At 52.8% G+C, this 263,305-nt stretch overlaps 8 protein-coding genes and 1 long non-coding RNA gene across 32 annotated transcripts; 4 read left to right on the top strand and 5 right to left on the bottom strand.

Annotated features, from left to right (window-relative positions):
- The first annotated feature begins 34,362 nt into the window (after positions 1–34,362).
- Positions 34,363–51,336, top strand: ACER1 (alkaline ceramidase 1). 2 transcript variants are annotated; one of them, XM_007444017.3, is made up of 7 exons: positions 34,363–34,617; positions 40,650–40,743; positions 43,640–43,754; positions 45,089–45,227; positions 47,008–47,145; positions 48,035–48,172; positions 50,240–51,336. In XM_007444017.3, the coding sequence occupies exons 2-7, from the start codon at positions 40,651–40,653 to the stop codon at positions 50,406–50,408; spliced, it is 792 nt and encodes a 263-aa protein (XP_007444079.1). In that variant the 5' UTR covers positions 34,363–34,617; position 40,650; the 3' UTR covers positions 50,409–51,336. The 2 variants fall into 2 exon arrangements, with proteins under 2 accessions (XP_007444079.1, XP_025032567.1); XM_025176799.2 differs by lacking the exon at positions 34,363–34,617 and having other exon boundaries at positions 40,156–40,743.
- A 7,434-nt stretch (positions 51,337–58,770) lies between these two features.
- On the top strand, positions 58,771–61,929 carry PRR22 (proline rich 22). Its single transcript, XM_025166955.1, has 3 exons — positions 58,771–58,897; positions 59,728–59,784; positions 60,791–61,929. Exons 1-3 carry the CDS (start codon positions 58,771–58,773, stop codon positions 61,927–61,929), a joined length of 1,323 nt encoding a protein of 440 aa, XP_025022723.1.
- A 2,725-nt stretch (positions 61,930–64,654) lies between these two features.
- On the bottom strand, positions 64,655–106,872 carry RFX2 (regulatory factor X2). 18 transcript variants are annotated; one of them, XM_088147403.1, is made up of 18 exons: positions 106,714–106,872; positions 88,824–88,936; positions 86,879–86,956; positions 81,773–81,852; positions 80,835–81,102; positions 78,508–78,582; positions 76,960–77,141; positions 75,305–75,424; positions 74,864–74,979; positions 73,787–73,905; positions 73,196–73,314; positions 71,088–71,239; positions 69,280–69,377; positions 67,718–67,867; positions 66,471–66,679; positions 65,974–66,127; positions 65,297–65,339; positions 64,655–65,193 (listed from the first exon to the last, which is right to left on the bottom strand). In XM_088147403.1, the coding sequence occupies exons 2-18, from the start codon at positions 88,926–88,928 to the stop codon at positions 65,093–65,095; spliced, it is 2,169 nt and encodes a 722-aa protein (XP_088003529.1). In that variant the 5' UTR covers positions 88,929–88,936; positions 106,714–106,872; the 3' UTR covers positions 64,655–65,092. The 18 variants fall into 18 exon arrangements, with proteins under 18 accessions (XP_088003529.1, XP_088003535.1, XP_088003520.1 ...); XM_088147409.1 differs by having other exon boundaries at positions 66,471–66,706; positions 76,960–77,144; positions 106,714–106,867; XM_088147394.1 differs by lacking the exon at positions 106,714–106,872 and adding an exon at positions 92,959–93,099 and having other exon boundaries at positions 66,471–66,706; positions 76,960–77,144; positions 81,773–81,935.
- A 689-nt stretch (positions 106,873–107,561) lies between these two features.
- ACSBG2 (acyl-CoA synthetase bubblegum family member 2) lies at positions 107,562–139,384 on the bottom strand. The gene is made up of 15 exons (XM_088147391.1): positions 139,247–139,384; positions 130,658–130,858; positions 124,752–124,822; positions 123,249–123,487; positions 122,917–123,005; positions 121,285–121,405; positions 119,487–119,567; positions 118,822–118,971; positions 117,271–117,447; positions 115,830–116,011; positions 113,607–113,840; positions 112,610–112,827; positions 111,118–111,257; positions 110,126–110,372; positions 107,562–109,468 (listed from the first exon to the last, which is right to left on the bottom strand). Exons 2-15 carry the CDS (start codon positions 130,771–130,773, stop codon positions 109,371–109,373), a joined length of 2,163 nt encoding a protein of 720 aa, XP_088003517.1. The 5' UTR covers positions 130,774–130,858; positions 139,247–139,384; the 3' UTR covers positions 107,562–109,370.
- LOC148214851 (uncharacterized) lies at positions 135,776–142,862 on the bottom strand. Its single transcript, XM_088147285.1, has 2 exons — positions 142,668–142,862; positions 135,776–139,246 (listed from the first exon to the last, which is right to left on the bottom strand). Exons 1-2 carry the CDS (start codon positions 142,860–142,862, stop codon positions 137,990–137,992), a joined length of 1,452 nt encoding a protein of 483 aa, XP_088003411.1. The 3' UTR covers positions 135,776–137,989.
- A 10,769-nt stretch (positions 142,863–153,631) lies between these two features.
- MLLT1 (MLLT1 super elongation complex subunit) lies at positions 153,632–171,864 on the bottom strand. Its single transcript, XM_088147390.1, has 12 exons — positions 171,542–171,864; positions 167,781–167,961; positions 166,080–166,162; positions 165,087–165,230; positions 164,202–164,327; positions 162,122–162,673; positions 161,403–161,490; positions 159,404–159,515; positions 159,052–159,151; positions 158,276–158,347; positions 156,103–156,174; positions 153,632–155,236 (listed from the first exon to the last, which is right to left on the bottom strand). Exons 1-12 carry the CDS (start codon positions 171,551–171,553, stop codon positions 155,108–155,110), a joined length of 1,671 nt encoding a protein of 556 aa, XP_088003516.1. The 5' UTR covers positions 171,554–171,864; the 3' UTR covers positions 153,632–155,107.
- Positions 171,865–172,520: 656 nt separating this feature from the next.
- Positions 172,521–184,748, bottom strand: DUS3L (dihydrouridine synthase 3 like). 2 transcript variants are annotated; one of them, XM_088147389.1, is made up of 13 exons: positions 184,593–184,748; positions 182,806–183,094; positions 180,430–181,020; positions 180,030–180,071; positions 178,538–178,690; positions 178,212–178,328; positions 176,956–177,021; positions 176,454–176,564; positions 176,052–176,148; positions 174,032–174,107; positions 173,393–173,581; positions 172,757–172,885; positions 172,521–172,674 (listed from the first exon to the last, which is right to left on the bottom strand). In XM_088147389.1, the coding sequence occupies exons 1-13, from the start codon at positions 184,625–184,627 to the stop codon at positions 172,602–172,604; spliced, it is 1,968 nt and encodes a 655-aa protein (XP_088003515.1). In that variant the 5' UTR covers positions 184,628–184,748; the 3' UTR covers positions 172,521–172,601. The 2 variants fall into 2 exon arrangements, with proteins under 2 accessions (XP_088003515.1, XP_015744201.2); XM_015888715.3 differs by lacking the exon at positions 184,593–184,748 and adding an exon at positions 183,752–184,535.
- A 10,434-nt stretch (positions 184,749–195,182) lies between these two features.
- LOC112541097 (uncharacterized) lies at positions 195,183–202,062 on the top strand. Of its 5 annotated transcripts, none has more exons than XR_015797335.1 (5): positions 195,183–196,127; positions 196,254–196,374; positions 196,501–196,587; positions 197,476–197,776; positions 199,888–202,062. It is a non-coding gene; the product is annotated as an uncharacterized LOC112541097 (long non-coding RNA). The 5 variants fall into 5 exon arrangements; XR_015797336.1 differs by having other exon boundaries at positions 195,187–195,579; positions 200,108–202,062; XR_015797332.1 differs by having other exon boundaries at positions 195,188–196,127; positions 200,108–202,062.
- A 24,281-nt stretch (positions 202,063–226,343) lies between these two features.
- Positions 226,344–263,086, top strand: NRTN (neurturin). The gene is made up of 3 exons (XM_088147281.1): positions 226,344–227,040; positions 257,389–257,641; positions 261,519–263,086. Exons 2-3 carry the CDS (start codon positions 257,416–257,418, stop codon positions 261,965–261,967), a joined length of 675 nt encoding a protein of 224 aa, XP_088003407.1. The 5' UTR covers positions 226,344–227,040; positions 257,389–257,415; the 3' UTR covers positions 261,968–263,086.
- Positions 263,087–263,305: the final 219 nt, after the last annotated feature.

The raw sequence follows: 263,305 nt of genomic DNA, 5'->3' as shown, positions 1-263,305 counted from the left end.
GCTTTCGGTGCGGGCTCTGGGGTTGCAGCAGAACCCAGCAGGAGTGGGAAGGCGGCTAAAAGTGTTCCAGATGCCCGAGGGCCCCACCCTGGCAGACATTCCCACCACGCCCCACCCAGCTCTTGATTTACGCATTGTCTTCCGTTGAAGAGGCTGAGCAGCTGCTTAGAATTGAGACAAGATTCAGAGGGGTTAGTGGTTGGGGAGGGGGAGCAAGACCCTTTGAAGACGGCACTCCAACTTTTGAGCTGGGAAGATGACGCTTATTTAGATACAGAGGTACCTCGGCTCGCGAACTTAATTCGTCCCACGATTCTGGTCGCGAGCCAAATTGGTCGCGAACCGAATCAAATTTCCCCGTAAGGTTCAACGTAAATACGGTGAATCCGTTCTGAACCATGTGTATTTTTTTTTAACTACAAAAATATGAAACAAATTACAGTACAGTACAGTATGAAGAGAGAGAACACTAGCCTTGCTTGAGGCAACACCAAAAAGCTTCACAGCAAGTGTCTGTCTGCGACCGCGATCTCACCTAGAGGAAGCCACGACCGCGTGTCAGAGCAGGGAAGATGGCCGCGGGTCGCGTTCGTCACCCGATGCGGAATTCACGACGGAAGCAAAACTTTGCAAACGCTGCTGTTCGCGAACTGAATTGTTCGTGAACAGAAGCATTCGTGAACCGAGGTATTACTGTATATGTCCTGCCTTTTCTCTAGGACAGTGTTTCTCAACCTTAGCATCTTGAAGATGTGGGGACTTCAACTCCCAGAATTCCCCAGCCAGCCATGCTGGCTGGGGAATTCTGGGAGTTGAAGTCCACCCATCTTCAAGCAGCCAAGGTTGAGAAACACTGGTCTAGGAGGACAAGGTGCTGTAACTGGGGATCTCTTTTTATTTAACCCCCCAGCAACAACCCTGGGCATGCAGTGGGAGACTGACTGGCCCATGGAGTTCTCATGGCTGAAGATGATCTCCAACCCAGGTCTCCCTGGTCCTTTGCCACCACCCCACACTCACTTTCTCACCCATAACACAACTCCCAGTTGCTCCTGCCCCGATGAACTGCAATTCTCTGCATTCCCAGCCATGGTGGCCCCTAGTTATTCCCGTAACCATCACCTCACTGTAGCAGGGGGCACCGTGTTGGGGAAGGCTGAAGTAGAGCCTTACAAGGCAAAGCGTGTTTGCCACCACCAGTCCTCTGATGCATTCCCTATGCCGCTTTTCCTGAACCGGTGCTCTTGGGGTCTGTGGGGCTTTGTGCCCTTGAAATATCGTGGTCCAGTGGACCTGGGGCAAGTGTTGAGAAAGTGTGGGTGTATTCTCCAGGGCATCCAAAGGTAAGACAAAACCAACAGATTTATAGAGAAAGGGCAAAGTCAAAATAGGGAGGAGTGTCGTGACTGTGAGAGGCGGGTGGACCAGCCTCCCTCCTCCAATCACAGGCGCTCCAACCCTGGAGGGTTTCAAGCCAAGGCTGGAGAACCGTTTGTCTGGGATGGTCTGAGTTTTCTTGCCCTGGGCAGGGGGTTGGATTAGTGGACCTCCAAGATCCCTTCTGACCTAGGATGGATGGATGGATGGATTGATTGATTGATTGATTTTATTAAATTTATATGCTGCCCATCCCCCAGAGGATCCTATGACCTCCCAGGTCCTTTCCAAAATCTGGGAGTTTGCGGAAGTTGGCTCAGGCAGCAGAAGGTGGTTTGGCCACCTTGCAAGCCTTACAGGACTACTGTGAAGACAAAGATGGGTGGTGGTGGAGTTCTCTCGCCACGTGGTGCAGCTCAGAGGAAGGAGGGAATGCTCGTGCCCCTGTGGACCAGAACAGGGCTCCTCCGTTCCAAAACGGACGATGGATGTCATTTAAGGACACACAGAAAGACAATCACGCACAGAGCACAATTGGGGAAGGTTTTCAGGAAGGCTTCTGGGGTTAGGGAATGCAAAGTGTTTGGGGAGGACAAGTCATCCGGACACATTTTGTCCTATCCCTGAGCTCAGAGGTGGGGCACACTGGAGAGGAAAACTGATGGGTGGGGGGGATGCATCCAGCAGTACAGGAGGTAGAGTTGAAGCCCCCTGGGGTGGGCCCGGAAGCAAAGCTGGGACCGGGCAGCCTGACTCTTGTCATGATGTCATTTGCGTCCGATGAGATGAATGCGGATGACGTCAGTCGCATTCCTTGCACAGTGACATCCCCGTGCGCATGATGTCATCGTGGCTGCTCACAGATGCTTCTGGGGTCAAGCGTCCGCCTTCTCTCTCTGTTCTCCTGCCCACTCTTCCCTTCCTCGGCCACCCTTAGCTCTCTGCGCTCAGCACTGTTACAGGGCCTCCTTTGGACGTCAGCCGCCGGCTCCTTATCTGCCCGAAATAGGCTTTGCTTCCTTCCTTTTGTCTGCAGTCCCCTCTCTGGGCTTCATGCTGGACAACGATGCAAAGGAATAACTGGACTTCGGAAGGAGCAAGCTCCCAAAAATATGTCTGTGGGGAGGGGGGGCATTTCCACCCCCTGGGAGCCTCTGCCACGATCTTCAGAATAGTCCACCTTGAGCAAGGAAATGGCAAAGGCGGATTCTGCTGCAGAACAGCTGAGATGGAGCCGCATCGATTCCACACCCAATTTTCCCTTTCTGTTTTATCTCCTGATGTGTGTGAGCTATTCAGGGCAGGAAGGTCTGTTGTCCCCGTGGCTTTCTCTCTGGTGCTTCCAAAAGGGTCCTCCCTCTCAGCTTTCCTTTCACTAGGTCTCCCCCCTCCCTTTGCTGCCTCTGAGCCTGGACCCGGCGTGTCTCTCAAGCCCCCTTTCTCCCAGCAACGCTCTGTGCATCTCATGAAGCCGACTGGGATCTGCTAAAACTTAGAGGAAAATGCACATCTCTCTGGGGCTTCTGGCTCCTTCAACCGACTGATTCTAAATGGCCTATAAAACAATCAACACGTAAGGTAACATCCATGTAAGAAAACAAAATTTAAAAAAATTAGAAGACAAGTACAAAAATGTAATCAACAACAATGCGATATATTGATTATTTGCCATCAACTTGACTTTTGGCAACTCTATGGATAGATTTTTTTTCCAGAACGATCCATTCCCACCCTGGTCCTTCAGCTCTTCCGTGGGTGCCCCCATCGCCCCTGTAATTGAGTCCCCCCCACACTGGTGGTCGTCCTCTTTCCTTCCACCTTTCCCAGCATTATAGACTTCTTAAAGGGAGGGGGATTTTTGCATTGATTGATTGATTGATTACGTGCCATCAATGACTGTTGACTATTAGCAACCGCACAGGGTAGATTTTCTCCAGGAGGATCTGTCCCTGACCTGTTTTTTCAAGTCCTCCCAACGGTGCCCCTGTAATGGAGTCCCTCCCCTGGCTGCTGGTCGTCCTCTTTCCTTCCACCTTTCCCAGCATTGTAGACTTCTAATCTTAGTTCTGCATAAGTGCTTCAAATTTTGTCATCTTTCTCAAGTCCATCCCCTTTGCTGCTGGATTTTCCCCAGCATTATAGACTTCTCCAGAGAGCTGGGTCTTTGCATCCTGTGTCCAAAGAAGGATAACCATGAGCCTGGTCATTTGTACCTCGAGAGAGTCACTTGGATTGAGATGGGTGGCTATAGAAATTGCATCAATCAATCAATCAATCAATCAATCTCTGGGTTGGTTGGTTTGAGGATCCATCGGTTTGTTTCCTTGGCTGTCCACGGTATTCTCAGGAGTCTTCTCCAACACTGACGTTCAACTGCGTCCAGATTACCAGCACCCACCGCTTGTCTCGGGGACATTCATCTGTTCCACTCCTTGGTCCTCTAGAAAGCCTTGTCTTAGCTAACTTGTTAGAAGTCAGAGGGAGGCTCTGATTTCTGGGGGCACGTTATTCCACTGGAGGGAGCCCTGGCATAAGATGCCCACTTGGGACCTCCTTTTCACCACCCGTTTTCCATGGTGGGACAATGTGTGATCTCTGCTGGTCCATTAAGATTGGGTAAGTTGCACTTGGGGTGGGTGGACTCAGGTAATCAGGTCCCAGACTGTATAGGATTTTATTGGTTATAATTCTTTGCATTGAACTTAGAAACAAACCGGCACCCAATATGGCTTGCTCACTCGCTTATTTATTTATTTATTGGATTTTGAGGCCGCCCAACTCCAAGAAGGCTCTGGGCGGCTCACAATTTTTTAAAAAATGCATCATTTTTAAAAAGGGAAGAGGACTACTTGGACAAAACCACATGAATTACATCCCCAAAATCTTGGGGTTCCACAAGCACCCTGAAATGAGCCCCCCCGAGATTCAAACAGCCCCCCTGGCTATTGTTTAGAAGAGTCGTGAAGATCTGGCTCTCTGCCCAGGCCTTTGGGTCGTGTGAATAGAATGTCTTTTATTCTTTTATTTTTGCCTCTTGTTCTCAAGGTTTTTATTTAGAACTGCCCAGAGTTGTTGGGAGTTGGGTAGCATATATATTAAATAAATAAATAAGTAAGTAAGTAAGTAAGTAAATAAATAAATAAATAAATAAATAAACCTTACTTCCAGAGCCGTCCCACCACATTCTCAAGGAAAGGTTGGAGACTGGCTGAGAGATGTCTACTGTGGCTGGATCCGAGGCACAATTCCCAGTGAAGGGCCATAGTGGTGTCCAATGGCTTTCTGAAAGAAGGAATTCCCTGCGCCCAGGGCCCAGCATCCCTCTCCCCTCCCCACGAGCTGGATTTATTTATTTATTGTATTTTATTTAGGTGCCTCCCGATCTCACCTGGGCGGCTCAGGGTCAGTATATTATCATAAATATCCAATACAAACCAAAACAAGATGGGATCCAGTCACTATAAACAGATCCAAGCACAAATAGCAAAATCGCCCAACGAGGGTCCCCATCCATCTCGACCCAAGGCCTGGGAGAACAATCAGGTCTTTGGGGCTTTATGGAGCACCAACATGGCGGACGCCACATGGATTTCAGGGGGAAACCTAATCCCAGAAGGTGGGTGCTGCCACAAGGAAGATGCACTTCTGGAGTCCAAAGAGGTGGCGTTGTTTAATCAAAGGACCCTGGAGCGCGCCAACCCTGTTGGATTGAAGTGGCCAGGCAGATGCTATGACAGACAGGCAGCCGCTCAAGTATCCAGGCCTTATGCCATGTGGGGCTTTATAGGTAGCAACCAGCACCTTGAATTGCACCCAGAAGCAAACTGGCAACCAGCTTGTGAAGCAAGGGTGTTACACAGGAATACCGAGGCATGTCTACCACTGTCTGCGCTGCTGCATTCTGGACCAGTTGAAGCTTTCGGGTGGTCTTCAAGGGCAGACCCATGTAGAACACATTGCAGGGGTCAAGCTGTGAAGTGACAAGGGCACGAGTGACTGTCTGGGGAGCACCCTGATCCAGAAAAGATGGAGCTGTGTAAAGACCCCCTTGGTCACAACTGTCAGCTGCTCTTCAAGCAGGAGCTGCGAGTCCAGGAAGACCCCCAGATTTCTCATCACCCTTGAACGGGGCAGTGCCATCCCATTCCCAGTCATAAATGGAATATCCCCAGATCTGGGTGCCCCAAACACTCACAGCCACTCCGTTTTGGGTAGGATGGAGTTGGAGACGGTTCCCCCCATCCAGGCATTGGGACAACACTAAGTGAAACTGGAGTCCACTGGAGTTGGGCGGCCAATACATTTAAAATAATAGTAATCCCCAAGTGAGGCACTACCTTGTTCCACCTGTGGGGCTTGTGTGTTCTGAGGAGGATGAGAGCCACGCCAGAAGTTCAGCCATGCTGGACAGGTCTCCTCAGAGGAGCCGGGCGAAGAGGGTCTCTCCCATAAACAGGATGGTGAGATGCAATTTACAGAAACCCACACCTGGTTCCTGTAAACGGTTGTCGCCAGGGTCACCAAAGACTGCGCCAGGTGTTCTAGTTCCTGGACATCTGGTGACAAGAGGGCTACAGGACTCAGGACTGCTGGCTGAGCAACCAGGGCCAGCAGCTGCAGGACTACTGGAAGAAAAGTTGTTTACTTGTTTGCAAATATACGAAGACTGAAAACAAAGAAATAATGTTCTGCTATTACAAATCAAGTCCAACGAGAAGAGGGTATCTGAAAAGAAGAATATCCAGAATCAGAAATAACAGAACAGAGGCCAGCAGATCAACGTCAATTTATGACACGAAATGAAGAATTCACAGAAGTAGAATTGGAAGAACTGCCAAGGTCTACCCAGGGCAAAGAAATCGACGCCTTGCCAGGGTAGCTCAGATAGCAGAGACAATCCAGGGGGAGTCAGCAGTAGAGGAAGCCAGCATAGCTACTGAACCGTTTTCATTCCCAAACGTCTCATTTCCCAGAAAGAGCAGAGTCCTCTAACTGAAAAAGAAGAGGAACTGAAACGAAGAATAACCGAGCATCTAGAACAGCACAAAAACAACAGAATAAGGTTGCCTGCACTGAAGCTTGTTACAAAGAAACAGCACAAGTGTTAAAAGATGCCAGTACGGTAATATCAAATATAAGCACCAGCTCGCCACAAGAAACAAACCAACTGATGTGCAGCACGGCTGCAGTTATAACTGAAGATCTTGGAGGCAAAATCAACCAACAAGAAAAAAAGCCAAACAGTGCACCACCAAAATGGAAGACCAGGTTGGAAAATAAGATCAGCATACTAAGATCAGGTGCAAGCAAGGTAGAAAAGAAGCCGAAGAACAAAAAGATCAACGGATATCTGATCAAGAAATATCGTCTAGAAACAAGGAAGATCAAGGAAGCACTGGAAATAATAAGGCAGCAAATAACAGCCGTAGCTAAGAAGATCGGCAGATAGGAAGCTTGAATTGCACACTACAGGCAGAATCTCCAATTTCAGTAGAATCAGAAATGTTTCTACCAGTCCATCAAAGGAGAGACTGCAATGAACCAGCCAACCCCTGACAAAGAAGAAACAGTGCAGTTCTGGGCGCAGCTATGCGATAACCCAAAGAAATACAACAAGAACGCAGCTTGGATAAAGGAGGTTGTTGTTCGGTCGTTAAGTCGTGTCCAACTCTTCGTGACCCCATGAACCATATTGTGCCAGGCCTTCCTGTCCTTCACTGCCTCCCTGAGTTTGAATAAAATAAATAAATAAAAGAATAAAAAAGAAGCTGAAATGAAATAATTTGTAATAACAGCAAAAATGGTGGAGAAAAGGGCAAGGAAGATCAAGAATTGGTCAGCACCAGGTGAAGATGGTTTTTGGTTGAAACATCTGACTGCTCTGCACCCACTCATTGCCAAGCAGTTAACATACTGCAAGGAGGTGAAATTGAAGATTGGTTAACATCTGGCAAAGCCTACCTGATAATGAAAGATCCAGCAAAAGGGGCAGCACCAGGCAACTATAGGCCAATTACCTGTTTGACAACAACTTTCAAATTGCTAACTGATGTGGTAGCTGATGCAGTCCAGCAGCATCTAGTTGAAAACAAGGTCTTTCCATCTGAGCAGAAAGGAAACTCCCCAAACAGCAGAGGGACAAAAGATCAGCTCCTAACTGACAAGATGATTTTGGAAAACTGCAAGAGAAGGGAGATCAACTTGAATGTAGCTTGGATTGATTACAAGAAGGCGTTTGATTCCCTGCCACGTGACTGGATAATCAAGTGCCTAGAAATAACAGGAGTCAGAGAAACATCAGAAGCTTTGTGCAAAGATCAGTGACACAGTTGCTGGTCAATGGTGATCGACTGGGAGAGGTCAATATCAAGAGAGGAATCTTTCAAGGCGTCTCACTGTCACCGCTACTGTTTGTCCTTGCACTGATTCCTCTGTCAACAATACTGAACAAGTCAGGCCACGGCTATCAAGCATCAAAACCATCTGCCAGGCCATCCCACCTCCTTTACATGGACAGTCTGAAGCTGCATGGAAAAACAGCATCTGAACTGGAATCGCTGCTCAAGACTGTCCGAATATACAGCCAAGATATTGTGATGGAGTGTGGACTGGACAAATGTGCCACCCTGACCATCAGCAGGGGGAAAATAGTGGAAACCGAAGGAATCAAGAGGCCCTATGGAAATAACATCAAGAGTCTGGATGAAGAAGATCGCTACAAATACCTGGGCATCCTTCAGGCTGACAGCATCAAGCACACTGAAGTCAAGAAGAAGGTTAGTAGTGAATACATCAGAAGAGTAAAGAAGATCTTAAAGTCCAAACTCATGGTGGAAATATCATTGAGGTGATTAACACCTGGGCAATTCCAGGCATTAGATACACAGCTGGAATAGTGGACTGGACTCAAGCTGAACTAGGAGCCCTGGATAGGAAGACCAGAAAAATAATGAGAAGGAATCACGCCCTTCATCCACGCAGCAATGTTGACAGACTCTACTTACCAAGGAGCAAAGGTGGGCGTGGAAGGTTGCAAGTACACCAGACAGTTGAAGAAGAAAAAAGGGCATTGGAAGAATATCTGAAGGACAGTGAAGAAGATGCACTGAAGCTAGTACACCATGAGGGCTTATTGAATACCAAAGAGACCAAACTGGCCTACAAGAAAGACCAAATGAAGAATAGAAAAGAGACATGGCAAAGCAAAGTATTACATGGCCAGTACATTAAAAAAAAACGAGCAGGCAAAGCAGATAACAAGACCTGGCAATGGCTAAGAGCAGGAGAGTTGAAGAAAGAGAGAGGGGCTAATTCTGGCTGCACAAGACCAAGCCCTAAGAACAAATGCACACAAAGCCAGAATCGAGAAGACAGCAACAGACAGCAAACGCCGCCTCTGCAAAGAAGCTGAAGAAACAGTGGACCACCTAGTCAGCTGCTGCAAGAAGATTGCACAGACTGACTACAAACAATGGCATGACAAAGTAGCCACAATGGTGCATTGGAATCTCTGCAGGAAATACCACTTGCCTGCGAGCAAGAACTGGTGGGACCACAAAACAGACAAAGTAATAGAAAATGAAGAAGTGAAACGCTCTGGGACTTTAGAATTCAAACAGACAAGCACCTGCCACGCAACACCCCACACTTAACAACTGTTGATAAGAAAGACAACAAAGTCTGGGTAGTGGACATCACAATACCTGGAGACAGCCGAAGAGAAGAGGAAGAACTGGAGAAAATTACAAAATACAAAGACCTGCAAATAGAAGTAGAACGACTGTGGCGAAAGAAAGCCAAGAGAGTCCCAACAGTCACAGGCGCCTCGGGTGCCATCCCAAAACATCCGGAGCACCCTTGAAGACCCTCAGCATTAACCAAATCACCGCCAGTCCGTTGCAAAAGGCAGCTTCACTGGGAACAGCTTCCATCCTGCGACGGTACCTCTAACGCCATCAAACAACATAACATCTGCCTATCCCAGGTCCTTGGGAAGGACTCGATAGGTGGACAAAAAGGCCAAATCCAGTCTAAACATCTGGCTGACTGTGCGACCAACCATATTAATATTAATATTAATAATAATAATAATAATAATAATAATAATAATAATAATGTGATCAAGCAACCTGGAAGAAAAGTGGAGAGGAAAACGGGATGTTTGAGGCCTGCAGAGTCTTCTTATTCCAAGAGTTCTGTTGAAGAACCTTTTTAGCTAGCAAGTTTGTGCTAAGAGCTGTTGTTATAGCATGGGGTATGTAAAATAATTCAAGTGGTAAATAAATACAGATACTAAATAAATACTATTTAGTATAAAAAAGCTCTTAAAATGTGGGAGACGGGAAGGCAAACACAATTTGATCCTTATCTTATTCACCAAAAATGCGACTTCTCCTGTGCTGAAAGACAAAACATAGGGTGGAGGGGGCGTCTGTTTAATTGGACGGTCCCGGCAGTTTCTGAATGTTTATGTCGTGGTCCACAGCTGGAGAAAGCTTGAGAAACGCTGCCCTAAACAGCTTAGAGCCTGAGGTCTCAGGGACCCCCCCCCATCGTTAGGACAGAAGCCTGCACGACCTCCCTTGGGAGCTTCATCTGCACCCAAGCTTCAGCATCTAGAACAACGTTTCTCAACCTTGGCAGCGGGAAGATGTGTGGACTGCAACTCCCAGAATTCCCCAGCCACACATCCTAAAGTTGCCAAGGTTGAGAGACACTGATCTAGAACATCTGTATACATCTCTTTTGCTTGGCTTTTAATTTTAGATTACTTTAATACTCATTGCGTCATTGCTCTGTTAAGCACTACGAGACTCGATATGTGCCGCACAGTGGCTTCTCCCTTCGAAAAAGTTATTTTGCTGTGTTATTGTTTATTATCATTCCTTTTTCTGCTGATATCCAAACGCACTGTTGATCTTGGCATTCGTCACCGAAGACAAATTCCTTGTATATATTTTATACCTCCCCTTCATGGATCACTGCCTTGTTGTGGCGAAGGGGCTTGTGTAACTCAGTGAAGCCATGAGCTATACCGTGCAGGGCCACCCAAGACGGACAGGTCATGACAGAGAGTTCGGACAGAATGTGGTCCACTGGAGAAGGGAATGGCAACCCACTCCAGGACCTTGCCAAGAAAACCCCATGGACGATGTCAAAAGGCTAAAAGATATGACGCCGGAAGACGAGCCCCTCAGGTCGGAAGGTGCCCAACATGCTCCTGGGGAAGAGCGGAGGGCAGTTCCAAGTAGCTCCAGAAAGAGTGAAGCGGCTGGGCCAAAGCCGAAAGGACGTTCAGCTGTGGATGCATCTGGAAGCGAAAAGAAGGTCCGATGCTGCAAAGAACAATATTGCATAGGAACCTGGAATGTAAGATCTATGAACCAAGGCAAGCTGGATGTGGTCAGACATGAGATGACGAGATTGAACGTCGACATCTTGGGAATCAGTGAACTGAAATGGACGGGAATGGGTGAATTTAATTCGGGTGACCATTGTATCTACTACTGTGGGCAAGAAACCCTTAGAAGAAATGGAGTTGCACCCATAGTCAATAAGAGAGTGGCAAAGGCAGTAACGGGGGCAGTAACCTCAAAAACGACAGAATGATCTCAGTGCGAATCCAAGGCAAACCATTCAGTATCACAGCCATCCAAGTCTATGCCCCAACCACTGATACTGAAGAAGCTGTTGTTGACCGGTTCGATGAAGACCTACAAGACCTTCTAGAACTAGCACCAAAAAAAGATGTCCTTTTCATCACAGGGGATTGGAATGCTAAAGTAGGAAGTCAAGGAGTAACCGGAATAACGGGCAAGTTTGGCCTTGGAGTACAAAATGAAGCAGGGCAAAGGCTAATAGAGTTCTGTCAAGAGAACAAGCTGGTCACAGCAAACACTCTTTTCCAACAGCACAAGAGACGACTCTACACATGGACATCACCAGATGGTCAATACCGAAACCAGATTGATTATATACTTTGCAGCCAAAGATGGAGAAGCTCTATACAGACAGCAAAAACCAGACCAGGAGCTGACTGTGGCTCAGATCATGAGCTTCTTACTGCAAAATTTAGGCTTAAATTGAAGAATGTAGGAAAACCACTAGACCACTCAGGTATGACTTAGATCATATTCCTTGTGAGGACACAGTGAAGGTGATGAATAGATTTAGAGGATTAGATTTGGTAGACAGAGTGCCTGAAGAACGAGGGACGGAGGTCCATAACATTGTACAGGAGGCAGCAACTAAAACCATCCCAAAGAAAAAGAAATGCAAGAAAGCAAAATGGCTGTCTGATGAGGCTTTACAAATAGCTGTGGAAAGAAGGAATGCGAAAAGCAAGGGTGAAAGGGAAAGATATAAGCAACTGAATGCAGATTTCCAGAGAATAGCAAGGAGAGATAAGAAGGCCTTCTTAAATGAACAATGCAAAGAAATCGAGGAAAACAATAGAATGGGGAAGACTAGAGATCTCTTCAAGAAAATTGGAGATATGAAAGGAACGTTTAGTGCAAAGATGGGCGTGATAAAGGACAAAAAAGGCAGGGACCTAACAGAAGCAGAAGAGATTAAGAAGAGGTGGCAAGAATACACAGAAGAACTATACAAGAAAGATCTTAATGTCCCTGATGTCCATGTGGTGTGGTCACGGACCTTGAGCCAGACATCCTAGAGAGTGAAGTCAAGTGGGCCTTAGGAAGCATTACTAACAACAAAGCTAGTGGAGATGACAGTATTCCAGCTGAGTTATTTAAAAAACTAAAAGACGATGCTGTTCAAGGGCTGCACTCAATATGCCAGCAAGTTTGGAAAACGCAACAGTGGCCACGGGATTGGAAAAGGTCAGTTTACGTTCCAATTCCAAAGAAGGGCAATGCCAAAGAATGCTCAAACTACCGCACAATTGCACTCATTTCACATGCTAGCAAGGTTATGCTCAAAATCCTGCAAGCCAGGCTTCAGCAGTATGTGAACCAAGAACTACAGGATGTACAGTACAAGCTGGGTTTCGAAGAGGCAGAGGAACTAGAGATCAAATCGCCAACATTCACTGGATCATGGAGAAAGCACGAGAGTTCCAGAAAAACATCTACTTCTGCTTCATTGACTATGCAAAAGCCTTCGATTGTGTGGATCACAACAAACTCTGGCAAATTCTTATAGAGGTGGGGGTACCAGACCACCTTACCCGTCTCCTGAGAAATCTGTATGCGGGCCAAGAAGCAACAGTTAGAACCGGTCACGGAACAACCGATTGGTTCAAAATGGGGAAAGGAGTACGACAAGGCTGTATACTGTCACCCTGCTTATTTAACTTATATGCAGAGTACATCATGCGAAATGCCAAGCTGGAAGAATCACAAGCCGGAATTAAGATTGCAGGGAGAATCATCAACAACCTCAGATATGCAGACGATACCACCCTAATGGCAGAAAGTGAAGAAGAACTAAAGAGCCTCTTGATGAGGGTGAAAGAGGAGAGTGCGAAAGCTGGCTTGAAACTCAACATTAAAAAAACTAAGATCATGGCATCTGGACCCATCAATTCCTGGCAAATAGAAGGGGTAGAAATGGGAGCAGTAACAGACTTCATTTATTCGGGCTCCAAGATCACTGCAGACGGAGACTGCAGCCATGAAATTAAAAGACGCTTCCTCCTTGGGAGGAAAGCCATGGCAAGCCTAGATAGCATATTAAAAAGCAGAGACGTCACCTTGCCGACAAAGATCCGCATAGTCAAAGCTATGGTTTTTCCAGTAGCAATGTATGGCTGTGAGAGCTGGACCATAAAAAAGGCCAAGCGCCGAAGAATTGATGCCTTTGAACTGTGGTGCTGGAGAAGACTCTTGAGAGTCCCCTGGACTGCTAGGAGGTCAAACCAGTCAATCTTAAAGGAAATCAACCCTGACTGCGCATTGGAAGGATCGATAATGAAGCTCAAGCTCAGATACTTTGGCCGCCTAATGCGAAGAGAGATCTCTTTGGAGAAGACCCTGATGCTGGGAAAGATTGAAGGCAAAAGGAGAAGAGGACGGCAGAGGATGTGATGGTTAGATGGCATCACTGAAGCAATGAGCATGAAACTGAGCAAACTCCGGGAGGCAGTGAAGGACAGGAAGGCCTGGCGCAATATGGTTCATGGGGTCACGAAGAGTCGGACACGACTTAACGACTAAACAACAACAACAAATTTTATACCTGGCCATTAAAGTATTCTGTATTCTGTATTTTCAGAGAACGGTATTATAGTAAAGGGCTCCAGCTATCCATCCTTTATTTGAACCCATCCAGGGAAGGGGAGCCCATCACCTGTCTTGGCCTTGGCTTCCACCGTTACTCTTACTATAACTTAAATCCATTTTTCTATTTGGTGGATTTGGGGGCCTAAGAGAACAGAGCTTGTCCCTTCCCTTCCCTTCCCTTCCCTTCCCTTCCCTTCCCTTCCCTTCCCTTCCCTTCCCGTCATTTTCAATCCATCCGAGTAGAGGACTACAGCTGAATCTTGTGATATGTCCCTTTATACCTCTCCCCAGTATGATGAGGAGAGGTATAAATTCCACTGAATTGCCATGTCATCTAGCTCACATTTAACTAGCTGTGCTGAAGTCAAGATATATTACATCTTCAGCATTCCAGCAATCCATTAAGAACATTACCCAGTCAAATAATAAGATCAGGTTAGACTGAAAAGATTTATTCTTGACAAATCCATGCTGATTTCTGGTAATGAGGGCATTGTTTTGTCTTATTCATTCAACAGCCGGTATATTGTTTTCCTTTTATTTTGCCTGTATGTAAAGAAAATCTTTTTTCTTAGCACCTTGCTAACTTCAGCTCATTTTAAGCTTTCATTTACTGACTTTGCCTCTACAGTTCTAGGCTACTGATCTGCATTCCTCCTTGGTGACCTGCTCTCTTTCCATTTCCTGTCTGTGTCTCTTTTTGGTTTTGGGTCTTCATTCAGCTTTCTGTACAGCCACACTGGCTTCTTTGCTGTTCTTCATTTTCCTCCTCCTTGGATTTGTCTGCCCTTGTGCTTTGAGGGGCTCCTTTGTGAGGATCTCCCACCCCCCACTTGGAGCCCTTGAGCTTCTCCTGCCATTTAGGTCCTGCTTTTAGAGCGCTCTGAGTTTCAGAAAACCCACTTTTTTGGAACCCAAGACGTATATTTCACTCGGTCAGGTTTAGTCCCCCGTCGAGTCAAGAATCCCAGTATTCCGTGGTAACTTTTCCTCCTCAGCGGCCGTGCTGCTGCCCCCTCCTCAGCCCCATCTTCCCCACCGACCAGGATCAAGTCAAGGAGACCCGATCCTCTTGCGCCTCCGCCCCGTGGGAGAAAGGGTAGCGGGAATTCCCGGAAGGGCCGTGCTTGGCAGAGCGTGTCTCCCCAGAGTTGCCCCCCATCGCGTCCCCTCCCCGCCTCTTCTGAAGGCCCCGTCCGCGTCTTCTCCTGGGGGGAGGAGGGCGGGAGGAGACATCAGCCAGAATCCGGCTTTGACTGGTGTCTCTGCTGAAGTTTGGCCCAGACGCCTTCAGCGGTATTGCCACGCGCAGTCGCTTGGGTTTCTGAGCAGGGTGGGCATTTCTGACGCCCACGCCCCTCGCCTCCTCGCCCCGCTCTGCCGCCCCGGTCGCTGCGCTCCACTCCTGGGCATCTTCCCACCAGGCCTCCGTTCTGGCCATGAACCATCTTTGCCCTCCTCTGCTGCGAGTTCAAGCTCCTCTTGGTTGTTCCCCCCACTTGAGCATCAGCAAAGAGGGCATGAAAACCGGGCACTTCTGATTTTCCCTGAGGGGTTGAAGAGGCCCCATTTCAGCATCATTCCCACTTTCTGCAGGGCCCAAGTCTTTAACTGAGGCTTTTCCTTCAGGGTTGTTGTTTCCAGCCCCACAGCATTCATGACCCCCTATTTATTTAAGATTTACATGAAACTGCTAGTAGAGGTCATATTGTGGTTCAGGGCAAGGCCTCATCAAGATGCTCACTATATCCCCAACTTTGGTTGAACAAGAGATACTGTGGAGATTTAGGCCAGGCGGGTTGGGGCTGTTGGGGTCTAGACAGCACAAAACACAGACTAAATTAAATCCCAGCCAGAGAGAGTGGCTGGCTTTCTATAAAGGACCTGGATTCAGTGTAAAACTATATTTGGTTCTTGATGGGGTTGCGCTCCCTCAGAAGAAGCCGGTCCATGACTTGGGGCTTCTCCTGCACTCACAGCTCCTGCTGGACCCCCGGGTGAAAGCTATGGCCAGAAAGCTATGGCTTCACACATCTATGGCTGGTGCATCGGAGGCAGCCATTTATTGCCTATGAAGCCCATATGCTCATGTTCCCAGTTCTTACAGGGCCCCCTTCTCCAAGCAGCATCCCCCATTTTGATACAGCGAGGGTTCTTGGTGATTCCTTTCCCCGGAAGATGGGGCAGATGGCACCAGAGGGGCAGGCTTCTTCCACAGCTGGGCCAACCCTCTGAAGACCATCTTTTGTCTTCAAGCTTTTGGAGGATATGTTGAAGAAATTATGGCTGCTCTTTTCCCTGGAGGGATTAATCTAGGTGATTGGATTGCTAGGAGGTTTTATTGAGGTGTCATTGTCGTGAGCCACCCAGAGTCTGGTGAAATAGACACCATACAAGTGTTGAAAACAAACAAACAAATAAATCCCGCTTCTTAGCAGTCCAGCTGAAGGGCTGCCACAGAGAAGAGGGGGTGGATTTATTCTCCATAGCATCGGAGGGTAGAACAAGAGCCAACGGGTAGAAGCTTAACAGAGGGAGACCCAAACGTGGACTAAGGAGGCATTTCCTGGCTGGGAGAGCTATGAAACGGGAACAGCCTCCTTCCTGGAGTTCGGGGGTCTCCATCGCTGGAAGTTCTCAAGCCAAGGTTGGATGGCTATTTCTCTGACATGGCCTGAGAATTCCTGCCCTGGACAGGAGGATGGACTAAAAGACCCCCAAGGTCCCTTCCTTCCAGCCCCAGGATTCTATGATTCTCTTGAGATCATGGTCCCAGGAGGTCCCGCATCTCCCTCTCGTACTAGTTCACAGCCTTCTTCAAGAAGCCAGTGACACCTTTCTGTTCCTCCTTGGCTGGAAGGAGGGATGAGAGGACCACCTGAGCCCCCAGCCCTGACCTTCCTTCCAAGGTCTCCACACTCCACAGTTACATGGTTGTAGCTGCAGTATTATCTGTTGCCATGTGCATCAGCAGGAAGGGCTAATTGCCCGTGGACTCGCTAAGTCTTGGAAGCGGTGCTGTCGCCTTCTTTGACCACTCCTTCTGGGAGACAAGGCCCTTCCTGAGCTGATGGATCCTGCTGACGTGGGCTTCTTCCAGTTCCTCCTCCTCCTGAACCACCAGCCATCGTGCCTCTTCTCTTAGTCTTCCTTTCTTCTTAGAAGGCACAGATGTATTTTCTGTCCCCTTTAGGGGTCTGCCTTCCTGTCCCCTGATTTCAGGACTGTTTTCCTTCTGAAAGATCAGAGCCAGTTTTATCTGAAAAGGCCTGAAACCAGGTTCAGAGTTCCAGCAATACAGAATATTTTCTCTGTGATTCTGGCCGTGACTCTCATCCGCTGTTCTTGCTTTACTTGTGGTTTAATTACTTACAGAGCTTATAAGCCCCTCCAGTCACAACTAAGCAGGGTCTAATTCCCCCCTCCAGAACTGGGATTAAAACAAAATAAAACAGAGCCAACATATCAAAACCATAAGATCGCCACGTAGCATCCCCAGGAATAGCTGCGGTCCATCCCCACCAGTTAAAACCATTTCCTTTTGTAGATGGACAGACTCCTCTGTCAAGCTCCCAGGACTTCTTCAGCTTTCCGAATGCCAGCTGGAAGGGGCCGTGCAAATGCATGGAGGGCTGTGGTCTGAAGGAAGAAGGCAGTGAGCGAGAAGGGTCCTTCCACACGCCCCGATGAGGGGACCGGGGAGAGCCAGTCCACTTTGTACTCAACCGATGGCAGACGTTACTGGGGAAAGGCGTTCGCACAGATATCCTGGCCGTGAACCGTGCAGGGCTTTGAAGGTGCCAGGGAGCATCTCGAATTGAATTCCTTAGAGGCAGTTGCTTCCAACTGCCTGTTTCTTTGGTAGAGCCACCTTGTTGATCTGCCAACCCCCCTCCTTTTTCTTCAACGGAAACGTGGCTACTTGCTGGACATCAGACCTGACGTCGGACTCTTCATCTTCACTTTCTCTTTGGAGAGAACCACCAGTAGATCCCATTTCTTCTTGTGCCTTTCCCGGGCTTTGTTTGACTGAGGGCTTCTCCTCGTCTCTTGCTTGCTGTGGAATGAAGACGCCCCAGTGACGGTTTTGAGGGGTACGTCCTGATGCCATCGCTGCCACCTTACCCCCAGCCTTCTGTGGAGGCGGCCATCTTTAATCGTGAAAGCGATGCTTCCCCTCTTCTCCCAACATCAGTCTTACTGTACGGACAGCCTGCCAGACCTCAGTGATGATGCGCCGCTCCCCTCGGCCTCTTTTCCTGGGCCGTGAGCATGACCCCCACGCCCGATCTCTGGGCGTTGCCTCTCCCCCGCTTTTCGGCTGGGGCTGCAAGACAGCAGGTACCCAGCACGCGCAGGTTAGACCCGGCTTTGATTTCCTCTTCTTCTTCCATAGGAAAGCAGTAGTCTTAAATCCATTTTTAAAATCCACCTGTCTGGCTGGCAGGCCGTAAGAGGGGCACAGGGTGAAGCATGAGGGAACTCGCCCACCTGTGTGCAAACTCCATCCATCTGCTTTCCATACGAAAATATCAGTCCCGCAGAAGTGATATTTTAGTCTTTAAAGAAAGCAACTATGCCCGCATCCCAGATCATGTGCTTCCTACTGGCTTCATCACTTAATGGTGGGGGTGGGTTCTACCATTGGGGTTGCCAGCCACTTCTTGCCTTCTTCCTTGGCCATGTCGAGATGCACAAAGGAAGAATCAGAAGCAATTCTGAATGTTGAGGAAGAGGAGGAGGAAAATTGGGGTAGCTTTGACCAAAAAAAGAGACATCGGTGTAATCTTGCTCATGTAAAGTTTGTGGTCTTCATGATGAGGCTTAATTCCATGTAAACATAGCTAGGGTCAGGGTAATTATGGATTGGGAAGTAAGTGCGAAGTGTGCATAGTTTACTGCAGAGAAGAGGCAGCGTGCCCACTTTTTTCACCTTTGAGAGTCTCTCACTAGGACTCCCTAAAACTCTCACTTCCCTGCAGAAGACACCCATGCGATTGTGAATCTTAGCAAAGAGGAGAAGAGGCGAAGAGTTTTCTTTTCTCTGTCTCTTTTTTAGCACGACGCAGCGCACAAATAATGTCCCATCTGACTGGCTTGTGAGGCGTGGAGGGAGCGTCCAGGAGAGCAATCGGTGGTTTTCCTCACTGGCAGGTAACACTTGGGGGAGGGAAAGGAAGCCCCAAATTCTACCCATGGGGCAGCGTAATCCAGGCTGCCGTGCTTTCTGCTGACTAAAGGACAGTAATGAGGAAGTGCCCTCAGAGGGAAATGTTGTTAAAGACTCCTTAAACTCTCCCTCTGAACCCCCCAGCGAATTCTGCTTGCTCTTCCTGGTCCATTCCTTAGCGAGTTTGCTCCCCGCCTTAGATAAGCTGCCTTATATTCTTCTTTACAACCTCTGTTTACTCAGCAGGAAGCAGTCACCCAATCACCCATCACGGGCCCTCCACAGTTCTCAGGATACGCCCTTTGCAACCCGTCCCTATTGAAGACATGACCTTTTCACCCCCACAGCTCAACACACAATCCCTCAGAACACACCTCTTCTCTTGTTGATGCCATGTTTTATTGCGAATGTTGATTGTTATCTCCTGTTTTTGTTCTGATTTGTTTCTTTACCATCCTGAGGGCTCACCAGAGTAGAAAGGCAGGGAGTTAAACTAACACATCGATCAAACAAGCTTCCTTAATTTTTTCCCTTGAATCTCCTGCCAAACGGTTTTAATGGCTACCCTCTGTAGGTACTGTAAGAGAGGGGGAAAGGGGAGGTGCCAGGCTCATCTGTGTCCAGCAGACATCCTCCTTGTGGGCGGTAGCAGGTGGGATTCCCCAGGCAACTCTAGGCAGGTGGACACTCTATTCTAGACCCCCCCACCAGGCAGGTGAGGTTTGGCCATAGATCAGTGCTTGGAATGGCCTCTTTGAAAACCCATCAGTGCTCTGCAATCTCCATAAGCTATACCCTTCACACGTCTCAGGCGTGGCGGGGTTGGGGCAAGCAGTCTCATCTGGACTCTCTCATGTTATTGTTATGAATCTGACAGGAGCTGCTTTGAACTCCTGAGCCTCATTGACAGAAAACCAGAGGAACTGTGGAATGAACTTAAAGCAGTCGTTAAGGATGAACGTGAAAAGAAGTTGCCAGAGGTGAAGAGACAGAAGGAAGCAAACGATGTCAGAACAAACTGTGGAAATTGCCAGGAAGAGAAGAGAAGCCAAAGCCAAGACGGACAAAAATCTCAGAAAGGAACTTGACAAAGAGATAGAGAGAGCTGTTAGAAGAGACATGAAGCAGTATCACAATAGCACCTGTAAAGACATTGAAGATGGAAACAAGGGAAGCCTTTCAGCAGATCTCTGAACTCAGAAGGAGGTTCCTACCTTGAATTGGTATGCTAAAGGATGCCAATAGACAGATAGTAACTGATTCAAAGGAGATCAAACAGATGGGAGGAGCATGCTGAAACACTATACAGTGGAGATGTCAACGTCCAAGATACCTTAGAAGGTGTTCCCCACTCACAAGAGCCTCTAGTCCTAGAAGATGAGGTTAGATAACCACTCCAGTCATTACCAAGTTGGAAGGCTACAGGAACGGATGGAAGACCCACTGAAATATGGAAAGCAACAGAAGAAGAATCAGTCAGGGTTCTAACCAAGCTACGCCAGCAAATCTGGCGAATGACACGGTGTCCAATGGATTGAAAGAGGTCAATCAACATTCCAATACCCAAAAAAGGGAACTTAACAAAATGTGCAGGCTATCATAAAATATACTTAATTTTATGTGCTAGCAAAATAACAAAGATTAGAGCCCTACATGCCAGATATTCAAGCTGGCTTTAGAAAAGGGTGAGGAACACAAGACATTACAGTTGATACCTGCTGGATAATTGAAAAAGCCCATCAATGTGCTTCATTGATTATAAAAAGACCTTTGATTGTGTCGATCATGTGGAATGTGCTTAGAAAAATGGGAATCGCAGAAGGTCTCCTGGTCTCACTGCAAAATCCGTTGCCAGGCCAGGAAGCCACAGAATGGGCAGAACACGGGGAAAGAGACGGCTCTGGGCTGGCGAAGGGGGGCGACGAGGCTGCACCCTCTCCCCGGATCTCCTCAGCCTCCGTGCAGAAGATGCATTCAGGGAAGGTGGGTGGGAAGAAGGCGAGCCTGGTCTTAAAACTGGAGGAAGAATGTGAAGGTTGTGTTATATGTCTTTTATGTGTTTTATGGTTTTTATATTTTTAAAGCTGCACTGGGGTGGCATTAATTTCATTGTACAAGTTGTACAATGACAATAAAGATTTCTATTCTATTCTATTCTATTCTATTCTATTCTATTCTATTGTGATGACATGCTGGGAAAGGTGGAGGGAAAGAGAAGAGGAGGATGAACAGCAGCAAGGTGGATGGACTAACTTGCAGTGGCGATGCGTCCGGCCTTGGAAGACTTGAAAGACCAGGTTGGGGATAGATCGCCGTGGAAGAAATTTATCTATGTGGTTGCTAAGAGCTGGCAATGATTTAATGGCACATAATCAATCAATGCTGATGACATGACTCTATAACCAAAAATGCAAATGAATGGCAAGAACTAATCATGAAAGTCAAGGAGCACAGTGAAAAAATGGGACCAAAATTTAACAGAAAGAAAGCCGAACTAATGACAACAGATAAAGCAACCAGCCTGAGAACTGACAATGACTTACATCAAAGTGGTGGAGAGCTTCTGCCTTTTAGGCAGTCGACAGTCTGCCTAAACCATCGACAGTCAAGGAACCAGCAGTCAAGAAATACGCCGCAGACTCGTACTTGGTAGAGCAGCCGTGAAGGCCTTGGAAAAGGTGTCCAGATGTCAGGATGTGTCTGTACCTACAAAGATCAGAATCGTACAAGCCATGGGATTCCCTGTGACCCTCTATGGAAGCAAAAGTTGGACTTTGAAGCAACAGGAGAGGAAGAGGAGGGACATTTTTGAACTTTGGTGTTGGAGAAGATGCCTGAGAATCCCGTGGACAGCCAAGAAAACAAACTGGTGGATCATCAAACAGATCAACCCAGAGTTCTCACTTGAGGCAGAAATAACCAGGCTCAAATCATCCTACTTCAGGCACGTGATGTGCAGGCCCAGCTCTCTCAGGAAGTCCATAACTCTGGGAAAGGTGGATGGGAAGAGAAGACAAGGATGTCCAGCAGCCAGGGGGATGGACGGCGTTACAGGGGCGGTGGGAGCACCTGAAGGGCCAGGTTAGGGACAGATCGTCATGGAGGAAATCTATCTATGTGGTTGCTAAGAGTCAACAAAGACTTGATGGCATATAATCAGTTAATCATGGGTTAAAACTCTGACATTAGAAAGGCAGACTAAGCTATTTTCTCCTCCACTTGTATACATCACACATAGGTCTGGCGGAGCTAATGGCCATCCTGGTTAGGGATGATGGTTGTTGTAGTTGGAGAACATTGAGGTAAATGTGAAGAAAGCCTCTGGGACACTCCTTGCCTCTGCTCCTCTCTTCTTCCTATTTTCTCCCAGATTCTAAAATTTGGCACCATTTGGCTTATCAGTAACATTCAATGCACTTTTTTTATTTTACATTTTTAACATATGCATTTAGCAAAGTAATCTTTAAAAGTAAAGAAAAAAATTAATAGAACCCAAAACAAAAGAAGAAAAGGGAAAATTACCTTATATATTATACTTTTCAATAGTCACTGGTTTACTAATCAGTGCAAAATATTATTGTAATATATCACAAAATTTCCGCCATAGTAGTGTATATTTCTGCATCCTTTGATCAGTAGCAAATATCGCCTTTTCCAAAACAGACAGATCACACATTTCCAACAACCATTCCTTCACAACTGGAATAATCGCATTTCCAATTGATCAGTATGATTTTTAGCCAAACTCCCCTGCTCAATGCAACTATAATTCCTGATAAACAGATTCCAAAGCTTTGGTATACAGTTCAACATCACATTAACATCCTTAATATTTAGCAATTTCCCCATAAATCTACTTACATACAGTACATTAACACATTATTTGCAAAAAATATGCAATGACTGTATCATAGGGATCAGGGAACCCTCAGATTTTTTACACCTCCAGCAGAGGAAATCTGATGTCCATCATTTCAAATACATTCAATGTACTATCAATATGTTTAATAATGATCATTACTTAATCAATAGTGATTCATTAATATGTAAATAATAACAACTATTATATTTAATAGTCACTTGTACTTACCGTATCTTTGCATGCTGCAGATCAAAAAGGAGCAGGGCTTCTATTTTGGGATCACAGCCACCATCCTGGCCTTTTGTCTCCCCCCCCGCAGCCCCCCCCCCCACAGATGTCCTTGGTCTGGTGGGAGCCTTTAAGCTGAATTTGGCTGATCTCTCTCTCTCTTTTAAACCTTTTTATTAAAGGCGTTTTCAGCAGAATAAACACAACACAAACTTTGAATTGAAGATAAGAATAGGGAAAAGTAACAAGAAAGTGAAGAAGAAATAAAGAACAAGAAATAGAAAAGAAGGAAAGAGGAAGAAAAGAAAAAGAGCTAAAGCAGTGGCTTCCGCTCTTCCTAACAGCAGCTATAAGTACCTTTCTGTTTTACCCTCCCTTTCTAAGGTGACATCATAATTTCCTTCTTTCCCTAAGCTACTGAACTTGGCTGATCTCAGGAGGGTGGAGGGCCCTTGGATGGGAGACCCCCAGGCCAATTGGCTGGGCTGTGAAGTGGAAAGGGCTGGGAGCCCACCTCCGAGAAGACGGGTGGGCGAATCCCTAAGGTCTTTCCCCCCTGTGGACAGCAGGGGGCGCCAGCCGCCCAAGGATGATGGAGGAGCATCTTTTACCGAAGAATCTGGACCAGCTTCTTCTCTTCTCTCTCCTCCCTCGGAGCTGCTGCGAGCAGATTTCCCGGCCTCCGAGCCCCAAGACCCCCCCCCACGCTGCTTTCCACCCTTCTCCCCACACTGCAGCTGTCGGGATCGATCCTGACCGCCAGAGTCTTCTCACCTCTCCTCCTCCGTGGGCTTGGGAGGTCCCAGCTTCTGTCCAGGTCCTGCTTGATGCCACCCCCCCCCGGCTCCCCCCGGGTTTCTCACTCTGCTGATGCTCTTGTCTCAGGCTGTAGCCAGGAGGGGCCCGCTCTGCCTCAAGCAGTGAGTTGCCCCCCCCCCCGAGAGATGGGTTTTTAAATAGGGGACGGAGCAGCCTTCCTTCAGCGACCTCGACAATCCTACACATCGATCCTCAGAAACACATTTCCAACGACGGAGAATCTGGGAAGCCCACAAACAGCCGTCTCTTTTTGCTGTCCTCTGGCTGCTATTCCAAGGTATACTGTCCCAGATCCTGGAGGTTCTCTCTTGTTTTCATACAGAATAGCTCCTGGCAGATCGAAGCAGGGAAGAGCTAGACTGCTTCTTCATTGTCCTCCTGCGAAACCGACACCCAGATCAGGAAGCCGCAGTCCAGACAGAACATGGTGAAACAGGCTGGCTCCAGGCTGGCAAATAACCTGAGCTGTGCTGAAAAGATTCCCCTGACAGCGAAAATGCAAATGAACCGCGAGGTCTAGTGATGAAAGTCAAGGAGTGAAAAAATGGGACTACGATGACATAAAAAGAAGACCAAAGTAATGACACCGTTTTTGAACTTTGGGGTTGGAGAAGACGCGGAGAAGACCGTGGACAGCCAAGAAAACAAGCCGGTGGGTTGTTGAACAAATCAGCCCAGAGTTCTCACTCGAGGCTCCGATGGTCCTACTTCGGGCACACAACGCGAAGACCCGGCAGCTCTCCAGAGGAGGCTCTGAGGCTGGGGAAGGTGGAAGCGAAGAGGAGAAGAGGACGACCAGCAGCCAGGGGGAGGGACTGAGTTTCAGGGGCGACGGGGGCACCCTCGGGAGACCTGAAAGTCCAGGGTGGGGACTGATCCTTCTGGAGAAAATCCATCTATGTGGTCGCTAGGAGTCGAAAATGACTTGACAGCACGCAATCAATCAATCATGGGTTACAAATCAGCATCCACCTTGGCAGGGAAAAGCTCTCTTGTGCCCGGATGTATAATATTTGTTTGTTTGTTTTATTAATCAAATTTATGTGGCCGCCCATCTCACCATTCAATAAAGCAATAAATATATAAACAATCATTACATAAAACCATTATATGGTCATTATTAAAACATTAAAAACTATAAAAACAGTACTAAAACAGAAAAGAAAAAGAATAGGCGAAGGGATGTTAATAAGGGAGCCCCCTCACGAATCCCCCCGCCCCGGGGGTCCCCAGGCCTGCCGGCGTAACCAAGTCTCGAGGGACCTCCGGAAGCTCAACGGCGGCGAGGCCAGCCTCGCCTTGGGGGGGCGGGGTGGGGGGAGAGGGTTCCACAGCGCAGCTGCCCCAGCAGGGAGGCCCCCGTCTAGGGCCCGCCAGATGTAGCCCCCCAGGCAACGGAGCCCATAGCCTGCCTCTCTGCTGGATCTGGTGGGACGGGCAGATGAAATCGGGGAGAGGCCCCCTGCCACGAAGGGCTTTGGAGGTCAACACCAGCGCCTTGAATTGGACCCGGAAACAAACTGGTCACCAACGCAGCTCGCGAAGCAGAGGTGTGACGTGTGTTCTACCAGAAGCACACATAACTGCTCACGTTGCTGCATTTTGCACCAGCTGAAGTTTCCAGATACTCTTCAAGGGCAGCCCTGTGTAGAGTGCATTGCAGTAGTCCAACCAAGAGGTGACCAGCGCATGAGTCACCATGAGTAGGTCCCTCTGATCCAGGAAGGGGCGCAACTGGCACACCGTACGAAGTTGGGCAAAGGCCCTCCTAGCCACGACTGCCACCTGCTCATTGAGCAGGAGTCGCGAGTCCAGGAGGACCCCCAGATTGCGCACAGGGTCTGTCTGGGCAACGCAGCCCCATCCAGCACCAAAGATGGCATAATCTAGGACTGGAAGGCCCCAAACCCAGGGCCACCCTGTCTTGCCAGGGTTTAGCTGAAGCCTGTTGTTCCCCACCAGACCCTCACAGCCTCCGAGCCCCAGGATAAGGTGTCCACAGCATCACTTACATCGCCAGGTAAGTTACTTTAGGCAAACGAAATGTAGGTGAGGCTTTGCGGCCCCATTCTGCGAAACTAGACAGTCACGTCTTTGGCTCTCTGTGGCAGGTTTTCAGAATGAAAAGTCTGTGGAGGACCGACCCCAGAGTGATGCACGAACGTCTGCAAGCTGAGGAGGTCGTCGAAAGGCTCGACTGGCAGGGCAAACAGGGAGGCTAACAGACACTCCTGATGGAAAGGAAAAGTTTAGGTCGTCCAGGGTACGGTGGGTGATGGCCCTCTGTTTACAAACCTGTCAGGTAAAAGAAACAGCGCACACGCACACGCACACGCACACGCACACCAACACTGGCAGGGCATGCCACAGCATATAAACAGAGGGCAAACCTCACCCACTCTAGCACTGAAGATGTTACCTAGCTGGGTAATGAAACGTTTGCAAGAACAGAGCCAAGCTGAGAGAACTCCAAGGACTCCATGGTTCAACCCTGAGCTACACGTATTCTCTTCTATTTGTACAAAGGCTGATTATTCTGATTGTAATGGCATGGTAGTAGTATTTCCCGGGGTACCAAGCCTTCTACGTAATTTGACGGTTTCAAATTACAGCCTTGCAGAGATCACCCTGCCTCTTGGCTTCGGGGCTCCAACCAGGCATTACTTCCAGCAGCATGCACGCAGAGACAGACCCACGGAGGCAGCAGAGTTTCGCTGCCCAGCTCCTGGAGCTTGCTTCTCCCCATCTGGCAACATGCAGCTCTGGCCCTAGGTATTGGGGGAAACGTCTGGTTGCAAAACGACAAAGGGGCATCTTTATTGCTGCAGGGGCTTTTAAATGCAAAAACTGCAAAATGCAATTTTTAGCTAATTTAGTGTGGGTATTTACGTTTTTACCATTTTGGATTTTAATTGCGAGCCGCCCAAAGTCACCCTCTGGGGGAGATGGGCGGCATATAAATTAAATAAATAAATAAATAGGGATGGGAGCAGGGGGCAAGGAAGAAATCGTTCAGTGTTTTGAGTTACATTTTTCACAATCAACCTTCTCTTATCTTGCTGAACCACCTGCTTTTCTAGTTGGTTTGCAAAGCAACAGACAAATGCAAGCAAACATGTCAACGTGAACGGAACACGGTGTCCTAAATCGAAGAATCGTGGAATTGTGGAGGTGGAACGTATGAGGATCATCTACTCCAACCCTCTGCAACGCGCAGGAAATCAACCTGACCATCCATGAGAGGTGGATGTCTGGGCTCTTCTTAAGAGTTTCCAGAGATGGAGAACCCACCACTTCCACGGGGAGACGCTTCCTCTGTTGCACGGATCCTACCATCTGGAAGTTTTCCTTATATTTGATGAAATCTAGGTAGCTGCAGCCTGGACCTGCCATCGGTGGCCGTGGTTTCTGTGGCCCTGGAAAAGAGGACCACCATTCTCAGGACTCGCAGCAGAGACTGTAATGCAGCATCTAAACCAGTGTTTCTCAACCTCGACAACTTGAAGATGGGTGGACTTCAACTCCCAGAATTCCCCAGCCAGCAGGGCTGGCTGGGGAATTCTGGGAGTTGAAGTCCACCCATCTTCAAGTTGTCGAGGTTGAGAAACACTGGTCTAGATACTATAGCACTTCCACACGTACAACCAAAAGTATGGATCCAATATGTAGACAACACCTTCGTCGTAATAAAAAAGGAGCAACTAGAGAAGACACAAGGAAAGACCACTAGAGCGGAAGATAGAAAAAGAATTGCAAACGCAAAGAAAAATACTGTGCGATGCATAGTTTCCTCACTTGCCACCTCTGGCCAAAAGCGATACTAGACGTTTTCCCTTCCCCGGTAAATTGATGCACGGAACATCTTTCCCTAAGTAGATGCATGTATGCATGTCTATATTTATACATCAGAAGCGACAGCCAGAAAGTGTAGAGTCAGGGGAAAAAGATTCATGACTGCTGATTAAAGTGAATTGCCTGTAAACGTAAGACCACGTTTGCAAAATGATTGCTCCCTCTCTGCATCTTCTAAGCCTCCTCTCTCAGACAGAGAAACACAGAGACCCCTTTCCTGTCCCCTTCTGGAACACGGAGGAGAAGATGGAGGAGGAGGAGGAGGAGGAGAAGGAGAAGACGTGAGGGAGATGGGGCAGAAGGAGGGAAAGAAAGAAAAGGGGAGACGATTGGTCAGAGGCGAGGGAGGGGAAGTGATCACTGAAGAACGAAGGAAAGAAGAGAGAGAAATGTCTCGTTTAGAGATGATAGAGAGGATTCAAGCACCCCTTCCCAAGCGATAGATGATCTTCAAAGGTACCCACATATTCAGTTACAGGGTCCATAGTTGTTTCTGCCTCTCACCGAGAAGCAGTTTTCAGCAGGGTCTTGTCTTTGAGTGTAAGACGACCTTGCTTATCCAATTTATGGATAGTTTTAAGGGAAGCCCCTTGTGTTTATTTGGGGCAAATTTAGTCCTTGCGTCTCTGACTGCAGGACTTACACCTCGTCGACACAGGGGCACCCGCTGGAACAAAGGCCAAGGGCCTGTTAGGGATAATGAGGAACGGTATTGAAAATAGAGGTGCCAACATCATGATGCCCAGATAGAAATCAGTGGTGCATCTGCACACATCTGGAATATTGTGTGCAGTTCTGGTTGCCGCACCTCCGAAAAGAGAGAGTGGAGCTAGAGAAGAGCAGAGGAGGACAACTCCAAGGATCCAGGGGCTGGAGCAGCCTCTTCTCCGGAAAGGTAGTGACCCTCACAGCCCCCAGGCACTGGGTCAGCACTGTAACAGCATCGCCTGCCTGGCCGATATATAGGTGGGTATCGCACCCCGTGCTGCTGAATGACCTCACCCAGCAGTTTCATGTAGATGTTAAAGAGGAGAGGGGAGAGCCCTGAGCCCTGAGGCACCCCACATAGTAGGGGCCTAGAGCTGGGCCTCTCCCCCCATCAGCCCCTTGTGAAACTGGCCACAGTACAGGCCTCGCTTAACAATTGTTTGTTTAATAACGGTTCAAAGTTATGACAACCTTGGAAAAAGCGCTTTATGACCTGTACTCACACTTATGACTCTCACAAACTGTCGCACCCCCTTCCACACTCACATGATTGCGATTTGCGACATTTCTTATGATGTCTGTCAAGCGAATCACTTCAGTTGTTTAGCGAATCACACGGTCATTAAGCGAATCACAGTTGTTAAGTGAATTCTGGCAAAAAAGTCCATTGGGGAAGCTGGATTCACTTAACGACCACATGATTTGCTTAACGACCATGGTGATTCACTTAATGACCATTGTAAAAATGGTCATAAAATCAGGTCTGGTCACGTGGTGACTTGCTTAACGACTGCTCCACTTAACAACCAATTTCCCACTCCCTATTGTGGTTGTTAAGCTAGGACTACCTGTAGAAGGAGAACCACTGGAAAATGGTGCCCCTCACTCCCAACCCCCTCAGCTGGTCCAGAAGGACACCATGATTGATGGTATCAAATGCCACCGAGAGGTTCTGTGGGGCCAGGATGGACACACCACTCCCTCCTGAGTCCTCCAAAGGTCATCCACAAGTGCAACCAATGCGTCTCAGGGCTGCACCCTGGCCCGAACCTGGACTGAATCCACTTCATCCAGGGCCCTCCCCTGTGCCCAGCCAGGGGTCAGTGATGCACACCAGGTCAACCAAATCGTCATCACATCGTGGATGAAGTAGGCTTTATTACAGGCATTATGTGGCATTCAGTAGCAGCAGTCGGAAACCATATTAATTAATTAATTTTACTTATTTATGCAATTTCCATATCCGCCTTCTCAGTCCAAGTGACTCTGGGAGGTGAACAATTTCAGTCATTAAAACCATTAAAACAATGACAAATTATACATATAGGCAGCCGAGAATTACCATAATATTTACATAAAAATCAACAGCGCAGCCAGGTAACGGGGCCCCTAACACCAGTTCTCAAAGCCTTGCAAAAGGCTAGCAGGATCGGGGCCCTCCCGAGCGCCAAGGAAGGAGCTTCCGGAGGGCAGGGGCGGCTGCTGAGAAGACCCGTCTCCTGGTCGCGCCAGCCGACATTCCTCGGCTGACGGGACCCGGAGCATCCCCAGCCTACCAGACCGAACTGGACAGGTAGAAACCTTTGGTAGAAGACGGCCCTCAGGCAACCCGCCCCAAGCCACACAGGGCTTTAAAGGTGACAGTCAGCACCCTGAATCGCAACCGGAAACACTCCGGCGACCAATGCAGCTCCCGGTGTTAGGTGTGCCGTATATCTGGCACCCTTTACCACCCGCGCAGCCGCATTTTGCACCAGCTGCAGCTTCTGAATGCTCTTCACGGTCAGCCCCATGGAGAGCGTGTTGCAGTAATCCAAACGGGAGCTAACGAGGGCATGAGTGACTGTGAGGAGAGCCTCCTGGTCCAGGAATGGGCGCAACTGGCGCACAACCCAAAGGTGTGCAAAGGCCCTCCTGGCCACGGCTGCCACCTGCTCTTCGAGCCAGAGCCGCGAGTCCAAGAGGCCCCCCAGAATGCACGCCAGGTCTGTCTGGGGCAGTCCACCCCACCCAGGGCCAACGGTGGAAAAAGCTTATCACGAGAAGGCCCAAATACCCAAAGCCACTCCGTCTTGCTTGGGTTGGGTCAGAGCCCGTTGCGCCCCTCCAGGCCCCCACAGCCTCCAGACACTGGGCAGGACACCCATGGCATCGCTCAGAGGGCCTGGGTTGGGGGTGTAAAGCTGGGCATCATCTGCACATCTGCATAGTGATGGTAGCTCACCCCAAGCCGTCTGATCACCTCACCCAGCGGCCTCATGTAGATGTTAAACAGGAGAGGAGAGAGGACCGAGCCCGGGGGCACCCCACACAAGAGGGGCCGTGGGCTGGATCTCTCCCCCACTATCCACACTGACTGAAAGTGACCCCGGAGGAAGGAGGAGAACCAGCGCGACACCGTGCCGCCCACCCGCAACTCCCAAAGCCGGTCCAGAAGGACTCCCTGATCGATGGTATCGAAAGCCGCCGAGAGGTCAAGAAGAGCGAGCTTCTAGCACGTGTTTGGTGTTCATCCGTTCTGAGAAAACTAGGGAAGATCCTATTTATATCTGCATTGGGGTCTCCACACAATGCGGTCGAAAAAGGGAAGAGGGCAGCCATGATGGTGCGATTGAAGCTCCCCGGTTATGCATTGCACACAAAAACCAGGCAGTGCTTCAGTTGCACCATCGTGGCCACCATCTTGACTTTTTTGACCCCACCCCAGACACCCCTGCTCTTCCCACTGCTTGCTTTTTCTAAGCGGGCCCAAAGCACCTCCTGTCCCCGGGGCGACAGCCGCTCGACCCCACCGCCGTCGCCTCTCCGTTCCACCAAAGCAAATGAGGGTTTTGCAAAACAGCCCCTTTTCAGACTTCACAAGGGGCCAATTCTGCATTCCGTAGTTACAGGATGAAAGGCTTGCCCAGGCAGGCATGCCCTCAGGCAATGGTCAAAGAAGTCAAGATGGCAGCCATGACAGCGTGACCAAAGGTCCACCTATTAAAAAATCATCTTGACTCTTTTGAGCTGAGTACATCTTGGGAGGAAGGTGGGTCCACGAGCTCGGCAAGATGAGTTTCATCCATGGGGTGAGGGTTCCCTCGGCCCTGGCACAGGGGGACTGAAGGCCTCTAAGGGCATCGCGTGTAGGCAAAGCCCTGTCAAGCCAAAGGGGCAGCTGGCCCTCCAGTGGTGGGGAGTTCTGTGGTCTGGGCCCGAAAAGCTCCCATCTTCCACACGCAATGCCCCTCTGTTGCAAGGCTGCCAGAGCGAAGTGCCAGGGCTGCAGAATCTCCCGTCAGCCGGGCACTTGAAAACCCGGGTCTCGTCGTGCCAGCAGCTGCAGGGATGGCACCAGACTCTGGCAGGCTGAAGACAGCCCTCCGGAGCCCGGGCACTTGGGTGTGTGAGCAGACCCGTTTCCCGTCTGTGGGAGCCTCTGATCTTCCTAATTCCTGTTTCTGCCTGCCAGCAAGTCTTGCTTTGCATGTGGGCTGATGCCATGAACTGGCAAACTGCTGCCTGTGCAGATCAGTGGGAACCAACTCCCAGACAACGTTCGCTTCTTGCCAGTGGATAATCTGGATGTGCGAGAAATGCAGCTCTCCCCCCACATCTGAATTTGACAAGTCTGCCTGCTATCCCTTAACGCAGGGTTTTTTCAACCTTGGCAACTTTAAGCTGGGTGGACTTCAACTCCCAGAATTCCCCAGCCAGCCATGCTGGCTGGGGAATTCTGGGAGTTGAAGGCCACCCAGCTTACAGTTGCCAAGGTTGAAAAACACAGTCTTAATGCCACAGATGAAGCTTCACCCTGGAGTACTACAGTACAAACTCTGGAAAGACCCCACGTCCTCCACGGGTTTTCCCCAGGCCAGTTTGCACCATCCTCTTATGGAGGCTTTGCATAAACTTCCTCTGGGCCTTGGCTTCTGAGGTTTGCCATTTGGGGCAGTGGTCCCCCTCTCCTTGGATCATGGGGGCTCAGAGGAGATCCCCACCTGGAAACCTGGGGCATGCAAGGTCAGTCAACGCAGGCCAGCCTCTGCCCTACATGATGCCCTCCAATTGGATTGGACAGGGGAATTTGGGGAGCGCCCATCCCCAGTACATTAGAGAGCCGGTTTGGTATGGGGGCTGAAGGCATTGTGCTAGAAACCGGGGGGGTTCTGAGTTCGAGTTCAGCCTTAGGTACACAAAGCAAGCGAGTGACACTGGGCCAGTTGCCTTCTCAGCCCCCTTCTGAAAATGTTGCCAAGCAAACTGCAGGGGCTTGTCCATGTGGTCACTGCTGGCTCGAAGGCACCCACCAAAAAGTCCCCAGCAGGAGGTCCAAGCTAAGCACCATCTTGAGACTGACCATCTGGCAATGTCAGAACTGAAAGCAGATTCCAGCCACCTGCTAAAGCAGTGTTTCTCAACCTTGGCAACTTTAAGACACGTGGACTTCAGTTCCCAGAATTCCCCAGCCAGCATCCTGGCTGGGGAATTCTGGGAGTTGAAGTCACATGTCTTAAAAGCTGCCAAGTTCGAGAAACACTGTGCTAAAGCATCTGGCTTCTCCCTCTCTCTCTGCCTGGCAGAGAAGCTCTAGGTTTTGGAGCTGGGCACCCCCAATTTCCACCCCCCGGCCTCTGAGGATCGAGGGGCAAGGCAGCGGGGCTGAAATCTGAGAGGCATCAGGTGCAATTGCCGTTGGCAAAGGGATGTGTGCTGGATGCCCGCGGGCCCAGGGCCAGACCATCTCGGGCTCCAGGAGGGCAGCCGTCCTCCCGGGGCTGGGGCTGGGCCTGCCCCATCCAAAGTTTGCTCTGTGCACACCCAAAGGCCCTTCCCAATTTCCAAACAAATTGTGATTCATGATCGATTGCTAAATAGGGCAGGGTGAAAAGACAAGCCGTCCAACCTCCTCTGCAGCAGCAGCCCAGTCCTGAGGGGTCGGGTGGGCAGACCGTCTTGCCCAGCTCTTGCCCTGCTTGCCAGCCTCCAGTTGGTGCCCGGTGGCAGGGAGGGGCAAAACACTGGGCTGTGTCAGACTTCAGGGACTTCTCCTCTCCTCTTACCTGGTTCACACCCAGTGCAGCCCTGCGTCTCCAGCCAGGGGGCTGCCCCACCTCTGGCCTGAATGTTACCCGCCGCTGGATCTTAGATGTCGGTGGGAGGTTTGGGGGTGTCTGCCTGGTTCCCCATTTTCTGCTTCTTACTTTTTCTTTTCCTTTACTTGGGGTTTGTGGTTCTATTGCTTTTATATTTTATATTACGAGCAGCCCAGAGTTGTTTGGAGTTGGGCAGCATCAGATCGAATCAGATCAGATCAAATCAAATCAGATCAAATCCAAACTCTGCTACCTCCTAGGGCAGTTTATTTCATGGAGTCCGTGGGGTTCTCTGGGCTTGGCGGTTTTCCTGCAGAGCACTGATGATGCTACCTGGCCAGATAATGAAACCACCAAGCTCAGAGAACCCCAAGGACCCCGCAGTTCCACCCTGAGCTGCAGATTTTCTCTTCTGTTGGTACAGTTTATTCCACTGGCAAAACCACTTGCCTTTGAGAAAGTCTCTTAATTGGCCTCCCCTTAATAAACGGGCAGCATACTCTCAATTAATTAATTAATCGATTAATGCTGAGTTGAGCAAAACCTGTGACCGAGACAGGGAGCTCATTTTAAGGCAGCCGACGACTGCATTTGCCTTTTGAGGGCCTGCATCACGCAGCTGGCTCGTCGTCCCATAATGCAGATTTCCTCAGCCACGACTTTCGTTGCGTTCAGCGATAACTGTAATATTGCAGCCGAAAGAAAGACAGCATTTTCAGCAACGAACTTAGATGTCTAATCTGGTCCCGCCTCTGAAACAAGGTGCTTGGCTGCTTTGGTGAACACCATTTCTTGGATGGAGGAAAACCACCCTCCGTAGCTTTGGGGCAATCGAGCATATGCGCCTGGGATGACGAAATGAAACTACCCAAGCTGGTCGGGGTGTGAGGAGCCTCAGTGGAAGAAATTGCTATCTCAGCGGGAGGAAAGATGTCTGGTGCGCGCACAGCTGTTTCACAGCATGGCCAGCCTTCTTGCCACCCCCGGGCCGAGGGCCACCGGCCCCTCCCTTGCGTCCGAATGCAGATTTATTTAAATGCTTTATGCACAGCGGCTGCTGGAAGAAAAAGTATTCCAGAGGCACGAGGGCTTTCTCTCTGCCTTCTCACTTCCCCTTTGACCTCCTCCTCCTCGGGCTGACTCCTTCCATCCGCAGGTGGCAAAACAGGTTGGAAGAGATAGGAGGCTCCGAAGCCTGCTGGTGCCGGGGACATCTCTGCAAGGCAGCACGTGAAACATCTGGACTTTCAGGCCTGTGGAGGAAGAAAGCAGAAGCAGGTAGGAAAGAGATCCAGGCCAGGGGTGTGGAGTCCTCTTTGGACTGGAAGTTTTCTCCCACGGAAAACCTCGCAGCTCTCCCTCCTGAGGTCCCTGCACAGGGCTCAGTGGCGCTCCTGGCCACCCCCGGGGACGGAGCTGCGCTCACGCTGCAGGACCTAACATCAGGACTTGTCTGGTGGCACCTTTCCAGACTCACACTTCTTAATCTGTTGGCATGCATTTTGGAGCACTGCCACTCACTTCATCTGGTGCGAACTGATATCGGGTTTAAACTGGGTGAATGGCAGTCGGGGGGCCAGTGTGGAGAAAGGAGGTGAAGCAGGGCGGTTGTGCAGCTACAGGTCCCATGTGAGACAGATTACAAGCACCTTATCAGTTACCAGCTCGGATGTGTTAAAAACCCCGTTAGGTTTGTGGAGAAAACCTGAAACCTTTTGATGTACATGAGTTCAGCAGTCTCTGAACTTGCTGGCAAAGTTTCTTTCATCCCAAACAGCTAATCTGAGATCTGTAACGGGGTGTCCTGGGAGATTAAAATGCTCTGATAGGATTTTGTCCTTGTTTCGGGTCCTGAGGTCCAACTTGCGCCCATCAGTGCTTTTGCGCAGAGTGGGTCCTGTTGGTCCTACGCAGAATCCAGGGGGGCATCGCTGGCAGATGATGGCACGCATTGCACTGGAGGAAGAACACCCGAAGACCCCTCTCCTCTTGTCGGTGTGCAATTGTTGGGGCCGGTGATGGTGTGGTTGGCACAGATGCGGGGGCAAAGCAGACATCTGGGCTTGCATCCAAGTCAGGTTCCCATGTTGGTATCCGTGTCCTGTTGCTGCTTGTCGCTTGTGAGACTCTCCCGTGTACTAACACGGCTCTCCTCCTTCAGCGAGAGCAGAATCCAGGGACTGGATTAACCTAGCCGGGGGCTCAGCACATGGGCTGATAAACTAGTCAAGCGGTTTGGATTTGCACAGGCTCTCCAACCTCGCCAGAGAGCCAGTGCGGTCTAGTGGTGAAGGCTCCAGGCTAGAAAGAGGAGACTCTGAGTCCTAGTCTGGCACGAAAGCCGCTGGGCGACTTTGGGCCAGTCCCGCTCAATCAGCCCAACTCACTTCGCTGTTGCTGTGGGGAAAACAGGAGGAGGAAGGAGGATTAGGTATGCTCGCCGCCTCGAGTTATTTATAAAATATAGATTACAAAAATATTAAAAAATGAAACTAACCATATATAGCCTGCGGTTGGACTGTCTTTCACCAACTGAGCTAAGCATGTTGTGTGAACGCACCTGACGTGGGAGGCCACCCTTTCCACTCGTGAATCGCTTGGGAACACGACGGGAGTTGAGAGCAACTGTCCCGGGGGGCATCTTCTGGGGCTGTGGCTGCAAACCCCGGTCGGCAACCCTAACCCCGTCTTAGGCGTCTTCGCCTTTGCCCTGTGGCTAATGGCGATGACGATGAGGGCTCCCTCCCGTTCCTGCCCCAGCAGCTCGGGGCTTTCAAACTCCTGCGGACCGTGCGGTGTCACCCACCTGCCCTTTTCTTTACGAAACGCAAGGGAACAGGCCTCTGCCCCCAAACTTCTTACAGCCTTTTAACACGGCTAAAACGCAAGCCAGAGCAAACGGAGGAAAGGCTCCACGCTTACTGTCATGTTTTTAAGGACCAGAAGCACTGAAGCCTTAGGGAAGGCCAGGCGGGAATCTTCTCAGTGTTAAACCAGGAGGTGAAAAAGAAGCCTCTGTGTATGATCAGTGGGACACAAGTTGGGGTTCGCCTGCACCCCTCAGGGGTTCCCTTGCTCGAAAACAGGGCTACCTCCTGCTGAATGCTGAGTCCTCTGCAGCTCCCCCAGCGAGGACTGATGTGAGCTGGGGTTTTAAATCAAGCGGTCCTGTTTTCACGGAAAGCCGCATTAGATGCCGGGAGGAGTTACAAGGACAGCGCTCTTGCAGCTCGGCACTCTCCTACCAAGGGGCTATTTTGCACGCCAAGGAATTCGTCAAGCCCCACCCAAGTGAGCCCCACCCCTGGGTTTCCGGGAGGGGCCGGGAGGGACCCTGGCTGGAGATGCCGAGGTACCGGTTGATCTGGATGGTGCTTAGCTAGCTGGACTGATGCTCTAAGGAGGGGGCAGCTACCTTCTTCCTTCTGTCAAGCTGTGAGTCTGGCTCACGAGGACTAGAATCCTGGCCAAGGGTCTGCTTTGCGGGCAAAAGGTCCAGGATTCAACCCCTGCTAGCAGCAGCTGCAAGCAGGGCTGGGAAAGACCCCGATGGGGCTTCCTGGGGAACTGCGGCCAGTCCGTGTAGCCAGCCCGGAGCTGGACGGAGCCCCGTTTTGACCTGGGAGAAGGCAGTTTCTGAAGGACACCTGAAAGGGTGACCCCGCTTGACCTCAAAGCTCTGATTTCTTTCCAAGTGAGGGCAGAGAAGAGACCCTTTCAGGAGAAGAGGCATCCGAGCGGAGCCCGTCTGGGCAGCTGTCAGTTTAGGTCTTGCTGCCAACAAGCCATGAAAAAGGGCTCCTCGAAAGACAGAAGGTGGCAAAGGGATTAAGGATCCTAAACAGGTCCAGCTGGACTCCTGTAGGAAGCTCACCGATGGGATCTAAGAGGCTTCTTGCTCCTCTTGTTCCCAGGAACTATCAGCCAGAGGTAGACTGCCCCTGATGCGGGAGGCCAAAGACAGCCTCTAGGGCTGTAAAGATATTCATTTGAAGGACTCGATCGGAAAGGGTGATTCAGCCAAGTCACCCCTTGAACGGAAGGCACAGATCCAACCCGCAAAGCGATGGGATGTGCGAAATCCGACGGAACGCCTGAACGGATTCCAAAGAACTTGCGCCTGATTTGAAATCGGGTGCAAGTTGCCAGAGGAGCAAATCCGTTCCAAAAATCCAAATCAAAGGAATCTGCCTCCATCGGTTAATTTGCCTAATCCCAGAGTGGCTGGGAATCAGGCGGCGTATAAATGTAATACATTATTATCATGCTTAATTACGAATGTCGTGGGTGTGAAAAGTGTCGATCTAAGCAGGCACCTTGCTCTAAACTGAGATTATTGTAAGAGAGCCGGCTTTCGGCGTCCCTGAAAGTCCTTAAAAAGAGTGAAGGCCGGGAATATCAGTTTCCAATCTCAGTCCTTCAAACTGAAATGGTATACATCAGTGTTTCTCAGCCTTGGTGACTTGAAAATGGGTGGACTTCAACTCCCAGAATTCCCCAGCCAGCCATGCTGGCTGGGGAATTCTGGGAGTTGAAGTCCACCCGTCTCCAAGTCGCCAAGGTTGAGAAACCCTGGTATAGATCCTCTTGAATCTCACCTGCCCTGCCACAGTGCCCCATCGCTCCAGACGAATATTTTTTGCAGGACTGCCCAGCTGCAAATCTCACTGAGAAACGCAGGAAAATCCGTCTACGCTCCCTGAAGAAAGCCGCCACGATCCTCCCGGCACCCTTATCTTACACGGTACTCTGTGCCGCCTCTCCCCACCCCATGCTTCATGCAAAAAAGGTGGGATCCCCCCCCCCCTGCTCTTGGTAGGCGACGCAGTTGGTGATAGTGAAAACAAGTGAGGAATCAAAATCCAGGCGATCTCCGAGGCCGCCGCCCTGCATTCTCGCGGCAGAGATCTGGGGAGACACGGAGGGGAGGACCTTTCTGCAACGTGGTGGCGGGGCTGGGTCACGCCACCCCCGGGTGCTAGGACCAGCTTCAAGCCAGCTTTTCCTAACTGGGACACCCAGAAGCCAGTTTAAGCTTCTGCAAGTGGCACACCTGACCCATGTGAAGCCAGCAGGTTGGCAAAGCTGGGGGCCTGTTGGCAACGCCACCCTTTCTGGCCCTCGGCCTGTGTGGAAAGCCACAGTGGCGTCCCGCACGTGGGGTTGTGTTTGTGCAAATGACGTGGATGAGCTATGGGCGAGGCATTGTGGGTTCTTCCCCAAACCCTGGCTTGTAATCTGCAGGGTTGTTTGTGTGTTGGCTTGATCGCAACAGCACACTGCTCCAACCAGAGGTAAAAACACGCATCTTAAAAACCTCCAGATGCTCTGGAATCCACATGATAAAACACCCTCGCAGAGACGGCCCTCGTCGGCTGACCTCAAGTGCCATCCTATCGGCCAAAGACACCTGGGAAAAGGAGGGTCTCCCACTCTTTCCTGAAGGAAAGCAAAAATTTGGAGTGGGGGGGAGAATGGAGGGCTTTCTGGATGAAGCACCGAGCACGGGAAGACCCTGCAGAAAAGGAGGAATGGCCGCTCTTTTCTTTGCATCGCTGGGCCGGCTCTCAGTGAAGTAAAATGAGTTGCTAGAGCTCTTTCTAAACTGCTCTTGTCCCTGTCTTTGAACTATTATTTTGGTTTAAAAAAAGAGAGAGTTTCCTCTCCCCCAAACCCTAGGTGGGCAGAATTCTAGGTGGGGCTGGCACCCGGGCTTCATCCTGGTTATAGAGCCGTGGGGAGGGGGCAGAAGGACCCTGCAAGAGGCAGCACCGTTTAACACGCCCCCCTCCCCGCAACTTTCTCCACACTGCATTCTTCGAGAGCAGGGAGATTTTTTCCCCCACCGTTGCTTTCTATGATTTATTCATTTAGTCGTCAAGAAAGCTTAGCCCGGCGGCCTGACTTATGCATGATCGCCATGACGAATCAGGAATAAATGTAGCCCACAGGACCCCCAACACCACCACGTATCCCAAAAAGTGCAAGAAAAGAAAAAAGAGAAAGAGAAAGGAAAGAAAAGAAAAGAAAAGAAAAGAAAAGAAAAGAAAAGAAAAGAAAAGAAAAGAAAAGAAAAGAAAAGAAAAGAAAAAAGTTATAAAGCAGTGGCTTCCGATCTTCTTCCCAGTTGTGGTCGCTAAACAAGGACGACCTGTTCAAGCCATGAGCTCGCCCAGGGAAGTCTAGTTTCAAAATCCCAGTAATTTGATCCGGAGTCTTACGGACTTTATTCTGCTGGCAAAGGTTCCTTTCTTGCCCAACTTAGTTAATTTCTGAGACTGCACTTGCTTGTTCCGCAAAGAAGATGAAAGTGGTTGCTTGTCTCTCTATGTAATGCAGAGAAATGCTGTTTCAATCTTAATTTTTGGGGGCCATTTACACAGTTGTCTGGCAAAAGAGACATGGACCTCAAGTCCAGGGGCTGAGTTGGCTGCAGAGGGGCTTGTGGAGGGTTAAAAACATCGAGCGGGTGGCCCTGAGCATGTGCTCGAAGCCCTGCACCTTTTTAACACGCGATGCACAGAAAAGAGGAGCAGGGCTTCCCTTGTGAGATGGTGACCGCCATTCTGACTCTTTTGACCACCCTCCTGGCTGATGCTCCTCTCTCCAGCCAAACCCCTTAGCCCAGAGGCGGGTCATTTTGGTTCTGTATTGTTGCATGAACCATAAATAAAATTAAACCAGCTCGTTGAGTAAATCCCTTTATTTTCAGTATTTCAGATTTTGACCCTTCCTTTCTGCCCTAGGGGACTCAAGGCAGCTGGCCACACATTACAAAACATGGACTGTTCAGATGCCATTAACAAAAATCCCAGCCGTTCCAATCCGAATGAAAAATAAATTGGTCCGCAAAGGTCTATGCGAAGAGGAAGGTCTCGGCTCCTTTTCTAACAGTGGCGTGGATCAGGACCACGTAGGGCTCCCTGCCGGGGAGGGAGGAAGGAGAAGTGGCCCCTTCTGGTGCCCATGTGGACATCTGGGAAAGGGAGGAGGGCCTCTTCCGGAGGGCAAAGGAAACCTTTCTCCGCCCGGGCGAGGGCTGCCCCATGCAGCTCCTGGCCACCAGGCCCAGCGATGCTTTTAAGGGGAGATTAGATCAAGGATTGCAGGAGGAGTTCAGCAGATTTGGCAATAAGTCAGGCCTCTAATAAGGTTATTCTGAAATACGTTTGGCCGTTTGCTGAGAGGCAGGCAGGGAGGTGTGCAATAAAAGGGCACAGGGATGCAGAAAAGCTGGACCGGCAGGTTTGCCTCACTGCTCTCCTCTTCTCTCCTCGGCCTCTCCTCCTGCCTTCGGACGGCGGTGTCAGGATGCTGCGCGTATTCTCTTATCTCAGCTCCGAGGTCGACTGGTGCGAAGCGAACTTCGAGCACTCGGAGTACATCGCCGAATATTACAACACGGTAACTCTCTGCCAGACGTGCGAGGGCCCCTTTGGCCAGGGCTGCGCCCCCCCTTTCCCCTCACCTGCGGGGGGAACCGATGCGCCGGACCAGCTTTTGCCACCGAGCACCCGGCCGCAAAGGCTCCTCGTCGCCTCCATCATCAGGAGGTCATCGAGCCGTGACGGACCAGCCACAGGATTCACGATATGCGTGGCCCCGTTCGCCCACCCCCCGCAAGCCAACAGCCCCACAACCAGGGCAAAAGGAGCAGGCAGGGTTGGTACTTGCTGCCCCATTGCGCTGGGTCGTCCACTCTCCGTGGAGGCTTCTCCAGTCAAATCAGAAACACATCGTGTGCTACTGGCTCTTCCCAGCCTGTCCTGAGGTCTAGGATCTTGAAGTTTGGCAGCATTAGGCCTGCTAACTTTGCAGCAAGGGGCCCTGGACACGGTGGTTTTTTCCAAGCAACGTCATAGCTCCCTGGAGCAGGGTTACTCAACCTTGGCCACTTGAAGATGAGTGGACTTCAACTCCCAGAATTCTGGGAGTTGAAGTCCACCCATCTTCAAGTGGCCAAGTTTGAAAAATACTGGTCTAGATCCACCTTAATTGCTTACCATTACACTGTCCCCCTTCCCAGTTCTCCCCAGTTCTTCTTCCGAGAGTGGCTCAAGAAATTTTAAGACTCCCCCTTCCGATGTCAGCATGATCGGTTTCCTATGGGGCCGGTGCTTTGCTCCCTTCCCAGCATCTCCGCCTCCACAAGGCAGCCAAGAGCATCTGGTTTTGGTTCTGCCGACAGCCTGCAAGAAACCACAATTGAATGTAGGCTGTCATACACCCTCCTGGGTACTGCGTGGAGCTGGAGGGCTGGAGAAGGGCTGGGTACCAGGTTAGGGCAGGGTCTGGGTCAGGAAGGAGAAGGTGGGATTGCAGACGTCCCCAAGTCTGCGCTCAAGGGATCAGCAAGCAGGCTGGAAATGTTGGGCTTGGTCTTTGAGCAGGACATGGGAATTATTTTGAAAGATAGAAAGATATCATCCTGAGCAAGCGAAGCATGCAATGGGAAAGGAAAATGCAATTAAGAATTCATTTGCGCCATTCATTGCAATTCTCCGCAGCTTCCTGTCTTTGCAAACCAACCTTGCAGCGGTACCCACGGAAGGGTCAAAACTGTCCATGTTAGCTGGGCCCTGGCGTAGCGCAGGTTTCTAATTTGAACATTCACTTGCCCTTGCCAGTGTAAGAAGATTTCAGCAACGGGTTCCCCAAGATGCTGATGTTATCCCTAAGAACAAAAGCAAGAATTGATGCCTCTCTGATTTCCATGTAGGGAGGCTTTCCAAATTGATGCCAGACCTTTGAAGTAAGCCAGATGTTGCAAGGATTCCAGAAAAGCTGTTACAGAAATAGGGCAGGGCGGAATAACAACCTGCCGGTGTGTGAATCACAGAGTCCTAGGCCTCAAAGGGACCTTGAGGTCTTCTAGCCCAGCCCCTTGGCCAGGGCAGGCATCCTCAGACCACCCCAGGCAACGGCCGTCCAAGGATGGAGCATCCCTGACTTCAGCAGGCAGGCTAATCCGTGGCTTAATGCTTCTCACAGTCAGGAAATTCCTTCTGATTCTGAGGCTGGCCATTCCTTCGGTGGGTGCCCAACTCTGAACGCAAGCATGCCGTGATGCAGCCACCAGAGCGGGCCCCTTCAGTGTCCCCTGATAGCAAACTGAGCATTGGAAGGAACCTCGCAGTGTCCCCCAGTCAACATAACCCACGTTTAATGGAGAGAATTATCAGCAGGCACAACATAGTTGTTTTTGCCCATCGGTTCCTGCCTGAGGTTTTGAAAATGTGGGTAAGAATTGATGGATGAAAACAGCTTAGGAATGTCCAAGATGCAATTCCACCTTGGCCCTGAAGGCCAGCCCCTCTCCCCCCCCGAAAGCAGACTGCTGAAATCAAGTTCTTGCGGGCGTTGGGTCACGGTGTCTGCGCATGAATGCTTCGGAGAGCAAGAATCCAGCCGGAGCCATTATCAGTGCAGGGAAAGTTGATTCCCTTACAGCAGTGTTGTCCAAACTTGGCCACTTTAAGATGGGTGGACTTCAACTCCCAGAATTCCCCAGCCAGCATGGCTGGCTGGGGAATTCTGGGAGTTGAAGTCCACTCATCTTAAAGTGGCCAAGTTTGGACAACACTGCCTTACAGGAACTGCGTTAGAGACCCTGGCGAGGCTCTGCACTGAGCTGGCTGCATCCTACCGGGGGGAGTCGCAGGGGAAGTGCTCTGGGCCTGGGAATCTGGAAGAAAAGGCCCTAGAAGGGGACTGGTCAATCCCTTAGGTCAGTGTCTCTCAACCGTAGCAACGTATAGATGTGTGGACTTCAACTCCCAGAATTCCCCAGCTGGCCAAATGCTGATCTAGCCTATCCCAAAAGATCCAGGATTTTGAATTTTTATAGCATTAGGCCTGCCAACTTTTCAGCAAGGGGCACTGGGTGCAGTGGGTTTTCCCTCTGTGCGGACAAGCAACGTTATAGCTCCCTGGAGTAGGGTTTCTCAACCTTGGCCACTTGGAGGTGGGTGGACTCCAACTCCCAGAATTCCCCAGCCAGCATGGCTGGCTGGGGAATTCTGGGAGTTGGAGTCCACCCATCTTCAAGCGGCCAAGGTTGAGAAACACTGCCTTAGACAAAAAGGAGGAAAATGACAGCTAAGGGGGGAATACAGGATCAATCCTCTCTCTTCCTATGGCCCCACGCATTCCCCTCTGCCTCGGTGGCTTCTGGAGGTCATGGGGTGCCGAAGAGTTGGCGCCGCTGGCTTTGCACCTCCAAGGGTTTTGCACCGTCCAGATTTCAAAAATCAAATCATCCCGCCCGCCCCCGTTCCTCTTCCCCTTCATTCTTTTCCAGATCAGCAACGTCGCCTTTTTCCTCCTGGCGCCCACGATGTTATGGCTGAACACCGATTACATCGCCTACCGTCCCACACCGATTCGGGGCTTTGTCATCTTGCAAATCTTCATCGGTAGGTGGCCAAGAAGCCGGAGCCTTGCTTGCCCCCAGGAGCAGAAGGCCGGGCCCAAATCCCCAACCTGCCTGTCAGCCCTGCGAGGTAGTCCAGGCGAGCAGCACACCCGGGACCACTTGCCTGCCTTCACCGTAAGGTTACATTAACGGGATCTTGCAGGACTCAAAGCGTTTCTCCCCTCCTCTCCTTTTACTCTCTGGAAAACTAGGGAGGGCCCCTTTATTTATTTACTTACTTCCTTACTTTAATTTCGATAGCCGCCCGTCCCAACCGAGTGGGTGGCTTTTGTGATCGCTCTGGGCGGCGGCGAACCATGAACACAATTAAAGCGAGCGCAATCCAGCGCAAACCAAATGCTGTTCGCACGGCAGCGGAGGAAAGGCTTCCATAACGATCAGCATAATCATACCCTGATGCGAAGTCCCTTCGGAGACGCTCCCCACGCGCTGCCTCCTTCCGCGTGCCGGTCGCCCCGTCCGGCCCGGCCCGGCCCGGCCCGGCCCGCGGCGGTCCGTCCCTCGCGGGGTCATTCCCAGGGACCGTCGCGCTTCCCCTGCCCGCCCGCCCGCCCGCCCGCAAGGCGCCCTCGCGCTGCATCCGACTCGGCGTAGCCGGGACGCTCCGGAGGCGCGCGTCGCTGTCACGCGAAGGCGAACGCAGCGGGCGCTCCAGGCGCCTAGTTGGCCGACCGCAGAGGCGGCTGTCCTGGAAGGGGGCAAATTTGGGGGGAGGGAGGGAGGGGCGGCAGCTTGTCCTCCTGAGGTCCAGTCCCGGAAGGGGCACCCCCCACTCTTGTTGGCCTTCTGGGGGTTGAGGGAGGTTCTGCTGTTAGTATTTCCCGAGTAGGAATGAACGGGAAGAGGAGCAGACCATCTCATCTTCTCCTTAACCTTGTCCAAGTCCCCCCCAGCGCCCCAATTGCCCTCCCTGAAATGGGGCCACTTTGCAGCCAGATGTTGGCAGTTTGATCTTAGAGCGTGTGCAGAGTGCCTCGCCCGCAGCAGCAACCACAGCAGGTGAGATGAGTTGATGGGGTGTTAATTCAGGGGCAGCCCCAGAACTTCTCCCTTTCAGGAATTAAGATCCTAAATACCAGAAGTCCAACTGCCCAGAACTCTCTGCCCGGCATCTTAATGGGACCCGGCCGACTGTGCTCACTGGGTGGCTGGAGAGGCGCCCCCTGGAGGCTCAGGCACCATCCCTCTGGGCGCCAAGGCACCAGTGAAGTGGGCACCATTTGCCCACGGCTGTTTCGATAGGCGTGAGATGGCCGGGCCCTTTGGGGTGATGCCACGACGTGTGCGCCTGAAGCTGCCCTCCTTCGCCCCCAGGCTTCTTCTCCTTGTACTACCACATGACTCTGAGCTACGCAGGGCAGCTCCTGGATGAGCTCTCCATCCTCTGGACCATGTGCATCTCTTACGCCTTCTGGTTCCCCGTCCGCTATTTCCCCGGATTCATCAAAAATAGGTAGGCAAGGCCGCCATGCAGCTGGAGGGGCCACCGCTTCCCTGCGGTCGGACCGCCAGAGGGGGTGGAGGGCGGGGCAGCCTTCTTGGGCACTGAAGACCAGCCTGCTGCAGGGCAGGGGGGTCCGAAAGCAGCTGGAAATCGGGGTGAGCAGGCTGCAATCACCTTGACCAAAAAGGCCCCGCAGCTTTTGGATAGGGGACCCAAACCTTGCTGGACTTGTTTGATCATTGGTGAAACATCTGGAGCCAGGGGTGGCGCGCCTTGGCAAAGAGCTGTCTCCCAGTGGCTACGTTAGGTGGTTGAATGATGCCAAACCCAGTGAAAAGGGTGGAATTGCAGAGCAAGCTTAGCCCCCCACCCCGAAGGTTAGCGCTAACGAAACTTGGTGTCTTCTGCAAACGTGCCTCCTGACCTCGGAATCACACACGGGGGAAGGTTGGAGGCTGAGCCATGCCGCCGTTCCCGCTCCCCAGCGGCAGCCCACCCCACACGGCCCCCCATCAGGCCGTGGCATTCTGGAGGAGCAAGGGCTGTTGTCCCCTTAGAGCAGTGTTTCTCAACCTGGGCCACTTGAAGATGGGTGGCCTTCAACTCCCAGAATTCCCCAGCCAGCCATGCTGGCTGGGGAATTCTGGGAGTTGAAGGCCACCCATCTTCAAGTGGCCCAGGTTGAGAAACACTGCCTCAAGAGTTTTTGCATTTTATTTTTGCTTGGGGATCCCTCAGCTCCCTTCCTCCTCCTCCACCCGCAGCACATTCTTAGGGCTGGCAGAGAGAGGAAGTGGCCCCAAATCCTCCAGGGAGTTTCTGTGCCTGAGGGGAGACTAGAACTATATAATATATTAATTTAATAAACCAGCCAACCAATCAACCAACCAACTCGGGTCTCCCCAGGCTCCCTAGTCCTCCACCTTCCCCACTACACCACACCCCACCTCAGGAAACGACCGATGAGAGGCATGCCCAAAAGGGGCAGGGCTTGATCCCGTGGTTCTGGCTGCCATCTTGACTTTTTTGACCTCCCCACCCTGGTGACATTCAACCTCAAGGGGCCAGCTCCAGGGGGTGCAGTGTTCAGCTCTCTCTTGAGCCGAGCGGGAGCAGAAGAAAACCACGCTGCTAAGAGCCGTTGCGCACCTCTTGGGAAAGCCTGCAGACCCCTGGCAAAGTGGGCTGGGGATTCCCGACTCCCCCCCATGACGTCACTCCACCGCTGTCCCATTCTAGTCCCAGTGGACCCCAAACTTTCTTTTTTTTCAAAAAAAGGGTCAGCCCGGGGCACTTATTTCCCAACCCAATGTATAAAAGTGCTTGGTAGGACTTCAGCTCAAAATTCAAGGTTTCCATTCAGCACCATGAGCGGGGGGGGGGGGGGGAGGATCCTCTTTTGAAGCAGTATGCATTGCCATCTAAGGAGGGGTACAATGCCCCCCCCGCCACAACGCCATTTCGTCATTCCAGAGTTAGCTAATCCTTATGGAGCAAAATTGGTTCAATGGGTCAGTGCCTGCTACTTCCCGCCTGGCACCCACCTGGCAGGCACAAGCCAAGCCCTGGGGTGATCCGACAGTCCTGGGGTGTCCGCAGGGCATGGTCCAAAAGGTCAAGATGGCAGCCATGACGGGGCGATCAAAGCTCTGCCCGGGTTTTACGTGCATAACATGCTTTTTTGAGGGTGCCCTGCAGACTCCTTGCAGCTGTCTGTGCTGGCGAGGAGGGGGAGGAGGAGGCGGCATCTCCAGGGTAAAGGGCGTAAACGTGGCCGTGCCTCCCTCAGGGACCAGTTCATCACCTTTGTGGCCATGGTGACGGTGACCAGCACCTTCATGTCCTTTGTGAAACCGGCCCTCAACGCTTACGTCCTCAACTGCGTGGCTTTCCACCTGCTCTATCTGGCGTACCAGGAAGTGCGAAGGTAAGAAAGGGGCCGAGCCCCACTTTCTTGCACCCCGCCTGGTGGCTGCCGACCCCTGCATGTGGACGGGGCAGACCGCTCTGATCTTGGCCCCACGTTTGGCAGCCCTGCGTGGAGGGACTTGCGGTTGGCGTGCCACGCAGCCAAGCGGAGGGAGGGCTGAGCAGGGCAAGGCTGCTTCTGCGCTCCTTCTGCAGCAGGCCGCCAGTGGGCACCCTGCCCACGCAGGAAGGGGCATCTCTGCCTCTGCCACGGGGACAAGGCCTTGGGGTCGTTTGCCAGCCTTCTGAGATGGGGCTTCCCTGCTCAGCATAGAGGAGGGGCTTCTGACGGACCACAGCTCAGAACAGTTACTCCTGCAGAGTGGCCACAGGTACCCTCTTCTGGAAGTCCCCTGCTCATCCAGTCGCCTCTGACCTCCAATTAAAAATATTGACTCGTCCAGAGTGGCCACTGGCAGCTTAGCCGACAGTCACGGCGATTCTGCCACAGGAAGCAGTTCGCCCGTCCATCTGTCTGGATCGGGCAACCGTCTGTTGGACTCCCATCTTGGGCAGCAGGGTGGGCTAGACCTCCAAGGTCCCTACACTCACACAACAGATTAAGCCTGGCTAGCGCTGACCTGGGTTCACTAGCCAGGAGGAGCTGCTGTGGGAACTCAGGCATCGGCCGATGCGGCTTGAAACCAGGTTGCTGCTTAGCGGGGCGGTCAGGGTGAGACTTCGGGGAAGGGTCCCCCTTTGCAGGGCAGCCCAGAACAGGGACTCATGCCGGGAGACAGCAGGGATCCTCCCTGGGATCTGAGTGTTTCAAAAGCCCGCCTGCGGCATCTGATCTGTTGGGCTGCAGAGGCCCCTCTAACTCACCTGGACCTGGACCTCTTCCTCAGGTGCAGCAGCCCTGCGGTCAGACGCGCGGCCGTGACCATGACCTTCTGGTGGGTCATCGCCATCAGCTGCTGGCTTGTGGACAAGTTTTTCTGCAGCTTCTGCCAAAAGCTCAACTTTTGCTACCTTCACAGCTTCTGGTAAGGAGGAGGGAGAAGGCAAACGCCCCTGCTGGGGTCTGTCTTGCTGGGAAGGGTTGCAGCGCCTGGGGGGCGTGGGAGGGGGCTTGTACTTCCTGAAGAGCGGGGCTGGACTAGATGGCTCTGAGGACCCCTCAGTTGCCACTCAGGGTGGAGAAGCCTGAAAGAGAATCTTTTGCTATAACAAATCGCCCTCCTCTTCCTCTTCCTCTTCCTCTTCCTCTTCCTCTTCCTCTTCCTCTTCCTCTTCCTCTTCCTCCTCCTCCTCCTCCTCCTCCTCCTTTTCTTCTTCTTCTTCTTCTCCTCCTCCTCCTCCTCCTCCTCTTCTTCTCCTCCTCCTCCTCAACAATGTGAAATCGCGGCTGCCCATTCTTTAGCTGGTGTTGGCCATCATTCGCATCGAGTTCTTCCCAAGGCCTAAGATGCCCTAACACAGGGGTCCTCAGCCTTGGCCACTTGAAGATGCGTGGTTGAAGGCCACCCATCTTCAAGTGGCCAAGGCTGAGGAACCCTGCCCTAACGTGTCTGTGTCATCTATGAGCGGATCCAAGCAAGGGGGCCTTTTGTAATTGACAGATGGAAATTTTGCCAATGTGCAGATTTCTTAGCACCGTCCAAGGCTTTTTGGAATGGCACCCGTGTGCCGATAGCCCCTGGGACCACCACGGCCGGTCATGCCGTAATCTTTCAGCTTTGGTTTTCAGATCTTGGTACTTTATGATCTTCTCCAATTATTACTGTAATGGCTGGTTGCACAGTCAGCCAGATGTTTAGACTGGATCTGGCACTCTTGTCTACCTATCAGTTCTTCCCAATATTATTACAATAATTATTATATACACATCAACATGAGGTCACAATATTATTATTACTGGTCGCACAGTCAGCCAGGTGTTTATCCTGCATCTGGCATTTTGACCCACCAATCAAGTCCTTCCCAAGGACTGCCCAACATCTGGAATGGGCAGATGTTGCTGTTTGATGGCGTTAGAGCAGTGTTGTCCAAACTTGGCCACTTTAAGATGAGTGGACTTCTGCATGGCTGGCTGGGGAATTCTGGGAGTTGAAGTCCACTCATCTTAAAGTGGCCAAGTTTGGACAACACTGTGTTAGAGGTATCGTTGCAGGATGGAAGCTGTTCCAAGGAAAACTGCCTTTTGCAATGGTGATTATAACAATAATAATTTTCATCATCATCATCATCATCAGAATCCTATTTAAAGCAAGCCTTTGGGCCTCACCCTGAGGGCAGGTCCCTGTCTTGCCTGGGGAAAATCCCAGATTCGGCCAGCTCCATCCTACTGAGCCGGTGGACCCATCCAGCGTCCGCCCTTCTCTCCACTCCGGGGCCGGGTGGGCCAGCTCACAGGAGCAGCCAAGCAACCTCCTCAAGGGGAACCGGACGCCCTCATCTTGCTCCACTGGCACGGCCATCCCGTGGTGGGCTTGCAAGAGAAGCCATTGTTGACCTCCTTCCAGAGAGCAGGGCTTGGAGGGGCCGGCAGCACCAGCAGAGGCATGCAATTCCTTGACTCTTTGCTCCCTCTGAGCGGAGCATCCCCACTGAACTCCCAGCCTGTTCGGGCAGAAAGGCCACCTTCACGCAACACTTAACCCGGCCAGAGAAAGACCTGGCTCAATTTTAACCATGGCTAGGAGCCATGGCATCTTGCATCCGGTGCAAACTCAGCCCGTGGGGGTCACTTTAAAATCCAGTGTATTGCATCAAGCCAGAACGTAGGTGAACTCAGTGGAGGGGTTGTGTTGCACCAACACGGCAGTGTGCAAAGAACGGGCTTGTGGGATTGTGGGAGACGGACTCCTCGCCTCCCCCCAACTTTATCCTCACCACCCCCACCAAGCAGGTCTCAGGATCCGTCCCAAACCTCGGGGGCCGACCATACCTTTGAACCTGCCCGGGGCAGCATCATTCACCGTTTGCTGCTAAGTCCCGGAAAGGCTCACGTCTTTGGCGGGGAGGCTGGGGGGCGCGGAGGGGAGCAGCAGGAGGGGCGGGGGCCGGAATTGGCTGGAGCGTTTCTGAGGCTCTGCTGGCTTCATCCGCAGGCACGTCTTCATCAACATCGCCCTGCTCCACTGCATCACCCTGATCCTCTTCTTCGACATCTACCACGACCTGCCCAGCAGCGAGCCCGCGATGGAGTTCTGGCCCAGCAATACCTTCCCCATCACGCTGCCCTACGTCACCGTCCGGAAGCCCCTCAAGTGGTGCTAGCGGGGCGGCGAGGAGGAGGGCAGCTGGGGGGCTGGCGACAGGGGCCACCCCCACTGGGTTCCCCCGCACCGAGACCTGCAGCTATTTATGGGGGCCTCTGGGGCCGGGCTCAGGGAGGGTGGCTGGGCCGTGCGCAGCCCCCAGTCGCCCCTGGCACGTTGCACCTGCTTACCGGCCTGCCTCTAAATCAGCAGCTGCGCCTGCAGATGCAAAAGACAAATCAAAGCCCAGAAATTCACCTTAAACCCGTTTTTTTCCCCCTCCTGAAAGCTATTTTTCTCCCCAAAAGCAGCTGAAAAGCATTTTGAGACCTTCAAATGGTGGCAAAGCTGGAAGCCGGCTGCAACAGGCTGGAGTGAGCGGGCAGGGCCAGCCGGGAGCAGGTCTGGCGAGGGCCCAATGCCTCGGGCATCCTCGTCTCGCCTCCGCTGGAAGCCGTCCAGCTCAAGGTACGGTCTAAAAAGTCAAGACGGCGGCCACAACGGGGTGATCGAAACTCGGCCTGTTTCTTAGGTGCACCGCAGGCACCATCTTGACTTTTTTGACTCCATCCCGCAGACGCCCCCATTGGGCGCGCTGTCTCAGTCGGGCCAGACTGAGAAAGCTTTTTCTAACCTTTAATCAGAATCTGCCTTCCTGTAACTTAAACCCACAACTCCAAGTTCTTCCCTCTGGAACGAGAAGAAAAGCAAGGACTCGATCTTCTTGGCGCGATTGTCGCACGCATTCTGCGGGATCCTTTCAGAGGGCTGCCAACCTTGCCCGCTTCTCTTGGCTGAGCCCGCCCAGCTCCTCCCGTCTCTCTTTCTCTAGGACTTTGTGTCTGATGGCCCGGCCGCCCTCCTCGTCCTGCTCTGAATGTGCCCCAATTTCTTTGAATTGTTCTTATCTGGACTCAGAATGGATGTAGGGACTTTGGGGCGGGGCAGGGCGGGGGGCAGAATCTGACCAATGCACAATAAAATGGAACTACTATTTCCTCTGATTTAGGCATTATCGTTCTGTTGAAGCTGCCGCGAATTGCACCTGTCTTTTTTGCAGCCAGATGCTGCTGCTGGCTCATACTGCGTTTGCAGTCAGCTGTTTCTCCAAGACCTTTTTCATGCAGGCTGTTACCAAACTGGGTATCTCCTCTATGGCGTGCAATTGATTTGCTTTCTCTTTTGTAGGAGGGAGGCAGGGAGGCAGGGAGGCAGGGAGGCAGGGAGGCAGGGAGGCAGGGAGGCAGGGAAGGAAGGAAGGAAGGAAGGAAGGAAGGAAGGAAGGAAGGAAGGAAGGAAGGAAGGAAGGAAGGAAGGAAGGAAGGAAGGAAGGAAGAGCGAAATCTCGCTTTTTTTTGCTTAGTTCCCCATCCTGCAAGTAACGCTTGCCATCCTAAAGGAAGTGGAACCCCCCTGGCTAGGAAGAGGCACAGGCTGAGCTGTCCGATTCAGCAGCGTGGATCGTGCTGGTCTCCTGTGCCTTCTGTTACTGAGAAAAGGTATCTTATTAACTTTGGGCCAGGGCGTGGTGCAGATACCAGGGGTAGGCAAAGCTGGCATCTTCCCAAGTTGCCAGTTTGAGCCAGCCATTCAAATCCCCACAATCTTACTGAGACAGAAAAGAAAGGACCTTTTCTGGTAGGCAGGAGTGGTGCCATCGGTTGTAGGGGCATCGTCTATTATCACATTTATTATATCAATATTACTTTTCCAACCAGTGTGTTAATTATGCCATATCTACACCACCTGACCTCAAGGAAGTCCAGATGGGTCCCCCTATGAGATAGGCTTGGCGGAAGGGGGTGTGTGAAGGACCAAAGTGTCCTTCACATGCAAGGGAAATTTGAGCTCAACTTCACTCCAAGGCAGATGCTTAAAGGGTTGGAGAATTCAAGTGGAAAGAACAGTTTATGGCAGCTGCTGGTCCCAGGTTTTTTTTTGGGGGGGGGAGGAACATTGGCTGAGAGGTTCTCTTAACTCCTGGAGGGCCCCCACCAAGGGGCGAAGAGGGGGCCATGCAAAGCATGAGCCATCTCCCGGAGGGTCCTGCATCCTCATGGGCACACCAGGCAGGTGGGTTGCAGGGCTGAAACGCAGCCAACGATGCCCGTGTGCTGGGGGTACAAGCCATTGATTTCACAGGGCTCACCCGCCCTCACTAAGCCTCCAGTGGGGCTGGACCAGTGAGCGTGCTGGCTCAGTGACGGGAATCGTGGCCAGCCACAGGAAGGGAACCGGCCGTGGGAAAGTCTGAAGGTGTGGATCTCCAGTCCTCAGTTTTTCATGTCAATGCGGGTGATGTCATTTCAGTCTGGAGAAAAGGAGGAGGTGTCTGAGGAACATGGAGCAGATTGGGGCTTATCCCCTGCCCCCACCCATTGCCCAAGAGCAGAGATGCACGATGTTGTCCTTGCAGGACACCAGGAAGCCGACTCCACCCCGCTCCCCCTGCAGCCAAACTTCTTCCTTACTTGTGTTTACCTGCTATGCTTCATTTCATTGCAGGCACCCCCCCTCCCTCCCCCCCAACAGCCTCCTGGGCATCGTGGCAGGAATGCCCCCTTCTCGCTGCCCCCCCCCCCGCGGCCGATTTGTTTACAAGGCCAGGGGTGGCAGGGAGAAAAGTTGGACTCCGGGTGGCTGAGCTTTTGGCAAGTTCTCCGATGGAACAGTGAACAGACGGGCTTTCTTAAAAAAGCCGATGAACGTGGCAAGGTTCTCCCGCTTCCCCTTCTAACCCAAGTGAAGGGAAGATAGGGCAATCGTGCTTCTTCTTCCTTTTCTTTTGCCAGTCCAGGAGGGGCAGCGAAGCGGGGCAATCTGCCAACGGGGCCCAGAGGAAACACTGGGCCATCACCCAAGCCAAGGAAGGGGCTGAAATTTGGGAAAGGGTAGCAATTCAAAGTGAGGCTTCTACAAAAGCGGGACTTTAAGTGAACTCACATCCGAAGGTTTCAGGCCGCTCTCGGAAGGTGCCAACCAACACCGCAGCTTTTGAACACAGCACCTACTTGCAATCGGTCTCACGGGTTACCTGCGCTTGCATAACCGACCTGTCCCTGCCTCATCCCAGTTTAAATCTTGCATCAGTCCATTTATCGAGGCATCTGATGAAGCCAACCGCAGCTCACAGCAGCTTCTGCTTTTAATAAAATTGGTCGGTTAGAAAGGGCGCTTCTGGACTCCTAATTTTCAGTGTCAGCCACATAAATTCCAGGCGTTCAATTTCATCAGCTGGGCCAGCCCAAATGCGCTTGGCACTGATTCTGGGCTGCCCAAAGCTACTACAGGAGGGGTGGGCAACTTTTGGTGGGCAGAGGAATACCCTCTCCTTGGATATTCAGACTTTGGGGGGCACCCCGTCCAGATGTGGGTTGCTTCGGCCTTGAAGCGGAGTCACTTCTGGTGCCGTCCAACACAGACAAACTGACGCCAGTTTAGCGTCGTCCAGAAGCCTTGTACTACAACTCCCATCCCAGCCAAGTTGTTTTATTTATAACTGGGGCAGGGTGTGCGTACATATATTTGAAATACCAGAGAAAAAAATAAAGTAGCAAAAAGTGAAAAGAAAAAAATAAAGGAATACGCTGTATTCCTTTATTTTTTTTCTTTTCACTCTTTGCTACTTTATTTTTTCCTATGGCGTTTTAAATATTTATTTATTTATTTATTTATTAAATTTATCCCCGCCCATCTCCCCCAAATGGGGGACTCTGGGCGGCTCACATGATCCCTTAAAACAATAAATATATCTACAATTACACAAAACCTAGAACCTGTGCAAAACAATTACTAAACAAGGACGAGTGCAGGAGGCCGATGGTCCAGGGCAGCCAACGCAGGGCTCCAGGGGGCCAGCCAACCCCACGCCTGACGCCTCCCCTCCCCGCCCCAGGCCGGGTGGCAGAGCCAGGCCTGCAAAGCCCTCCGGAAGGCCGGGAGGGAGATGCTCCAAAGGGCGGACCATAGATACGCACACCCTGCCCAGTTATATATAAAACAACTTGCAACATACTACATATAGCTTCACACAACACAGTCAGTTGTTTGTGATTTAATTTATAGGTCACCCAACTCACACACAACAACTTTGGGTGGCTTACAACTAAGGATGACGGCTGGAGACTGTAGTGGTTAGAGCACCGCCTTTGACGCAGGAGCCTGGGATTCAAATCCCGGCTGGTGCCCACCTTGCCAGGTGGGTCCTTGGGCAAACTCCCGCTAACACTCCACCTGCCTACCTCAGATATGAGACTGACACGAAAAGAGAGAGTCGTGCCAGCTGGGACGTCGCCCGGATTAACAAGGTGTGCGCCAGATGTTGGAGAACCAGGACAACCTCACCTGACATTAAGTGGGCCACGGGAACAAACCATACATGGACGAGACAAGAGAACCTGGGCTTGATGGAATGCTACTACCACAGCAGACCCGACGAGGGGGAAGATATGGAACGTAGGAGGGGACTTTGGGTGGACAGAAGACCTACATCCACACTAACTGAGGAACAGCTTGTTACCCAGCGCTTCAACACAGTGAAGAGGAAGCTGCTTCACAGCCTGAGACAGACCAACTCCATGTTACAACCCAGACTCCAGGAGACCGGGAAGAACAGCTGGATGTGCAGCCAACACCTGAAGCTGGAACGTCACTGCCACCCCCTCCGTTACAGAGCACAGCAGCTGATAGGAGGCAGAAGATCATGGATGAACTAGCTACAGTCAACCCTCGAGACCGATCACCAAGGCTCAGTGGAGAAGTGCCATCGCGTAGCATTTATTTATTTATTATTTATTTATTGGATTTATTTGCCACCCATCTCCCCCAGAGGGCAGTTCTATATAAAAAGACTACATAGACTATATAAAAAGACTATATAGCATGCTAGAAGATGCCAACGGAGCCCTCACAACAATCCCTATTACCACCATAACTCAAGCCAGTGAACTGGTATACGCTACAGCCGCTGTAATCCCAGAGAAGCTTAGCTACACGATCAAGAAGAGCAGCAGTACATACCCTCCTGGAAAATGAGGCTGGAGGCCAGGATCAAGGCAACTCGGAGAGCAGTCAGTCAGCTGGTGGGACTACAGAAGGGCGTGGAGATCAAGGATAAGGCTCGGCTGCTGAAAAAATACACGGGCCTGACTCCATCTGAAGGCCTGGAGACTGCCAAGCAAAGGCTCACAGCACTGGCTGCCGGGCTAAGGAGGTACACTAGAGAAGCAGAGGCCGAGAGGATAAATGCCCTGTTCCCCAAAGAACCATCCGAGGTGTGCTCCCAGCTGCAGGGCAACCACACGGTCACAGCAGAGCCACAACAGCAGAACCGAACAGTACTGGAAGAACATGTGGGAGAAAGCGAAGACACCGAACACCAGTGCAAAGCGGCTGCAGGACCTGAGAGCAGACCACAGCCATCTCCCAGGGCAGGAACCAGTCACCACCACAGTAGCAGACATCCAACAGCGGGTCAAGAACACGAAGAGCTGGACAGCGCCTGGCCCGGGCATGACCCACGCCTCCTGGCTAAAGAAACTAACAGCAGCGCATGAACGCCCAGCGGCACAGATGAGCCAGCTGCTAGCAGCAGGCTCCCCCCGACCGGCCAGCCCAAGGAAGGACAGTGTTGATCGTGAAAGACCCTCACAGGGGAACAGCACCATCCAACTACCGGCCAATAACCTGCCTCCCCACAATGTGGAAAGCCCTGTCAGGCTACAGGACCATATGGGCCAGTACATGAGCACAGCTCAGAACAACACCAGAAGCTCAAAACACCAGTTGGTCATAGACAGAGCAGTTGCCCGAGACTCAAGGTCTAGGCAGACAAATCTGACCACAGCCTGGACTGACTACAGGAAAGCCGATGACTCAGTGCCACACACACAGATCTGGCGCTATACAAAGTCAACAGGACACTAAGGACCTTCCTCAAGAACTCAATGGGATTGTGGACGACAGCACTGGAAGTCAACTCAAGACAGCTTGCACAAGTGGCCATCAAGTGTGGCATATACGAAGGAGATGCACTGTCCCTGCTGATGTTCTGTATAGGCTTGAACCCCCTCAACCAGATAATCCCAAGGACTGGATATGGGTACAAGTTCAAGAGTGAAATTGCCATCAGCCACCTCCTCTTCATGGATGACATCAAGCTGTATCCCGAGAGTGAATGGGACATTGACTCACTGATCCACCTGACACAGATCTACAGTGAGGACATCAGGATGTCATTTGGATTGGAGAACTGTGGGCAGGTGGTAGTAAAGAGAGGGAAGATAGTTAAGACCGATGGGGTGGAACGACCAGTGGGCTCCTTAGCAGACAGATAGACCAGCTACAAGTACCTTGCTATCCCACAGTCACATGGGAACCACTATGAGGAGGCAAGGAAGACAGCAACATCCAAGTACCACCAAAGGATAGGACAGGTCTTATCAACCCTAACCCTAAACCTAACCCTAACCCTAACCCTAACCCTAACCCTAACCCTAACCCTAACCCTAACCCTAACCCTAACCCTAACCCTAACCCTAACCCTAACCCTAACCCTAACCCTAACCCAATGGGAAGAACAAGATCCACGCCATCAACACGTGCGCCTGCCAGTCATCAGATGCCCCGCTGGTATAGTGAGCTGGCCAAAGGAAGACATGGAGGCTGCCGATGTGAAGACCCGGAAGCTCCTCACAATGTATGGAGGTCTCCACCCCAAGTCCAACACCCAGAGACTGTACACCAGCCGCAAAGAGGGCGGGCAGGGTCTGATGAGCATCAAAGCCTGGATGAAACCCGGAGCATCGAGGAATACATCACTAAGATGGGACCCAAAGGTGAGCTGCTGAGAGAGTGCCTGAGGCAGCAGCAGACAGGGGAGGAAGTTCAAGCAGAGGAAGCGCCATGGCAAGACAAGCCCCTGCGTGGGCTGGACCATCGACAGATAGCTGAGGTGGCTGACATTGGGAAATCCCACCAGTGGCCGGAAAGGGCTGGACTAAGAGACAGCCCTGAGGCCCTGATCACAGCAGCACAAGACCAGGCACTAAGCACCGGATCCACAGAAGCAGGGGTCTACCACACTAGACAGGACCCAAGGTGCAGATTGTGCAAAGAGGCCTCAGAGACAGTCCAACACAGAGCGGCAGAGTGTAAGATGCAGGCAGGAACAGCGTACACTGAACGGCACAACCAAGGAGCTGGCATTGTGTACAGGAACACCTGCACAGCGCATGGGCTAGACCCCCAAGTCCAGATGGGAGATTCCACAGAAGGTCGCGGAGAATAACAGGGCTAAGATCCTGAGGGACTTCCAGACCCAGACCCAGATGGACAGGCAGGGACTGGCCAATCAACCAGACATCGCGGTAGTAGACAAAGACCAGAAGACAGTGGTGGTGATAGATGAAGCAGGGCCAAGTGACAGCAACATCAGGAAGGAGGCGTATGAGAAGCTGGAGAAGGACCAGAGCCTGAAGGAGGATGTGGAAAGTCAAGGCCAAAGGGGTCCCCGTGGTGGTCGGAGCCCTCAGGGCTGGCACTCCTAAGCTGGGCGAGGGGCTCCCACCGACCCCAGGAGCAAGATCCGAGCTCTCTGTCCAGAAGAGGGCAGGCCCAGGAGCAGCCCAGATCCTGCGCGGGACCCTCACACTCCCAGGCCTCTGGCAGAGGACCTGAGACGGAGGAAGGCGCAGACCACCCAGAGGGGCAAGAAGGGGATTTTTTATTTTAGTTTCACGCAACACAGCCAATTGTTTATGATTTAATTTAAAGCTGGTCACCCAGCTCACAAACAACAACTAAGAATATATATAAATCTCCCCTCGCCCCTGTGGGTGGTCTTCAGGGACACCCAGGAGGGGCCAAAGAAGTGCCGGTTGTGGCTGCCACACATGTAAAACAAGCAGGGGGGCTGCAATTATACAGTCGTGGCTGCCATCTTGCCTTTTTTGACTGCCCCTGCAGACATCGGGGGGGAACGTCCGATTTGAGGGAGGATCCATCTTGGTGCCTTGGTGCCCACGTTACTGTTTATTCCGTCTCTAACAAGAGACGCAACTCTTCAAATGCCCAGAGGAAGTTCGAAGAGGAGGAAGAGGAGGTCAGCTTGCGCCCTGGACCTCCCACCCCAGCGGCCCTCGGCCCCGTCTCAGCGCTGTCCATTACGTTTTCCCGCCCTCCCACTCCTTTCTCTCCCTGCTGTCTGTCTGTCCATCTGGCCCACATCTGCAAGGGCTCCAGAACCTTAAAGGACCAACCTGGAACCCGTTCCTGAGTAACCATGAAAACAGAAGAGGGTGCCCACGGCAACCGACTCCAGGAAGCTACGCCCCTCAAAGGGGTCCAGATGGGAAGGCTCTCCTTCAGCCCCCAGAGGGAGCATGCAGCAGCCGAAACTCTTCTACCCCCAGCACGAGACCTACGCCTCCCGGCCTCTAGAGCGACCTGACGGCCAGCCCGGCCGAGCCTTTCCGGCTTTCGTCCTTCCAGAAAACCTTGCCTCTGTAGGTAGGCGACGTTGAAGCCGCTGCACTCTCCTCTTGCTCTACCCATATCCAGACTGGCCCCTCCAGGGGAGCCCCACGGAGGGCTCTCCTACCCCTTCCTGGGCTTGGCCCCTCTTCGGGGAGGGCAGCGTTCCCCGCTGCAACTTCCTGGACCCACAAGAGACCTGGCTGACTTCCCCCAGCAGCCCTTGGCTGCTGCCAGAGGAAAGGAATTCGTCTAGCCTTTTGGGTCCCCCCCCGCCCCCGTCTGTCCTTGGCAGGGCACCTTTGTTTTCCTGCCCTCCAGCGGGAACAGGGGTGCAACCCCACTCTTCCACTACTTGGGCCGCAAAGGGATGGGCCAACAGGTGAAATTCTCTGATGGGCCAGAGCTGCTGGAATTGCGCCATTTCTGCAGAGGAGGAATGCTCTCTGGCGCGTTTCTCCAAAAAGCGCCGACTGCTGAAGTTCCCTTTTGGGACGGGGGTGGGAGATGTCGTTTCACACAGGATGTCGTTGGTTTTCTACCCATTAAGGAGAGCGGGATGAGCTGTGGGGCACACCAATTGTAACCCTCACTTTAAGCTAAGCTAAACCTAAGCTAAACTAAATCTCTATCCAGCACAAATAGCCAAGGGGGGAAAATGCACAAACTGGTTAAAAATTAATGTCACGAGGCAAGGTCAAGGCCCCGTAAAGCTTGCTGCAACACCTACGTCCGAAACCTGCAGTGATTAAAATGGGAGCCATCACACAATCCAGAGTTTCAAGGCTCACCCGGAAGCAGTAAAAGAACCTGGTCTAATTTGAGAGCCATGGAAAGTGCCTGAATTTTCTTGTGTACTGTTACAGGGACACCCAGTTTGTACCACCCGCCCAGTCAAGATCTTTGTGCGACGCCCCCAGCAGGTAAATCTTCTGCGGTGCGTAGAACGTAGCCGTCAGGGCAGAGTGGCATTCGCTGGGCACAATGATTGTGGCGGGTTCCTTTTTTGCCCGCCACTGCTGTTCACCTCTCAGCTCCGAAACGTCTTGATCCCCCATGGATGCAATCAGTTGGTGCGAGATCTTTGTTGTAACCCTGAAGGGGGTACATAAATTCACAGCGGTTACTGTCAACCCTCAAACGATAACCCTCACCCTAACCCATTGGCGGGGGGAAAGAGCAAAAAGAAGCAGATGGAATCGATTGGTGGGCAAAGAAGGAAGCAGAGCCATTATAGTAAATCCTGATTTGGAATTGGGCACGGGGGAAGTCGGACCCCTTTTTTAAAGGTTCTTGGGAGGAAAACGGGGGTAGCTGGACAGGCATCTTGCAGTGGTCCTGGAGATGGGCTGTGGGGTTGGGAGTCACGCCCCACATTCTGGAGGCAGAGCTGCTCCCCTTCAAGAGGAAAAGACCAGCCGTGGCGTTATGGATGCCACAGTGCTCCTCTGCTCCATGCCCGATTTCTGGGCTGGAGGACTGATTGCTCCTGCAATTAAATCACCTATCTGTCCTTCATGCGTCTGCCTCTCCTCCTCGTCAAGCCAGTGCACAATGTGTTGCAAATGGTTTCTTGCATCGTAAGCATTCCCGTGTCCCGCATGCAGCATCTGTGGCTCGCTTTGGACAAGGCAGAGATAGGCTTTCCCCAGATTGCAGGGCATTTAGCTGGGCAGTTGGTCCCTGGCGTAAGGAAAGCCATCTTGTGCTCTACTGCAGGGTTCCTCAACCTTGGCAACTTTAAGACGGGTGGACTTCGACCTGGCTGGGGAATTCTGGGAATTGAAGTCCACCCGTCTTAAAGTTGTCAAGGTTGAGGAACCCTGCTCTACCGAACAAACGGCCCTGTGCACCTCCCAATGGGGCTTAGCCCAGACCGGTTTTGACCCTGAACCTTCCTGTTCGTCATTCATTTTTCTTTCTTGGCAGGCTTCCACATGGCGCCCTGCGGCTGCTTCTTTGACCCCAGAATCTACCGCATTGAGTGGGCAACGGCCAATTTTGTCCAGCCCTCAGTGTATAAACTCTCCAGTGGGCCCAGCCCGCAAAACTCGTACCTTCTGGACAGCCCAAAGTATCTCAAGGGGCCGGTCCAGCCGCTGCCCTACTCCCCGTACCAGCCCGTGGCCAGCAACCCCCCCTTTGCCATGCCCTTCTTCAAGCCAGAGGGGTCCCCCGCCAAGCTGACGGAGCACGTTGGCTTCGTTGCCAACCTGGCCCACGGGCCTCCGTTTGTGGAGGTGCCCCATCTCCCGGGCGAGGGCCTGGTGCAGGTGGAGGACCACAAGCTGCTTGCGGCGGTCCCGAGTTCGGGTCTGCAGGAGCAGCAGCTCAGCCAAGGGGGCCCCTACCAGCATCTCGACCCCAGCCCCAGCCTGGCCTTCCGAGCCTTCAAGACCTTCCCAGCGGAAGAGGGAGACTTTAAAGGCAGCGAGGCACCTGTGGAGCTCGGGGAGCCCTCTCTGACCCCCAGTGGCCCTCCTGAAGACCCGGCCCCCTGTGAGGGGGAAGAAGAGCTGGAGCCGTGCCTGAACCTGGGGGGCATCATGCCCCGGGAAGCCCCCTTGCTGGGGGAGCCGGAGGAGGCCTTCCACCTGCTGGACCAGGTTCCTCTGGAAGATGCCATGAAGCTCTTCGACTGCTCACCCGCCAGTTCCGACACGGAGGCGTCCCCCGAGGACCTGAGCCACGGCGGCCAGGGCGCCCCCCAGGGCGAGGGCGAGGGCATGCGGGAGGGCGAGGACTCCTCCAGTGACATCCGGTCCCTCAACCTGCCGGATGAGCTGCTCTCCTTCGACTACAGCGTGCCGGAAATCCTCAGCGCCGTGACCAGCTTGGATTACCTCTACGACGTGAACGCCTTCGGGGAGGAAGCCCAGTGGGAGAGGAGGCGGTCCCCCCCGCCTCTCCCGAGACACGCGTCTCCTTCGGGCGTGGAGGAGAAGAGGAGGAACATTGCCCTGACCGCCAAGCGGGGCAAAGCTGGGGCCAGGAAGCCCGAGCTGGCATCCATGCAGGGAGGCGACAGGCAAACTCCGGAGGCAGACCCTGCCCTGCTGGCCGTCTGACAGGCACGCGGGCAACTTGGACATTACTTGACCAAAGACGGGAAATGGTCCGATTCAACCATTTTGTCTATTAAAAAAGCATATCCTGAAACGTAGCCGCCTCTCTCCCTTTCTCCCTTGGGATTCAGCTGTACGGGAACCGGCCCTCGCCCCAGCGCACCCCCCCACCTCCTCTGAGAACCGTGGGAAGTGTGGTTGTCCTGGAATCTGGCGCTGGAAGGACCCCTTGAGGGCATCTAGTCCACCCCCGGTCAGTGCGGGGATCCAAACGGACGCTTCCACGAGAGGTGGCTGTCCAGCCCCTGCCTGAGCACACCTGGAGAAGGGCAGTCTGCCCTCTTTGGGCCCTGGGCTTCACCCAGCTCCGACTGGCGGGGAGGTGACGTTTAACAGTTGGGAAGTTTCGAAGAACATTAGGGCGGGTGCGCAAGGGAGCTTCCCCCAGGCGCTGCAAAGGATGTCACAGGAGGTTCCTCACAGTCGATAAAAAGCCTTGGCTGACTCGGCACTACTTGTCTGTGCAGGTGCAAAGCCTGCCAGCACCTTCATTTTCTGCAAAACTGGCATTCTGAGCAGACTGCAGTTTCGAGGGTGGCATTCCCCCGAGCCGTGACTCATGCAGAGAGCTAACTGGAAGCCTCCGATCAGAACCGGCTGTCCTGCAGTGCCTCCAGCAGGAGTAACGCATGGAGCTGTGCAGGGAGGCGGCAGAGCCTGGCTGACGTGATCTGCAAGGGCCTGGTCCAGGAGTTGCAGGACTACAGCTCCCATCTGCCTGGGAGGACCACAGGTCCCTCTCAGCCTCGAGAGCCGTCTGGGCCAACCTGGCCTGCTGCGGGTGGCCGGGGGCTACCGGGGGAGAGCAGCCTCTTCTGCTCTTGCCTGCCCTAGCTTGCCATTGCCCAGAAGCACCAGGCTTCCGCTTTTCCACCACATTTTCAGGGTGCTTGGGGTTCCCTTCAGATCTCTCTGGGAGACGTGCTGGAGCAGTGACTGTGGGGCATATTTTGAGACAAACGTCTTTCCATCGTTCTTCTGGAATCGGACAGAAGGTGGGAGGCCAGGGAGACTGCACGAGGAGACACCCCCCCACACACACAAACACACCGCCACTAAGGAGTGCACAGCCATCACCCATTTCGCTGACGTGTTGCTCCCCTTGGAAAGGAACATCCAAACATCAAAGCTGAGCCGGGGGGTGTGTGACCAAGGGCATTTCCCTCCCTCCGCTGGCCAGCTGAGCAAGCAATGTCCCTTCGCCCGCCCGGGGAGCCTGCAGTTCAGCATTTATAGACTGGGAGGCTGAGGGGAGAGGAGGAAAAAGGCGAGCCCTGGAGCATCTGGTTTCTGGCCCGTGGTTTTGCCAAAGCCCCACGCCTGGGAGCAGGGAGTGCAATTCCGTAAGGAATCACCTCACAGTGCCAGGTGGGGCAGCCTGAGTAATGGATTTGCCTGGGTAATCTGAGACACAGGCTTGATGGCAGCCGGGCACCGTGCCTGTCAACCCGCTTCCCACCCTCTACGTAGTTTTAGAAACAGAAGCTGCCCCGCTTGGGGTGGGCGGCCGCCCTCTTCCTCTTCCGCATCCCTTCAGGAGCAAGAACGGAGCGGCTCCCTCTCTTTTCAGGGTGGTACCCAACAGCCCCCCCCCCCCCGGCCTGGTGCTCAGTGGTTGCTACTCCGAGGAGCAGAACTGCCCACTTGTGACAGGTTTGGAACAGCCCGTTTCGCACCGAGAAGAGGCGTTTCTTTGGATCGCAAACTTGCTCAGATCAAAATCCTTGGCTCTGAGTGGCTGCTCTGCTGGCACGGGGCCAGGATGGGAGTTGCGCCAGGCACTTGTGCGTTCAGCATGGGAGTCCTGTGGCACCTTGGGGGTGCGCGATGGTTTTAATTCTCTCGGCTCCTTGTTCTATTTTCTGGGTCGCTGATGTGAGCCGCCCAGGGTTATATTTGTACAAGACTGATTAAATCTAATAAACGAATAAATAAATACAAGTTTTGCATGCTGCTTGGTCCTTGCATGGGTAGCCCAGATCATAACTTTGGTGCCCCCATTTTGGCTAAATTTGCACATGCAGAATTGAACGCTGTGTGTAGTTTGCAGAACAGATACCCAACCTCTAAATAGCCCATCAATTCACACACACACACACACAGACGCACATACACCCATCTTAACCTTTGCACACTGGGGTTGGTGTTTTCAGCTTGACCAGCAAGGGTTGTGGAAGTCCATAGGAGTTCCCTGGCACCCCCTGGAGGTGCTATGATTACAACCTGGGGAATTCTGGGAATTGTGCCTGCAAGAAGATGACTTTACAATTCTGCCAGTCGAGTGGCTGTTTGTCCGAGAACAGTGTTTCTCAACCTTGGCCACTTGAAGATGGGCGGACTTCAACTCCCAGAGTTCCCCAGTCCACCCATCTTCAAGTGGCCAAGGTTGAGAAATACTGTCCTAGAACATCCGGGGGCCCCTGCCACCAAAGGGCCTGTCCTGTCCTCAGCCAGGCAGTGAGGCCAGCACTTGGGGGTTATCAGAGGAAGGGCCGAGGGCTCAGGTTGACGCTGTCGCAGAGCCTGAGGCGGACCTCTGCTCCAACCTGCCCTTATCTGCCACAAATTCCTAGTCATCTCTGGTGGCCCCAGAGGGCCTGGAGGAGACAGCGTTTAGCTGCATGAGACAGCAGGCAAAGAGAAATGGAAGAAATATGATGGAGCGTCGCCATTGGCCACAGTGTAAATTTATTTAGCAAGTTGGAGTCAGGGAGGACACCGGACGCCCCCCTTCCCCACGAGGCGCAGAATCGGCCAGCAGATCTGGATCACGGCGGCACCTGGGGGCTCACCTCACACGCTTTTCCCTCGATTGGTTGAGTCAGTTAAGGCAGAGCAAAAGAGCAGGAGGGTGGACAGGAGGGGGCCGGGGGTCCCTGCAAAGAGAAGGACTGGCCGGCTGCCGAGACGGGGGCCTTCTCTCTTCCTAGTCAACTGGCCGGCTGGACACCGGCCCGTCTTCGGTGAAGACACGTAAACATGAGGAGGAACTAAGAGGCCCGACGTCATCACGGAGGACCTGCGGGTCCCTGCGGGGCGTTCTGGAAAGCTTTGGCACTCTCAGCAGAGTCAGGACCGAAGGGTGCATGGCCCGGCTGCTCCGGGGCTAGATCTCCTGCAAGGACGGGCCGGGGTCGCTGTGCTCGCGCTTCACCTGGGGCTTGCCGGTGCACCGGGCCTCTGCCTCCGCCTCGTTCCTGAAGTCGTCTGCAGGAAGGAGAAACACGGACCCAGCCTTAGCCTGGGGGGAAAGCCACTGGAGCTGGGCTCGGAGATGCCTCCCCTTGGAGGAGGGAGAGCGGATCCGTACCTTTCTCAAGCACAGCCGGAGACATGGACGCGAGGTCACTGAACTGGAAAAGAGAAGACGGGTTCTTGCAGGTGGCCCCAGAGACAAGACGGGCCCGCCTTCCACCTCCGCCCTTCTCCCTGCCATTGGTGCATGTGGCGAATGCGGGAGCATCAGAATCTACAGCCCAGTCAGCTCGGCTGGCGCCGAGGCCCTGTGCAGCCTGTGCGCCGCCTGGACTCCTGCTGCAGCCCTTCCCCTGGAACTCCAGACTCCAGTCTAAATGCAAAGCCAGCACGATGAACGGGAGGCTGAGTGGGGGCTCTGGGGGGAGCCAGGAGGGGCTGCCTGGACTAGCCAGGGCTCTCTGGGGTCTCGGGAAGGGAGGAGGCTTTTCTGGTCCCTCTGCCTGGGTGCTTTCAAACTCATCTGGCTGGCTGTCCACAGTTTTGTCTGCGTGCCCTGGTGCCCTTTCTCCGGGTTTCCAACAGCCCAGCCTTTGGGACCTCGGGGCTGAAAGGTGGGCCCTCCCCCTGCGCAAACGGGCCTTCCCCCAAAGGGTCCTTCTGCCCACCGTGATTAGCGTTCTGCAAGACACTCTGCAGCCCCGCCCAGCAGCAGCCCCACAACAGCAGGAAAGTGAGCGCAGGTTTCGGGTGCTCCCGGCAGGGCTGGAGCAGGCCATACCCGGCGCTCACCTCTCCCATCACAGCGATGGGTGTCTCCCCTGTGGCTTCGGCCACCCGATGCTCCACCAGGTAGAACATATACTCGTCGTAGAGAAGACGGATCAGGTGGAAGGAGCCAAAACTGGCGGCGCTGCGCAAGGTGAGGTCCCGGATCACCATGGAGCTGGGGGAGAAAGAAACGGCTGTTCAGCAGCTCAGCCTGAGACCCCGGGGTCCCTCCTTGGCTTCAGAGGGGAAACTAAGCAGTTCGTGGCCTGGGAAGGGCTCTTAGCAAGCAAAGATGCAAGCCAGGTTTACGTGCGCGCGTGCATGCGGGTGGGCGGACGTTCCAACTGGATTGTACAGCTACACGCTCTCTCCATATAGAAAGCTAGCTCCTCAGGCCGCAGTGCCAATCCGCTTCTCCAACGCTTGGGTCCAGGTTCCCCTGCAGTAGCACATGGGCCTCTGGGCTGCCTGTTTCTCGCCAATTCACGGCCTGCAGGGAGGGGCAGGCAGAGGCCTACCTGTAGAAGGACCATTTCAGGAGAAACTGCCGGGCTGCCTTGGGGAAGCTGGCCCCGCCCTCGTGCGGCTTCAGGACCTGGGTGACCACGTCGTCCAGCCAGCTGGCCCACTGGTCCAAAGAGCTCTGCTGCTGCAGGGTCAGCTTGAAATCCTGCTCCAGCTTTTGCACCAGGCCCTCTTCGCACTGGCAGACCCACGAGGCTTGCTCCTGGCCGGGTGAGAGAGACAGGCACACCTGCCAATGAATGCTTCAGGATTTGGGGCCACACACAGGTGCGCTACTCCCCTACGGCGAAGGGAGCGGGGAGCAGGTTCCCCGTAGCTAATGATCACAGTGGCTAGGTGGAACCTTTTGGTCCAGAGGCAGTCTATCTGTGGACAGCTGGGGATGCTGGGGACACGCTGGTGTGTTGTAGCTTCAGGGCCCTTTCTGAAACCTTCAGCATCCACCCCTGTCGGTTGCTGACAAGTCAGGATGTTAGTTCAGAGCAAGTAAGAATTCTGGTGGACTGCTCTTCCGAAAACTGGGTCAGACTTCCACAAAATCTCATGCATGAAATAAGTGGCTCAAATTTGTCAAGAGGCAAATGGGGGGAATTGGAAGGCGTGGGAGGAGCTCTCTCCCCATCATTCCAGCTCAAGAAACGGGAGAGCATGGTGCAGGGGGGCTACCCTTCTGCTTTTCCTCCCTCTGAAGGGAGAGTGGAATTTAGAAGAACTTTGTAATTTCAGAATTGGGGGTTGGAGTTTATTTGCTTTCCTCTTCCCTTTGCATTTCCTTTTCCTCTTGTGACATGTCCTCTAGGTTGTAAGTATATCTATGGTAATTTAAAATAATAGTAATGAGGAGGAGGAGGGGGAAGAATTGCTCACTATGTTTCTTTCAGAGCCACAATAAATGTAAAGAAAGCCTCCCCCACACCCGCATTTTAAAATCCTATCCAAAACCTTGTTCTCCAAGATTTTCTGATCCCTCTGAGCACAATAAGGGTTCAGCCTGGGTCATTAGCTCCTCTTAAGGCAGAGGTGGTTCACGTTACATTAATTTCAAAATTCTAAATATTTGTGCCAAACGCTAACTTCATAGGACGAATCAGAGATGCGGGGCTGGAATCCTCTGTCTGCCGGAAGGGTCAGGTGGCACCCTATGGAAGTGCTGGACTACAAGTCCCATCAACCAGCATGCCCATGGCCAGGAGGCACCCCCAGCTCCCCCCCAAGGGACCCTGCGAAGACCCGAACTGACCTGGACATTGGCAAAGTCCACCCGGTTGAGGTCGCTGAGCATTTGGTTGATCTGGGACGTGTTCTGGAGGACGGCCCGCGCGGCCTGGGCCAAGTGGTTCAGGGACGTGTACCTGCGCAGGGTCTGGGCAAAGGCACTCACCACGCCCACCTGCGGGGAGAGCGAGCATGAGGCTCCCCGGATAGGGACCTGGGGACATGGAGGGGCACCGGGGTCCCATCAAGCCACCTCCAGATACGTACTTATGGAATAAAAACTGGATAAATGGGAGCGATCCCTGACCATGAGGAGCTTTTTGCTTGAATTTAAATGAATGAAGGTAAAAAAATCCTGCCAAGGGATCAGGCCCAAGGCAGATGGAGCCCCGAGAGACTAAAGAAGTGCCCTGAAGTCCTCCGCGAGGTGATCCCAGGGGTGGGCTCGGACCTGGAGGGGCCCAAGAAGGAAAAGGGGGGGCAGACAGAGGCTTCCGTGAGAAGCCAGAGTGACACCCCAACGATGCTACGGGTGGCCTGGCATCACTGGGCAAATGACAGGGTTACGTGGTTGGCCTCCGTGGAGTCCCACACGGGGTGCGAAGTGCATCATCGTGTCATTCGCGCGATGGTGTCAGGACTGGGCGTGATGTCCTGGCTCCCCCAAAGGGGCACTAGGCTGACGAGGACGGCTTTTTGCAGGCTGGCCGGAACCAAATCCTTCCAATCCTTGCACCGAGCAGAAGGCTGAACTAGATGGCCTCGGAGGTCCCTTCCAGCTCCGTGATTCCAGATTACCAGCAATGTTAATGTACGCAGGGCCGAGGACTGGTCTGCTGAGACCGGAGTGGGACACCCACTCAGTAAAATGAAACAAGACAAAATAATAAAGATAAATAAATAAAATATCCCCCTCAATATTTCCCTCCGGTTTCAGGAGGACCCCCGACGGGCGTTCCTTGAGCAGGATTTTCCAGTCAGTGGGGCCTCCCTCACGCAGCCCCCCCTTGGGGCTGGGTCTCCTCCAGCAACAGTCTCTGCTCCACCTGACAGCTTGGGGGTGTCCGCAGGGTGGGGTCAAAAAAAAAAAAAATAGCACCACACCGTTGCAAGAATGCAGGCAGAGCTTCTGTTGCATCATCCTTGCCACCATCTTGACTTTTTTGACCACACGCTACAGACACCCCTACAACTGCGGCAAAGAGAAGAGAAAGGGGCAAAGCAGAAGCTGGAGACAGGCAGAAACAGGGCCAAACTCCTGAACCAGGATGATTAATTCAACCCCCTGGGACCAGCCAAACTGCATCCAAGAGGGCCAAAGCGGGAGGTCTGGCCAACCTTTAGGGGTGGTCTTTGAGAAAACCCAGGGGACTGCCAAGTGCCAGCGGCCCAGAAAAGGAAGGGCACCCCCCTTCCAAAGGGGGGAAGAGAAAGTTCCAGCAAAGTGCAGGCCGGTCGGTCTGACTTGACTCCAGGGAGACCCCGGCCCCTTGGGGGTGGTGGAGGGGCTCTGCCTTTGTCCCTTCCCCACAAGCAGTCTGCTCCCCAGATTCGAACCCGTCGCCCGCCCTAACCCCGCTTGCTTACCTTGCTTTGGACCACGGGCTGGGGGAACTCGCTCATGGCACTGATCAGCCAGCCCTCCAAGCTCTTGGCAAAATTGCGGATGGCTTGGGTCAAAGTGCCTGCAGGGGAAGAGGACGGAGCGGCCTCAGCGGAGTTTGGGAGCTGAGAGCCACTCCGCTTTTTCGCTCCCGCAATTTTTTTTGAAGGGAAGTGAATGGTCCCCCCCCACACCTCTCAATTCTTTGAATCTGCAGGAGGCCAACAGGCAATAAAAGAGCAAGCTAGCAGTACATGATAAGGGGGCAATAAGGTGTAGTGCTTACAGTGCTGGACTTATCAGCAAGACTCATTTTGAACCACTGGGTAGACACTGGAAGACCCTGGGTATCTCTCTCAGCCTACCCTACCTCACAGGGCTGTCGTGAAGATAATGTGGGACCAGGCATGGTGGAGGCTCCAAACGAAGGTTGAAATGGAAGAGTCTGAGTATTCCTGCCTGGGGAATGGGGCTGAACTAGAAGACCTCCTCCCAACCCTTCATGTAAGCTTCAAGTCCCCCATCTTGGACTTTGCCTAAACCGTGGCAAACAGCCGGTACTGCAGAAGGAGGAAGTTCTGAACTGGACTCCTGTGCCCATGATCCAGCCAGCCCCCCAGTCCTTGTTTGCTGCAATGCCAGCCAGATTCAAGGCGCGCCTCCAGACCTGGACACAAGGCAGTGGGGAGAGAAGAAGTCTGGGCAGACCAGAGGCCAACTGTCTAAGAGAGGCGTTCTAGACTGGCTCCCTTCCCCGACATGCTACCTTTCTATGTCCAGAGAACAGGAGCGTATGGCCGTCCCCAGCCTGGTGCTCACCAGACAGGGAATTCCCATAGGAGCAGCGGGTGCCTCCTGGGCCAAAACAACTGGGGAGCAATGAAAGGCTACATCTTGCGGGCACAGAAAATTGGCAGGATGGAAATTGATGGACGATAGAACTCAAACAAAGCCGCCAAGCTTTCCTAAGACGGAGAGGCCTTGGCTCTTGAAGCAGCTGAGAGGCGGGTGGTTTGTTTTGGAGAGCCAGGGGACTAAGAAAGAGGCTGCCATGGCCTGGCAGATAAGGCACCCTGTACCCAGCACATTTTAACAGTGTTTCTCTGGATCAGTGTTTCCCAGCCTTGGCAACTGTAAGATGTGTGGACTTCAACTCCCAGAATTCCCCAGCCACAAAATGAAGACTGTAGCCCTTGTGGTTGATTTATATTAGAAAAGAGGAACCCACCGCATACCTAGTCCGACTACTGGGCCCTCCATCTTGGTGCGAATCACAGCCTTTCAGACCATGGAACCCTAGAATGGAAGACTTGGAAGGGACCTTGGAGACCACCTAGCCCAACGCCCTGGGCATGCCAGGCAGGACTCTGCACTTCGGCATCCCTGATAGGCGGCCATCCAGCCTTTGTTGAAACCCCTCCAGCAAAGGAGAGCCCATTGCCTCCCAAGGCTGTTTTGTCCACTGGGGAATTTTTCCTGCTTCCTTCTCACTTAAACCCACTGTTTCTTGTCCTGTCCTCTGGGACAACCCTGAGGGTTTTCAAGCTGGAAATCCCATGGATAGGAACTTGAACTTTCAGCTAAAAAGTTTTCCGTCAATGGCCTGTAGCCCATTCCCGGCCTTAAGAACGGGAAGCTTAAAATCCACAGAGGACTTGCAGGGCGTGAGTATAATTGAAAACTAGGTTAATTACTAGGGAGTTTGACATTAATGTGGAAAAGCAAGAGGGAGGTTGTGCAGAGCCTGATAGAGAAAGGAGTCCTTTCGTTCGGACGCCTTGCCTTTACGCACCGGGAACAGGCCGGAGAACGTCCGGGATGAGAATCTCCACCAGGGTTTGGTACAAGAGGTGGTCGCAGCTCCGCATCCACGCCATGATGGGCTCGCATTTGCACAGGGCGATCAGTTTGTGTCTCGGGATGATGGCTTCGTAGGGTTCTTCGCTGCATGGGGAAGGCACAACAGCAAGCTCTTTAGCAAGATGCGCGCCTCTCGCGAAAGGCCCACAAGCTTGCTGAGACGGCAGACAGCTCCTGAAAGTCTATTCTGAGCCCATCTCTGCACTCAGGGCCAACAACCAGAGGCTAGATTTGAAATATTTTAACAAACAATGAGGCTTCCGAACTGAACACCTCCAGAGGACTGGGAAGAGGGTGAACGTCTTTCAGCACTGCTCCTGCTTGCCCGGCAATCTGCGAAACAGCTGAGATTCACCTTATTTTCATCCTTTGGTGTTGCTCTCCTGATCAGGGCTTGCCTCGGAGCCAATGATGCCTCCCTTTAATGGGACATGAACAGCTCCAAACACCTGCCTGGGACTCTCTAGATGTCTTGGAAAGCAACTCCCTAAATTCCCTAAGGCTAGGAAAGACTGGGGAAGCCTTATTATGTAGACCCATGTGTGTGAAGCAAGGTTTCCTATGCTGCTTGTTACTCTGGTAAATGGATTACTTTTCTGCCGATAATCTAATCTCAGAGGTGGGTTGAAGAGCAAAGGGCAAATAAATAAAATCAAAAAGGATCCCTTTAGAGATCAACAGCTAATGCTCCTTTGAGCATAGTAATGGAGCATCTTCACCTCATATAGATTCTCCTTTGAAAAAACACTACAGGTAGTCCTCAACTTATGACCATTCATTCAGTGATCATTCAAAGTTATGAATGTGCTGAAAAAGTGTCTTATGACTGGTACCCGAAGTTGTGGCCATTGCAATGCCCCCACGGTCACGTGATCAAAATCCAGGTGCTTGGCAGCCACCTGCACTTATGACCGCAGGGGCGCTTCAACTATTTGCTTCCTGTTTTGGCTCAGTCTTCTCCAAAAGGAAGACATGTCTTCTACCAGGCAGTGGTGAAGTGTAGAAGGAAAGAAGGGCAGAAAGGAATGAATCTTGCAGCCAACAGGAACATTGACACTGAATGAGATGACATTTCCTGGCTGCCCAATAAGCTGTCCCCAAGGCCTATTGAATTCTGTGTGAGCTTGGCAGAATTCTGGAGAAGTGGCGAGGTGTCAGTTGACCGAGGGTGCAAAGGCTGGAACAGGCCTGGAGAAGGAGGCTTCCTGGACTAGAACCCAAGTCCAAGGAAGAGAAAGGGAAGAAGCTCAGAAGACAAAAGGTGCTTGGGGAGGAATTCAGCCAGCGGAAGAGCAAGACCTCTTCCCTAGTGTCCCAAAACGAATAATGACATTGTATTGTCGAAGGCTTTCACGGCCAGAATATGATGGCTGGTGTGGGTCTTCCGGGCTGTGTGGAGATCTGAGTGGCTGCTTGTTTTGGTGTCAGAATACGTGTGTATCTTCCTGGGGATTAGGCAGGGTTTTTTCTTCTTCTATTGAGTTGTTGCCTAATCCCCAGGAAGATACACACGTATTCTGACACCAAAACAAGCAGCCACTCGTTAACCCAAACCCCACACCCACCCACACACCCCCTAACCCTCCCACCACACACCCCCAATCCCCCCCCTCAGATCTCTATAAATACCCACAAAAGGGCCACCTCATCCTGGGCACAGAGAGAACTGCTCCTGTCTGTGCTCCTGCTCTCTGAAGATGCCGGTCACAGATGCCGGCGAAATGTTAGGAAACAAAACTTCCAGAACACGGCCACACAGCCCGGAAGACCCACACCAGCCATCGAATAATGACATTGCCTTACCCAAAACCAGGTTCTGATTCAACTAAGCACTTAACCTGCAAGAAGAGTTCCATGGTGGAACCAGCTGCTGCATGAAACAGCAGCCTCTCCTTCCTGGGAAGCTGCTTAGCAGAGCCTGGACACCCACCTTTCAGGGATGTTCCAATTCTCAATGGAAGAGCCGAATACCTTTTCACCGTATTCAGGGTGAGGTCAATTGCCACGGATTGCGGAGAGGCCACCTGCTAATGGCTTTACCTGGAGGCCCCTGTGGTGGCAGCACCTGAGCGGCTGGGAAGGGATTCTGAATTCCAGAAGGACTGCCACAGCTTCTCGAGGTAAGGGAGCTGGAGGCTCATGACGACCTCGATGTTGGCCTGCAAGGAGAGACTGTCAGGCCCAGCCCAAGAAGAACGACGAAACAGTCCAGCCCAGTCCAGTTCCTTTGTTGCTTATGCCTGATAGACAGAATCCTGCCAGACTCAATCTGGACTACAGCAACTAGTGGAAATACCTGTGAGATTCCAGGGAGGGGCTATCCTGAACTGCTTCCCGTGCTCTCCCTGCGGACTCTGCTGCCTCCTCCCCCCTCCTGGAATGCCGCCCCCTTCCTGATAGCCTTGCTCTCCCACATCCTCTCCTCCTTGTAGATACCTTCCATCCCACAGATGCCCCATAAGGCCTCTTGCCGTGGGTTCCCTTTGGGGGAGTCTTGGGAACAGGGGGAGCGAGGGATCGCCCGAGAGACGTGCTCCCGAGGTCACCCCACAGTTGCCTCACGGCAAGGCAAGCAGGGGCGGGGCTCCCAGGCAGGCCCCCTTAAAAAACAGGCCCCGGTGTGAGAATCACCTCGCAGTGCTGTCGGTAGAAGAGCTGAAGGGTCTGGAGGTCATTTGCCTCGACTCCCTCCTGCAGGAGAACGTTTTCCAGATTCAGGACCGGGAATTCAGGAAGGACATGAGTAACATCTGGGGGGTAAGAAGAAAAAGATGGGTGAGCAGGAACAGCTGCCATTCACTAGGGGGAACGCTGTGAGTCAACGGGGGCAAAAAATCTGGAGGAGTCTCGCAGCACCTTTTCCGACTCACAAACTGTATTCAGAGGCTGCCCGTCCCCTTTATTTCCATCTTGAGGTCATCACGATTCCTAAAAGATATCAGCGACCCCCCCTCCCCCAAAATGAGTATGCCCACTTCCTCAGAAAATGGCTGGCTGATGGGTGCAGACGTTGACTATGGCACAGGGAGGACCTTGGACAAAGAGGGAGAAATGGGAGGCAAATCTTGGAGCACAGTCTGGAGGTAACGTGGCCAGAAGCCATTCCTGCCGCCATGACTTCTGTGTGTCCAACTGCTTATTGTGCGCGTGCACCATACTCACCCAACCCAGTTAACGTGGGTCAGAGACAGGCCTTGCGACCAGGCTTCGTTCATTTTCATCCTGCTTGGGGTTTATTTTTTATTTCCGTGACTTAGCATGTTGCACAAAGCCAGTCTTTGTTTGGTTAGGTCAGTGTTTCTCAACTTGGCCATTTTATGATGCGTGGACTTCAACTCCCAGGATTCCCCAGCCAGCATAGCTGGGAGTTGAAGTCCACGCATCATAAAATGGCCAAGGTTGAGAAACACTGGGTTAGGTCATACCTCAAAGCACTGCATGAATCCAAGAAAGCGGAGTATCTGAGTCTGAACATGCTGTGTGAACTTACTTCCCATGTCTGCACTTTGCACGCCTTAAGGGTAGGACTCCTGCCCCACTCCTGCACGCTGCTCCCAAAGTTACATGGTTTCCCGTCAGATCTTGGTGTCCTGGCTCTCGTGAGCTTCACGCTGGGAAAGCTCCGGTCGAAAAGGCCGCTGAGCTCCAGAAACACCAACACCGACATGCACAGACCAGCGCGGATTATTATCTGGAACATTTTCTCACCGATGTACTGCTGGTGGTGCTGACACTGGGCAGCAACAGACTCTTCGGGGGTGGTGTGGGGGGTGCTGATGGGGCCCCCCTCAGCCGCGCCATCCAACTTCTGGGAAGGTCGGTACCTGCGGAACAGGAGGGGGAGAGACCGCAGGTGCTCAGAAAGGCTCCCTTTGCGCTTAGGAGAAGCTGCCGAGCCCTCCGGGGATGAGTTGGGGGGAGCCGGTCAGGGGGACTTCTGGAAGCTCCCGGTTTCCCTGAGGAGGGAATGAGCGATGGGGTTGTCGTTCCACACTGACTTAATATTCCATTTTGAGGAAGCCATATTAAAACAATTAAATGACTTCCGTCTTCTGCACTGGCTTAAAATGCCTTCCATCCTTCTTGCCTTTTTTTAAAAAAAGCCCCTCCCAAGATGTTGCCCACGTCGCCAAGGGCAGGGGCCGCTACCTTTGCTTCTGGTGGGCCGGCTGCTGCCTCATGGCCATGTACTGGGCATCCTCCTGCAAGCGGTTCAGGGGGGACTCCGGCTTGAGGCGGATCCCGTAGTAATGGTACTTGGAATTCCCCCTGCGGAGGAAAACGGGCAGCTGTTCGGTTCCAAGATGGTGGGTGGCCACCCCCTTTGCAGCCCCCCCTCCTGAGAATGGGCCATGTGGGGCCTACGCGGGAGGGAAGGGGCTCTGCAAATCCCCCAAGGAAAATCCTTCCCAAAATTTGGCTATGCCCACTTGGTAACCTGCTGGCACCCCTGGCCAGACCCTCTGCAGCTTATCAGGACCGACCCTTCGTGCCCCACATGGCCTCAGCAAGTGGTGGGGAGCTGAAGCGTGCACGCATGCACACACACGAACACACCATGGTTGAATAATTGCTCCTCACATTCACACTCACTGGAGTTGAGCTTCATTTTCAGCTGGAAGGCCAGAGCGGGCCCCCATCCCTCCTGACTGCCGGGGGACTCCTGGCTTGCAGAATGCGGTTCCCCCCCAGCTCCCCAGGATCTCGGGGGCTGAGCCTTTGCCATGCCAAGGTGGGACCCCTTCCCACAGAGGGAGAATCCTTCCACCAAAGGCAACAGTTCTAAGCCTTGCGGAGGCGGGGAGTGAATGAGGATTATTGAAAACTTTTCTGGGCACCTTTGAGGGTAACCATTGAGGACTTTCATACCAAGTCAGGCCAGAAGCTACTTGGAAAAGGTATCTTATTCTAAGATAAATTCCAGTTTCCAGGAAGGAAAAGCAGGAAATTCAAGGGGGCTGCCAGGAGTCTTTCCCTTCTGAGCCAGGCAGACCGTCGTATTTCCACCTTTCATGTCCTCCGTGGAGGGCACGTTCAAAGCCGCTCCCAACATGGGAAACCAGGACAAGGGGGCGGCTGTCTCATGTACCAGCCTTCCCCAGCCCACAAATCCTGGGAATTGCAATCCTAGCCCTGTGTGGGTCGCCAGGTTGGGGAAAGCTGTGATGCAGCTGGGACTAAGCGAAGGGCCTCGAAGGATGAAAGCTGGGGTCGCAGAGGCAGGGTGTCAAGAGGCCCGAGTGGCCTCATGAGCCCCACAACATTATTGTATGAATGGAGCAAGCAATCACTCGCAAGCCCATCGCGTGGTTCACCACATTTGCACGATGACATGATGTGCGCAATGGCACCATGGCTTCTATGGATGCCTACGACTCCGGTTCAGGAGAAAGGCACCACCAGGGTTCAGGTGCTGCCTCCGTGGGCCTCTCTCTTTCCCTTAATTCCCCCGCAGTTCCCTGGAGGATCAGCACCAAAGGCAGGGGGTTCCTTCTTGAAAAGCAGCTCAGATTCCACAGAAAAAGGCTAAAAAAAAATGCTGGATATAGTGGAGGAAGGGCCTTGGGGTGAGAGTGAATCCTTAATGCTGTGCAAAGGGGAACCCAAACCCAGCTGAACCTTCTGCACCCAAAGTGAGCCTTTCTTGGCTCTGAGCTGCTAGGTATCCAGGGCCCCGGGGGGGGGGTCAAAAAAGGGCAAGATGGCAGCTGCAACCGATGCATGTAGAAAAGAGGCAGGCTTTCAATCGCACAGAGAGGAAGAGGATCCAGAATATCCCAGCTCTCCCCCCACCCCTTGCAGACCTGGTGCCTAGCCGACGCGTCCTCAGGCCCATGAAGACCGAGCGGATCAGCTTCCCAAAAGAGGCTGCATTGACCGGATCCAGCTTGTGCTCCTGGCAGTGACGCAGGTAATGGTTGTAGAGAGAACTGCGGGGCAAGCTGACCCCTTCAGCTGTTTCGTAGTTGTCCAGCAGCCACTGCAGCTGCTTGGAGGAAGGCGGGAGGGACGGGGGAGAAGAGAAGAGAAGACGAGGCGGGGTCAGGGTCAGGGTCCGGACCATCCCAAGGAGGATTTGCCCAGGTCTCTTGGGGGCCCTGGACGCCCAGAGAAAGGGAGAACAGGGCATGGAGAAGGCTGCTCAGCCTCCTGGGGAGGGGGCGTTCTCCTGATGTGCTGGAGACAACACCTTTGGACCTCCACCCCACCCCAGCAGCAGGGTTGCACTCTGGAGGGCACCTAGAGCTGGTTTGGACAATGCTTGGAAAGGCCATCTTGATGCCAGAGAGTTGATGGAAAGTTCAGGGTGGACATTGGTTCTCCTGCACATTGCAGAGGGTGGGACTAGGATATCAGTGTTTCTCAACCTTGGCCACTTGAAGATGGGTGGACTTCAGCTCCCAGAATTCCCCAGCCAGCAAGGCTGGCTAGGGAATTCTGGGAGTTGAAGTCCACCCATCTTCAAGTGGCCAAGGTTGAGAAACACTGTCCTAGATGATCCTCCCACTCCACAATTCTAGGATTCTAGGACTCCCACATGGAGGGAAACCTGACTCATATCTAGTGTCCCCCCAATGAATCACACCCACCCCACCCAGCGGCTAGGAGCACAGCCTCAGAGGAGAAGGAAAGAGAATGGAAAGGCAAGTGCAACGCAGAGAAAGAGGCTGAAGCCCCCGAGTGAGAAAGAGAGGAGGCCAGAAGCGAGAGGCTCCGCGGGAGGGCATTCAGTGGCAGAAGCCAGGAGAAGAGAGAAGAGGGCTCGGACGCATCTCTCCAGGCCGCATCGTCTGGCTGCCCCTGGTCCCCAGGTCAACCAGAGGAAGGCGGTCTGGAGAAGGGCTGCCCGTCAGTATGATTGAGCCACTCAAGCTGCCCTTTGTTCAGGCGCACCAAGAAAGGAATCTCTTTCTCCGCAGGAGGAAGGGCACGCAAGAGGTCCCAGCCTGGAAGCTGGCATCTCAGGAAGGATGGAGAAGGGCCGGAGATGCGTGCCCAGCAGTGCAGACACAGCGGACCCACGGGGGCCGGCTCGGCTGAAGGCGGCCTCCTCGTCTTGATATCTGGGGCTCCTGCAACCTCCCACCGCAAGGCCCGTTTGGCCTGGCCTAGAAGGGGGGCTCACCTTTTACCCAGCCTGAACGAGTCTGCCCGAACTGGCAGAGTCTGGGCACCCGAAGAGGAGTGTCTTGTGGACGTCTGCCTGAGCCAAGGAGGCACTGGCCCCTGGCCCACGCCAGCCCTCCCTGGACGACGCTTCTCCTCCCCAGGGGCCAGAGCAGCCTCTGCCCTGCTGGAAGGGGGCAGTGCCCAAAGCCGGGGGAGGGAGGGGGAGGGAAACCAAAACTTACATGGCTGTTCAGCAGGGTGCTTTTGTGTGACGTTATGCCTTCAGTTTTTTGGAGGTTTTCAATGGCCATTTCGATCTACAGAAAGGAAGCCAGCCGGAAAGAAAGAGAAAAAGAAGGAAAGGAAAATCAGACATGGCGCGTCAGCTGAGGTTCCACCGAACGGCCGTCCAGGTCTTTCCCCAGACTGGCCAAGCACACCTTGGGAAGGCGGGAGAGTGTTAGCGTGGCACAGGCGCAAGGGAACGGCGTAGGATGGCATGCAAAGGAAGCCACATGGCACAGCAGCAAACGCAGAGGGCGGGTGGGTGGGTCAGAGGAAGGGTGCCACCTGCTTACAACTTGCACAGAGGACCATGTTTCTAGCCCTCAGTGACTTCAAAGGTAAAATTCCCCACGTGTCAAGCTTGACTCCGGGGGATCTCGTACTATACATACATTTCTGTGGTTCTCTTGGCAACGGAACAGAAAAGGCACCCCACCGCTTTCTCGCCATCCCAGTTTAGCCAACAGACCTGGGATCCCTTACAGTCTCTTATCCGAGGACTAACTGGGTCTGAAATTCTTTAGCTGTTTTGAGATCAGCCACATCTTGCCACTTGCGCCAGGTGATGGACGAACCAGCTGATTTTTGTTTATATATACTGTATATATATGACCCCATTTTCTAACAGAAGTTTGTGGAAATTTCAAACCCTGCCAGAGAAGGGGCACCGAACCTGAACCGTGCCAAGAGGCCTCTCTGTCTTCTTCGAGGAAGACAGGATTGCCTTTGTCTTGTAGAATTTTTTCAGTCCAATCGCAGATGCGGGTAGATTGAGTCAACCAGATCAAATCGTATACCAGAGAATAATTTATCTACACAGACTCATTGACTGATTTGTTCAGCATGCCTTGACATTGTTTCAGTCGAGGCATTTCAGAGACAAGCAGGCCTAACGTCCCACCGCACAGCTTCTTTCAAACTCCTGCTTCTTTCTCTAGCTACCAACTCTGACCCGATGCGCTGGTGGGTCGCAGTATCTCTGTGCACCGTATCACCTTCAGTGTTGCAGGGCTATAAAATCAGTTTAGCAGCCTTGTGCTCCTGAAGATGACATTTTTAGGAAACGGGGGCTTAATCATACTTTAGCCGGCTCGGCCCTTCTCTCCAGAAATTCCCAACCCCTGCTGATGGGGCCGCAGAGAGAACGTCTTCTGCACGGCTCAACCGGCCCTTTCGGCTGAGCGGCAATTTGCTGCTACGGAGTCACGCCCAAGGAGGCTCTTCATGGTTAACCGCTCTTCTGATCAACCGAAACCTGACCACAACCACACCAGTCCTATATCCCTGCCCCCCATGTAAGATCTAATCCTGCTCTCCAGCTCAACCAAGGAAAATCTTTGCCCCCTTTTAGGAAGCCTGAAGCCCCGGCTGGCGGGGCGGTGGGGAGGCAGGCCTGGCTCTCACTGGGGCTGAGAAGCTCAAGGAGGGTGGACAGTAAAACTAGGGGAGGCCAGACTGACGTTCCAGCCCTCTGTCCCCACCTGCTCCTTCTTCTCCTTCTGTGGGCATAATTTTACCCTTGGACACCCAGCAGATATACTGAACCGCCCTCCCAGAGCAATGGACTTCTGTTTTGGCTGGTAGGAAGTTTCTGGGCCTCGTAAAAAAAATAAAGCAAAATGCACAGCCCTGGATCAGGTTGCTGAGAGAGGAGATGGGAGGCTCCCGACAGTGAAGGCCCAAGCTCCAGATCGGGGTGCCCTCGACTAGGCTGCCCGTGAAGCAACCACACCCAGGTGCCGATCTGAACCGCAGGGCCAAGGCTTTGCCCATCCTCTTGCAGCCAGAGGGGTGCAGGGACTAATGGGGGTCTCAAGGGACACTGGGGTGCCTTGCAAGAAGAGCCAGGCGGTGTCCCGGGCAGAGCCAGAGGCTGAGAGGAGATCAAGTTCGAATCCAGACTGAGATAGGAAGTTTGCTGGCATCACAGGAGGAGAGTCGTGTTAGTCTGCAATGGCAAAATTTCAGAAGGAGCCTGGAAGCTCTTTTTCCGACTCCGCTTCTGCCATTTAATAAAATTTGGAAGTCAAAAAAGGTACTTCCAGACTCCTTCTGAGGCTTGGCAGGCAGCTCCCCCTGGTTTAACTCCCCTGCAGGGCTGAAGTGAAGGTAAAATGGAAGGGACGGGGGCACCTTGCGGTCCTGAACTCTCTGGAGGAAGAGCAAAACAGAAAGCCCTGTTGAGAAAGGACTTCCCCGGTGGAATGCGCAAGCGGGAAGATCTGCCCCGTCAACTCCCCAATGCCCAGCTGGAGACACCCCACTGGGCCTGGCCTTGACCTACCGTGGCCGGAGAGGACCGAGAGGTGTGCGACAAGGTGTGCCGGGCGTTCTCCATCCCGCCATGGATGAGATAGGCCCCGGAGCTGGAGACGATCTGGCTGCTGCCCCCGCTGTCCAGGGCGAGGCCCACCATGCCGTGGGAGGGGATGGCGGTGGGAGAGGACGCCCCCGGGCTCACCTGAGAGCTGCCCCCCTGCGGCTCAAAGTAGGAAGAGGCGCTGCTGGGGGCGTAGATCTGGGCCTCCGTGTTGTAGGAATAGGCGGCGCGCCTGCCAGCGAGGAAAGGGAGACGGGGGGAAGCAGCTTGGTTAGCCCGCAGGGACAGACGGACCCTCGGATGAAGGCTGCAGGAGTCTTTGCAGGTCCGAGCCCGCACCCCTTCCCCCAGGCGGGCCTCGCCCGGATCAGAAGAGGCCCAAAGCTGTCCCCCGCCCGCCGCAACTAATTCCCTAGGAGGGAACTGTTCTCCTAGACCCACCAGATGGGCAGGACCCTCCTTCCCTCTTGCTCCGAAGGAGCCTCTCAAAGGCTTCCATTCCTTGTTCTCCACCTGTCGTGCCCACGTGGGCCCCGCTTTGAAGCAGCAGCCTTGGAAGTCCTCTTTCGACCCGCAGTGCCAGCTCCACAAGGTAGACCAGATCCGGAAACAGACTCCATTAGAAGAACTGAAGTCTGCTTTATGGAGGCTCTTGCCAGCCTGGCTGTGCCGCCCTCCCCTCCCTCTTATGCCCAGGAAGTGGGGAGGGGCCCACCTGAGCCTCTTCTGAAAGGACTAAGGGAATGCTTCAGCCTCCTTTACTTATCTATCTAATGGCTTCTGAATCTTGGCTTCGAGGCTGTCATGCTGGCTCTCTGCGCCCAGACTCTGAACTTTTGCCAGGGACCGAATTGGGGGGGGGGGGTGGAGAGAGAGAGAGAGAGAGAGAGACGGGCACCTACAGAGTCCCATTGGCGTAGACGGCCTCTCCTCCCTCGATGTACTGGACTTCAGCCGGGTAGACGTGCTGCACCGTTTGCACCTGGAGGAAACGCAGCATTTTCAAACGTGGGGTGGGGAGGAGGGAGGAAGACAAAAGGCGCTGCACGCGCTCTACGTCTTGCTCTGGAAAGGAACCCGAATTTTTATCCAGGGTGAAAAACAAAAAATAAAAAAAAAATCCATGAAAAATGAAGCTGTACAAACTGAGCAGACGATCGGCTTCTGCAGCCAAAAGCCACCCATGGATTTTGGGGCCTGCTGTGGCAGTGGGTGAGGCTGACTGCTGCTGGGTCCGCGTCTGCTTGCTTTCTGCCTTGAAGCGTGGCTGTGCCCGCTCCTTCTGCTCCTTGGAGTGCCTGGATGCGGGCACGGGCATCCGCAGGGTGTGGTCAAAAAAGTCACGGTGGCTGCCACAAAGGCGCAACTCAATCCCTGCGTCGCATGTGGAAAACAGGCAGAGCGTCGACTGCGCTGCCGTGGCTGCCATCTTGACCTTTTTGACCACACCCTGCGGACCCAGGGCGCGTCAGCCTGCCCCAAACCCTGCTCTCTTCTTGCCAGCGAAACCGACCAGCCCCACCAGCGCCACGGGAGGAGGGAGAAAGCCGCCCTGAAACCGACACAGCTTTGCTAGGGAAAAAAAGGCCGGATGGGGAGAAGCTCGGATCAGACCCGGCTTTCTGTGGGATGTTTTTTTTGTGGACAGAAACAGCAGGGAATGGGAAAGGCACGTGCAGAAGCCAGATGACACAGGGAAGCAACAGCAGTGGGGCAGAGAGAAAACGGACCCTTCCCCATCCCGTCGTGGGTGCTCCCCTCAGGGTTGCCATGGATTCTGGGCACCCCCCGGGGATATCCCGGCAAAAGAGAAGACCGCGTAGCCTGCCTGGACAGCTGGGCATCCCTGCCAAAACTGCAAAGGTTTGATGGGGGTCTCGTCACGGGTGGGACTGAAATGGCCGACAGAGCACTAAGGGCTCCTCAGCCCTTGGCCCGCCACCCAAACCCAGCCTCAAATGCACGGAGCCCACTTCAAATCATCTGCAACACCCTTGGAGCGGTCTCCTGAATGAAAAGAGGGGCATAAGATATAAGATTGTCTGGACCTGTTTCTGGCCGGGATTTAGCACAAAGACAGCCTGGAACAAGCAGAGATACTCCCAGCTCTGGCAGGAGGGGGCAGACATCAGGCTGGCAGGGTCCAGCCCATGGAACCAAGCACAAATGCCGTAAAAATGAAAACATTTTAATCCCTCCAGACATGGTTCCACTCCTGGTGACCCTTCCTTCCTTCCTTCCTTCCTTCCTTCCTTCCTTCCTTCCTTCCTTCCTTCCTTCCTTCCTTCCTTCCTTCCTTCCTTCCTTCCTTCCTTCCTTCCGGATCTCCTGAAAATAACTATCAATACTCTTCTGATAGGTCTTTAGGACACACATAACTCATTAGCAGTGAAATGCTAGCACCAGCCAGCTTAAACCTGTTCCCACAAGAATCCAGACTATGGACATCTTTAAAATAAAGTTGGGACTTTGACAGATGTCTGGGCAGCAGCCAAACCTTAAAACTCTGGAAATTAAAACTATGGCCCTTTTTTTAAATAATTCTAGCTGGGAAAGCAATCGTGGTCATGGAAACCTACGCGCAGAATGTTCCAGTTGCCCATCTATCTCTGCAGAAACGGACAAGGCAGATTTGGGGATACCTTTGGTGATCTGTCCATTTATGGAACAGCATCTGGAAATGTGTTCACCCCTGAAGGCTGCTTGTTCCCCCACTTCACATTAAACTAGCGTTGTTCCAAGAGGAGGAGACAGAACCATAATGTTTTTTGAATGTGCCTGCAAACATTCAAAATTAAATTCAGAAACCAGGATCTTGCAGCCAGGATAGGGCCAATCGGTGTTCCGTAGTTCCAGCTTTTCAATAAGAGTACTGTTTTTTTTTAATCCTCTCCTGGAGAAGAGCCAAAAGCTTTGTAAAAGCTTGCAGCCTAAAGCTTATATTTGAAGATGGAATTGTCTTGTTTGCTTTTTGACATAAAGCAAGCATAACGTTCCCTTGTTTAAAGGTGCCCGGCGTGTGTGCATGTGCGTGTGTTTAGAAAACAACACAACAGTCTTTCCTGGCCACAGGGTGGCATTAGAAACCAGGCCGTATAATGGAATCAAGAGTCTGCGTTCAGAGTCGGTAACATTAAACCGGTTTGTTTAATGGTGGATCTCGAGCTCTGGAAACAGATTCTAATCATGATGCAGCAGATCCAGAATTGGATCCATTTTAGAGCCGGAGCAAAGGCGGTTCATTTCAGACCGGCTTTTGCTGTGGGTTGGTGCTCTTCAACAATAGACAGGGCCTCTCGGGGTCTCCGGCCATCCCTCCCATTGAAGTTGCCTGTTGTCAGTAGTGGGCCGAAAGGTGAAAGGGAGAATGAATAATGAGACAAGGCGAGCCTGTATTTATTTAAGGTTGGAAAATCCTGACAAACTGAAGCTGGGTTGTACAAAAGGGACGTTCTATCCTTTTCTAAATGATCAAAGGCAGAGGAAGTTCTCTGTAGAGGGGTGCTGTCCTGCAGGGGCAATGCGGAAGACCGCTGTTATTTCGAGGAGTTGAGGTGACATACGTTGGTTTCTCCTGGACACATAAGGAAAGTTCACCCTGAGCCATGATCAGGTTTCGCTGGCTTGTTTTCTCACCCTTGCTGGGGAGGGGGAAGGACCACAAGGTGACGGGTCCCTTCCCAGAGACGCCAGGGTTCAGTCAGGTCATGTGGCCCACAGGGCGAGAGCTAGCCAAGGCCCGGTCTTGCAGTCTCAGCGCCAGGGAAGCGGGTCGTGAGGCTTTAGGGTCCAATAGGGATAAAAGACCCTGGCATTGCCCCTTGAGCCAGGGGCATGGACACCGGCCTCGGAATGCCGGAGCTGTATTCTATAAGCCATCTTGGGGTCTCTCCGCTGTCGCCTGAGGGTGGCTCCCGGCAGGAGGGGAAGAGCTGTTCTCGTCTTGCTTGCTACATTAGGCTTTTATACTGCACTTTGGTATTTCTGTTTAATTCTACCTGCTACTTTTGTATCTTATATTTTTATATGCCTGTTTAAATCTGTTTGCTAGAGTTAACAATAAAGCTTGAAATCTCCTTACTGGCTAGTGGGGGTTTACTGTCTCTGGATCTATAAAAACTAAAAGAAGCAATTGCCTGGGCAGCTGGTCACCACCTTGACAGCTGGCAATACATGTCCTGGCTGGAGAGTCTGGGAACTGTAGTCCAGCACACCTGGAGTTGGAGGAATCATTTCTAAAACAGAATCCCAGACACTGACTAGAAGAAACTCTCCCTATTTCCCATGTAGTTGATTTGCAGGTAAGTAGCCACAGGAATGACCATGAAACTGAGCAAACTCAGGGAGGCAGTGAAGGACAGGAAGGCCTGGCGCAATATGGTTCATGGGGTCACAAAGAGTCGGACACGACTTAACAACTGAACAACAACAAAGCCACAGGAAAGAAGAAGAGACTTTAAACTTGGGGAATAATAGAATCACGAGGGTTGGGAGGGTCCTTGGAGGTCATCTATCGTGACCCCCAGCTCAGCACGGGACTCCCTGCAGTGTTTCAGCCAAATGACCGTCCAGCCTGTCTGAAGACCTCCGGCGAAGAGGACTCCCCACCTACTCCAGGCGGCAGCAAGTTCTGCTGCTGGCCGGCAGCTCCCGCAGCCAGGATGTTCCTGCTGACCGCTCGGCCTGAAGGGCCCTCCTTGCAGCTTTAACCCCCCCGCCCAGCCCCTGCCCCTGCCCCTGCCCCCGGGGTGACAGAGAATGCGCCTCTCCCTCTTCTCTGGGGCTGGAAGGCCTCCTTCCTCCGGCCTCCCCCCACGGAGCTCTTGTCTTTCTAGGCTCAGCACGCCCCGGTCCTCAGAGACGACCTTCCAGACCCTTCGCCCCCTTGGCAGCCCCCTCCTCTCAACGCTCCAATTTCTCTCTCTGCTTTTTCCACTGTGGCGCCCAGGACTGGACTCCCAATGGGGGCAGAGGAGAGGGCACAATTCCTTCACATGATCCGGACTCTGTGCTCCTGTTAATGCACCCTAAGAGAACACTGGCCTGTCTAGCAGCTGTGTCACCCCACTGGCTCATGTCCAACTCACAATCTTTAGGACACTCTTTCGCGTCTACTGCTGCCCAGCCGGGTCTCCCCTCCTAGACTTGGGCCTTTCATTTTTTCATCCCAAATGTACAACTTGCCATTTCTCCCTGATTAATTCCATCCTGTTCGTTTCAGCCCTCTGCTCAAGTCTGTCTAGATCAGCGTTTTCCAAACTTGGCAACTTTAAGATGCCCACGCTGGCTGGGAAATTCTGGGAATTGAAATCCACCCATCTTAAAGTTGCCAAGCTTGAAAAAACACTGGTCTAGATCATTTAGAATCTTCTCTCATTCATCTGAAGTATCATCCCCATCCTGTTAATTGCTCAGTCCCACCCACTATTTTAGAGTTGGCCCCAGAATACCACCCACTGGCACAATAAAAGCTGGAGAAAAGTTGCACCCCCGACTGAGCTGAGAGACATTGACCAGCTGATAATTCCTTCTCCTGTATGCGGGTGCCACGTTCACTCTGCATAGGATACTAGTTTGGAAAGCATATGTCTGGTAAGGGATTTGCACATTGGACTCAACAACATTTGAAAATAGTGTTGGAATCGCTTCAGTAAGTTTTGTGGGCTTGTTGTTAAAGAATAATCATTGCAGCCAGCCTGCTGCCTTAAAGGGGGGGGGGGGAACCAAAAGCCTGCCTAGTTTACAAACCAACCCCAGGTTGGTTCCTGTGAGAATTTCACTCATTTGATATTTACAAACTTCATTCACTGCAAGAAGGCGGTGTGGTTACTTACCCCTCTAAATCGGGTCTATTTAGACACGTTCATTAGGGTTAGATTTATAGCTGCACCTTATTTTTTTCCCAAAGTTTGAGAGCAAACCCTCCCAGGGTGCAAGTTCTCCAGTGTCCCTCCCTGTTCCAGGGGAGGTGGGAGCAGCGCAGCCTTTGTGCCACGCCGAGACTTTACCTGCTGGGCTCTGGGGAGAGTCAGTTGTGGCATCTGCACCCCTTTGGGTGTGGAGCTTGTGGCTTGGACCAAAACTCTCTAGGAAAAGGAACAAAGGAAGAAAAAGAAAGAAAAAGAAAACGGGATCAGCCAGGGGAGGTTTAGGGACTGGCACATCTGCCTCTTGACTAGCAGCGTTTCAGCCAACATCCCGTAGGCATCAAACAGCCTTCTAGGAAATGCACAATGGTTACATGATGTGCGAAACAGATAATAGTTTCTAAACCTGACTTCCTGGGTGACTGCTAAATCCAGTTTATCAGTCTGCACTACCAGGGCTTGGCCTTAATTCTGAACTCACCCATCCCTTTGGCCTGAATTAACCAGCCATTTGTATAATCCTTTTGGAGCGCCTGACATGCACACGCCAGGTGTTACCCTGATGCCAACCCTGCGAGGCAAGCAGATCTCCCTGCCCCCAGGCATCAGGAACAGAAGACTGAAGCAGAGAGAGAGGCTCCCTGCTCAATGGTCTCCCAGTCTCCCGTCCTGTTTCTGACACAGCCACTCAATGCTGCCACGGCCCTACCACGGGGCTGCCATGATCAGAGTCCTCTGCTGCTTTCATCCCCCAGCCTCCTAGAGCTCTTGAAGAAAGGTCAGCGAATAAGCAAATGCCACAAAAGGCAGATTGAAGAACGCTTCCCTGTTCAGCAACATTCTGTTCTCTGTCTTGACTTGATCATTTCTCCTTCCCCGTGAGTTCATTTACTGATGGATTAAACTTGTTCAAGCTCCTGGTGGTTCCCCCACCCTTGTTCCACTAGGATGGAGCCCACCCCAAAGGGATCTCTCTGGTAGTTCAGGGCAGCCTCTGCAAGCAGGCGCTCCGACGGGAAACCCCTCCCGGAGCAGTTCCATGCAACCACCTGGCCTCTTAGCAAGTCGACCAACCTTTCTCCAATTCTCCCTTAAAGCCCCCCGGCATCACCGTATCTGGTAGCTTTGGTGTCCAGGAGGAAACCACATCAGGCTGCATGAAATGGGCCTGTTTTAATCTTGTCCACTAATTGCATTTCCTTGTTCTCATTTCTGCCGTTCTTGGCACTTTTCTTTGCTCCCTTTGTAAATATGGTTTGTAGGTTCCCCATTCCTCCACACCAGAAGAATACTTCCCATTTTGATGTCCTCTTCCTGCCCTTTCTCAGTTCTATGATTTATATAGGCAGTGCTTTTTTTAACATGGGGTAGTTCAAACTCCATGTAAGTGGAAGTCATGCAGCACCAGCAAGAAGCCTTCCTACATTTTCACCCCAGAGGGAAAAAAAACCAAGGAGTCAGGTCACACCTTTTCCAACTCACAAATTTTATTTAAAGGCAGAAGCTTTCGTGAGCACAGCACAGCTCACGAAAGCTTCTACCTTTGAACACATTTGTGAGTCGGAAAAGGTGCTCCCAGACTGCTTTTGACTGCTACCACGGGTTAGCGCGGCTCTTCTCCCACAATCGCCTCCGGGGGTTGAACTAGATCAACCTGGTTGTCCCTTCCAACCCAACAATTGGGTGATTTTATGCCTCCCTTTGGAAGAACTGAAAACTCAGGAGCCCAAGCTGCTATCTTGAAAAGGACAAGAGAACATAAGCACTGGGCACAGGGAGTTCCCGGGTTAAGAACACCCAGTTTAAGGACAACCCATAGTTAAGAACGGAGCCCATTGTAGCAAAATTAGAGTTAAATACACAATGGTTCGAGTTAAATGCACAATGGTTCAGGTTCATTGCACACCACTACTGATACAGTATTATGCAATCATCCTGTTCTGGCTTACGTACAAATTCGACTTAAGGACACACCTTGGGAATGGGAGCCATTCTTAAACTGGGGACTCCCTGTACACAATTCCTCGCCAAGGTGGAGTTCAGGGAAGCAGGTGGAGTTCTCTGGCCACAGGAGCAGAGCTCTTACCTGCTGGGAGGCTGGGACAGGCTGAACCACTGGGGCTTGGACCGAAGCCGATGTGCGCAGCGCCACAGGAGTGGCAGAACTGGAGCCATCCTCTGAAGCCTGCATGCTTGGCTCTGGGAGAGAAAAATGGGGATGGGGGTAGGGGAGAGAGAACTCTTCATTAACTCCCAGAGCTAATTTCACCATCATTCAGAACAGCAGCCTCTAACGATGGTGCTTGGCCTGGAGCTGCTGGTGGGCGGGCATCACAAACAAGCCAGAGTCAAAAGTCTGAAATTAGGTTTTTGGGAAACTCACCAGCCAACAATTTGAACCAATCATTAGCTCAATTGTTGACTATATATAGTATATTTAAAAAAAAAAAACTACATGGAAAACAAAACCTTTAAAAAGACAAAGTAACACCATAACGCAGAGTGTTCCTTGGCAAATGTGAAATATTAATCCACAACTCTTTTAAAAACAGAACCAGTCAACTTCCTGGCATAACTAAGAATGCTGTGAAAATTATTTTTGTGGAAATGAAAGGAAAGAATAAAACAGGGAGATCCTGCTTGCAACATTCAGAGGGTAAATGCAGAGACCCAGACCCAGATTAATTCCTCCCTCTTCCTATTCAATCCACAACAGCTTTCTGCCACCGCTGCTTTCTAGCAAGCTGAGTCAACATAGCCAGTAGCTGGGAATGATGGGGTCTGTAGTCTCACATGCTGCGAAGGGCCCAGGTTGGGGAAGTGGGCCAAGAGCTGACTTCAGTGCTGCTTTGCCTTTGTTTAATATCAGTGCCACGAGAGAGTGGCTCGATAGAGGTAGAGTTCCTGCAGCCAGGCCAGAAGGAGGAGGGCAATGCCCCCCCACTCACATACTCAGCCATCCAGGAAGAAAAGCTCAAAACTCTCCACCCCTCCTTTTCGGTGGTCCTCCTCAACGGATCCGGATTTTGTCCAGACCGGCGCAAACCCAGAAGCGGCCTTTCCTTCCCGCCCTGACCCTGCAGAAGGACCCCTGCCAACTCAGAAACCGCCCTGCTGAGGAAGGGCCTGGCTGGGGCAGCAGTGGCTCCTCCCTCCGGTCTCCCTCAGCCCTCCCTGGAGTGGCTGCGGGGGTCCCGCCTGGCCCTGCTGCCTGCCAAGCACTGGTGCCTCCTCCAAATTGCATTTCCTGGTGTCCCAAAGGACATCTGATCTGGAAGGAGTGAAAGGCGGGGAAGGGGAGGGCTTTTTACTTAGTTAACCAGTTACTTGGATGTGCTAACTGAAATGACTCCCTGTGTTTTTTCTTTCTCCTTTATGTCAGCTGTGTGTGCTGTTCTCTTCTGTTACAAATACAGCCTGTGCTACCCCAAAAGTGCACTGGACAGAGAGAGAGAGACGGCCAGGCACCACCTTTGGCTTGCAGCTGGGGTTGGCTATTGACCCAGTGGCAAAGAGGCAGAAGGGCAGTGGCCTGGCTAGCATGGCCACCTCTCTTTTTTTGACTCGTGGTTAATGCCCTGTTGTATCTGGTGCCAGTTCCAGAGCCCGCTCTGTACTTGCGTTTTAAAATATGGCCTATTGAAGGTAAATCAATAACTGAGAGCCATGTCGTGGTGAAGGCACCAGGCTAGAAACCAGGAGGCCGTGAGTTCCAGCCCCGCCTGAGGCACAAAGCCAGCTGGGGGACCTCGCACCAATCCCCTGCCTCTCGCTCAGCCTGAGGCAGTGGCAAGCCTCTTCCAAAATCCTGCCAAGAAAACTGCAGGGATTTGCCCAGGCAGTTACCAGGAGTCAAGACTGACTCAAGGGCACCCCAAAAAAGAAAAAGGTAAAAAGGGGGTGAGGTTTGCCCTTCATTGTGGTGGCAGTGACAATAGAGAGCGGGGCCAAAGTGGGCTTGGCAGAGCCCTTGAGCACAACTGTTCACGGGAGACCACCGAACGCAGGCTGAGGGAGAAGGGAGGCTTTTCAAAACTAAAATGGAAATTTGAAAAGGTGCTTATGCCCTTTTATTTATCCCCCCAGAACCTTCCCATTTGTCCCATATCCCCTGGGACAATCTCCTCTACACTTTATCTTTACGAATCAGACCCTCTCCCTTTCACAGGTGAGGCCCGGAGGTCCGAGTGGGGCTCGGCTCGGGCTGCTCAAGCTGTTGAAAACAGCCAGACCAACGGGCTGTCTGTATGTGCCACGCTGGGTTACGCTTGTGGCAACGCCTGCCCCCTTTTGGAAGCCCCCTCTCCTGCCCTTCTGGGCAGGCTGAAGGATGACTTGCACGGTGGGGCTTCGCGAGCCGGAAAGCTGGCTGAAAGAGGAGTCACAAGCCACCCCGGCCGCTTGCGTCACGACGCCAGGCAAACTCTGACAAGCAAAGGCGCTCGGGACAGATGGAGTCCCTGGAAACTGTCTCTGTTTACCCGAACGGGCTCGGTTTCCAGGCAGGGAGCGTGCCACAGGAAAACGAAGCCCTTCTTTAAGGAAGAGACAAGAAGACAAGACAGGGAAGGAAACCACCTCGGTTCTCCCCTTTCGCAGCTTTGCCACGTCCCATGACCCGGGAGAAGCCGCGCAGCGCTCAGGATCGTGAATGGCTCTGAGCTACGAGGATCCCCCCGCAAATCTGCCAGCAGCAGCCAACCGAAGTTCTGGCCCTGCAGGGGTGCTGGGGCTGCCGCTCCATTTCCCATTACAAGAAATAAGAGAAAAGCCAAGCCAAGTGGGAGACTCGGGTCAAGGTGTAGACCGTGACTGTAAGCAGGGGTCAGGAAGGAGGCTCTGGCCACACGCACTTGAGCAAGTAGTGACTGGCCGTGGCTTACAGTGAGCCAGCGACTAACCCCTGAGCCGAGCCCCAAGCCAGCCTCACTGGGGGTTCATCCAAACAGTAAACCAGAAACTGGCAGCCTCCCTTAGAAGGCGCCCTCTCCCCCCACCACTGCAGGGTAGACAGGGTGGACACTGCAGGGTTTATTATCACATCAACTTCCCGCCTCCCCTCCAAGCACTTCCGATGGCGTACTTGGCTCTCCCTCATCTTATCCTCATAACCACCCTGCAAGGTAGGTTGGGCTGAGCGATGGCCCAGCAAGCCTCAGGAGGGCTGTAGGGGGGCTTTGAATCTGCATCTCCTCAGCCTTAAGTCAACACTCCTACCGCTAACCCATCTGTGATACTTGATATCTTTATATGGGCTTATATTAAAAATAGATAACCTTTAAAAATATGAACAAAAGACAAGGCTGCAGCATCTTTTTGTCCAATAAAAATAGTTCTTAAATGTTTGCCGTCCTTAGCTGTGGTAGGAAGTGGCTTTTTCAAGGTTAAACTTTTCTTTTTGGAAAGTTAGCCTACCGATTTTCAAAATAACACCAAATAAAATAACTGCAGCTGTTCCAATGCAGGAGTGGGTTTTTCCTTTGCACTCAGTGATTCTCAAGAAAGGGGAGGAAAATGCAGGCAGTTTGAGAGAGAAGCAGGTTGGAAGTAGAGGACCACCCCTTCTCTAAAACGAAGCCTTATTTTAGTCCCTATGGCTCTGATTCAGATAGAGACATTGGGAGTTGCTTTGCATCTGCCCATCGTGCACAGCCTCGGACGTTTGCAGCAGGCAACAGGTTTCAGGCAAGGAAACGCATCTGGAGACGCAGAAGGTGGAAGCGGGGACTTTCTGTCCCTGGCCCCTGGCCCCTTTTGGTCACTGAATCAGAGGGCTGGAAGGGTCCTTTGAGGTCCTCTAGTCCACCCCCACCCCCCCACCCAGAGTAGGAATCCTCAGACCACCCAGACAAACGGCCGTCCCACCTTGGCTCGGAAACTGCTGCTGATGGAGCCCCCCCCCCCATGACTCCAGGAGGCAGCTGTTCCTCTGCTCTCAGTGGATCCTTTTTTTGAGACTGACTTCTGCTTCATTTCCTCAAACACTGTCGCAACCCAAATTCACGCCGGTGACTCTAACTACGGGCAGCTCAAGCCTACTGGCCCCTCCACTGAGGTGGGGCAGATCTCTACAGAGCGCTTCGAAAGCCAGCAACAGTTTGCAGGGCTGATGGCAGCAAGGAGCCTCAGGAAGTCAGCGCTGCTGGTGGGAGTTTTCTCAGCCCACCCCGTGACACATCTGGCCCAGAAATCCCTGGGGCCAAAGTAGGAGTTGCACTCACCTCATTGGAAACGATCACTGCCAACTTTCTGAAACACTCTGCAGGCCGAGAGAGAGGAAGGAATTCCTCCCTGTTTGTTCGATCAAGCTAAAGAAACATGGCTTCCCCAAAACCTTAAAGCTGTGGCCCAAGGGCAAATTTCATGAAGTCCTCAGCCCAGGCTTTCTAGCCACTGTCCTCCATTGGTGCCTGTGCCTGTGCAAGAAAGGAGGAGGGATGACCCACGCAGAGAGAAAGATCCACCACGCAGCAAGGCTGAAAACTCCCCTCCCCACCATCACTTGGGAGCCAGGCCATCGCTTGGTGGCCTCCACAGAGATTTCAGTGAGTCACCAGCCCTTCCTCCAAGCAAGGCTAAAGGAGGAAAATCCAGTTGGCCTGATTGCCCCAAGCCAGCGAGGGGGCTGTGTGCGCATACATCTGTGTGTGTTTCCTTTGGTAACCCTTTCAGGATAAAAAGCTGGGCTGCCAAGCAGAGTTTAGTTTAGGCCAGTGTTTCTCAACCTTGGCAACTTTAAGATGAGTTGGACTTCAACTCCCAGAATTCCCCAGCCAGCCTATGGGGGAGTTGACAGAGGCTCATTGGGTTGTGTGAACTCACCCAGTGGGGTTAACTGAGGCAACTGTGCTTTAGTTGGCGAAAAGACAGCAAATAAAAACTAATTATAGTTTAAATTAATCAAGAACTGATGTAGAGGAATCCTGGAAACACTGGATTTTTTTTCCGGGTTTGAATCCTATTTCTGCCCTGAAGAAGCCTCAACTATTCCAGCTCTGGTTTGGAGATTCAGTACCAGGCTACCTTACAAGGCTGTAGCAAAGATTACCATCAGTTCAAATCCCCCAAGCAATGGGAACATCTGTTGTTGTTATTATTAGTTTCCTCAGGCTAAGCGCATTTTCGGACTTTTTCACGGGCTGGGTTAGGTGGAAAACTATGTACAGCTTTTACAAAACCAGACACGCTAAAAAACAGCCGGGCGCCCCGCAATTATGAAAGACATTTCATTTCAAACCACCTTGGAAGCCTGGCGAGCAAAGCACGCCCCCCCTCCCCAAAGGGGGCTTAAACGACAGGCCCTGCGGAGAAATGTCATTTATCGCGCTGCAAAAGCAAATGGGGGGGAGGGGGAGAACAGTCACTTGCAGCGCAGCTGGTCTTGGCTCCAAAAAGCGCAATTAATCTCGTCCTCCGTTTGGAAAGAACAGAAACGTTGCGCCGCCCCCAATGAGCTTCCAGGAAGGTGGGCCGGGCGGGGGGCGGGCATTGCCAGGCGCCCTGCTCTCCTGGATAAACAAACCGAAGAAGCGCCCAGCTGCCGGGCAGCCTCCGCTCGTGCCCCCCCGCCCTGGCAGGACCGGCGAGGCAGCCCGAGGTACTCCGTGCGTTCTGAGCCCGCCGCAGGGCAGCCGCCGGGGGGACGGAACGGCATTGTTTGGTTTGGGAAGCCCTCCCCGCGTCGCCGGGCAACCAGCGTGGGGACCAGCCGGGAGCGGACCGCGTCGCCCGGGCAACCGTTGTTGCTCCATCAACAATGCGGGCCGGCGCAGGGAGCGCAGCCCAAGCCGGCGGGCTCGCGGGATTAGTCGCACATCTGCAGGCAGCGCCCCTGCGGCCCCCTTCCTTCCAGCCTCCGCCCGGCCACGAGGGCACCGGAGGGAGGCGAGCTGCCCGGGCGGCTCGGAGGGGGCGCGTTCGCCGCGCAAAACGAGGGAGGTTCCGGGGGCCCGGCGATCCCAGGCAGGGTCGAGCGGGGGAGGAGAGGAGAGCAGAGCGGCTCGCGCGCAGCTGCTCCGCCGCTGGCCGGCAGAAGCCTCCCGCCGCCCGGGGCGCCGCGAGCGGGGCCGCCGAAGCAGCGCGAACCCCGCACGGGAGCCGGGCCTCGCCCCCGCCCCACCCGCCGCGCGACAGGCGGCCCTCGGCGACCTTGGCCGGGGATAATCTCCGCGGAGGAAGGGCGCTTCTGGGGCAATCCTCTCCAGGAGGAAAGCGCGCGCAGAAGGTCGCAGAAGTCTTCTGGAGTCTTCCAGGCGCGTTTCTGGAAATGTTAGAATGCGCAAAACGTTTCCGAGTGGGTCCGAACAGTTGCCTTCAGCGTTACGCCCGAGGGGATACTAATGCTAATTAAAGCGATGCCTCTAAACCATGTTTCTCAACCTTGGCCTCTTTGAGATGGGTGGACTTCAACAGGCAGAGCGCGCTGGCTGGGGAAATCTGGGAGTTGAAGTCCACCCATCTTAAAGTGGCCAAAGTTGAAAAACACTCCTCTAAGCGTATGCAGAGTGACAACACCTCTAGCAATGAGGGCAGGGAGTTGATAGCCAGCTGTTCTTCAGTTCTTTGCAGACTCCTTTCCGCTTGTGAAAGAGGAGGAAATTCTTGCTCACCTGAGCCGCCAGTCCTGCCCCCTTGGAGACGCTTGAATGAGAGGCTGCCCTTGGGGAAAATGCCCATTTTCTAGATTCTTTGCAATCCAGCTTCAGGCCCACTTCCAGGATAGAACCTCCCTCACTCGGCCTTTGGGACCATCTTGGCCAATGATGCTCTTGGAAACTCAGGGCTTTCAGGAGTGTTGATCAAGGTGTCCGTCTGAAGTGGGAGTCACAGGAGCAATATTTATGGTGGCTCCACGCTTACTCAAGTTTCTGGAAAGTAGTGTTGAGGATTATGGTTCTTCTCTGGAGTAGTTAGGGCCAGGTTCCTGAGGGCTGAGTTTTATCCTCATTACCACTTAAGATCCAAAGGTCACCACTAAGGGAAGGGATCATCCACAAACGTAAACTGAGGTGCCACCAATATTCAGATGACATCCCACCTTCCTTCCCCTTTTCACCTTTCAGGTGAGAAAGTGGCAATCTTGCATCGGGCCTGGCTATTCAGTTGAACCTCCGTCCAGGGAAGGTGGAGGAAGATGGGTGGGCTGTCCACTGCACAGGTGCTGAACAGGTTCTGCAAGGTTGTCCCCTGGAGAGATGGGTGCCCTGTCTGGGGTGCCTCAAGAGCCATCACTGCTGCTGTAGGCACAGTGGACTTTGGAGACTAATGATAACTTAGCAACTTGGAGGGGCCATTTCTGGACAGAAGTGGCCTGGCATCACAAGTCCATCTTCTGAGAGACTTTTAGCTGGATGACAGGAATGAGCAGGACACAGGATTCGCTCTTTTAAGCTGCTTTAGAAACTTCAGGGAGTCTGAATCAGAACGGCAGAGTTATGAACCAGGGCGAGCAGTGATGATCCCACAGCTGCTGGGGCAAAATCTTGGTCCTGACACTGCTTGAACTGATGAATGGCTGAACAGCCCTTCTACCAAGGATCCTTCAGTCACATTCCCTCCAGGTCAGTGTTTCTCAACCTTGGCAACTTTAAGATGGGTGGACGTCAACTCCCAGAATTCCCCAGCCAGCACTCTGTAGGTGATCCAACCAAGGAAATAAGCCAAGGGCTACAGCAGGAGGGCCTTCTCGGTAGGGACCCTGTTGTGGAGCTTCAATTGCACCAGTGTGGCTGCCATTTTGACTTTTTTGACCACACCCTCTGGACACCCTGGTGAAAGACCCAGCACTGGACTAAGAGATCCCTCCTCACCCACTCCTCATTTAGAGTGTACCCATTCTATACACAGATGGTAGCTTTGAAATATCTTATATCCTACTTATTGACTGCTTATTGATTCTTTTTCATTGCTTTACTGTTTTTCCCCAATTAATAACATTTTTAATAACTCTGTAATGCAGCCAGGTATTTTCAGTTATAGAGCAGATCTGGAATACAGTAATTAAAATAATATATTTCAAGAAAGGAGGGAAAGCTAGTTTATTCAAGCAGGCGTTTCACGGAGCATCATTCAGAGGAGCATGTGTGCGGTGAGCCCATGCTGGCCAGGCTTGATTGTAAAGCATAATGGTTGGTTTTCTCCAGTGCAGGCTTTCACAAGACAGGAGAAGCACAAAGCACGTACATAAATTGGGCTCGGCTCCTGGTGATGTCAGGGACATGGCCATCTAGGGGTCTTTTGGCAAGACTGTGGAAGTGGGTATTGCTTGCTTTCTTGTAGGATGCTCTAGCCAACAGTCTTGGATTCCCTGGTGGCCTCCCATCCAAGGACTTGCCAGATCTGACCTGCTAAGCTTTTCCGAGATGAACCAAGGTAAGCTAGGTTACTGCTACTTTCTTTTGACAAAATACTTCCAAAAAATGTTAAAATGGGGATTATAATGAGAGGACAGGATGCACAGTACTTGATAAGCTGCTGGGGCTTGAGTCAGGATCACGGAAGAGACAATCTAGTCCAACCCCCTGCCCAGGGCCAGAATCCAGGACCAGAGCATCCCCAGAAGACAGCCATTCAGCCTCTGTTTGAACACCGCCATGAAGTGATTTATGATCTCCCAAGACAGTCGGTTTGATTGCTCTTACAGATAGAAAAAAGTGTTGATGTCCAACCAAAACCCACTTCCTCGAAGTTTAAATCCCTGGTTTCTTGTCCTGCCTTCTGGAACTGTTCTGCCCCATCCGATTCTTGAAGACAGCTGTCATGTCTTCCCACAAGCTTCTCTTCTCCAGACAAAGCATGCTTGATGCCTCCAGCCATTCCTCAAAAGCTTTTTTCCCCAAACCCATTAGTATCTTGGTCGCTCTACTCTGGACATGCTCCAGTTTGTCACAAAATTTGGGCCACCTGTGCTGTGGTCCAAACAGCACTGAATGGAGAGGGACTATGACTTATCTGGACATTCTGTTGAGGCAGCCTAAGGTTGCCTTTCTTTCTTTGTATCACACTGCAGAGCTGTGACTTTTGCACATTGCTCCCTATAAATCCATGCCCTGCCATTGCTGTCTTAAACTGCAAATCGTTTTGTTACTACTCCACAATGTTTCACCTTCTGATTTGTCTTTACATTTCCCCGCTAAGATCACGTATTTCATTGAGAAATGTGCCATATTCAAACTGTTGAGAACTAGATCACAAAGTCTGGTGACCTACACGTTCCAGCAAACTGGGATGCTCCCATCCACACATTGCCTGGAAAAATGATTACTGGATAAATTGGCCATAAAATTTCCAAAGACTGACTTTTTCAAGCATTCCAATTCAGGGCTCACAGTGCAGTCCGGCTGGGTTCAATTTCTCCCTCAGTGAAAAGGCTTCCAGGCTTCGGGGGGGGGGGGGATTAGGCTTTGAACAACCTACATCGGAGCCTCCTCATGCTAAGGCTAAATGTCAGGGGAGGGGGGAGAGCACAGATATAATCTAACGCTTCTTCCTCCTCAAGAGTTTTGGTGCCCAGGAGGTGAAAGATATAACCGCCCACCTTTGTCTCCAGACCAAAAGAGTGTTTGAGCACACGTTGGTTGCCTGGGAAAGACAAGGCAGTCCTTAACTCTCGTAACTCTCATTTAGGCACACTGCCACTGTTTGCTCCCCCCTCCCCCCCATAAAGGGGTTGCAAAGAAAGGACAATTAAACAAGCAGGTCCTAGTCATTTATCTCCATGGATAGGTTTTTCACCCTGCAGACAATCACAGCAGGGTTCGGGAGGTCATTTCTCCAGTTCTACCTCTTAAGAATGGCTTCACGTGGGACTTATTTTAAAATTGCACAGAGTTTTCACATCTGACAGAAGCATCCACTGGGGGAAGCACTTTCTGCATGAAATATTTGGCACAGACCCTTCATCCCAAGAATTTCCTGTAACTAAATTGCAATAATATCAACTCTGTTGTTACTTGCATCGCAAATACTAGTTAGTTAGCTTCTAAGCTAGAGAGCTATCTTCTTGTATTCTGGGAAGTTCCACGCACCGCATAAACTAATGTTTTTAAATCACTGCACATGAGTATTTACACAAATTCCCTCTCCTGCAAATAAGCAGTGAAGTGAGCAGACGTAGGGGTCTCACACACACACAGTTTCCTCTCTAGAAATAACTTCCCCTGGCCTTGCCTGCAGCTCTGCTGAAGGGATCCAAACACTCCTTTTATTCCACTGAGTGTCACAGTCTGACTAAGCAGGATTGTGGTGATGACAGCAACACCCACAAAACCAGCAAGTGAAAAAGTAAGCAGAGGTTTCTGTTTATAGGGTGGAGATCTTGGAGACAAGACACGGGACACTGACCTCTATGGCAAGAATTCAGGGAGGCACTTCTGTCTCCTGTTTGTCAACCTTCCAACATTGCCAGGAGGCAGTGAGTCTCTAAACAGTAACTGCAGCTGCTGTGCTAGCTGGTCTGGAAACTGAACCCTTGAAGAATCCTCTGGAGAGGAACAACACACACACATCCAGAGGCACGCAGATGGATTTGACAGCGCCTCAGAGGCCAGATCAGTATATCTTTCAGCCCCGCTAAGTTTTTGTCTATTGGTGGTGGAGAAATGCAATGAGATTGTTGGGGAAATCTTATGGGCATCCTTTGTGATGTATTTTAACATTGCAGACCCGCCTGGTTTTAACTCAGAAAAAGGTGGGCTACTTGTTAAATAAATAATAAGGACCTTGATAAATGAGAAGGGTGAAGGAAAGGAAAGGAAAGGAAACTACAGAAGTTCTATAAACAATTTGAGTTAAGTCTCCAAAAACAGGTTGCTATGGTTGAGTCATGTTTTCCACATGAGCTAGGTTTTATGGGGACTGAGGTTCCAGACCAGGGGTGTACAACAACCTGTCCCCCCCAAACCTCCAGACTACTTCCAAAACTTGCCGCCAAACTGTACATTTTATTGTGACAAAAGAGGAAAGAAATATATGGGGAACAACTGTATTTAAATAAAATTCCAACCAATTACCCTGAAATTAAATCAGGTAGTCTTCAGTTCAGTCTTGCTTCTGTTTAGGGTCTGGCCCTTGGCCAGAAAGAAACCACACTCATTCAGAGCAGGGAACAAAGTTATTACAGGCCAGGTTACAGGGAGGCATCCTGCTGAGTGCGTGCCCAAAAAGCAGCATCCAAGTGAGCTCAGAGGAATGCAACTGCTTGGGCACATCCACATTTTAGACCTTATGGCCTGAGACTGAATATCCTATTAAAAGTTGCTTTCAGGCCAGAAAGATTTAAGTGGAATAAAAGCAAACAGGAAGAGTATGTTGTTTTTCCCATTTTAATTTTTCCATATCCTTTTCAGAGAGAGGCAGAGAGAGAGCGGGGCGGGGGGGGGGAACAATCAAAACTTCATGCAATTGAGAGAGAATCCAGATCTTCCCAAAATCCATTTCCAAGCAGATGTTGGGGCTGGAAACTTTCCCCAGGAGAGACTGGTTGTATCTAACCAAGAGCCCACCTGCTATCTTGCTCCCAACAGCCATTAGCCGCAGACTTAATTGTTAATTATTGGCAATCAAAGTATGTGGAACAGCAGGACAGGGAAGAAGAAGGAGGCCCCTCCGGAGATGCTTCAGCCTGAGCCCAGAAATGCCTTCTCTAAAAACAAAGAACCAAAGCTTTTCCTCCATATTTATCAGCAGAGGATTCTTTCACAGAGCAACTGTTGCTCTTAACACATCTTCACCCCTGCAACTAACTCAAGTTACAACTGGTTTGTTTCTGTTTGTAAACCCATCACCTTCTACAGTCAAAAGATGCCAAGGCAACTGCCTCTGTTATTTACCCAAGGGTCTTGGTCTTTCAGGTAGAGACCGCCTCTGGACCCTGAGGGTAGCCTTTCCCGGAGTACATCACTCCAAGGGGCTGATCATGATAAAAATAAAGAATATAACTCAAAGGTTAATGGGTGCCTACAACCATCTTGGGCACATAATATATGCTACATAAAAGCCTTTCCTCCCACAGACTGTATTATGACTTTCTCTTTCCTCCCAGTTAATCCGAACAGGCTTGCTTACGATGCCCCAGGCTGTCTGAGGCTGAGCTGGAGGAATGCCACCCAGAATATTTGACGGCACTGATCCCTTTGCTCTTTAACATATTTGTAATACTTTGGGTTTAACTTAACCTCCTTTGGGCATTTGGTCTACATTTTTGCTAAAGTGCTGAGAGACTTCAGAAGTTGGTGGTAGAAAAAGTTGGATCCTGTTCCTCCTCACCGTGGCAAGTTTCTCTTCAGGGGAGAAGAACTGATCCAAGCAAATGTTTGCTTGCCTTTTATCTGACTCTGTTCAGCTCTTCTTCATGGCGTATGAGCCTGGGCATGTATTGGCGGGTTTGGCTAATACGGAATAATGCGGAGGAAAAAAAAGATCTATCTATCTATCTATCTATCTATCTATCTATCTATCTATCTATCTATCTACCTACCTACCTACCTACCTACCTACCTACCTACCTACCTACCTACCTACCAGGAGGAGATAAGCACAGAGTTTTTGTACAAGTGGGGAACCTCAAATACTCAGCTTTTTTAAATGCAGAGAGGCAGAACCAAGCCCTGCTCTCTAAAATGTTGCCATCAGATTGTAACGTTTAATATGACAGAAAAGAAAAAGTTAGTACATGGCACAAGAAGTGATCGTATTAAATTATAATTATTTAATTATAGTTAAATTTAGTTGTAATTAAATTCAAATTCAAAGGTCGCTTGGCCTAAAAAAAAGTGCACTCCTCTTTTAAAGAAACTAGATTGCGGTAGGATGCTAGTCTGGGTTTCTTAATCATTTTTAGTGATAAACATTATTAATCCTTAAGGCTGCAAAACGTGCAGTGCAAACCTTATGCATGTCAATGAAGGAATTGACCTAGTCAAAACTGCTCTTGGAATCCAGCACTGGCAAGACTGGGATCAGCTCTCAGTCTCAACTGGTTGATGTTTCCAAAGGCTGTTATGAGAAATGGAAAACCGAAACACCGACTGGAAAGAATGGGTGCCTTTGTTGTAAGGATGGAAAGCCTTCACCCTTAGGTATGCAAGGAGAGGAGAAAAAACCCCCCCAGCAACAACAGAAAAAAGAGACTTTGAAAGGTGCAGTTACCTTTCTGAGGCAGATCTTGAGAGGTTTCAGGCTTGGCACCACCACGGGTGGGTGGCTGAGTTTGTTTACGTAGCACAGCATCTCCAGGCGAGAGCAGGACCTCCTGAACAGCCAATGCTGATCAAGAACAAATGTTCCAAAGGAACTTCTTATGCTCCTCTGGAAATCGTCCCACTATTCAGAGACGTGAAGAATGGAGCCTTGCTCTGGGTCGCTGTGCCTGGGGCTGCGCCGACTTTGAAATAGGGGTTTGGTCTCTGACAGCCACAGGGCTATACCAGTGAGACGGCTGTCATCGCTGGGAGGACAGAGACACACATCTGGGTACTCTTGGAAGCTTACTGTATCTATTTTACTTCTTATATCGGTAAACAATAACAGCAGTTCAATAGCTTGGTCTGGGTGGGTGCCATGGACCAAAAAGAAGAGAACCATTCCAGTTTAGAAGAAAAGCCCCACCTCAAGGGCTGACACCTGCTGCACGGGCCAAAATACCCCATCTGGCTCATCCCTGCAAAGACCCTGGAGAAAAGCCTGTGAAAGCTCACGCTGAGTGAGCGGGACCTGTCACTAATCTGGCCCAAAGCAGCACTTTATCAGAACCTCCTGTGCCCCCTGGTGCAGACACATTTCCAGGTAGGGCTCAGAAAAGTTAATGGGAAAAAGGAAGGAGTGATGCAAAACCAGCAGAAGGTCGACTGTGCTCTTGCCAGACTCCACGTTCTCCCATGCATTCAAAGGCCTGGGAGGAGCTGGGGTCAGAAATGTGCAGCTTGATCGAGAAGAGTCGCCTTAAAGCGCTCCAGCTATGTGCCCAGCTCGGTACACCAGCAATTTCATTCTGCCTCCATTCTCTGAGCTCCAGAAATCCATCCTCCCAAGTTTATTTAGCTCTAGCATGTTTTCCTTCACAGGCTGCCTCAAGGCAGTGCAATCAGGTGTCCCCTTTTATCCTCCCAAGAACCCTGCAAGGAGAAGGAACGGGGTGAACAACCAAAGCTCAGCCAGCGAGCTTCTTGGCTGAGTGGGGTCTGAACTTGCAGCTCTCCAGGTCTGGACTGGCATGCCAACCCCGACGCTGTCCAGGCAGAGCTTTTCAAAGTGAAAGCAATGCATCCATCCACCAGCAATATAAGGACAACAGTGGGACCCTCCAGGCCGAAAGTGAGAGCACTTCCTGACAGCCCTGAAAAGAAACTTTACTGGAGACAGCAAGGGAGGGAGAAGAGGACTGCCTGTTGCAACATCCACTTCCTCATTTTGCACGGAAGAGGCTTGCCACCGACAGCAGGAGAACGAAAGGAAGAGGCTGAGCTGGCACCGCTGTGAAAGGAGGACCCGGGACATTTAAGGGAAGTGAGAGCTGCAAGGATGTGAGCTGTGGTCCGGATGAGGCTGACGTGGGCAAAGAAAAGCGAGAGCAAAAGGGCTGACTTTTCAGTGTGGCCTCAAGATGTTCCAGAGCTTATCTCCTGTCCTCTTTAAATTTAACTGCCTTATCAAACACTTTCCTTGCTGGTTTCGAAGTGGGTGCTCAGAGGGAAGGAGGAATCCAAAAGTTATTGTTGGCAGTTAAAAATGATTTGAAGTTGCCCCACTCTGCTCTTAGGCATAACTTCCTTTTTCTGACCATAGCTCCTGAGCATACCTAGCTGCCCTATGCTCTTGTTTCTGAAACTACCTCAAACTAGTGAGAGATAAGGAGGCATTGCCATGGTTACCAAGGGGCTCCAAGAAGCCGGAAAAAGGGAGGGGGAGATGTCTCTGGTGTGAGACAAGGTAAGATAAAACCAGTTTGGAGCGGTTTGACCTGTCCAAAGTGATACTTAGCAGAGATCTTTTAGGAATGCATCAACTCTCGCCCCCCCAACCCTTATTAGCCTAATAAAAACCACACCCTGCATAACTAATCACCTATTTACCATGAACATGTGATGTATGTAGTAGTAGTATGTATAGTATGTAGTGGTCTGTAGAGGGGGGTAACAGGAAGTAGGTCAATAGGCAGATGGAAAGAATGTGACCTCAGAGTACCTTAGCCAATGGGGAAATGGGGAGGAATGAGCGTTGGCATAAGATTGTATAAAATGTGCTGAAATCTGTAATGGGGGGGGGGCTTCTTATTTGTAACGAAGCCCACCAGCCTTTGCAAATGTTTCAATAAACTTTACTTCTGACTAATCGAGAGAGAGACTCGTGAGGGCATTTCTCACAGTGCTAACCTGCTTTTCCCACTTGGCTGCCTTTTTTAGGACATCCGTCCTTAACTCTTGTCCATCAGCCTCTTGCTGCATGCTAAGAACAGTAACCCTAATCAGCGGTGTGTGGCCAATTGTGTCTTGGCTTAATAAGCTGAGATAGGAGCGAGCCTTATGCCCACACAGGAAGACTCCCTGTTAAGCCTTCAACTTTGTCAGTCCTTCAGATTGCTCCCAATGTGTAAGAGTTCCCCAACCGGATGAAAAAGAACTACAACCTACTACTTTCTAAGGAAGTGAAGATTCAGCAAAAAGGAGTGTCATTTCAGCTTCCTGAGCACAGGTTTGATCATCTGTGGTGGGGATTGTGGGAGTGTCTCGTAAACAGATAAACCAGCTCCACCACCATAAACACACCATTTTTCACACAACTGAGTGGCACTACCAGTAAACGCACACTAATAACATTGGGCTTTATTCCCATTCTTCTCCTTGCACGACTTAGATCTGCACTGTGTCACTAAGTTCATTTGAACTGTGAGGAAAATAAGGTTTCAGATGAATGGGACCGTTTAAATCAAGTTGAAACATAAGGAATTTGGCTTATCCTCTGGTTCACACCAGTCTGTTGTAAACCTTATCAGAACATTCCCATGGCAACCCATGAATCTGTCCTCAAGATGCCAATAAAGGATGTCTTCTTTCTGGCATTTGGCACCCTAAATTGCCCCCTCCTTTTGACCTGTTTCTTCTCACTAAGACAATTGTTTTCTATGAAGATAGTAGACAGCAGAAGGGCAGGAAGTAACCCGAGATCTATTACTTATTAATATGTATGTACGCATCATTTTTCCCTTTTCTGAAATGCATAAATATCAGTGCATTTCTCTTGTTTGGAGGGGTGGCTCTCACCATCCTCCTGGTGGACCCCCTCCAGTATGAACTGTTTATATAATAAACACTGCAGGGAGCCCTGATTATTTCTTTGGGTCCTGCGCTTTGATCCACACCAAACTCAAAACTCATCTATAGCTCAGCCCTTATCCAAAACCTGATACCAACCAGGCCCACCCTTTTGCAGACCGCAGTCCTGCTTCTCTCAGGTTAAGTTTGCCCCAAGGTTTAGAGAGTTACCGACAGTCTTGAAGCAGCCCAGCATGAAATTGGAAAGGAAGGCCCGGTTTTGCTTATCTGAAATCTAATCTCAAACCCTGAATCAAGAGAGGAGGTTCTGCTCCCCCGCAGCAAGTCCTGGCACGCCAGCCAGACAGAAGTCAGCTCCAGCAGGAATGTCAGCCAGACTTTTAACAGTGCTGGCATTTGAGTCTCGAGAGGGGAGGGGATGTTTTAAATAGATCTCAGCAGCTCTGGCCAAGACCCCTTGGTTGCCCAGGACGGAATCACGCCAGGATCTGCACTGCACCCAACTTCAGTCCTGTTTCTTGCCACTCCCCTCAAGAACCCTGAGGAGTGAGATGGTAGATCCAAGTGAGGAAAGAGCCCCCAGCTCCCCCCTCTGCAACAAACAGCAATGCAAGAATGCCGGAGGATTTATTTTCTCTTCCTCACACACACATATACGGGCAAAACAGATGGAGGTTTGGGCTTCCACGCAAATGCACCCAGAGCCAGCCCCAGCAAGAAAGTAGGGAGATCCTTTACACTGTACAGTTTTACTTTTACAGCTTGCAAATTTAACCAGGATTTGCCAACAGCAACAGGACTCCAGCAGCAGTTGCTCACACGGCAAGGATGTCACCTAGGCGGCCACCCTCTTTGCACCCATCCTGACGTGTGGAGGCGGGAGGAGGGCAGGGAAGAGGAGAAGCCCAGCCACTGCAGCCCACAGGCTTACGGAGCCCAAGAGGGTGTTTGGCCACGGCACCAGAGACTTTGGAAAAACAGGTTTCCCAACGGTCCCAGATGGAGAACAATAATTGCATCTTCTAGTGTTTCTCAACCTCGGGAACTTTAAGACGGGTGGACTTCAGCTCCCAGAATTCCAGCTGGTGGGGGAATTCTGGGAACTGAAGTCCCCCTTCTCAAAGTTGCTGAGGTTGAGAAACAGGGTTCTAGGTGACCACCCGATCTCAGTTTAATTGCCATGGAGACCACCTGCCCCCCGCCCCACTTAAACCCCAAACTCAGCCCCCGACGGGCTCCCTCCGACCGCTCCCCGCACTCAAACTGCCGGGGGGGGGGCGGCGGCTGAGCAATAACATTCTGAAGGGGAAGCGTGTAAACAAGTGGGGGGGCAGGGCCGAGCAGCCTTTAACGCGGGGCAGGCGATGCGGTCCAGCTTGGCGCTCCCGGCCCGGGGGACCACCGCGGCCGCCGAGGGGCCCCTTCTGCCCGCCGGGGCCTTACTCGCGAGGAGCGCTCTCGCTCCAGCGAAGAGGCAGCGCCGAGGCGCCTCCGCCACCTGTTGCGCCGAGCCTCCCAGGGCTTCTCCCGGGAAACTTCCCCCGGGCTCACTCCGCATCAACGCGGCGCGCCCCCCCGACCCCCGGAACTCCTGTCTGGACAGCGGCCCGCCCCCCGCGCCCCCCGACCACGGCGAGCCGATCCGGAGTGACTCCGGTTCCGGAGGCGGAGTGACTCCGGAGGGAGCCCGCCCGTCCCCCGGCTTACCTGGCCTCCCCGGGGCTCCCGGGCTCCCCGCGGGGCTGCGCTGGGCTCCGGCGGCTGGGGGTGCGTGCGGCGCCGGCGGCGGCTCCCGTTGGCAAGTAACCGTCTCCAGGGCTACGGTCACTATGGCGCCTCCTCGCGCGGGGTTTCGAGGCAACTGTTGCTAGTCTGCCCCGTGACGTGGCGGCCACGCCCTCCAGGCGGGCCCTTTGGCCCACTCCGATTGGGCGGCCGAGGACGGCTGTCAAAAGGCGGGGGCTGGAAGGCGGCGGGGGGCGGGGCCGGCGGTTGGCGCGCGTTTTGGCGCGAGGCGTCTGAGGAAGGAAGTGGAGGCGCGGGCGGGGCTCCGCGGGCAGCGCGCTGAGGGGCTCTGGGCGCGTGCAGAGCGCCTTCGCTCAGGGACAGCGGGGGCGATGAGCCCCCCGCTGCTCTGCCCGCATCAAGTATGCAGCTGCTCTAAGTGCCCACCCGAGCCCTTCCCGCTGGGAGCGCAGCAGCGCCCCTGCTGCCCAGCCCGCTGGGGACCCCACGTTTAGGCTCTCAGGCACCCACCTTTTTTGACACGGCTGGCCTGCGTCAAAGCACCTGTGACCCCTCTGCCTGCCCCATTAACCATGGTTTGGCCTGACGACGGTGCTCAGGCTGTTGCCGCAGGCGAGGCCGTGGTGGGCGCGACTCCCATGGGACCAGCTCCCTAGGGGCAGGTGAGGGGCCCCGGGGCACTCAGGCCCAGGACGGCATCTCCCTCTCTGCTGCCAGCAGGAAGGACAAGAGCCCACGGCCGGGCCGGCTGCAGGCAGGAGTTCACCCGGGACACACTTGAGAGGTGCTACAAACACACGAGGCCGATCTGAAGCTTGCATCTTTTTTATTCGGAAACACTGGCCTGACATGATTCAACAAGGTCTTATACAAACCTGGGACCACATAAAGAACAGCTTACCCTTAAACGGATGTGTGGAAAAAAGCCAAAACTGCCTCAGCCAACAACCAAAATTTCAGCTTAAAATCGCTTCCCCCAGCTTTTGCATCCCGATTTGCTGGGACTCTGCTTGCAGAAGCTGGGAGTTCAGGAAGCTGGTCCCCAAAATTTGGGGCAGTGCTGAGTTGGGGAAGGCTGACTTAAAAGCTCACTGTGGTTACATTTGCAAGGAAAACGGAGTATGAAGACTTCCAGGCTCTGAGACAAAATCTGCACGTTTTACAAATAGCTAAAATCCTTAACTTACAGACCTTGTTACAATATGTGGTGACCATCAGTTTTCGATAACCTTGAAAACACCAAGAAAAATAACTCCTAATAAAAACGGACAAATTAGCACATTTGATTCCTTAAGACTTAGCCACAGTGAAATCATAAATTACAGGGAACTTCTTACTACTGCACTCCATTTATGGGGAAAAGAGATGACCCTCCATTGCAACATTTATTTAACAATCTTCCCAAGAAAACAGCAGGCTTATTAACCTTTTCCCATATCCAATGTGGCCCTCAGTGTTTATGCTATAAGTTAAAAGTGATTGAGTTCACGCTCACACTCTTAAAAGTTACAGTCCATAATTCCACCCCACACAATCTTTAGACATCCCTCCCCGTTTGCTCAAGGCCTCCTCACCTACACTGTAATTCTTACGAAACACCAAGTTAAACAAGACTCTTTGCACAAAAGTGACTGATATTTACAAGGGCACCTCTAGATAAGCTGAGTGATTTTCTTATCAGGAGCAATACTTGCAATTTTATATAGATTTGCGGGGGGGGGGACACAGCTGGCCAACCTAATCTCCCACCTGACAATTCAGCTGGAGGCGAAGTCTCGTGTTCACGCAGAACAGCAAGCGCAGGCTGACCTCTGACTGAATCGTAAGAACTAAATCCAAGACTGATGCTCACCCAGGTTTCCAACCATGTTCCCAAGATGCTCGTAGCAGAGTGGGCAAAGCGAAGAGGAACTCTTCTGCCCCTTCCTTCTTCCTCGAAACTCTGAGAAATTAGTCCCACGAGCCACTTAACAGACTATCTTAGTGGCACAGGAGGGGCAAAGCGATGCCCAAGGCTTGATGCTGAAAAGGCCCTGCTTGTTGAAGGGAGCTGTGCGCACCCCAAGTTGAACCTCACTATGTAAACAAACACCCCGGGTAAAAACAAGCAGAAGACTAAGTATGCCAGATTTCCTTGCACGAACAAGTGTTCTACCAGATGTGCAACGCTGACACCGGACATCTGTGGAAGGAGAAAAAGTGCTCCATGCAAAGGCTCACCCAATGAACTACAATATTGCACCACAAGAACACATAGTGTTCACCCAGTCTGTGGCTTCGCCGCAACATTTTCCTTTGGTTCGCTAGAGACCCCCCACCCCACCCCTGGAGAGACAAACCCTGAGGTTGGTAGGTTCATTTCGGGAAGATGTACATGGGGGTCAAACAGCCAGGGAGGGTCTTCCGGACACTTCCGACCAGCACAAAAAGAGTCCAAAGTGCAGAGGAGGATCCTGGCTTGGGGGAGGGCAAGAGAAAACGACGGCCAAGGACAGGAAGCCGCCTTTATTTGAAAACCTCATCTATCAAGGAAGAGATGATGCACCTCATCTGAGAAAAGAATCCTGTGAAGACGCCGGACTTCTAATAGAGGCAGGCTGAGATAAGGCCATCCCCGTTCAGAAGTTATTGGTGTTTGATGCTTCTGAGTAGAGTTGCTGTATCTGGTCTTGGTACATCTTGACTACTACTGGCCTCTTCAGCTTCATTGTTGGGCCTAGGAGGCAGACACAGATGGTCATGTTAGTGCCTAAGCCCTCCCCCAATTTAGTTCCCCTGCCCTCCATCCCCCCTCCCACCCTGTTACTACCCCCTCCCAGGGGGTGCTGCTAACAGAAAGAGACAACTCTTTCTGAAAACATGGAAAGCCGAGATCCAAGGGGGACTATTTGCTCCCTTCTTAGTGCAATGGGGAAGGGGCTATCAGTCCCTATCCCCAGACAGATGCAGTCTGCGCAGCTGGCAGTCCTGAGCTAGGAGCCCCGTTGGGTTGTCACAACAGACAGCTACTTCCAACTGTTCCCATGAAAAACTGTGAACAAACCACTGGAGGTAAGATTCTGCCCTGGAGCAATGCACCACTGCACTTGGAAAGGTGGACGGGCTGGCCCTCTTCCAATTCAGAGGACGAAAGGCATTTAAACCACCCCAGGGATCTCCACGCCGTTCTCCTTTTGGGACTTCACAAGCCCCTTTTAGAGAGCATTGGCTAGGAACTCATCTTTCTAAGTGAAAGCTGGGAGCTGTGCTGAACTCCACAGATCCTGCATACTGCCCCCCCCATCCCTGCAACTCTACACCTCGCGTCATTTGACCCCCCAGCAGTCTTTGGCCACTGACCACATGGAAGTGGGCAGCCACGCCAGCCTCTCACCTAGCTCTCCTCCCTGGATGGAAAAGTCCTTGTCCAAGAGGACCCATTTCTGGATTTTCTGTGCATTGGAGGTGGCATGCTCGTTGACTTTCAAGACCCCCTTCTGGATGGCGGTATACACAGCCACGTCTTTGTTCCCCACAATGTCAGAGACTTTAGTGGATTTGCTGCCCAGTTTTTGGCAGAACTCAATGGCTTCTGGCGTCAGCTCATCCTCCGACAGCCCCGTTTCTAAGTTCACCTTGCTCTAGAAAAAGAGAAGAGTGTTGGGGCAGCCATAGAAATGGTTGCACTGCCACCCTTTGGCAGTGGTGGTGGCTGGCACCACCTTGGTGTTTGCCCAGAAAGGGGTAGCTGAGGGGGCGTGCAGGCACCCACCCACTCAAGCAATGTGGATTATGGGATAGACTTTGCAGTTCAAGGCAGAGGCCAGAAACATTGGCCCCTTGGAGACTGAGCCCCCTCTAAGTCCTCTGCAACCCACTGGTTTAGACCCTCAGCAGGAGCAATTCGGTTCTCTCCCAACAGCTCACTGGTGGAGCATAGACGAGGGCAAAAGTGGGGAGGACTTTCTCCCTCCCCACTCAACCCCCAGCATGGGATCAGCCCCATGCTAAGCTAAGCAATTCCTTTGGAGCATTTATAAAAGAGCGGACAAGCATTAGGAGACTGGATCTTCTGTAGAAGGACAGGATTCTGCAAAGCTGAAGAGGAGAGACGTCCTCTTTGGAGCTTTCAATTAAAGATCCTAGTCCACAAGCTTTCAACTATCACTATACTTGAAGGTTTCTGAAGGTGAGCTTGTTTTGCCTGGGACTGACATCCTCGACAACGCCTTCCCCCAAGGGGTGACTTCCAGGTGCATTAGAATCTGGAAAACACATCTGGGAAGCCCAGTTTGGATCGATGGGGGTCAGAATGGCAGTGGATCGGTTCCTGGGGCCTGTCTCCCCACCCCCGGGCCCCAGTGCCTAGGGAAGGCAGGCACTCACCTTAATGGTCATCAGCATGACGAGGTACTTGGCTTTGTCTCCCACCAACATGACGTTGCTAAGAATGGGGACTGCCTCTTTGATAGCATCTTCGATCGGGATTGGAGGAATATTCTCTCCCCCCGCGGTGATGATTAGCTCTGGAACAGAGGTGGGGAAGCCCGGTCCATCAGACCCTCAGAAAACTGACTTGGTTCACACTGTAGTCTGTGCCGTGGTGGATGGGATAAACAGCAGCTAGTTTGCAGCACAAACCAATATTCCCTGGTTTACCAACCATAAGCTCTGGGGAGTTAGAGAGCTCAGGGAAGACCAGGCATTGAGTGGACCGAGTTAAATCAGACCCAACGCTGGGGTGGAGCAGGATATTATGGTGAATGCAGGTTGCCATTCGTTGTGTTTTTGGGTATGTGGGGCAAGGAGCTTCCTCCCCTTGGCCTTGGGCCACTTTCCCCCTGGATCATTGGGCTGACAAGACATACATCAGCAATTGTGACTTTCCCAGTAAGGAAAAGCTTAATTTTTAGAAGGAAAGTGAACAAGTTTTCCAAAAGTTATGGGGTAAAAAGCAAAACAAATCCCTGCCCGGGGAAACACAAGGATGTCCAGAAGCAAATCTCCGCACTTTGTGAAGCTGTGATTTGTGAAGTTGGCTCCAAGTTTACTACAGGCATGGAGGGGAGGCAATCTTCCCCTCTAGGTTGGTCATCCTGGCGAGGAGTTTTGGGAGTTGTCATCGCACCATAGTCTAGAAACACCAGTTTGGAGGGGCTGCACCGATTGCAAACTCCAGCTCTCGACCACTATTTTCTGCTTTTGGGGTCAGAAATTGCCATCTCTCATGCAGCCTCCTCCCATTTCCGTTGTGATGCAGCAACCCTGCACCCACAGTCCCAGCAGGGGAGCCTTCCACACTTCCTCTCCTCAACAGACAGTACAGAACACGCACCATTTCCCATCTAGAGAGATGCTGCCAGCCCGTGTAAGGGATGAGTTGGGGCCTTTGAGGTCCTCCAATCCAACTCCCTGCCACTGCATCCCTGATCTAGCTTCTGTTTAAGCCCTTCCAACAGAGGAGGGTCTGCCATCTCTGGAGGCAGCTGTTCCATTGCTGCACAGGCCGTTCAGGTAGTCCTCACATACCAACTGCAACTGGGACCGCAACTCTGTTAAGTGAACTGTCACATGACCATGCCGGACTTACGACACTAGTTCTGCTGCGGTTGTTAAGCAAACGACCATCGGTCATTAAGTGAGACACATGACTGCAACTTGCAACTTCCTGCCAGCTTCCCCATTGACTTTGCTTGTGAAGTGTGCAAATAGCAATCACGTGACCATGGGATGCTGTGATTGTCGTAAAAGTACCTAGTTCAAACTAAACACGAAGCTGCAAAACTCTTAACTGGACTACATTCTGCTGAGATGTTCTGCCCACGGATCAGGCCCAGCCTGGCCCACACTTTGTATCGTGACCCGGGGGCTGGATTACCTTTGATCCTCCCCGTGATGTAGAGGAAGCCATCCTCGTCGTATCGACCCAGATCTCCGGAATGGAGCCAGCCCTCGGCATCGATTGCCTCTTTCGTCTTGTCATCCATGTTCAGGTAGCCCATGAAGATATGGCGCCCGCCGAAGCAGACCTCGCCGACTCCGTCGTGGTCAGGCTTGAAAAGCATGGTCTTGCAGCCTGTGATCTCCCTGCCACAGCTGGGGGGAAGGGGGCAAGCAAGGGATCAAGGGCTGGCCGAGCGTCCTCCACAGAGAGATTACCCACTGCGGGGAAGCACAGCAGAGTCTCCACGCCCACAACGTGGAGTGTTATAAAATAAAACCTAAGAGCAATTTCTATTAAAGCGTGAGGCCCCTGTGGGAGAGTTTAACAAAATAAAACAGAATACAATGAATCCTGATTTAACAGTCTCCAGTTTAGCAAAGTTTGGGTGCAACAGACAATCTGTCTGTACACTGTCTGCTTTAACAGGCATTCCTTCCCCATTAGTCCATTAAACCAAGAGCTTACTAACCATACTGAAGTCTACAACCTTGTCCCCCAGTAAGAAATATTTCCCCTATGAACGTCCTATTAGTCAGCACTTGCTCTGCCTTTATTTCAGAGGTTTCCCCCCACCCACCATTTCAGCTTATTCACTCTCCCAAACAGTCAAGTGTAAGATTCCCATTTTTCACAGCTTGCCAACACCACGCTGAAAATCTAGACTTTCCGAGCACAGCAAAAGGAAACCCTGCCCCAACGGGCTGGAATTCTCCCTCGACAGTGGGAAATTCTGTGACTCGTCGGTCTGAGCACACACGAATCTGCTCCATCCTGGGAAATTTAAATTTACCACTGGCTACACGGGAGGTCAGTTAAATCAAGGCACTGAGAGGTCTCCCAAATAAGAAAAGCTTTCAAGTCCCCTTTCTCCCCAGGCATAAGACAAATACATATTCCGTGCACATTGAGTTTTAACCCTCCACGCCCCTACCTTGTCATCCTGTATGACTCTGGATGAGAAACAGTATGAGGACCGGAGCTTTCGCTCATGCCGTAAAGCTCGTAGACCACAATGTCCAGGCTGAGAAAGTATTCCAAGGTGTCCTTTGTGATTGGGGCTGCCCCTGTGTAGCATTTGTTGCAGCGGTCCAGGCCCAGGGCTTTCCGGATTTTTGTATAAATGAGTGCCTTGGCCAGCCGGTAGCTCATCGGGAGTTCGGTGCACCTGCGGGAAAAGCTGCATGAGGGTGGAAGGAACCACATCTCTCGGGCGAGACCCTCCTAGGGCCTGGGAAGACGTCCAGCCGCTTGGCAGGGGGACGGTCAAGTCACGACCAGAGGGCTGGCCGGATCCCAGAAAGCCAGAGGTTCAAACTTGAGCGGGCACAGGGAAACGAAGGAAGGGGCAGGAAAATTCTGCCAGTCTGCCCAGGCGGGCCACTGCAAAGCTAGGGACCCCAGAACCCAGATTGCAAGGATTTTTGGTTATTATTTAGAAGACTTTATACATAATAAAATGTATTTCGGTATTGGTCAGGTTTATACCCCACCACCACCATCATAAAGAGGTTCTCGGTGGCTCGCAATAACAAAAAACATTAAAAAACCCTGAAAATATATAGGGAAATACATTAACAAGCCAAAAATGTAATACCAGGTATCCTGTTGAAAACTCTCCATAGTTTAGAGGAAAAAAATAAAACCAAGCGAAAGGGGAACTTCACGAGCTTGAAAGTGGTTCACTTAGGCCAGTGTTTCTCAAACTTGGCAACTTTAAGGCAGGTGGACTTTAACTCCCAGAATTCCCCAGCCAGCATGCTGGCTAGGGAATTCTGGGAGTTGAAGTCCAGGCCCCTTAAAGTTGCTAACGTTGAGAAACACTGGTATAAAAGCATTCTTATGTGGTTCTTTTTAAAAAAAGAAAAAGAAGTTCCCTTCCTAATAATTCAATTTCTCGGCATGGGTTTCTTATTTTTATTTTTAACACAACTGCTAGAGAGCGAGTGGACATTTTGATCATGTTACAAGTCTTAGTGATACCATCTTAGCGATACCATACAACATACCTCAGCAAGGTAAGAGAAAGGGTTGTTTGTATTTGCCAAAGAGATAAATACAAGTTTGGAGCAACTACTTTGTACTCCCGGTGAGGCAAATAACGCTTTGTGTTATCTCAAGCTTGGAACAAAACAGAGCATTTTAAGCCACAGATTCAAAGCCCATTGTTGATTTTTCATTCTAGGGCCACAAAAATAGCCCGACATTACCCACCACCCAACATACAGAATAGTGGCCAAGGGGATGATTTAATTTTCCTTTTTACACAACTCCCATAATCAATAAAGGAAGCAACCGATCAAAACACCCTTTGTGGTCTGCCCGTACGACATTCAGAATTGTGGCATTGGGTTTTTAAAAAAAATCATAAAAAGGAGGCAAGGAAATCGGGGGCTGCTGCCTTGCCCTGTAGGCGTGGGGTGGAGAGCAGGCAGCCAAGGGCTAATTCCCACGATGCGGATGAGAAAGCCATTCGGCGATCCATCAAGTGGGTATCAAGAGAGAGAAAATATTAAGCCCCATCTGCGCCTATGGTTTCCAGACCCTTGGACAAGAAAAGCAGCGGTCAGCCAGCAGAGAGACCTCCTGGCCAAGACAGAGGACGCACAGGCAGTCCGCCACAGGTCCTGGGAGGATGCGGGCAAGAAACCTGAACGCGGCAGCCCATGGCGAGGTTACAGGGGCAAATTCATGCTTTGCCCGTAAGGTCAGCCTCGTCCTGGTGCTTTTGAACCTTTCAAGCAGTGGCAGGCCTCCTCTTTTGAACCAAGCTGCCCAGTGACCACCTGCTCTGCCAGGGTGTAGCCACTGTGCCCAGGGAAGCTACTGGTGTGGTGGTCTAAGGCGCAGGAGAGCTGCAGGGTTACGGGCGGTCTTGGAAGGTTTAAGCCAACACTTCTTCAACTTACTAGCCCCCCAGTCAGCTTAATTTCGGGGTGCTTTGAGGGGGGCAACAAGTGTACAAAGCTTAAGACCCCTTCGCCCCATTTTCTGTACCTACTGAAAATCAATCCCAATATTGCAGCCTCATCCCTTGGCGGGGGGGCTTTACACCCCCAGACGTAAAACAGGGACTCCAACTCAGCCGCCGGCATCATCCAGCGAGCGCAGGGCACAGGCCTGCAGATCTGCGTTGGTGCCCGCCCCAGCCTCATACCCGTTCATGCGCTTCAGGTTTGTCTCCAGCCCGACCGCCTTGGCCCAGAAGGCGATCTTCTTCTTCAGCGTGGAGGACTTGGCCCCGACGGATTTCATCCGCTCCTGCATCTTCTCCCACACGCGGGGGACGCCCATGAAAGCTGTGGGTCTCACTTCCCGGAGGGTGTCCACCAGGCTGCCCTGCAAGACCAAGACAAGGGGGGCTGTTGGGGAGATGACTGGAGCTCTTGCAGGGGACCAGGTTCAGCAGGAGGGGGGCAGAACAACGGGGCCCTTGAAGAAATCCCTTCCCATGCGGTTCTGGCCCCCTTCCCTTTGGAACGTTGCTCGCAGAGCTGGAAAAGGTGCAAAAAAGATCTGCCCGAATGATTATGAGGCTAGAACACCCCCTAGGAAGAGAGACAGGAGTGTCCAGGGCTTATAGCTTGGAGCAAAGGCAGGCACCTGTTTATGTATTTAGTTAGGCCTCTGCTTTGCTCTAATAGTGCTTCGGAAAATAAAGTATTTGCTTTCAAATGTAGGTTTTGCAGCAGCAGCACCTGACTGACCTCAGCAGACTAGCTAAATAGAGACAAACGTCACTAGCATTTGGATAAGAGACCACCAGGAAATACTACAACCATAGCCTCACAGCTAGGAAGCTGAAAACATACTGTGGAAAAACCACTTCCGTATCATTGCCAAAAAGTTACAGGTAGTCCTTGCTTAGTGACCACAATTGGGACCAGCAACTCTGTTGTTAAGTGACGCAGCTGCTAAGCAAAACACTGTGTGACTGTGACAGACTTATGTCACTTCCCATTTGGTCGCTAAGCAAGACATCATGTGGCCACAACTTGTGATCTTACTGCCGGCTTCCCCATTGACTCTGCTTGTCAGAAGACGGCTGTGAAGGTTGCAAATGGCAATCATATGATTGAAGGATGCTGCAACAGTTATAAGTGCGAGGACTGGTCATAAAGTTACTTTTCCAGTGCTGTTGTAACTTCAAATGGTCACTAAACAGGGCAGTCGTTAAGTGAGGTCTACCTGTGCTAAGGAATCAAGCCGGACTCAAGGGAAATTTTGCTTTCCCCATTAAGTGACAGCACCTTGCCAACCCTCAGGCTTAGTACTTGAGTGGGACGCCACCAGGAAATCCCACCACTGAACATATTCATGGGGGTTTCCTAGGAGCTGAGCTCAAGTAAAGGCAGTATTTACTTTTCTTTTGTCCCAACCCTAACTCATTGTCTAGCCTACCTCGCAGGACTGCTGTTGTGGGGAGTATATCAAAGGACAACCTCGCAAAAGCCACCTTGATCCCCAAAAGCAGTGTTTCTCAACCTTGGCCACTTGAAGACGTGTGGACTTCAACTCCCAGAATTCCCTAGCTAGCCTTAAAGTGGCCAAGGTTGAGAAACACTGCCCTAAAGGAAAAGCAGGACATATAAACTTACCTTGAGAGCATCGGGGTCAGCGAAGAATGTTTGCACGCCAAAGGTGATGGGCAGCCAGATGTCGATCATCTGCGCGGCAATGTGGCTCAGCGGAAGGTAGCTGACCACGCTCTCCTGGTCCTCCAAGGCCGTCTTCAGGCCCACGTACTCCCCGGAAGCCCTGGCCGTCCATGTGATCTGGAACACAAAGGTGGCTTTGCAGAGGAATGCCTGGCCCCCGCAGCATCGCAGGGTGCTAAGGCTGGCAGAGGAAAGATGGGCCACCTTCGGCTATTACGGCCCCAAAAGGAAAAACAGGAAGCCCGTGGCCGCAGTCAGCCTGGGTGTCCACAAGGGCTTCCCGATCTAAAAACGGAAGGATGGAAGAGAAAGCTAGAAAGGAGAACAACTCTTCCTTTGCTTCAGTAAAGATCAGAAGCTGCTATTTAAACTCCGTCAGAGTTAATCAGAGAAGGAAGGGGGGTGTCTTAAAATGGTTACGGTTTATTTCAGGTTCATTCAGGCACTAATTCAAATATTAAATGCACCATACAGATTGGTCTGCAAAAGGCAGGAAACGCGTAAAGACATTCCCATCCCACTCGTTCACTCCTGCAAACCTGCCTTAGAATCTCTCTGGGGAAAAACAAGATGTAGGTGGGTCTGCTTTTTCAGCGCCAAACATTTTTGAGTTACTACCCCTAGTAAATTGTAATTCTGACCATCTGTTGTTAAGTATTCTCCTTTATCGTAACTCTCCACCATGTTATCTGCTCACGTGCGTTCAGTCACATTCTTTGGCAATGCCGTCGTTCCCACGATGCGCGCCAAGGTTGTGAGTTGCAACCGGGCCTAACACAACTGTTTATTCTGCAAAGGGGGGGGTCTCTCAGCAGCCACCCCCCCTTCTTTGTCACCTCCTTAATCTTGGTAACTTGCTAAATCCCAGAACAGCTAACTACACCAATGTGATTTTTGCCACGAAATGGAGAAGCAGGGTCCCCCCAGTTAACACTTGGAGAGGAAGCCACTGGGACCCCCCCCCCGCCTGAAGCCTGGGGGCAAGCAGAAGCAACAGCAGCAGATCCCTTTTGTACCAGCTGCCAAGAAAACCGCCCGGGCGTATCGGTGGAAGGCCAGGAGCTGAGGTTGATTTGCACACCTTTCACCAACATCAAGAAAGGAACGTGCAGGAAGAAATCACAAATCGTTCCCCCGAGGGTGAAAGTTGCAGGGCAGCTCTCCTGAGAGCAAGGGAGAGCAAGGGTGGCTGCCCCGCAGAACTTCTGCCTGCCTCTTGCTATGGAGCAATATTCTACCTGAGCTCTCCTTCTCCGGACTGTCTGGGGCAGGGCGTTCCAGGAAAATAACTATCTGGCTGCATCTGGCTGGGGGGTGGAGAACGCTTCTAGCTCCCCCCGGCTGTGGCCCAGGCGGGGCCCTCCTTCCCTCCAGGGGGGGTGCATTCCCTCCAGCCAGGGAAGGCCACTTGTGGCCCGGCTGCTCCTCCTCGGACGAAGAAGGGGCCATACTGGAAGGGCCTGGCAGGGGTCCGGACGGGCGGGCACTTACGTTGTCGTGGCTGAGCATCACTCCCTTGGGGTTGCCCGTCGTCCCTGAAGTGTAGATGATGGTGCAGCACTGGTTGGCCTTCAGGCTGGCAAGGATCTTATCCAGCTGCTCATCCGGGACGGAGCTGCCCAGGGCCATGAACTCGTCCCACTGCCCAGAAGGAAAAGCCCCCGCAGCCCAGGTGAGAAGAGGCAGCCAGGCAGCCGCGCCCACGTACAGGCACCGCCCGCCCACACCCTGGTCATCAGAAGGCGCATGGCGCGAGGTCTTTAAAAGAGGGGCTGGCCTTTCCCCCATCCCAGTCAAGGGGCATCATATCCCCACCCCCGTCCCGAGGCAGAACCTTTCACAAACGCTTTGCCCGCAAGTAGAATAAATCTGGTTAAGGTAACGAGCAACGTATGGCCCCTTGCGGGACGCTACTGTTCGGCAACCAAAGCCCTTTGCCCAGCGGCAGGGCGGCCTGAGAGGTCCATTCAGAGGTACCAGCTACTGCTGGGTCACAAGGCTCCCTGCGTGACCCCGGTCCAGTTCCCATCTCTGCATGTAACGCTCCCTCGCAGGGAGAAACCGAGGCAGCCAGGCCAGAGAGCCGGTTCTTGGAAAGCATCTGGTCCTGGGGGTTGGGCGTGGGACGAGCCCTAAAAGGAACTGAAGACACTCACGCTGTAGAGATTCGGCCTCTTCTCTTTGATCTCCCCACTGTACTGGATGATGGCTTTCAGGAGAGGCAACTTCTTCTCTATCTGGAGGGGAAATGAGGGAAGCCTCAGACAACCCTGTTCACTGGGATCCTCAACGATGCCTGAAAAAACACCAGCTCCCTCCAGGGAGCTACTTTGGGGGCTCCAAAGCCCCACCGCGTCTCACCCGTCTCGAGGAAATAGAAATGCCATCTCAGAGCTCACCCCTGCAACGGAGTTTGAAGTTCAGCCCTGCGAGGGAGAAGCCAAACCTTTTGGGGCACTAGGATCTAGGCCGTGGCCCCGAACAGCCCCTGCCAATTCCTTTGCTGGTCTTTTGGAGCTGTTTTGGGGAATCTTCCCCGACGAGATCGGATGTTCCCATCTTTTTACAGGTCATCCTCATTTAGTGACCACAATCAGGACCAGCAACTTGGACGTTAAGCGAAGTGGTTGCTAAGTGAAACCGCCCCTGCACTTACGATTGGACTTCAGCTTCTCTTTGCTTTACGGACCTGCAAAGGTCGTAAATGCAAGGACTGGTTGTAAAGTTACTTTTTCATCACCGTCTTAACTGCAAATGGTAGCTAAATGAGGCAGTTGCTAAACGAGAACAACCTGTATTCTCTTTGAATGGTTGCTGTTGTGTTTTTATTTAGCTTCGGATGTCTTTTATATTGGATTTTTTTTATAAGGTAAGCTGCTGAGTGTTGTTCTACTGTGGCAGCACAGAAATAAATACATTTAATAAACCAATACGTTCCGCAGTGAGCCCTCTTCCACATGATTTGGGAGCGCAACAGCGCTGCACCAGTTTTAGTGCTTCCATGCTCCCCCATCCAAAGGACGCAGTCTTCTCTTTAACGGGTAAGCTTCTTTCCAATCCCCAGGGACAGCTTCCCCCTTGAAAATGGGTGGAGGACTTCTCTTTCCTCTGGAGCAGTATTTGTACCATCTGGCTGGCTGGCTGGGGAATTCTGGGAGTTGAAGCCCACACCTCTTAAGGTTAACCAGGTTGAGAAACACTGCTCTGGAGAATTTGCCCATTCGATTCTTGGCAGAATTTGGAGATGCCATTTCAGTCCTGCACCTGCCCACCGGCTTGGGGCACCTCAAGCCAACTCTCTAAACACAGCAAAGGGAAGGAAAAATCCTTCTTCTCGTGTGGAGAGCATTGACTTAGAGATGGGGAGCACTGCTCCGGTCAGCCTGAAGCCCCTGCTGGAGGAGGTCTGGAGCATTTCCGTGGGACAGTTGCGCTCTCTGCAGCCCCGGTCAGCCCACGCCCGGAATACGGCGTCCACGTCTGGTCACCACAGTACGAAAAGGATGGTGAGGGGTGGAAAGCGTGCAGAGCAGCGGGACAAGGACGGTGAGGGGCTTGGAGGCGAACTCCGAGGAAGAGCGACTTGATCCGTTCGGCCCAAAGAAGGGAGGGCGAAAGAGGCCACCGGAAAACGGCCCTCCAGTCCATGGAGGGATCTCCCGGGGAGAGGAGGGGGGTTCTTTTCCAGAGCCCCTGAAGGAAGACAAGGGCCGGCAAGGGGGAGTTCTGCAGAGGGAGAGCCCATCTCAAAAGGAGGAGGACTGTCCGGCCGTGAGAGGCGGGAAGCGGTGGACCAGCCTCCCGCCTGGCATCACGGGCGCTCCATCCCTGGAGGGTCTCAAGGAAAGGCCGGGCAGCCCTTTGTCTGCGATGGTCAGAGGATGCCTGCCCTGGGCAGGGGCTGGACTAGAGGACCCCCCAGGCTCCTTTCAGCCCCAGGGATCTATAACTCACCTCCAGGATCTTCTGGAGCTGCTTGTCATTCTCCACCACAATGATGTTGGCCCCACAGTTCTCCGCGACGTAGTGGCAGGCCTCGGGGGAGTTGGTAGTATAGATGCCAACCGCAAACCCCCTGCAAAGAAGCCGTGCCCTTGAAAGCCCACCTTTCTCCCATTCAAAAAACACAGATGAGACGTGAGATCCACCCACCGTCTCCTTCCTGAGGGCCTCTGGGAAGGGTCACTGCATTTCTGGGGTGGGGGTTGCTCTCTCTTGCCCAGCATCACTTTCCACACACCCCGTGGAGACTTGGCTCCCCCGACCAAGCCGCCAGCAGGGCAAGGGGAGTCACTGCTGAAGGTTTTACGCCAGAAGCACCAAGGCGACCCCTGCATCCTACGGAATGGCACTGGAAGCCCCCCTCGGGCAGCTTCCCACCGCCCTCCTAAGTGCCCCTAAACAGCCTGGCCCTGCTCCTTTGCCCCGGAACGGGCCACCCGAGCACCTGGGGCACCATCTCCGCCTTGGGAAGGGGGTCTTCTGGCACAGGAAATGGTTTTGTGCCAGGCCCCTGGAATGCCGCCACAAGCTGCTTCCTGTTCCAAAGAGCCACATCCGGAAACGGAGCCCCCACCCACAAGACTCGGGGCAGCCCCATCTGGCAGAAAAGGGGAACTTTCTGAGAAGGGGCGTGGGGGGTTGCTGGCAAAAAACCAGGAGTCTGGGAGCACCTTTTCCGACTCACAAAGGCGGCTCGCAAAAGCACCTGTCTTTTGATAAAATGCTTCGATTGCAAGCGGGGCTGCCAGGATCCTTCCCCAAGGAGCCGCAGAGAAAGAAGCGAGGAGCTGCAGAGCCCCGGGGGTCTGCTCCTCATGCTGGAAGACCCTCAAAGCCACTCCTCCCTGCACTTTGCCTGCAGTCCCAGAAGCCCTGAGCTCGCTGCCGGGTTGGCACCTCCCGCCACCCTACGGAAGACGAAGAGGAGGGCCTGATTCCCCCTGCAGGCCAAGGCGGGCCCCGGGGTCCCAGCGTAGAGCGTGGTGTGAACACAGACTTCATCCCAACCCTTCTCCCACACAGACTTCAGACAGAATTTCAACCCAGAAAGTGGCCCAGGAGAAACCACGATCTACCAGGAGATCTGTGGATGATTCGTTCAATTGGCAAACGATTTTTAATTCTAATACAGTGTTTCTCAACCTTGGCAACTTTAAGACATCGGGACTTCAACTCCCAGATCATGGCTGGCTGGGGAATTCTGGGAGTTGAAGTCCCGACGTCTTAAAGTTGCCAAGGTTGAGAAACAGCGCTCTAACTTGGGTGACCACACTGACCCCAGACAGCCTCTTCAATTTAGCAGCGAAAACTCCAAGAACAGGGAACCCCGAGGAGTGGGCTCCCCTTCTAACACTGGGGCTGAGCCCAGGGGTCCCCACAGCTGCAATTCCAGAGACCCCCTTTGCTCTGACCCTAAGTGCAAAGGAGAAGAGAGGGAGGGAGGGAGGGAGGGAGGGAGGGAGCTGCAGCGCTCGCACCCTCTGCATTGGGCAAGTAATGAACCTGCATACATCGGGGACGCACCCCCCCATTTCTTTCCTAAGCGATTCCCCAGGAGGCCGGGGGGGGGGGTCTTTCCCTTACCCTGCAAAAATGGCTCCAACGTCGGCAAGGAACCACTCCAGCGAGTTGAAGCCCAGGATGCCAACGCTGTGGAAACGTGCCAGGCCCAGCTGCCGGAGGAGAGCAGAGACGTGAGCGAGCCCCCTGCCCAACGCTCCCACTCGCTGCCCCACCTCAGAGTGCCAACTGCCTGTGGCCCCAAAGCAGCGGCCGTCTGGCCAGACCCGTCGCCCCTGGATTCCCCGGTGCCAGCCTCGGGGCCTCTCCACCTGCCCGACCACGCAGGGCCGTGGTGAGCCGAAAGTGGCAAGGTGAGCTCCTTCCCCCTCCCTCCCCATCACCCCCCCCCGGACCTTGAGGAAGCTTTTGGCCGCCTTGCGGCACTGCTCGTAGTACTGCCGGTAGGTCAGCGTGGTCCACTGTCCCTGCTTCTTTGAAGCCAGCGCCGGGAAGTCGCCGTACTTGTTCACGGAGGCCAGGAAGAGCTCGTGGACAGTGATGGGCAGCTCAGAGCCGATGCCGCTCTCGTCCACCCGCAGCCTGACTTCCCCGTCGCGCTTGGTGGTCCACACCGGCCCCGTACTGAATCCCCCTGGGGAGGGAGAGGCAGAAACCGCCCTGCTCGCCAATGGTCGGAAGAGGGAACTTCCAACGGCCAGGCTGGGTCGGAGAGAATGCGGCTGTTTTTCCAAGGGGCCCCCCAGCGCTAAAGTTGGGCCCCAAACTTCCTTCCCAGCCAGATCCTGCCGGACTCCAGGGCGGCCCTTGAGGCCAGGAGTCTCCCACCTCCTGCTCCCTTCCTGGGGACGGAGTCTGGATGGGACCTCATGGCTGGAAAGCCACCTGCTGCGCTGAGCAACGGCCCTTCCCCTAAGAACGCCACAAGGCTCCAGTCCTCATGGCTCTGAGGGAAGGAGCAATCGAAACAGCAACCCAGAATGCAGCTTTGTTCCAGGTCAGGGCTAAACTAGTCTTGGCGTGACTGGCAGCAGCTTGGCAGGGATTCCAGTAGCCCCCAGCTGGCAGTGGTGTTGGGGACCCTCAGTCTACCAAATTAAGTAGGGGGACTCGATCCCAGCCTTACAGCTTTCCTCCTTTCTTTCCAAGGGTTACGTCCCATTCATTCTCAAAGATGTGAAAAATCAGACTCCGGAACTTGCATCTAAAAAGGGCCTCTGAGCACACGCAGAGTTCTTTCCTCTCCCGCTCGCCACAGAAGTAGCCAGCTTGCATGTACCGTAGAATTAAACTAGATTTGAACTGCTCCCCCACCCCATCTTGCTTTGGAAGCCAGAAAACACTCTTCCCACGGCCAAGAGGCGCTCAGGAGCTGCTGAAGGAATCCAGTTCTCGCAAAGGGGCTGCTTCCCAGCCAAGGGATGGGGGCTGTTTTATGGGATACGCCCTCCCCCAGGGGCCGGCGGACAGCCGGACGACCGGAAAAGGGAGCTGCAAACAGGCCCATTTCAAAGAGGAAGGGGTCAAGCTTGGGGTGGAGCCACAGGAACTTTGGGGGGGATCTAAGAGGCCGAGCGGGGCAATATCTGCTGGAGGCTGGGCGTTTCATATCCCTCTAGTAACTGCAAGGATCCGGTGGCCTGGGAGGCAGAGGTCTGAAAGGATTCGGAGGCCCTCTGGTCCACCCCTTCCTCCATGCTCAAATCCAGTGTTTCTCAATCTCAGCAACTTTGGACTTCAACTCCCAGAATTCCCCAGCCAGCCATGCTGGGAGTTGAATTCTGGGAGTTGAAGTCCATACATCTCAAAGTCACGGAGATGGAGTGGCGCTGTGCTAAACCATCCCTGACAGGTAGGCCCTGGGCTTCCTAGTGCCTCCCTTCAGCTGTTTTGACTACCTTTGGCTCGTGACATCTCGGCTTCCGCCTCCTCCGCCTCCTCCGCAGGCTGCCTGGGCTGGTTCTTGGCGCTGCAGGAAGAGCAACAGGAAAGGTCAGACCGACTGTCCCCCAGGTGCGAAGGAAGTCCGAGGTTTCCCCCCGCATCCCCGTTTCCCCCCGCATCCCCGGGGCTATTCGGGACAGCGCCTGTGCCCGCATTTGCAAGTTCCCACTTAATCTTCCCCCAGTGAGGAGGCCCCACTCTTAAGGATCCCGTCTCAAAAAGAGGAAGGACGGCTGGATAAGGGACTGTCCGGATCGCTGGCTACCGAGGCAAGTGGTCAGCCTGCAGCCTCGCCAGGTCCATGCACAAACCACCACCTGCTGATTCGACCCCAGGGCTGGGACAGCGTCCTGGGACAGCGTCCTGGGACATCCCCCTGTGAGCAGGCTGCTTTGGGGGTGGCAGGGAGCCAGCCCCACAGGGGCCACCCGACCCAGTCCCTGGCACTTTTCAAGCTCACGGAGGCCCTCGATTTCCCTGGGGAATGGTGGACAGGAGAGGCAGGATTCACCGGGCAGGCAGGCAGGCGGGCGCTGAACCGCAAATGCCGGGGTGGTTCCCCTGTGCCACCGCTGACTTTCTGGCCATGAGGGAGAGGGACACGGGCCCCAGCCGGGACCCTGGGAGCAGAAGGGAAGGCAATCGACACAGGCCTCCCCGCGACCTACAGGGAGCTGCAGCCAAGCCATGGTTTCCGGAGATCTGCATACAGGACGGCTAACGGGAGAACCACCGTTTTATTTCTGCCCCGGCCCAATGGGTGGGAAATGCTTCTGTTCCACTCTAGGACCATCCCAATCTTCTGAATCAGAATGGAGACCCTGGAGCAATACACCTGGCTCCGGGATCCTCAGACCCAGTTACAGGGGACAAATTCTGCCCTGGGTGAAAATTATTCTCCCCCCGCCAGTCATGACAGAGGAATGATCCCACCCCTGAGCCTGTTTCTCTCCCCACCCCACTTTCTGCTCTCTGAGTTATATAGCAGCTGCGGCCGCAGCTTGGATTGAAGCAGCAGGTTCAACGTGCCAGGCGTCTATAGCTGCTGTGCAAACACACTTGCACACAGACACACCTGGAACCTGCTTAGTTGCACCTCCCCCTTTGCAGGGTCATGCAACTGTCTCCTGTTCACTATGTGGCATCTTTCAACTTGGGTCAGGGAGGAGGATGGACTGTGACGAGTTCCCGAGTTCCTCGTCTTCTGGAGAGCAGGCTGGTCCCCAAAAGGGCGCCCCTCTCCCTGCCCCCAGGCAGCAGGAGGGTGCCCCCCACGGCGATGGTCTGCCGCTTCTGCCAGCCCAGGTGTTCTAGAAGGCCTGCTTGTGAGGTCACCCGCAGCGCCAGGCCTCCGGGGTTCTGCCCTTGCAAGGAAAAGGGCTGGCTTGAGCGGCCTGGCAACCGGGAGCAAAGTGGCACTGTTGCACCATGCAGGGGAGGGGCAGGCCTGATTCTGCCCAGGCAGCAGATCCCGATTCCAGACTGGCTTGTTCGGGAGTCCTTATGCCATCAACGCTGCAGCGATGCCATTGAAGAAACAGCATTCTTTGCTCCCTCAGGGCTCATGTATGTCACCCCAAGGATCACCAGGCCCTGGGGCTGCCAAGAATTTATACCTCTCTGAAATTATGCCACTTAGGAGACCATTCAGAGTCTCTCTTCCCTTCTCCTCCCTCCCTCCTTCCTTCCTTCTTCCAACTCTTTCCTTCCCCTCCCTCCCTCTTATTAAAGTCAAATTACAAAGACGTGCCCAATCTACGCTGAACTTGCTTTAAACATATCTTTCAGTTCTGTTCTTTTTACTTGTGGTTCTCATTCATCTCAAATTCGGCTAGCTAGAGTTGGGGCTCTGCAAATGGTCCATCACATCATCCTGGGGTTTCCTAATTCTATGGAAAGGAAGAATGGAGCACATGGCCACTAGATTTGGGGAGAGTTACTTTCAACAAGCATAGAGAAATTCTTGCAAGGATCCCAAGGACAGAAGTCAAAGGGAGGTTGGAAAGTTCTCAAATAAAATACTGGGAAAAAACAACCCTGTGCTTGTTCAGTTAAAAGAGGGGGCAGCTTCAACCCAGCTGAGGATTAAAAGAAATGACAGCAAATGGGGAATAACAAAGGAAGCATGTCAGCAAGTAGTTTGTATCTATAGGAAGAACTTCAAAGAGGCCAAAGTACAAAAGGAACTTAGGTGCCCAGAAGAGAAGTTGGAAGGAGCGAGCTTTTGGGGGGCTACGTCGGTAGAAAAAGGAAGAAAAGCCCAAAGTTGGACCTGCTGCACAGAGAAGCTGGGAAGCTCTGAAGAGGTGATGTTCGGTCTTTGCTTTGGGCTCCTTGAGCAGTGAGTTTAAATCTCCAGGATCAGACCAGCTGCAGCTGAGAGTCTTGAAGGAGCCCGGGGTGCCACCTTGGAACCCCTTTGCACGATCTCTGAGAAGCCACAGAGGACAAGAGCAGACCCAAAGGCTGGTGAAGGGCCAATGGCCCCTCAGATGTTCTCCCCGTCTTCAGAAATGGGGACCAAGGAGGACGGAGAACTACAGACCGGTCAGTTTGATGTCCAAACTGGGCAAAACGCTGGAGCAAATTATTCTGCCTCTGGTTTGGGAGCATTTAGAACCGGACGCCTTGCTTGGCCCAAATGGAGCCACCTGGGGATTATCAAGATTAAATCGTGCCAAATCAACGGGATCTCCATTTCTGATAAAACGGCCGGTTTAGGCAACAACGGAAATGCAGCGGGTGCAGCACACCCCGACGGCAGCAAAGCGTCCAACTAAATCTGAGAATCTGGCAGAGGAAATAGCAAAATGTGGGCAGGACATGCCACGGTTAGACCGAAAGAAAGCTGCTTCTCCACCCTGGCTCTGCCTTGAGCTGGAGGGAAACCTCAAGCCGCTCGTCGCAAGCCTCTGCTCCAGGCCCGGTGCTCTTCGGCTGACTGAGGAGTAAATCAGAGGAGGGTTTAGAAAGCACAGCTGTCAAATTTGCAGACCGCACCAGGATACCAGGGGCAAGAAAGTCCTTAGAGAGCGAAATCAGGATCCAGGAGGATCTTGACAAGTGGGCACATCAGAACGACAAAATTCTACAGGGACTGATGTAAAGTGCTACATCCGAGTAGGAAAAATTAAAGGCAGAAATTCAGGAGGGGCGGGACAAAACCGGGCAGCAGGACATGAAGAAAGGAACTGGATGACAAGATCACCATTGTTTCAAGGAGGACACGGACACCCCGGAGCCTGTCCGGGGAGCACAGCCAAGAGGATGGGCTTAGGAGGAAGAGTCCGAGGGGTTCAGGTAGCCTGGAAGCATCAGAAGGGCTCTCGTGTAGAAGACGGGGCAGAACCGCTCGGCGTCACTCCAGGAGGTAGGACAAAAAGTACGGGCTTCAAATTTTGAAGCAGTAGATTTCAAGTGAGCCTTAGGAAAAAGGCTCCTGCTTTATCTGGACCACTTCTGGTCCAGAGGATGAACGGCTCCCTCCCTCCAAGCCAGCTTGACAAGGCTCGGTTGTGCATAATCCTAACACAAAAGGGCTTTATTCGCCCAACACTTCCCCACTTGCCAGCACAGGCACGCTTGCAAAACGGCTTTTGCCAGAGGCTGCCCTGGGGCCACTTCACCCCACAAAAGCGCCCAGAGTTTCAACACCTCCAGCTTAGAATGAGACTTCTGGGTTGTCCTTCCCGAAGGCGGATGCAAAGAAAGGCCTTGAGGGAGGCGCTTCCCAGAGGGCTCAGCTTCCGTTCGGGACAGCGAAGGGAAACTGAGGCAGAGGGGGTGCCAGACATCCCAGGCAAAGGGTCTGGTGGGCCTTCTCTAGCAAAGAATCGTGGCCTCACCAGCTGGCTTTGAAGGGCATCTTGACCGTGGCTTGGAGCCTCTCTGTGCTTAAGCACGGTTGGTGAAATATGCCACAATGCAGCAAGGCCCTGGGTGTGCAAGGTCTCCCAGAGGTCCCCAAGCCCCCTTCCCCGCCTGACCTTGGGAGATGGGCTGGCCCCACCCTGGCCGCCATGGCTAACAGTGCCCATGACAGGCTCCCCGCCTCTCACCAGCCCGGCCCAGCCCGGCCCCTCCCCGCTACACCCCGTAATTCACAAGCCACAGAGCTGGGTTGGCACAAGACAGTCACCTCAGAGCCATCCCCCCACATCACAGGGCTGGCCGCCTGGGTTGCCATACCCAAGCTGTCATTAGAAAACCAGTCAGTTTTCTTCTCAGGAGCTGAAACCAGAGAACTCTCTTTGAGGAAGCAAAACCGAGCCTGTTAGGACTTGTGCAGCTGTGGGGCAGCCGTGCCCCAATTCCTGGGCCTGCTTCCCATGCCTCCGAGTCCCACTTGGGCCCATGTCCTTGGCAAGCACGGTAACAGGGAGAGATGGAGAAACAGCTGGCATCCCGGAGGACGCTGGGTGGGGCAGAATCGCCCCCCTCCCTAGCAGAGGACAGCCTGCAAGGCCAGCACCAACGTCGGAGACCTCTCGATTCCAGCAGACAGAGCGAAAGCAGAAAGTAACACACACACACACGCGTGTGCGCCTGGTCCCTCATGCTGGAGTCTAGTTCCTCTGATGCATCTCTGCGAAGGCAGTTCAGTCGTGGAAACGCATCCCATTGTTGGAAGAAAATTCAGTTGTGGGGACAAGTGGCAGCTGGCATGGAGCGTGCGGCAGTGCCCAGCCCTGGGAACAGCAGCCCTTCGTTGCCGAAATGAAAGCGGGCACCTCATGCGCAGCCAGAGCTTTCCTGTGTCCCACACAGCGTCCCTCAGGCTGCTTCCCACCTGTCTGCTAAGCTGGGGGGGCAAACGATGCCTTTTTGATTGGCCGTGCCAGCAACTTGGCATCTGGCTTCTGCCCCCAAAGAGGGCTGTCAAGACCACTCCCCACCCAGTTCCCAAAGTCCACGCTCGTGCACCGGGGCCCCCAGCCCAACCCTGCCAACTAAGGATTCTGGGAACGCAGATCCCCCCTCACCTGGAGAACAGCTGAGAACACTGGGGTTCAAAGTGGGGGGGGGCGCTGATGAAAAATGCTACCCATTCAGGAAAGAAGGAAGACTTCCTTTCAGGCTGGTTTCATCTGCTGGGCTGAATCATGGTTTGTTGAACAAGCCATGATGGTCTGGTTTCTATACACCACTGAACTACAAGCCACACTGGGCGGTCCATACAGTAAAACCTTGTTCTACCAGATCTCCACTTAGCGGGTTTCAGATGCAGCGGATAAAATTCCATCCTGCCGTTTCCTCCCAAATAATGTCCACCAGTAAAGTAATCTAGAGAAGGCACTTACATTTAGGTCAAGTTTACCTTAATTTCAGAAAACCTGCAGGGGCCTACATCAATTGCATAATGACGCTGCACCCCAAATGATAAAAACAACAGAGATTCCATGCAAACATTTCATCATTTGCATAACAGTATCAGTCTTCAAGTAGCCAAAAATGACACAAATTGCTAATTTTTAGATTTAATGGACATTTGGGAATGACGGACAGGCTCCCTTCCCTCCCCCCAATCAGGCCATTAAACTAAGGTCTTTCTGCTCTTTATGCTAAATCAGATCTAATCCAGCCATGCAATGCCTTGATGCGATGGATCAATCCAGCTTCTAAGAACATCCTTTTATTTTAAGGTGGTGCATTTTCTGCCTGTGCCATCATATGTCCTTATTTATTGATTTATTCCTCACATTTATATAGCCACCCATCTCACAGAACGTGACTGGGCGACGCACCATAGAAACAAACATCAAAACACTCCATCATAAAAATGAGTGTCCACCGGGGGCCGGCAGCGAAGGCCCCGCGCTGCCCACCAGCCCGAAGAAGAGGAGACGAAGCGTTCACCCACCTTGGCGAAGAGGTGGCCACCCAAACGTCACCGAGCGAGACGCCCGTCAGTTCTGAGAAGGGAGGCGTCTCTGGCCCCGTGGGGATGGATCCTGCCACCGTGGCGGGAGTTGCCATCTGGCACAAGCCTGGCGTGACAAGGAAACGAGGCCTTTAGAGCGCGTGGGCACGGAGGAGCTTCGAACGTGCTGCCAAGTTTCGCCTGGAACGAGAAAGCAAAGAGGCGGGTCAGGGTCACCCGCTTCCAAGTGGGTGGAGAGCCACCCGCAGAGAGGGAGAGGGACAGAAAAGAAGAAGTCATAAATAAATGCTTACGGGATGACTCCGTGGTTGGCTGCTTTACGCGACGGGCTAATCCAGCCTTTCGCAAACTGGCACCCGCAGGTGGACCGGCCTTTGCCCGCATAACCCCCAGCCAGTTCCCTGGGGCATTCTGGGAACTGCAACCCCAGACAGTTGGCAAAGGTTGGACTAGATGACCTTTCAAGGTTCCCCCAAAACTGTGTTTCCTGAAATAGAGTCAGTGAAAACTCGACCCCCTTCCTCCCACCCCGTGGATATAAAGCCCTGCACGAATCTCGCCAGCCACAGAGGCCTTTCCTCCACCACAGCTGTGCCCACAAGACACGGTTTGCAGCCATAAGGCGCCGCCCGACCCATAATTGCTAGCCTTCCGCCTTTCACACCATCCCATTCACCCGCACTAAGGAAGAACCGTTGTCTGGTTTCTGTTATCTGTCTCCCCTCCAGGGCCACAGGTCTAGCGGATTCAATGCGTAACCCTACCAGTTTTGCTTTAAACCACGAACGAGCTATTTCTAAAATAATACAGAGCATGAACGGAGAATAAAACAAAAGCAGGCAGAGATCGGAACGCGGATCCGGAGAGCGGCTGGGCCTCCTGCTGGATCCCTGCTCGGAGCAGGAGGCTCAGCTGGATGACCTCAAGGGCTCTTCCGATGCAGGGAAATAAAGCAGCAATATTTCCTGAGATGTTTTCTGGTCAAGGGGCACCAGACATTTAAAAGCTGCACGACAAAAGCAAATTACTTGCACCAGAGTGAGGTATCAGGGGTTTTTTTGGAGAGGGGGGAACCAACATATGTGGACATTACAAAAAAACTTAGAGGAATTCCACCCCAAAGCCAAACCCCAGGGTCTTGGAATATCGGCTGTTTCTAGCCCTCCAGCTGAATGCTTTGTTTTCCTAATATCTGCTTCACTTTTCATTTCGGAACGGTTACGGGCATCCTTCTCCCTGCCAACAAAGCCAGAAGCAAGACAGTTTGGTCCGTGCATGCCTCTGCCTTCCTCCACTCCCCCGCCCCAAATCCTGCCTTGCTGCCTAATCACGGGGGGAGGAGGCGTCCCGAGAGGGGTGCCACGAGAACACGATGCGGCAGGGCCGCCCAAGGCGCAACGGTCACCCCGGCTAAAGCCAGCAGGCGCCTCCACTGGGCAGAGGAAGAGGCCGGAGGCGACGATCACTTTAGGGGCAACAGCAAAGGCACCGTTCATGCTGCGCAGGGAAGGCCACGGTGAGCCACGCCTGTGTCTTCACCCAGAAAGCCACCTGGACAGAAACAAACCGATGGACCATCGAACAAATCAGCCCAGAGTTCTCACTAGAGGCACGAGTGATGAGGCTCAAATTGTCCGACTTCAGCCACACGATGCGCTCTCTGGAGGCGGCTCTGGTGCTGGGAGAGGCGGAAGGAAAGAGAAGAGGACGGCCACCAGCCAGTGGGTGGGCTCCATGACAGGGGCGATGGGGGCACCCTCGGAAGAGCTGAAGGAGCAGGGTGGGGACAGGTCATCATGGAGGGAATCTCTCTGTGCGCCTCTAAGAGCCTAGAACAACTTGATGGCACCTAAGCAAGTAAGCCTCTAGATCAGTGTTGTCCAAACTTGGCCACTTTAAGATGAGTGGACTTCAACTCCCAGAATTCCCCAGCCAGCATGGGAATTCTGGGAGGAAGTCCACTCATCTTAAAGTGGCCAAGTTTGGACAACACTGATCTAGATAAACTGTTTCAGAGGAACTCCAGACATTCCAATAACTATTCAAAATCAATCCTTTTTCTTCGGGGTGCGTGCACGTGTGTGTGTGTGTGTGTGTGTGTGTGTGTGTGTGAGAGAGAGAGAGAGAGAGAGAGACAGAAAAAAAACTAACTCTCCAACCTAAAAGAACTCGGGTTTTTCTTGTGCCTTCCCGACATCTGGATTTCCCCATTGTTGAAATGTCGGGGGGGTGGGGAGGCACAGGAAAAGGGAAGATGCTTCTGTTTCCTCTTCGGAGACGGGAAACGCTCTCAGACCTGGAGCCTGATGATCTTCGGAGAGCAGCTGGGCTTATAAAGACCCCCCCCCGTTTTATGTCAAGCCGGTGCCCCCCAGTTGAGGTCACAGCTGTTGCTGCCTCGCCATTGGCGGCGCACCGTCAGCCCATCCGCCTCTAACCTTCTATGGATCCAGGCCTGTCGTCCCCCAATTCTCCTCCCAACCAGTTTTAATCAGCTTCCGGCACACTGGAACATGCAAATGATTTCGGCTCCCTCAGTCAGAAATAACTTCCAGTTCTGCTAAAAAGCTCCCGGGCAGGCAAATAAACCACAGCGAATCCGCTTCCTGTGAGACACCCTGTGCAACCCCAGGGTTTTCTTTGAGAAAAAGAGCGCTGGCATTTCCCGCATGCTTTGGCCACAGGCCTGCTTATGCACGTTTCTGGAAGGAGAAGCTCCTCGGCGCAACCGAGGGGAGGAGTGGCTTTCCTGATTTAAAACTCACTCACTGCATTTAACGTCTAACGGATCAAAAAAAGGCTCCTCGGGTCCACAGAGCCAAGCAACTAGAATTTTCAGCTAGACTGCCTCGGGTCATGGAAGCTCCCCATAGGTTTCGGGGCCCACGGTCAGCGATAAATCTGGTTTTCCCTGAAGCTGGATCAGGCTAACGTCCACCTAGTCCGGCATCCGCCTTTCCGTATTGCCTGGAAAGGATAGGCTGCTAATGAGGCACGCACCAGCGTGCCCCTGGTTGTTCACTGGTAGACTGCCCTCAAACAGGGGGTTCAGTTTTCAAAGCTGTCTTGCCCTAATCCCGAGAAAGATATTTTAAGGCAGTGTTTCTCAACCTCAGCAACTTTAAGATGTGTGGACTTCAACTCCCAGAATTCCCCCAGCCAGCATAGCCGGCTGGGGGAATTCTGGGAGTTGAAGTCCACACATCTTAAAGCCGCTGAGGTTGAGAAACACTGTTTTAAGGGCTGCGCTGTGCAACTCACTCATTATCCGTCTCCTGTTCCGAATCCCATTTGGACCGCGTGAAAGTATTCCACGCGCAAATACGGCTCTGTCCATTTCACTGGGACACTGCAGGAAGCGCCCCGGGTCAAAAGGCTTCCTTGTCCTCCCTGTTACGATCTGAACCCAAGCAGGTTCCCTTCGGATGGTTTGATTATTTACTCTCGATACGCTGGTTAAAAATTAATTACGCCAAGTGTAAAGTCGAGGTCGTGGCAGGGGATCTCAGGTGGCCAGAAACAAAATGGAGAGGTTAGGGTGTAATCGTGGCAGGTGCTGAGGACCGGAAGAGACGCCACCCCCGCCCCAGAATTACTTCTCTTTCCCCCTTCCCCAATTCCTGGGAGAACAGCCCGGCCCAAAGGTCTCCCCAGGTGATCAGCCAAGATTTCTTTTCCCGTTACAAGTAACGGGGCAGTTCTGCACAACTCACCAGGCTAACCGTTTTCACGTGTTCATTAGTCACAGCGTGCTTTGTCTATGGCAACTTGCACCGTCAAGAAGGCGAAACCACACAGGAAGAGGCTTGGCTTTTCAACTGCGTCTCATTTGGCGCGCTCGCGGGCACCCAGATAAGCTCAGCCAGAAAGACACCCAAGCCGGTCAAAGGGCCTGTTTTTACAAGGGAGTTGGAGACACAGGTGAACGCTTCCTGCCAGCAAATGTGCCAACGTTAAGGCAAGACTCCAGTATTTTTAGCAACCCTCCAGCAGAAAAGCTGCTTTGTCCTTGGATCAAACGTTTGAACGGGACGCTAAAAAAAACCCAGACTTTGGACAAACAAGAATTAGTGCCAGAAAGGAATCTGGCCAGAATAGAAGGAAGGAATACATTATTCCAGTGTTTCTCAACCTTGGCGACTTTAAGATGGGTGGGCTTCAGCCCCCAGAATTCCCCAGCCAGCCATGGGGATTGGGAGTTGAAGCCCACCCATCTTAAAGTCGCCAAGGTTGAGAAACACTGTATTATTCTGTTCCAACAATCCTCACGTTAAATTCATCTTAGAAACAGCAGCTGGCCTCACACATTCTGGCTTGAATTTAGCGTATAACAATCTGGCTTATAAACCATGATTTAGAGCTTAGCATGTTATGTGAGCGAACTGCAGCTAACTCAACAGTTTAAAGGAGCGAAAGCAGGGTGCACTGAATGAACCAGCCAGGACTGGATCCAGAGATGAGGAAGGATTTTCGACTGGGGTCTCCAAGGATCAAGAAAAGCTGCCTCTCCTGGAAGCATTTCAGGACTCTCAGCCCAGCACAGGGGCACCCTCACCTCTTGCAAAACTAAAGCTGGAAAAGAGAACGCTTAAAAAATCCAACTGCTTATCATTTGCACGTTCCTTTGTTGGTTTACGGCACCAAAGAGCAACGCCGTTTTAACAAACTTCAGGGCATGCAACTCTTAAGAGGCTGGGTTCAGACGACCTCCCGGAGCCCCTCTTCCATCTCTTCTCGCAGAGGGAACCTTTAAGGTGGGGGCTTAAGGAATGCACCCGCCTTCCTGCAAACACGGAGGATGCGTTCTCCGTTTCACTCCTCCGGAATCTTTCCCCGCTTAGGCAACACGTGCATCCCAATTGCATAGGTCTTGTGGGGAAGAATATATGGAAGAATGCCAGGTTGCAAAAATACTAAAAGTCTTAAACTCAGCAGCGTGAGACCACCGGAGCACACTCAGGGGGCAAACTCTGCCCCGTTCTGCCCCATTTCTGTCCTGCCAACGGCAGAGTCAGAAGCACCAGCAGCCGGCTTCTTCCGACATCCGTGCAATGCTGGAGCAGGACACCCTCCCCCTCCCCACCCACCCCCCGCCAGGCTCTTTTCCACCGATGCTCCTCCACCAGGCCTGCCCAAATCCCAGGCTCAGCCAGCCGCACAGAGGACAGCCTCGTGCTTCCCGGCGGGGGGGCTGTTTTTTACCCATCGATGGTTCCGGGCTGACATGTCCCTCCCTTAATTAGAGCCGCCCGTTGCTCAACGCTGCTTCTGCTGCACCTGCTGTCGCATCACCCAACCCTTTTCGACCAATGGGAGGGCCAGGCGGCCTCATCCCAGCATCGTCACGTGCGGGCCGTCCCCAGGCGCAGCTCGGCTCGGCTGCCTGCCGGGCTTACTGGAGCCCAGAGGGGGGAGGGAGGGGCACTGGCAGGCAGATGCTCATGTGGTGCCCGTGCCCTTTCACCTACAGAGGGGGACGCATGCCAGGCAGCCACCCACCCACCCCAGGGGCGAGAGGAGGCGGCGGGGCGGGCGGAGCAAAGCATGGCCCCGTCACCCTCCAAGACTCCGAGCAGAAGGCTGACGTGGCTTCAGAGCCAGCAAGAGCAGAGCTGGGGCGCGCCAAGGAAAGGCAACTTCCAGATGACGGTGGCACGCTTCACGTGGCCCTTTCAGAGAAACAGACCCTCACGCGGGCAATAACGCTGCTCAGAGAAGCAGCAGCCAAGGGCTGCCAGAGGAGATGGAAGGAATTGGGTTTTGCCTGGAAAGGAGACGGTTGGGGAGGGGAATTCTGGGAGTTGAAGTCCGCCCATCTTCAAGCGGCCAAGGTTGAGAAACACTGACCCAAAGCAGATGACAGGTCAGGACTCCTCGTTCCAGAGGGGAGGACAGAGACTAGTGGATTTCAGTTACAGGAAGGCAGAGTCTGACTGAAAGCCGGGGAACAAACTTCCAAGACTAAACCTGCCTACGTGGTCGCCAAGAGCCAACACCAACTCGGCGGCACACGATCCACGCGAAGCGATCCAAGATTGGGACCCATTTCCCAGGGCGCGGATGAGCATCTCTTCAAGCAGAGGCCGGGCAGCCCTGCTTTAACTGGGATTGCTGCCCTGAGCGGGGTGGGGGGTGGACTGGATGGCCTCAGGGACCCTCCCGGCTCTAGAATTCTACCACAAGGCAAGGAAATAGCTCCCTTCTGGTTTCAAGGGGAGCCGGAACTACTTCGCTGAGAAATTCAGCATTAAAAAAAACAAGGAAAGAATGCCAGGGATATTTCATCAAAGGTGTGGAAGATTTGGGGCAAGAGAAGCTGGAACCCGACTCCGTAAGAGGATCACTAGAGATGCATTTCCAGAAGATTATTCATTACTACCCAGAAACCCCGCTTAGGGAGGCTTCCTGAGGAACAGGGACGAATGCAGCTGATCCACAGTGACCGGCTGCAGGATTTTAGGCAGAGGAGGAAGAGATGTGCAAAGCAGGTGATCCTCCCAGGGAATTCTCCCTGGCTGGGGAATTCTGGGAGTTGAAGTCCACACGCCTTAAAGTTCCCATGGTTGAGAAACACCGGACTAGAGGCACCCATTTCTGTTCCCTCCTGGATCTTTCCTCCCATATCGGTTGGGACATCATGCCCCATGGTCCACAGCCCTCTCGGGCCGGGAAGTCTACCCAGCAGCGCATCTGCTTCTCTGCCTTTTGGAGAAGAGCTTCCCTGTTGCAGCTAAGCATCCCTACGGCCTTTTCTCCCACGTGTGATTGCATAAGCCACCGTCACCGACACACTGGAGCATTGTTTGAACCAGGAAGCGGCTGAGGAGAAACCAGAACGATCGGCTCACGTCAAGGAGGTGCGCAGTCTTGTGCCATGTGGACACAAACCTGCTTGCGTGGGAGGGCACGCATCAGGGAAACAACATAAACAGCAAGCGTTTCGTGACTGGGTCGTGCTTGTTGTTTTGCGTGTATATACGCCAAGCAAGTCCCAAAATTATTCCTATTTGTCCCAGGGAAGGCACCCAGAGTTTTCGTTCTGCCTCCTTCCGCTCCACACAAAAGCTTCCTCCTTTTAATGAAATTTATATATGCTGGTCTATGACTGTAATAAAGTTCTGATTTAAATTTGAGTGGGGAAAGGTGCCATCGGAGTCCTCCTGATTTGGGGGTCCCACTGGCTAACACAGCTCTCCTCCTACAAAGGCCAGAATTTCCGTGACGCTTCCACGGCAGCCCCCTGCATGCCGGGCGGTGGTCTCGAGGGAGGGGCAAGATCCGTTAGGTAAGTGAGGGAGGCTGAAGCGGTCCTTACGGCCCGGGAAGGGAGGCTGTGACCAGAGGGGGCTCAGGCGGGCCCCTCCCCACTCCCTGGGCATGAGAGGGGAGGGAGGGCGGCCCAACCAGGCTGGCGAAAGTCTCAATCAAGCAGACTTCGGTTCTTCCAGTCTGATCTGGTCTACCCTGCAGGGCTGGCAAGTCCTCCAGATGCGACGTCTTATGGTGTGTCTGTCTCCCGTGTTTAACGTGGTTTTTCCCTGACAGACGGACACCAACTCCCACAGTTCCCAGCCTAAACGCCCTTTGGCACCTCGTTTGCGGAGGGTTGCTTGAAGGAGCGGCTGGATGATGAGCCCCGCCCCGCCCCGCCCCGCCCCGCCCCGCCGGCCTTTGTCCCACGGACCGAGCAGAGGGACCGACGGGAGGGGAGCCGCGGAGGAGCGTTCCGGGGGCTGGCCGGGAGGGGGCAGCCGGGGCTCCGGGCCAGAAAGCCGCGGCTTGCGGAGGAGGCGCTGGCTCCGCGCTGCACGCCCGGGCGGGGATTCCCTCTGCCCCGTCTGCCCCCGGAAGAGCGCGGCAGCCCTCCAGAGGCGCCCGCTCGGCCGGCCTCGGGAACGCGCCCGACCGGGCACTCGGGATTCCCCTCCGCGGATCGCGAGCGGGGCGGGCTGAGCGAGGCGAGCACCTGCGCGCCCTTCGGGAAAGCAAAGCAAAGCAAAGCTGCGCCCGGCCTCGGCCCCCGCCCCCGCCCCCGCCGGCCGCGCCGGGCTGGCCAGACCGGGAGAGGAGCCGGATCCGTCGGCCCGCCGAGAGGCGGGTCCTCCAAGAGGGGCGCGGAGCTGCCGGCGGGGGAGCGCGGCCTCGGCAGAGCTGCTCCGGACGGGGCAACCGCGGAGGAAGGCGCGCCGGAGAGGGAACCGCAGCTCCCGGAGGAAGAGGCAGGCTGCTGGTCCTCGACGCTCGGGGTTCTTGGGGGGGGAGAGGACCCTCTCCGAAACCGCGCCCGCCTTCTGGCGGGTCGGCAAAGGCCGGCCACCTGCCCCAAGTGCCCCGGCGTCGGGTCTCTTGCCGCGGCGGCCCACCCTTCCCCTCCTCTCCCCTCAGGCTGCCGAGGGGAAGGGGAGGGGGAGGCGGAGGCCCCGCGCTTCTCCCCGCACGCCCCCGCGCCCCCGGCGGAGAAGCGCCCGGCCCGCCTCGGCGCCCGCCCCGGAGCCAAGGCTGCTCAGCCCCACCGAGCCCCACCGCCGGCACTCCGCGTCCGGGTCCCGCGCGCCCCGCTCGGCTCACCTGCTGCGGCCGGGCGCCAATCGCGTCTGAGCTCAGCGCCGGTCCCCCGCCCCCGGCCTCTTTTAAGGGCGGCGGGGCGGGGGCGGGGGCGGGGCCTGCGCGGGCGCGCCTCGCGGAGCCGGGAGCAGAAGCAGGCGCGCCGGGTAACCCGCGGTCGTTGACCTCCGCCGGGCGGCCAGAGGGAAGGGAAGGGAAGGGAAGGGAAGGGAAGGGAAGCCAGCGCGGGCCACGTGGCCGGGCGGCAGGGGCGGGGGCCGCTCCCGGAGCCGCCGCACGTGCCGGGCCATTGCAGCAGGCGGGCCGCGCGCCCCCGCTCGGCCTCCGCGGGGTCGTGGGGACGCAGCGCGGGGCGGGGCCAGGCGGGCCAGCAGCGGCGGACTTTGCTGTTTGGAGTCGCCCCGGTGCGTGGCAATCAGCGCGTGTCCTGAACCGCAGGACCGGCGCAACCTGAAAGAGCGCCCGGGGCTGGGTTCTCCTGACGTGCGGGCGCCGCCCCGGGGAGGGAGCGCTGCAGGCGGCGTCTCGCCGTTGCCTGACGACCAACGAGCCCCCCCGCCGCCCCAGGGGAGGGAGAGGCAGGGCGCGGCGCTGCCTGCGAGGAGCCCGCCCGCCCCCGCTTCCGAAGACTTGCCAGAAAATCGAAGCAGTTACTAGTAATAATCGATCGCCCTGAGACGCTGCCCCAGCCCCAGCGACCCTGGGCGGCTGCCATCCGGCCGCCGGATGCCCTTGGGGTGACTTTGGCAGGGCCAGCCTTGGGGTAGGGTTTCACAGGCCGATCCCGCACGCGCACGTGCCCCCACACCCGGCTTCTTTCTTGCGGGGCGCTCTGACCCAGCTGGCCCCTGCAGATCCTGGGATGGCAACTGGGTGTTTGCCCAGCAGCGGGCAGCCCCGGCTTCCGCTGATCTCGGGGTTGGCAGTCGGGCAGGTTTGGTCCGATATCCAAGCCGGGGGAGGCGAGGAGAGACACCCGGGGGGCTTGCGATGCGGGACGGTGCCTCCGAGGGGCCCCTCGACTCGCACCCTCAATCCGTTGCAGGGAGTCTGGGCTGCGGTGAGACAGGCGGTCCGTGGACGGGACTCACCAGGGCAGAGTGAGGGGGTGACCCAGAGTCCGCCCGTCCCCCTCCCATTCATGGGATTTAAGTTAAAAAGTTCAACTTGTAAATGAACCTTTAATCCAAAGCAGCGTTTCTCAACCTTGGCAACTTGAAGACGGGTGGACTTTGACTCCCAGAATTCCCCAGCCAGAATTCTGGCTGGGGAATTCTGGGAGTCAAAGTCCACCCGTCTTCAAGTTGCCAAGGTTGAGAAACGCTGCTTTTGGATACATACACAGTCACTAACTAACTCAGTATCCTCCAAGCAATTCCCTCACACTAGACCTAGTTAGTGGTTCAGTGTGCACCAGAAACCAAAATGTCTCCTGGGCAAACCAGGCCTGGAGGTAGCGTGCCCCGTGAACCGAGCCAGGACTTCTGACCACAGGGAGTCCCCAGTTTAAGACCGACTTCCGTTCCCAAGGTCTGTCCTTAAGTCGAATTTGTATGTAAGACGGAACAGCACGAAGGTATAATACAGTATAAATAGTGTTGTGCAATGAACTCCAACCGTTGTGTATTTAACTCCAACCACTGTGTATTTAACTTGAATTTTGCTACAATAGGCGCCGCTCTTAACTATGGGTCATCTGTAAACTGGTCGTTCTTAACCCAAGGACTACCTGTGCATATTTATTCTTAGCATTTCAGGTCACCCAGGATGTTCATCCGGCATCAATTTTTCCGTAGTTTCTGAAATTGCGGTCACTTTATGAGTGCGCTCAACGGACTTGAAACCCAAATTGACCACCAGAGTTTGGTTTGGTTACTCCTGGTGACTGGAGGGGTAAAGACCCATTGTCTGGGCCTGGCTTAAACAACAATTTAAGCTTTTAAATCTTCCAGACAGCATCCTATAATTTCTTTGATCCCATCCATTTACTTTCCTCAACCTTGCCAGATGCAGTCGCATGTTCCAGCCCCATCAGCTGTTCCCATCACAAGCGCAAAATATTTGAGTTTCTGCTTGCAGATCAGATAGTTCTTATTTCTTCCAGAAGCAATCAGTTGGCCTGTCCACCATACTTTTAATCTCCAGATTTGAGATTTTGAGCTGTTTGCCTCCTCTGTGGTGCTCTTTCTAAATTCCAGCTTTTGCAGCTCTGCACTGCCACGGGAAGTCCTTTCTTTTATGGACTCTGATCTTTGTGGTCACTGACAAGACACGCGGCTCTATTCTTCTCTGGGAGACCTTAACCAAAGCTTTGCTTGGCCGAGACATTAGCACAGGAGTTCAGTAACCTGCATATTTTGCTGCATTTCCTCTTTGGTATAGATACATACGCCCATCTTTTCCAAGGCCTTTGCTCACTTTGTTGACCCACCGCTGTCAGCACTCTAACAGCCTCTTCTCCTGCGGTTTTAGTCAATTCAGAGGATACTGAATGTGCGCCAGGTACTTTCCTGCTCAGCAGCCACTTGTATACCTCACTTCATAGCGGAGTCAGTTCCTAAATACGTTTTTTCTGGATAAAAGTGTGTTATTCTATAGTCTCATTTGTAAAATCTTCCCATCTTCTTTTACTCTCGTTTGCCTCTTCCCTGTCTACTCTTGAGAATTCCTCCCAGAGCTGCCAGTTTTCCTGTGATTTATCCAATGGTCCTAAAAGCTTCTCTTGTTTCCCTTTCCTTGTTATTTTCCTCTGTTGGATCTTCATTATGACATCTCTCCTTACTCTTTCTCGCTTGCTGTTGGAAGTTTGCATTCAGCCATTCGTCCATTCTTCTTGTTCTAAAGGTTTGTATTTTCCATTTTTCTTGTTCAGGTTTCTTAACTTGAGTGTTTGGTGTCTTAAGAAATCTTAAGATTTAAGAATCTTAAGAAATCAAAAAAGGTTGATGTGCCAGGAAGATAGCTTGCTCAAAAAGCCACTTGGATCTTTTTCACTTGGAAATGTTGGGATTTTATTTTTTCTGCTTTCACTCCCTTTCCATGGCTCCTCAGATTCTTTTTCACATGAATTGAGCAACTGAATCTGTTATTTATAGCAGTCTTACATAGTGACGGAATGTTGTCCAGATCAGAACTTCCTGGCACATCAACCTTTTTTGACTTCCTAAGGTTAAGAAATCTTAAGATTTCTTAAGACACCAAACACTTAAGTTCCATTCCACCATCTGCACCTGGAAAGGTCTTGGCTTGGTGGATCGTAGCCTACCTGATCAGCAGAAGTCCACGCAGTAACTTCCTGCGCAGCAGTTGTGTTTACGCTGAAGCAGCTGTTTGCAAACTTCTATTAAACTGCTTCCTGCATTACTGCTTCACCCAATCAACAGTCCTGCAGTTCTAAGTTCTCCCAACTTCTGCTTGTAGCTACCACTAGAAGCACTGTGCCTTCCTTGATGATGTACTTTCCAGGTCGCCCTCCATAATAGGGGCATAGCTTTGAGGGTCTCTGGGAATCCTCTAGCTCCACAGAGGCCAGGTCGGTGCAGGGCTTCAGACGCAAGGGGTTGCTTTGGAGCCTGTGGGGCCTTTGGAGTGGCTTCAGAGCCCGTGGGGGCGCATGCATAACACCCAGAACATCTGGGCAATCTGGGCTCGGTTCCAGGCATTAAGGAACTGCAGACAGGTGCTGGACGGACGCCTGCTGGATCCTGTGGAGGCAGCTTCCTTCCCCTTGAATCTGAAGTCCAGCTGTTGTTTGCAGGGTTGTAGGTGAGCAGAGAATGTCCTTTGGAGTGGCGTTTCTCAACCTTGGCAACTTTAAGGCGGGTGGACTTCAATGCCCAGAATTCCCCAGCCAGCATGTTCTTCCCAAGAATGGACGGGTTGCCATCTGCACCCTCTGAGTGTCCCTTGGAGAGAATCATGGTTTGCTCAGCCCAGTTTTCCAGCTTTGCATAACACACCGATCCACACACCCTATTTCAACCTAAGCCTATGTACAAACTAACCACAGGAACTAGGTTGTCTAATGCGCAGGGCTAGATTCTGGCTGAGTTATTTTTGCACCGGCTGCGTGTCTTGCCTCAAAACCTGGAGCTCTTTTCAGCTGCAGCAATGCCTCACCTCCCCCCGCCCGTGTTTGGGGGCTGAGGCTACCCCGCCCCCGCCTATGCAAAGGCTGTCCCAACACCAGTTGCTGGTGGGCACGGTTGCGGGCATCTGAAAAGGCCATCGAGATGCTTGCACCATTCACAGTTGTGCAGGAGGGAGAATTTCCAGCAGGTGTGGAAAGTTCAGCCTGGGGCTCGGTTTGAGAGTCCTTCCTGTCTAAAACCCCTGATTCTCCCGTTCTTGTTCATCAGGCCTTTTATGGTTATTTCCCTAAGGGGCGGGGGGGGGGAACCCAAGAAATCAAGTGTATCTATGCCTCTATTTAAAGCTACAACCTGAATAACTAGCTATTTTTAGCTACTCTCCCCGTGACGCAACTTGTTAACAATTCTATTGTTTGAAGTAACTGAAACAAGATTCTTTGATTATTGTAACTGTAATTAGCTGGCCTTTTACTATTTAGAGCGGTGTTTCTCAACCTTGGCAACTTTAAGACATGTGGACTTCAATTCCCAGAATTCCCCAGCCAGCCGTGCTGGCTGGGGAATTCTGGGAGTTGAAGTCCACACGCCTTAAAGTTCCCATGGTTGAGAAACACTGCTCTAGTCAAACGGGGAGGCAAAAGCAACATTATGTTGCCGTTAACGTGGCTCCTGGTCACTCTGTCCTGACTCGGCTGGGCTGCTCGAGGGAGCCCTGGCCAGTTTCACACTCACGGGCAGCCTCTGCTCCCCGGAATGAAGACGGCCGAGACCAGGGGTGCTGGAACTGTCCCGGGGGTGGGAGTGTTTCTACGAAGACACCGTGAAAAGCCCCCCCCCCCAGCTGGGTCTTCAGCTTCTGGAGCCTCTTTTCTGTTTGCTGGTACATCCCCTCCTTGCGTGTGGCCTCCGGAGAGGTGGCGTGGTGGACCTCCTGGGAGGATCACCTGCTTTGCACATCTCTTCCTCCTCTGCCTAAAATCCTGCAGCCGGTCACTGTGGATCAGCTGCATTCGTCCCTGTTCCTCAGGAAGCCTCCCTAAGCGGGGTTTCTGGGTAGTAATGAATAATCTTCTGGAAATGCATCTCTAGTGATCCTCTTACGGAGTCGGGTTCCAGCTTCTCTTGCCCCAAATCTTCCACACCTTTGATGAAATATCCCTGGCGTTCTTTCCTTGTTTTTTTTAATGCTGAATTTCTCAGCGAAGTCCCCCCGTCTTAAAGTTGCCAAGGTGGAGAAACACTGATTTAAAGGACAAACACACACAGTTCCCGTGGCTTTATTTTCGTTTGCTCAGCCGCTGGGAGTCACCACGACATGCAGCCAAAAATGCCGTCCCATTTTTTCCCATTACAATGGGCCTTTTCTCACCACATGCTGGGGGTGGGGGGAAACCCACGCATGAGGACGCACCCTGTCCACCCTGCAGACGAAACACTGATTTGGCCCCGCAGCGAGAAGGGCCGAAGCTCAGCATTCTCTCTGGCGTGCTTGATTTCCACCTGCGTGGCGTCACACCTACGGCTTTGGCTCTCCAGAATGCAGGTCACATTTCCCCACCGGTACACAAGCGGGAAGCCCTGACGGGTTGAGGGAGCTGCAACTTGCCAAAGCACAGAAAGCAGCCGGGTTTACACACTGGACTAAACCAAACTTAACCATAATTTTAACCTTAATTTACTTAACGTTCTGCCCCCTGAAGTGAGGCTGGGCCCTTCCCCGCTGTCATTTAGGAAGTCTTTCGAGACCTGGTTCTGTCATCAGGCCTGGGGGGTCTTTAGACCGCTCCCCCGTCACTGATATTCTGCTCTCTCCGTGGGGTTTGTCTGTTTTAAAATTTAAAATTTTCAAATTTTGGATAAGGTTTAAATAAACACTTCTCTTTTATCATGATTGTTTTTATCCACTTGTTATTTTATTCAATTGTTGTACGCTGCCCAGAGTCGCTTTGTGTGAGACGGGCGGCTATATAAATGTGACATGTACATAACTAATAACGTTAATTTGTTCGGTGAACCACAACTGGGAGGCAACACCCAAACCGAAGCGCCTGTTATGGCTTCAGGCATTGCATGGATGGAGTGATAAAAGGGTGGATCCCGGGCTGGCTGTGAATGTCCAGGAATGCGCGCATGGATTTACAGCTACACTTGCATCATCGGCGTAGCGCTCAATGGTTAGGCTTCTTTTTCCCAGGCCCAGCAAACGGGGTTAACTGATGGTCCAATGTTTGGTGTGAAACAACAAACTGGGTCAGTTCAGTAACCAGGTTCAGTGTTGCTGGGTGAGCGCAGCTTTGGTGCAGCTGCAAATTTCTCTTGCAGGGGGGGGTGGCATTTGGAATAATGGATGAAGTTCCGAGCGGGACGCCTCAAAAAGAGAGGATAGTGATGAGAAAGAGGCAGGAGAATATAATTACAATTAATAGATGGAGTAGATCGTTCTCCCCCCCCCCCCAAAAGGAAAGGCAGCAGCCTCTGGAACTTTTTAGTTTAGAAAGGAATGGCTGGGGGTGGGGAGGGGAGGGAGGCATATAAAGGCATATAAAGTCACGCAGGGTGTGGAAAATGCAAGGGGAGATACCCTTGGAGAGAGGGGATAAAATAGCATTAGAGGGGATAAAATATAAATGCATTTATAACAGCTATAAAGAAGGTCGGAAGCCACCTTTTTCTTCTTTTTCTTTGTATTTTTTTTCATTTCTATTTACTTATCACTGTTCTTTTACTTTGCTTTCTCTCTTCTTTAAATTTGTATTGTTTTTACTTTGGGAAAAAACTCCAATAAAAACTAATAATAATAAAAAAGAAAACACTGGGGAAGGATTTTCCACTTCCTCAATATTCTCATCAGAATAATCATGGAAGGCCAACACGGGGAAATTCAAGGTGAGGACAGCACCGGGTTTCCCATGAAATACCGTTTTGGGCCCCAAAGGAAGGGGCCGACAGGGAGGAGCTTACTTTACCTCTTCTGGTCAGAAGGCAAGACCCGGACTTCTCCCTTCCCGTGCATGAAGCAAAGCTTTATTTATCCATCAGTTTTCCTGTAAATACACAGAAGCTGCCAACATAGCACGAGAATGAACACAGGAAGAAACACGTCGATAGAAAAACACTCTTCGCGATCGTTTACAAAAGCCTTAAAAACTTGACTGTTTTCCTAGGTGTTAGGGCCAAGATGAGTTAAATTAAATTAGATCGCATTAATTTTGGTTAATGAGCCAATTCCCACTGGGAGAGGGTATGACTGTGAGCCGGGTCGCCTATTATCGATGATTGCTTGTTATCTTGGCTGCTTCTGGTGGCAAGCTGCCCAGAGTCAGATTGTTCAAGTCGGGCAACCGCATCTATCCTTTAAACAAAGCAGCATGTTGACCCGTCTTCTTACAGGCTTGGATTCTGCCCCTTCCTGCTGGGCGGCTCTTTCGGCTCCACCTTTGGTGAGCGAAGAGGTACTTCACGGTAAGTCTTTTAATAAAATGGGTTAGTTCGAAAAGGCGCTCCCAGACTTGCCTTTTTTTGCTACCGTAGACTAACACGGCTCTCCTCCTACATTACCTCTGTGCTCCCCTTGCGTGTGCTTGAGGTATTATTATTATTATTTATTACATTTATATGCTGCCCAACTCCCAGTGACTCTGGGCAATTACAAAGAAAAATATGAGAAACAAGAAAAAAATAGACCCCAAAAAAGGAGTAAATGACAAGAACTGGACAGAAATGAAAAAGAAACAGACCCACCCACTCGAAAGGGGCTTTGCCCGCCCTCGCCAAAGGCCTGGGTGAAGAGGAGGTCTTCAGGGCCTCTGAAACACCAGCTGAGCGGGGGCTGTTCAGATCTCACGGGGAACCCCATTCCAGAGGGCAGGCGCTGTGACGCAGAAGGCGCGTTTCCAGGGTGCCTACCGATGGCACTGTTAATCAATGGAACCCAGAGCGTGGCAGCGCTGCCAGATCAGAACCGGGCAGATGCCACGGGAGACCAGCGGTCCCTCAAGTATCCAGGCCCTTTATAGGTAGCAAACAGCACCTTGGATTGCACCCAGTAGCAAACTGGCAGCCAATACAGCTTGTGAAGCAGAGGTGTTACGTGGGCATACTGAGGCACTGCCGCATTCTGGACAGTTAGAAGTTTTCGTGTAGTCTTCGAGGCCAGCCCCGTATAGAACACATTGCAGTAATCAAGCTGTGTGGTGACAAGGGTGTGAGTGACTGTCTGGAGGCTCCCAATCCAGAAAGGGGCGCAACTGGCACACCAGATGGAGCTGTGCAAAGACCTGTTTGGCCACAACTGTCAGCTGCTCTTCAAGCAGGAGTCCAGGAACACCCCCAGATTTCTCATCACCCTTGAATGGGGAAGTGCCACCCCACCCACAGTCAGGAATGGAATATCCCCAAATCTGGGTGTCCCAAATACCCAGAGCCGCTTGGTTTTGGGTAGAATGGAGCTGGTAGATTCTTGGTGTCCTGAACATATCAGATTTAGTCTGGGCAGAAATGAGGAAGCGCTTGGAGTTAATCTTGAACATAAAACAGGAATCTGGTCTTGGTACCTCCTCATTCATGGAACATATGTGGATCTCCTTTTGATGAGAGAGGCCCCTAATTCCCCATCGTTCCTAGCCCAGCGTCAGGCCTGCCTGCCTGCCTGCCTTCCAACTCAAATGCTGGGAGTCCAGGCAGTGTACAAAATACTAAAACCAGAAGACAAACACTCTCAATTAAAATCCAACCAGACGTTAACAGGGTGACTGGGGACACTTTTCTACTCCGGTCCTCCTGGCTCCCGTGCCTGAGGAAGAAGCCAGCCTTTTACTGCCTTCCTGAAGGCCAACTGGGGGTGAGGTGTGGGGAGTGTTCTAGGGGGCAGGCACTGCAATGGGAATACTAATGGGAAACTGGCTGATGGGTTCAAAGGGAGCAGCAGTTAAAGCCCTGAGAACCACAGTCACATCCCAAACGTGGAAGAGCACATGACTTGGAGCTAGCACTGCACAGGAAGGAGGCCCACGTGGGTGACCAGGCCGTGAGGTCCCCAGCCATCCAGCAGGATGGGAAGCCTAAAGCCACAGCCTGGCTCTCCAAGATGTGCTCTCCTTGGTACCACCATTCAAAGACCTGACAGGTCATCTGGAAGCTCTTGGTGGCACTTGGTGTCTGGGTGCCAAGATGGCCTCCACCAGGAAGGGTGAGATGCTTTTGTTCAATTTCCAGGCGTAATGTGACAACCAATCTGGACCTGGTGTAGGATCAGGATGGAGATCATTTGGACATTTTGTTAGATGCCGTAGAGGTTCCTCAGTCATTTCCACTGGGACAGAAAGAACAAGGGCTCCTGGGCCAGACTGGGGTGTTCAGGAGTAATCATTCCTTCAGCATCCCCAACACAAGACAGTGTTGGCGGAAAAGTTGGTTTCCTCTGCTCTGTTGGCTTTTAATTGGGTGAATAAGCACCTCACTTCTCCTCCAGTTTCCTTCATTTGGTGCCTTTTCTCCTTGTACTTGGAAACAGGTGGTGGGAAAAACTGGCTTTCTTAGGCTCTGAAACCTCACCAGATAAGTGTCTCTGCATTGGCTCTCAGGGGCGCCAAAATCTCTGTGGTTGTCCACTCAGCTTGGATGCGACAGCATCAGTCTGAGGAGCATCGTTTGCTCACTGGATGCAAGAGCACTTCCTCCCTACGTGAACGCATCGGGGGCCGGAGGTGGTGTGCTGTCACGGGCCTTTTATTTCTGATGCCAGCCCAACAGAGGGGATTCCTTTTCCTTCTGCATCTCTCTCTGTAATGTGATTCCCTCGCCTCTTCCGCTGTCTCTTCTGTGCTGAATGAGAAAGACTTGAGGAACCTCCAGAATAGTGGTGAAACCATGTTTGAAAGTAGCCTCTGCCAAGAGCTCGACGGGCATGGAGGGGGCCATACGATGAAGCAGGCGGCCTCCCGTTTCTCCATGCCACCCCAACAGCACCTGAGTTGGAACCGGCACCGGACTTTTCACTGCCACCAGCAGGGGGACCATGGAACGTGGTCCTGGGATGGCAAGAGAGTGGGTCCTCTCTGCCTGAAGTGGCCAAGAGGAGCTGGGCAGATCCTGCCATCCACCATCCTGTTTAGGCAGCGTGTTGGGCAGGGTCCCTGGCAAAAATTGTGCTGGGAGAGCAACTAAATAGGATTTCAAGCGGCTTCTGCGGTGGGCTGGGGACGAGCCCCTCTTGCGCAACCCTTTTCCTCCTTGCGGGACAGCCGGTGTGGCGCTGGCCTCTCCAAAGGCCCCAGAGCTGAAAGAGCCCAGGAAGTCAGACGGGCAGGACGGGATGCAGGAAAAGCACGGCTCCTTCCCCTCTCACTTGCCCTGCTCTTACAATTTAGAGGCAAGTGCGGTTGTTTGCGGAGCAAAAACGGGCAGACGCAAGGGGGAGTCAAGGACCTATAAGAGAAAAACTCTACCCCTCCTCATTGTGACTTTCACCTTTATTTCAGGTTCTCTTTTTCCTATAAAACTCCTCCATAAATTTCACAAATGTAACAAAAAGCTTAAAAGTCAGGACAAAAAAACAACCCCATAACTTATTACAAACATTTCCCTCCCCGCCCCCACACTTTTCAACGCTTGTTTTGGACTCGCACGACAGGTGTGTTTCTGACACCTTATCCAGAAACGCTCCCCGTCTACTGCTTAATACGCTCTGTTGACAAACCCGGCATTTAATACCTTCCCTTCTGACAGAATGCAGCCTTAAAATACTCGCCAGAGAGAGCAGGAAGTCCTTGTTCACTTCAGGGGTGCCAGTTCCCTCTTTGTTCTCAGGGCCTCGACCATTCACACCCCCCACCCCACCAACATGTGCCGGGAGTGCCTCAGATAGGACAGTCAGGGCTAGAAGTACTTGCCAACAAAAGGAAAAAAAGGATGCAACCGCTTTGCCGTAGTTACCGTTCTGACGCGGCTGGCCAGAGGCGAGGAGGCAGGAAAGTCCCTCCCTGTGGGAGGGAATCGGCTGCTCTGAGCTGCAGATCTCACCAGGCACCGCCACTCGTGCGGGCTTAGGGATCCGAAGCCTCCCCATCTGAAAAGGACTTTTCTCAGGGAAATGAACTGCAAAGCGGAGAACGCGCAGTCCCAGGAGGTTGCTCTCCAAGATACTTTGACTCCGAAATACCAAAGAACGGATGCAAGAGAAGAAATCTCCGAGATGAGATGGCACACCTTACCAAAATTTTAAAATCCTGTTGCACTCACTTGGGAAGATTAATTCTACCTATAGCATCCCGCTGTGAAAATACGTAGGCGCTTCAAAAGGTTTCCAAGTGGGAACGGACTGGGGAGGACCTCAAGTCTGGGGAGAAAGTCAGTCAAATTTTGCGGTGAACAGAGTGGGCTTCTGAGCCAAGGCCTTTGGGCGATGGCCTCAGAGTCCAAACTCGCTCAAGAACGGCTTCTCAGAGGGGAGGGCAAAACAGGTCCAGGGGGCAGGATTGTGGCTGCAGCTCTTTCACGGGGGGAACATTCACTTTTAGTGCAAATGGCAGCCATCAACATTGCTGCCTGCCACCAGAGATGGGAGGGCCACCTGCAGAAAAATCCAGTCTATAAATCCTCCTGGCTGCCAAAACCGGGGGGGGGGGGGGGATTGAGGGAAAAAAACAACCCAGAACCCACCTACTTGTGAAATACTTTGCTTCAGCAAATGGACAGAATTATAAACTGCATTGTAGGGATGTCTGTCTGTGAGCTATTCCGCTACAAAAGCACATTTTTTTCTAGCCTGGTTCTTCTGTGGAAATAATAATCAATTCTGTCAATTATTTGTTTCACCAGCTGGCAAAAAGGGATGTTTTGGCAAGCCATGTTTCCAGACTGACTGCCAATGTCAGATGACCCAAAGCACAACGTCCGCCCTTCCTTCAAAACCGTGTGTTAGGGTACTGCCTGACCTCACGAGAAGCACCATGAGAATGCAAATGTGTTTTTGAGTAGCGTGCTTCATGCGCGCTTATTAAATCATCAGAAGCACAGAGGTGGCTTCATGGGTCCCAAAATTCATAGTGCTGCGCCTCCTGGTGGCCTGCGGGCAAAGCTTACTGGCCAAACCCAACACGGCAGGGGTCCTCAACCTCAAGCAACTTTAAGATGGGTGGACTTCAACTCCCAGAATCCCCCAGCCAGAATGGCTGGCTGGGGAATTCTGGGAGTTGAAGTCCACCCATCTTAAACTTGCTGAGGTTGAGGAACCCTGCAACGGGGATCGGCCCAGCCAGCAGCCTGCCTTTGGCATTAGAAAGTTACTACCCCTCCTTAATGCTTAGTAAGGTCTGGAACTAATATCTGAAATAGTTTATACATGATCAAATTGTACTATTCCACGTACAAACCACATATGCTTCCATTCGCCACAAATTTCCTTCCAAAAACAAATAAAGCAAAACAGAAACCAGGGAGAAAATAGCGGTGGAATTTCTAAACATTCACATCTACTCAAATGCTGCCTCCCAGAAACTTCAGGATTTCCAAAATTTCACAATAATGTAAGATCTAGATGACTGGACAACTTGGGGTACAGCCCATGTTTACAGGAAAATTTGCCCAACCTGAGCTCCATCCACTTCGGTATTTCCCCACAGGCCTGCAAAAATTCCAGTGGAACGTCAGGCGACAGACTTGCCAGCCAGAAAGCAAAGCGCAGAGTCTTGAGTGGGGCAGGGGACGTTGTTTGCAAGTGACAGGCCCATTCCTCACACTCTTTTCCAGCTCTTCAAAGTGATTTTTCAGAGGCTAAACTAATCTTTTCCTACTGATGCCTTCAGCTATGGTGAACAACTCCCTTAATCCCCTACCAACACAGACTTTAGCCCTCCGAAATGGCATTCTGAGCGCTGTAATCCAAGGCGTCAGATGGGAGAAGCTTGAACGAGAAGAAGGAAGCCCAACGCGGCGTCCCTTGCTCAAGAGAAGACGCACGAGACAATCACATCACACCCACAAGCACAGCAGCGCCTAAGAGAGAATCTACCAGGGAAGGGAGGAGAAGGGAGGGAGAGGGCACGGCCCTCAGAGGCCCAAGCTGGTCAGCCGGTGTCTGGGTTGTCGCCCGATCACAAAGCATCGAAGGCTTTGGGAAAACAGGTGGTGGGGTGGGGAGTCTAAATACAAGGAAGAGTGTGGTGACCCAAATGACCCCACACACAAATGCTGCCCCGAGGCACCATCTTTGGGGAGATGGGATGCAGGGATCTTCCTAAAAAGCCGAAGCCATGTCTCCAAAGTGGAGGAGACCCCACGCTCCCCTTCCCCCAGCCCCCAACAAGAGTATTGCCTTAATCAAAGAACGCCCTTGCCAACCCCCCTCCCCAGCCCTTTCTGCCTCCCCAAGAACGCAGCTAAGTGCCAGGACTGCAGCCATCTGGAAGCACACGGAAGATCTCTTTCCTTTAAAGCAGCTTTAAGTGCCAAGGCAAATCCACAAGGGAGGGGTGGTGGCAAAAGGGTAGTTTTGAAGCCGGGCGGGGGGGGTGGAAAATGTCAGCCCTTGCTTTGGGAGGACTCGACCAGCAGTGCAGTCTTTACAGTGCATGCGGTCACTGCTGAACACTGAACGCCCAGGACTGGAAGCAGACCTCGTGGCGGGGCTGCCCCAACTGTAGTGTTGCTCACCAAACGCCGAGCCGAGCAGAGCTGGCAGCTGTGGGGGCTGCCACTGCAAAAGCGGGCTGTGCCTCTGCGGGGGCAGAAAAGTCTGGTGTGACCTGGTTTCTTTCCCGCTTGGCACTGCCCGGCCTTCCCCAGAATTTCTCCCTGGCAAGGCTTGGAATTCTCCGCCAGGGAATTCTGCGCCTCGGTTAAGGTGATGCAAAAGGTCAGAGCAGCACTCGCAGGTGACATTTCATACGCTGCAAACAATCATCAGTACACAGAGAGACAGGAAAAAAGGTAACCTCAAACAGGGATCGGGGTCAACATGACCTAACTCAGATCAGCTTATTGCCACGTCAGTCTTTGTGTGTTTTAGGTAATCAATTGAAAAGAGAAGAATCCAGAACCAGGGACAATTTCCTGCTAAAGGAAACAGCAATAATGACAGGGTGATTCCCGCGCAGAAACTTCAGGAACCTTTAGAGAGCTCCAAGCAAAACACTCGTCTTCTGCCCTGATGCACGACCCCGTAACATTTGGCAGAAGATGGAGGTGGAGATCCCGCATCCGGGTTCCTGACAGTAGACCCCCCCAGGGGGGCTTCCTTTTCAGTAGGCATATACAGGACCACGCAAACTTTTTTGTATACATGTAGCATCTCTAAATGTTAAAAGGGGGGAGGGGGAGAACTCCTCTGTATATTCATTATTTAGTGTCTTCCCCCTGCCTGAAACACTCCATATGTCAAGGCTAGCCAAGCAAGGAATATTTACAAATATTCCAATTAGTTGTCCAAGAATATCAAAGTCTGTTTGCAAACCCTTGGGAGTTTGCAGGTATTCCAAAAGAAGAAAGAAAAAATGTTTCCATGATTTATCTCCTCTTCCCCTCCAAACTGCTAGCGTGCAGGCCAAAGGAGAAAATGTTTCTTTGAACAAACACAGGATGGCAATTTTGGCAAAAAATTACTTGAACACTGATGGCAAATTGAAAAAAAAAAACAACAACGCAGCACAGACGGGTCCATTACAGAGCTCAGCACAAAAGGCATTGCGGGCCTTTTGCTTCTCTGTTTCTAAATGCTAAAAATTGCCAAGAGACATTTTGAACAAACGAACAAAAAGTAGCACAAGCCCTATTTCACCACTCCTTCCCCCCTTTTTTTTCTTTTTTAAATCTTAAAAAGCCTTAGTGTGCCCTCCCTAACCCTCTGAGACCTTAAGACCCAATTAGGTCTTTTTACACCGTACACACACACACATATATATATATATAATATATATATATATTATATATATATACATATATATCTAAAACAGACAGCATACAATAACGTAGTCCTTACAGTCAAAGCAGATCAAAAGGGGGAAAGAACAAGGCTTTCTTCCAAGAGACGGGATCCCACGCAGCGTCTAAAGCCTTGAGGGCAAGGCTGCGGGCAGCGTCTTCAGCGGCACCCGTGCCAGAAATCCCTCCAAGGCACCCTGGCCTTCCAGCCTGCCTCGCCGAGCACATCGCACCTGCACCCGGAAGGCTGCGAGCCCAGAGCCGAGCCGAGCCGAGCCCACGGCAGCTGGCAGGGCAGCGGTCTTTGGCCCCCAGTGCGGTTAGGCTGTAGCAAGCCCAACGCGGCCGGGTCGTGGCCCCAGGAGGCTGGGAGGGCAGGTGGCGCGGGGGAGAGAAGCCCCACGCCCCGCAGGCGAGTGGCCGTAGGTCCAACGGAAATGAGCGCTGCGTTTATCCCAGACTGGAGAGATGCCTCGCAAGTGTATTCCTTAAAACACCCAGACAGACGCTCTTCCTCTAAACGAAAGGGGTTCGGAAACGAAGACGAGCCCAGTTTGTGCCGCTGGGACCAACCCTGCTCTCGCTCTAGCGGGTTCCAAGCAAGCGTCGGAACAAGGGAGGGGGGCGGGCAGAGGCGAGCGCTCAGCTGAAGCCCAAAAGAAGAAACGGAGCTGGTGGCGGCGGCGGCGGCGGCAGCAGCGTGTTGCTAGAGCGTGGCTGATCCCTAAGGCAGTGCTTCAGGTGAAACGAGAGAATAAGGCAGTGGCCCAAGTTCACGGCCCCTTTCCTAATCCCAAAGAGACGGGGATGCCGGTTTCCAAAGAGAAGCTCGGGGGTTCTGCTTCGAGGCCAAAGGTCACGTAGCCACAGCCTCCAGGTAACTCTGCAGCTTGCGGACGGTGGTTTCATCCAAGGAGAACAGGTCAAAATCAAAGGTTGTGTTGGTGACGTTGAAATGTCCCGTTTCTTCAATGAGGTTTACGATCTAGACCGGCAGGACAGTGTTAAAGTTAGACCTGAGTCTGCACGTCATGAGGCCCCACCACGACACGCTGAAATTTAGACCAGCCTGCAGCTACCTCCTTTCCTCTCTCCTCTGGGTCTCTGCCTGAGCCAATTCTGAATTTGGAATTGGCTATCGCTCTTTGCATCCACTTTACTCTGGGATGTGCCCCATACCCTCTGAATTGCACTGGGTGATAGCTTCTCAACGGGCTTCCTATGTCTGCCCTGACTGGCAGGCTAGGAGCTGTTCTCTGCCCGCCTCTACGTTTCCTGGAATTCCCTGGGTCTGCTGGCCCAGGGCACTGGGGATTCTGGGGGCTGCAGAGGCCAGGTTGGTCATCTGCCAGAGGCTCCTGCAGTGAGCTGGATTAGATGACCTTCAGAGTCACTTCCCACTTGGGGATTCTAAACACAATGCCTTCAAACTGGTCTTGCCCACGCTTCGCCTCCCAACGTGACGCTCCGTAATTATGGTGCAAGATGTCACAGGAGTTAATGCTTTCCCTGGGGGCCCTTGCCTGCTCTCGATGGCATTCCCCTTCATGTGGCATTTTTATAATCCTCCTTCAAGGAAGGAGGAACTTAGGAGAATCACATGATTACATGTAAAGGTAAAACCATGTATTTGACATTGTGCAGCAATTTAACGCTGCCTTTGGGATCTTGGGTTTATACTGGTTATTGCTGGACACAGCAACTGCGCAAGGCAATAGGAGACAATTCTGAAAATGTGTTTTTTCCCTCTGACTGACTGGACGGTGTCACTGCCAGACAGTTTGACTTGGGGAGCTGAGAAACGATCTTTCCCTCCCTCCTCCAGCAAAGCCAACCAGACTCGCTTCTCACCTGCTGCAGCACGTTCCGTTCTCGTAAAGCCATCAGCCGCCGGTGAAGCTCCACCAACTCATCCGTGTAGGCCTGGGGGGGGGGGGAGACAAGTCAGGGGGCTCCATACCTGCCTCCGTTTGACGGCCTTTGTGGAAACGGAGGCAAGGCACGGGTTCAACAGGGAAGTCTGAAAGACAGGATCTAGTATGCAGACTGGTCAGGGGGACAGAGACTTCTTGGGACCCTCCAAGGATTGGCCAGCATTGCAGCAAGGAGCAGGACAGAGGCTGCTGCTGCTGCTGACAATCCCGATGCGCCACAGAGAATCCTACTTCCTTCTGATGCAGTAAAGAAAAACCAGTGTCCAGGCAATGGCTCGGCTGGAATCCTCCGTGTCTATATCCTGAGCAGGCACATAAGCTAGTGGGACAAGGGCAAAGGTTTGCCACCTTACCACGTAGGTTCTGCCCTCGAGATCTCAGCTCGCAGAGAAGAGCATCAGCTGGGAGTAGAACTGGAGACTGGCTCTACATTCTGGTGAGCCAGAGATGTGCCAAACCTGACCAGGGCTGCCCTCACCGTTAGCAGGGAATGCAGCAGGTGGCACAGGGGATCCCCTTGCAAAAGGCCTCAAGGGACTGAAGGCAGGTGGATGGCAGAATCTAAATTATGAGGATAATTTGGAAGATTGCGACTCGCAACGTAAGAGGAGTAAAGGGCTTGAGTTTATAGCTCTTTCATTTTGTTAAAGGAAGAAAGAAAATGATGAAGGAGTTAACACGTTATGTCAGAAACAATGAACGGGTTGTTCTGGAATTCATAGGTTGGAGACAGTGGCAGGTTATGCTCCAGTGAACGGTGGGTGAGTCTGGGAAAAAAACAATTCACCATTCCAAATGTGTGCACTCCGTGGGAAAGATTATTCCCTAAGGTGGTTTGAGAGAACAGGATGCTGGAACTGAACTGCCGGCTATGTAGGTGCTACCACTGAGGAAAGTTTGTGGCCTGTGCTACCTCCACGGAGACTCCTGGGAAGAGAGCGCCACATCTCATGAAGACCGAAGGGGCCTCAACAATCTCAGCAGGGGGGTGTTTATATACCGTGCCCAGAACTGGGGCCAAAAGGGGAAGCCTGAGGCAACGGGGGGAACTTAACAGATTGCCAGGACACTACCAGGGAGAACCTCCAGTCTTAACCCTGGAGTTCAGAAAGTCACAAGAATCGCTGAACTGTGGAGGCATGACTTTCAAGGCCAAGGCCTGCAGCCTTGAAAAGCTGCAATTTATTCAAGAGAAGCAGGCTCAACAGATGCAAGGAGGGTGTTGCCCTGCACCTCAAGAAAACGTATTTCCTTCTTAATAGATCAGGGGCATGCCATAAACATAATGCATCTGGATCTCAACAAAGCCTCTTAAGATACTCCCCTTCAATAAAATGGTAAAATGTGGGCTAAATGAAACCAGTGTTAGAGGGCCTCACAGTTGGCTGAAGGACCAGCCCCGAAGAGGGCCTGATAACGGCTCTACTTCATTCTGCAGAGAAGTATGGAGTGGAGGGCCCTGGGGCAGTTTGGTGTAATGGTTAAGGCACCAGACTGGAAACTGGGAAACCATTGAGTTCTAGCCCCACCTTAGGTACAAAGCCAGCTGGGTGACTTTGGGCCCATCACACCCTCTCAGCCCTAGGAAGGAGAAGGCCAGGGCAAACCACTTCCAAAAAATGTTGCCAAAAAAATTGCAGGGACTCGTCCAGACAGTTGCCAGGAGTCACAAGTGACTTGAAGGCACCAAAAAGAAAAGATTTAACTGTATATCTTTTTCTTATCTCCTGCCTTTAATTCCTCTGGCTTGCATCTTCTGATTCCCTTGTCTGCACACTGCATAAAGTCGTTGACCCTATGGCAAAGCGGAGACTCTGCAGGCAAGATGCCCCTAGCATCCATTCAACGCCCTGCTTCAGGGACTGATCAGAATGATCATGGGACGGAAAGGTTATCAGCCAATCACATCAGGCAGCAAACTCAGAGAAGGCTCCTGGGAGAAGCTGCCAGGCTAAACAGACCTCCATTTCCACCCAGGGCGGAGGCTCTGACTTTACCAGAGCACCCATCCAAGACAGTTGGAGCTGCAAAGAACTCCACCTGTTTCTGGGTACCTCCACAATTCAAAAGCCCCCGTCTGACAGAAATACCTTGTCATAGGTCCCTTTCTTCAAGATCTTTTCTGGTTTATTGCAGGACTCCGGACTCTTTCTCCCAGATACCTGAAAGGGTTTGGGAGGGAAATCAGAAAGTGAGTGGGAAGAGAACAGGAAAAGGCCAGGAGAACAAAAGCAGTTTGTTTCCCAACTGCCAGATACTCCTCCCTAACCCTGAAAGTGAGCTTAATCCTGCTGTTCTGCTCTCCTTGCAATGGGGAATAAAAAAGGCGATTAGGAACGAGGACCCACCATCACTACCACCGCCACAAAAAGTCACCCTGCAATGTTTCAGGTGCTGAACCGAGGCAGAGATCCTGCCCTGGAAGATGCCCAGGACTCCCATTCACCATCCCTTGAATTCCACCTCAGCCAACCATTTGGCTCCTCCGTGTTTTAGCACAGCCTTCCCTACCCTGACACCTCCACGGGAGCTGCAGAGCTGACCCATTTGGGGGTCCCCTGGCTGGGGAAGGCACCCCAATCTTTGGGCTGGAGGGCTCTTCCTCTGACCTGGCTGCGAGGAGGAGGAGCAGGGTGGACTCCTCCTCTTCCCAAATTAAAGGTAATTCAGCTCGTAAAAACAAGTCAGGAGTGCCCTGGGTCTTCTGGTCCATGTGGTTTTTCATGCACCCCAGTTCCAAAGAACCCCAGTTCCCTATCTAGACAAAGCAGGGCGCTCCCAGTCTCCTCACTGTGGCTCCACCAGAGGGCTGACTTGAGGGCTAGAGGCTGCTGGCTTCACAAAGCGTCCCAGGAAGGGTCCTGACCTTATTGTTAGAGGAGGGCAGTTTCTGTCGGGGAGGAGTTTCTCGACTTGGCAGGCAGGAGTCTGCGCTGTTGTCAGTGTCGCTGTCACTGTGACTGAGTCTGAAGAAGCAAGCGCTGAGAGTTAGGGGAAAAACTGGCAGCCGGGGATGCGGGGGAGAGGTAACGCCCCACCCAAAGTAGGAGAGAAAGCAGGCAGAGGTTATGCTTTAGAGAAAGGGCCCAAGAATTCAATTGTGAGGGTCCTCCTCTCTCGCCTTATTCCTCTTCCTGACCATAAAGACCTGGGCTGCACCAGAAGACCAGAGGCGGCCTAGGAGACCCCAAATGGAGGGCTTTTGCTGCTGCTCTCACCTGGCCTCTCTGCTGATGGGGGTAGACTTGACCGCCACCTCTTCTCCAGAAGAACTGTCATCATCATCCGACTCTTCCGACTGCAGGTCTTCCACCATGGAACGTAGCGGCCCTGGAGGCAGGAAGCCAAGATATCAAAAGGGGGATTTGATAAGGAACTCAAGTCCAGGGTTAAGAGCTGTGTTTCTCAACCCTGGCCACTTGAAGATGGGTGGACTCCAGCTTATAGGATTCCCCAGCCAGCAATGCTGGCTGAGGAATCCTGCAAGTTGAAGTCCACCCATCTTCAAGTGGCCAAGGTTGAGAAACACTGGCTAAAAAAAACCATGGCACAAGGTGGTCTGAATTCAGCCATTCTAAGGGTTTGGGTGCAGGGACCTGAACGCCTTAGCGTGCTCACTTCTGGCGAGGTGGCCTGACGCAATCAACCAGGAGCGGCCTGTTCTGGCACCAGCTCCCTACAGACTTATCAGTTTAATGAGGTGAAGACAGACAAAGAATTTTAGGAAGCGCCATGATAGGCAAGAGCGTGACTTAATTTAAGCATGAACTGGATGTTACTATTATGGATCTTTGCTCACGTTTTCTTTTGTATAGTTTTCAATTCTGCCATATGCCTCCTGTCAAGATGTATCTTAAAAGGACATTAATGTACTTATGAGATGTGTAGGAAAAAAATCATTCCCGTATCTCACAGTATGGGGGCAATGCTGGTGTACAACTTAGAGCTGTTGTAGGAAATCACAGAAGTTTGGCCATTAAGAGGCACTGACCTTTTGGCATAACTGGTATAAATTTGGTATAAATTGGGGATGATTTATGAAGATCAGCCAGCAGCTCCACCTACCAAGGGCTAGATGCCTAGGGTTGATCGTTGTAGGTTCAAAATGGCAGAAATCTTCTCTCCAGAAAAGATTTGCAGAGCGCACAGCGAGGGCCAACAAGAGGGTAGCTTTTCACAAGCAACCATTGCTTGACAGGCCCGCTGGGGTTGAAGAGGAGAGGTTTTGCCAACTCCTGCCGCACCTAGCCAGATATTTGGGGGATCAGTAAATCTGGCTAAGCAGGGGGAGGATAACACAACTGACTTGATCAACTACCTGGCAGGGTTTCTGGCAGGAATCTCTTCCCCAGCAATCTCTAGAGATGCCAGGACTTAAATGGAGGCAAAACGGGAACCTGAGCTGAAGCTTCAAGAGTAACTACTAGTCTACCTATTTCATTCCTATTTTCCCAGCCGATTCCACCTGGCCACTATTTTCAAGTGATGTTTTATTCTACAGGCTGCCTGGTGAAAAATTAGACTTGAAAAGCAGCTTACAAATTTGTGGAAGACAGCAAACAGTCCCGCCTGAGAACAGCCATCTGAGAATGCCTTGACGATCAGCTCCACCGAGAATTAGCAAGAGGGCCGGCAGGAATTGCCTTTGCATCTGGCCAAGCTCCACCATTTCTCAACAGGGCACCAATTTAAGAAAAAGCTAAACCCGAAAGGAGAAAGGAGCTAACCCTCCAGGAGCTGATGAGAGAAGAGACCCATCTGCTCTACTTCCTGTCTCTTCCAGTGAGAAAAAAAAATGCCACTGGGGAGTTTGGAAACAGGCCAGGAGAGCAAAATGCCTCCCTTCTGCCCAGACCCCTCTCCAGCTGGTGCCAAATGGCTGACGGCCTCTGACAAAGGAGACGGCCCACACCTCCTGCAACAAGTCACCCCTGATTGCTCTGCCGAAGAGACCAAGGGCCCAAACGGCTGTCCAAGAGGACGTGCTCTCAGCTGCAGGACAGAAGCAGCACTGCTAACCCATCTGACAGGGCTGCTGGGGTTGGGGCCCTTCGGGAACTGACCCGCAGCCCTTTTGGCATTCGGAGACGGCTGGGCCGGGGCCGGGGGAGGCGGCACTAACCAACCGTGGAGGCTGATCTGACAACTACTGCCTGAGACCGAGGCTCGGTCCATACCAGGACTTCGGGAATGGGGGAGCGACCGCATGCAACGCACCTTGGCTGTGGTTCTGAGACGGCTCAAAATCGGAGTCGGAGCTGGACCCGGAGCTGGAGCTGGAGTTGGAAGGGCTGGACACGGCAGACTTTGCCGCCCCCGGAACAAGAAGGAGAGAAGAACGTCAACCGGCGGAGACCCCCTGCCCCTTTTCACCTGCTCAGGTGGATTCGAGGCAAGCCTCCCTCAATGGTTACTTCCAGCAGTTCTGGACTCTGCTCCCTGTGACCAGTGGCCCTGCCCGCTGGGGCTAATGGGTGCTGTGACTCCCCTTCTTCGTTAGCCAGGCTTCAAGGTAGGGAAAGGGATTCTGCAGAACTGAGGGTGGGAACTGAATGGCAACAGCCAAAGAGCAGCTCTGACAGAGAGCGCCATGAAGGTGATTTTTCTTTTTAATGAATAAAGAAAGGGAAGAGTTCCTCAGCTACCTCTTGAAGCTGACTTCAACTTTTCGGAGGAGAAGAAAAAATACGCACATTGGCTTTCTAAGGGGAGGATGGGGCTTGCAGCAGGTCGCCTGTTATGTTCCGAACTGGCTGGCACATCCCAGGAGCTCCTCAGATCTGCCAGGCCGGGGGGGGGGGGCATTCACAGGAACGGGCAGAACAAGGCTGCCTTCAACAGCACCCCCCGCCATGAAAGATGTCACACGAGACAGCCCTGACCCCGCCCCCCGGCTCAGCCAGGGAGCGCGGGGGCGAGTAAGGGCAGGCCCTCACCTCTGATTTGAGCGAGGCCTCATCCTCCGAGTGGGACTCCTCGGCCACGGCCACCTCCACGGGCTTTTTGATCGCCTTGGCTTCGCTCTCCGGCTTCGCCTTCTCTGCTCTGGCGCCGGGCTTCTCCTTCGCCGGCTTCTTCTCCGCGTACGAGGGGGTCCGGTGGGAGTTGGCAGGGACGGTCTTGGCTCCTTTGGAGCTGTTCTTCTTCAGCTTTTTGGCACTGGGTTTTGGTGACTCCACTGTCAAGGGCCTCTTGGCCGAGGGCTTTCCCTCGGGCGGCGGGGGGCCGCCCTTGGGAGATGCATTCTCCAGCTTGTGCTCCTTCAGGGCTAGCTTGGGCTCCTTGAAAGCAGCCTTGGGGACCGGCTTCTCCTCCTTCGGCACTTTGTTCTCAGCGTGCTTCTTGGAGGGGTCCTTCGCAGGCTTGCCGGCTTCCCTTTCCAGGTCTCGAGAGGAGTTTTTGCTCTCGGAATCTTTCCTGGGCCTCTCCCGATGCTCTCGGGTGACTTTGTGGGGCTTGGAGACTTTGCTGCCATCTTTGTTCACCTCCTAAACGTCAGCAAAGAAGCCGCAAAAAACATCAAGGCCGCCAAGCCAGAGACTCTGTTTGGTCCAAGAGAAGGCTGAGCAACAGCTGGTCTCCAGAAAGACCAAGAAGTTGCTTACAAAACAGCACCAGTGTGGATGATCTAGACCTGACACAGCTAAAAACATCAAATGATTCCACTGGAAAAAGGAGCACACACCTTCAGCTGCCTCTTAAAGATGGCAGCTCTGCCTTTGCTTGAATACTTTGAATGAAAGAGATGCCATTTCCTCCTAAAGTAACTGTGTTGACCGACTCATGCTATTAAGAAATTCCTCACGCTTAGCTGAAATGCACTTCGTGCGGATTTCTGCCAACTACTTTGCCCTGCACTCTGGAGCAGCAGTAATAATGTTGGATCTGTTTTCTGCATTAGAGTCTTTTAATTACAAGAAGACAACCACTATAGTTCCCCTCAATTTTCTATTTCCCACAGTAAGCTATTTCCACCATTCCTCATTAAAACAGTTTTCTTGGTCTATGGGATACTGTGTTATTAACTACTAGCATACCACTATTAGTGAGAAGCTATTTTAAGAATCAACTGTCCCAAGATGGTTTTGCTGAATTTTAGGATTAAACTTTCTTTTCTGAAAATTATCATTTATACATATATGTGTTCTGTTAATATTTTAAAATATTTTTCTTTTCATCATTTTCATCACTACATTTAAAAGAGAAGAAAACAGTTGAAACAGTGGCAATTTTAGAGAAGGAGGAGGGTATTTTGGAAAGAACTTCAAAAATAAGAGGCATATGTGTGGGAAGGAAACCACAGCAAAGGCTAAAAGGGGTAGGACTCGAGGTGTGTTCACCCTTAGGAAAAGATTTCAGAGGTCAGGGCGAGAACACATTTTGGCAATCTTCAGCCAACTCAAAAGGCCAACAAAAGATTTAAAAACAAATAATGTAAGATTTATATCTAAAATCCAGAGGCTATCTCTGGGCTCCAGTGGGGGACAGAACAGCTTCCTTTGTCTTTGCCAAAATTCTGGAATATTTCTTTGAATAGCTATGACTGGAGGACAGAATACTGAGGGTGAGCGAAGTCCTCTTGACCCAAACACTTATGGAGAATCAATGCAATCATTTATGTGCACTCATACACGGAAACATACAATCATTTGCTTTAAAAGTTCTCTTTCAAGATAAGCTTACTGGGATTTAAAAAGAGGGCCAGGTAAAGGTATCTTGGCTTTTTCAGCTTTAATGGCCAAGATCTGTAGAGTCTATTTTTTTCCTTTGTATCCTTGCTACAAGCGCGGTTTAATCATCTACATGAAATGGAGTTCAAATGGTGGAATGGAGTATACTGGAGGACCCTCGAATGCCAAGCTCTGCAGGCTGCCTGGATGCACAATTCTATGACTTTTCTTTTAGGGTCCCCCTATATGGAACGAGAACTCCTAGGATTAAGTTTCTAGACATCATGATTTTTAAGTCAATTGAAAATCCACTCTCCCTTTCCAAAACTTTTCCAGAGTGACTCACCTTTGATCCATGAGATGGCTTGGACTTCTTTGGATCAGAGAAGGCAGAGAGGGGGATTGTAGGAAGCATCGGGTAGTCAGGACTTGGCCTAGACACAGTTTCTGCCCCTTCTGGCATTACCATCACCTGGGAAGAAACCAACTGATTATCAATGCTGGAAGCTCTAAGTCTGCTTCTTATAAGGCAAGACTCCGCAGTATGGCCGGGGAACCCTGGACAACGACTATCCGTCAACGTGGCCACCAGTGGGCTACTCTGGGGAGAATCAGATTTACTTTCTGTGCATTCTGGAGGAGTTTATGGTGTTCACTCTTAATCTGCTGCTCATCCATTTCAGAGTTCTATGAGTCTCAGTTCTAGTACTGTTATAAAGAGGAAAGGGAACTCCACACCTTTTCTAATGTTATTCTTAAACATACTGTAAATCTGAAAGAATCAATATAAAAGTAAAGAAACACTCATCACAATAGTGTTTTTTCATTAATTCCTGAGTACACTTTTTGACTTACTGGTTTACACACTGCTTCTTGATCACCAAGACTAACCCAGGACAGTGCATGTACTTTATGAAAAGTAAAATCAAACAGAGGTATCAAACACCACAGAAACAGCAATTACAAAACCACGAATCTACTTAGACTGTGTTACATTCAAAAGTTTAACAATTAAAATGTTCACGATTTCTTTAAGCTGTCTGGAGGAGCACCAGTTTAACCTGCTGTAGAAAAAAGACAGCGCTAGTGCCAAATGTATCTCCAGGGTCACGTGCCCACACAAAAGCCCCTCCTTTGAAGACAGAGAGCGATGGTAAATAGGAAAGAACCACAAAACAATCCTCTTTCTTCTAGTCTCTACAAAGACTGTTTGCACCTGTTAATTACTCACCCCTCCAGCTTTGAGGAGTTTGTGACGGAATTCCTTGGTAGGGTTATTAAAGGTGAGCTTCTCACATCGCAGATGATTAACTGGGGGGTTTCCTTCCAGGTTTAGAAAAAGGTCATAGGTAAAGCAAACTTTCTTCGGTTCCTCCTGAAATCAGAGGCAAAAATCTCAAGATGGGGTTTGCAATTACGATGTGAGTCCCTATTTTGGCATTTGACAGCAATCAGTCCCTGCCTTCATATTACTAAAATAGTAACATTAGAAGAATAGAGTGTAACAGAGAAATTCAGTCCAAACTCCAACCAGAAGCCACTCCACACAACCACATAGTTGGCAAATCCTTCTGTGAAGGTTGTCTGACAATCCAAGGGCTGCTGTTGAGGAGGCCTTGTAACGAATAAAGAGGCATCCACTTCAGATATATATTATATATACTAATAATAATATATAATAACATTACGTTCAGATATAAATGAAATCTCGGCCAGACCATGGCAAAAGTCATGTGTTGTCGTGCTCAGGCTGACTGGTATAAGAGCAGACATACGCGTACAAGAGCAGACCTGGGAACGACTTAGCTAGGCTGTCACCATGCCATGGGTGGTGGCAGAAATGCCCTTCAGAATGCCACAGGAGTTTCTCATTTAGTTTGCCAAATGCATTTTGGACATGAAGTTCTGGTTAAGGGTTCAACTCTCTTCCAAGACTTGGGAGGCATGATAATTAATTTGGGGTGAGAAAGAACAAACAATACTGTACGCTTCCAGAAATATCTGTTGGGGGTAGATCAGAATTGGAATGCCTAAAACTACAAGAAGCCTCATTACTGTCTTAGGAAAAGAGCAAGTTCTCTGTTCATCCAAATGAACAGAGACTCAGATTTGGAAGGGCCAAAACAGGAAGGTGAAGTTGTTCCAGGGGCTGGCCAGAACAAATCCTACCTTAAGGAAATGAAATGCAGGGAGAAAACAGAAGAAGCAGAGAATAAAATTATACCTTATTTTTGAAGTAGACCTCAATGGGCATAATGAAGCCAGCATAGCCAGACTCCTCCACTTTATAAGGGGGTTCTTTGCAAACTGGGGGAAAAAAATAACATTGGTAAACCTCCACAGCAGCATTTGTAAACCAGGCAAACAGAAAGGACAGAAATCAAAACTACGTGCCCAGAGAAGACACTCTCCTACCCATAATATGACCTACTTTGTCAGGATTAAAAGAAGGCCCTGTATCTGAAACCGCCAGAAGAATGCCTGTTATGATACTTTAAGCTCACACTCGACAGTGGTGACAACTGCATGGAGGGACAGCTTAGCTGATGCGCGCCTTCACAACAAAGGCATGGGAACATAAGCTGCACCCCACTGCTCCTACCACCCAAGCAGCTGAAGAGCAAACTCCTCACTCCAGGTACATTCCTTCCAGGATGTGGGGGCTACTAAACGTCAGTCCTGTGCAGGAATAGCTTACAGGTAGTCCTCAACCTACCACCATTCGTTCAGCGACTGTTTGAAGTTACAACAGCACTGAACTAACGGTGGTTATGACGAGTCCTTGGAATTCCGCCCATCCCAGCACTCCCACGGTCACACGATCGTGATCTGGGTGCTTAGCAACCAGTTCACACTTATGATCGGTTGCAGTGCCCCACGATCATGTGACCATCATTTGTAACCTACCCTGTGGCTTCCCTAGAAAGTCAGTGGGGAAGCCAGCAGGGAAGGTTGCAAATCACAGGGATAAGTTTCCCTCACCCACTCACCCTCCCACAGCCCCTCTGCGCTCACCACACCGGCCACTTGTGCACCCGTGTACCCTCCCTGACCCTCACCACACCTGTTGCACACCCCTCGCACCCTCCCCAACCAGCATCTCTCACGTACCCCCTCACACCCTCCCTGACCTGCACCGTCACACACACCCTCGCACCCCAATGCACCCTCCGACCCACCCTTCTTGCACACACCCCTGCACTCTCACACACCCTCCCGTGCAGCCCCGCACACCCGCTCCGTCTCCCCCACCCACCCAGCAGCAGCCACTTTCCTGCCTGCCAGCCTGGAACTTGCAACTTCCTGCTGGCTTCCTCACTGTCCTTGGTTGTGGGAAGCCAGCAGGAAGCTGCCTTGCCTAACGACTATGGGATTCGGTTAACGATGGCAACGGGGACTGCAGGGATTGCTGTCACTAAGTGATGCAGTTGTGCTTTACGACTGCATCGCTTAGCGACAGCAATTCTGGTCCCAATTGCCATTGTAAGTTGAGGACTACCCGTGCTATTAAATTTCCAAATTTCAAGATCTTGGGCTTCTATATTTCCCAACTTTGTTGGTGGGGGGGGGGGAGAAAAAGAGAAACACCCCGGGGACACAAAATAGGCCCATAAGAATACTGTGCTGCTTCCCACAAAGAGCCAGGGAAGCTCTGGGAAGCCTCACAAGCAGTCTACCTCCATCCATAGAGGTCTATGTCTGCAGACCCCTCAACAGAACATTCTGGCTTGAATCCTTTTGGGTCCGTTTGGATCCATCAGATTAGGTCCAGTTAATGCAGAACTGTACTTCCCAACCTGGCCAACAACGTCTCTCCAAGAAGCCTACAAGAACACCCATCTGCCCAGAGAGGAAGTCATCAGCTTGCCTTTTGGTACAAGATACGCACAGGCTCAAACACACGTGGCCATACACACTCACTCACCACGTTTCGGTTTAGGGAAGCTCTGATGGAGTCGAAAGACCACCCTCTCCACAAAGTGCTGAATCTCAAATTGCTCTGGGCCACGTACAAACACCATCCAGTCATGGGTGAACCCCTCAGTGGTGGGCTTCTTGCGTAGCTGGGCACGGTGTCCAAGCTCCAACTTCACCTGGACTGTACACTAGGAAGAGGGAAGGCGGTGTGCAATGGGAAAGGCAAGGGCAAAAGGAGGGAGGGAGGGAAGGAGGGAGGGAGGGAGAAAAACCAAGGTGAAAGTGTGCTTTTAGTAAACCAGATCTAACTGGTGAACTACAACTGTCACTTCTTAAAAAAAAAGTTCCACCAATTGTTTATAGTTCAGGAAAGACAATTGCACAAGAAGTGATTGAATTCACTTGTTTAGACCAGCTTTTCCCAACTAGATGGGAACTCGGGGATTCATGAAACAGCTTATCTGGAGGATATCAGTTTGGAAAAGCTGATTTAGACCCTAATCTTTCAGGACTTATGCTCTACTCAGGTTGACTCACAATTATTTGAAACATAAAACTGTACTGCAGATTAATTTCTCACACACACACACAATACAGATCAGCTTAATGCAAAAAGCTCCATCCAGATTACAGGTACGTGTCTATGCGCCATGTTCTTCCAACTCTATGTTAGGACTTACCATGTAAATATAGGGTAATATTTACAAAGCCCCTCCCACTGCTGTTTGGGGGCAAAGGCGAGTCTTGAATCCTTCTAGAATCTAGCTCTTCTAGCATTTAGTGGAAGAAAGGTCTTTCCAGCTCAAGCAGGTACAAGAGCAAAGCAGCTCAAAAAAAAAAAGGCGGGACCCACATTCTTCCCCTTCTGTTGTTAGCATTCTCTGTCACTTCCAGGATACAGCTACCATGAGCTTGCTGGAATGAAGGGACTAGCCCAGGGCAGAAAGCACCAGGACGCCCCTTTTCAGCCTTACAGGCCCCAACAGCAGAATCTACCCTTGACCTGAAAACTTCAATGACGCCCTGAGAAAATAAATGCCTAAAAGCATAAAGTCAGAAAAGCATAATTACAGGGTTGGGGGGTCACTGGTCTGTTCAGGAATAACCCCCACTTCTGAACGGGACCTCTGATGGGGCAATTCCTGATGGACAGCAGCTGGAGTTCATTGGAGCATGAGCTGAAATTAAACCAATGCTCAAACAGCTATCAGGAGGTAGATACTAGCCCAACTAAAAAGCAGTCTGAGCATAAATTATCTAGCAGGGTGAGTTATTTGAATAGAAGGTATACAACTGTTGGAGGTGTTCTGGCAGGAGTGTTGGTGGAATGGTTAAAAAAAAAAAAAAAAGTCAAGATGGCACCTGTGACTGCATGATTGAAGCCCCATGTCTGTTTTATGTGCATTGGGGGCTTTAACCGTGCAGCCTCCATCTTGACTTTTTTGCTCCCCTGCGCACACCCGGCGTTCTAGCAAAGGGTTGGACCAGATGCTTCAACTTTTATGAACCACCACCATACATATCTGAAGATGCTCAATATTTGAATGTTGATGTAATCCTTCCCTTGTTTTTCAGATCAGATGCCCTGAGTGCTTTTAAAAGTAGAAAGGAATAGTATAAATCCAATAAATAAATAACTAAATAGCTTCCCTTTCACATTAACTAGAAGGCTCATCTCTCCCAATTACCAACATTACTTGTCTTGGGCTAGGTTCCTACAACACACTAAGCTAATTTGTGGTTTACTATGATGGGTAAACTCAATGCTGTTTATAAGTTATTATTTACAGTTTACTATGTTGCACAATTTTCAATTATTTATATAGTTTATGTGTACTAGAGTCCTTTGTTCCCAGTCTTGCTGTACAGGTACTCCTTGTTGAATGACCACTTGTTTAGTGACCATTCAGTTATGATGGCAATGAATGAGGAGGACTGATGACAGGTACTTGTAGTTGTGGCAGCATCCGTGCAGTCACATGATTGTGATTTGAGCACTTGGCAACCAGCTTGCAATTATGATGTCGCAGCATCCTGCGACCGCCATTTACAACCTTTGCTGCCAGCTTCCGACATGCAAAGTTAGAATGGGGACGCTGTTCTGGTGTGGAGGTGGCGGCGGCTGCAGCAGCACTGGTGGAGAAGCAAAAGAGAGGCTTGGGGGGTGCCAGGCCCAGTGGGTCGCAAATGGTGACCACATAACTGTGGGATGTTGCAACTGCATGGGGTTCACCTAACGGCGGCAACTGGGATTACTGCAACTGCCATCGTAAGTCAGCATGGTCACACTGACTTGACACACCGCATCGCTTAGCAACAGAGTTGCCCGTCCCAATTACCATCATTAAGCGAGGACTACCTGTAAAGGGAAAAATGAGCTCAAAAAAGCCAACTTGGCTTTTATAGTTCCCCCCACAACACCAGTCTGTTAAATTAAGGGTCTATTATATTTTGAGACAACAAAAGGCCTACTGGGTTTCCAAATGACCTTCAGATTGCAGCAGCAGCAGCAGCAGCAGCAGCAGCAAGAAGCAGCCCAGCATTTCTGTAGCAATCAAGGCATCACAGAAAGACTTCACTGTTCTTCAAGTTCAGGAAAAAAATAGACTCTCCTGGAGAGAGACCTCCAGAAGTTACTATGCATCTGGAACTGTGCTATACATGGAAACGAGAGAGGGAGGAAAAGAAAAAAAATGGGGAGCAGGGATACCAAACATATATATGTATGTGTATAGAGAGAGAGAGAGAGAAAGTGAAGTCTTTGATATGTCTAAGTACAGACATATCAATAAGCCAGACCCTGTCTGGGCTGGCAGCTACAACATTCACTGATGTGTTGCACTAACAACTGAATCACGTGGGAAGTGGACCTGCTGCACCTCCTGTTATCACCACAAACCAAGGTCTTTTCACTCATTCCACCACCTGCTAAGACTACGTGTGTAAACAAAACTGCACCTCGCACCTTGTCACCAGGGGTGGGAAATCCGTGTTCCTCTCTGTGTTGCTCAACTACGAGCCTTAGCACCCAAACACCTACCAGTCCCGGTGGGCGTTCGGAGCCAAGCGCAGGCCACACCATCCTTTCCTCCTACCATCCTTCAGAAAGCCTTACCTTACGCATCAGGCACACCCACATTCACGTTACACACAGCCACAAAGCGCGTACATCGCGAGCACAGGCACATACGTACCTGCATCTGCACGCGGATGCCTCCAGAGGCAAGGAGGGGGTGGGGCTGGGGGTGGGGCTGGCAGGCTCCAAATGCAACTGACGGGGCTGCCAGCTTAACCGTTGCCCCTTAGGCAACGCAGGAGACAGCGGCCCCATCGGGGAGGGACGAAACGAGGGGGAGCCATCGCCTCGGCTCCCGCCCCACGATCCTTCCCCCGCCAAGGGCCAAGCTCCCAGCCCTGAGGAAGCCACGCCCCTTGATGTGGGCAAGGGCAGGCTCCGCCCCGGCCCACCATCTTCACAGCTGGGGCAGAAGCCCCCCCATCCAACGGGGGCGGCATCCCAGAAACCGCCCCCCGCAGACAGACGGGAACGTCGCCCCCCTGCACTCAGGCGGGCGGGGGGCACGGCGCGGGAGGGCCTCGGAGGCGTGGCCAGACCGCGGCTGCTGCCGCCAAGCCCCGCCCCCGACGGCTGGGGGCGGGGCCGCCCGCCGCCCAATGAAGGCTGGCCCCGCCCTTTTCTGGGAGCGGGGGAGGCGAGAGAGCGAGAGCCGCGGCGCCCCTCCTCCTCCTTATCCTCATCCTCCTCACCTGGTTGTCCATGGCTGGGCCGGGCCGGGCCGGGCCGGCCGGCTTCCCTCACCGCCTTCCTCGCGGGCTCGGGCCTACGGGGCTTGGCCTGGCTCGGCTCCCCCTCAGGGCTCGGGGCGCGGCTGCGGCGGCTGCTGCTCCTCCCGCCGCCGCCTCCTCATGGCTCGGCGCCGGCCTGCCTGCCTGCCTGCCTGCCGAGCGGGAGTCGGCCTGGCGTGTCCGCGCCGCGCTGGGCCAGGCCCCCTCCGAGGCGCTCTTTCGCTTCGCCGCCAGCGCTGCTGCCGCCGCCGCCGCCGCCTCCACACCGGAACCGGAACCCCCTCCCCTCGAGACGAGCAGCCGTCCCCGCCAATGGGAGCGCGCGCTCCGGCGCCTCTCCGTCCCGCCAATAGGAGCGCGGCGCAGAGGGCGGGAATAACGGCCGCCGCCAGCGGGCCAATGGGCGCGGGAGGGGGCGCGTTGCCACGGCGACGGCGCAGCCCTGCGAGAACGAGGGAGGGAGCCGGCGGAGAGCGGCTAGTCCTCATTGAGGCACCTCTGGTCGCGGCTGCGTGGGGGCCCGGGAGCTCGCCGCAGGCTCGCACCCTCCGGGGTGGGCCCAACCTGGGCTGCAGGGAGAAGCCGCGCCGACGGGCAGAGGATGAAGCGAAGTCCGTTCCCCTGGGCTCCAGAGAGAGGGACCCCACTGGGGGGGATGGCCCCCACCGCCCTCCCCTCCCTCTCAACCTGCGGGGTGGGGTGGGGTGGGGTGGGGGCTTTTGACTGGGCAACAGTTCTGGGCCCTGCTAACATGGGGGATTGGGGGCTCCCCAGGAAGGGCCCAGGCAGGGCTGCAGAGCTATTCAAGGGGGGGCTGGCCGGGCAGAGCAGCCAGCAAATCTACACACACACACACACACACACACACACACACACACACACACACACGTCTGTCCTGGGGGGCGGAGGGGGGAAGCAATGAAGGCAACCAGCAGCCAAGTGAAAAATGGGAATTTTTTTAATGATTCGATGAAAGGCAGCATGAGACGGACGCCGGCGCTTCCTTTGGCCTCCCCAGACCCTACTTGTAAGAATTCGCTTTGTGCTTTGGCAGGAAGGAGAAGTCGGCAGGAACACGGCCCAGGAGCATCTCACTGGAAAAGGAAAAGAAAGGCAGGCTGCTGAGGCGGCAAGAGTTCGAAGGCTGGCAAGGCAGGACGTGGTGAAGCCCTTTACCTGATCTTAATCCAGTCGTCCACGTTCTGACTCGCCATCAAGGTCTCCAAGTAGTCTCGGCCCACGTAGTAAGGGGGCCTTTCGTTGATCCGCTGCGGCAGACGCTCCAGTAAGCCGACTGGAATGTACCTGAGCAACGCCAGAAAGAGGAAAGGAAACGGCTGCAGCACAGATTTCCTCCACATGCGTTTGGTCATGAACGAAAATGACGACGCCGTCACAATAAACACGCATGTGATGGTTTAGTTTGCTCTCTCTGCAAACCTCACACGTCATCAGAAAATGAGGTTTGAGCTCCCCAGGTTGGCAAGACGGGCTTCTCCAAGGCACAGAGCAATCTCTCAAAAAGCAACAACAGAACAGAAATTCCTACGGGGTGCCACATCTAGCAGAAACAAATACGCCTAAGATACAAACTTCTGTGAACTTAAGTAACCCAGGGTTTTCTGGGCAGCACTACCCTGTCTGCGATCAGTGGCTCTCTTGCTGCTGTTCCCGCCAGGCAGTGTTTGCCACTGATCCTAGAAGACCGTCACCCCTGCTAGTCACTCCAGTCACGCTCCAGTTTCCTCACACCACGATCATTTGGCAGAACCTACAGGAACTCTGAGGGAGCCGCAGAAGAGAGGTTGCTACCTGCAGAGGAAGGAGAGCCACTCCAGCAGGAACTTCCTGGTCTTCTCCACCCCCTGCGTGTCGGAGCCCCAGTGTTCCAAGCCGTAGCTCGTGTAGTCCTTAAGGATGTCGAGCCTCTCAGTGGAAGAGATGTCCCAGTGCCGCTGTTCTTTGATTTCAGTGAAGATCCAGGGTTTGATGAGCGCTCCCCTGTGACCAAGAAGAACCTTCGTGACAACACACAACATCTGTGGAGCACTTCAAAAATGCTCCATCCCGAGGAAGGTACGAGGGAGGACCAGGGTAGACAGCTGCTTTCTGTTGAATCAAGCCTTGGTTCATTAACTCAGTACTGCTGCAGCAAAACAGCAGCCTCTCGCCAGGTTTCCCCACAGGGGCTGGGGGCTGAACCAAGAAAGACTCCTGTTCTTGTAATTTTGAACAAAGAGGTTCATTATTTAAAGAGGAACTCGATGTGGGCTGGTAGCGTTTCTCCAGGGGCTGCAGACAGGTGTCTTTCCCAGCCCCACAGGATGGATGCCCGGGAGGTGGGAGATGGATCTTTTATCTTCTGGATGGAAACAAGGGCATCTTTCTCCAGTTCCATGAGGAATGGCAGCTTCTTGTTAGTTAGAGAAGAAAGGAAGAGAAACTACTTACCGCGCAATCATGATCCCTGAAACTCCGCTCTGCATGGCTCGATTAGCATCTTCAAAAGAAAAGATATCACCGTTTCCTGTGCCAGAAAAAAAAACATACGCCCAGGGTTGAAGGGGGAAAAATGAAAGCGCTTTAGTTTCCACAAGCAGAAGAATGGGAAACATGGCAGGTTGCCCCTCTAAATTTCATCGGTAGTGATGGCTTCCTCATCAGTCTCAAGTCCAAGTTACACTTTGATTTGAAAAAAAGAGCACAGAATGAACTGAAACCGAAACAGAGGCTGACAAGAGCTCCTGCCCTTTACGCACGTGCATCCTCCGCAATCCCTTAGTGTAGGCGGTTGGGTGGATGCAGGAGGCCTCTGGGCAGAAGCCTACAGTCAGTGCTGGCTTAGGGGCTTGCAGGGGGTCTGTGGTGGAAACAGCCTCAGGAAGAACGACAACAGTTACTGTGAACGATGAGCAGCGTGCTCTACTGAGTTCTCTGCCCTAGTCCCCTTACCCCTCGATCTAGCTCTGACCAACTCCAAGCAGGGCTTAATCAATTCAGTGTTACTTTTTCTTCTGGATTCTTCCTGCCTCTTTATCTGGCAAAAAGTGTCTCAAAAGTCACCTCTTCATATCCCACCTTTAGTTCATCTCCTTAGCCTACCATACCAATTCATTCTGTTATTTACCTATGCATTTTCTGTTTTAGTTTGACTTAATCCTGATTCATCCATTTTACCTCTATTCCTAGCTACCAATGTAGAGGTCTATTCTACTGGAATGATCCATTCTACATCCTGAAGTGGCTCTCGATCCCGCCTCCCCCTCTTCATCTCCCACAGCTGGTTACTGCTGGGGTTTTGGGAGACACCACGGTAGCTGCTCTGATGCTCTACAGCCTCAGAGTTATGTTAGCATAATTGGAAAGCTGCCTGAGGGGAGAAGAGGACCCTTCCCTTTCTTACGCTGCCCCCTTCTTCTCCCAGCTTCATCCCCTGTTGGGACAGAGCCTGTAACCGCTGAGCATCTTGTTCTCCACAGCTCCCCAGGTCTGTTTCCTTGACTCAGCATCTGGGATACTCACAAATTCAGTCTGTGCTACAAACATCTTTTGTCCTCCTAACTGCTACAGATTTCTCACTTCTTTCTTCTCTTTTTCCGACCGCCACTGTCACCACGCCATACTTCGAATCTTGAGTGTTGGTATCTCCCCCCTCTGAGGCCATCTGGTCCTTCCCCTTGCCTACGCCTACTTGTGCACAGCTTATGAGAGGCAGGGCAGAGAGTGTCACCGCCTCAGCCAACCTCCCATGGGGCACTGGCTCTGACCTACAGAGCCCCTGGATGGGCTGCCAGCGATCGACAGACGTAAAGGAAGCTAACTCTAACTCTTTCAGACCCAGAGAGAATTTGTTTGTTCTAGTCAACAAGGAAAATCTGCAACGGACTGTCTCCTCCAATGCTCATCCCGCAGAGCAAGCAGTAATAGGCAAACGAGCAGCAAGGAAGAAAGGGCTTGGCCTCCAGTCACTACGCTCTTTCATCAATCTACAGAACTTAATTGCTCACCACTGATGGACTTGAATACACTGAGTCTCACAGAAACGAGGATTCAGAGCAAGCGTCGCTGCTCGGTTTTCCCTCCTCTGCTATCACTACCACCCTGATTCTGCTTAGTCCCTCGGTAGAGCCACCTGGGCCCCCGGCAACTGAAGCATCTTGGGACTGAGAACGGAGGCACCTTGCACCACACTCTGTCTGACAGGCTTCTAAAGCGGCGAGGGGGAGGCAGCAAAGGCAGGCCGAAGACAGAGCTAGGGCACCCCGGTGGAAGAGGCACATTCTGAGATGGGAGAAAAGCCAGGGAAAAAGATGTCCTGATGGGGAGGGAAAGAAATCCAAGAGAAGCAACCAAAGCCAAGCCAAGGTACATTCAGCTATCCTGCGATGGCTGAATGTGCGTAAAGGCCGAGAGGCCGAGAGGCAGAAACCAACACCGAGTGACTAGGAAAAGCTGAACTGAAGCCACCTACCGAAAAGAGGCATGGGGCTGGCCACTCTGGCACACTCTGCTATGTACTCCCAGTCCGCCACCTTTGTGTACCTCTGCTCTCTCGATCGGCCATGAAGCTAACCAGGTCAAAAAAGGCACAGTTGACATTTATGAAATACAGTAACATTGGATCGCTCTGAATAAAAGAAGCCACGCAGGAAGGAGCTCCCCTTCTCTCTCTCAGTGCTTTGCTAGAGAAACCCCGGGAAGAGGCCTTCTTCTAGGGCTTTTTCCCAAGTACGGAACAGGGATGCTACTGCCCGCTTTCTCTTTGACCTCCTCTGACTGGGAACACCCAAGGGAGGCTTAACACTCAGGTTTGCCAGCCTGAGTAGCTAGGCACCCATGCCAGCGGGAATAGGAAAAGCAGAGCGTCCCGTACCGTGACCAAAGAGGCTCCCCATTCCCGGACGTTGGGGATTATTTTGTGAGCCAGGTTAGCTTTCTCTTGCACGCCTGTCCTGATCTTAACAGTCAGGGGAACATCCAGGACCTGGGGGAGAGAGAGAGCGGGGGTGGGGGGGGAAATTAGCCAGGCAGTTTGTTTGGGAATTCCCGCTTGATAGAATTCACTTTCCCTGAATTGGCTCTTTTGTAACAAAACAGAGAGCCAATGATCAATTGTCTGCAACCGAAACAGGCAGCAGGATCATAAGAAGGTGAGGAGGAGTCATGCTGGTTCAAGCCAGAGCCCATCTAGTCGAGCCTTCCGGGGAAGCCCACAAGCCAGACAGGAGACTGCCAGATCCGTCATGCCTCAGGTCTACACGTATTCACTGAAATGCAGCCCAGCAAAGGGGAGAGTTTCGAGGACTTAGAAAAAGCGAAGAGAACATGAAATGCAGCACAGGTAGGAATCAGCTGGGAGGTGGCTGCTCACTTACGGAGTTCATGCCTCGGACTATCTGCTCAAACCTATTGGTGCGGGTCATCAGAGCACATCCACCACCCTGGTAAGGGAGAGAAGAAGAGGGTGACGTATGCGTTAAGAGATTATGCACATCCGGAGCGGGAGACGCCGTCGAGGTTCCGATTTCAGCTCGGGAAACGTCCTCCTATGGTGCTTCCCCTCGGGCTTAAAAACAGGGCGCACCTTGAAAGCGCAGCGGGATGCCCCTGCGGCATCCTTCGCACAAGAGCCAAGGAGGCTTCTGCACTGCTGCTGGGCAGAGCCAAGAACAAGGCTGGTGAGGAGAGGGTTCTAGGAGGACTCAGAAAAACTCATGGCAAGCGTGGCGTTACGAAGGAAGTCGCGGGTCAGCAAGGAAGCGGCACCTTGGGAGGTGAAAGCTAACTCTTCTGTTACCCGGGAAAACAGATGCCTCCCTTCACTGTTTGCCAACAGCTTCCATCCGTGGGAGACCCTCCCAGAACGGAGGGATTTGCAAACCTGGCATTGCCTAGTCCACCTGGCTTTGGCCCTGCCCGTCTCACTGTAGCTCTCTAACCAATGTCTCCAATGAGCAGCAAACCGCAGATGGAGCTTTGGACCCTCAGGATAGAAGACCCCGTCTTACGGAACTTGCTTCATGAGGCGCAGAGCACACGGATCCCAAGCGAAGCACCAGCCCCCAACATCACACTTGTTTCCAGGAACAGCTCTCCAGCCCGCGTACGGCGTTGGAGGCGCTCCTCAAAAGGAAAGGCCAGGTTGGCAGAGTGTCCTGGGGACTAGAAGAGGTGGCAGGAAAAAACCTACTAGTCTGTCTGGCATACGGGCGCTTGGTGACTGGCTATGTCTGTGGGGCAGCCATTTTGAAAATGGGCACACCCTTTTCCACGGCACCCATTTTATAAGACCTCTCAGGGCCCGATTTCAAGATACTGAGTGTACCTGTTGTTTAAAAGGGTTATCCATGGTGTCCTCCCTGTAACAACCCCAACATCCATGGAGCCACAGGTGCAGACGCTTCATTTTTTATACCTCCTTTACTGATTTCATCCTACCTATTTCCTGAGCGGACCAGAGATGGAAAAATGCATTTGAAAATGCAGTAATATTCTTTGATGTATATCCCTGAGCCTTCTTTCCCTGAACGTCCTTCTAAGTTGTAAACTCACTGCAGCAAGAGCTAACCTTTCTCTCAGTCAATCCACCAGATAAAACGAAGCTGTGCTTCGGCCAGAAGCTACTAGTTACCTTGTTATAGACCAGGTCAATTGGGCAGCCCACGTTAATATCAACAAAATCCACCTCGATGGTTTGGTTCAGGAGCTCAGCACATTTGGTCATGGTGTCTGGAAATGCTCCTTCCAGCTGCAAACAGAGGAGATCCTGAGAGTTAGAAAGGCACCAGGGAGCCCCTTTCCAGGGGGTGCCACCATGTCTGCTGTTCCCTCTTTGTATCGTTTCAGGATAAGACGTTTGCTGCAGGCAAAAGGTTGAGCTTTGCAATTTAAGCTCAACCTGAGCCAACGCCCTCTCGGGCCCCTGGGCCCTGTTCCCATTCTGCGCCAGGAAGCTACCTGAACCCCAAAGAGATCCTCGGTGTCATGCCGCTTCAGCAACGCCCATTCCGAGGACTGTCCCTGAAGGAGGTTGGTGCACACCGCCATCTCGCCGCAGGTGACGTCTGCCCCGTAGCCTTTGCATATTCTCCGGAATGGAAGGTTCCCACACTGAAATCCCCAGGAGAAGGAGGTGGTTAAGGCTGCCTGTACCGTTTCTGGCACACACTTCTCAACAAGCCAGACTGGATTCCCATTTAGAAATGATGCTTTTGGGAGCGACATCTTGTGAGCGAGCAACAGTCCATCCCCTGCCCCTGACGTTTTTCTTTCATTTTGGGCAACTTTCTGATGTCCCATTGTGGTCTTCACCATGGCTTTAGGGTGAGAAGGGTGGCACCAGCGGCTGCTTGACCAGCTGCACTTCTCAGCGTGGAGCTGCAGGCGGAGGAGCTGGGACAGCAGAAACGGCCTGGTCTGCCCTACCCGAGAATGGCGTATCATTCTCATGCTAATTCTGCATTCCCACGGAAACTTCCGTGCAGCCAGCAGCCTCATTGTCCACGCGTTGCCATTCCCCACACGCCCAGCTTCCCTGTCAATAGAACCTCAACTGTTACTGCACAGCCATCAACCCAGCCCAAGCAGCCAAAGGGAAATGGTGGCTGTTTGGCAGGACATTTCTCTATTTAATACCTTTATGCTGAATGACCTACTGTGTTATTCTTCATTTGCTTCATATTTTACTCACTACTGAATTTTGTATCAGTGTATGAAGTCTTGGCTGGGCAGCTAAGGCACTAGTCCTCATGGAGCCTTCAAGACAATTTGAGTTGGAGGCCCCTGCTCTAAAAGGCTCAATGGGTCATTGTGCCCCTTGGGACAAAACATCTAAGTATGAATTCATTCAAGCTGCTTAGTAGTTTAGCCAGCAAAGAAACCACTCCCTTGTTGCTAAGTGTCATAATTTTAAAATACAACAGAAATAAATGTAAGGTTTAAAAAAGCGGGGGTGGGGGACTAGCCCTTCCTTTTAAGACATGGTTTGTTTCTATTTCAGGGTTTGGATGTTCTTAGAAGGGAGGGGAGTTACATTATTAGATACCTTCTTAGCACACTCATATTAATATGAAGAATACCCGATAATGCTAAGAATTTGCAAGACAGCAAGACACCTGGTCTCTGCCCCTGAGAAACCCAGGAAAGATCTTAAGATTTAGGAACCTGAAGACACTGCTAAGAAAGGGAGAAAAGCTGCAGAAATCACCGAGGCGGGGAGAAGCGGAGGAAGGATCATGGATTCTTTCAGGAGAGAAGGAAGTGTTGTGGGGGAAAAAAAGAAATAGGAATCCTGGAACTAGGTAGCATGACAAGAACTGCCTAGCTGTTCTCTCTCCTCCTCAGTCCTTTCATCTGGCTTCCACATATGCTTGTCAACCTGAGCTCAAATCCTCAGCTTTCTCACTATGTTGGCAAACTGCACACTTTTATGGGAAAAACTCCTCCATACCGTTGTCAGAGGGGCCAAATAGAGCTTGCCACGGAGATCTAGCTGGAAGAGAAGCACAGGAAGGAAAGAGAGAAACGTGAGGACCAAACGCACCTTGTGGGGAATTTGGTTCCTACTCAACCAATCCTAGTAGGCAAAAACTCTGCCATTTGTTACTGGGCGGGGGGGGGGTGTTTTTGACCCTACAAAAGACAGCAGCCCCTGGACGGTATCCATGAAAGTCTCTCCTCTGCCTGAAGGGCGATGCCAGCCAGAGGAAGGGGCATCAGCTGGAGAGAGAATCTGGCTCCATATCAGTCCCTCCCTTTCATCTCTTACTGCAACAACTGGGAGGGACTGTTTCAGAACCCCCCCCCTCCCCCCGCTCTCAGCTTAACTCACAGCCCTTTCCTGGGTTTACCTTTGGTTTCTCAGACGGCCTCAGTTTTACAATGTCTTCATCCGTCACCGCACCAGCTGTTTTCAGAGCAGATTCTGCTGGTGGATTTGCACTTTTCAAGGTTTCCAAAGCAGAATCATCTTTTTTTGATACGTTTGAATTGTCCGGTGCCTCCAATCTGGCAGTTTTGGGATCCTCTGTTTCTTTAGAAGGGGAACAGTCTGAGACCCCTTTCTCCCCCACAACTGCCAGGGCAGCTTGGTTCCCAGGCCCTCTTGCGTGATGGGGCTTGCCCAGAGAACGAAGGTACTCGCTGGATTTGGCAAAGGACATTTTTTTCTTGCGCAGCTGCTGCTGAATGTCTTTGCTGAGGCTGTTTCGCACCACCAACTTTCCTTCCCACTGCTTCAAAAGGTCAGCATTCACTATATTCTTATAGTCCTCTCCCAGGTGAGCTCCAGCGAATCTGCACGTGGCCCCATAAATGCACCTGCCAAATGTCTCGAACAGCAGGCAGCGCTCCCCAAGGTCCGGTGGCTTTGTGGCCATATATTCCTTAAGGTCGTGTAGGAAACGGCACTTTGAGCCATAGAAGCATTTTTCAGTACGTTCCTTTAGTGAGAGAAAGATAGTGCTGTGATGGGGGAAACTGGTAGAAACTAGGTTTGTTTGTTTTTTAATGCATTTTACAGGTAGTCCTTGGCATACGACCATTCATTTAGCAATTGTTCGAAGTTACAATGGCACTGAAAAGTGACTTACAACTGGTCCTCGCACTTATGACCATCGCAGTGTCCCTGTAGTCATGTGAACAAAATTCAAGCACTTGGCAGCATCCTGGGGTCACATGATCACCATTTGCAACCTTCCCAGGGGGCTTCTGACAAGCAAAGTCAATGGGGGAAGCTGGATTCGCTTAACAACCGTGATGATTCACTTAATGACCATGGAAAAAAGATTGTAAAATCAGGCACAACTCACTTAATGACTGCATTGCTTAGCAATGGAAGTTCTGGTCCCCACTGTGGTCGTAAGTCAAGGACTACCTGTATACAGATGACCTTCAATTTGATTCCACAACAAGCAAAAGGTCCTTGTCTCACCAACCCCCTGGCCATCTGTCCCCTTAGCTAATGCATTCTTTTTTCGGACTCGCTGCTTCCTTATCAATTTCCTCTCAAGTCTATCCCCCAGGCTATGAGGAAAGCCATTCAACCTTTTGTTTGCTCTGACCACATGCTCTTCCTGGAATCTCTGTGCTGCTTCCTGCCCACTGTCCAACTTCCTTCTCACCTTTACAGCCTCAGTGATCGTGTCCACCTGCCCTCCTTCCACTCTTTATTCCTTGGTACAGTTTGTGACTTGGCTCCCCTCTTTTGTGCCTGGAATGGCCTCCTCAAACCTCTGCGTGCCAAGCCATCTCTCTTACTTTGGGCCTTTTGTTTAAAGATTTTGCTACAACTATCCAGGCCTTTGGAATAATCAGATATTCCCTCCCCTGGTTGCCAAGCTGGGGGAAACCAAAATCATCCTGAAGCAGGTTTCAGTGAGCCTTCAGTTATGACAGTTTTGCTTATACCGGCCCAGTGCCACTTCAGCTTGCCAACAGAGGGGCTGGTCGTCCATGGTGACCCTTCCCTCCACTGTAGTGCAACAGAGACACTCAAGAGTGGGCTAACTCCCATTACAGCCTCCTACATTTTTACTAGAGTGCACCTGTCTCCTGGCATTGCTTGCAATTTAGGCTCAAGCTAAAGATGGGGGAATTCAAATAGATTAGGGCAGTGTTTTTCAAACCTGGGCACTTTAAGATGAGTGGACTTCAACTCCCAGAATCCCCCAGCCAGCATGGATTACGGGGACAGGAAAAGTGAGGAGGGCATTGCCACCCCTCAGAAAGCTGTGCCAGCAAATAGAGCTGATGTAACAACAGAGGTGGGAAAAGACTCAACTTGGTTGTGTTGGATGGCACTGTTGTGGAAGCAGAAGCAGCCATCCCATATTCCTTAGTGTCCAACCAACCCGTCTTCCTGAGCCGCCTGTGGATGCCTCTTCACGCCAAGGGCGCCCGTATCCATTCTCTGTGGCTTCTCCTCGGTCTGAGGGAGGCAGCAGCAGAAACTCAGGAACAGGGTAACGCAAGAATTGCCCTGCTGGATTGGCCTTATCTGTCCAAAAGGATGCCCTCACTGAAAGTGTTCCTCTGCCATTTCGGCTCCCAGCAACTAGTACCACGGGACACGCCATGATGATACAGAACGTGGTACATAGCTATTAAAACGAAGAGTCGCTTTGTCTGTTTTAAAGCCATCCAGGGAACGCTAGTAGCAGAAATGCAATTTCAAGCCCTGGCAAGTGGATTCATCTCTGTGCACATACCACACACGCACAATTTACCTGAACTACTGAGGGACACAAGCGGTCCTTCTCGTAGTGAGCTGGCTTCATGCACGGACGGCTCTTGTTCTGCCCTCGAAGCCTCTTCCGTCCTTGAGGCTCTTTGATGCTTTCACGGGCAACTTCTGGGGGCCTCTCTTTGTCACACCCATCCATTTCCAACTTCTGTAGCTTGGCAGGGGGTTCATCCCGCTCTGCGTCAAGATGGTTCTCTGCCCAATCTGGGTCATTTCTCAGCTGGTCTTCCTTGTCAAGATAGGTGTGAAATTCCTCTTTTGTAGAGCGATATCTCAAAGGGAGAAAGATTGCAAGTTAACTGTCAAGGCTGACCCCAACTCACCTATGGCTGCTGTTTCATGAAGTCAGAACAGGAAGGGCATTTCAGTCTAGAGACAAGTACGAATGTCAGGCTGCATTTGTTTCACTAACTTGGGATTTTAAGAAACGTCTTTTGCCAAACAATGGCAATATATTTTCCAGAATTATATGCCATCCCCCCACCGCCAAATCTATTAATTGAGCAGGCAATTCCCAAGGTTTTTTTTTCTTTTTTAAGGTTTGCATGTGACCTTCAGTGCTCACTGGACTAAACCATGCAAGTCAGTCATTTCTGTTGGCAGTTACTTGGAACAAAACAGTGCAGAGTCACTGGTTTTATTTTCTTTTATATGATTTGCTTTTTTAAGTGTAAGCTGCACACAGAGGTCTGAAGTCAGGCAGCCCCTAAACTGTGTTAGGTAAATAAATATTTAGTTAAGTAATTTATATGGCCGTCCACTGGCAAATTGCAGCTCTGGACCGCTAACGTAAGATTAAATCCAACACACAGCTGGAAAGTTAATTTAAGCGCAAGTAAAATATTACTATTGGTTGTTCCATCTGTAACTTGTCTTATATTTTGTGTTAACTGTTGTCTTTCACTTGTCGCACACGTGTTTCATTTTACCTCGCTTGGTAAAACCAGTTTGGTTTATTTTACAGCTGCATCTCCTGTGATGGGGCAAACAAAATTCTCAGCCAGATTCCTTCCTCAGGTGGCCTACTTTATTCATCTTATTCCTTCTTAAGGATTTTACTTCTGCGCCAGAGACCGGCCGTAGGGGAGAGACCACTTTTTTCCGGGGTCCTCCTCCACTCGAAAGGGCAAACCCGCCGGCCCAGAAGCGTAGCCAGGTGAGTTTTCCTTGATCGCGAAATAAAACAAGGAAAAGCTCCGGCGGAGAGTTGCGCGGTGGAAGCCCCGGCGCAGCGACGCCGAGCACCGAGGGCCCCTCTGGGTGAACGCGTCTGGGAGAAGCTGCGAGGAAGCGTAACGCGGCCGAAGGGCCGTGCGCTCCCACCCCCTTCAGCCGGCTTTCCCTCCCTGTCTGGGTCCCGGCGCGCTTCCGTTATTGGCGGGGGGCTCCGGGCATCCCGAGGGGGCCATTTCGCAGCGACGCGGTCGCTCCTCGGCGCTTGGGGTGCTGCTTATCCTGCTGCCCCGTTTGGCGCCGCCTCGAGGTCCCGGGGGTCCCCGGCCCGGCGGGCTCCCCAACCCACTCGCTCATTCGCTCAGGGGCGGTTCTCAGGGGGCCTCCCCGTCCGCTGGCCCCAGGCCGGGAAGGGCCCGCCGAAGTCCGGCCGGCGGCGACCGCCCTCCTGCTGCAGTCTCAGCCCCCGGAACTCGCGTGGGGCGGGGCAGGGGGCACTGGAGGGCCCCGGCTGCGAAGGCGGGAGGAGAGGGCCCGGGCCGGGAGGAGGGCTGAGCCCGGAGCGGTAGGCCGAAGCCCCGGGGCTCCCGTACTCACTGGGCTCGGATGGGGGCCACTCCGGCCGCCTCCATGGCTGGCCTCCCCTCCAACCTCCTAGAGCGGCCTACCCGGAAGCGCTGCTGCTCCTGGAGGACACGGAGGGGAGCCTAGAGCGGCCCGGATGTCCACAGACGCTCTAGGAACTGCCCCATGGGCAACGGCGGCCGGGGCGGCGCTCCCGAAAGCTGGGAAAGGCGGTGCGAAAAGGGCGGGAAGGCGCCTCCGAGCCTTCCCCCCGCGCGGGGAGTCGTTTCAGCCGGGCTTCTTGAATTACTCCCAGGAGCCCTTTTAATTAATGTCTAATTAGAAGCAGAAGCCGAAGCCGGGATTGTCCCTGCACAAATAAAGCCCCTTCTTCGCTCGGCCCCCTCAGCCCCGCCGCCCGGCCTCGGCGGCGCGACGGACTCCCTCCTCAGCCAATGACGGACGAGGGCTGCCGGAAGCGAGCTCCGTGGCGACGAGGGCGGGACTCTGCCCGGAAGCCGCGCGCGGCCGGAAAAGGCGCGCGAGCCGAGGCGGAAGAGCCCGGAGGGGACCGCCGCTAGCCAGGCCGCTCGGGCGGGGTGGGCCTGCCGTGCACCCGGATCGACCGCCTCGGAAGAACCCGCCGCTCCAGCGCGGCGGACTGCCCCACCACGCGCTCGGAGCGTGAGGACTAGAACCTTGGCTCACGTTCCGGCGCCGCCGCGGAGCCTTCGTCGAGCGGCCCGCGTCTCCTCTTTCGCAGGGACGGGAGCCCTCTTCCCAAGGGGGGGCCGGCCGGCGGGGCGGGGGGTGGGGAGGGATCGCGCGAGGCCTGCGGGACCCTTCGGGCGAGCGTCTCCCGAGCTGGGCCGCCTGAGGGAGCGGGCTCCAACTCCCAGAATCCCCCCGCCCGCCGGGAAGCCGGAGCCCGCCCGTCTTGAGGGGCCCGGGTTGAAAGGCGCCGCTCTGCGTAGACGCCCCGCCGGCCGCCTCCGGGGGCTCCGCGGGGGAGAGCCTGGCAAGGCTCCTCCCGCCGCGGGAGAGCAGAGCAAGAAATCCGCCGAAACCTCTTGGTCAAGATGGGCTCCAGCCAGCCCGGGTGTGCTTTGCTCGCCCCCCACCCCGCTTATACTCCTGTGGACTGGGGGTGCCTGCCTGGGCTGCCTTTGGAGGCCTGCCGCTGGTCGCGGACTCAGCCGCGGTTGTCCCCTCGCCTCTTTGACAACGGATCTGACCTCCCTCCCTCGGGGTGGCAAGAGAAAGGCCCTTCGGGGGCCAGACTCGGCAGCGGGTACGGGGAAACACACGCAGGGCTTCAGATACAGTCAGCACGGACAGCCCGGCTAAAGTCACTCCTGGTTGCTTCCTTGAGTGAGAACTTGGATCTCAGCATAGATTCAGGTTTCATTGTGGTTGAAGAGACCCTCTGGGCCTCCTGCTTGGATGTGGTTAGGCAGGTCCACTTTTCTGCTCTTGTTCCTCCTCCTTCTTACTATCATCCTCTGAATGTGTCTTGTCTTTGCCTTCTTCTGGGATGATTTTCATCCAAGAGTCCACAGTCTGAAGAAGATCATCTGGGCCTGCAGTTGGGATAGGGGTAGGCAGGGTTCTTTTTCCCTTTTTCTGGAATACTTTCCTCAGCCTTATAGAATGTGGAGGATCGGTGAAAGAATGTGGAAGAAACTGGCCGCTTCTTTACCCAGTAAAGGATGTCTTGGGTCTAGCCTACAAATCAAAGCGTTTAGAAGCTAAATCCGTCTTCCTAATCACCCTGGTGGGAATGATGATAAAGGTGCAGTCTTAACATTTCATCAGGTGTACCTTTGTGTAAGAGTGCACGGAAGGTTTTGGGGAAACAAAAGCTGGATTCCATTTGTCAGTCCTCTCAAGAAGGAGTCGGTTTTTCAGAGACTCCAGGAGGCACTGTTGTGCCATAACAGAAAGTGACAGTAAGTAAATTTACTTACTCCCTGCATTTGTATCCCACCTTAGTCCAGTGAGTCTCAGCAGCTTGCATGATAGGTTATATAGAAAAATATGAAACATCCACAGTATGATTAAAAATGCTAGTTAAATCACTATCAAAAACTTCAGCCCAAAATACACTATATAAAAGGAAACAAAGAAATAAAAGATGGTGCAGTGCATGGACTCGGTTAAGGACTGTCTGAAATAATTCTGTTTTTAACATCTTCCTGAAAACCAACGGGGGGGGCGGGCAAAGTACAGTTGCAAAAAGGACATTTGCAGGAAGGATGGTGGCTGGAGCAGCTCCTTGCAACAAAGTTCCACTGAACCAGCAGAAATCCCAGACAGTGGAGTCTGTCCTTCATGGGGAATTCTTCCAGTTTAGCTCATTTCCAACCCCATTTAGGTAAAGAGTTGCGATGTTAGTTTATTAGATATTTTAGGAGACACTGTAGAACCCTTTACTTTTATTAACCTGGCTCTTCTGAGGAATTATTATTATTTAGCGTATGGCATACAATGCCAGGGAGTCTACAATGTTTTTTACACACGGTAGATGTTCTGGCACCAGCAATTGCTAGTTTATTTATTGCACTGAGGAATGCATGCAGAAAACTAGGGGAACTGGTGGAGAGTTAAGAAAAAAGAGAGGCACTGGACACTTGGACAAAGAAAAAAAAGGCTTTGGATGTAGAATAAGAAAAAGCTGGTAGCCTTTGAAATAATTATTCTGCAATTAAGCCCTTGGGAGTTTTGGCTAAGGTGTTTGTAAAAAGAGATCACTTTTATGATCTGTTCATACAGCGTTGTTAAATAAAACTTCAATTGTTCCTAGTCGACTGGTCCCTCTGAATGAGTGAAAAACAGAATCTAACCCTTCTTCCCCATGTCTCAGATGCTCCCTACTAGGAAGAGAACCTGTAAGAGAGGAGATAACCTTCAAGTGGCATCTGGCTAGAAAGTGCGTGTTTATCCCCAAAACGAACCCAGAGGAAGTTCCAGCACTTCTTGTCAAAGACATCGCAGTGGTATCTGTGCTGTGTAGCTCGCTACGGCACTGTGATTCCCCTTGGCTTGCTGGAGCAGCTTCCTGTAAGCCCCGTGTAGATGGGGACTTTGATGGCAAGCCAAAGGTGATGTTTGAAGAGATCAGGGTTCTCTGCCACAACCAGTTTCTCTCCTCCCTAAAAACCCTTGCAATTCATGAAGTTAGGTTCATGGCTAAACTGTACAATAGGCCCGAACTCTCAATGTTACCTTACACTGCCCAAAACTAACTTGGTGTCTCAGATGTCTGAGGGTCAGCAAATTTGTGTGGGCTGAAGAATGCCACAATGAGAATCAGGCTTTCCAGTCATTGCACCTCATCCAAAATCAGCTCCCTTAGCTATTTATCTGTTTCTAGCATCCTTTAAAGTTCTGGCTTTAAAGCCCTCCAGCTCAAGGCCCCTCCAGCTGTGTTGGGACTACAACTTCCAGATGCCCAGCCAGCCTAGCCCCAAACCCCATTGGCTGAGAATCCTGAGAGAGATTTCCCAGGCACCAGGAATCTGGTAGCTCCTTTTCCAGCTCACAAACTTCATTAACATTTCATTAAGAGGCAGACGCTTTTGTGAGTGGCAGCTTCTGCCTTTTAATAAAATTTTGTGGGTTGGAAAAGGTGCTACCAGCCTCTTCCTGATGTTTTTTTTTTTTTTTGTCAGCATAGACCAGTGTTTCTCAACCTTGGCAGTTTTAAAACGTGTGGACTTCAACTCCCAGAATTCCCCAGCCACCAGGATAGACCAACACGGCTCTTCTCCTACCGTTCCCAAAACACCAGGAGTGCACAGATTGGGGAGAACTGCCCATGTGTTTGGGTGCCCCGTTCTTCAGACCTTCAGCAACGTTTGAGGGGCTGGATCCTGCTGGAAGTCTTCCAGGGAAAAGGAGACATTGTACTGGTTTCTAGCCCCCAAAATATTTCCTTTGATCAGGTCAGCACTGGGATGACCTTAAGCCTTATTTTGTAACTCTTATTTCATACTATTGCACGCTCCACCCGCCCCGCTTCTCCCAGTCTCGGATCCTGCTTTAGACTTTCCTCTGTGACACATTGTACAGCACTCTCGTCTGCTGCACGCAATAGCCATCGCCTTACTGAACACCTGCAAACATTTAAAATGTGGCTCTCCCTCCCAGCGTCTTCTGGAGATGATTTGCTGTTTAGATTTCAAATGCCACGATAATCCTGCTTTAAAGGATAAGTGTAATGGAACAGATGCTACTTCCACAGCTTGGTTCCTGTAAAAATTACCTCATTGACTTTTGCTTTGCTGTTGAAAAATAGTCCGACGCCTCTACTTTATTTTCAAAACATCTTGTTCCTCAGGGTTCGAGAAACCTCATTCAGCCAGGCGTTCAAAAGCAATTATTGTGCTGAATTTGAAAGACGGTGCAATTAGCAAGCGGTTCACCAGGCCCGTGCCAAGAGCTGAGCTTTCGCTCGGGAAATGGCCGTAGCTGCCTGACCGTGTCTGGACTCGGAAAGGAAGGAGGGCTGGGTTTGAAGTCCTGGGCCTGTAGCCTCAACAGGAATTTGAGGAGCTGCGTCATGGAAGAAAGCAGAAGGAAAGCCCTTCTGGGCCCTTTCTGCAAGGACACGACACAAAGTCACCTGGAGCTCGGCTCGAAGGAGATTTTATCTCCGCAGCAGCGCCTCTTTTCAGCAGATTCATTAGGCAACGGGATTAGATGCCCAGAGGGCAGGTCCTGTGGAGCTCAGGCACAAAGACACATTCATGGATCTCGTCGAGCAACAAGCTGCTGCTGAACAGCGGTTTGCCAGCTGTCACTGCCAGTGCGGGTGTCCTCCAACAAGGGCTGGGCAATGTCTCCTTCGGCTGACTGACGGCACAAGCCCCTGCAGGTCTGCTCAGAAGTGACTTGGAAGGCTTGAGCCCAGGTTAGGAAACCCTCGAAGAGAATAAACAAAGCAAGCTGAGTACCTGTGCAGGTATGAGGCACAGGTCTTTGTTCGAGGTACAGATAGGCCCCATTTTCATTTCAGGAAAATACTCGGCGTGCCTAAAGGTTTCTCCACAAGCGGGAGTTTCACTGTCTTCCCCGGCATGATCAGAGATGGACCCAGGAGGGCCTCCCCAGAGACGGATTTTCTCCCCTGATGCCATCCCAGAGAATTCCCTGCTTTTGCTTGTCAGCTACAACATCGCTGACTGGGGGGCTGCAGAATCAGACCCCCCCTTAGGTATTTCCAGTCTCTTGGGCATTCGTTGCTTGGGGATCCTAGAACCTCCCTGCTTTTTTTATGCCCTAAAGGAACGCTAATTTGTCTGTTTGAATTTATTGGCCGCCCAACTCCAGTGGACTCTGGGTGGCGTACAAAACTAAAAAACTTAAAAACAGCGAGAAACTTTAAATCAACAGGCAGCCCAGACTAAAATAAACTGCTAACAAAACCCACAAAAGAAAATGGGCCATTAAACAATGACAAACATCAACCCCAGGCCTGGGGCCAAAGCCAGGTTTTCAAGGCTTTCGGGACCCCTCGGAGACCGGGCACCGTTGTTATCGGGGGGGGGGAGGCTGTTTCAGAGGGTGGGGGCTGCAACAGAGAAGGCACGCTTCCCAGGTTCCACAAGAAGGCAAAGTTTAATGGAGGGGCCCGGAGGCACCCCCTCTGCTACTGGGCGGGCAGGAACGATTGGAGATGAGGGGTCCCCGGATATCCAGGCCCTGTGCCACGCAGGGCTTCATAGGCAATAACCAGCACCTCGAATTGCACTCAGAAGCCGGCTGGCAGCCAGCGGAGCTCGCATAGCAGTGGTGACATGTGGGCACACCGCGAGCCATCCGTTACTGCTCACTTTGCTGCATTTTGAACTGGCTGTAGCTTCCGGGTGGTCTTCAAGGGCAGCCCCATGTAAAGCGCATTGCAATAATCCAATTTTGCTTGCTAAGCAAAACAGTCCAGTTTTGCTTAGTTAGCAGTTGCTGTTGACATCAGGCGGAGGGCATTGGGTGGGGGGCACTGCAGGGGACGGGTGCTGGAACCCCACCCTCAGTGGAGGCACCAGGAGCGAGAACCCGGCGTTGGTGCCTTCCTTCCACTGCACCGTTTCCCCCCTTTCTGCGGTTCACACATCACTGGGTTGTCCGGGTATTTCTCACCATTTCCAGTTTGTCTGCAACTTCTTTTTCTCCTTGCTTTGCTGCTCCTGTGGGGAATTCCACCTACGTCCCACATTTGATCCTGGGGGGTTCTGCTTGTGGGCATCTAGTACAAGCCACGGTGATCTCGCAATGTCACCATGATGCCCACGATGTCACCAGCCCCCTGCAGATGCATGAATGACGGACATTCACATCTGTTCTGTTGGATGAGCCCCAAGAGACGTAGCCTGTGCTTGGCCACGCAGGAGCGACCCAAGTGGGCCCCGGGCCCCCTCACTTCCCTGCCCAGGACGGAGAAACGCTGGAGCTGCCCTTCCGGGGCCGAGGCCTGTGGAACGGAGGCCCCCAAAGGCTTCTGTCAGTGCCCAGCCACAGGGCAATCTCTGGCCCCTCCCTGCCCTCTTGCATTTTGCCAGTGGGGTGGGGGTCTTTAGGCCCTGAAACGGGGACCGGGGCCGCCCAGAAAATCGGGGCCCGCTCTCAGGAACGAGAGGGAAGTGCTGGTGGGCCAGGAGGGCAGCGAGCTTGGCAAAAATGGGAGGGCCGGCGTTCAATTTGTTGACTGTACAATCAGTCACCTGCTCATTCAAAAGCAAAGCATCTGTGTAAAGTATATATTAACTCCAGTCAGGATAATCATTAAAAAAGGAAGAATTTGTTGCACAGGGATGCATATTACAGGGAAGGAACCACACACAGAAAGGCCAGTTTGAAAGGGGTGGAAATGATGCCGCCCAGAGTCGTTACGGAGTTGGGCAGCCTAGAAAATGGAAGGAAGGAAGGCAGGCAGGCAGGCAGGTCAACTTTTTAAATTTTAAAAAACCTAAAATTCAAACTCAGGGTATAGCTTTAGAGGCCCTTTAAAAAAAGAAAAAGAAAGAACCATAAAGGAAAACAAGGGGGAATGTCTCCCCACAAACAATATCTGTGCTGGGGGTGCTGAGTGGCTCAGGGATGGTGAACAGCTCTTGAAACAATGGGAAATGGCCTGGGGTGCCCTTGACGTGGGCACGGCTGCCTGGCAGGCAATTAAGAGGTCATGTTATACTTTAACATTTTGTTCAGGTTTTGCCCACCCCGCACCCCTCTTTGACTCATACAATATATTTTTAGGACTGGATCCAGGTCCACTCGTCTTGAAATCAGTGGATTCCCATTTGTCACGGCTAACAAAGGGCCCATTGACGCCGCAGCCCCTTCCTAATTCTGGCAAGTCAGGACAAAGGGAGCCCTTTGTTGATCTTGCTGCCTGCCCAGCAGAGGCGGTGGCAGAGCCTCTGGGCCACCTGCGCCCATCCTGGGCCCCCACAGCCAGACCTCCCCTTCCTTTCCCCTCTTTTCTAGAGCTGCTCTGGAGTCCTTCCCCCTCCAAGCCAGGCGCTTCATCGGACTCGAGGGCTGCCATCATTTCCACCCCTTTTAAAAGGTCTGCGTCCCCCCCCCCCACCCGTCACTGTTGGGTGTTCACATTGTTAAAGGGCTGTTTCTACTCTCGGCTTCTCTGCCCCTGCCAGTTCTCTTCTCTCCATTCATCTTTTTGCTCTTCTGAGAGCTAGCTGGTCTAGGGGTTAAGGCTCCAGGCTGGAAACCAGGAGGCTGTGAGTTCTAGTCCACAATCAATGGATCAACATTCGGCTGATCCGGAAAAAAAGGGGACCCTCCATACGCAGGAAAAACGCTAGGAAGGGGAAAAAAAGTTTTGCTCTTCTGACCATCTGATGCAAACTGACTTGGGAGAACGCCTGCTGGTTCGGCCACGGCGTCTTCCCCGACTGCCCACCATGTTGTTGGACGTTCCTTTTTGGACTGGCCCAACTTGCGTAGCCGGTCCAGGGGCTGGAGGAAGGAGGAGTCCTATGATCAGCAGCAGAAAAGTCAAAGGATGCTGCGTCGGATATGGAATCCTGGATCTTTTTATGCCGGGCAGGTACGCTCTGGCCCAGTCATTGGAGGAGGAGAACTGGGTTAGTCTACAGGAGCCCAAAATCATGGGCTGCCGTTCACGAAAGCTTCTGCCTTTTAATAAAATTTGTGAGTCGGAAAAGGCGCTACCAAGACAATCAGGATCTTTCTTCTAAAATGTGAAGTAAGATCTGAGTCCTCGTGGTTAAAAAAAGAAGAGTGGATTTTTAGTTAGATCAGTGTTTCTCAACCTTGGGAACCTTAAGATGGGTGGACCTCAACTCCCAGAATTCCCCAGCCAGCCATGCTGGCTGGGGAATTCTGGGAGTTGAGGTCCACCCATCTTAAAGTTCCCAAGGTTGAGAAACACTGAGTTAGATTCTTCCCTATTGCATCTGAACTGCTGTGGATTGCACCTTTTGTATACCAAAGCGGAGATGTTTTCAGTCCCCCTGGGTCTGCAGGAAAGCTTGATTTAATATAGGAACCTAGCAAAGTTCCCTTTATGAAACTGATCCCCAAGTCTCCGAGCACGGGGCTGCCGACACTGACTCACACCAGGGTTGCAGGCAAGAATCTTCCCCGTCTCGGCCGGGAGATGTTGGAGGGTGCACACTCTCTTTCCCTTTCCGTGCGTGCGGGTGTGGACTGGGGACACCCATTCCGCCCTGCCGCCCTCATCGGTCAGAAAAATGCAGGATCCCGCGGCAAACAGAGCACGATGCCGGCAATTTTACCTTTAATGGCAGGAAAGCTTCCAAAATGGTCCAGGGAGGACCCATGGGTGCCTGTGAAGGGACCAGGCCGCCTAAGCAGGAATGTCTAGGCACGAGTGGAGCAGATAGGCAACCACATCGATTGGGGTTTTTCTGGGTTGGGGGGGGAAGAGGGGAAGAGAAGCCAAAAGCCTTCGGTATCCGCATTATCTCCACCAGGGTCATACCAGAACAGACCACCAGCAGGCAGCATCTCTCCCTCGCTTTATTTTATTTATTAAATGTTTAAAACTGCCCCGTAGCCAAAGTTCTCTGGGCGATCTACAATCAAAGGCGCTGAAAACAGAAGGACGGTCTGAATAAAAACATATACAATGAAATGCAAAATAAAAACACCGTATGGACTAGGCGGTTGCAAAGACGAAAACCATATAAGTCAAAATGCAATTAGGAGCCAGGGAAAAGGCCTGGAAGAATAGAAGGGCCTTTGCCCGGCCCTAAAGGGATGCCAGGGTGACTGCCGATTGAGGCTCACTGGGGAGGAAATCCCCCCCCGAAAAATCTCTCCCCTTGCAGAGGCCCAACTTGCCTCCTTTGGGGGAGGACCTCATGGGGTCGGGGGAGGAAGGCGCAGGACACAGCCATACAAACCACCCCTCGGATTGGGTCCAGAAACGGGGTGGCGAAGGGCTGGTGGGACAGGTTTGTACAGCACTGGCCTCTCTTCCGAACCAACGGAAGCTTCTGGACCGTCCTCAAAGGCGGCCCCAGGCACAGCATGCGGCAGGGCAAATGTGCCGAAAACGTGGCTGGCTACGGGGCCCATCAGAAGAAAATCTCCTTCCTATTAATCTTGTCTCTGCTGGTGCCTTTGTGCAGTTTTCTGGGCAGCAGAACAGGAGTGCTTCGTGCGTGCCTTCTTCCTGGAGCCAACAATCCTGACATTTCCGGGTGGTCTCCCATCCGAGTTTTAACTACACCTAATCCCGCTTAGTTTCCCAGCCTAGAGAAGGCCAACAAAGGGCTGCCGTTCGTTAGCCATTTGGCATCTCCAATGGGCTAGAATGCAACTGCCGCCACCCCCGGCGGGTGGGATGGACTACTGTTCCCATCATCCACCCACCGGTCCCAACTTCTCCCCTGCAGACAGGCCAGCCAATAACTGAGTGGAGACAAGTGCTATTGCTTTGCTTCCTTTTCCTGCTGGGGGAGAGAGGTGTGAGATAAGCCAAGCTGTGGCCTGCGCAGGGTTATCGCTGGGGCGGCACGGCCGGGGGGTGCAAGCTTCGAAAGCCTGCGAGTGCAGCGCCCTGCCTCGCCTCCTGCCAGCCGTTGGGAGATAACCACCGGGGGAAAGCGCTGCCCGCCTGTTTCCGCTCCTCTCCAGACGGGAGCCATTATGCCACCACCTTGTAAATGTCACGGGCACCCTTGCCCGTCCTCCCCTTGCGCTCGGCATGTGCGGTCGGTCTTCCCAAAATAGGCCTTGCTGCTCCCGGGCTGGAGATGCCGAGGTGCCCAGTTTGCCTGTGTTGGGAGGGGCAACAGGACACTCAGCCGGGCCCTCGGGGAGAAGCGGGGCTAAAGGGGGAAGGGGGCCTCTCGGGCGCAGGGCTCCAGCTGCAGGGCCATGGTGGGTGCGCTGGCTCCCTTCCAGCCAGGTGGGGAGGGGGGACAGAGCTGGAGTCCCCCCAACTCCCGGCAGGCATCGCAGCGGGGGAGGGGGATGAACTGCAAGCGCCATCGTTTAAAGAGGACGAGGGGGGGCAGAACGGGCAGAGGTTGCCCAACACTCAGCAGCAGGAATGCGCTGGAGGAGCCGTTATCTGGGTGGGGCGCTGAGGGGTGGGAAGGGGGGGCAGAGAAGGCGTCAGAGGGAGCGGGCTCCATCCTTCCCACGGAAAGTCGGCTTTCAAAGCCTGAAGACAGCCTGCGGGGGGGGCGGGGGGGCGGGGGGCTCACCGCCAACGGTGGACGTCGACTCTCGCAGTTGCTGGCTGGCCCAGACGGGCTGGCCGCGGGTGGGGGTAAAAATCAGGGGGCATCTGGTAGCGCCAACTTTCCAGCTGCGGTTCCTGCCGCCCAGTCCAGCCTCGGAGCTGGAACTTTATGAAAGCCGCTCCGATCTTCGGTCCGCGAGACCAGCCCGGCTCTGCTCCGGCGAAGCCTCTCCGCCGCCAGAGCCGGAGCGCCAGGTTGGGGGAGACGCTGAACGCATCGCCCGAAGGCGGCGTTGCTCGACCTTGGCCGCTTGAGGAGGGGTGGGCTTCAGCTCCCAGAACTCCCCCGCCAGCCAGCGGCTGGGGGGCTTTGGGCGGCCCTGGCTGGATGCGACGCCGGGCTGCCGTCGGGGAGCTGCGCTCGCCCGGCCAGCGCGCCCTTCTGCGCGCCCTGCTCCGGCTGGCGGCCCCGCGCAGAGCTCCGCGCCCGGGCGCCCGGCTCGCTCTCCGGGAGCAGCTGCGCGGGCGGGGGTCCGGGGCGCCGCGTCCGCCCCCCCCCAGCAGCAGCAGCAGCAGCTCCGCAGCCAGCGCGGGGGGGGGGCGGCGGCTTCCCTCCCCGCGGCCCGGCTGGGCTTGCCCCGGCGTGGCTCCAGGCTCCCCGGGGCGAGAGACGGCCGGAGGGGGCTGCCCTCGAGCCAGCGCCTGGGTGGCCTTCCCGGCACGCCCGCGCCCTGGGAGCTCCTCAGCCGAAGGAAGGAGGCCGGCTGAACCCGCCACCGGGGAGGGACTGAAGGCTGCGGGCGGGGGGCGCTCGCGTGGTCGTTGTGCCGTTCGCGCGGCGTCCTCAGCGCGCCCGGGCCGGCGGAGAAGTACTTGGGCGCGGGAGGGGAGGGGAGGGGAGGAGGAGGGGCAGCTGCTGATATAAGCAGAGGAGTCCATGGGGGGGGTGTCAAAAAAATCATTCTCTCCTCTTCTTTGACCATCCCTGGCTACAGCTTTTGGGAATCCCTGTACTTTTCCTTCTGCGAGAAGCACACAAAAAAGGCTCCATTAACCAAAGGATGTGCCCAAATAGAACCGTGCGCTACTGCCTGACATTCACAGCAACCTTGTGAGGTAGGCCAGGCTGGAGACGTACCGGTGGCCAAAGGGCTTCAAATCCCTGTGAGATTAGAGTCCTGCTAGCTCTCCTGACCTCTCTTTCCTGCGTTTCTTCTCCACTTATTCCTCTTTCTTTCTCAGATGCATATGCGTCGTGTTTCCTTCAGGGCATCCAGAGGGGATATGTGGCTTTCCCTCTCAAATTTTTCCCCACCACAACCCTGCGAGGTAGGTTGGATTGAGAGAGCACAGCTGTGTTTGTACCACACACTTGAGCAGGTCAAGGAATGAGCTGGTGGCTCCGTTCACACCACATGCTATGCTTGGTTAAGGTTAACTTTGGTTAGGTTTCATGGGGCTAAGTGTGTTTGGTCAGCAAACCCAGAAAAGAGTTTAATCCAGTCACCAGCTTAAGGGGTTTGTGAATGGAAGTAGTGGCTGACCTGGCCTCATGGCGAAGCGGTTGCAAAATCCCGGGTTCTGATCCACCCCCCTTGTGTGGCACCGGGGCTGGTCCCTCTCTTAGCTCAAGTTACCCTACAGGCTGTGGAGGGAAAATTGGCATACCACCTTGGCTTTTGGAGAAAAAGTGATACAGATAGTCCTCGACTTACAGCCACAATTGGGACTGGAACTTCTGTTGCTAAGTCATATGGTCATTAAATGAGTCACACCTGATTTTACTATCTTTTTTGCAACAGTTAAGTGAATTACATGGTTGTTAAGCGAATCCCGCTTCCCCCATTGTTTTTGCTTGTCGGAAGCTGGCTGGGAAGGTTGCAAATGGTGATCACATGACCCCGGGACCTGCAACCATCGTAAATACATGCCGGTTGCCAAGTGCCCAAATTTTGATCATGTGACTGTGGGGATGCTGCGATGGTTGTAAGTGTGAGAACTGGTTGTAAGTCACTTTTTTCAGTGCTGTCGTATCTTTGAACAGTCATTAAACAAATGGTCGTAAATCAAGGACTACCTGTATATTAATCTAAGAAACAAGCAATATTTTAGGAGCCCGAGACTTTGACAACCACTTCTCCGGCTCAGCTGTTTGCATTCTGAAGATCCTGCAGGCTGAAGGGCAAAAGATGGATTGGCTTGTGGATGTTTCCCCAGATCTCGTGAAACTGAACACTCTGCAAGATTAGCATCTTCAGGAAGACTGGTGTTCAGTGGGCCAGTAAATTGCAGTGAAATCCTTCAGTCTGGATTTGTGGAAGGCTGAATGAGTTGGATCCATTTAGCCTGGCAGAAAGATCATGAACAGATGGGATGTTCTGCAAATATTTAAAAGGCTGCCATGCGGAAGAAGGAAAAAGGTTTTTCTCTGTTGTCTCTTCGGGGAAAAACTAAAACTGATGGCTGGAAATTGTCAAGAAGCGGGCTTAACCACAAAGGGCCTGTTTGTACAACACAGGTAACCTGTTTCTTGGATTGCACAACGCACTAAACCAATGTTGTTCCACCTTGGCAACTTTAAGATGGGTGGACTTCAGCTGGCTGGCTGGGGAATTCTGGGAGTTGAAGTCCACCCGTCTTAAAGTTGCTGAGGTTGAGAAACACCGCACTGAATCATCACACAAACGATGCCAACTGCTGCCGGTATCTCTGAGCTTCTGCAGGAGAAGCTGGTGCGCTGCTAGGACGCTCTGGCGACTTCTAGGCAAAAGGGAGTGGGGGGAAGCCTGGGGAAAAGGGAGGGTTACAGGGTGGGACTGTCAGTGGAGTCCTTTTATCCAAGTGGATCTGAGGATCCTGGGTTCTGTAGTAGTGGATCCCTGCATGGCGCTGGGGGTTGGGCCAGATTATCTCCAAGTCCTTTCCAGCCCTCCTTCTACAGGTAGGGCTGGAAGAGAACATCTACCTGCTGCTCACCTTGGCCATTTTCCTGGAAAATGCACCGGCTGTTTAGCATCTTAGAAAGCTGGTCTCCTTTCCTGGCCCTCAAGTGGTGCGTCTGTTTCAAAGGGAACCTGGACATTTTGTATTGGGGGGGGACGTTATTACCACTTCACCTAAACTGAAGGTGCAGCAGGGGATAGCTCCAGCAGCAGCTTCTCAGAGGCTCTTCTCTGAGCGTCCTTCAGAATTGGGTGGCTGCAGCTGGGCCAAGGAATAGCCTCTCTCGGTTGATATTGACTTCATGGACCCTCCCATACTGGTTTCTTAGCAGTGATACAGATGCAGTTGACCGCTGCCTTTTCCAGGGTGGTTTTTTTCAGCTTCCCAGTGTAGGAATTTCCTGGTGGCGTCCCATCCAAGGATGAACCAAGCCCGACTCTGTTTACCTTTCTGAGATTAGCCAAGGTTGACTAAGGACTCAGGTGGCAGCTGTAGGTGTTTACAACTCTCCAGCTTTTCCCTGAGTGGAAGCTGTATTTTAGTAGCGTCCTCCTGAAAATGCCCCACTCAGAGCATACCCACTGCGGTCTTCTCTTGGGATGGCACGAAAGGGTGGGAAGGAAGAGAGGCTGCTGGAAAGAGGATGAATGGATGAATTTATAAATATATAGCCACCCATCTCACAACAGTGACTCTGGGTGGCATTCAGAGATTTAAACCCAACAATTAAAAACAAGAACCCGTGGTGCCCAAAGTAAACAACACTTTCCGATCATAAAATCGCACTCCCAACTTCCTGGCCTGACGGCTTGGAGAAACAGTGGACTGCTGCAGTGGAAGGCAGGATTGTACAAGAAATTTTGTTTGTTGATATATTCCATCTTACTGATTGTCAAGAAAAATAATACATATCCAGAAAACTGTTGGAAATGAAGTCATCAGATTGGATCATTTAGTCACACCTGGTGGCAATGTCTTAAAGCTCAACAATTCTGGAAGATAATTCATCAGAGAATGAAACACATTTTAAAGACTGACTTTTCTTTCTTGCCAGCTGTCTTTCTGTTAAGCATTACTAAGTCTTATATTTCTACAAAGTATATGAACTTGGCTCTGTATAGAAAAACAGCTGCTAAGATACTTTATGCTCTTTTAGTGGAAATTACACATAATTCCTTCTTTAGAAGATTGGCAGTCTAAGCTATGAGAGTATGCATGAATGTCAAAAATAACTTTAACAAACAACACTGATACTGAATTTAATTTAACCTAAAAACCATGTATGGACTATAATTTTGCACACGGACTAAAGTTATGACATCTAAAGTTTACGTTTCTTTCAACACAGGGCTTTAAAAAATTACATTTTGCTTGACTTGTTATAAGAAGGACAGACTGTTTCGGGCTGGATAGAAATGCCTAACTAATTCTTTATTCTGACTGATGATTCTTATCCTACTGGGTGCCTTTGCTAATTATTGATTTGATTTCAATCATGGTTTTAAAGTGCTAATTTGATATAAGATTAACCATATACCAGTGTAGCGCTGGCTGGGGAATTCTGGGAGTTGAAGTCCACACGTCTTAAAGTTCCCAAAGTTGAGAAACACTGTATATACTGTTCTAACTTTAAAGGTTCTTTAAAGGTTCTTATTCAGTGTCATATACCTTGTAAATCTCTATTAGGAAAGAGAAGAGGAGGGCTGCCAGTAGGAGGGACGGGTCCAGCCACAGGGGCGACGGGGCACCCTTGGAAGAGCTGAAGGACTGGGATGGGGACAGGTCATCGTGGAGAAAATCTATGTGGTTGCTAGGAGCTGAAAATGACTTGATGGCACAATCAATCAATCAATCAATCAATCAATCAAAAATCTCCATTTCTTTTTTCTTTCTTTATTTTGGAAAGGAAAGGAAAAGGGAGGAAGAAAGGAAGGGAAAGAAAGGCGAGCCCAGGCAGGAGCGCTTCACACCTCCTCAGCCACCTCATCGTGCAATAATGGCCAGAAGGCCACACACGTGGAAAAGAACGTGTCTGACATTCTCTTCTCTTTGGAAAGGAAGACCCAAAACACATTTTCTCACGTCAGAGTGAGAACTGGAAGTGCAGGATCATTTCTCTGTCCGGGGCAGCTGTAATTGCTGGGCTGGGAAAGAAGTGAGTCACCCAGGCTAGAGCTCGTTCCGGGCCATGGATCGTAACTGGAACCTTCATGTCTCAGAGCAGTCTACCTTCAATACCTCTTCCGAGTCCAACCTCTGCAATGCAAATGGTTCCAGGATTCTGTGCAGCTCCTAGCGCACCGGGGCATCGAACAGCAACAGCAGAGAATCAGCTGATTGCCTGCTCGGTGGGAAATGTGGCTGCTAAGGGCCAGGCTGAAGCGAACATTCAGGCAATCCGCACCCGTTGGGTTCCCCCAAGCACGCAAGATCAAGATTCATTCTTATTTCTGTGGCTGGGCATTTTCCTTTCTCAGGTGCTGATCGGACGAGTGCTGCTTTATGTGCTCCTTAGTAGCCACCGGCCATCAAGAGCCCTTAACGTGCATTTGAGCAAATGACTTTCTAGCCGGTGTTTCCCCTTGAAGGAAAATGACTGAGTTTGGGGCAGTTTAAAGCCAAAAAAAAGAGCTCCTTTTGCTTTGCGTGCTTCTTCCCTCCCTCCTGAGATGAGAGAAGAAGCGGCGCGGTGTGGGAACCCCAGAGACCCCATCGCCACTGCCAGGGCGACTTTGGGGAGCTACCTGGCACCCCGTGTTCCACGCAGGAGGCCAGCGGGAAGCATCCCGTGACGGGCATGGCTGGTGGGTCAGACTGGATCTCTTTGCAGCAGGGTGAGTCTTGCTGCACTGCAGCACCCTGTCAGCTCCCAGATGTGCTGATGCCCTGAGGGGCCTTTCCTCAGTTTCCCTGCTGGGTCTGCAGCACCTCCCACGGAGGCAGCTCCTGATGTTCTCCTCGCCCTGTCCAGTAGCCTGGGTGGAAGGGCCAGACCCGCTGATTAGCTGGCTGGCACCCTCATCTTCTCCCGCCCCTTCCATCATTCAGGTCTGGCTTCTTTTTCTGCTGCCCCAAATTTGCCCAATCCCAAGAAAATAAACACTCCTGGCGGCTCCCACAGCTTGAGCACAGATGGCTGTCACCTGCGCGATCTAAACAGTGGGGGACGGTTCAGGGGTTTCTCGGGAGAAGTCACGTCCCGGGCCAAGCCGCGGGTCTGCCGCCTCACGCAGCCTGTGCGGGAGGCCAGCGTGCCAGTTGCTAAGCAGTCCGGACACAGAAGCGTCCCAGGCTTTGCTCTGGGTTCTCCCTGGGCCTGGAGCCCAGGCGGCCGACTCTTTCGCTCCCCTCCTGTGCCCGTTGAAGCAGGCGTGGACTGGATGAGCGGGCCCCAGCTATCAGTGCCCCCTTACTGAGAGGGCTGGGGGCCATGTGAGAGGTTCGGCCCACCCCGCTCTGGTGTCCATTCAGGGGACATCAGTGGGGCCTTTGGAAAAAAGTTCTTCTAAGTCCATTCAGGGTCTCCCTGTCACGTTCCCAGCCTGCGTATCTGCTGTAAGCTCCCAACATTGCCCCCGGTTCATTTCCTCCGAATGCCACTTTAATCCAGAGCAGGTGGCAGCCTCTGGCTAATTTTGGCCGAACCCAAAAGCCAAGCAGGGTTAGGTTAGGTTGCCCTTGGATGGGACACCACCCGGAAATTCCTCCCTATCTAGGAAGACGACACCGACAAACCATGTCCACTCTGTAGCCAGGGAAACAACAGGATGTGTTCATGTATAATTGAGCTGAATTCCAGGGAAACGTTACTTTCCTTTCATTATTGTGATTTGTGTGACATCGATAAATACATTAACTCTACTTTTACGTTGGATCTCGCCCTTCTTTGAAAATAGAAAGTTCGTAAGTCTGTATTTGATTGTATTTTATTTTATCCTAAGATTTGGTTTTAGAAATGGTCCCATTTCTCCTTTGTTGTGTGAGTGTCGGTTCCTTTGTCTTTCTGCCTTTATATTTGCACACAGATGCGCAGGAGTACTTGGTACCAAACAAAGAAGGGAACAAACCAAATTTAAAGGGAAAGTTGCTTTGATTCAGGGGCTTTAGGGGGGCTCTTTCTGTTTGGGGAGGCCTCTTGTTTATTGGACCATCTCTTTTGTTATCCACAAACGTAGCTTGAAGAAAATCTGTAAGCATCATTCACAGAGTTGTTGGCTTACAATTTTATGTTCCTTGTCAGTACTGTAGGCATGAGTTCTCCCAGATAAATACTTTGTCTTATTTTAATTGCGCGTCTGCCACTTCGCACCGGGGCAGCGGCCTCACGTGCAGCCAAATTCTGGGTGCTGCAACCTGTGTGGTAGCATTTGGGGGACTGGGGGGTCCCGAACCAGTGACTGGAGGTTTTGCCCCCCCCAAACTCCTTTCCAGTCCCTCCGCCCAGGTGTGTGTTGGGTGAAAGCGGTGCAGGGAAAGGGGGATGTGTCTGTGTGCATACTTGGATCAAAGATTCATTGTGTGTGCTACGTTGTAAGGTGAGCGGAGGATGCGTGCATTAGTAAATAAAATGGTGTGCACACACACGCACATGCACACACCGAGACCCTAAACCTAGACACAATTTCTTTGTATTGAGATGAGGCTTGATCAGGGACTGAGTGCAGATGTTTAGGAGACATTGTGTGTGTGTGAGAAAATTCAGAAGACTGATGAAGGTTTCTGCCCTTTAACAAAATGCGGGTGTCGGAAAAGCCGCTACCAGACCCCTTGGGTGGTGTGTGTGTGTAAGCAAGTTCACGTGTATGTGTGTGCAGAGGATCGTTGAAAAGGCCCCAACCAGTTCAGCCAAGCCGGTCCCCTTGTGGTTCGGCAACAGGCCCGCTGGTGGCCCGTCAGCCCCTCCTCCCCGGCCTGGGCGGTGGGCAGCCGGTGGCCTTGGCCTGTCCGGCAAGGGGGCTTATCTCTCTGCTGCGGAATGCGCTCGTTCAGTCGGAGCGCAGATAAAGCGGAGCTTTGCAGCCCCTCTGGGCCGGGGAAGGGAGAGCAATTGGCACAGCGCTCTGGAAAGCTGGCCACGGTTCCCTCCCCCCAGATCCAGAGGTCTGGGCTGCTAAACTGTGACTCTCCATTTATGGTCAACCTCTATGCCGGCAAGCGGCCAGCAAATCTCCAGTCACCTGCTTTAAAGGAACCGAACCCGGGGAGCGGAGCAACGCTGGACGTCCGGAAGACTCACAAAGGCTTCTGCCTTTTAATAAAATGTGCTGCCTGCAGACGTAGGAGACGTGAGACCGCAGTGGTGAGCCTGGCCGGATTCACGATGGCCTGGGCCTGACGGTGGTGTATGGCTTGCACAAATAACGTGGCACGTGCTATTTGTGCAAGCAAGCACATTAATCCCACGGAAGGGAGCAAAAAGCTACAGATGAGCTCAGCGTTTTGGAAAACGACTCCGTTCTGGAATTAATTGTAAAGAGGAATGCGGGAAGAGGGAATCTGCTGATTCTGTGTAGCTTGGAAGTGCAGGTTTCTCAACAGAAAGCGGGCAGATTTACACAAAAAAGGGAGGAAGGGAAGGAGCAGCCTTCTGGGCGGCTGCGGAAGCAAGTCCCCAGACTGGACCTTTAGGCCGTGCCTCGTGTGCCCCTCCCCAGTTGTAGGGCCGGGAGGGGCTCTTGAGGCCCCGCAGCCCACCCCCTCGTTCCGTGCCGGTTCCGCAGGCAGGACGTCACTGCAGCGTCCTGGACGGAGAGCCAGGCCCTTTCGGCTTCAAGCCCCGAGAACCCAGTTGGATTGCGAAAATGAAGAAGTGTGGTGGAAACGTTTCAAATGCACGCACGCACACGCACTTCCAGCAGAGAAGAGTCCGCCTCGGGTCACACCAAAGGCGGCCGCCGCCGTTCCACGGCCACCTCTGCCTTGTGTTGCGTCATTCCTCAAGCCGGGGCCTTCTTGGTCTGTGGGACTACAAGCCCCATCGTCGCCAGCTGCCACGGCCGTTCCTTAGGCAGAGCGACTCAGCCGGAGGGCACCTTGGCCGGAGGTCGGCCGCTCTCGCGTTGTGCCCGGCTGTGGATTTACCCTGTGATCTCCCAGCCTTCGCCATGTTTATTCCTCGGGTTAAAAATAAACCCGGGAAACAGAATCTCCCGGCTCTGCGGCTCAGAGACCCTCCGCACGCTGGCTCTGAGAACAGAAGCTCCTTGGCAGAAGGACAGAGGCTCCCGCGCCAAATTACTTGAGGGCCCCAGCAGGTCACCACCCAACACAAACAAGGGGTGAGGATCGGGCCGCCAATCCGGGCTTCTTCAGAAGCAAACCTCCTGGACCGGGTCCCACGCCCAGGGCTGCATTCAGGGTCCCTGTGCGTCAGCACCCCGCGGGGAGTGGCAAGATGGGGTGTTTCTGGGGGCTGCAGCAAGCTGGGGGGGAGCCTGTTCTGTTCCTCCCCACTGTGGTCCGGAGGGGCCAGAGCCTCCGCCAGGCTGGAGAGACCCCACTTCCAGCCCTACCCAGTGGGGAAGCTGGCCGGCTGGTTCACAGCACGGACTGCGAGGATGAAAAGCGAGCGTGCAAAGAAGGGAACAAGCCTGCACGAGGGCAGGGATTGGATTCCTTTGGAGGTGCGGGTGACTCGAGTGATGGGTATGCGATCAAGCTGTTGGGTGACATCTGGGCCCCTAACAGCAGGTGGCCGTGGGGGCAGCCATGGAGCCGGCTAAGGAATAAAGCTTCTTGGCTCTGCCTTTTTCTAATGCCGGCTTAAAGACTGTGGGTTCAAATGCGTGCCGCTTGCCCTCCTGGATAGATATGTGATAACTGAATATTCGCACTAGGAGGAAAACTCCCCAGGCGTCCTTAGAGGCTTGTTCTCGTGAAGCACTTAACTGGGTTATTAGGGAAGCAGCGTGGTGTATTGTGGGAACCATCAGCCCTCCAAGGTAGGCCAGGTCAGGAAAGAGATTCCACAAATCTGGCCGGAACTCTATTGATAGAGGAGACCCCCCCGAAACCCCGAACGAGGGAGAAGCCAGCCTCAGCTTCTTTCCCACGCTCCCGCTCTTGCCCGGCTTAAGTAAGCTCTTGTTTATGCAACCATCTGCCCCACTTCCCCAAGCTCCTCTCCGTGGCTTTCTAAAAAAAAGGCGAATTAACTCAGGCGAGGAATGCCCAGGCGGTTGGAATTCACCCCCGAACCGGCTCAGGCTTGTAGACGTTTAAACGGGCTTCTCCTGGCCCGTTGCATCGCCCAATAGGTCACGCCTGGCACTATTTTGCCTACTTAGTCCTCCCCATAAAAGAGCTGGAGAGAAGGAGCGGCTGAAGGAGCAAGCCTCTCCCACGGAGAACTCACTGGTGGTGTGGAGCACACCTCCCAAGCCCTGATTGGCTGCGGCTGAGCCACGCCTCCTGTTTCCTGCTTAGCCAATGGGAAAGGGACTAGTGATATGATGAAGCTCATTGTGCAACACAGCTGTCTTTCTCAACCTTGGCCCCTTGAAGACGCGTGGACTTCAGCTCCCAGAATTCCCCAGCCAGCAGGGCTGGCTGGGGAATTCTGGGAGTTGAAGTCCACGCGTCTTCAAGGGGCCAAGGTTGAGAACCACTGTCCAAAAAAAGAGGGGCAAGTGAAGGAGGAGTGCTAAAGTGCAAGGGGCCGCTTCCAACCCCCCATTAGTGCAGGCGTCATTCCAGTGCATCGTCTTCCTTAACCGGGGGCCAGCGAGCCTGAACTCGAACATCTCCCGCAAAGGAACGGGCCCCGTGGCGGAGTCATGGGCCCCGTTCAGAAATTCCTCCCAAAGTTTGGCCCAAACAGAATTCCCTTCTCCTTATACCCCTCACCCCTCGGTGCACATCAGGAGTTGGGCAAGCCACGCGGATGGCAGAGGCAGCCCCTTCTTTGCCACCCAAAGACTCCCCTCGACAGCAGCCCCCCAGCTCTGTTTGGCAGGTTCGTTTAACCAGGATTAAGATTACTGCGGCCGGCGGAATGGATCCACAGGTGCTTCCTCTCTGGCCCAGGTGCCTTGGACCCAAAGCGGTCCTGCCAGGGGGAGATTGCCCCCTTCCTGCCCCGCACCTGTTCCGCCCCGGCAGGCCCTCGCAACGCTCGAATGAAAGGCAAGAGGCCCTCCACTTCGTTGCCATCTGCGATCACAGCAGAGCCTCCGGGCCAGATGTGGAAACGCCGCCTCTCATCCCCACTTTTCTTCCTTTATGTCCCAAAAATAAATACAGAAACAGTTATACGAGCCCCTCTTGGTTTCTTCCGGCCAGGGCACGTGTGCCTGCGAGCGAATGCCGGAGCTGAGCTGAGCCGAACCTTTCTTGACATCATTCTATCTTCTTGCTGTGCAAATAACCCGCTGAGATTGTGGTGGGCCCCAGGGTGCACGGGGGTTTCCCGAGGTTTGGGTGTTGGTACGTGTGTGTCTGGGTATGTAATTTCTGGAAAGCTGTCCAAGAAGAAGATTCGGAGTGGAACAGAAGCCAGTTGTTTCATTCACCACCATTCGGAGAAATGGCTTTTAAAGGGAATTTGAGAGATGGCCTTTCCACATCTTAAAACATTTCTTAATAAATCCCACCCCCAGTTTGCTAAATGGAAGCCCAGCTTAGAGCTCCGCAGCTGGATGAGCCCCACGGGCCACGTGGGCCGGTTCCGGTTCTCAGAGCGGCCGACCCGATGCCAAATGCAAGCCCACCAAAGGCAAGTGTGCAAGGAGCCTTTCACTCCTGGCACAGGGATAAGCATGGCCCTCCCTCCTTCCATGGCTCCACTCAGCCCCCTTTTCAAGACAAATTATTCCCACCCCAAGCACTACTGTGTGATGTTGCAGCGAGTTCCATAGTTAACTTTCCCCTCTGTGGAGAAGGGTCAGCCCCACAGGGTTGACCAAAGGAGGAAATCGACTGCACAGGGAGGCTAAAGCTCCTTCGACTGATACTGGCTTAATAACAGAATCTGGCAAGCCTGATTGTGCTGGACCTCCTTCCCCACCCCCTTATACTCCCGTGAATCGGGGGGTGTCTGTCTGAGCCGCTTCCGAATGTTATCTTCCTGTTCTGGACTTCAAAAGGCTTCACCCCCTTTGCCTGGGCAAAGCTCTGCATATCTCCATTGAGGCCATCTCCCCGACTCTGCGCCCCAAGGCCCAAAGCCCCTCCTTTTACCTGCCCAGCATCACCCACCTTAAGCTCCCTGGAACGCTCTGAGTCTGAATCCTGGGAAGGAGAGAAATGAATTTCTTTTTATTCTCTGCCGCGGAGATGTTATCTACCTCAGTTAGGTCTCTCCTTATCAGAGTGGGGGGTTCTGGGGGCTCACTCTTGTACGTTTCCCATCTGTTTTGTTTTTGGGCGCGTAACCAGAACAGCAGGCAAGAATTCCCAGCATAGATGAATGGAGCCTCGATTCTGTTGTTCCCTGATGATCCCAAACTTGGGTTTTTCTTTTGGGCCCTTTTCCCACCGCATCGCTGACTGGATTGCCATTTCTATGAAAGTGCCACCCTAACTTGACGGTCCTTTTCTGCCCAGACGCCTTCGGTCTTGGAGTTCGGGGAGGTCTGCCTCTTTGGGGTGCCTGCTGGAAGGTCAAGACTCCATTTAAAGCTTTCCTAAGCTGCATCTTGTTGCTTGGTGCAGAAAGCAAGATTTATAGCCAGGAAGAAAGAAAGAATGTCAGGGGAATGGGCTGCAAACCCCACTTTTCCCTAACATGCTAGATATCTCCATTTAAGGCATTTTCTTGTCATATGGATGCAATTAAAGAACATAAGTGGTCCAACCCAGAAATAGCCTGAGCATCACCAGTTCTGTTTGCGACGGCGAGGCCTTAGCGGGTCATGTCCTCCGGCATGTTCCAAAGCAATGGCATGAACGGTTTGGGGGAAATAGGATGGGTTTTGGGAACTTGTCACCTCCTTTCAGCGTCTGGGTTGGCTGCGACTTGAAAGGGCCCGGGAGCCGCAAAGCCACGGAGAGTTTTTGTCTTTGCGGTCTCCTTCCAAGCCTTTCAGACCCCCGCGAGCCAAAAAGGTTTCAGGAAGTGCTTTTAAATGGCTTAGCAATTAAGATGCTTAATTTCTTCCTGTCGTATCTAATCCTATTTGCAAGGTTCCCCTCCCTCGGCCCCCAAAAAACCCTTTAATTTGCAGGGGGGCCAATCCACGAACCTGCTTCAGAGTATTCAGCCCTGACCCCAAAGTTTGCATATGGCAAGAAGGTTATTTACAGGGAGGTCTGCGGGGGGGGGGGGAGTGTCAAAAAAGTCAGTATGGTGGTCACTGTCATGCAATGAAAGCCCTGCCCCTTTTTATGTGTGGTGGTGGGTGCCATCTTGACTTTCTTGACCTGCTGACCCCTCTGCTAATTTTAAAACAGCAGGGAAAGATTCTCAGTGCTGTTGGGTGGGTGTTGCAGAGAAGGAGGAAGGAGAGAATTGGCAAAGCTAGTGTGGTCTTGCTTATTTTTGTAGTCCTGGGAAGGTTACAGTCCAGTGTTTCTCAACCTTGGGAACGTTAAGTCGTGTGGACTTCAACTCCCAGAATTCCCCAGCGAGCATGGCTGGCTGGGGAATTCTGGGAGTTGATGTCCACACGTCTTAACGTTCCCAAGGTTGAGAAACACTGTCACACACTGGCTTAGTGCTACTTGCAAAAGACCCATTGCTCAAGGTTTACGTTGCATTAACCCATGTCAAGCCGGTTGCAGCAAAGACCTCGTTGAGGTGAAACGCAACTGCGGCGTAAAGACATCTAGGATCTTGGGACAAAGGCTAGACCTCCCCGATGGGCTGGGTCTCCGGGGGCCTGTCTCTGAAGCTCCCTCACCGGAGCCTCATTCTGCCCGCGGCTGTCCATCTCGACGAAAACCAGATTAACGTTTCAAACTGAGCTGAGCCAAGGATTCGGCCTCTGGTGATGAACCGGAGGGGAATCGTCCTGCGGTGCAGGCCCCGGACTGACGCCGTGGGGAACGCGGCCGCTCGTGCTTCCGCCGTGGCTTTTCTCCTGCAGCAGGCGCGGGGGAATTTACCTGAGGCTCCATTTAAAGCGCTTGGCCTTTTCACGACAGCGGGCAACGAATCTTCAGCCACGCCAGAAGGCACCCCACACGGTCACTGTCTTTACCGCCCAAAATAGCCTGAAATGGGAAGGTAGGAGGCTGCCTCTGTGAGACGAGGCTGCAGCTGCCATGATCTAAAGATGAAGCAGGCAGTAACCAGAGAGGACAAAAGCCAGGAATCTTGTCTATGGGATCCCTTAGATAAGAAGGAAGCAAGTCGTTAAGGGGAAAAACAAAGGACCTAAACCAGGAAAAAAAAAGTTGGGCCTGAGCACATGGAAGCCCTCACCCCAATCCCATCCACTTGCAAATCAACCCAGCAAGGACTTTTGGGGATAAAAGGGGTCCCAAAGCCCGCCCACTCGGAGTCCTCTGAGTCACCCTTGGATCCAGACTTGGCGGCTTCCCTCCCTCTAGCTAGTGCCTGGCAGCCTAGTTGGGAAGGAGGAGGGTAAGTGTGGATGAGCACGCGCGTGTGTGTGTGTGTGTAGGAGAAAGAGCAAATGTACCTGCAACCAGCAAAGCCTTGCTGTTCCTTTAAATTCACGGGGTCTCCGTGTATTACAAAGAACCTCTTGGGCCCCAGTGTTCGGTTGGAAGCGATTTGTGTGAATCCCTGATTATTTCCCACCCGGCTGTTGACCGGGGCTGCGTGTCTGTCTGCTCCAGCCGCACCTCTCTGGAAAACCCAGGTAGAAACAAGGGGGGCTGACAAGATCCGCGTGCCTCAGCGGGCTGTGAGTGTGTGAGTGAGTGGCCATAAGCCGAACCTGGGAGCAGCGTGGGTAACACCTCCGAAAGTCAGATTTTTGCATTTAGGGAAAATTCCTTGCCGCAGAAAAACCCCTGGCCGAAGATGGACCGAGCTCCCATGACCCTGTCCTGCTTTTGGGCTCCAGGGGATGCATTTCCTATCACAAAATACAGAGAACGTCACGCTCGTGTTGCTACCTCAATAGCATCTGTTCTCTAGAGTTCACCGTGAAAGTTGATGGAGAAGGATGGAGAAGGAGCGAACATCAGGAGAAGCTTCTGAACAGCAAAGGCCGTGGGACAGCGGAACTGCCTGCCTCAGGAAGAGATGGGCACTGGGGGGCTTAAGCAGAGGCCGGGCAGCCATCTGGGGTGGACTAGATGCCCTCTAAGACCCGGCTCACGTCTAGGACTCCTTTCGCTGCTCTTGGTCCCAGCAGGCGAGGGCTGGATCGGTTCTGGTCCCCGTCAAAGACGCCTCTGAGATGGAGCAACCTGAGCAAGGAGGGGATTAGCGGGGAGGAGACGGTTCCCGAGGCCCTTCCGCCCACCGCCTCCAGCCGCTCGGAGAAGCACGTTATGCGGCTTCACGTTCCCCCCTCCAAGAATTTTTATTGCTTTGCTGTGTGTATATAAGCCCAATGGTCCTGGAACAGGGGAAGATTAATCATGGACTCTGTTGTTAGTCTGAGGACATTTTTTTAATGCCTTCACTTTGATTCATCCGTCCGGTCGGCACGCGGCACCCGCCCGGCATTCCAGGGACCTTGACAGCCTCCCGGTGCTTCTGCTCTGTCTGGGGAGTGACGGGGGCTGCTGACCTGACGCCGCCACCCTGGTGCAGAGGCGAGGGTCCCGAGCCAAGAGGGCCAAGGCCTGGTCAGTCCGTGGAGGGGAGGCCAGGGCAGGAGGGCAGGCCGGGAAGTCCAAGCAACATCCCCGAGGAGCGGGGTGGCAGGCCACTTCCACGAACACCAAAGGGACTGTGACGCCAGGGAGACGTTCCTCTCCAGGAAAAAGCAGCTGCAGTCGGGGGCAAGACCCTGTCGGCCGCAGAACCCCTTTTCAGTCCTCAGCAAGGCTTCCGGGAGGGCCGGAATCAGTCAACTCACTGGCCATTCGCGTGAACCACTGTTGTCATGCCTGAGATGACTGGGGAGGATAGAAACTGTAGTCCAACACTTCTGGAAGGCTGGATTTGACCCAACTATGTAGAAGGGCCCACAGTGGGGGTCTTCGTAAGACAGTCTCCTCTGGGGTGCATGTGTGTTTTTTAAATCAGCCCTTCATTCAGAATCATGAGGACTGGAACCATAGTTTTGTTTTAAAACTTAGCCGGCACCCCTTTGCTTTGCCTCCAGAGCCAGAATTCAGTCCTGGAAGGGTTGATCGAAGGTGAGATGGACTCTTCTGGCAGGCCAGGCTGTCTTAGACGGGGGGGTTGGGGGGCCGGGGGGGGGTTGTCGCTCCTTCTGTTCAAGGCAGTTCTGCACCCATCGGGGGGGATCAGCAATGCAGCAACTCCTGCCCTCGTCACCGCCCAGCTGGAGGACTGTGCTCGTGGCCCTTCTTGGGTCTCTCCTTAAAAGCTACTCGGGAATTACAGTTGGCCCCAGAGGCAGCAGTCCCATCCTTTCTGGCCCCGGCCACTGGGGGCACGTCACTCCGGTTGCATGGACCCTGCGTTGGTTGGCAGGTGGTTTCTGGTCCAATTTATGGAGCTGTTTTTTATCTCTCTGGCACCCGATATCTGCAGGAGCACCTGCTCCGACCAGGACGCCCGATCAGTGAAGTCCAGCCAAGGGAAGTTTATCGAGCCCACGTTTTTGGGAGCTCTTGGGGGGTGGGGGGCCTGGAGTGAGAAGGGGCTGGTTTTCCATGGCGGTGCCAATACTGGAACAGCCCCCAGGCTGCGATCGGGCTGCGCCCCCCGTCCCTCCCTCCCCCGTTGACGTTTCGGAAGCTTTCAAAGACATTACTGTTCCAGTCCTGATTTTATCGGGCCATTCTTCGTTTTCTGTTTTTTTGTTAGCAGTTTTCTGCTTCGATGGTGCTGTTTCACTGTTTTTATAGTCGTGAAATTGTGGATGGTTTATTAGCTTTTATGCCCCATGTGAGCCGCCGAGATTCTCTGGATTGTGGCAGGGTAGAAAGGTGGGAAATGAAGACCAATCTGTCAGTCTGGCCCCCTCGTTCGTCGCTGGACGGCTGGAAGCCCGCAGGATGCCAATGGACTCGGGGAGGAGCTGCGGGAAAGGAAGGCGTGGGGGGAAGAATCCCCACTGCAACATTTTGTTGCCGCGCCCCCATCCCCATTCTGCCCAAGCCAAGAAACCTAGAGAATCCTGTAGCCCTGGACATGTGCGAGCAATCAGCTTGAGATGACGCCAAAGGAAAAACGGCTGGAATAATTTTAGGGCCGTACATTAACGTTCCAAGGGGCAACTTGGATTTCTGCTGCGGTTCCAGCAATGCCATCCTTTGTCCTGAATTCCCTTTCTGTTGCCAGGAAAAAAGGGAAGGGAAGGGAAGGGCAGGGAAGGGCGGGGAGGGGAGGGGAGGGGAGGGGAGGAGAGGAGAGGAGAGGAGAGGAGAGAAAAGGAAAGGAAAGGAAAGGAAAGGAAAGGAAAGGAAAGGAAAGGAAAGGAAAGGAAAGGAAAGGAAAGGAAAGGAAAGGAAAGGAAAGGAAAGGAAAGGAAAGGAAAGGAAAGGAAAGGAAAGGAAAGGAAAGGAAAGGAAAGGAAAGGAAAGGAAAGGAAAGGCTGGTTAGCTGGGGAGCGCTTATATCAGCTAATGGGGGGGGAGCAGGGCATCCAGCGGCTGGTCCCACGAAGATCGGCTTCCACCACCAGGGCCGTTTCCAGACACGCTGCTGGCCTGGGTGATGGAAAGGGGCAGGTGGCTCCCAGGCCTTGCTCCCGCTGGGCTTCCCCTCCAGTCTCCCGAGGAGGCACCCTCTGCCCCCAGCTCATGGACCCTGTGCGGCCAAGAGGGCCCCTCGGCTGGGGCCGGGCAAGACGCCACTCCCTCCCAGCCCCGGGTAGCCACTGGGTCCAATCTGGCTCGGAAGCAGAGCCCGGCGGCTGAAGCTCAGGACCCACCGTGGCTGGACACCCCAGGCTGACCGCCGGCGTAGCCCAGTTCCCCGGGTCAGAGGGCAGCTGGCAGCCGCCCAGCCGCAGCCTAGGCAGAAGCCTTCCGAGTGGAGCATCGAGGCAGAGCAAGGATGAGGAGCCCGAAGTCCAGCCTCCAGTCCACCGGGTGTGCATGTGTGTCAAAAAAGTCAGAATGGCACTGAGTCTGCACAGTTGAAGCCTTGTCCCTATTTACGTGCCATGTAAAAATCTTTTAACCTAAAGTCTTAACATTCGAGCTCTAAAGCATCCGTTAAATCAGAAGAGATCTTCAGTCCTTGGATAGAATTGACTGTAACTTTTAATCTTGTCCTGTGAATCGTCTTGTTCCAAGTACCACTGTCAGTCTTTAGACGTTGCTCGGGTCTTATGAACCATCTGAAGTTTTTAAGATGATCTCTTACGTTCAATGACTTAAAATCAGTTACTGATATATTGAAAATTCCAGCCTAATTCTATGATGCTCGTAGACCCTCTCTTTATTCACTTATTTCGCTTTCCTGCATTTTTCTCCTTTTACTTTTTCTTCAAAATGCTTAATTTTTTTAAAAAGCATGACACTCGGGCCAGATCCGCACCTCAGGTCAAGCCCTGGTTTACGTGGCCGTAATTGACTGGAGTCCCTCAACGCGCTCAGCCACACAGCTCCGTCTGCAAACCGCCCTGGCTGGTCTGTGTACCACTCTACGGCCCGAGGCTGAAACGGTCGCCCGGGATCGCTGGCTGGGCACGGCCTCCCTCTGGGGCTCCGTCGGAAGCCGAGATTCGCCTCCTCCTCTTCTGGAGGCCACGTCTGCGGTGCTGAGCCCGTGCCTGCTGGTGCCCCCCATCTTGGCAATGCATGCCAGCACAAGGCAGCAAACAGGTTGGGGCTTCTTTAGATGTGCAAGAATGTGGAGCCGGAAAAGAGAGACCGGCTCTTTATCCATTTCCTTCACCGACGTTTAGGTGGAATTTTTCCGACTGAGTTCCTTCTCCAGCCTGTCCTGTTCCCCCCCTTCTTCGTTTGGGGGGTCTCTTTGAGGCCGTACCCTTGAACATTGGACGTCGGGTGTTTGCAATGGTGTTTTTGCCTGTGGAGTCCTCGGGGTTCTCTGGGCTCGGCTGTTTTCTTGCAAACGTTTCATTACCCGGCTAGGTAACGTCTTCAGTGCTAGAATGGAATGGGGTTTGCTCTCTGCTTAATTTTTTAAAATATATGTTATATATTTAATTTACGTTATATATTTTTATCCCCACGGTCCCACAGACTTGCCCGTGACCCTTTTCAGTGGAGGAGTGGGGTTAAAACGCTGCCCATAAATAAACTGAGGCAGGCAGGCAGGCAGGCAGGCAGGCAGGCAGGCAGGCAGGCAGGCAGGCAGGCAGGAAGGAAGGAAGGAAGGAAGGAAGGAAGGAAGGAAGGAAGGAAGGAAGGAAGGAAGGAAGGAGAGAGGAGAGATGGATGGATGGATGGATGGATGGGTGGATGGATGGATGGATGGATAAAAGGAAGGAAGGAAGGAAGGAAGGAAGGAAGGAAGGAAGGAAGGAAGGAAGGAAGGAAGGAAGGAAGGAAGGTAGGTTGGTTCTGTGGGAAGAGGAAGAGGAGGAGGAGGAGAGCAACGCCCGGCCCATCCTTCATGCTGGAAGGAAGGTCTGGAAAGCAGCCGCCCTGCGCTTTTAAGAGCTCTCCGCTGGCCTCCCTGGAAAGGCATAAAACTGAAAGCAATTTAGGCTGAAGTCCAGAAGCAGGGCTGGGGGGGGGGCGGGTGGAGAGGGAAGAAAACCAGGCTTTCGAGGATGGTGAGAATCCACTTTCCACTGCCTCACCTTTGGCCTGCCCTGGCTCCCTCTTTGCAAGCCAGGATGGGAACCAGAGGCGGGCAAGGGTAGACTGGAACCTTTTCCAGGCATTTGGGATCGAGATGACAAAGTCCAGATGGATTTGCCTTTATTTTGGGGAAAGGTCTTCTCCCTCTTGGTCACTCAGAGCAGCCACCCAAATCTCCGATTTCTAAAAAGAATCAGGATGGGGAAGATTAATCGAAGGGAAAGAGAGCGCGAGAGAGAGAAGACGACGGGTTCTGGCATCGAGCCGGAATGGGAGAGCCGACTCGCAGACCAGGGCTTGCAGCTGCGCCAACTCTGGGTCCCCAGACCCCGGGGCCGCCCCAAGTGGCCTGCAGTTGCAAGTTTGAATACCACCGGGGGGCAAACATGAATTGCATGAGAACTAACCCTATGAATTGTACTTAACTCACGTTGTAGGAAGGCTGGGCGGCTGGGGGTTGTTCAAATTGCTGCTGATCGTCCCTAAAGTCTTTTGGAGTTTGGCACCGGGGTGGAATAGGAGTCAGGAGTCTGGTAGCACCGTTTCTGACTCACGCATTTTATTAAAAGGCAGACGCGAATGCGTCTGCCTTTTAATAAAATGCGTGAGTCAGAAACGGCGCTACCAGATTCCTGATTTTTGGATCCTGTGCACTAACACAGCTCTCTTCCTGCAAGGTCCAGGATATTACCAAGTCAGATTCTGCCCATCCGGTATGAACATCAGCAGAGCACCTGCAGAAGATCCCCCCCCCTTGTTTTTCTTCCTCCAATTTTTCTCCACAAGGCTTATTTCTTGGGCGACTTCCTTTGATTCTTGGCGATTTTGGTTCCAGGGAAGGGGTGGGAGAGAAGAGCGAGGCGTCTGCTGAAAGAAGGGGCTCCTGGGTGGGGCTGGGGCAGGGGTTCTGCCCCTTTTGGCCCCCCCTGCAACGGCCCATGGAGATCAGAGAAGGCAGAGGAGAAAGCCACGGCTTCTCTCGTCTTCTCCGGCTGGTAACGTGGTTTTTTACTTCCACTGATTTATGATGGAGTCATTCATCTCGTGATGGTCCTCTCCCAGGTTGGCACAGGTTGGCCAAACAGGCAGCGCTCGTGAGGGCCACAGGAGGTATTTTCCAGAAGGCCCTGCCTTGGCCCCTGGGGGGGGCAGAGAAATGTGACATTTGCCCCCCCCATCTGCCTTGCTGCTGCTGCTGGGGAGTCGGCCGTGCTGGGCAATGCTGGGAAGGTTTTGCCTCCAAGGGGCCGCATGTCCCCGGATGGGCATCACTTCAGCTTCTAAAAATCCACCCTGACAGCCCCGCTTGGCGACCAGGAGGGCAATGGAGGGACTTAGAGTCGTGCCAGAGAACAAGAGCCAGCTTTTTGGGTGGGGAAAAAAAGGCTGCTGCATGGCGATAGTGTATTCCTTCGCATTGAAATGTCAATCCCTAGGCAGATTCATGAGGACTAGAATCTTACGCTGGTTTTAGGGGAAGAGGACGGGGCTCTGTGCTAGTACCCTTGTGGCATGGAGAAGGTTCAGCCCCAGCAGCACAGAGGGGCAAGGCAGGGGTTTGAAATCTCGGTGCAGCTCCATCTGTCAGCTGAATCCTGTCTCCGTATTTCATGCTCGAGTAAGCAAAGGAAAGGAGCCGCGGCCGCTTCATACCACATGCTAAGCAGAGGGTGGTTCCCGGAGCCTCTGAGCCGGGTCTGGTGCGTCGTGTGAAGCCAGCCCCTGGGTCTAGAGCCGGGGGACGAGCTGCTTTTGCTGCAGCTCGGATGGGGCAGGAGGAGGCCGAGGCTTGCTGCACTTTGCACATCTGTTCCCCAAACATCTGGGCTTCAGCATCCGCCCGAGAGAGGAATAAGCGCGAATGCAGTTTGGGTTTCCTGGCTGCGCCCCATTGGATTGCCAGGACGGGTGTGCACAGACCCCGACTGGAGGTTGGTAGGCACGCAATTGCACTGCTAGAGAAGCAAATGTTTGGTTTCAGGGCTTCAGCGTGAAGTCCTGGGATCCTTAGAGGCCATCTAGTCCACCCCTCTGCATGGCAGGGTCCGCTAGAGCTTCTCTGACAGCCTGTGTTTGAAGGCCTCCCATGCAGGAGAGATTGCTACCAAATGTAAGGGTGGCTTGGGGCAAACAGTGGGGGGGGGGCATGTTTAGCAAGCTTGAGAGATCTCTCCTGGAAAAGAGCTGAGGGGTGGAGGCTGCTGTGATCCAGCCCAGCGCAAAGCACACCCAGCTAGGACTTCCTGCCTGCCCAGTGTGCGCCCTGCCTCTCAGCCAGAGACCCATGCTCCAAACAGCAAAGCGCGATGCTAGTCCTCATGCTTCTTGAAACAGGGGCCATAGAACCAGGAGGATCGGAATAATTTCCTTCTCAGGGGGAGGGTGAAACGTAAGTATGGATTTTGCATGCATGCAAAAGTTCCTGGGCTCAGCACTTTTGATTTTTATGGCGCAGCAGGAAATTCAGCACCGGCATCAGCTCTTGGGGGCGAGTATGAAGTCTTTGGCTGGGCCAGAGGAGCGGAAGGAGGGAAGGGCCTTGAAGGGTGGGAGGAAGAGCTGCTACCAAGGCGACGGTCAGAAAAGAGGGTCTTGGGCCCAGGCCAAGAAACGAACGTGAGAAAACATTTTCAGACAAGCCCCTCCCTAGTTCACAAGAAGATAAAGCACGTTCAGACTTGCTAGATTCTGTTCCTTTAGCTGTTCCAATAAAAGTAGTTTTATAGCGCCAGTTTCTTCTTCTGGTCTACCTCGCAGGGCTGACTGCCAGGAAGCGGAGGGTGCTTTGGGGGCAACCTGGTCTCTCCCAGGCCCCAAGGCCATGCCTGCAACGTTTTCTGCAGCCCCGTGCCCGTCAGTGAAACGCTCAGAAAACAGGATCCGCGCTCTCCCCATGAAAAGCTCACCAGAGCCCTTGAGAGAGCGCGTCCCCCTCACGCTGCCAAGAGTTCAGTTAATTTGTGATTATGTTCCATTTAACAAGACAGGCTAAATATTTAAAATAGATTTGTGAGCACCGAGGCCGCAAGATCTGAGCAAGAGCGCGCTTGGCGAGGTCCCGTGGCTGATCAGGTTACGGCGAGCTCCAGATGGAAATGATCAGAGCCCCGTCCCCTCCAGGCGCGGTGTGACAGCATCAACGACAACACAAACATCAGGAAGGGCATCGCACAAGAGCAGATCAACTCTCGGCTTTCATCCCGATAATTCAATTCCGCCTCTGAAGCAGAAGTAATTGCAAGCCGGTGGCTTGGCTCGGAGGCCGGGTCGCCATCTGCAAATGACAGGGAATTGGAGGCCGGTCACCCGCAGGAGGTGGTCACTCGGGCAGCCGGAGGAAGAGGCGGAGAAGCCACCACGGAGTGCCAGCTTGGGAAGGAAAGCAGGGTGGCGTTCGGACCTCTCTAGGCCACGAGCCCAAGACTCAACAGGGATATCCAAGAAGCCTGTGGCCCTTCAGATGTTGGTGAGCTCCATCAGGCACAGCCTGTAGGGCTAGCCATCAGGGACAATGGGGAGTGTAGTCCAACAACTGGTGGGACACAGGTGGCAATGAACACGTTTCCGTTCAGATGATCTGGCGCACCGATCGCCAGGCTGCGCGAAATCTCACTGAAATGAGCAGGGAAAGGACTATTGGTTATTGGCCGTTCTCTCTCGGCCTATGCTCTTCCGGGTGTTGCTGTGGGAAAGAGGGTCCGGGGTGGAGGCTGGGCACCAGGGGGAATGGGCCGATTGTACGAGCTGTTGGCCAGTGGGACCGGCTGCCTCCTGAAACGGAGCGTTCTCCTTCGCTAGAGGTCTTCAAGCAGGGGCTGGGTGTTCATCTGTCTGCGACGCTGCGGTGGATCCTGCAGTGAGGAGAGGTTGAGATGGATAATCTCTAAGGCAGCGTCTCTCAACCGCAGGAACTTTAAGATGAGTGGACTTCAACTCCCAGAATTCCCCAGCCAGCCATGCTGGCTGGGGAATTCTGGGAGTTGAAGTCCACTCATCTTAAAGTTCCCGAGGGTGAGAAACACTGCTCTAAGTTTCCTTCGAAGTCTAGGATTCTGCGTCTTGGACCAGTCTCTCGTTGGACTTTTAAGCCTGCAAGCCATTTTTGACGGATGGCGGGGAAGGTGGGCCCTGCCAGGGGTCCTTCGGGTCTCCCACCGCCTGTTTTCTTCCACTTGCCGTCCGCTGCAGTGAAGGAAGCCTTCGAAACGCTCCGGAGCCTTGCAGAATCTGTTTGCCGGAGGGGAGCAAGCAGGGGGCTTGCGCGAGCCCACTCGGCGCCTACGGCCTCCATCACATCCCTCCAACGCTGCGAATGAACTTGCGGCCATGCGTCTCCAGCCCTGCCGGGCTCCCTGGCGGCAGGAGAGGCCGTTCTTCCATGCTCGCGCAGATCCGCCCCCCTTCGATTTATTACCCAGCCCCACCCTCCCTCCCCAGGCTCCCCGGGCGAACTTAATCCTCTTCTCCAGCTCAGATCAATAACTCAAAGGAAATGCCAAACGCTTTCCAATTGCCGTTGCTCCGGGAAACTGTTTTTTATTGGTATATCCACATGTTGGACATATGCGTCCAAAGTCCTGACGACTCTCCCGCGGAGGCCTCCATTCCGGCCCAAGCCTCTCTTTTCCGCAAAAGACTCGCTTCTCTGAAAGGGAACCTGGAGGCCATTTAGTCTCACCCACTGCCGCCACGCAGGCCTCTTCCCTTGTCGGCCTGTTTGTTTGATGCTGGGGCTGGAGGTCTCACAAGGTACAAAGCCCAGGGGATCAAGAAGATGAAAAGGAAATCTCAGAAGCAACTTGTGAAAAAGAAAAAAGAAAAAACTGGGAGCAGAAACAGAAATCGGAGGAGCCAGATTTGGAATTCTGCAGGGATTTTAAATGAAAACATTTGCAAGAAACCCAGCTGAATAAAAAGTTTGTGTCTAACGCTAAAAGCTCGACCAAGTTACATTTAGATGCAAACAATCCTGTTCCAAGGGCTTCAGAGACAAAAACAAACACTTCTTAGTGTTTTGAATCTGGGCCAGCTCAAATTTTTGGGTGGCCTTGATGGAAATGGAGACATCTATTTATTTGATTTCTACACTGCCCGTCTCCCGGCAACTCTGAAATCAGGCTCAAGGAATCAACGTTTCAGCTCCTTCTTTGGGGTGGGGGCAATGGAGGGGGTCAGCTGCTGGGGGTTGTTCTCTCTGACACCTCCTTCAGCCATCTGCAGCCTCCTTGGCTGCTCACCCCTCCCCACTGGAAAGAGCCGCCCTCCCTTCCCTTGCACTGAATGGAAATGTGGGAAGCCAGGGAGGCTGGCCCCAGGAAGGACTGGGGGGGGGAGGCGTTTCCACTTCCAGCTTCAAAAAACCCTGGGGTCTCTTTCCTGCCCCCTCCCTCCGAAGAATGCCACCTTTGGTGTCACTGACGTGGTATATCATCTGTCTGCGTGTGGGTGGGTGGGTGGGTGGGTGAGGACTCCAGAAACAGGGAATTTCTCAAAGCATCAAACGAGCCACAACAAAGAATAAAGGCAGGTTTCTGGCCAACACCAGTAGCTGCTAAGCAAACAGCTTAATGCAAACCAGGCAGAAAGAGGAAAGAAAGATTAGAGCACAAGGGGAGAGGAAAAGGCCCAGCAAGGTTTGCCTCCGGGGGCAGGTTCCTTCTCCTCAGGAAGCCAGCTCTGTTTCTCGAGAAGGAGCAGAGCTTCACCCACTGCCAGTTTGCTCCACTCAGGAGCCAGCTCGGCTCGGGATCAGTGGGAAGTCCGGATGCCAGCCTGCGGCTTACATCTTGGTGCCCAGTGTGGTGCTCGCGGGTGCCAAAGTGCCCGGGGGAAGCTGTGCTGGTGCCCAATGGACTCTAGGCAGCCTGATTTTACTTTTATTTTTGAAAATAATTACACTTTGGGGGAAAAAATGCCCCCAGAACTAGCCTGGGCAGATCGGAGGGCCGGCCGGCAGCATTATCTTCATTTTCCTTTCCACTGCGCACGGCGCCACGTTGTGCTTTCTCGGCAGCCCCAGCCTTGTTGTATGGCAGCTTGTTTTAATTGTTTTACCAAACTGTTCTTTCCCCAGATGTTTTCTTGTTCCTACTTTTGGGGCTTCTAAAGAAACAACGCTGTAAACATGGAATAATAAACAAATTAATCACCAAACACATTTCCAAGAAGCGATGGCGGCGTAGCTGGGCTTGGAAAGGTGCCCCCGCCTAGGAGGAAGGCAGAGATAAACCCGGCGGCCAGAGAGCACCCGGGGGGGCTGGAGGAGCACCTCTCTGGCTTTCTGCTCAGTGGGTGGGGCACAACAGGCCACACCCACCCCGCCAGCCATTTTGTGAGAGCGCCCGGGACCTGTTCTCAGCATTCCAAACTGCCGAGCGGGATTGCAGGCCCACCTCTTTGTTCCGGGCACGCTGTAGGCATCTTTGGACCAAAATGTCTTGTTTGTGGAAGAAATAAATACCCCTACCTGGAAAGTGTAAGGGTCAGAAAGGGGAAGAGAATCCCAAACCAGCTGTGCTTGTTTCGGGATGGGGCAGGGTTTGGCCAGGCTTCACCCTGAGTGGTTGGTTCAGTCGGGTGTTTTCCAGGTGACGCTGGCAATTCCGGCTTCGGATAAAGCCGAGCGAGGGAAGAGCCCTCTCTGAGGGCCAGGCCTGTGTGGCGCGAGAAGAGACCCACAGCGTGAGGAGGCTGGTCCGGTTCTCCAAGGGCCTTCCTCCTCCTCCTCCTCCTGCTCCTCCGTTTCTCCAAGAGGCCAAGACGTCTGAGTGAGGCTTTTGATGACCTGATGGGTGACTCATGCAGAGAAGCCGCAGGCAGCCTCTTTCAGAGGCGGCTGGCCTTGCCTGCCCCCACGTCAGGATGCACCAGAGCCTCAGTCCCATCTAGGCAGAGCTCTTCACGCCTCGACCGGTCCACGCAGCAGGGCTGTTATTCTGTTATTCGTGCAGAGAAGCCCCAGGGTCCTCAGGGGTCTCTCTGCGTGAAAAGAAAACCTCTTACCCCGGGACCCCTGCCCCCCATGGCTGCTGGGAGGCAGGTCTGCCGGCACTTTCAGGACGTTGCTCAGTGGCTCTTCTCAGCAGGCTTTGAAAGATCCAGATCGACTAATCCGTTTCAAGCTCCTGCTTTCAGCAAAGCGCCGGAGATCAAGCTGAGCCGTTTGGTGGGGTGGCTGCTGATTCTCTCCGGGAGAAAAAGTCTCCGTAATATCTTTCAGGTGGACAGTAACCGCCCCTTCCCCATCTGGAAACCTCCTTTCCGTGGGACAGCTGGAAAGTCTTAATGGCCAACATCTGCCTGGGATAATTGGCCAAGAGAGAGACAGGATGGGGTGGATCCTGTCACCCTTTTGGAATGAGGAGATGAGTCAACACACAGGAGCGATGCGGAAATCCAAGGACTGATCTGGCTCCGCAGAAATGGGCAAAAGAGAGGAACGGCTTCAGCAAAAAGACTCATGTTTAATGGCAGGGGGCGGGGGGGGGGGAACACCGGCAGCAAAATGGTTTGCTTCTTCTGTCCCAAGCAGCTTGGGAAGAGAAAGCACGGGTATCATGCATTTCAATGCACCTTGCTGATGCAAAATTAACTACAGTGCACTCCTCCCTCGGTCTCCCCCCACCTTCCCCCCCCCACCAAGAGGGAGAGAGGGCGGAAGTAGAGATGGATGCCAGCTCTGGAAGACTCAGAGTCTGTAGCTCCAGCACAAATGATCCAGCATTTAAACAGACACACAGACAGGTTGGCACGAGGTCTGTATACATTTGATCGCTGTTTCTGGCATGGCTGGAGAATTTCAGGTGTCAGGAGTATCCACAAAGTGGGGTCAAAAAAGTGAAGATGGTGGCCATGACTGCGTGATCAAGCACATTCAGAGGGTGCTGTGAAGATCGTGAAGGGCCTGGAAATCAACTCCTGTAAGGGAAATTGAAGCATCTGGAGATGTTAGTTTATAGAACAACATATTGGGAGACACGCCTGGGGTCTTCAGATATCTGGAGGGTTGTTCATAAAAGAGAAAGTGGATTTATCCTCTTTTGCTGTGTTCCTCAACCTTGGGAGCTTTTAGATGTGTGGACTTTAAGATGTCCACACATCTTAAAGCTGCCAAGGTTGAAAAACACTGAGCTGAACTGCGTAAACTAAAGAAAGCTGTGCTTCTATTCTGGTTCCTCCCCTCACTTCCCCCTTTTCCAAGCTAAAATGCCCCCCCCCCCCCCGATGTCGCTGTATCTTTTCCCTGGAAGAAATTCGCTCACCCAAGCCACCCTTCGGTGACGCTGCTGGAGGACAGCCCTGTTAGTCTATGGTGGGAAAGATCAGAATGATCTTGGTAACATCTTTCTGGACTCTCATGAAAGCGTCTGCCTTTTAATAAAACGTGTGAGTCAGAAAAAGTGCCACCAGGTCATTTCTGATTTTCCCAACCTTTGGAGAATTGGGTTTGCCTTCTGCGGTCCTGTGTGTGTACACATGCGTGCGCACATACACAGAGACCACCGCAGGGGCCCAAACGCTACCCGGAATTGCCTGTGCAGCTGGACTGTGGATTTAAGCACATGGCAAATGTTGTTTCCTTTCCAAACAGCAGAATCGGTGGCAACATCTTATCTCCCTTTTCCCCCGTTTTCTGCCGTGCATTGAATGGATGTCTTTGATTGGGGAGCGTGGCGCCACAAAGCCACCCTTTCTACATGCTTCTTTCGGAAAAAGAAAGTCTGTTTAGCAAAGCAACTGCAACTTTAACTTGTAATGTTAACCATCTGGCTGAACCGTCTTTGGAGAGATCGTCATGTTTGTTTATATTAAGGTTGCAATCCAATCCTTGGTTCTTGGGGATAATCCCTGTTGAACTAAGTGGGGTTTACAGCTGAGCAGGGGGCAGTGTAAGCGTTAGAGAGGTGAAGGGTCCCCCACCTAACAGTTGAAGCCATCCCCTTCTTTCCTAAGAACTCGGGGTGCGTTCACACAACCCTCCAGGCTCAGCAAACAGGGAGCCGGTTCGTAGGCAGTCTGGGGGAACCCAGGGCGTGGCTTCGCACGCCGGGCGAGCCAGACCTGAAGCCATCGTGTGGTTGCAGGGTTGCGTAATGCGGTCGCAACATCCCAGTTGCACACGGTCGAGCTGGCTTCAGAGGTTCAAGAGCTGCTGCATTCAAACTTCTGTTTAATACGGTGGATTGTAAGGTTATGCAATAACAAAGCGGCTATTCTGTGATATGCTGCAGAAGATTAACCTGCTGCTTAATCAATATATAGATGTATTCCCTCTCTGTGACTCCCCCCCAACAAAATAAACCCAGGAAGTTTCTGTGGCAGCCAGTAAATTTGAACCCAGTTCTTACAACTCAAACCAGGCTTTTCTTTTGCGTTTAGACACAGAGATTCCTCAGAGTAGCAGGATTTTCCCACCTGACTTTTCTCACTTCCCTTTCCGCTAAGTTCTCAAGTGTGGGTGGGGCAGATTCACAGTAGATCCCTCTGTGAGCCTGAGGGCTCAGTGGAACCTCCACTTTTGGAAGCAGTCTACCTCCCAACACCATATCCCGAAGTCTGCATGGAGAATTTGGACTGCCTCCCTTTAAGCCCTAGGCGCTAAACTAGAGGGAGCTTTGCAGCATCTGTGGGAGAAGCCCGCTGACATCTCTTGTGAATTTCCCTTATTTCTCAAGCGCCTCTGAGCATGCACTGAGTACTGTCACTAGAGCCAGCCCTTGCAGGTCTGCTGGCAAGAGGTAAGGATTGCCAGATATGGACATGGGTCGCGCCTCGCCCCCTTGCCCTGTCCCACCCCTTGGTCCCCACCTTTGCCTGCCGGGGAGGCCCCATCTCTTCAGCAAGCTGGAATTTGTTTGGGGGCTGATGAGTCAAAGGCAAGTGGCAGCTGGACCGGGTCCCCAGGTGAGGTGGGGGAATTCAAAGGGTCTCAGGAGGATGGGATCCAATCTGCTGCAGGGTGCAGGGCCACCAGTGAACCCAGGGGCCATGAGGCTGGGCCAGAAGCCGCCAGTGAACGCTCCAGGATGCTTCGCACACAGCCGAGCCGTGGCACCACCAAAGCAAACCCCTTGGCGCATACCTGGTGCGTGCAACGCGGCAAGTGCCATTTTGTACGTGATCTCCCTGCTTGGGTGGCCTGTATTTTAAGTTGCAGTTTTCTGATTAGCGTCTTGGAGCAGCAATACAAGAGGTGCCAAGTGCAAGAACTGAGTCAGAGAGGGGTGGGGGTGGCGTGTGTCGCCTTGAGTTCCTGCATGTCGACACTTACACCCAGCCTGCAGCTTCTGCCGTTTACTAAAATGCGTTCGCTGGAAAAGGTGCTGCCAGACTCCTGATTTTTCCAAGGAAAGAGGCGGCGGATCCTGTGAAAAACTGCAGAAGTCCTGCCCTTCTAAGCACGTTTTCTGGACCTACTGGAGATCTGTGCAGCACGGCCTTCCCACCTTGCAGGCCTATAACTGTTTCTCAGCCTTGGGAACTTTAAGATGGGTGGACTTCAACTCCCAGAATTCCCCATCCAGCATGGGAATTCTGGGAACTGAAGTCCACCCATCTTAAAGTTCCCAAGGCTGAGAAACACTGCGCATCATCATTGATTTCTTCCTTGGCCTTCTCAGGGGTTGCAACTCTCTCTGGGGTGACAAGGAAAATCTGCATATGTCCCAAATGCCATTGTCACAATGCGTGTTTATCTGCCTTGCCAGGGAAGGCGCATGGCACAGGAGAAAGCTGGGATACAGGCCCAGTGGCTGCAAAAGACCCCTCCACCGTGCATCTTGCTAAGCCCCCTCTCAAAAGCGCCCACTTGTCGGGGGACCCTCGGTGGCCTCTCTCCCGACCACCGTCAATGCCCCGGAGCTGCTGGGCTGGGCTGCCCCTTCGGCTCCCCTCCCTTCCTTCTGGACGAGGGCAGCTTCCTAGAGGGCAGAGACCTGCAACGTAGCCGGGTCGGAGGATGCGGTCCCAGAACCGCCAGGCGGAAGGGGCGCCAGAGGCCATCCAGTCCAGCCCTGCTCAGCACAGGGGGCCCGACGGGGTCGAGTCCGGCCTTCGCTTGGCGCCGCGCTCTCGGGCTCCCGCTCCTCCGACCGCTCGGAGGCTTTCCCAGACTTCCCGGGGAGCCGCTCTTCCCCCCTCCCCGGCTACACTGGCGGGTCGGCGGGGGGCCACAAAGGGCCAGGGCGACCGCCAGGCGGGCGGGGGGGCGTCCGGGGCATGCCGCGGGTCGGAGGTCCAGGCGGAGGCTCCCGCCCGCCCGCCCCGCTCGGGCTCCCGGAGCCGCCGCAGCCTCCGCTCGGGCGAAACCCGACACCCGCAGCCCAGCGGCGGGGGGCGGGGGAGGGGCCTGCGGCCACCCCACCCGCCGCATCTCGGCTGGCGGCTGACACTTCTCCGCGCCCTGGCCGCCGCCGCCGCCGCCGCCGCCGCCTGGAGGGCGCGATCCCGACCGGCGCAGGGGTCCCGCCGCCACCGCCGCCGCCGCCGCCGCGAGCTCGCGCCTGCCCTCCTGCGCCCCGCGCCCTGCCGGGCCGGGGGCGCGGCGCGGGCAGCCTGCCGAGGGGCGATCCGGAGCGCCTCCCTCGCGCGCCCGCTCGAGCATCGCTGCACCGGCGGGCCGGGAGAGGCGGGCCGGCGCTGGAGCGGCGGAGGGCGCCGGGCGAAGGAGCCCCGCGGGCCGGCGCCGGAGTCCCCCGCGCCCGGGGCCCGGAGCCTTCCGGACGCAGCCCCCGCGCAGCCCGGAGCGCCTGGCCGCCTCGCCGCGCGGGGCCCCAGGATGAGTCCAGGGCGCCGGGCCGGCTTGGATTCCGCGCGGCGACGGCGGCGGCGGCGGCGGCCGGGAGCCGGGACCGGGTCCCCCGGGGGGGCCATCTGAAGGCGGCCCGCGTGCCGGCGCCATGACGCCCCCCGTCCGCGGGCCCCCGCGCGCCTGGGCGTGAGCCTGGCTGCTGGCGCGCCGCTCGGGAGGCGGCTTTTGCGCGCTCGGGGTCCGCCCGCCGCACCCTCCTCGCCCGGGCGGAGGGGCGCGCTGCGCAGGAGCCCGGGGGAGAGCGACGGGCCGGCGAGGTAAGGCGCGTCTCTTGCTCCCGGGGCCGGGGGAGCGGGAGGCGGCCGGGGCAGGTGGGGGGAAGCGGCGGATGCGGAGGGGCTTGCGGGTCCGGGCGGGGCGGAGCGGGGCGGGGCGCCCCTCCTGGCTGGGCCCCGGCTCCCCAGGGGCCTCGTCTGCGCGCCCGGAACATCTGGAGCCGGTGCCTTGGGCGTGCCACCTCCCGTTGCCCAAGCTGGGCAGAAACAGCCCGGTGGCTTTTTAAAAAAGGGTTCTGGAGCCCCGAAAACGCCTCCCCAAAAGGCATTTCCAGGACAGGCGAAACATGTGGTTGCGTTCACACAACATGCTACTGTAATTTCAGATCCTTTAAAAGTGGATTAATTACTTTTGGCTGCTGGGCCCTGCCTTTGGACCCATCCAGGCGTTGGGCGGTCCAGTATTGTGCCAACCCAGGCGTGGGGTGAATTTATTTATGAGGAAGTTGTCTGAACGCAGCCTGCCAGTTGCTGCCTGGGACCTCTTGGCCTCCGGGTGCGGATTGGGCCCCTCTTGGGCATGTGGGGGTGCATCTCCAAGCGCTTATGCCCTCCCCAGCCTAACAGATGAGGAAATGCTTGGGAATTCTTCCCTTCTTTGATTCTGACAACTTGGGGAAGGGGCCGCACCTCCCCTCCTGGCTGGGCCAGGTGCTTCCAGATGAGTCCCTCTTATACAACTGCCTCTGGTGCGAGATGTTGCAGAAGGTCCAAAAAAGGTTTTACGGATGGCCCAAATCTTATTTTGTATTTTCCCGCTTTGTCTCCAGCGTCTTTTCTTTCCTAGAAAATTGGGGTGGGGGGGAGGCAGACTAGCGCAGCCCCTTTTGATCAGGGGTGCTCCTTCTGAGAAAGGGAATGATTGCTGTGCTGCGAATAGCCAACTTTCATCTCAGATTTCTGTGCTGTCCAGACTTGGCTGGAAAATCTGTTCCAGCAGATCCCTGCTGCAAATTCCTCTGGAATTTAAATTAATTAACTAATGAATTAGAATCCCATATTTCTGATATCCAGGGTAGCTACCAGAGAAAACTTGCAAGAGCAGGAATGACATTGCCCACATATTTTAGCAAGATTAAACACACATGCGTACAGAACCGCAGGCACAAGAGAGTCAGCGTTAGGCTCATGTTTTTGTGTTAGAGGTTCGGGGCAGAGGGAAGAAGGCATTTACCTCCAGAAATCATCAGGGTCGTCCACTCAGTCCTTTTGAGCCTGTTTTCCCTTTGTTCCCTGGAATGATGCGCCTTTCCCTTAAAATCGCGCTGCTGGCTATTTACAACGAAGTTGTGGTTACAAAGAGGGAAAAAAATGTTTTGGTTTTGGAAATCTGCTTTCTTTAAACAGTGTCTGTTATATAATGCTACGTCTCTGGAACTTGCAACTCTTGTTCAGTGCTGGTTTGCTAGAAAGGCAGGGGTAGGATTTGGGGGCATTTGAGTTTATTACTATCTATTTCTGTGGCAGCTGCCCGATGGTGCTGCATGAAGTAGGGGATTGAAGGGAGGCGGGATGTACGGGGGCAGCAGACTTCGCCCTGTGGCCACGCAGGATCTTCTCGCCCCGGACCAGTTCAGGAGAACCTCAGTTGCAGGTGGATCTCTTAAGGCCCCTCGCTCCAGATGGATCAGGGGGAGGTCATTCGGGTGCACAAAATCCATGCCAAACTCTGAATCCTTACCCCATGAGAGTCGGCGGTTGGTATCTGCTGGTGCCCGGCCAGCAAAGTCTTCTTATTCTACTTTGCAGCTAAGCTCAAGTGCTTGAAAAACAAAGTTATTAAATTGTTTAGAGTTTTGTCTCTGATGGAGGGGGAAAAGCCATCGAAGAAATATTTCAGCTGGTTTTGTGAATCAGAGGATTCTCCCTTTCAAGGCCCTCTCCCTCTCCCTCTGTCTGCCTGATGGATGGGGCTTCGGCTGTAAATATCGCCAGCTGCTTACTCCTCCGTGGAGTCACTGTCGGGCACCGCCGGTGCGTGTGTCATATAAACTTTTACTGCATTATAGTTTCAAGTGCCTTGCAGAAAGGTGGCGGACTCTTGCCAAGCAAAGAGCTTCGCTAGAAGGAGGGGGTCTGTTCTGCATGCCTCCCTCCCCCTGCTCCCCCACGCAGGGCTTGGTTGCCCGTTCCCGCCGGACGGGTCAGTTCTGCGCCGTGAGGGAACCGAGGGGAAAGGAAGTTGGAAGAGGAGGCATCTGACCGAGTGGCGCTGATCCGGCCTTGCCCCCTCGCATCACTTAGGCGTGGAGGTCGGTCTCTGCCCCAGAAACGCTGAGGTCAACCTGTTGCCCGTGTGAAGCAGGGTTCCTGGAGAGCCCCTCTCTCTGCTCCAGGGACCAGAGAGGCAGGCGACTCTTCTGGAGATGGACAGCTCGGGAATCACCAAATCGTGGCGTGGCTGGTCCTGCAGATGCTCTGCTTGGGCCCATCCGCTCCAGCCCGTTGGGCCAGCGGCAGGGGATTAAGGGAGTTGTAGTCCAAAGCCTGGCCCTGTGGTGAAGGTTCGGAGCAGGGCCCTCCCCTCCTCACTGCCATGAGAACGGAGGCGCCTGCGCACACCCCGCCATTGAATCACACCAGGCTGGTGGGCCTGGCCACGGATGACTTCAGTGCCGAGAAAAGCGGCCGGAGTCCGTTATGCCAATTGGGGGAAATGTGCTCAACTCCCGGCTTTGCATAATTCTGGCTCTGCTCATTGCGCGCCAGAGCTCAGTGTACAGCGGAGCCCTCCTCCCCGTTGTGGGAGATCTCAAGTTAATTACCCTGGCTTCTGGATGGGCTTCTGGGCCTCTTTCTCGCGGTTGTCGCTGCGCATTGTTTGAAAGACAGCAAGGAAGTTTGCAAGGCGGTGAAGTTCTTAAATCTGCTCTTAGCTGGGCTTGTCTCCTGGGGACCTCAGGGCACATCCTGGGCTCTTCTCGGCCACGGGGCAGCAGCGGCTTTGGAGATTTCTTCCTTGCCCGCCCCCCTGGATTCCCTGGTGCTCTCCCATCCAAGGCCTGTCCAGGTCTAACTCCTCCGCTTAGCTTTCCGGAGACAGCCGAGTCGGCTGGGCACGCCACCTGTTCGGCCAAAAGCCAGCGCCTCCGACTGGGGGTTGGTTCAGATCCGTAAATGGGGGCACGAAATCCATCCTCCGTGTCCAGGCCTCACCCTGGGGACCAAGCAGCCACGTTCTCTCCTAGATGACCGCCGGGCCCCTTTTTCAGCTTTGGTGTCTTCAGCGAAACCTGGCCTTAGCTCCTCATCTGCCATATTTTTCTATAAAGTTTTATAAACGTGGGAAGTGCTTCTCGCCCCCCCTTCTTTGTTCAGATGAGCAGGTCTGGCTCCCTCGCCAGTCAGGGCCTCCTTCTTTTTCCACCCCCCTCCCTGAAAAACTGGCAAAAAAGAAGCAAAGGTTTTGCCAACGGCTGCATTAACTGGTCAGAGAAAATCTTGGCAGTTTGGTTCGTCCCAGCTTGGATTTTATGTCTGTGCTGGCCGGGGGAGAGCTTATATGGGTGGGCCCATCAGGTTGATTTAGGGTGCGCTGCATAGCGGAACCCAGAAAACAGATTAATTTAGGGATCAGGTGGGATGGGAGGTGTGAAACCCAGGAAACTGGTCTGCTAATCCAGAAGAGCCCATTAGAGGTTCTGCGGAGTCTGCTCTAGATGGTGCTTTATACGCTAAAGCAGTGGTCCTCCCTGAGAACCTTTCAAGGGGCCCCGGCGCCACATACATAAATAAATAAATAAATAAATAAATAAATATTTTAAGATTTCTCGGTTTTAATTTCTAGTACAGTAAATATGGATAGATAAAACCCATATACTGTAAACCAAAGCTCTTTGGGGGCCTCGATTATTTTTAAGAATGCAAAGGGGTCCTGAGACCAAAGTGTCTGAAAATTGCTGCTCTAAAACAGTGTTTCCCAAGTTTAAGATGCGTGGACTTCAAGTCCCAGAATTCCCCAGCCAGCCATGCTGGCTGGGGAATTCTGGGAGTTGAAGTCCACGCATCTTAAACTTGGGAAACACTGCTCTAAAGTATGTAGGTATACCTTAACTTACTTTCTAAGCAATGTAGTTACTCAGGGGTTATTAGTGGGAGTGCTTGCCCCCCGTGGCTTCTGCCCACCCCACCAGATCCAGCAGGGAGGGCGTGTCCTGGATCCCTCCCATCAAACAACGTTGCTTGTGGGACCCCGAAGTCGTGCCTTCCTTGTGGCGGACCCTGCCCTGTGCCGCAGCGCCCCTCCAGAGATCGAGAGGCCCCGAAGCGGTTAGCTTTTGGCCAGGCTCTGAAGACCTCCTGGCATTTGGGCCAGGAGACTGGGCAGACCGTGCGGTGGGTGTGTTCCTGCTGATTATTGCTTTTACCTCGAGCGTCTTGGGTCATTGCAGGCAGTGGTGGTTCTCCTCCTTGTGCTGCTGTGGGATGGGCAGGAAAATAAATATTCAGCCCCGGCATGCAGCCTTCGCCTTGTCGGCTTCGCCCACACCTGGCCAACTCTGGCCTGGGTTCGGCCACCCGGTGATTTGGTTGGCTGGATTTTCTCCAGGTTCATCCCCACGACCAACGCCCCGATGTGGGCGAGGCCGAGGGGGGCCAACTGGCTGAGCCCTCTGGTGGGTTTCCAAGGCTGGGGGGCCTTGCAACTGGCTCTCCCCAGCTTTTAGACCAAGACCTTCGCCCTGTGGGGCAAATTGCTCTAGTTCTGGCATCAGTCTATGGATGAAAAAAAAAATCCCCCCGTAATTGTCATGCAGCTGTCTTTAAATCTCAGCGTGCATATGGTTGCAATATCCACATTTTTCTGCCTCGGTGAATGTTTGCCATCTCTCAGCTGAGAATAGGAGGGCAGCATGCTAAGAATTCAGATGCAAAGAAGAACGGGCCAGAGCTGCAGTTTAGCCCAGAAATTGCAAAGGAAGGGCCCTTCCCTCTGATGTGGTGAGGGGGGAGTCCCAAACCTCAGTGGAATCTCTTTCCTGTCCTGTTAAGAAAGGGTGGCGGGGGGGGGGTAACTTCCACTATTCCAGAAAGAAAGCTCTTCCTTTGGGGAGGGTATCCTTAATGCATTGTTTCTCAACCTAGGGAACTTTAAGATGTGTGGACTTCAACTCCCAGAATTCCCCAGCCAGCCATGCTGGCTGGGGAATTCTGGGAGTTGAAGTCCACACATCTTAAAGGGGCCAAGGCTGCAGGTGGGGCTATACAGGAGCCTCGGTGTGCCTTGCTGTTAAGAAAGCTGATTCCACCACGAAGCCGCGGTGCATCACTGACCACCAGGCTGAGCTGCTGGAGCACTGCCTGCGTTTTGACACCGCTCTTGCCCCCCGAGGCAGGCACCCTCAGGAAGACGTTCTTGGGGCTCCCCAACCTCCCTCTGCCCAGTTCAAACCATACTGGCTCCCCAGTCCAGCCCAGCGCCCTTTTTCTAACGCGCAGCCAACCAGAGATTCTGGAGAGCTTGAGCGAATAAGTGGCACACTGTCGTCAGAGGCAGACTGCTCTTGAACATGCAGGTTCTGGGTGCCTCGAAGTGGTGGAAGGGCCTTTCCTTCGCAGCTTTAAAAACATCAGCCAGTGTCCACGTGCGTGTGCCTTCGAGTCAGTTTTGGATTCCCGGTGGCTGCCTGGACTAGTCCCTGCAGTTTTCTTGGCAACATTTTTCGGAAGCGGTTTGCTTCCTTCCTAGGGCTGAGAGAGAAGGATCGGCCCAGGGTCACCCAGCCGGCTTCGTGCCTAAGGCAGGACTCGAACTCGCGGTGTCCCACTTTCTAGCCTGGTGCCTTAGCCTCTCCACCAAACAGGCTCTCTCCTATAATGGGACCGAGACTTAAATTAAAATATTCTTATTTATGGGCTTGACACATTCTGCTAAGCCACAAAGAAGCCACAATTGGATGGGTTCTTACAGCGTGCTAAGCATCAGCCGCGGCTGGGTGGACCAGCTCATTAAGCCCAAGCCAGCCACTCCTACGACGGCTTAGCAGGTTGTGCAGACCGGCTTTTGCTGCAGCAGAGGGTTTCTGGGTTCTCTGTGGTGCCGGTTTGGCCCCCTTTGCCTCCTCTCCTGCTCTGGGCCAGCCGACCGTGGGGCAACCTTGTGCTGGCCATCTGATGCACCGCAGATCGGGTGATGCCCCACCGGGGCTGGGCCGGGGGGAGTTGCAGAAGAACATCTGGAAGCAGCCTTTCCATGTTCGCTCGACAGATGTTTGAAACATTCAAGGGCCCTGTCTTTTTTTAACCGCCTCTGTTTTGTTTGCCTCTTTATTGCTGTGAAACCAGCCATGTTTATAACAGGCCGGCAATGTGATTGGCACTGGTGGTGCTTCAAAAGTGATGGGACGGTGTGAAGGGCCGGCAGAAGCAGAAAGAGGCAGGCGAGTGGGAGGCGAGAAGTCCTACGGCCACCTTTGCCATCTTCACAAAGCCGTAGAATCCCAGGGTTGGGGAGGACCTGAGGTCTTCTAGTCCAACCGCCTGCTAGTTAGTTCGGATGGGCTGGAAATCTGATTTTCCTTATGTGTGTAACTGGTAATTGAACAATGGCTAAATAAACAAAGGAACTTTTAAGCTGTTTCTTACTTAGGTGAGTGGTACATGTGGAACATGAGCAATAGCTGGAGAGGGGAGAGTGGTCTACAGACCACATAAAGGGGAATGAATGAGAGGTATACATCAGTCAACCCTGGGGCTGAAAGGGGCCTGGGGAGGTCCTCTAGTCCAGCCCCTGCTCAGGCCAGGTGTCCTCTGACCATTGCAGACAAAGGGCTGTCTGGCCTTTCCTTGAGACTCTCCGTGATGCCAGGCGGGAGGCTGGTCCACCGCTTCCCGCCTCTCACGGCCAGACAGTCCTCCTCCTTTTGAGACGGGGTCTCCTCTGCAGAGCTCCCCTCGCCAGCCCTTGTCTTCCTTCGGGGGCTCTGGAGAAGAACCCCCCTCCTCTCCCCAGGAGATCCCTCCATGGACTGGAAGGCCGTTTTCTGGTGGCCTCTTTCGCCCTCCCTTCTTTGGGCTGAACGGATCAAGTCGCCTCCGAGCCCCTTGCCATGTGGTAGGTGTGATAAGCAAGGGAGCTGGCCTTGATGGAGGGAGGCGGGGGCTTTGGCCTCGGCAGTGATGGAGCCCCCACAAGCCCAGCTTCTGCATCCTTCTGTCAAGGTCGGCTGCCTTACTCACTACACCAGAAGGCTGCTGGACAGGGAGGGACAGGAACAGAGCTTGAGAAAAGGCGGGTCTCTACGATGACCCCACAAATAATCACGTCGGACTCGGTTTTTAACCAGCTGACGTTGATTCCTCTGTTGAAATTCTAGAGCTGTAGAATTTCTGCCTAAAGCACCATCAATCCGCTGTGAGCTCGCTAATTCCCCCCAAAGAAAGTCCCCAATTTCCCATCGTCCTGGTTCTGAGTAAGCCACAGATTGCGGCAAAAACCTTGGAAGCTCTTTTTTCTGGGCGCAGCCAGATAGCTTAGCTGTGTTTCCGCAAGGTGCCAGCCCCGAGGACTTCTCCAATCCTAGCTGGAAGTGCCGGATGTCCGTGGTCCCTGGCATTGCCTCAGGGCAGAGCATTAGGCTCGGCTCAGCTTGAAGGCGCAGCCCCTGCACTTCCGAAGGTCTCACGGTGGGGCTGAGAAAGGTGCCAGCCAAGGGAGAGGCGATTCGGCTGTTCTGCTCTGCTCTGTTGCTTTGAGCTGGACAGCCCGTAACCCTGGCCTGGCGCCCCTGTTTGCCTGCAGAAAGTGCCCGGTTCTATTTTTGGCATTTCCAGGCAGGAGGGTTGGGGAGGCCTGAGAGCCCCGTTCAGCACGGTGGACTCTGTTGAATCCCACGGACCCACCGGTTAATTCGGACAAAGGACGTTGGCAGTCAAGGAAAGCCCTGAATTTGGCGGGGGAGCTTTGCTCCTGCCAGGGCCCAGCAGGACGGCCACTCTCCGGCCCCATCTGCAGATCTGGGCGGGTGTGACAGGGTCTTCAGCCGTGGGGTGCGTGTGTGAGAGAGAGAGAGAGAGAGAGCGAGAAAGATGCAGCAGATCTGGAGCAGGTGCCGTGAGCATCCGGGCCAGACTGCCAGCTCAGGTTTGTAAAAAATCTGGAGGCGCGCCAGGGGTCAGAAAATTTTGCAGCTCGCGCCTCGGGATGGCCCTGAAGGTTGAGGCATCTCTGGCGTTTGCACGGCGCAGGATGGGGAGTTTTGTCCACAAGTTGCAAAATGCTCGGAGGCCGTTGAGGAGCCGCTGTTCCTGGAAAGGACTGAGCTCCCTTCGTAGGCTGAGCTCAAGTGGGGGCTGGACCCCCACCTGCTGTGACTGCTCAGGGCAGGGATTGGCGCGGGGAAGTAAGAATCCGAAAGGCCCCTTCGGCTCGAGGGCAACGGAATCCATCTGTTCCGGTGTCTCTCGGTTTCCCAGTTTTGCAAAAATGTCAGATTTAGTTTGTTGGATCTGAGAGGAAGTTTACAGTAAACATTTTGTGCATTTCTGGGCATTCAGCCCCTAACGTACATTCTTCGCGGTTTTCCCTTATATAGTGTGGTTTTGTGCATTTCTTTCGCAAATGGATGCATTTTATGCAGTTTCTTCTATCGGTTACCCATCTATCTTTCTATCATCTGTCGTGTGAACTGCATGGTGGCACTTGGAGGAAGCAGCAGGAAATGAGAATAACCCACTTTCTGCTCACCTATTGGATGGAAAAGGCCAAAGCAGAGACGTTTCAGACGTTTGCTAAATGCGCGACTCCTGTCCGTCAGAACAGCTGTTGCTCGGCCAGAGGGGACAAGATCTGGCGGGCTCTGGATGGCTGTTCTGCTTCAGTGGCCCCTTGCTGCTGCATCCTCCTCTGGGCAGGGGGCTGTGTTGAAGCTGTCCTCCCTCCCTCCCTCCCTCCCTCCCTCCCTCCTTCCTTTCCTCCACCTCCTCCTCCATCTCCCCCTCCCTCCCTCACTCCCTCCCTCCTTCCTTCCTCCCTCCCTCCCTCCTTCCTTCCTTCCTTTCCTCCTCCTCCTCCTCCATCTCCCCCTCCCTCCCTCCTTCCCCCTCCCTCCCTCCCTCCCTCCGTCCTTCCTTCCTCTTTCCTCCTCCTCCTCCTCTATTTCCCCCTCCCTCCATCCCTCCTTCCTTCCTTCCTTCCTGTTTCCTCCTCCATCTCCTCCCTCCCTCCCTCCCTCCTTCCTTCCTCCTCCCTCCCCCTCCCTCCGTCCTTCCTTCCTCTTACCTCCTCCTCCTCTTCCTCCATCTCCCCCTCCCTCCCTCCCTCCCTCCCTCCCTCCTTCCTTCCTTCCTTCCTTTCCTCCTCCTCCTCCTCCATCTCCCCCTCCCTCCCTCCTTCCCCCTCCCTCCCTCCCTCCGTCCTTCCTTCCTCTTTCCTCCTCCTCCTCCTCCATCTCCCCTCCCTCCCTCCCTCCCTCCATCCTTCCTTCCTGTTTCCTCCTCCATCTCCCCCTCCCTCCCTCCTTCCTTCCTTCCCTCCCTCCCCCTCCCTCCCTCCGTCCTTCCTTCCTCTTTCCTCCTCCTCCTCTTCCTCCATCTCCCCCTCCCTCCCTCCCTCCCTCCCTCCTTCCTTCCTTCCCTCCCCTCCTCCCTCCCTCCCTCCGTCCTTCCTCTTTCCTCCTCCTCCTCCACCTCCTCCTCCTCAATCTCCCCCTCCCACCCACCCACCCAGCCATTTATCTGGGGTGGTCTGAGGGTTCCTGCCCTGGGCAAGGGGTTGGATTAGGGGACCTGCCAGCTCCCTTCCGATTCTAGGTCACTGAAGACGGTGGGGTTCAGATCACCCCACATTGCAAGTGTGAGGCTCGGGAGGGGGTCTGTCTTCAAATCTTTCGCTTCTCCCTTTTGGCTGCTTAGAAACAGGTTTTCAAACTTTTTCTGGACATGGAACCTGTTAGTTGAAAAAAAAAAATAAACTCAGCTCAGAGGAGAAGCTCCAGTGATAGAAAATTGGCTGTGTTTGAAGTCTTTTTTCTCTTTAATCTCTCACAGAACCCCACCGAGTTCTGCAAAATCCAGTTTGAGAAACTGATTTAGATCAAAGGGCGGTTTTGAGAACAATGTTGGGAGGAAAAGGCAATTCTTCTGGGCAGCGCCAAGTTAATTGTGAGATGCCCACGTGGCATCAGGAGCTGGTGTGGGAAGTCAGAGGCTATTCATACAATTCCTGGGGTCTGGGGGGGAATATTAGTGGCTGGAGGGCTGACAGACCCCTGCCCAGAAACCCCAACAAAGGGCTGCTTGCCAGATGATGCAGACAATATGGCCAATTTAGATATGAAGCAGGCTCTGTTTGAATCTGTTATTTATTGAGAATCTTGAGGACTAGAGCCTTATTTTATTTTAGAAGGGACATAACACAGTGGCAAAATTATTGCTTTCCAGGTTTGAAAGTTAGCCCAATCCATACAACAATGTTTCTCAACCTTGGCAATTTGAAGATGTGTGGACTTCAACTCCCAGAATTCCCCAGCCAGCATGGGTGGCTGGGGAATTCTGGGAGTTGGAGTCCACACATCTTCAAGTTGCCAAGGTTGAGAAACACTGCCCTACAGGATGGGTTGGGAAACCACAACTCCCAGCAGCCACAGCCAGCCTGGCCAACCATAAGGGATGCTGGGGGTGTGGGTTCGTTAATGGGTGGAGGGCCCACAGGATCTCCAAATCTGAATTTCTTTTATTTTATTCCCCACCTTTATATGACCACTCATAAATATAAGTTCTCTGGCAAAATAGAGGACAGAATGGCACATGTATGATGCAGTGTTTAAACTATGACAAACAGAAAGACATTTATTTTTTCTATCGAGAGGGGGAAAAAGGCCGTGTATCGTTTGAAATGCAAGTTATTTAAAGCTGGGTGGAAGACGAAGGTGCTGGAAAGACGATCAAAGGCAGATTTCACTCCGCTGGGTACACAGGCCAAGGTCTTTGAAGAGGACTTGGAGCCAGTTTCAAAAAAAAAAAAAAGATTTTCCCCAAGTTGTTCATGACTTTGGAAGTTAAAATGGGGGCTTGCAATTGGGCCAGAAGCGGAGTGGGGAGCATGGCAGATAATAGAGGCTGACTGGAATGGAAAGGCCCAGGGCTGTGGGTCATCCCCCCCGAAGCATCTCACGGACCCTTAGACACGAATGCATTTATTCTCATATAAGGTTTCCCAGCGCTCAGAAAAAAGCCTGGCTGAGAATAACCACACGGAAGAGCAAATGTGTTAAACTCCAGCACAGGACTCTGGGGGTATGTATGTTTAAAATTGAATTGATTGATTAGGTGCCACTAAGTCGGTGTTGACTCTTAGCGACCACATAGAGAGGTTTTCTCCGGGAGGATCAGTCCCCACCCTGGCCCTTCAGGCCTTCCGAGGGTGGGTGCTCCCGTCGCCCCTGTCATGGAGCCCACCCCTGGCTGCTGGTCCTCCTCTTCTCCTCTTCGCTTCCACCTTTTCCAGCATTATGGACTTCTCAGAGGGAGATCGGTTTCTGCATTGATTGACCGATTATATGCCCTCAAGTCATTTTCAACTCCTAGTGACCACATAGGTAGATTTTCTCCAGGAGGGTCAGTCCCCACCCTGGACTTTCAAGTCCTCCCAACGGTGCCCCGCCAGCACTGTAACATCGTCCCTCCCGCTGGCTGCTGGTCGTCCTCTTCTCCTCTTTCCTTCCACCTTCCCCAGCCTCAGAGCCTCCTCCGGAGAGGAGAGTGGCTGCGTCTTCGCATCGAGTGCCCGAAGTAGGACCATCTGAGCCTGGTCATCGGTGCCTCGGGGCTGATTGCTTGAGGACCCACCGGTTTGTTTTCTTGGCTCTCCTCGGTCTTCTCCACATCTTCTCCAACACCAAAGTTCAAAAGCGTCAGTCTATAAACTACGAATATTGACAACTGATGAGCATGGCTAATCAGCCCTTCCAAAAGCAGTTCTAGCTGTCCACCTGGCGACCTGATTTTGGCCCCAGTACAATTTTCTTGCCTGGGAACCATCTGGCCTACCTTAGCCTGTAGTGAGCAGGCCTCTTAGACTCCGAACGCCATCATCCCCAGCCACCCTGGCTAGGGGTGATGAGAGTCAAAGCCCATCGTAGGGACCCAGCTGGAGGGAGGCATCAGAGGATGGCCCTGTCCTGCTTTTATGCTGTTGTGGGGGGAGGAATTTGGCAACAAGTCTTCAGGGGTTGCATTGCACATGTTGCCTTGAGTTTGAGGCATCCACCGGAGGAGGTCAAGAAAGTCAAGATGGTGGCTGCGATGGGATGATTTTACATCAGTAAAGAAAGGGTGGGGCTTTGATCTGGCTGCTGTGGCCACCATCTTGACTTTCTTGACCCCCCCTTGTGGATCCCCTTGTGCTGGTTCGCATTGTCTGTTCTTGGGTGCAGTTTGGTCAGATCAGCGGGGGAGGGGGAGTCTTGATTACAGGGAGTCCCCAATTTATGACCGACTTCCGTTCCCAAGGTCTGTCCTTAAGTTGAATTTGTACGTAAGCCGGAACAGGATGATTGCATAATACACTGTACAAGTAGCATTGTGCAGTGAACTTGAACCATTGTGTATTGAACCTGAACCACTGTGTATTTAACTCGAATTTTGCTAACTCGAATTTAGCTCGAATTTTGCTCGAATTTTAACTCGAATTTTGTATAAAAACAGTCCCGGGGGGTGGGCGCTGGGTATCCATGCAGACAACCAGCAGCTGAGAAAGAAAGGGAGGCAGGTGGAAGGAAGCGCCAGAGGCCCCCCTGCCCCCTTGGCAAGAACGTGGCAGACCCGCCACGCTCCTGTTGGGGCAGACATCTCCTGGGACAGTGCCGTTGTGCTTCGTGCCGTGTTGTTCTTGGCTGCGGCTCTGCAAAGCCTCCCCAGCTATTTATTACTGGTTCTTGTCAGCTCTTGACCTGCCCCGATAAATAAAGGAAGCCGTTTGCAACAGCTTCCCTGTCTGTCTGAACCAGTGTTTCTCAACCTTGGCGGCTTGAAGATGGGTGGACTTCAACTCCCAGAATTCCCCAGCCAGCAAAGCTGCCTGGGGAATTCTGGGAGTTGAAGTCCACCCATCTTCAAGCTGCCAAGGTTGAGAAACACTGGTCTGAACCCTTTTTTCCTTGCTTGCCCTTGGAGATGATGATGATGATGATGATGATGATGATGATGATGATGATGATATTATTATTATTATTATTATTATTATTATTATTATTATTATTATTAAAATTTGTATGCCGCCCATCTCCCCCAGAGGCGGCTGACAATTAAAATCACAATTAAAATTTCTTCGGTTGAGAGAGAAGAAACTTATTAAAAAAAAATCAGAATGGTATTCCTCCCTCCATTTAGCTGAATTATTCAAAGGTGGGGGGAATTGAAGAGAAGGGGTTAAATATTCTGTTTCTGTCGTTTTTTCCCCACCGTGGATCTGTGTCTTTAAAAAGAGAATGGCTCAGTTCAAGCGGGTCTCTCCTAGGAGAACTATACAAAGGTTATTTTAGTTTGTATAAAGAGGAAGGATTTTTTCCCCTTCCGCCTCTTTATTGATCGGTTTGTAGTTGGTTCGTTTAGGGATCCAGGGCTTATCACCCACCCCAATCCCACAGACTCGGGGTGGCGTGCAGCCGGCCCCCACCGTAATGGTGGAGAAGTAAATCAGAACGGTTTTCAAAACAAAAAGCCATCATCGCGAAAGGCAAAGATAAACTGCCGTCAGCCGGCCGGGACCAGAAGCGCATTGAAATAAAACAGTTTTAACCTGTTTCTGGAGTTGCTGCAAGGTGGGGGCCGCAGTACATCTGGGGGGAGGCTCAGCCCTGCCCTGCAGACACAGGCTTAATGTTGGCTTGTGCGGTGCACTTTCCAAACTCTGCGTAAGCAATACTGTGGCGTCCTGCCATCCGGCCCAGGCGGGGATGGAGTTCAAATCCTTCCTCGGGCACAAACTTTGCCGGCACCTGGTTGGCCCCCAGGGATGAAAAAGCCGCTCCGATCCAAGTCTGGGGATGTTCTCAGGTTCTCCCGTCCTGTCGTGCTGGTGGTTGTGAGGACAGCGCCAACCGGAGAGCCTGCCTGGAGATCCAGCGAGACCCAGAGGGGGCACGGAAGTCAAGCATCTCAGTGGTCCCAGCCCGGTTGACGTGGGGCTCGGGCTGACGGTTTGGGGTTCCGAGTTGGCAGGGTCTCCAGAGGCGTCTGGCAAGACTGCCCGGGGTGCGCACAGTGTCCCCTCCCACTCTGAGGAAGAGATCGTGTGGCTGCCTGGGGGTGCGCGGAGTTTGGCCCCATGGTCCGGTACGCTCGGGTACCCCACAACCTCTGAGCCACCTGGGTCCCAGTGGCTCTCCCGGTGCAGTTCAAGGCACTGGTTGTCACCCCTCAGGCCCTACCTGGTTTACAGGCATCAGGCCCTACCTGTCGCCCACGCAGTCTGCCCCTCCCAGACACTCCAGTAGGGTGGGCAACTTCCCAGAAGCCATGCCACCTCACGGACGCAGGTGTCAGGCCAGGAGGAAGAGGGGATGAATCAGCCCTGATCGCATGGTATGATTGTCTGGTTTTCAACGAGAATTGTTCTCCTTCTGCGGCTGGTGGCCAGCCGCCCCAGTCACTGTGCTCGAGTTGGGCAGCCATACAGATCCCACCAATCAATAAAGAAAGAAAGTGTGTGGCCCCCGGGAAACAGCCTTTGGCTCCTGAGCTGCGGTGGGGCAGCCCCGAGAGCCACAGCCGGGGCTGTGCCAGGTGGATTCCAGCGGTGCTGCTCGGCTTGTGTAAGCTTGGCAGGGGGCCCCGGTTTAGGCCTGTGTTGGCAAGCCTCACCTGGCACCTTTCTTTGGCACCACCGGTGTGCCCAGGAGCCTGCCAGGAGATAATGGATGGTGCTAATGAAGATGAACCCTCACCCTTTTAACGTCATCATCAATGTCCTGGAAGGAGAGTAAACAGAAAGGAATTTCCTGGCAAGGCTGCCTTGGAAGATGGGCGGCCTCCAGGCAGTGCCAGCTGGAAAGCACCGTTCGAGGCTCTCCTGCGCCTGCCAGAGGGGCAGCAGAACAAGGTGCTGCTTTTGCCTCCCGTCCCTCCTTGCCAGCCCCTGGCAGAGGACCCACCCCTTCTCGTTAATGTCCCAGGGTCCTTGCAGGGCACCAGAAGATTAAAATGCGGAATGGATCCAAACTCCAGGCCACCTCTTCCAGGACTTTGTCCTGCCCCCCGGCCCCCCAGTGCAGAAGCGCCCCCACCCTGAGCAGCAGCTCCCACATCTGGTCATGGGTGAGGCTTAGTGTGGCGCAGAATGGGGACGGCGTCTAAAGCCCTCCTGAGCTGGCGCAGATGTCCTGGATCAGGTGGCCCTAAATGCCTGAGGTTGAAATTCCCAGGATGCCCAAAGGCCAGGTGAGCTGGGCATTCTGGGAGCTGTGGTCCCAGCCCCCTTGCGGGGCAGCCGTTGGGCACATAGCTAAAGGGAGCTTGACTTTATCTTCGATCTCACAGAGACACATCGCACCCAGAGCTGCATCCGGGAAGGGCGTCTTTCACTCCACCATCCCGGGGGCTGTGGGAGTCCACACCCCTCCGCTGGGTCATGCGCATCTTGCTGGTGATGCTGGCCTGGAGGGAGCTGCGCTTGTTTGCTGGGTTTCGGCAGCCTGGCAGCCGGCAGCCCTCGGGAAACCCTCCGGCCTCCCATTATACGGGCCACAACCGTGTCCGGCTCCTTTCTGCCTGTGCGAGAGGAGCCCAACCATTCTGTTTGTCGGGTCTGCAAAGAGGAGAGGGTTCGGCTTTGTTTCCCTTGGAATCTGCTCCTGCATGAGGGTAAACCCCCCTCCAGTTGCACAACTCTGCAAGGGTGTGTCTTGGGCACTTGGATGAGGCTCTGCTTTGCCTCCTTGGACCACTATCCCAACCGGGTGACTTCCAGCGGTTTCCTCTGCATCTCCAGGGTTCCCCTCTAAGGCAACCCAGAGTTCTCACTCGAGGCGCCGATGACCAGGCTCAGTTGTCCCACCTCGGGCACATGATGCGCAGGCCCAGCTCTCCTCTCCGGAGGAGGCTCTGATGCTGGGAAAGGCGGAAGGAAAGAGGAGAAGAGGATGCCCAGCAGCCAAGGGGAGGGACTCAGTTACAGGGGTGACGGGACCACCCTCAGAAGGCCTGGAAGACCAGGATGGGGGGCGATCCTCATGGAGAAAATCTATTTAGGTGGTTGCTAGGAGTCAACACTGACTTGATAGCATCAATCAATTGATGAATCAATCCTCTAATGCATCTGGTGGGGGTCTTTGGACAGCTATTTTGGGCTGGGTTAGCCATGCTAAGACAAGACAATAGGTAAATCCAGCGGTCCACCTGCAGCTGTATTGCCACTGCCTTCTTCCAGGGTGGTTTTTCAGCTTTCTGGACTATTCTCCAGCCCTGGGATTTCCTGGTGGTCTCCCATCCAAGAACTCACCTGGTCTGACCATGCTTAGCTTTCTTTGAGTTCAGTGAGGCCTCCTAGTTGCTGCCCCGGCTCTGATAGGGTGGCCGGCCACTTCTTCAAAGCCACGAGGATGGGAAACGATCTTGTTAATGGGATTCCCTTTTAGGCTGCAGGCATGGAGCATGGGCAGAGTCCCAGCAGTGTCTCCAGGCGGGGGCTAAAAAAAGATGCTTCTGTGAAGCGGTCGAGCGCGAGGATGCTGTTGAGGAGGTCGGGTGAGCCATGGATGGACCAAGTCGGTTTGAAAGCTAATTCCCCCCCAAGCACTGAGGACTGGAGTCCTCCGTCTTCCCTGCGGCGGCGGCAGGAGCTCAAGGGAGCGGGTGCCGAGAGCAGGGGGCGCCTTCCTGGCATCTGCAGGGACAGCTGGCGAAACCCTGGGTGGGGAAAGCTGAAAATCTGCAGCTCACAGGGTGGATAATTTGACATCCCAAAGCAGGGCTCCAGTTTTCATTTAGGCTTTGTGGGTTAGAGATCTATCCTAATTTCTTGCAAGAGGACAAGGTGGGTTCCGTAGGGTTCTCTGTTCATGTTATGCCCCCAACAACAACCCTACGAGGTAGGTTGGGCAGAGAGAGAGTAAGTGACTCCTCCAGTACCACTCGGTGAGTTTCCATCCTATTCGAAACAGCCTCCCCCCCCCGCCCACCAGGACAATGGGCAGGGTAGGGGTGAGAGGGAAGGGGTTCTAGACTTGGCCCCTGGAATCTCCCCGTGGGGGTTGAAAATGGCTTTTTTTCTGAAACTTTGATGGGCTTCAGCCAGCCTGAGAAGACCAGCTTGTGGAGGTGTTGGATCACCACTCCCAGAATCCCCTTCAGCGTGACAGTCCATGGGGCAAGTGCCAGAGGTCGCCTGAGTGACGTGGCCAAACCGATTGATTAAGGATTCGGCATCTCGTGGTGTTTCTGGAGCTGCTGGGAGCAGGGGGCACCTGGAGGTGCCTCGCCGGCGTCCCTGGGGGCCCTTCCGTGCCGTTTGAGGACTGGGGAGAGACCGATACTGTCCCCGCCCTTCTGAGGCGCTCTGACCATTTCCAAACCAGGTTTGCACACTTGTTCTGGGCTCCTCCGAAGCAAAACGCTCAGAAGCCTGAGGCGTTTGCAGGCCTCCCCCTCTGCTTGTGCCGTCCGCAGTGCAAATGGTGCTCCGGCCCAGGTCGGGCTCCGTTTGCAGAAATGAAGCTGCAGGGTGGGTCTCTGTAAATATTTGGCCTGTGAGCCGCTTGTCTCCCCCCACGGTCATGCTGCTTCCACATGCAGCGAGATGAGATGAGAAAATGCAGCAACCCCCCCCCCCCCGCTTTGAGATGCAGAAACAGCTGCTTCCAGGAGTCCCTTCTGGGGGCTTCCTGTCCTGTTCCCACCCTCTGGACATGCAGCTCAGCCTTCCCCAGCCTGGTGGTGCTTCCAGATGCCCATCATCTGAGCCTGCCACACTGCCCTCATCTCGGGGGGGGGGAGATGATGGAGGGGTCTGGAGGGACACCTGATTGGAAACGCCGGAGCTAAAGGCCCCCCAGGCTTCAATTGTGCCTGCTGTAATTTCCAGCCGGTGGGAACTGCCGCCCCAAACCGTTTTTCTCCTCGTTCGTCCATTTCCCTTGGTGGCCCTCCCCTCCCCCTGGAATGTCAGCCCCCCCCCCCGCTGTAGCTCTGCTTCGCCAACCTTGCAATGGATCCTCCCCTCCACTGCCCTCCCCTCCCCTCCCCACCCCACCCCTGGTTGTCTTGTTTCTTTCCTAATGGACTTTATTCTGCAATTGCAAAACTGACTTCATATCGGCACTTTTTGCTGCGTCTGCTTGATTTGGCCCCCCGGGGTTGGTAATCTTTTATTTTTATCCCTGACCATTTATAAAGTTTGGGAGGCGCGTTTGCAAGCCCCGTTTCCCGGGGCGCGAGCTTGGCTCCCTTTCCCTGGCCGGCAGAGCTGGTGAGGGGTTTCCCCCAGAGGAGGATGCGAAGCCCGGGGGTCTCCTCCTCTGTCAGTGAAAGTGGAGTTGCGGGGAAGGGGAGTCGGGTGGGCGGGCTGAGCCCGGCCAACGTCACCGGAGGACTCTGGCCAGCGGAGCAGGAGCATCCCGAGCCTCCCTCCGGTTGTGCTTCGGCCTGGATGGAGGTACATGAAACGGAGGGGCGAAAGGAATCTGTTGTTAATCATCTTCCAGCGCAGGCAGGAGACACCCACAAGTCCTTTCTCTCGGCACACAGCCAGTAATTAATGGAAAAGAGGCATGGCGAGGGGATAAGACGCGGAGATCAACGCCCCCCCCCCTTTCCTCGCTGAGAAAAACTTACTCGGTTGCGTCCCTGCCAGCTTGTCCAAGTTTGTCATGTACAGCTGGTTTGAGGACAGTCTCAGAGAGATTTTGAAGGGCCTGAATATGGAGGATAAAGGCAATTTTTGTCTTCATTTGGAATGGCGAGATCCGCAAGGGCTTTGCTTGGCCGCAGCAGAGAAACGGGTCAAGAGGCTGTCAACTGGAAATGGCTCTTCTGGCGGTTTTGGGGCCGGGCCCGTTGCTGGATTGACCTGGGGATCCTGAGACTCAGCCTGGGGTCTTCTGCGTCCAGACCACACGCCAAGGAGTGAAGCTAAACCAAGGTGCTGGTTCCAAGGAAGGGTCTGATTCAGAAAAGAAGCCCCTTCTCCCAAGGCAATTTTGGAGCAGCGATATTCCAGAAAGGCCAGAGTAGGAGTCTGGTAGCTGGCTTCAGATAGAACAAGAGCAAATCGTGTCTCGGAGTGTCAAACGCAAAATAAGTGGCTCTAGTTCCAGGAAAGCAGATTCGGACTGCACGTTAGAGCCAAACCTCCCAAATACAACCGCAGCTTGACGATGGAGCCGGGGCCCCAGAGAGGCTCTGGGTTCCCCTCCAGCAGAGGCTGGACCACCATACGTCTGGGATGTTTTTATTGGGATCCCTGCATGGGACACGGGGTTGGACTAGATGGTCTCCGGAGACCCTCTCTAGGAACCTGAGTTCTTCCAGCAAGCAGGGCTTGCAGATGGAACAGGCTAGAAAAGTCAGATCCTTGAGAGGGACGCCGGAGGATGGGTGCTGTTTTTATGTAAATTTCATTTGCGCCTGAAAGCAGGGTGCCAGGGGCAATGAGATGGTCCTCCTGAAAGTTTGGAGGTTTCCTAGTTAGGTCCATCACTTTACCTACAAGAATTGTAAAAGAAATAAATCCCCCTTTTTCTTCCAGAATACGCTGCCTTTCACAACTTGCTCTTGCACCATCTCCCTGAACTTGTTCGCATGAATAATTCAGCAGCCGATAATTTAACTTAACTCCATCTACAAATTCATCCGAGTCCAATTTTGTCCTTTAACAAACATCAGCATTTACAGGGCTTGGGTGCAAAAGCTGGATAACACCAACCAGGAAAAGAAGTTATGGTGGATTTCCAGAAAGAGTCCACGGGAGACTTGGAGATTTGGATGTCCAGACAGATTTGGATTCAGACAGACCCCCAACTGGTTCGGTGGTCTGAGTCCGTATCTGCCCTTGGCCCACTTTTTTTGAAGCACATTGCTCAAAACTGAGGGGCAAAGGTACGTGAGGACGGTAATCTTTTCTTTTAAAAGCCTCTTGCTTCCATTTCTCCTCCTGCCGCTAAGCAGACCCCCTAAACGACAAGGCAGCCCAGAGAGAAACTTGGGAGAAGCGCAAGCCAGAGCAGAGACGTGTGTGATGCAAAATCCCCGGGGGATTCGGACGTGGGAAAGTTGGATGTCTCGTCCACCTCAGGTGTGTCGTGGGCAGGCACGGGGCAGGAAGAGGGTGTGTGGGGTGTGTGGAGGGCACCCTGATGGAAGCTGCCTCCTTTGGGGTACCCTCTTCCCACCAAAGCCACAAAGGGGGGGGCAGGAGGGGTCTTGGCGACGCGCCTTTCGCGAGAACCGCCAAGAGAATCTCACCAACTTCTGGCCAGCTGATGGGAGATCAATCACCGTTTCTCTGTGCCTTGAATCATCTCTGTTTGGCCAAGATAAACTCCGGAATGCGGGCCTTGCTCACTCCCGCCGTCTTCAACGGGACGGAACGTGTCTCTTCCAGCTTGGCCCCCAAATACAAGCTTGTTGACGGGGCCAGGATCTGCCGCCAGATTATCCGTCATCCAAACAACCGGGGCTTTCTTTAGGTTCGTTTTTGCTGGATGGGATTCAGAGCCGTCCCGGGGGGGAAAACAATAACAATAACCAGGACAAAAAAGGAGTGTGCGTCTTCTAACTTGGACAAAGGCGCGAGTGTCTGTTCTGGCTGCGCGCTCAAACAGAAGGCAAGCGCGAGACAAGCCGGGGCCTGGGGCGGACGGCCGCTCCTCCCGTAAACCCAGAGTTGCCCTGCAGGATCAGGTTGCCGGCCCATCAACCATTTCTGCTGTGGGCCACCCTAGGTCTTTGGGGTGTACCCCGGCAGTTTGGCCTTCATCCCCGCTCAGCTGGACTACTGCACTGCGCTCAGCGTGGGGCTGCCCTTGAAGGAGCTCCCAGGGGACGTCCTCCAGTCCCCGGATGGTCTTTGTCGCTCTCCTCTGCGCCTCCCTCACCTGGGAGCTTCCTTTTGGAAGTGAGACCCCCGGCGTTGTACTCGGGACTCCAGGGCACGTGAATTGAACAGACAGGTGAATGAGCAAGGTCGGCTGCTTCGAGGCGTCCCGGACAGATCCAGGGTGTCTTCTTGGCGGCCTTCGTGCTTCTGAGATGTGCTTTGGAGGTCCCCGTCTGTCTCCTGGGCATAACCTCCCAGTGCTTCTCAACCTTGGCGGCTTGAAGATGGGTGGACTTCAACTCCCAGAATTCCCCAGCCAGCCATGCTGGCTGGGGAATTCTGGGAGTTGAAGTCCACCCATCTTCAAGCCGCCAAGGTTGAGAAACACTGCTCTAAAGGATCTACTGTTTTCCTTGCTTGGAAATGCTGTCATAGCTGGACGTGGGGAACAGACAGTCCTGTGCAGTCACTTCGTTAATGTTTAAAACAAGGAATTGGATTAACTTTTATTAAATAACCTTAAAATGCTTTGTCGGGAGGTTCCCTTCATATTACAATACGTCTGTCAGCTCCGGGTCCTTGCCTTCCCTGCAAGTAAATCAATACTTATCAACCTGTCACAGGTGGGGAGTTTCCCAGGGCTTCAACCGCCCCTGCTTGCCACCAGTCTCCCAGTTCTCTCTCTTCATCCCCCCTCCTTTTCCAGAAGATTAACTGGAAGGAGTTGCCCTCCTGCCAATCGCCACACATCCCAGGGTTGTGATTTCCCTGTGGCCTTCCATCCCACCCTCAACCCAGCCTCATTCTGCTTCGCTTCCCAGACCAGGTGAGGTCGGTCGAGTCCTGGCACTTGGGTGGTGATACATATAGAGCGTGGATTTTGGCCAAGGGGGAACCATCTGGTCTTTTGGTGCCCAGGGAGGCACTTCTCTCAGTCCCAGGGTCCGTGGGCGCCCAGGGCCAGTGGGCGCCGGATCTCCCAGGGCCAATTTGCTGACCTCCCCCGTCCAGGAACGTACGATGAGGAACGTAGACCCGGCCGCAGCTTGAAGGCCGAGCCATCAAAAGCAAATCAGGGCTGGGTTCAAGGGAAAGGATGAGCTGATTGCGTGTCTGGGAACGCCTTTCCAGCTGTCCGGTTCCGGAGCCCAACCGGGGCAGCGCGGCCCTCGTCCCTGGAGGGAGAGGTCACGAAGAAGCTTTGGGGGTTGCAGTGATGATGGCATCTAGGCTGGGAGGGGGCACGCTTTTGCATAGAAAGAGCACGCCCCTGTTTCATGGGCCTCGTTCTGCGACAGGAACGGGAGGGAGGTCTGTTCGATGTGCAGTGTTCAGAAAGCGCTCTGATCCTGTTCCTTGCGCCTCGACCGGCCCGTTCCTCCCTCTGTCTCTCTGTCTCTCTCTCTCTCGTGAGGCTGTTCACCTCGCGGGTTGCAAAGAAGGCTGCCTGCAGGCGAGCGCATGATACGAGGAGAAGCTTCCGCTAGAGATGAGAGAACGATGATGTGCCAGATGCAGAGAGGAAGATGATGCATGAGAATAAATGCATACTTTTAAATTCAGAGTCGGAGGGTGGAAATTGAACAGGACGGGGCTTGTGTTTAAATACTTGGGAAAGGGGCTGGATGAGATGAATTCATGTCTTCGTGACGCGAATGCCGATGCTGTCCCCCCCCTTCACTCCGGCGTCTCCAAGTATTCTTGAGAATCTTCGCAGGGGTTTGGTGGTGCCCACAGGAACAACTGTTTTTACTTACACGCTGGAGAGAAAAAGTGGGGGGGGAGCAAGGAGGCCTGCTCTGCTTTTCTATCAGAGATCCTGTCCCTCCCCCTCATTTTGCAAAATTTCTTCAAGCTTTCTAACCCAGGCCTTTTCCTAAACATCTTGACAATGTCTCTTTAACAGACAGATGGGTACGGGGGGGGGGCGGTATAATTGGAAAAACAGATCTGTCATCACTTCTCCTCTGCTGCCAGACTGAACTTGCTGTTTGAAATGTCCTTCCTTGAGGTTTTTTGGGTTTAAATAAAAATGAAAGGTTAGATAGGAGAACTTTCTTGGTTGTTATATCCTACCTTATTATACAGGTAGACCTTGCTTACCAACCGCCTCATTTAGTGACTGCTCAAAGGTACGACAGCACTGAAAAAGTAACTTTATGTCCAGTCCTCGCACTTACGATCATTGCAGCATCCCACAGTCACGTAATCCCATTTGCATGCTTCCCAACCAGTTTGTGACAAGCAGAGTCAACAGAGAAGCCAGTAGTAAAATTGCAAGTCGTGGTCATACGATGTCTCACTTAGTGACCACAGTGCTTAGTGATGGAGTTGCTGGTTCTGACTGTGGTTGCTAAGCACGGACAGAGAATACTAGACAGAGCTTCCAACCTCTCCACGCCCATCCCCACCACCTCTGTGTGTTCTGTGTCAGGCTGGCTGAGATGCACAGAGAGCAGAGAACCCCCCTTGGGGGGTTTGACATCTCAGGTGAACGGCTGGAAGCTAAAGCAAGGTGGACTGCATGAAATTCCCAGCTGCTCCAATGCTCTTGTCTGGCTAGAGTCTGTCTCCAAGTTAGCCTGGCACCATGGAGGCCTTAAGAAAGTCTGGAGTCTTGTAGCATCAGGACTGAGGCCTCTGTGGTTTGTGCCCCAGGATGGAATAATGTGAGATAGACTATCCTTGTTCATGGAGGCCCAGTCTGCTTTCATCCCCTGCTTCACTGGACAAGCTTGATTTGATCAGTCGAAATGCAGGGCCTCCGTCTCCGGCCATCCAGCAAGGGTGCAAACGCCCAGCAATGCGTGGATTTCTCCTGCTCCGTGCCCTGGCCTTGCGATCCCTTGAGGCCGGTTGCAATGCGGGGAGCCATCGCCGAGTCTTGAGGAAGGTGAAGGAGGCCATTCTTTAAGCCCACGTGCCGCCACACGTGAAGCTCTGGCAGAGAAATGCTGCCTGGGCCTTTCAGCCGTGGCAGGCGGAAGTCAGCATGGGTGGCTAGAACTGAATGCCCCCCCCCATTCTCCTTCCGGCGCTGGCTTTTGAAGGTCTTTCCAAGGACAACAGCATTGGGGAGTGAGGCTCGTGGGGATGGGGTGGTGTCCTTGCCCTTATGTAGTGTCAGCCCTTTGAGGTAGGCCAGGTCAGGAAACAGACCCCACGAGAAATGTGAGAACTTTGTATTGTTGGTGGAGGCGATAACTGAGGATCTGGAAAGCCGGACAGCGTTTGCCCTCCGTCCCTCCCTTGTGCACCAAAGAGCGTCAAGGCGGGGCAGTCCTGAGCTTCTCTCGCACGCTTGCCTGTCTTCCCGGGCTAAGCCCAGGTGCTGCTCACGAGCGCCGCGTGCCTCCTCCGGGGTCATCTCCGTCCTCCTCGAGATTCGGTGACGGGTGGGGCTCCCTTCCCACCTTTCGCCGCCCCTGTTCCACTCAAGGGGCGCCCAGAGGCGAAACTCCCCTGAAGTGGGGGGCTCCTGTCCTACTGGGGGGCAAGTCTTGCGTTCAGGAAGGCGTTTGGGAATTTGCCTGTTCCCTGGAAGAATGCAGAGATTGTCCACCCAATTTCTCTGCCCAAAAATCGGGTGGAGAATCTCAAAAGGCTATTTGTAGTCAAGTCTCCTAAAAAAAACAGCCGGGGGGGAATTTCCTCCCAGCCCCAGACAGGGAGATGGCTGATGTTTGCCAGCTGAGGTACCTTTCTGCCCAAATGATGGCCGGCTCCGCCTAATCCAGCGTTCCTCAAACTTGGCAACCTTGAGACGTGTGGACTTCCACTCCCGGAATTCGAATTCTGGGAGTGGAAGTCCACACGTCTTAGAGTTGCCAAGTCTGAGAAACGCTGGTCGAATCCCTTAGCTGGGGGGTGGGGGGTGAGTGCTGAAGACCCCAAATGGGGCGACTGATGCAGGAAGAGGAGGAGGAGGAGGAACATGCTTGGGGCCGGGGGGGCGTCTGCAGGGTATGGTCAAGATGGCAGCTGTGATAGTGCGACCGAAGCTCCGCCTGCTTTTTATGTGTGTTGCACATAAGAAATAGGAAGGGCCTCGATAGCGCCATTGTGCCTGCCATCTTGACTTTCTTGACCATGCCTCGGGGACACCCCTGGTCCTCAGGAAGGGTCTGTCATGCAGGCAAGACAAGAACCGAGGGGGAAGGGAGGAGGATTTCGGAGAAGCCTTAGGAGAAGCGTCCCCTCTTACTGGCTGGGCGGGAGGTCTCCTGTGCCGGAGGCCTTGAAGCAGAGACCGGGGAGGGGGCCGGGGTGGAAGAGGTCCTCGGCCTTGCAGTAGGCATCCTCCCGTCCTGAGGTTCTGCAACCGAAGCTGCCGCCCTCCCCAACCGATGCGCTCCCCATTTGCGAGAGCCCCCCAGCCTCGCCTCTTTGCCCCTCTGCCTGAACCTCTCAAGGCGGTCTCTTCACCCCGGGGCTTCGCGGGCGATGAGGGAGACGTGGCTCCCTCCGGATCGCTGGTCCCCCGCGGGTCATTCAGAATCTGCCCCCCAGAACTTGCACCCTTTATTTTGGGCCCCCCCGCCCGGAGGAAGAGAAAACTGGTGGGGTGAGGGGTTGTTCCCCCCCCCCCAGCATCTTACAGGTTTTTTAGGGCCAAATTATAGGAGGTTTTTAGGCCATTTTTAATATGTTTTTTTAACTATTTATAGATTATGTCCACGTCTGGAGAGTCCTGTGTTTTTTCTTCTTTTTATTATTGTGAGCCGCCCAGAGTCACCCATTGGGGGAGATGGGCAGCATAGAAATTTGAAAATAAAATTTTAAAAAAAACCGGTCCCGGCCATCTCAGAGTCGCAGGGTCGGAAGGGGCCCTTGAGGCCACGCAGCCCAGCCCCTGCTGTAAGCAGGAGTCCAAATTCAGGCGTCGGCAAGGGGTGCCTGCCGCGCCTCTGCTTGAGGACCCCCCTGTCCCTGGGCCGCGGGTTGCATCCCGACCTCCTTCCTCGGTTAGCACGGGGATCTCCTAACCTTCATTTGGCGCCTGCCTTCCTGGGACTCGACCGTGCACCTCGGAGGAGGACGACCCCGATCCGGCCAGTCTCCTCGGGCTGCCCCAGCTTCCCCCCGCCTCTTCTCAAGGCTAAATATGAATGAGTGTGAGCTCATGAATTCTTGGCGACTGGAGCACATCAAAGCGCTTCCTTAAATGAGCCCTAGGACAGGAAAAAATATGTCACTGCATATTAAAATCGAAAAACCATTTTCCCTAAAGTAGCAGATCGGGGTAGAAATGAAACAGAACGCTCCTTTTTAAAAATAAAGAGGACGGCGACGAGGAGCTGAAACAAAGGCCTTTCCAAGCGCTTAAGCTTGCGAACGAGATCCTCTCCCCCATCTTTGCACTGACCCTGCAAGGTAGGCCAGCTGGATCCCTCCGGCTCAGGGCAGGGCGTTCGCCAAGGCCTCCAACGGCAGGGGCGGAAGAGGCGCGTCCCGTTTCTCTACTGCGGGTCTCTTCCTCCCCAGAGCAGGAGCTGAGCCCGCTGACCGTTCGCGGCTGCTCTCTTTGCAGCGGGAGAACCTCCGTGTGTGTGTGTGTGAGAGAGAGAGAGAGAGATTTATTGATTGAATTTTATTTTGCACGGCTGCCTGTCTCATCAAGTGTCTCTGGGTGGCGGATGAAATTTTTTAAAAATAAAACCAATTAAAGTAACGCAATCCCTGTCCGCCCTGGCTTTCTGGCTTGGACCCCGGCTGGAGTTGGGGGACAGCGGCTCAGCTGGCATGGCTGCCCTTCCCTTCCCGGGCCTGATCCTGCTTTCGCTTTCTTTGAGAAGATGCTGGGAACAGGCCTGGCCCAGCCCTGGGGCTCGCCTCACCTCGACCAAACTGGGCAGCAGTCCTCGGCCTCCGGATCTGTTCTCCCAAGCCCAAATGCGGGGAGCCCCGACTTGGCTTGCCCCTCTGTCCCGATCCCCACGGGCCTCTGGGGGAGTTTGCAGGTGGGAAAGGAAGGCAAGAGTCGTGGGGCCCCCGGGGCCTCAGGCTGGCTGCTCGGCTTCGGTCCATCTGCGGCGCCACGTGGCTCTCCGTGCATTCGATGCAATCCTTGGGGCAGGGTCCGCTTCTCTCCCGTTCGGCAGGGCTGCGGGAAAAAAGCACCCACTTTAAACTCGCCTTGCCGTTTTCTCGATCAGCCGACTTCAGGGCCCATGATCCCCAGCCAGACGTCCTCATCTATTCGGTGCTTCGGCTGGGCCTTCAGGACCCTTGATCGGCAGGGTGCAGCTCTCCCTCGGCGTCCTTCGTGGCCTGCCCCAAACTTTGATCCTCGTGGGCTTGGAACGAGCGAGCCACTAGCACCAGATCCGACCTTTTGGAGCCGGGGGACATATTTGGAACCCGAGGGCATGCGGTGGGCGCTCTCGTGGAAGGGAGCCATCAACCCAAAGCCCCAGTTTATCCCAAAATTCCCCTATCCTCTTTTGAAGTAATAGATGCCACTCTCTGATCCTTGTAGAGCAGTCTCAACCTTGCCCCTTTAAGGCAGGTGGAGTTCAACTCCCAGAATTCCCCAGCCAGCATTGCTGGCTGGGGAATTCTGGGAGTTGAACTCCACCTGCCTTAAAGGGGCCAAGGTTGAGAAACCCGTTGTAAAGCAAAAAGTCCAGCCCAGCCAGGATTTCACACCCTTGTTGTAAATAAAACTACCAAAAAGGCGTCCTGCCACCAGGATACACACAGCTGGTACAATCTCTGTTTCGCTGGGTTTTACGGTTGTGAGTCTGGGCTGCTACACCTTGGTGTAAAAAGAGACCGGAGCCCCTCAGGGCAACCCCCCTCCCCAGGATTTGGATTGTGTTATGCCCCCATGGCATTATTTGGGCAGAGGGGCGATGCGGAGAATCGAAAGTCCAGAACGTTTCCTAGAACTCTCGTTCCCCCTTCAGAAATGTGCAGAACCGTCGAGGGGTGAGGTGTTGGGAAGAGCCCGTTCCTACCGAGGGCCAAACAGAGGCTCATTCCAAGGGACCGAATGCAGCTGCTTAAGCCGACCTCGAGTTTTGAGGGCGCTTCAGGGGGTCCTTGAGGTCCCGCTGACTGACCCCCATCTCCAGAGATGGAGCTGTTGAAAGCTAAAGGGGCCCCAAAGAACCGGTTTCTGGGGACCCCTGGGATGGGGGCCACGGTGCTTCAAGGCCAGCCAAGGGGAGAGTGGCCGACTCCGTTTAGGCCGTGCCGAGCGAAGGCCGTTTTTCCAGCCGTCCTCGGAGAGGGGAGAGGTGGACGCAGGACCTCCTGCGGAAGGCACAGCGGGACCCACCGAGAGCAGCTCTGCACGAAAAGCCTGTGTGGGCCGAGGCTTGTTTCCTCTGCCCCCCACCGCCCCCAGGGCTGTTTTCTACCCTTCTGTTGTAAAGGATGAAAAGGATGGTGTTTTTTTGCTTTGGGGGCGTTTTGGGCAGGGGGGGCAGACGAGCCACCATGCCGGCTGCGTGCCAGGGTGCACGACTGGGGGCGCCCAGAGCAGAGCGTAGTTTTGGCTCTCGGCTTCCCAAGTTCGCTTCCTGGGGCATCTCAGGTGGACTGATGTTCTTTGCGCACGGCCAAGGGAGACGAGCTCTGCCAGGGCAGAGCTGCAAAATGAATCTCAGGATATGCCGCAGCGTTTGCCAGAAGCCCAGAGGGAGCTCGTGATGCACCAGGGAGAATGGTTCCTGGACTGAAACTGCTCAGACAGGGGCGTGGGGTTTTGCTTTTAATTTATCATTAAGACGGCCCCCGTCTCTTCCCTCACGATGACAGAGCCCAGCTTTCATTTCCGTACAACTGTTTCAGACTTTCCCAGGCAGCCCATGTTACACCAGAATTAATACTCCCCTGAATTTTATGCTCGAGTTTGAAATGGGAAAAAATGCATCTACCGGGGAAATTCAGAACTGCCTATATGGTGGGAAAAGTGCATATTTGGTGGGAAGAGTCGGTACAAGGAAGCTATAAAATTCTGTGAATAAGAATGATGATAATAATCTGTTGAATTCATATGCTGCCCGACTCCCGGCGACTCTGAGCAGTGCAGAAACATGTATAACTTTTCCTGCAGACCTTAACAACACATGATATTAAGGAAAATCACTTACAAAACAGGGAAATATTAACAGTGCATACAAAAAGATGTACGTCAGGATAGGTTGATACAAAATTCATCAGTCAGGGTGGGAAAATATTATATGATAGAAGGCTGAACTTCTTTTAAACGGTATTTTTAGGCCCCTACCCCTCCCCGACCAAGGGTCATGGCACTCACATTATAGAAGCCAAGAACCAGGTCAGGGAGACCTTAAAATCAAACTGAATTACTTGATACAAAAATGGAGTGAAGGATGTCTTGATAGCTATGTCTGTGATAATATATTTTATTTATTTATCAACTAAATGTCACAATCACACACCCTCAATACTGTCCTGAGAATCCCCCAAAATAGTAGCATACAGAACCGTCACAGAAAGCCACGCATAAAAACCAAGTAAAATAATTATATTATTGCAGGAATTAAATAATACGCCAGCTCAGATACAACATTTGCAGGACCCCTTGTCTTTCCTGGGCGAGAGGCCATCGTTCCATTTGGACAGAACGGACCTCTCAATCAGTCGCGTTAACAAATGAATGCATTCCAAAATTTGGGGTAATTCCCAATGAAGGCCATCATCCAATTCGTATTGATAAGCCAATAGAGGTACAGCTGGCTGGGGAATTCTGGGAGTGGAAGTCCATCCATCTTCAAGTTGCCCAGGTTGAGAAACATGGCAGTGGAGGATTTTCAGGTTTAGTCTGTACAAGGTCGGAGGTCAGCATACATAAAAGCCAAGTCGTTTAATATTTTTTCTTGTATTTGCATTTATCGGAATGTGCAGAAGCGTCTGCAGGGGCAAGTCAAAAACGTCAAGATGGCAACTGCAACTGGGTGGTTGAAGTCCCATCCTTTTTGCAGGTGTCGTGACTTTTTTGATCCCCCCTTCCTCACACACACACACACACACACACACACGTATAACCCTGGCAAAAGTCTTTCCTGGGTAGCTTTCAGCAGTTAGATGGGATGGAGCGCGTCGGTGTTGCTAAAGGCAGAATCCAAACTTCAGAGGCGCGCAGCCCAGGAAAACGGGCTCTCCCTCGAAGGCTGGAAGCAAGCAGGGGGTGGTGTTGGGCACAGGTGGGGCCGCTTTCTGCAGGCGAGGCTGGCGGGCTCACTCCCAGGCTCTTGGTGAGTTGGCATTCGGCTGAGGGGGGAGAGGAAGGCGAGCCCGGGTGCAGCGCCCCCCCCTTGGGTTTCCAGGCGTGGCATCCTCCGGGCCGGGCGGTGGAATTAAGCCTGTTGCTTTTGACTCTCTTCCAGATTTCCAATGCCCTGAGCTGGTCTAAGATGAAGGTATGGAAGCTCGCAGCCATAGGCACCATGGTCTTTGGCTCCATGCTCTCGGTTTTGGTTTGTAGAGACCTGCTCAGCCGGGGCCTCAGATCCGCTGCCTTCCCTTTGTCGCTGTTCTCCAGAACTGCCGCCACCACCGCCGCCGCCTCTCCCTCGCTGGCCCAGGGGCCAAGAAGACGTCCGCGGGAGCTGGGACGCCGCAGGTCGCTGATCTCCCAGTGTAAGCCATTTGCATCCGTTCCCCCTTCTTCCTCTGGCGCGCAGGAATGGGGGACGTCTCCTCTGCAGGGTTTCTTCCCGCTCCGAGGGGCTGCGGGGGGCCCGACCTCAAGCTGATCTTCCACTCTTGGTTGCCGGTTGTGCCCAGGCTACTGCCCTGGCTCAGACCGTCGGCCAGCATCAGCCTTTCCCGGCCTCCGGATCCCGCTAACGGCACGGGTGCACACATGAACGCCGCTACCCACGTCCCTACCTGCCAAGACGTCTCTGATGCTCCTAGATCTTCTCTGTAGAACCCCCACGTTTTAAAACACTTGAGTTGACCAAACCTTTTGAGATTTAGCGTGCCAAACGTTCATGCGATTTTGACCTTCTCACACCAACGCTGGCCATCATTGCACAAGGGCGCGCTACCTGCTACAACTGTGTGATCACCGCAAGTCTACAAGGGTTAGCAGTTCCCTGAAATTCCAGCTGATTTTCTAAAGATCCCTCCTAAAGCCGGGCATTTCAGAAGCGGCTTCTCTCAGAAGGAAACGGACTTCGAAAAAAGAGATAATCAGTTAATCTCACAAAGGTTGCTGTGAGGAAAGGCCCAAATCTAGTCCAATCAACTGCATTTTGCAGAAGGGTAATCCATATAACCCTTTACAATTAAATCCAGATCCTGCCTCCTGAGTCAGTGGGAACAAAGGATCAACTGGAATTGCGGCTGTTTGAGCAGAAAACAAAGGCTTCTCCTAAGCTGGGATACATTTGGCATTTTTCCGCTGATGTGGTAGGCTTTATTTGGATTTAATTGTATGCTTGCATATGAATGAGACTTGTATGAAAGGCAGCTGATTAGGTTGGATTTGTGTAGGTAATTAAATCAACCTTTTAAGGATTATGAAGCGCCTCTGAAATGCCAGTAAGTGCAGCAGAACAGACATTTCTTTAACACGCTTCCTGGACACGTATGGCTGGCCACTGTTGGGAACAGGACAGGATGTGTATCATGGGTAGAAAGGTTTTACTGATAGACATTACCCACATTAGCTGATTTCATGGGAACTTAGTCTGAGGGGATGTCTGCCTTTGAGTCAACAGATCCTGGCAAAGATCCTTCCTGTCCTGGATTTCACAGTCACAAATGTCTTCACGGCACCGGCTCTGCTGGCCTTTAAAATGGGATTAGTCAAAAGCTCATCTGTGCTTATTATGAATCCCCATATGTTGCAGCAGTCTATCTTAGGGGGTCATTTGCAGAATATCAGCAGAATTTATGGACCTCAAAGAGCAAAACCATTGCACAGATTCGGCCCTCTGTACCTCCTAGGGGAGAAATGGGATGAAGAGGACCTGGATGTTTGCATCTGTATTTTGGGCTCCTCCCCAAAATTGACTCCAGCAAATGACTGGCAAGAAATGGTCCGTGGATCTTGTTTTTTTCTCCCTGGACTGGGCCCGGAGAAAAAGCTCTCAGATTGTGAGGGAAGGTCTGACTCCCTTTATGACTTTGCTGGACTTACTTCAGGGGTGCTGCAGATGACTTGCAGGACGGATGAAGAAACAAATTCCATCCCCTGCAGAGCCTTGAGATGGTAAAAGGCATGTCAGGTGGCATGGGGTGGCATGAAGCCCAGGCAAAGAAAGGACTGTGGGGAGTTTGTGGCTGCAGCTCTGGGAATGAGCCTTAATGAAACCTGTGAGATCGATCTTGGAAGAATGTCCATAGAACAGGTCTGCAGGAGGCGGCGACAGCTTCCACGCTGGTCCTTCTCCTGGCACCAAAGTGGGGGCCAAGCCTCTCTTTTCTGGCACAAAAAGGCACCCAGGCCTGGCATGCGCAGGAGGGCTTGGGGGCCCTCCTGCCAAACTCTCGCCTCTCAGTGCAGACGTAGGAGGCCTGATGTTGGAGCAGACTGCTGGTGTTTCGCTTAAAGTGGGATTGGAGCCTCCTTGTGCAAATCCCTACAAAAACGCACGGAAATGGAATGTTTGGCTGTGTTTTAGCGTTCCACAATGATTTCAGCAGGACCTGCTCTGCACCAGAGAAGCGTTAATTGTCCAAAATGCAGTTGCTGCTCGGAAAGCAAATACGAGACGAAGTGGGGCACCAGGGCATGAGTGGGAGACACATCTCTTGCAATTGAGAACTGAGACATGCACATGTTTGCTGATCAACAGTTGTACGTGCTGCTTGCTGCTGTGTTCCTATTTGTGTTTTGAGTTCAGTTGTGCAAGCTAGCCCAAGTTTGATCCTCCATTCCTCTGCTCCCGTGCATTTGATGTAGCCCGTCTTGGCTGGGCTTGCAAGCTAAGCAGGATCGGGTCTGGATGGGGGAGTTTGAGGAAATCCCCGGGCTGAAGGCTAGACTGGGAAATGGGGGGGAAAAGTTGCCTGACGAATGTAACCAATCATTTCCATAGTGCCCTGAGACTGCATGAAGGAGTCCTCATTTAGCAATCACAACTGGGATCTGCAATTTGGTTGTTAGCAGTCGCTAAGTGAAACTTCACAATTTTTCAATCTGACTTCGGCTTTCCTTTGCTTTATAGACCTGCAAAAGTTGTCAATGTGAGGATGGGTTGCAAAGTTACTTTTTCATTACCATGGTAACTGCGAAGAGTCACTAAACAAGGCAGTCATTAAACGAGGATGCCCTGTACCAGAAATCGAGTTTATTTTGACCAAGGCCCAAACCATCAGTTAATTCAGCTCCTTGCCTGCCATTCTGGGGTGGTCTGATGATTCCTGCCAGTGTTGGACTAGAAGACCTCCAAGATCCCTTCCAACCCAACCATTCTTTGATTCTCCTGGGGCCAGGAGGAACTGAATTTGCCCCCTCCTTCCTATTCTCTCCTTGGTGCTTTGTCTGCACTCTAGTCCAGTGTCTCTCAGCCTGGCTGGCTAAGGAATTCTGGGAGTTGAAGTCCACACAGCTTGAGGCTGCCAAGGTTGAGAAACCCTGTTCTAGTCAATTTCACAGGGCCATCCTATCCCAGAATTCATTCTCATCAATTGCATACATTTTTAGTCAGTTTCAGAATCAGGAGAGAGAAATCCTTGGGTATGATGTTCCTAAATAGCTTCCCCTCACAGCATCCTACAAGTAAAACTTAAAGTATAGCACTCTTGAAAATCATCATACTTAGCAATACATGAGTGTCATGATCCAACACTGGAAAAAAGCTATCTTGTTAGGAATAGACACGTTTGCATCACATTTCTACAGGTAGTACTCACTTAACAACCACAATTGGGACTGGCAACTCCATCGCTAAGTGATGTCGTTAAGCGAGACATCATGTGACCATGACATACTTGTGACCTCACTTCCATTGTGGTCATTAAGCAAATCACCTGCGGTTGTTAAGCAAGACATCACATGACCACGACTTGCAATTATACTGCCAGCTTCTCCATTGACTCTGCTTGTTGGAAACCGGCTGTGTAGCGCACAAATGGTGATTGTGTGACTGCGGGATGCTGCAGTGGTTGTAAATATCTCAATCATGTGACTGTGGGGATGCTGTGACAGTTGCAAGTGCGAGAACCAGTCATAAAGTTACTTTTTCAGTGCCATTGTAACTTTGAACGGTCATTAAACAGGGCAGTCATTAAGCAAGGACTACCCGTAATGGCTACATGTACATGCATGCACTGCATGTTTACTGATACACGTGCCTGCTCCAAAGAACTGGTAAGCCTGCACACAGGTAAAGAACCTTGTCCCAGCTTTATAGATAATCACATCAAGGTTCTTTCGTTTCCTTCCTGGGGCCTATTGGGCCACTAATTAACGTTTCTAGGCGTCAGTGCACAGGGCCCTCTCTTTGGCATGTACAGTAGGTTTCTCTCCCACTGCTGACCCCTGTCCCTCTTTTAATTTCAGATAGCACTTTGTTTGAGAGCTACACGGAGGGGGAAATCCACCAACTGATCTCCACGCTGATAGAGCGCTACAGCCAATCCATGAACTCGGGAGGCCACGAGCTGCCTCTCTTTGCCAAAGCCGGCAACCGGATGAAGCGCGCTAAGACCCGCCATAAGCCCTGCTCCCTCAAGGAGCTGGAGGTGACCATCAGCGAGCTGGGCCTGGGCTACGATTCGGACGAGACGGTCCTCTTCCGCTACTGCAGCGGGACCTGTGATTCAGCTGTGCGGAACTACGACATCTCTCTGAAGAACGTCCGAAGCATGCGGAAGATCCGGAAGGAGAAAGTGCGAGCCCGTCCATGCTGTAGGCCCTTGTCCTACGATGACGACGTCTCGTTCTTGGACGCGGGTAATCGGTACTACACGGTAAACGAGGTCTCAGCCAAGGAATGTGGCTGCGTGTGACCGAGTGGCGGGAGGGCGAAATGCCAACGAGAAGGAAGAGAGTCTCCACCTCCCTCGGCTGCACCCAGGGGCTGCAAGCCAGGGTGCTCGTCCAAGGAGGAGCGCGATGGAGAGCAGACGAGAGAGGACCAGACGGCGACAACTGCTTTGAAAGTCTACCTCAGGGCTGGTGATGGAGGCACAGGGCCAAAGGAATCTTGGGCTGGGGAACCAGCTTCTCTGGCAGGATATGCCGAGCACCTGGGGGAGAAGGGTGGCTTGATTTTGGACCTTCCCCGAGGGCTTCCACCCCTCGGCCAGAGGGCACCGTGGCAGAAGGCCGTTCTTCTGAGTCTTGACCAAGATGCAACCCTATCTCCCCTGTTCTACAGAAGAGGGGGGCTTCCCAAGGCTGACGTTGCGTGGTTGGGAAAAAAACACGAGCGCCTCGCTTGTTCCAGGCGTTACGTGCCTGAGAAAGGGATCTCGCCTGTGATCTTCGACAGATTTTGTCTGCTGACATCTTGGAGCAACCACTGAGGGTCTGCGCGGGCGAAGCCTGGGAGGTCCTCCGTTAAGTGATTCCATTTGGGAACTGGAGCAGGGCCTCAATTCCTGTCAGGCAGGCCAAGATTTCTTATTTTAAGACTTGCAGAAAAAGAGGCTGACAGGTTGAGGAATTCTTCTCCTGCACCGTCAGACGATGATCCTAATGTGATGTTAATGTACAGGCACAGTTATCCACAGTGCGGTGTAAAAATAATATATATATATATATAATATATATATATATATAAGGAATGTAGACATAGGTCTAAACTATTGACAGATATGTACGAAACCTCATTCCTCAGCTGGCACTGCATCAACTTCTTAATGGGGTCTGTTTAAAGCAGGTTCTGTACTCTTTGGAGAGCTGAATTTAAGAGGTGAGGATCCGTGGGGCATTCTGAGGCTGAACACCTGTTCTGGATGCAGAAGGCCCTGGGTTCAATCTCTGAGGAATGCTGGGAAGGAGACACTCCTGCCAAATATCCTGCATTAGGCAAGACCAGGTTTAAGTGGGCTTAGTGTAAGGCAGCTGTTCTAAAGTTCCTATGGCACAGAGCAGTGTTTCTCAACCTTGACAACTTTAAGACGTGAGGACTTCAACTCCCAGAATTCCCCAGCCAGCTGTGCTGGCTGGGGAATTCTGGGAGTTGAAGTCCTCACGTCTTAAAGTTGTCAAGGTTGAGAAACACTGGCAGAGAGAGAGTCCTGAGGACCAGAATCTTAGCTTATTTTTAGGGGACAGGCCACAGTCAAGGGTTTCAGCATCCTGGAGGGTTTGGGTGGTTGGCAGAACCCTGCTCTCTGAGT

Source organism: Python bivittatus, unplaced genomic scaffold (assembly GCF_059951505.1).
Source record: "Python bivittatus isolate LINGU-HERP-01145 unplaced genomic scaffold, Pbiv_v1 ctg000500_np1212, whole genome shotgun sequence".
NCBI classification, from domain to species: domain Eukaryota; kingdom Metazoa; phylum Chordata; class Lepidosauria; order Squamata; family Pythonidae; genus Python; species Python bivittatus.
The sequence above is the reverse complement of the archived record's forward strand: the minus strand, read 5'-3'. Positions and strand labels throughout refer to the sequence as shown.

Coding starts and splice junctions, on each gene's coding strand:
- ACER1 (XM_007444017.3), top strand. CDS start 40,651: ATGCTGCGCGTATTCTCTTATCTCAGCTCCGAGGTCGACTGGTGCGAA. Junction 43,755..45,088: donor CATCTTGCAAATCTTCATCG/GTAGGTGGCCAA, acceptor CTTCGCCCCCAG/GCTTCTTCTCCTTGTACTAC. Junction 45,228..47,007: donor CCCGGATTCATCAAAAATAG/GTAGGCAAGGCC, acceptor TGCCTCCCTCAG/GGACCAGTTCATCACCTTTG.
- LOC148214851 (XM_088147285.1), bottom strand. CDS start 142,862: ATGCATGCGCCCCCACGGGCTCTGAAGCCACTCCAAAGGCCCCACAGG. Junction 139,247..142,667: donor AAGGCACAGTGCTTCTAGTG/GTAGCTACAAGC, acceptor CGGCCGCAGCAG/GTGAGCCGAGCGGGGCGCGC.
- MLLT1 (XM_088147390.1), bottom strand. Junction 156,175..158,275: donor AGAAAGGGACCTATGACAAG/GTATTTCTGTCA, acceptor CCCCCCCCCCAG/GCCTACACGGATGAGTTGGT. Junction 155,237..156,102: donor AACGGAACGTGCTGCAGCAG/GTGAGAAGCGAG, acceptor CTGCCGGTCTAG/ATCGTAAACCTCATTGAAGA.
- PRR22 (XM_025166955.1), top strand. CDS start 58,771: ATGCAGCAGCCGAAACTCTTCTACCCCCAGCACGAGACCTACGCCTCC. Junction 58,898..59,727: donor AGAAAACCTTGCCTCTGTAG/GTAGGCGACGTT, acceptor GTACTGTTACAG/GGACACCCAGTTTGTACCAC. Junction 59,785..60,790: donor TTGTGCGACGCCCCCAGCAG/GTAAATCTTCTG, acceptor CTTTCTTGGCAG/GCTTCCACATGGCGCCCTGC.
- NRTN (XM_088147281.1), top strand. CDS start 257,416: ATGAAGGTATGGAAGCTCGCAGCCATAGGCACCATGGTCTTTGGCTCC. Junction 257,642..261,518: donor CAGGTCGCTGATCTCCCAGT/GTAAGCCATTTG, acceptor TTTTAATTTCAG/ATAGCACTTTGTTTGAGAGC.
- DUS3L (XM_088147389.1), bottom strand. CDS start 184,627: ATGGAGGCGGCCGGAGTGGCCCCCATCCGAGCCCA. Junction 176,149..176,453: donor GGGGAGCCTCTTTGGTCACG/GTACGGGACGCT, acceptor TGACCTGGTTAG/CTTCATGGCCGATCGAGAGA. Junction 174,108..176,051: donor CAGCCCCATGCCTCTTTTCG/GTAGGTGGCTTC, acceptor TTTCTGGCACAG/GAAACGGTGATATCTTTTCT.
- RFX2 (XM_088147392.1), bottom strand. Junction 81,936..86,878: donor CTCTCCCCAGAGCCCAGCAG/GTAAAGTCTCGG, acceptor GTTCCTTTCCAG/AGCAAGACGTAGAGCGCGTG. Junction 75,425..76,959: donor ACGCGTCGGCTAGGCACCAG/GTCTGCAAGGGG, acceptor TTTCCTCCGCAG/GGGGAATTCCAAGTACCATT.
- ACSBG2 (XM_088147391.1), bottom strand. CDS start 130,773: ATGGCAACTCCCGCCACGGTGGCAGGATCCATCCCCACGGGGCCAGAG. Junction 124,823..130,657: donor GTGGCCACCTCTTCGCCAAG/GTGGGTGAACGC, acceptor CTCTTCCTGCAG/CGCCAAGAACCAGCCCAGGC. Junction 119,568..121,284: donor AGCTCCAGAAGATCCTGGAG/GTGAGTTATAGA, acceptor TTTCCCCTCCAG/ATAGAGAAGAAGTTGCCTCT.